Genomic DNA, 225,953 nt, shown 5'->3' with positions numbered 1-225,953 from the left:
CCGAGAAAGCAAATGAAACTCTCAAGGAAGTTTACGATTGGTCAATAAGCAACAAATTGACATTAAACACAAAGAAAACTAATGCCATGAACTTCAGTTTGAAGAGGAAAAATGACAATGTTAAATTAAATGTAGATGGCACCTCTATAGACTGTGTAACAAATGCAAAATTTCTAGGAATGAATATTGACTCTCAGCTGAAGTGGTGCGAACACACAAAGGTACTTGCAAACAGAATGTCATCAGCATGTTATGCCCTTAGAATTCTATCATCAGTGTGTAACATGCAGTGTCTTTTAGTTACATATTATTCATATGTACACTCAATTCTTAGCTATGGCATTCTTTTTTGGGGAACAAATCCACAAAATATGAACACAATTTTCAAACTCCAGAAAAGAGCCATAAGAATAATAACCAGAAATAGTAGTCGAGCTCATTGTAAAGATCTGTTCAAAACACTGGGAATTTTAACTGCTCCATGTGAACACATTTACCAGTCAGTTGTACACATCAAAAGTAACATTGGCAATTACTGCACAAACAGCTCTGTCCATGACCATGCAACAAGAGATAGACTCAACTTACATTTACCTAGAAAAAATAAACATAAAACTCAAAACAGCATTTTCTACCAAGGAATAAAACTGTACAATAAATTACCAAAAGAGATTAAAGAAATTTCAAAAATACACTTATTTAAGAAGGCAGCTAAAAAGTACCTGTTATGCAATACATTTTATACATTGAAGGATTACTTAGATAAAGCAGAGTAGGGGTTTGATAAAAAAATGTTATACAAATAAATAATAATAATAATAATAATGATTATAAAACATCCAATATTCCACATAACACCTTCACTTTATTATTTTTCTTCTTTTTTCCTTTCTAGAGACACTCTCCCCTCAAGCTATGCATAGCACAATACTAACACCTCTTCCTCTTTCTGAGCTCAACATCTCACTCATTATGAAGGGATGCTGACTCAGTTTTTCAGGATAGCAAATGGGAACTTGCAGTACAGAAAATGGCCCAAGGATCACCTGTGTGTGTGTGTGTGTGTGTGTGTGTGTGTGTGTGTGTGTGTGTGTGTGTACGTAGTGAGTGAAGTGTTGTTAAACAATGTGTGTATAGTGTGTGCAGTGACTGATAGTGAAATATGAGTGAATAGTGTGGCATTACATTATTTAATGAGTTATTTGTAAATGAATTATTGTATACCAGGAGTAAAATCTAATGATTGTCTCTAACTAGAAGTCTGTAAATATATGTGTATACGAATTAGCTTATTGTAAATTGATCTAAGCTTGTAAATACTTTGACATGTCCTATATCCTTGTAAAAAGAGATCTACGGATGAATAAAACTACTACTACTACTTCTACTACTACTACTAAGTGCTGTTTGGCCTTCCCCAATGACGTGTTATAGGCCGTTTCCTGTAGCTAATCTTTATAAACGATTTGGGAGGTACCCCTTAGATTGTTTGCAGATAATGCTACCGTTAACTGTCCAGTAAAGTCATCAGAAGATCAAAACGAACTAGAAAATGATTTTTAGACAACATATCTGTGTAGTACATAAAGTGACAATTGACAAGGAGCAATAAAATATGTGAGGTCTCCATAAGAGTATCACAGATAATCCCTTAAATTTCGGTTACACAGTAAATAATGCAAATTTAGGGGTTGTCGACTCAATTAAATTCTTAGGGAGTACTATTGCGAACACCTCAAACTGCAACCATCACATAGAAAATATTGTAGGGAAGGTGAACCAAAGACTATGTATTAGCGGCAGATCACTTAGAAGATGCAACGAATCCATGTACTAAAGAAACTGCCTAAACTACGCTTGTCTGTCCTCTGCTAGAATATTTCTGTACAAAATTCTATACTTACCAGATATAACTGAATGACGGCATGAAAAATTCAAAGGAAAAATGCTCGTTTTGTATTGTCGTGAATCAGCAGAGAGAGTGTCAAGGATATAATACACGAGTAGGGACGCAGTTATTGACACAGAGACGTTTGTGTTCAGGTGATATCTTTTCAAGAAATTTTAATCATCAACTGTCTCCTCCGTATGCAAAAATATGTAAGAAAAAAATGGTTCAAATGGCTCCAAGCACTATGGGACTTAACATCGGAAGTCATCAGTCCCCTAGACGTAGAACAACGTAAACCTAACAAGCCTAAAGACATCACGCACATCCATACCCGAGGCAGGATTCGAACATGTGACCGTAGCAGCCGCGTGGTTCCGGACTGAAGCCTCTAGAACCGCTCGGTCACCGCCGCCGGCCGAAAATATATAAGAGCTCGCATGGAAAGATTTAGGTGTTCATTTTATCCACGTGCTATTCGAGAGTGGAACGATCCAGAAGTAGTCTGAAAGTGTTTCTGTGAACCCTCTGCTAAGCACTTGGATGTGAACTGCAGAATACTGACTGGATTTAAATGCCGATGTAGCTGTGACGTCGGTGAACAGTCACTGGTAAGCATCCGACGTGAAAAATAGATCTCTTGCCAACTTCTGAGAAATAAATAGACACCCGAAGAAGCCAAAGAAAGACGGACTAAAAAGGAATTGTCCGAATGGGACAAAAATCGTCAGATGTGATTTACATGTACAGACAAACAATTGATTACAATTACAGAAAAAATGGATGATTTATTCAAGGGAAAGGGCTTTACAAACCGAGCAAGTCAACAACGCGTTGATCCACCTCTGGCCTTTATGAGAACAGTTATATGGCTTGACACTGATTGATATCTCGATTATATCCCATAAATGTTCGATAGGATTTATGTCGCGCGATCTGGGTGACCAAATCAATCGCTCAAATTGTCCAGAAAGTTCTCCAATGTTTTGGGTCTTCTTCTGGCCGGCTGGTCGGTTCCTGGAATATCCACTTTTGTGGAAAATTGGGACGAGACCGTGCATGCTGAAATGTTACTCTTCCAACACACAAAACACAAAATCCCATTTAACTCCACACAAAAACTATAATGACAAATTAATTCCTCTGGTAAAACATGTTCCATCTACACTCTGTACAACTATTAGATGACTGGTACGCCTACATACAGAACAAACAGCTGCTGCAGCTCTGGTAACGACGACTCGTGTCCAGATAAGTTGCAAAAAGGGAACACCTCACTGGCTCTAAATCATCACGTCAGCTTTACCTCTAAACAAATGTAGGTCCATGGGTTCCTGTATCTACACAAAGGTAACTCTAAATATATTGCACCGTAGCTTACACAAGTAACTCTGACAACAACAGCAAACATAAAAAATAACATAAATAAGATCTAGACTCGTCACACCACATTGTGTTGAGATGGTAACACCAAACCGACGTCAAGTGCCACTGTCTCACTCGCCACTCACCGCAACCAACTCTCTCACCAAAACATAGTGTTGGACGTGGAAGAACACTTTCCAACACAACATATTGTGTAGTTCAGCGAAACTTCCTGGCACCATATTGTTACAACCCCCCCCCCCCCCCCCGAACTCAGACGTTGTAATACGTCAGATCGGCTGAGGGCTATGGTTTGGGAGAGAGGGCTGACTCACGCCGAAGCGTGCAGAGAACCACCAGCAAGTGTGTCATTGCCTTTATTGACTCAGAGGCACACAGTGGGCCTTCCGCTGATCCCGACGATGGCACCGCGCAGCGTGTGTGCTTGGGTGAGCACCGATGGGAATGCGGAATCTCCTGCGTCGACGACGGCCGATGGCCAGAAACATACAGAATGACATCCGTAACAAAATTTATTTTCTTTGTCTTCTCCGCTCACTTGTTTTTCGATTCAGAAAGTATAATGATGAACAAAAATTTTTAATGGACTGCAGAGACATCGCATCAGCATGAATGACGTTTTGTGTAAAACACACTTAATTGTGTACTGAGGGCAACAATCTTGTAGTATACTTCGATAAAACTTGGGCTTCACAAAACCACATGCTAAAATATATTTTGCTCGAAGTCAACGGAAATATTGGCCTTTAGGTACTTTTGTCGTTCCTGACTGCCTTGGAAGAGCCAGTCATGACAAAACTCTACCATATGGTGAGCAAGGTTTATGAGACAGGCGAAATACCCTCAGACTTCAAGAAGAATATAATGTGTTGACAGATGTGAAAATTACCGAACTATCAGTTTAATAAGTCGCAGCTGCAAAATACTAACACGAATTCTTTACAGACGAATGGAAAAACTGGTAGAAGCGGACCTTGCGGAAGATCGGTTTGGATTCCCCAGAAATGTTGGAACACGTGAGGCAATACTAACCTTACGACTTATCTTAGAAGAAAGATTAAGAAAAGGCAAACCTACGTTTCTAGCATTTGTAGACTTAGAGAAAGCTTTTGACAATGTTGACTGGAATACTCTCTTTCAAATTCTAAAGGTGGCAGGGGTAAAATACAGGGAGCGTAAGGCTATTTACAATTTGTACAGAAACCAGATTGCAGTTATAAGAGTCGAGGGACATGAAAGGGAAGCAGTGGTTGGGAAGGGAGTGAGACAAGGTTGTAGCCTTTCTCCGATGTTATTCAATCTGTATATTGAGCAAGCAGTAAAGGAAACAAAAGAAAAATTTGGAGTAGGTATTAAAATTCACGGAGAAGAAATAAAAACTTTGAGGTTCGCTGATGACATTGTAATTCTGTCAGAGACAGCAAAGGACTTGGAAGAGCAGTTGAATGGAATGGACAATGTCTTGAAAGGAGGATATAAGATGAACATCAACAAAAGCAAAACGAGGATAATGGAATGTAGTCGGATTTAGTCGGGTGATGCTGAGAGAATTAGATAAGGAAATGAGACACTTGTAGAAGTAAAGGAGTTTTGCTATTTGGGGAGCAAAATAACCGATGATGGTCGAAGTAGAGAGGATATAAAATGTAGACTGGCAATGGCAAGGAAAGCGTTTCTGAAGAAGAGGAACTTGTTAACATTGAGTATACATTTAAGTGTCAGGATGTCGTTTCTGAAAGTATTTGTATGGAGTGTAGCCATCTATGGAAGTGAAGCGTGGACGATAAATAGTTTTGACAAGAAGAGAACAGAAGCTTTCGAAATGTGGTGCTACAGAAGAATGCTGAACATTAGATGGGTAGATCACGTAACTAATGAGGAGGTATTGAATAGAATAGGTGAGAAGAGGAGTTTATGGCACAACTTGACAAGAAGAAGGGACGGGTTGGTAGGGCATGTTATGAGGCATCAAGGGATCACAAATTTAGCATTGGAGGACAGCACGGAGGGTAAAAATTGTAGAGGGATACCAAGAGATGAACACACTAAGCAGATTCAGAAGGATGTAGGTTGCAGCAAGTACTGGGAGATGAAGAAGCTTGCACAGGATAGAGTAGCATGGAGAGCTGCATCAAACCAGTCTCACGACTGAAGACCACAACAACAACAACAGGTACTTTTGTACGGCGTATATCCGTGATTTGGGTGGTGGATGCAGTCACGAAAGGTAAGAGCTGCAAATAAAAAATTTTCTTGGCGTAGGGAACATTCTCGGTCGTATTAAGGGGAGACGGTGGCACTAAAGTCCTGGCGGCGGCATACAAGTACTCGCGCACTGTCGCGTATAGAATCTATCTTAAATAAAATGAGTTCATATGTACAAGATACAATAATGATGTCTCAGATGTCACTAAAATTTGTTCATAGTTTCCCTAACAATTTTCTCGCTGAAAGTTTCTACGAGGTCCAACAAAAAAGCAAATTCACCAGGCAGAACAGTTTCACTCCTGATACGTTAACTTATTTTTTATATCCAAGTACTTTTACACTTCCACTCAAAATATGTATCATGTGCATCTATACATTTTGAGAATGTTCATTTATTATTTTCAGTCCAAATGTGTCAGTGGTTTTGTTTTTACCAGAGGTTGAATATTTTTTTTAAATTTCTTGTAACGTTAGCTTTTATTCTTTGCGTTGTAGCTGCCAAGAACTTCCTTTAGAAAAGTACTCCACCATATTCAAGACCATTTGTTCAGGGTGGACGTCTAATGACACCCGTTCAGGCTCATCTTTGATCCCTGCACTCAGTTTTTTTATTATTTTTTTTATTTTTATTTTTTTTAAATTATTACAGAGGGCAGCTAACCCCCTGACCGAACACCCTGAGCCATCGTGCCGGCTTTTTAGACTTACACTACTTACACTAACTTAAACCAGCTTATGTTAAGAACAACATACATACCCATGCGCGAGGGAAGACTCGAACCTCCAGCGGGAGGGACTGCGCAATCCGTGACGTAGCGCCTCTAACCACACGGCCACTCCGTGCGGCATATAAAGTATGTGGCAGACCGAGACTCGAGCTATTAGGTTGAGGGCTAAACCCAAACTGCCATATGTATTCCACCATATGTCTACAATAGTAATCGTACATCCATTATGTATGTTCCTGTACAGGAGAAACATGCTTGCAAGTCCGAAGAAACATTGTGGTATAACACAGGTGCTGCAATATCTTATACATCCGCCGACACCCCGGAAGCGACTTTCAAGTAAAATGTCTCCCCTGTATGGGAACAGACATAATGGACATAGCAGTACAGGTTGCAGACACATGGCTGACGACGTATGAAAATTTGAGTCTGGCCGTGAGTCGTTCTCGGGTAGCCTAATAATAAGGTGATCGCTCGCGATAAGCGGAAAATACTGATTCGAGACCAGCTCTGGTGCAAATTTTCATTGTCGTCCGCAGTACCTGTTCCTCCGGACATGTATGCATATGCGAAGGAACTTCGCGTTGTATATTTGAAAACACTGGCACTGCAATATCGTATTAGGATGTTGTATAGGTGAACGGAAGCTTGCCGTACACCCCCCCCCCCCCTTGCCCTCTACCCGGGCGGCCGGGCCGGCCTCAGTTCTAACAAACGAAACTCCTCATCACACCCCCTCAGATTTAGTGGTAAGTTGACACACTGGACAGAGAACGATTCTGATTTAATCTATGTATTATTGAGCAGCATCAGCTATGGTCGTGTCATGTTTGCGTGGTCACGGTGTTGGACTCCGAAAGAGTTGCCGGCACGGTAGCTCAGCGTGAGTGTGCGTTTGGCAGGGTAACAGAGCGGACACGTCCGTGTTTCCGTGTGCGGAGCGCGAACTCGCCTTGCTTACACTTCGAGGGCCGTTGCTTAAGTGCCGACTTATCGCCTACGATACATGGCGAACCGTTACCGTAAATCTACACTCCAATTTGCTTTGTGCCCGATCCAAAGCACTCGAGGTGGAGCGTTTTCTGTGAGAAGAAGTTAAGATCCCGGCGACCGATATTATCGGAATGTATTTGTCGATCTTGAGGAGCTCGGTCTACGATAAAATCATTTATGACGTGGGTGCGAATGCATCCTACGTGAGACCAATCAAGGGCTCCACTTCTGTCATGCTGATGGCAATGTGGGGACGTTAACCGTTGACCACGTGGGCTTAGATAGGAGTACGATACGCATTTTCGAATTGTCATTCGAACTTCCTGCAGTGAAAGTCATTGCGGCACTCCGACAATGCGGCACAGTCCACGGCCATACTGCTGAGAAGTGGACACAGTTTCGGACATATGCTGTCCCAAACGGAATCCGACACGTCAACATTGATCTCCAAGCCATGTCCTGTCCTACTTACAGATCTGCGTGTGCCGTGCAATAATTATACACACATCAAAAACGTTTTGCATCACTGGTGCAAAACTTTTGATATGTGTATATGACGGCGCCAGCCTCGGACCTGTTCCGGGTGCGGCAAAGAAGGCCACTTTAGATCCGAATGTCTACAACGGCGTATTACGCAACTTCCATCAGCCGAAGGACCACCGTCGTCGCAACCTACGGTGCTACCGGTGACCTACGCCGCTGCTCTTGCTTCTCGTAAAGCTTCGCAACGCCTTCCGGAAGCCACAAACGACACCATAAACGAGCCCAAACATACCGCAGCGGAGAGCGCTTTGGACGGCCCTCCACCTCCGCCGGCCATGGACCACCCCTCCGACGGTGCCGACGCGACCGGCCGCTGACCCAACCCTCGGCAACACTCATCGTCCCTACGGCGACCTTCCTGCCAGAGCGACGCAACTCCCTTCCGTCGTCGGACACTGAACGTCGTATAAGGAAAACAACGTTCTCCGAAACCACTACTTCATCTTATGAAAACAGAATGAACAATACACCTATGCCCGCCTCCACGGCGTGGCACGATGAGGGGATCGAGAGGAGGAGGGCCCATTGTGGGATCCCTCGCCGTCGGGGCCGATCCACTAATCAGACTCTCCCCAAATCCCCCTGGGGGCGAGCGAGATAACGTTCCACTGCAACACCCACGCCCTTGTGCTGACGCCGGAGCCGACCAGACACCAGCAAGCCTACCGGACAGCAACCATCAACACCAACAACATCCGTTCCAGGATGAAGATCCTGGGCTTCTGATACTGATTTGGCCTTACTGCACGAACTCACTTGGCCAGTCCCCCGGATATCAATGGCTATACCCACGCCTCCACTAGTGAGTCTGTGGGCTGTGGAGAGGCCATCTACGACCGCCACGGCATTTCTGTCACCGATGTCGCCTTCCTTCCATCAGCGCGGGGAATGACGCACTGCCATGGGGACATGCTTCATTAATGTCTACGCTTCTTCAGGCACTGGCTAAGGACGTGAATGGGCCCAGTTTTATTCAGAGGACATCACCCCCAACGACGTGAATGGGCTCAGTTTTATTCAGAGGATATGCCCCCTCCCGTTTTTAGGGCGATACGTCAACTGCCTACTGGGAGATGATTTTAACTACGTTCTTGACCCCAAAGATCAGGTTCCACACTATACTACATGCCAGGAACTACGTATAGTGGTGCAGAACCTTCTGCTTCACGATATCTTTGTAACATTCACAACCCACTGAGCCCGTTACCGCGTTAATAAAGTAAAGAAATGAAAATTATATAGAGCACCGTTCTGCCCGTCACTGTGATTCCATATTATCAGTAAACGTCCTCATTCAAATTTGCACCTTTGTCAGTCTGGAAATTACAAAATCACCCTCTAATTTTGATGAAAATGGCATGCAGAATTGCCTGCCGCATCTCACGCTAACTTGTTCTCATATTTTATGGAAGAAAGGACGCTTGCGAGATATCAGCGCCAGCAATAGACCTCACAAGAAAATTTAAGCCCTACTTCTGGTAGTACGCAGTGGCCTTCTGGAAGTACAGCTCTCGAACTTCCTTGCACACCATCTGTCACTCGCTCCGCTCCATTGCAGCCGCGTAATGTCCAAGAACGAAGTACGGTCAGCGGTATGATAACCCGAGTTCTCCTATTCGCGGGACGTTGAAGGAGAGGGAAGAGTAGAGGAAAGGTGAACGCATCTGCCCAATCTGTTTTGAAATCTTGTTCGAAAACGCTTCCTATCTTATTCTAAAAAAAAGTAAGTATTGTGAGCACTTAAAATCGCACTCCGGCAAGGACAGTGACACAACTCAAAAATGAAATACTTGAAAAAAATCTATTAAAGAATTTCATAAAGCTTATATTGAAATAGTATAAGCATTCTTTAAATTTCAAGCAAGTAATTTGGGCAGTAAATTCCATTGTAGTCTTAACAATGGTAATAAGGACATTTAATTCTATTCTTGTCGAATGTTAGATGTTATTAGGAAATTATTAATTAATTCTTTGAGTCGTGTCACTTCTCTTTATTTCTGATACCGTCTTCGTTCTTGCTGTGACCCTTCATGTTATGCTTTTGCCACTTCACCACACCAAATAATAAAGATTTTTTTTTACTTTATGTTATCTAATATGATATGCAAACCCTCATCAGGCAACATTCGTACTCAAGTCAGAATAAGAAATCAAAAACAAGTTGAAACAGTTGTATTATAAAAACACGAAATTCAAAATTGTAATTTATGAAAGTTTACACAATTTTACAAGGAGCGTCATGTACAATGCAAGGAATAGTGTTTACGAAAACATACGATCACAAATGGGTTTATATGACGTAGGAATACTTTTCGCCGAGAAAAGGGATTCAATATGAACTTTCTTTATAGCAGAAATGACCATATATTCCTGTTCGCTGGGACGCACGAAATTTTGTAATATCTACAACAGCTGTAATCGTCGTTCAGGCATGCTTGCCTGATACAGACGCTTTATAAACACACACATTGTAATAATCGATTATATCAAAAATTCCATTCGGCTTATCTTATACATGAAACGTGTCGCAACTCAGAATGTGCCGCCGTTCTTCTTGAATCACTCACGCACAGCTGCGAGCAGCAACGCTGAAGTGACACTGTCCTTGCCGTGGCGAATCATAAAGTCATTAAGTAGCCTTCATAAAAACTGACACAACTGACCTGGGGTGGAGAAACTGCGAATTAGAGATGTGGCGTTTTTCGCGCACATTGGGGCGCTTCAGATAGTTTTTTTTTCAGAGACAAAAACTGGAAATTGCCATTTTTTTACTTGTGTCGCTTTTCCTGCCGGGAGGGAGGGGGCTGGGGGGGGGGGGGGCAGTTGGTCAAACATCACCTGCTCCTAGCAGACCACAACCAACTCAGTGCCCCCCACAATAGAAACCCGAAACCACTCGTAAAAACACTCATTCAGTCACATTCACGCACACATAGGGTAGGGTGAAGGGAAAAACGTAATAAATAAAGGTCATGATTTCCTATGGAACATAAAAAAGAAACATAATTCATGTAATACGCTTTAATTTGATTGATAAGTCTTTCTGGGAGAGTTAATAAATTAAACCGCAATCAGGTGGTGGCAGAATAGGATGCACAGAATCCAGTGAGACAAGCGTCTGATGAAACGACTCCATAGAGACGTTTTAAACTCAACGCAAATGCCGCTGGTCTCGGTCGTTAAGACACGGCCGACGGACGCTTCGTTGTCCACGATGAGAGGTAATGCCTGAGATTTGGTATTCTCGACACACTCTTGACACTGTGGATCTCAAATATTGAATTCCCTAACGATTTAGAAAATGAAATGTCTCCCACGTCTAGCTCCAATTAACATTCCGCGTTCACGGTCTGTTAACTCTTGTCGTGTAGTCACAATCACGTGAGAAACCTTTCCATACGAATCATCTGAATACAAGTGACAGCTCCTCCAATGCACTGTTCTTTTATATCTTGTGTAGCGGTACTGCCGCCGTCTGTATATGTGCGTATCGCTACCCCGTGACTTTTGTCATATCAGTGTATGACTGTGGTCAGTAGTTGCGTTTCCCACAAGTGAATTGTATTTACATTTCGAAGAAAAGCGGAAGAAAAGAAAAAGAAAATGTACGTGGGTGAAGCCGTAGCAGCCTTCACGATGAGATGCAAAAAGCATCCAACAACATATTTTACGCGAGCTGCAAGGAAGAAAGGAGGTTGAGGTTAACGTCCCGTCGACATCGAGTTCATCAGAGACAGAGCACAAGCTCGGATTATGTCAAGGATGGGAAAAGACATCGGCGGTTCCCCTTCAAACGAACCATTCTGGCATTTGCCTGGAGCGATTTAGGGAAATCACAGAAAACCTAAAGCTGGAAGGCCGAACGCATGTTTGAACTGTAGTCCTTCCGAAAGCGAGTGCAGTGATCGATTAGCTATAAGTAGACGCCGAAAATTCGTGTGAAAATTACTTCCGAATGGACGAGAACACATTTCTACATGTGCTTAAGAAAGTGGCTCCTCATACCATGAAGCAGAACACACATCAGAATTGCTGTACCCGTAAAAGACAAACTTACCGTAACACTGCAGTTTCTTGCAAGAAGAGAAAATTGTTCTAGTTTACAGTGCAACGCTCGAATACCTTATTGCACATCGACGAAAATAATACAGAAACGCATGAAGTTATTTACAAAGCATATAACTGTTTAGTACGTACTATTGCCATTGAGAAATAATTTTATTACTACGAAAGTTGTAGATTTTGTTTTTTATCTCCTCGGGGGTACGTCTTGGACGTACTTAACACCTAATTTTTTTTGTATTTCTCTTTTTATTCTTTTTTTGTGTTCGGGATGCAGCAAGTTATACAGTGCTTCATCTGCCTCGTATATTTCTGTCAGTTTCGTTGTAGATGCGACACACCATGTCAGTTTCGAAGCCATATTGATAAACAAGAGATATCTTAAAGCTGCAGCGACGCTAGCGCTCCAAGCGGCTACATTTTCCCTTGTAGTAAACAGAAGACGAACGCTTTCTTTGATCAGATCTAAGACGAGGCACTACATTTGATCCAAGAAAATTTAACGAGGCCTAATTTTGATAAAGTCCCTCATTACGCTATCAAATTTTATTTGGTAAAGGAACTTCGTCAAAGAAAATTTGATCGTGTAGTACCGACGTTAACACGGCAACACAATCGGCTGCGTTAGGGATGGTGCTGTGGCTAGGAAGCATGGGCTGCTGATGCATGGCGTCGCATTGTGTTCAGCAACAAACAGCGGTTGTCCACTGCCCTGGGTGGCCATCTGCGGTGAGTATGGCGCCGACTTATAGAGAGGTCCTATTCTTCCAATGTTTTGGAGAGGTAGATGGTTTTTACTCCCAGTATCTTGTTGTAAAGAGCTATCGAGATCGGGGTGGTGGTGACTGAGGCATCTCTGACGGCACAACAATACGTCACGAACATCCTGCTTACTTACTCATTACTTCCAACGCGACACTATCGCGGCGCCATTTTTAACAGGAGAATGATCGTCCACACATGGCTCATGGCTGTATGAACTATGTGTGTGATATTCAGGTTCTGCCATGGCCAGCAAGATCCTCATCTCTGTTCCCAATAGAACATGTGTGAGATCAGTTTGGATGTCAACTCCACTACAGTACCAGTATACAGGATGTCATGCACCGATTACAACAAGTATAAGCCAGCTTCCCTCAGGACAGGGTACACCGGCTTTATGACACCGTTCCGAACCGAATCAGTGTATGCATTCAGGCTAGACAGGGTGCAATTTCATACTGGTAAGTGGGCTCGTACAACCAAGCCCTCTGCAAAAAATGGTTCAAATTGCTCTAAGCACTATGGAACTTAACATCTGACGTCATCAGTCCCGCCGGCTGGGGTGGCCCAGCGGTTCTAGACGCTACAGTCTGGAACTGCGCGACCGCTATGGTCGCAGGTTCGAATCCTGCTTCGGCCATGGATGTGTGTGCTGTCCTTAGGTTCGTTAGGTTTAAGTAGTTCTAAATTCTAGGGGACTGATGACCTCATAAGCTAAATCCCATAGTGCTCAGAGCCATTTGAACCATTTTTTCATCAGCCCCCTACAGTTAAACTAATTAACCCTAACTAACCTAAGGACATCACACACATCCACGCCTGAGGCAGGATTCGAACGTGCGACCGTAGCAGCAGCGCGGTTCCGGACTGAAGCGCCTAGAACCGCTCGTCCACAGCGGCCGGCAAGCCCTCTGCAAATATGTAATCAGTTAAATAACGTCACATACCATACCAACCCGTGAAATTTCGTTTCTTGTATGAATACGATATATCTGTTCTTTCAGATACGTCGCAGTGGTTAACGGACCTGCCTACTAAGCAGGAGAGCCCGAGTTCGAATCCCGGTCCGGTACATATTTTCACTCGTCGCCACTGATTCCGCGTAACGTCCCAGTGCAGCTTGTAGGGGATTCATTACTATTTGCTAGCGCACTTGAGCAGATGTAATTTCGATGAATCGCTCACGCGTTGCCTGCGATATGGAATATCTATACTACAATAGAATCGCAGGTCAGAGCAGTGTTGGCGGTAAGTCGAGTTTAGAAGCTTGCAGAGAGCAGTCGTGTTTTGTAGCTCGCACAGGGCACCTGAGTTCTGGAGTTCGGATAGGGCAGTCCAGCGGTTGACTTGTGTTGGGGGTTGACTTGTGTTGGGCCGGTCGAGCAGAACGATGCCAGTGCCTGAGCGATATATATATATATATATATATATATATATATATATATATATATATATATATATATATATTGTTCTTTGTTGCCGCGCGCATATGTTAATTGCCATAACTGATTCAACCACAATTGTAATGTTTCAATAATAACTTTTGTTCTGAAGAAAACTTTAGCCAGTCGTTTATCTGAGTTTAAAGATTTACGAATTTTTCCTGTGCATAATGACGTTGATTAAGCAAAAGAAATTCAGTTGTTTTCCTACAAATCAAAATCTAGTGGCCAGCATTACACCGGGCTGTACCAAAAATTTCTTATAGGAGCAGATATTTACATAGTGTTAACCGACGACATCATTTTGCAGTAAGAATTTTTCAGTTTATTCAGGATGATTTCATAGGGCCATGACGAAGTGCTGCTGACGTCAATACTTATTAATCTGGATATGCTGTCAGTCTTTAATGGAAGGTCAGATTAAAACTTGAAATGTTATTAGTGGAAAGAATTTTTTTATCGGGAAATTCCTGTTGGGAGGTTAACTAAATGTGAATATTATAGATATTTTTTTCTGTTGGGAGGTTACAAGCTGACAGCAGTTATCCCTTCTTTTTCCTTTCCTTTCTCCCCCTGTTCACTTTGAATTTACATATAATGTATCACAGTTATGGATTCTGCGCGGTGCCTGTCTTTCGGACATGTCCGAAATACTAATTCACGAGTAGCCTTCCGACCAGATTTCTTGGGGCTACTCGTCAAGGACTCTCTCACTCGTTCAACACGTTCTTCAGTCACTCTTGGTCGTCCTGTGCTCTTCCCTTTGTAAATGCAGCCGATGTTTTCAAACTCATGACACCATCCACGGATGCTTTTATCACTTGGAGGAGTAGAATAGAACTCAACCTGAAACGCACGTTGCCCTGAACCAACAGCCACAGTGACTGCAAAATGTAAAACACAGAAAAATTCTTTCCACTAGCTGCCATCTTTGCAGCTAGTGCTCTCTGACGGAAAATATGTCCGAAAATGGACTGTGCGGCTGGTCCCGGCGGAAGTTCGAGTCCTCCCTCGAGCATGGGTGTGTGTGTTTGTCCTTAGGATAATTTAGGTTAAGCAGTGTGTAAGCTTAGGGACTGATGACCTTAGCAGTTCAGTCCCATAAGATTTCACACACATTTGAACATTTATGTCCGAAAGAACAGACACCACACATTTATATAATTAGTCTAGCTGAGCAATGGATCCACCTACCCCTCTGCGGATGCACAGATACGTTCGACCTCATGTGGGAATCTAAGAGTAGCGAACATGGAGGAAGCGGATAGGTGACGCTCGATGAGTATGTGGATGAGTGTCAGGCGTGCAGAGATAGTCCGCACAGTTGCGATAGCACCGTGTTGCGGATAGCACAGTGGTTACCGCTCGTGCTTCGTCACCAGGAGGCCCCGCGTTTGAATCCCGGTCTGGTACAGATTTTTACTGGTCGCCGCTGATTCCGCCTACCGTCCCGCCGCAGCTGACAGCGGTGACCCCTTTCATTTACTTTTTCCTCCTACACATCTTCAATTTATATACAAAGTTTCATTTTTGTTTAGTCCTCCTGCTCTGAGTGCTTCACTTTTTTGTCAAGTAGTATATAAGTAAATATTTTGTTCTACATTTCAATTATCTCACTGAAAGCTATTTGATTTCATAGTCCGATACTTCACGTAATCCGTTTCAAATTTGAGGTTACCATTGTAATGCACTAACATCAATGTAAAATCTCAATGATTACAATCTCCTATTGGTCCAAATGTCTGCAAAAAATGAATACCAAAGTTTTAAGACTTTCAAGCACTTATTACATTCAACTCACAATTACAAATAATACCTCAAATGAAAGAGAAACTAAAAACGTTTTTTCTTACAAGTACCGGATCCTAAACACCTTTCGTCACACGGCACGCATCGAGTCGATAGGCGAGTTCTTCTCCTTCAGTCCTGTTTTTTAAGTCGCGTAGATCAGCTGGTAACGGAGGAACACACACACGACCTTTTATGGATTCCAAAGGAAAAATCGGTTGAACATGGAGGCCATGCGAAACAAGCTCTGACATCCAGCCCCTTGCGGCCAATCCAAAGGTCGGGTACAACGTCGTTTAACCAATGGCTAACTGAGCTATGCCAGCGAGGGCGTGCTTCATCTTGCTGCCAGATAGTTCTGCGGTCCATCTTCTTCCGAGTGAGGAAAGAGCCACAGTGTTAACGCACCAAGACAAGAAACACCAGTTACAGTTCGCGACCTGAGTTTCTCCTGGCGTATACAACTTTCAAATAACTTTTACATCTACATCTACATCCATACTCCGCAAGCCACCTGACGGTGTGTGGCGGAGGGTACCCTGAGTACCTCTATCGGTTCTCCCTTCTATTCCAGTCTCGTATTGTACGTGGAAAGAAGGATTGTCGGTATGTTTCTGTGTGGGCTCTAATCTCTCTGATTTTATCCTCATGGTCTCTTCGCGAGATATACGTAGGAGGGAGCAATATACTGCTTGACTCTTCGGTGAAGGTATGTTCTCGGAGCTTTAACAAAAGTCCGTACCGAGCTACTGAGCGTCTCTCCTGCAGAGTCTTCCACTGGAGTTTATCTATCATCTCTGTAACGCTTTCGCGATTACTTAATGATCCTAGAACGAAGCGCGCTGCTCTCCGTTGGATCTTCTCTATCTCTTCCGTGAATTCAGCCAGGTAACACTTTCAACGACCGCCGATATTTCGGCGGGAGAACACCCCGCCATTTTCAAAGCAAACTGCAACGGAGAGGCGACGTACATACAAGTTTAAAACCTCGGTTCTCGGACCGACGCAGGAAAGATAACACACACACTGAACACTAGTGCCACCAAAGATGACCAAAGTCAGAGATATCGATAGTGAGACTACGAGCTCGCTGGTGAGGTAGCATTGACTCTGTTTTTTGACAAGGGAGAGAGCCGGATTCCAAACAGAGTTTAAACAAAAACCTCCATCCCTGTTAACAAGGTTGCTCTCTAATTGAATCTCAACTGCCTCCATAATAACACTGTCCCAATCGACCAACTGTACTTCGGGTGATTGATGAAAATCCTGAGTCTACTGCCTTTTTGCCTTACGTAGGAAACACTTCCAACAAGATCGGTCGTATTTTACGGAAATACGATATGAAATGTGTTTTCCGAGCTCAATCTAAAATTACAGGTCTTTTGAGTTCTGTTAAGAGTGATCTTGGTCTGCGGTTGTATATCGCATTCCTTGTAGTTGCAGCATGGCAATTATTGGTCAAACTATCAGGACCGTGGAGGACCGATGTAATGAGCATAAACGGCACACACGACTACAGAAGCGGTAGATTTGCTGTTGCCGAACATTGCTTTTATACTGGTCACTCCATGTTACATAATAACAGTGAGATATTGGCATGCACGTCTAGCTATGGGGACAGCGTTATTAAGGAGGCAGTTGAGATTAAATTAGCGAGCAACCTCGTTAACAGGGATGGAGGAAGTTTTTGTTTAAAATCTGTTTGGAATCCGGCTCTCTCCTTTGTCAAAAACAGAGGGACAGAGTCAATGCTACCTCACCTTCGAGTTCGTAGTCTCACTATCGATATCTCTGACTCCGGTCATCTTTGGAGGCACTAGTGTTTAGTGTGTGTGTTATCTTTCCTGCTTCAGTCCGAGAAACGAGGTTTTAAATTTGCATGTACGTCACCTGTCCGTTGCAGTTTGCCTTGAAAATGGCGGGGTGTTCTCCACCGAAATATTGGCGGTCGCTGAAAGTGTTACCTGGTTAAATTCCCGAAAGTTATTTGAAACCAGTTACAGTTGCTTCACTGATAAAGAAAAGCCCGTCAACTTTACACACACACAAAAAAATTCTCGTTGTATCTGTACCATCCCGTGGGGATTTGCTGATCCCGGGTGCTCATATTGTGTGCGTTCACATTTGCACTTATGTGAAATGTCGATTCTTCACTGAAGGCAACACGGTCCAGGAAATCTTCATCCCTCTGCAGTAGCATTTCTTTTGCGTGTTAGGCACGTTTACTGTGGTCTGTAGACGTTAGAGTTTGTAACAGCTGCAGACGATAAGAACGTAGTTGTAAGATTCTCCCTAAAAGTCTCCACATAGTCATGACTGGAAATGCTAATTCACGAGTAGCCTGCCGAACTGATTTCTTGGGGCACACGCGTGAAAGCCTCTCACTCGTTCAACACATTCTTGAGTTACTCCCGTACTCTTTCCTTTGCAAAGACAGCCGATGTCTTCAAACTGATGACACCATCCGCAGATGCTACTATCACTTAGAGGATTACAATGGAACTCAACCTGGAAGGCACGTTGCAGATTGTAAAACACAAAAAATTGTTTCCACTAGTCGCCATCTTTACAGCTAGTGCTTTCTAAAGGAACAGAGGAAACGGTACATGCGCATGTGCACAGGTATACAAACACCACTGTTTGAGTTGCTCTTTCGTTTGATCCATTATTTATAATTATAAGTTGAATGTAATAAATGCTACAAAACCTTAAAACCCGGATATTCATTTTGAAACACCCGTTGCGATAACAAAGCTGACAGTTGTGGAGTCTCAACGGTCTTGGCCGAAGTGGTAACACCGGTTCCCGTCAGATCACCGAGGTTCAGCGCTGTCGGGCTTGGCTTGCACTTGGAAGGGTGACGGTCCTGTCTGCTGCGCGCTACTGCCAAGCAGGGTGCACTCACCCTTATGAGGGCAATTGAGGAACTACTTAATTGGGAAGTAGCTGCTCCGGTCACGAAAACTGACAATCTCCGGGAGAATATCCGCATCCAGTGACGCCTGTGATCCTGAAGATAACATGGCGGTCGGTCCGTATGGTGGGTCTCCAAGGCCTGTTCGGTCGAGTTTAGTGTTTTAGTGATGCAATCTCTCCATAAATTTATCCCAACTTAGTGTGCATCTCTTTTTGAAAAAAGAAAGTAAACTGTTTTACTTCTGCACAGTGGCCGGCCGCAGTGGCCGAGCGGTTCTAGGCGCTACAGTCTGGATTCGCGCGACCGCTACGGTCGCAGATTTGAATCCTGCCCCTGGCATGGATGTGTGTGAGGTCCTTAGGTTAGTTAGGTTTAAGTAGTTCTAAGTTCTAGGGGGCTGATTACCACAGCAGTTAAGTCCCATAGTGCTCAGAGCTATTTGAACTTCTGCACAGTACTCGTATTTAACTATTTACATGTTACGTGAAACATCTATCATCAAAGATATCCCTACTAAAATAAATACATGCTCCTCTGTTTGAATATTTGAAGAAAACCGTCGCAAAAGTCACGTTTACCAACAACTGCGCTGTACCGGTATATCAATAGTTCCCGCTGTGTATCAGGTATTTGCCAGACTTATCACCCTACTAACACCTGGTAAGTCTCCCCGACCAATCTCTGCTGAGCCTGGGAAATGTAAACATCACGGAGCACTGCCACTGCTAGCGAGAGATTAGCTCGCCGTGCAGCTATACATCGCCAAGTGGTGCAGTGGCACAAGTCTCTTTCATAACACCTTCACAACTCAGCTCGCCTCCGCTTCAAATGAGAGAGGACGGACAAGACGCTGTCTACGACTCGCACCCAGCTGTAGACGCCGCTGTTCCCCCACTCGTGGCGTCTAGCTGCAACACAGAAATAGCAGAACCACTTCCAAACTGGTGGTGGCGATGGTGGTGTTTTAGAACACCACTCCCAGATGGAACCACCACGTCACTAACTGTGAGTAGCGCGCCAGCTGCAATAGAAGTGCCTTCCACCATCCTTCACCGCAACGAAGGCATTATCCGACCCATAAGACTCGCCACGTTGCTTGCATATCTGCTTGCGTATCTGCATCCAGTTCCTGTTCTTCCCTCCAAATCCCTGAACGCCACGCAGCCCGATGCGCTTGTCGCATCCGCTTACTGTCTCTTTTTCGAATCCTACTATCGAAATCCTCTCCCGTTTCCTAATTTAAATGTTCATCCCCATGAATTTTACACATTCCGAAAACTTCAGTCGCTTCCTTTCGATTTACCAATCATGCTACCAAGCCAACACCAACACATCTCACCGAACCTACACCGACACACCTTCAGTGTTGTTGATATAGTCTTTAAGTCCTACGACTCGTTTGAAGTAGCTCTCCAGCCACTCCGCCTTGCGTAAGCTTTTCAACTCAGCATGACTTCTGTAGCCTACTTCCACTTGAACCTTGTTACTGCAGACAAGCCTTAGTCTACAATTTTTAACTCCTACACTTCCCTCCGTAACCAAACTGCTTTTTCCTTGATACCACGCGACATGGCCTACCAGCTATTTTCTTCTATTAGCAAGATAGTGCCATTGCGCACTTTTCTCTCCAGTTGTAATCATTACGTACTCCGTCGCACAGTTACCTTTCTACGAAAATTGTGAAACACTTCTACAACTTTTAGTGTGTCGTTTCCAAATCTAATTCCTTCAGCATCCCCTGATTTCATTGTATTACATTCCACGACCTCGCTTTACGTATGTTGTTTTTCATCTTATGATCTCTTTTCTTAATACTGAACAACCTATTTAAGTGCTCTTCCGAGTCCTTGGCCGTCACTGACAGAATTACTGTGTCATCGACAAATATCAAAGTTTATCTTCTCCCTTAACTTTAATTCTTTTCCAAGTATCTCCTTGGTTTTTTTTATTACTTTCACAATGTACGTTTGGAATGAGGTGGGTGATACGCTAAAATCCTGAAGGCCATCTTAGCTACTGCTTGTTTTCGTGTCCTCAAGCCTGTTGTAACAGCAGTCTGGTTCCTGTACAAGTTGTAGAGAGCTTTTCACTACTTGTGTTTTATCCATCGTAGCTTCAGAATTTCAAAGGGTGTAGTGGAGTCAACATCGTGTAAAACTTTCTCTAAATCTGCAAATGCTATAAACGTGGGTTTTGCTTCCTGTAACCTGTCTTCTAAGACAGTTGGTGTTCCTTCATCTCCGCGAAACTCAAGCTAACTCTCTCCCACTGTCTGCTCTTCAAACGCAACTTCTGCAGCGTCCTTCTTCCAGATAGCGAAATTCAATATAACTTTTATATTTCCCAGCATATCGAACTTGAATTTGAATAAAGTTAATGGAGTGTAGTCGAATTAAATGTGGTGCTGCAGAGGGAATGACATGAGGAAGTTGAGATACTTACGGCAGTAAACGAGTTTTGATATTTGGGCAGCAAAATAAGTGGCTAAAACTGAAGTAGAGAGAAAGCAAAACGGTGACTACAAATAGCAAGAAAAACGTTTCTGAAAACTAGAATTATTTTATCATCTTCTATACTACTATACAAAGACAAGTCGTTGCTTAACGTAGTTACCAAATCTCCCGAAAAGGTCTTGACCAACTGACATCAAATTTTTACCCGTTACTCTAATAAACGCTCGGACGGACATAGTCTATACATTTTTAGTACACAGAGTGCATAAGTTTATCAACAACATGTAACAGGGAAACTGATAAAAAAATTCCGTGTGCTATCTATTTCTTAACAATGTACAGGTTTTCTGTTAAAACCGACTGCGAGAAAGAAAATTTTGTGCTGTGCTCTGAAGAAACGTGGTTTTGCTTTCCACTCACAGTCAGTTTTAACTACTACAGGACGGCATGTAAACCGTTAAACAAAATTCTTCTTCCATATATATTCTTCTCACTACATATATTTTTAAACAAAAATTGTATGCACAGCAATATGCCGTTTGTTTTTATATTCGCAGTCAGCTTTCACAGAAAAGAGGAAAGTTTATTTATGGCTTATTGGCTTATGATTAGAATACTACTATGGAATCTCAATTAGCAGTAACAATCAACAAGGCTCAAGTCAGAGAGAGGAGGAAACCGAGATGGACAGAGAAAGGGGGGGGGGTGAGGAGGCGGTGGAGGAAATGGACATAGAGATCGGGATAGAGAAGACAGACAAAGAGAGTGGGGAGGATGATATGGAGAGAGACAGTGAGTGGAAGTGGAAAGGGAGAGAAAGTGGTGGACAGAGAGAGGAGATGAGGAGGACCTTCCCACATACCAACCCACCAATTCCAATTTCACCCCATACATTATAACATCCTCCTGTTCTCACTTTATCCTGTCGCAGTGTAGGTCATACAACTTAGCACAGTGATGTCAAGTGGTTTATTTATCTTACAAAGATAACCAACCTTTTTTGTTTACGTAAAAGATAACAATCATATTTAATATCTTCAATGCGGAGTCATCTTTTGATCATTTTTAAACTGTTTTAATATTTTCTTATTCTGTAAACGCTTTAAATGCTATCGTTTGAAGATCGGCATTGCACCGCTGCCAGGCGAAATAAATTATAGTTATTCTGGTCTCCAGTCCGAAAAATGTGATGAGGCATCGCTCTGCGCTACACTCTCCAGTGAAAGCCTCTTCATCTACAAGACAGCTCTGCAATTCACACTTAAGTGCATGGCAGTGGGTTCATCGACCCACTTTCACGCTGTTTGTCTACGAATCCGCTCTCTAATAGGGCGCGGGAGAAACGAACACCTCAGTTTTTCGTGCGAGCTCTAGATTCTCTTTATTACGGTGATCATTTCTCGCTATGCATGTGAACCCAGCAAATTATTTTCGCATTCGGAGGAGAAAACTGAAGACTGAAATTTCGTGAAAAAACTCTCTGCACAACGAAAAACGCCGTTGTTTCAGAAGGTGCCACTCCCACTCGCGTGTCATATGCGTGACACTCTCCTGCTTCGCGATGATACAAAACAAAGGGCCTTCCTTGATCTTTTTCGATGTCCTTGTGAATCATATCTGGTACATCGCACAACAATACTGTAGCAGAGGACGAACAAGCATAGAGCAGCCACACTCTTTAGCGGATATGTCGCATCTTCTACGTGTTTTGCCAATAAAATGCAGTCTTTGTTTCACCCTTCCCTTAATATTATCTGTGCGCCTGTTCCAGTGTAAACTGTTCGTAACTGTAATCCTTAGGTGGTTCGTTGAATTGACAGCCTTTAGATTTATGTGACTTTATGTGTAACCGAAATTTAACGGATTTCTTTTAGTATTCATATGGATGACATCACACTTTTCATTATTTAGGGTTCAATCGCTACTTTTCACACTATACAGATACCTTGTCTTAATCACTTTGCAATTTGTTTTCATCTTCTGATGGTTTTACTACAAGGTAAATTAGAGTATCATCCACAAACAATCTAAGATGGCTACTCAGATTGTTCCCTAAATCATTTGTATAGATTAGGAACAACAGAGGTCTTATAACACTTCTTCGTGGAATCCTTCACCAGCTTGTGGGTCTCCACCAACAATTTTTAAATTCTTCATTTCCCCTCCCCCCTTAGCAGACTACCTCACGATGTCTCCTACCTTCTTTTAGTCGAGTTGTGCCAGGGAACTCTTTTTCTTCCCAGTTCGATTCGGGATCAGTTCATTAATTACTTGATCAATCCGTCTAATCTTCACCAATCTTGTAAACAACCACATTTGAAAAATTTCTATTCTCGTGTTGTCTATGCTACTTATCGTCCGCGTTTCGTACCCACATAAAGCTACACTCCAAACAAATACTTTCAGAAAATATTTCCCATCACTTATGCAGACAGTGAGTCACGTAAGACGTAACACCTTTTAATTCGTGAATAGTTCCAGATACCGAAACGAGGTTCTCGGCAAATGATGGAATGTTAAGAGACCTTTGTATGTGATAAAGAGTCATAAATTTTTTATCGATCGAGATACTGAAGCAAGTATGTTTTTTTTAATGGAAACGTATACTTTTCATAACTGCATTCAATAGCTCTTGCAAAGACAATTACAGTGCTGTAGCGCTCTTTAATATTAACGTTGAAACCTCTCGCCGAAGAATACGAGAAACGTACTAAAATTGGAAAGCAATGCGACGAGTCGGCTACGGTTGGAGTTGGCTGTCTGGTGCGCTCATGCCAGCCTCCGTCGTTATACACAGCGAGACAGGCCTATGTTACTAAGATAAAACCTCATTATCTACACGACATAGATACAGGGACAGCTATGATTTTTGTTTATGGAACTACGGCATATGTTAGCTTCTGACCACCAGATGGGCCGTAGGAAAACTATTTCAGATGTGTATACGTTTCCTAGTTTTTGTGGAAACAAGTACAGTTACGTCATCCAGTTGTAGATTTAAACCCTACCAGTTGCTGCTTGTTTGTCAAAGGCGAAACAGAAACGTCGAAGGTTCATACATCATAAAGGTAAACAGCACTTTCGCGAAAAAAGAACTACTGTATTAACTTTCTTAGATTGCAAAAAAAAAAAATTATACCTGATCTGTCTTTGCCTTAAGAATTTGAATGTTTCTTAAAGGCAGAACACATACACTACTGGCTATTAAAATTGCTACATCAAGAAGAAATGCAAATGATAAACGGGTATTCATTGGACAAATATATTATAGTAGAACTGACATGTGATTACATTTTCACGCAATTTGGGTGCATAGAGCCTGAGAAATCAATATCCAGAACAACCACATCTGGCCGTAATAACGGCCTTGATACGCCTGAGGATTGAGTCAAGCAGAGCTTGGATGGCGTGTACAGGTACAGCTGCCCATGCAGCTTCAACACGATACCACAGTTCATCACGGGTAGTGACTGACGTAATGTGACGAGCCAGTTGCTCGGCCGCCATTGACCAGACGTTTTCAATTGGTGGGAGATCTGGAGAATGTGCTGGCCAGGGCAGCAGTCGAACATTTCTTGTATCCAGAAAGGCCAGTACAGGACCTGCAACGTGCGGTCGTGCATTATCCTGCTCAAATGTAGGGTTTCGCAGGGATCGAATGAAGGGTAGAGCCACGGGTCGTAACACATCTGAAATGTGATGTCCACTATTCAAAGTGCCGTCAATGCGATCAAGAGGTGACGTGTAACCAATGGCACCCCATACCATCACGCCGGGTGATACGCCAGTATGGCGATGACGAGTACACGCTTCCAATGTGCGTTCACCGCGATGTCGCCAAACACGGATGCGACCATCATGATGCTGTAAACAGAACCTGGATTCATCCGAAAAAAATGACGTTTTGCCATTCGTGTACCCAGGTTCGTCGTTGAGTACACCATCACAGGCGCACCTGTCTGCGATGTAGCGTCAAGGGTAACCGCAGCCATGGTCTCCGAGCTAATAGTCATGCTGCTGCTAACGTCGTCGAACTGTTCGTGCAGATGGTTGTTGTCTTGAAATCGTCTCCAACTGTTGACTCAGGGATCGAGACGTGGCTGCACAATCCGTTACAGCCATGCGGATAAGATGCCCGTCATCTCGACTGCTAGTGATACGAGGCCATTGGGGTGCAGCACGGCGTTCCGTATTACCCCCCTGAACCCACCGACTCCATATTCTGCTGTCATTGGATCTCGACTAACGCGCGCAGCAATGTCGCGATACGATAAACCACAATCGCGATAGGCTACAATCCGACCTTTATCAAAATCGGAAACGTAGTGGTACGCATTTCTCCTCGTTACACGAGGCATCACAACAACGTTTCACCAGGCAACGCCGGTGAACTGGTGTTTGTATATGAGAAATCGGTTGGAAGCTTTCCTCATGTCAGCACGTTGTAGGTGTCGCTACCGGCGCCAACGTTGTGTGAATGCTCTGAAAAGCTGATCATTTGCATATCGCACCTTCTTCCTGTCGGTTAAATTTCGCGTCTGAAGCACGTCATATTCGTCGTGTAGCAATTTTAATGGCCAGTAGTGTACTGTCAAACGAACGTATCTATAGATACTACTCAAAACTGTGATTATACGCAACACATTTTAAACAAACTAAACATTTTGTTCAGAATGACTGACAGCACCTACGAAACAAATACTCTTCTTAACGAAACGTATTTATACACTTTAATTAAGCATTGCTCAAATTGTTTACCATAGACTGTAAGACCCATTTGCAATTTCCGTTCGATTGATGCCGTTGCTTGTTGTGCCGGTTCGATAGTACATACCGTCTGGCGCTTCATTATTGAGTGCTTCTTTCAGTGCCCCCCAAAGAAAGAAATCAAGAGGAATCAAATCAGGGGACCTTGCCTCTCATTGTACTACGGCACTCCGTCATATCCAGGATTAGAAAACTTTTCGTTCAGCATTTGCGTTGGATTTCGCGAATGGTGGGTTGGGCAGCCGTCTTGTTGGAAATCACAGACACTGTCGTTTATGCAGTGGTACCACTTCTAGAATACCGGGTAGAAAGTTGGTAAGAAGTGTGCATACTCCAGACTGAGATTTTCACTCTGCAGCGGAGAGTGCGCTGATAGGAAACATCCTGGCAGATTAAAACTGTGTGCCGGACCGAGACTCGAAGGCAAAGGTCCCGAGTTCGAGTCTCGGTCCGGCACACAGTTCTGCCAGGAAGTTTCAGTGTGCATACTCATTTCCAATGAACCCCTCCGGAACGAAGTAATGTCCCACAATGGAATTTCCTATGATGACGCAGCATATTTTACGCTATACGGTCGCTGGTGCTGTACTCCATAAAGCCAACGTCCAATAGCGCGTGTTACCTGAATTTACATTACCGTTGTTCGTAAATATTGCTTCATCGATAAAAAGCGCAAGCTGGAAAAATGTAGGGTCGTCTCCCAGGCGCTGCGGAGCAAACACAATATTCTGTTCGACGTCAGAAGTCACGTTCTCCGAGTGCCTGATGTGACAAATGATAAGGTGGAATTTATGTCGACGCGAGATACGAATGACAAACGTCTGGCTAATCCCACATTTCTTGGCGATATGTCTCGTGCCACCATGCAGACTGATAAGCGTCGTAGCCAGAACAGCTTCTTCATGTGCTCTGTCACTTGCAGTCTTCGTCCTCGGCCTTTGACTTCGAAGCTGCCTGTTCGCACTGATGACCTAATAATTCGAACAAGTGCGTGGCTCGACGGACATCGATGACCAGGATAGACATCCCTGTACCGCCGGACCGTTTCGGCGGCGTTTTTTTGACATTCGCCTTATTCAAGTAGCATCTCCTCATTAGTGTACATGTCTGCGTGCAAGGAATGTTGAAGCAGAAATGACCTGCCCATACACGACATAATTCCTGCTAGTTCTGCAGTGTAGACAAGTGAACAATCGAAGGACTTCATACAACTCCGTAGAATGTTTGTAACGTAATAGCCGATTCCGGCCAACTTGTCTTTCAACTTTAGGATATTTCTAGGATTCTTTTGCCAAGAGCTTCAACCTGAAAATTAACAAGCATTATACCACTGTACTCGTCTTTTCAAATGCTTTCGGATGTCATTTAAAAGTATATCATTTTATTTTTTAAAGAAGTCATACTTTCTTCAGTATCACGATCGGTAGAAGAGTCAAGAATCACTATCACGTACTAAAGTATGTGCCCCTTTGCGCACTAACGTTTGCTGGAAACTTCATTACGATATCCCTATTCCTTTACGAAACAAATGGGGTGTAACACATGACTCACCCTCTATAAATCCGATGTTAACCATTTTCTCTTTGTCTCAAAAGCTTTCGTTACTGTTGCCAGTTTGCTTTATTTCTGACATTCCCAGTAATGGTAAAACACTTCTACTACTTCTAGTGTTTCGTTTCTTTGTGAAATTCCCTCACCGTCACCAGATTTAGTTTGACAATGTTCCGTTACCCTTATTTTGCCTTTGTTGATACACTACTGACGAAAAGAAGCAGAAGTGTCAATGCCAGGAGCGCGTAAATTTACCAGTGTACTAACGATATTAAAGAAAGACAGAGTCCCAGCTACCGCGGCTAGAAATATATGTAGCAACCGTGTCAGTTAATGAATACAAAGTAAGTGCATATTACCATTTAATAAAGTACAATGTTTGGTAATCAAACTGGGGGGATTGCAGGATCGGAAGAGTGACATGGAAAGGCACTAGGCACCCAGTCATAGCTCTTCTCCTTCCCCTGTTCACCTCTACGTCAATTCTCCACATGCAACCACACACTTTCCAACTACCTTTATTTAAATCTGGGGTGGCTAATATTCATTGAAATTCAATGTAGCAAGAATGGGGGTGAAAACTTACGAATTTCATCTGTAATGCACACTGTGAAGAATGCAATGTACTGAGTGCTGTTGGAGCAGACATTACGACACTACTGTGAACAACTGGCAATGGGGCTTAATGTCGAACATCGATTTCGGTCCTGTTAGCAGATTACGTTGCAATTGATGCATTGAGACTAGCGGCTGTCTCTATATATAGCTGCTATGAGCTCAAGTTGTTGCTAAGACCAGCAGGTTGTTCATGTCAGTACAGAATAAATATTCATTTCCAACTATAGTTCTTGTCTCAAAGTATTCAGTTTAGATACATTTGCCATCTGTATCATTTTTAGCACATAGGTTAAAAAAAATGGTTCAAATGGCTCTGAGCACTATGGGACTTAACATCTTAGGTCATCAGTCCCCTAGAACTTAGAACTACTTAAACCTAACTAACCTAAGGACATCACACAACACCCAGCCATCACGAGGCAGAGAAAATCATTGACCCCGTCGGGAATCGAACCCGGAAGCCCGGGCGTGGGAAACGAGAACGCTACCGCACGACCATGAGATGCGGGCGCACAGAGGTTAGCTATACCGTGTACAGAAGTAGTAATTCAGAACACTTTAAGACTTTTCCCAGTGACAGACGGTAAAAAACCCCATGTTTGTCTTCCTAATTTAAAGTGTTGCGTTGTGTTCATAGAAATAAGCCTCTGATATAATACTATTGAACTCTTTGCGCTTTTGTCAATCTAAGATGGATTGCAAGCACTCTGTCTACATTTAAAGTTGGCCACACGTGACTGTATGCTTTACAAGCACACATGAGCAAGCGTTTGGTAAAAATATGTTGAGCTCAATAACAATGAGCTCGCATGACTGGTCCGACGTAGCGAATGATTTTGCAAAGAGATGGAACTTTCTGCGCTGTGCTCATTTCATTGATAGAAAACATGCAAAGATAGTTCCACAACCTGCAAGTGGATCATGTTATTTTAATTACAAACATACCCACAGTATGGTTCTATGTAACTGCCCTAATAAATGCATATTATAGATCTATTTGCTTCGATTTCGTCAGAATATCGGCCGGAGGTATTTTTCAAGATAAAGAATTTTTAGGAACTTCTAACAAGTCGTCGAATATTTGAGAGAGACAAAGTCACAAACATTTACAAAAATTGCCTCATGTATTGGTAAGAGACGATGCATTTCCATTGAGGACTGGTATGCTGAAACCATACAGCGTGGCTTGCATCATGTAGAAAACGAGTTTTTAAATACCGATTACGTAAAGCAAAATTGATTTTACTGTTTTAACAATAAGGCCTACTTCCAAATTTATAGCGATGTGAAAAATGCTAAAAAGTGCTGTTAGAATCACAAAAACATGCTCTTAATCAACTGTTGCTTTACATAGTTATTTAGTGATCACTATGGGTCAAACTTATGGTCCACGTTATCTCTATATTGTGAGGACGCAGAATATGGCGTAATTCATGCTGGCATAACATCTGATAATCCGGATGTGTTAGCATTACAAAGGTCTGCCTCTGGGAAGACTCTGATTTATGTTAAAAATGTTAGTGAATAATTCATGAACTACTTTGTAAGTGACGTACGAGTTCGTTGGCCACAAATATTTGTACATTAACAAAATAAAATCAGAATAAGTAAAATAAAACTGTTTGTATTAAGAAGAGAGGAAGGAAGGATAAGATTTAAAAGCTTGGATAATTTCAATCAGCAATGCCGTGTCAAACGAACCATCCCGGCTTTTGGCTGGAGCGATTCAGGGAAATCACAGAAAAACCAAATTAGAATGGCAGGACGCGGGTTTGAACCGTCATCCTCCCGAATGCGAGTCCAGTGTGTTAACCACTGTGTCGACCTCTCTCGGTGTGTACATATGGAAGTTTGATACAAACAAATAAGGCGAAATGTCTTTAACTGCCACATTGTAAATAACCACCAGAGTCCTTGAAAACTTATATTACTTTCGTCTCTTTCTCTAAATTGATATCAAAGCGTCTGGTTGTCTCCTGTTCATTCAGAAAGCTATACAAATGAAAATACAACAGCACTGTTTTGTACACCTGATGTGCAGCTGTCCCTGATTTATAATCACTTTCTTTTTTTCTTTTCAACATTTAACAAGATGGAAATCACATGAACATTTAACAAGATGGAAATCATATGCAGCGTGTCATTTCGCTTTATCGCATTACACCTCTGATTTGATATTCCACGGGTAACGTTGACTTTCATAAGCGCCATTAGTATATTCCAACAATTCCCTGGTTATGTATTCCAGATCGCTCGATATAATCACGAAAACTCACAAATGAAGCCTCCCTATCGTTAGTACACAGGGTCAAGCATGCACACATTAGTGTGCTTATATAAGCTCGTATAACTGAAGCGTCAAGAGCTTGTTCAGTCCTGATGCGTAAGCAGTTTTTTTTCTTCAAATTGTGTGAAAATCAGTTCCTGTTTCTTTCATGCGCTGTTTCTTTTGTATAAGAGTAACTGTTTTCTAGTTTATCTCAGTTAATGCAGAATACTTTCTAAACAATTTTCAAGCATTTTGAACAAATTATGGCGTATTGATGATTCTAAAAAAGAATAATAAAAAGTCTTTTGCGCAAGATTTTCTAAACCGCTTCTTCAAATTCAGGTACCGGTTTGATCTTATCATACACATATTAAGGAGATCAAATTTTTACCTTATATCTATTTAATTCCGCACTAAGTGCGTCGTAAAGCAGAAACAAACTGTTACAACCTACATTTTAATTATTAAATTACTTTTTCTAATTAAAATATATAGTTTTCTATAATTTTGTTGAAGCTGCAGTAATGTTTAGGTCCACTAGAAAGGTACAGACAAGTGCAAGTTACAGAAAAAAAGTAGTAAAATACTTTAGAAACTTAAGGAGGTGCGTATCAAAATTCTGAAAAATATTAAGTGCAGGAAATTGGGAATGAAGGTTTGAGTCATACTAAATTGTACCCCAAAATCATAGTCTTTACCCTATTGGATTTGTGTACCTTCCAGCTTCCTCTTGCATTCATTTATCTCTTATTGCTTCTTTGATGAATGTATATCAATTATGTTCATGTTTATATCTATGTAGCTCGGAACGAGTAACTATTAAATTCCTTTTTTGTACCATGAGGTTACTAGGGAGGTTTTACATTAATTAATATATAATTGCTTAAGATCAATTATATCTGCCTTGCAGTAGAATTATACACTTAATTCATCATTATATGTAAAATTCTGGAAAACATTTTGATATAATTTCATAACCCTTTACTGATTATCGATGTATCTTCTTTGAGAAAGGGAAGTGGCGATACGTAAACACTGTGATGGTGTTGACTGCCTGAAAGCAACTGAACAACAACTTGGTAGGAACGGTTTGGAATCCACTAAAATCAGCATGACCGTTAACGTAAAAATCTGAATCATCAGGAGGTGAGCAGTGTGGGACTTTCTTCCCTGAAGAACCGATACATAAGGCCCTCTCAGCAGTATGGACTGCTTTTGGTGTAAAGTGGGTACCCTTTTCCTTCTAACAAATTTCTTGATATCTGTCATTATTAGTATTTATTGCCCACTAATGAATTACCATTTCATCAAAAACGTAAAGCACTTTGACAAGAAACTTTCAGCAGGATGTAAATGAAACATGTCAAAACCAAAATAAAGAGGAGCAGGGGATTATCTTTTACAGATGCTGGAAACCAGTGTCGTTACGAACATGTATAATGTACGCCTGACACAATCGCTGCAAGAAAATTTTCAGTTTTTTGCGAATTATTAATGGTTTTTTATAACAGAACTAAAGGTGCGGAGGGGGAGGGTAGGGTAAATGACTGTAATTGCAAAATTTAGCACGTAACAATCATTTTTCTTTCTAAAGCCAATAAAGTATATAGCAATAGAATGAGGAAAGACTAGAATTTAATGAAATTACAAAAAAGGTTCGACTATTCCAGCATTAAAAGATACACAGTGGCCTTAATCATCTGCTTCAAACCGAAGACTCTTAGTAAACCATAACCTAGAATTTCACGTAATTTTCATACCAATCATTTCGCTTATGTTTACCTTACAGCTCTCATTGAACGATTCAAGTTTCCGCTTACTTTAGAGAAACTATTTCTAGCACTATCCACTTTTATTGACCTTGACGTAACAGGTTCTGTAGGGGACAGCTTTCACTTACTAATTCAACCAAATGTCACACGAGAAATGTGCTTAACTTAATTATAGCACCTATTAAAAGTGCGGTAACTCAATGAAAAAACGGAACCAAAATTCCTCAATTCGGATTACTACTTTGTGCAAAACAGTAAAAGGACCACTTTTTCGAAACCCCGTAATTGTCTCCCATTGCGACACATGAGTTTTAAATTTTGATGAAAGACGTCTGCTATCTCCGTCTGTAACTGCTCAAAAGCACTGGCGCCCTGCGACATCATCCTCTTTCTCAGTGACATTTCATGTGGTTGGTAGCCTCCTATGGGACCAAACTGTTGAGGTGACCGGTGCCTAGGCTTACACACTATTTAATCTAACTTAAACTAACTTACGCTAAGGAAACACACATCCAGGCCCGAGGGAGGACTCGATCCTTCGATGGGGCGAACCTCGCGAATCGTGTTAAGGCGCCATAGACCGCGCAGCTACCCCCGCGTGGCGGTGACACTTCATACAGCAAAGTGTCGGCACATGCGAAAAAAAAAGCCAGGTCTCAGAAGTTCACGTGAGGTGTGCTGAGGGTAATGACGGAACACTGCCACCAAATTTCAGCACAATTCTGCTCAACGTCACTGTGGATATGTGGCACGAATGGAAGGTCGCCGCACCCCGCACTTACCCCCCATTTCGCCCCTTCATTTGACGCGTCCGTCATGGAGGTCAGAGCCGCGACGCCCAGAGTTGAAATCACGCGGTTTTCGTATGGGTGGGCGAGGAAAACGTTTCAGACACCCTGCCGCTCAGAATCAACACTAAAAGGCCACAGTGGGTGGCATAAAGTACATCAGTGAAACTACCCCTTCCTTTGGGAGGTTCATTTGCATACAGTTCGCAGTTGAAAATGACACGATGAGTAACAAAAGGACGACGCTCTTAACCACCTTTGAGTTCCTGACCACCTTTGACACTGCTGACCGCCTTTGGACGATCCAATCCTTCTATAAGGACGCCGTAGTCCTGCAACCCTACTGAACGTGAACACACCCCTCTGGAGTGCAGCGCGACCGAATCTTCTAGTCTCAAGTATTGCGTTAAACCAGTAGATACCATTCAAAACCATTCGACGGCGTTCAACGTGCCTGGAACAGCATGGGTGCTTATGCTTTCTCAGTCCTCCTGTTTCGCGCCCTTCTGTGGTGTGACCACGGGGGGAAGGGGGACATTGACCCAAGCGTGAATAAAACGGCAAAGGGTCCTCTCTAGGACCCCCTAAATAGAAATACCCTCAGTGACACCCAACTTCCTTTGTTGAACACTTTAAAAATGTACGTGTACAGAGGCATGTCAGGTAGTCAGGCGCTTGTAGATAGGCAACACCTTCAACACCCCTCCATTTACACATACCCACTAACAGGTACAAGAGTAGCAGCATAGCCTGCGTACGCACACCTAGGACTCTCGTCATGAATGTCTCTGTACAGGAACATTTTAAGGTGCTCAACAAAGATGGGCCTGTGTCGCTAGATTGGCTTTGCCGTTACGTTCACGCATGTGTCAATGTTGCACGTCACAAGAGGGTGCAAAATGGGAGATTTGAAAAAGCATAAACATCCTTTCCTGCATCAGATGACATTCAAATTTAGTCGAATGGTTTTGAACTGTCCCTACTGGTTCCACCCTGCACACCAGAGTAAAAATTCGGTCTTTCTTCGCTCCGAAGAGGTTTGATTCGTTCAATGCAGTTGCTGTCCCACGTGGTCCTAACAGAAGAGATGTATCGCATTGCGAACTGTCGTTTTCGACCGCGAAATGTGTGACAATCAAAGTTTCCAGCACGTTATGCCATTGTCTGAGGCCTTGCCTTGTCGATTTTGAGGCGCAGTGTGCCTGAAATGTTTTCCTTGGCCACCCATAAGAAAACTGCGTGATTGTAACCCTGGACGTCGCAGCTCTGACCTCCAACGAGGAGGAGTCAAAAGAAGGGGTGAAATTTGGGTAAGATGCGGTGCGGCGATCTTCCCATCGCGTGACATGTCCACGGTGGCGTTGTTCAGAATTGTGGTGAAATTTGGTGCCAATGTGACATCACTGACCCACATTACAGCTCACACGAACTTCTGATAGTGTTCTTTTTTATCGCATGTTTCGACACATTGCTGTTTGAAGAGTCACTGCCGGCCGGGATGGAAGAGCGGTTCTAGCCGCTACAGTCTGGAACCACGCGACCACTACGGACGCAGTTTCGAATCCTGCCTCGGGCATGGATGTGTGTGATGTCCTTAGGTTAGTGAGGTTTAAGTAGTTCTAAGTTCTAGGGGACTGATGACCTCAGAAGTTAAGTCCCATAGTGCTCAGAGCCATTTGAAGTGTCACTGAAAAAAAAAAATGGCTCTAAGCACTATGGGACTTAACTTCTGAGGTCATCAGTCCCCTATAACTTAGAACTACTTAAACCTCACTAACCTAAGCACATCACACACATCCATTCCCGAGGAGGGATTCGAACCTGCGACCGTAGCAGTCGCACGGTTCCGGACTGAAGCGCCTAGAACCGCACGGCCACCGAGGCCGGCGAAGTGTCACTGAGTCCGAGGCTGACGTCGCACGGCGCCACGTTTTTACACTACTACAGAGAAGCGTTGTAGGCACCTTTTTTTTTTAACCAAATTCCAAACGTTTGCTCGCAGTGGGAGACAATTGCAGACTTTCGAAAAAGCGATCCTATAATTGTGTCGTGCAGTATACTTTCACCTAAATGATGATTTTCTAATTAATTTTAACTCATTAAAGCATCAATATAACTTCCAAAAACTTTGCTCTAGCAAAGTCCAATTTCTGATTTCTACTCCCCTTACCAAACGCAACTATTTCATTTATATAACATCATTCAGTACAATTCTCATTTGTGGCATTTTTATTGTCCCTTGTTTCTGTATATTTTTAGCCCTTCTACCCTCAAGTCAACCTCGTTCAATCAACATTTTATATACACAGTTGGCATGGGAACAAAACTGGCCATCAATGAGGAACTCAGGTTTTCATTTTATGCACTAAATTTTAGATAAAAATAGTCTTCAAAGTAATTCGAAATTCCGTAAAATATACTTCGGAGTAAAAGACATGTACTATGACGACTAGCTTGACTGACGCCATAAGAACGAAATCGTGAGCCATCATTCAAAAGTAGCTACTTCAGATGAAGGTGGGCTGGGAATATCAGAAGTGGCAGGCGTTACTGGTTGATCTGACAGTAGATGGCACATTGTTTTAATTGTGAGTAATGGAGTGTTAGCAGCACTAGCAGCAGCCATATTTGGTTGATTCAGATAATTGTTTTATGTTTGCTGTAAATTAAGAATAAATAAACATTCTATAAATTTATAGTTTGTTATTCAAACCTTTAGTATTATTAAATTATTGATGAAAATGGGAAAATGTGCAAATACAAATCAAATGCAAATACAAATACAAATCTGAGTTAAATTACTCCAGCCCTAATTTAATTATTGGCATTCCTCTTTTTCTGCAGTTTTTTGCGTAGTATTTTTCACAGTGTTCATTCCACTGTTCACACATGCAGCCTTCTTCCGGCTAGTTGAATCACTTTTTTGGCATCACTTTAGGTGAAAACAGTGTGTTGCGTATCGTGTTACTGCATGTCGCAGTTCGTAGTTTACTTGCTTCCTTTCTACCGTCATTATGGCGTCGGTTGAGTTGAAGCCTCTCCAGATAGAGTTGTGTTTTTCTGTGAGTATTTGGCGTGTGCTTTCGCAGACTTTAGTGTTTGGCAGGAGGACCTTCAATCTGTTGTCTTCTGTGCAGGCGTTTACTTTCGTTAAGACGTAAGACACTCTAGAATATCTGTCTTACCAATGCCAAGGATTTTTTTTTTTCGTATAGTAGGACTTCACTTTCTCTAATGCTACGAGCTCACTGACTTTTAGTATGTCCCAGATTATGAGAACCCCGTAAATTGATAATGGTGCTACGGCCGTTTTAAACAGTGTCACTGCCGTTTTATTGAGAGTTTTTGAGGCTGTTGGGTCTTGTGAAATGCTTTTATTGCTACTGCTGCTCTTTCTTTTACACGGGTGTTGAATGAGATCAGTGTTGTTTGCGGAACAACTCCAAGATGTTTGTATTCTGGTACCAATACTAGTGGTTTATTTTAAAGGGTGTCTTTTGGTGAGAGTTTACCACCTCTTCTGAAAATCATCTATTTGGTTTTGCTGTGGTTTATTTGTTGATCATTTTCTAGAGTCCGTGACATGAATCTCTGTAGTACCTTTTGTACCTCTTCTTTGTTTTCTGAACCTATTACCATGTCATCCGTATTAAAACTCTTGGTGAGTCGTTCATAATGATTTTTGTGATATCTGCTGTCATGATGTTGAAGTGCTGGACTGTTTGGAACTCATTATAGTATTCCTTTTTTTTTTAATTTGTTAAGATTCTTGATACAGTGGGCTCATCAGATATTTGGATGTAGTTGTATCGCGGGCTGCCTAAAAGTACTTTTTTAATTTGGTGTGTATCACCAATAAACACTCTGAGTGTTTTTCTTCCAATAGCGTCAAAGGCTTGGCTATAGGCTGTGAATCGTGGCGTGCTCCTGTAATCCAGGCTACTGGGAGACCGTTGCGTGGGAGAGATCTGTAATTCAACTGCGTATTCGGCCGTTTCCTGAGCTCAGAGGTGTCCGCGGTGCCTTCATCGTGGTCTGGACCAACGAAGATGGCACTGCGGGGAATTTCGGCGAGTGTCGCTCCCGAAGTTAGAGAAGCGAACTCAAATCCTCGGGAAACCGAAACAATGGATAAATGATTCCTGGGAAACCTCAATATATCCTCAGACATCACGGAGCAGTGGAAGCGTAATTCAGGACAAAACGACATCAACCAAATTTGACCAGTCTCATTAATACGACCACCTGTCACAAGCCTGAGTAACCACCTTTTGCTGCGAGACGTACAGGAAGGGGGCAGTTATGGAAGCTACCAACAGGGATATGGAGGCATGCTGACTCCACTGCTGTCGGCAGCTGCAATAGTTTTCTCGATTGAGGATACATGGCACGAACAGCCCCATTGAGATGGTCCCACAGATTCTGATTGGATTTACATCCGGAGAGTTTGATGACCAGCAGATATGGTAGACACTTCGTGGTTCAAATGGCTCTAAGCACTATGGGACGTAACATCTGAGGTCATCAGTCCCCTAGACTTAGAACTACTTAAACCTAAGTAACGTAAGCACATCACACACATCCATATCCGAGGCAGGATTCGAAGCTGCGACTGTAGTAGCAGCGCGGTTCCGGACGGAAGCGCCTAGAACCGCTCGGCTTCACCGGCCGGTAGACACATCGTGGTCATCCTCGAACAACTCACACACACTACAAGCTGTGTGATGGGTTGCATTGTCCCATGGTAGAGGCCATTGTGTTGAGGAAAAGCAAATTTCATACAAGGATGGGCGTGATTCCTAAGGATAGATACATGTTTGTGTTGATCCATTGTACCTTCCATAGTGACGAGATTACCCAAGGAGTGCCACGAAAACATTCCCCAGACCACAGCTCAAGCAGGGTGTTTGCTTTCAGTCGTTTCACGCGGTACACGCCAACGGTCGTCTGTCTGATTAAGCATTAAATGTAATTCATCTGGAAAGGCCGCCTTTCGCCGCCCAGTGGACGACCAGCTGCGGAACTGGCGTGCAAATTCCAGCCTTCATTACTGGAACAGAGAGTCGGCATGGGTGCATGAACGAGGCGCCTGATTCGGATCCCATACGCAGCAACATTCGCTGAATGATCGTCGAGGAGACTGTTCGTAGCCCATGGGAGCTCAGTTGCTCAACAGTTGCACATGTATTCACTCTCACACATCTCCACAGCTCTCGGTCACCACTGTCATCTATGGCCTGGTGCACCACAATTGCCTCAGCGCCGTTTTTGGATAGCGCTGTTTTGCCCTGTGTGGTATACTTTAACCCTGGTCGCACGAAAACATATTACGAACTTGGCCGTTTCGGAACTGCTTCCACACTTGACCCGAAAGCCATACCCTTTTGGACATCAGATAAATGGCTCCGTTTCCACAATACTACGAACGTGCTTTTCCCCACGTCCCTCTGACATGCTTTGTACATCCTCCACTGCTAATGCTGCCACCTGCCGTCTAAGAGTGGCTATTGCACGCTGACGTTGAACATATGTGGTGGTTACGTGAATGTGACTGCACCATGTTAGATAAGTACATCCAGAGTAGATTTGGATTTGGTTTCTACGAATGGGGGCTCGATTAAATGCGAGGGAATAAACGTAGGTAGATATCAGTCTCTATTACATGCAATCCTTGTCAAGGGTGGCTGTCCCAGTGTCGGCATTACTGTCCCCCACCACTGCAATCTGTCAATGGCAATGTTACTTTTAATCATTCTACAGTGGATAGGGTTTGCAAGGTCGGAGGAGTCAACCAATTCGCTAAAACACTTGCACGGGAAAATATCAGAATTTGCGCTCACCTTTAAGTCCTACATACAGCTGTCCGTTCTGACTCTGGCGCCTGTGAGAACTATCTTAATTTTCGTGTGACAAAAAATTGATTCAGGAAAGAGTTGTTTCGTTCTAAAAGCTCCATCTGACCACTCTATCGAAAATCACTTGAATGGCATATTCTGCGAAATGAAACAGTCGCTACCATTTTTTAAAAAAGTAGTAATACGGTATTTTTCCCTCAAAACGTATGTGTGTGATACATATTCAGTGATACAACTCTTTTATAGTCTGACAGTAATTCTACATTGAATGTTATACTCTAATTCTACATTGAATTTTATACTCTTTATATACTTGTATATTATATGATTCTTTCTGCTGGAACAACAGCTTGACATGTAGAAAAGTGTGATTTAGTTACTGTAAATTATCAAACTGTCAATCTGTCTTTACAATACTCATATACAATATGTAAATTTTTGGACATACCATGGGATTATGCTTCTGCGAAGAAGATGCTGACGTCTGGTAAACCAATATTAAATAAGTTTCTGTAATACTCTTCTTCTACTTTATATAAATATATAGCCAAGGTCTAATATCGCTAATTTTATCGGCTCCTGCAGGTGACAAATGAATTTGTCGAAACCAGTAAAGAGAAATAAAAATTAAGTTTGCAACTAATAGTTGACTTTTATTCTGAAATATCACAGAACGTCACTAGTCGGAATTACTCCCTCTGCACACTGTAGGTTATATGCCTAGTTCGTATGATTCGAAAACAGGCAATCCAGCGACTCACTGGAATGCACTTCACGCCCCCAATAAGCAACTGTTCAGTTTCTGTGTTGTTTGCCACGCTGAAGACGTGCAGCTACCATAAGGTTCTGTGAGCAACGCGTTCTTGCAAGCTAACTGACTTCAAAATTCCATTGCAGTGTCCTTCGGAAAATTCTCTCGAAACTGGTTCAGACGGACCTGCATCTTCTGACAGCGGCAAATGCTGTTGGGTTTGAAACTGATTACCACTTAAGGTGTGATATTCGCTTCCGGTCCCTGACGGTTAAGGATCTTTTTACAACCACTATTCTTACGCCACGTTGCATGGATGAGACTGAGTCATCATTGCATATAGACACGTTTGACGGTCCGCGCTGATTCACCAACAAATCGGGCAGCTTCATTCACTGTACAGTCATAGGGACGTTTAAACATGAAATGTCCTTTCCGACATCCTGCCATATCTCTACGACAGCGCTGATTCCACACAACCGACTGACACATACGCACCGTTACACTGCCGCGAGTCACGTTAGCTTTGGAGCGTCACTTGACCGCCAATTCCAAACGATCTGCAACGCTCAAAAGCGACCAGCGCGCTCTGTTAAGGAGTTGACTCGTATTTTGTCTGTGGAGCTTATTTTCCCACTAGTGTTTAGACACGGAGTGTACCTGCAGACCTTATTTCCAAACTGATGTAAGCTGTGCCAACCAACACTCCCTAGAGACGAATTTGTTGGGTTGGGTTGGGTTGTTTTGGGGGAAGAGACCAAACAGCGAGGTCATCGGTCTCATCGGGTTAGGGAAGGACGGGGCAGGAAGTCGGCCATGCTCTTTCAAAGGAACCATCCCGGCATTTGCCAGTTGCGATTTAGGAAAATCACAGAAAACCTAAATCAGGATGACCAGATGCTGGATTGAATTGACGTCCTCCCGAATGCGAGTCCAGTGTGCTAACCACTGAGCCGCTTCGCTCGGTGACGAATTAGTGTCAGACAGGTTGCACAAGGTGTCACACATTACTCTGACACGTATTAGAACTATGGCGATTTTTATGTTACAAGCAGTTGGTTGAGACAAAGGTTGTTTGGTTCCAGGAGCTCTATCTGCTTATGTTAACTAAAATCCACTTGAGTGACAGCCTAAGAAAAACAATGAGCAAATTATTTTTTCATCGACAATTTCACCGTGTTAAAAACGTTATTTTGAGTACACTCTGTTAAGCAGTCCTGAGACCAGTGACAAAGCTGGTTCTGTATTCTGCTACCTCGTATATTGCTCATTAAAGTCCAGTACAGAGTTATATCGAACATGGTAAGAACCTGGACGTCGTAGTCCACAGCACTATGCATCTCATGGGCGACCAGAGCAACCTGAGTTTGACCCGATCTCTGTTTGTGGAATCCCTGTTGATTTTTATAGAGCAGGTCTTCATTCCATAAAAACGACTTTGTTCACTAGCATAATACGCGTTCCATTTTTCTACAACAGCATCTGGCGATATAGCCGTATATCTGTCACATGAGCACACGGAAAAACAAAAATGGCACGCGCTTTTTTCACTTGCTAGGCACCGTTCGTTGCTTCAGCGAACTACGATGAACTACTGTTAGAAGGAAGGAAGTTCTTTCGTATAATCTGTAGACATTCGCACATGTATGTCTTCGGGTCCTAATTCCTTCCACTGTTGAGTCATTACGGTTGATTTTCTATTCTAGAATCATTTCTATCAATGACTACTATTTCGCTATTCGTACATCTACATTTACATGATTACTCTGCAATCCACATTTAAGTGCTTGGCAGAGGGTTCATCGAACCACAATCATACTATCCCTCTACCATTCCACTCCCGAACGGCGCGCGGGAAAAACGAACACCTAAACCTTGCTGTTCGAGCTCTGATTTCTCTTATTTTGATGATCATTCGTACCTATGTAGGTTAGGCTCAACAAAATATTTTCGCATTCGGAAGAGAAAGTTGGTGACTGAAATTTCGTAAATAGATCTCGCCGCGACGAAAAACGTCTTTGCTTTAATGACTTCCATCCCAACTCGCGTATCATATCTGCCACACTCTCTCCCCTATTACGTGATAATACAAAACGAACTGCCCTTTTTTGCACCCTTTCGATGTCCAATCCCACCTGGTAAGGATCCCACACCGCGCAGCAATATTCTAACAGAGGACGAACGAGTGTAGTGTAAGCTGTCTCTTTAGTGGACTTGTTGCATCTTCTAAGTGTCCTGCCAATGAAACGCAACTTTTGGCTCGCCTTCCCGACAATATTATCTATGTGGTCCTTCCAACTGAAGTTGTTCGTAATTTTAACACCCAGGTACTTAGTTGAATTGACAGCCTTGAGAATTGTACTATTTATCGAGTAATCGAAATCCAACGGATTTCTTTTGGAACTCATGTGGATCATCTCACAGTTTTCGTTATTTAGCGTCAACTGCCACCGGCCACACCAAACAGCAATCTTTTCTAAATCGCTTTGCAACTGATACTGGTCTTCGGATGACCTTACTAGACGGTAAATTACAGCATCATCTGCGAACAACCTAAGAGAACTGCTCAGATTGTCACCCAGGTCATTTATATAGATCAGGAACAGCAGAGGTTCCAGGACGCTTCACTGGGGAACACCTGATATCACTTCAGTTTTACTCGATAATTTGCCGTCTATTACTACGAACTGCGACCTTCCTGACAGGAAATCACGAATACAGTCGCACATCTGAGACGATACCCCATAGGCCCGCAACTTGATTAGAAGTCGCTTGTGAGGAACGGTGTCAAAAGCTTTCCGGAAATCTAGAAATACGGAATCAACTTGAGATCCCCTGTCGATAGCGGCCATTACTTCGTGCGTTGCACAAGAACGATGTTTTCTGAAACCATGCTGAATACGTATCAATAGACCGTTCCCTTCGAGGTGATACATAATGTTTGAATACAGTATATGCTCCAAACCCCTACTGCAAACCGACAATGATCGAAAGGATATCGCGCTGTGCAAAAATTTCAGAAGACTGAATTCGGTATTTCATTCTTCAGTTTCAGTTGCAGTATGGTCACGGAGCAACTGTATATACGACTTTGTTCCATTTACTGGCATTGCCCAATAACACAAACACATTGCAAGATTTGTCACTTTTCGAGCAGAAAATAATTTCTTCCTAGTTATGGCCATAAGCCTTTCACAAAATACAAACACTACTATCGAGTCAATAAATGAAAGGCAGAAAAGTGGACTAAAAAATTATACCCAGCGGGCAACCCGCAAAAGAAAGGAGGATTTTTTTTCTGCTTGTAAATGAAGCGGCTTCAGCGAAAGTGGCTCGGAAAAATAAGCAACAGTCGAGAGGACCTCGTTGCCTTGGTGGAAGGCCCAATGCTGCTGAATCGTTGCTTATGCACGCCGAACCTACATTTCAACGACAAAATTTCGGAGACTGTTCACAGATATTTTCTAGGTACATCCGTAGAGGGGAGCAGGGACACGTGTACCCTTATCGCTTCATACAGTGTATGTGATTCTGTTTTGTTTGTTACATCAGTTACCTTTATTTCTGTGAAGATAACTTCGCGATAGTGAAAAGAGCTGCAATATGCAAGTGGCTAATTAAAACACAAAACACAGAGCAACGAAACAACCGTCAGATCCAAAAGTATTGTGATATGGTTTGCTTCTCTACCGGAACAGATTAGAGTAGAGTCGCTGTGCTGTTTCTCCATTTTATGAAGGTGGTTTAAAAAGTTCTCGGAATCACCACGGGAGGTCAGCGCTAGCGCAACGAGTTGTTCATGTGATATTCATTGGACTGTTTCCTGTGAACACGAGCCACGTCAGTGCTTTTGGAAGTGAACTGTGGCGGTGACGTGGCTCTCTTGTTCCTGCGTAGTGATTTGCGAAGATGAAAAACACCGAGATTAGAGCAGTGATTAAGTACTTCGTGAAGAAAGGTATGAAAGCAAAGGACATTCATGCTGATTTCCAGACTACACTGGGGTACTCTGCTCCTTCATATTCAACTGTTTGATCCGGACAGTAGTCGGCCAAGATGTGTTACTACTTCAGAAATCATTGCAAATGCGCACAAAACGGTCATGGAGGATCGCCTATTGAAAGTGCGTCAAATTGCTCATACTTGCCAGATGTCATCTGAAAGAGTTAAAAAAACCGAAGAATTAGAAACAAAAAAAGTAGCTGCAAGATGGGTGACGCGACTCTTGACGCTGAACCAAAAACATGTGCCGTCGCCATGGCAAAATTACACGAACTAAGGTACGGATTGTTGCCACACCCGCCTTATTCACCTGATATGTCTCCTCCGTCAGACTTCCATCTCTTCCCAAAACTGACAATTTTTCTTGGTGGATGAAGATTCACTTCAAACGGAGAATTGATAGCCGGAGTTGACAACTATTTTGCAGACCTGGAGGGAACTCACTTTCGAGATGGGATTAAGAGACTGGAACTTCGTTGGACCAAGTGCATTAATCTACACTGAAGAATAAAGGATGTTTCAGTGAAGTAAGTACTTTTTTCTATTCCGTTCCGAGAACTTTTCAAAGCACCATCGTATTCAGTCAACACACCAGGCGAACGTCGACCAAGCAGCTTAGTCACAGGGCTGTGCGTCACTGTTAACATACAACAATGCTCTAAAAACCAATCCTAGACAGAGCCGAGATAAATGAATGCTAGCCTGATGGTGAAGAGTAAAAGTTGCGTGGCTGTTGTCAGCAACAAGTATATTGAGTGAATTGAACAAGCACGTTTCCAAACAAGACATTCAGCGCATACTGTCGACACGTGCACTGTTGTTTTCTGTGAAACACACAGAGACAAACTGATGTAAGAAATCAGACGAAACGCAGTTGCTCTGTAAGGCGTCAGCAGAGACAATGGGTCCCATACACCAAAATACTCAAAACATATCCATAAACGACACTGTATTTTATTTTGTCCGTGTGCCTGTAGTTCACCCTATGTGCACAAAAGGCACTTCACGGGAAAAAAAAGTTCTAGCTTAAAACGACACAACTGCAATCGCCTTTCACTTTCTCAGAGATACACACTATGTGATCAAAAGTACCTGGACACCCCCAAACACATACATTTTTCATATTAGGTGCAATTGCTGCCACCTACTGCCAGGTACTCCATATCAGCGACCTCAGTAGTCATTAGATATCGTGAGAGAGCAGAACTGGGCGCTCCGCAGAACTCACAAACTTCAAACGTGGTCACGTGACTCGGCGTCACTTGGGTCATACGACTGTACGCCAGATTTCCACAGTCCTTAACATCCCTAGGTTCACTGTTTCCGGTGTGATAGTGAAGTGGAAACGCGAAGGGACAAAAGTGTACAGGCTGAGCTCTTCTGTTGACTGACAGAGACCGCCGACAGTTGAAGAGGGTTGTAAAGTGTAATAGGCAGACATCTATCCAGACCATTACACAGGAATTCCAAACTGCATCAGAATCCACTGCAAGTACTATGAAAGTTAGGCGGGGGTGAGAAAACTTGGATTTCATGGTCGAGCGGCTGCTCATAAGCCGCACATCACGCCAGTAAATGCCAAACGACGCCTCGCTTGGTGTAACGAGCGGCTTGGTGTAACGAGCGTAAACATTGGACGATTGAACAGTGGAAAAACGTTGTGTGGATTGACAAATCATGGTACACAATGTGGTGATCCAATGGCAGGGTGTGGGTATGGAAAATTCCCGGTGATCGTCATCTGCTAGCCAACAGTAAAATTCGGAGGCGTTCGTGTTAAGGTGTGGTCGTGTTTTTCATGGAGGGGGCTTGCACCCTTTGTTGTTTTGCTTGCCACTATCACAGCACAGACCTACATTGATGTTTTACGCACCTTCTTTCTTCCCACTGTTGAAGAGCAATTCAGAGATGGCGACTGCATCTTTCAACACGATCGAGCAACTGTTCATAATGAACGGCCTGTGGCGGAGTGGTTACACGATAATAATATCCCTGTAATGGACTGGTCTGCACTGACTCCTGACCTGAATCCTATAGGACACCTTTGGGATGTTTTGGAACGCCGACATCGTTCCAGGCCTCACCGACCGACGTCGATACCTCTCTTCAACGCAGCACTCCATGAAGAATGGTCTGCCATTCCCCAAGAAACCTTACAGCATCTGATTGAACATATGCCTGAGGGAGTGGAGGCTGTCACAAACGGTAAGATTGGGCCAACACCATACTGAATTCCAGCATTACCAACGGAGGGCTCCACGAACTGGTAAGTCTTTTTCAGCCAGGTGTCCAGATATTTTTGATCACATAGTGCAAGAAAGGGCACAAGAGGTCATTTAATGAGAAGCTAATAAAATATCACAAATGCTCAAGTTTGATGGATGATTAGCACATAAAAAAATGCATTGTATGTTGTAGACAAACTGCAGTTTTCCGCTTCAGTCTGGAACCGTTCTAGGGGACTGATGACCTCAGAAGTTAACTCCCATAGTGCTCAGAGCCATTTGAACCATTTGAAACTTCCTCGCAGATTACAAGTCTGTGCGGAATCGAGACTCGAACCTAGGACCTCTGCCTTTAGAAGACAAGTGCTCTACCTACTGAATTTCCCATGCTCTACCGACGATCCGTCCTCACAGCGTTACTTCCGGGCAGTATCTATTCTCCTAGGTCCTGGCAGAAACACACCGAAGTGGCAAAAGTCGTGGAATAGCTATATGCACATATCGACGTGGCGGTAGCACCGAGTACTCAATGTATAAAAGGGGAGTGCACTAGCGCACCTGTCATTAGTACTCAGGAGACACAGGGGAAAACGTTTCCGGCGTTATTACGGCTGCACGACTGGAATTAAGTCTTTGAAAGCGGAATGGTAGAAGGAGCTAGACACATGGGACATTCCATTTCGGAAATCGTTAGGGACTTCAATATTCCGAGATCCATTGTGTCAACTGTGTAACGAGAATACCACATCTCAGGTATTTGTTCTCACACGGACAACGTAGTCGCCGACAGCCGACACTTACAGACAGAGAGCAGCGGCGTTGGATATTTGAGACCAGCAACACTGGCTCAACTAGCCGCAGAAATCAGTGTGGGACTACGACGAACGTATCCGTTAGGACACTCCGCGAAATGTGCCATTAATGGGCAGCACACGACCGACGCGAGTCCCGTTGCTAACAGCATGACATCGCCTGCTCAGCGCCGCTCCTTAGCTCGTGACGGTAACCGTTGGACCTAGACGACTGGGAAACCGTGACATGGTCAGATGAGTCCAGATTTCAGTAACAACTGACGGTGCGGGTCGAGTGTGGCGCAGACCCCGCGAAGCCAAGGAGCCAGGTAATCAACAAGGTAGTGTGCAAGCTGGTGGTGGCTTCATAGTAGTGTAGACGGTGTTTACATGGAATGGACTGGGTCGTATGGACCAACTCAACTATCACTGCCTGGTCGAGTCCAGATTGTTCTGCTACTTGGAAACCACCTGCAGCCATTCAGACTTCATGTTTCCAGACAACTATGCAGTTTTTATTGATGATTTTGCGCCATGTCACCGGGCCAGAATTTTTCGCGGCAGATTTGAACAACATTCTGGACAATTAGAGCGAATGATTTAGCCACCCTGGTTGCCGAACATGAATCCCATCGAACATTTTTGGGACATAATCGAGAAATCAGGTCATGCACAAAGTACTGCAGCTGCAACACTGCTACAGTGGCACCATGGCTCAGTATTTCTACAGGGGCTTCCAGCGACTTTTTGACTCCATGCCACGTTGAGTTGTCGCATTACGCCGGAAAAAAGGAGGTCCAACACGATATTCGGAGGTGTCCCACCACTTTTGTCACCTCAGTGTAAAACTGAGAACAAATCATCAGTCGTGCTTGGGTAGCTCAGTCAGTAGAGCACTTGCCCACGAAAGGCGAAGGTCGCGAGTTCGAGTCTCTGTCCGACACACAGTTTGTATCTGCTAGGAAACTGCAAGGTTTGCGGTGTTATAATTAGAAGGATTGATGACGGCGCCCTCTTTTCTATTTGTGGGCGTACTGAAAACCGGGAGATTTGATCCTGCCTTAAAACATACGAGGGTTGGAACCTTAATAGTAGCAACTATTTATTTACAGCTCATACAAAATAGATACGTGTTTCAAAGTTTTAATGACCTTCAAAGTAGTCACCAGCATTGTGTATCATCCGTTGACAGCGATTTGGAAGTCGTAGGATACTCTTAGCGGTACCAGTTGTGTTGACAGTTCGAGCGGCGCGGTCTATTGCCCGGCGAATTTGTAGCAGTTCTGAAGCGAATGCCGTGAAGTGTTTCCTTCTGTTTAGAAATCGAGTTGAAGTCACGAGGGCTTAAGTCAGGGGAGTGCAGTAGGTGGTATAGCATTTAGCAGCCACATCAGTCAAACAAATCAGTAACAGCATCCACTGTACGTGCTTGAGCATTGTCCTGCAAAATGATGGTCAGGTCCTGCAGAAAGTGTAATCACTTCTGTCTCTAAGCTGGTTGTAAGTTGTATTCCAAAAATGAACAGCAAAGAGACAGAAGTGATGACACTTTCTACAGGACCTGGCCATTATTTTGCAGGGCAATGCTCAAGCACATACAGTGCAAGCTGTTCAAATGGTTCAAATGGCTCTGACTACTATGCTACTTAACATCTGAGGTCATCAGTCCCCTAGAACTTAGAACTACTTAAACCTAACTAACCTAACGACATCACACACACCCATGCACGAGGCAGGATTCGAACCTGCGACCGTAGCAGTCTCGCGATTCTAGATTGAAGCGCCTAGAACCGCTCGGCCACAACGGCCGGCCCTCGTGAGTTCAACTCGATTTCTAAACTGAAGGAAATACTTCACGGCATTCTCTTCAGAATTGCTCCAAATTCGTCGGGTAATAGACCGCGCCGCTAGAACTGTCAACCCAACTAGCACTGCTAAGTGCATCCTACGACTTCCACATCGTAGGGAACGAGTTATACACAATGCTGGTGACTTCTTTGAAGGTCAGTAGAACTTTGAAATACGTATCTATTTTGTATGAGCTGTAAATAAATAGTTCCCACTATTAAAGTTCCAACTCTCATATTTTATTGCCAGACGGTACATTTCGGCACATGGGTTCCTTACCAAAACTTTATCTGTTAAATTACCTTCACAACGCATAGAGGTCTATAATATGAATTGTGAAACATCCCATATATAGAAAATGGCTCACCATTGAAGAATTATGTGTGACTGGAAAAGATAGATGCATGTACCTTTCGTTCCCGAGACTCATGCAGAGAAGATCCTCTAGGCTATAGAAAATGTCGATCCTGTTTACAAAAAGGGTAACGGATCGGATGCACACAATTACAGACCAATACAGGTAACGTCCACATGGCACAGGTTCCTAGAGCATATTTTAAGCCCGAATATTATGACGTCACTGGAAGGAAATAAAACTATCTCTTAGAATGGTGATGAACAAGGGAGAAGCAACTCGAGCGAAACTTAGTTTGCTATATTTAAGCATGATATCTTGCAGACAATGGATGTCGGTGAACAGATAGATTTAGTATTGCTACACTTCAAGAAAGATTTCATCAGTGTACTATATCGTCAACTAATAACTAAGATACGATCTCTGTAAAATATCTTCTTAGATACGGGACTGTCTCGAAGATTTTTTGACTCATAGAACCCAGTAGCCTATATTATGCTGGACGGCGAATCTGCAACAGGTACGAAAGTAACGTCTGGTATCTCCGAAGGCAGCATAATAGTATAGTGTTCTTAATAGAAATAAACATACCGTACTTTCTGATAGCGTCAGCAGCACTATCAGATTTGTTGCTTATAATTCTGTTGTGCACAGGAATATATCATCGTTAGATGGTCGTAAGGAAACATGCAGAGATTAGGACAACCTTCCCACTTCGTGTAGTGAGTATTAACTCCCTCTAACTGGGTGTAAATGCAAGGCAGGCTCGATGAACGGGGGGGGGGGGGGGGGGGGGCAACTATGTCACCCCACAAAGCGGCAGGTTTCTGGGGGCGGCAATATATTATATTTTAATATGGTCCAAAAGGATAAATTAAACAAGACAGTGGAAGTTTTAGTTAAATGAACAAGTGTGAGAATAAACTGGAAGTACAAATCATGAATAAAATCTTGTCTTTTTGGAATTATCTACGGTATTGTGAAACAGATGAGAATGATGATTAGATTAGATTTACTTTCATTCCAATTGATCCGTAGTGAGGAGGTCCTCCAGGATGCAGAACATGTCAGAAAAACAACAATACATGACAAATATTTACAACTCAAACAAATAAGCTAATGTACAATTCCACAGGTCCCAAGTGGCATGGTCGTCATTTTTTAATGAACGCTATATGAAAGAATCACGTTACAAATACTAATGCACCGAATTTAAAATAAAAAAGGTTTTTTATTTATTTATAAGGTAATAAACGTGTAATACAACTACTAAATACTTATTTACAATGAACACATTACTGCACTGAACTGGTGCAGAAGTTAGATTGTACTTAACACACACACACACACTTATTTACAATCATCACATTAGTGCACTTCATATATCAGTTGGTTCTACTGAGAAATTCATCAATTGATTAGAAGGAGTTGGCCACCAATAAATCCTTTATGTTTCTCTTAAACAAAATTTCATTGCTTTTTAAGCTTTTTATGGCTGCTGGCAAGTTATTGAAAATGTGTGTTCCTGAATAACGCACACCTTTTTGTACAAGACTAAGTGACTTTAAATCCTTGTCAAGATTATTCTTATTTCTAGTATTGATTCCATGAATTGAGCTGTTGGTTTGAAAAAGTGATTTGTTTTTAATGACAAATTTCATTAAGGAATAAATATATTCGGAAGCTGTAGTTAGTATCCCTAGTTCCCTAAACAGGCTTCTGCATGATGTTCTTGAGTTCACACCACATATAACTCTTACTGCACGTTTTTGTGCCCGGAAAACTTTAGCTTGGCTTGATGAATTGCCCCAAAAGTAATCCCATTAGACATTATGGAATGAAAGTAAGCATAGTATGCCAGCCTTATCATTTTTATATCGCCTATGTCTGACACAATTCGCATTTGCAAATAGAGATTTGTTAAGATGTTCCAGCAGTTCTGTGGTGTGCTCCTCCCAGTTGAATTTATCAAGCTGTAATCCCAAAAATTTAACACTGTTCACTTCTTCTGTCTGCTTGTCATCGTATGTTAGGCATATACTCGTGGGACACCCCTTATAAGTTCTAAACTGCATGTAGTGTGTTTTTTCAAAGTTTAGTGACAAAGAATTGGCTAGGAACCAGTGATTAATGTCCACAAATATTTTATTAGCTGACCTTCCCAAGACTACACTTGATTTGCTATTTTTTGCAATGTTTGCGCTGGTTCACGTTGGGTACGTCTTTCAAAATAGTAAAGCGTGCTAGTGGCAGCGTTGCCAGCTCAACACTGAAATGTACCTACGTCAACTTGAAAGGATCTACAGAAGCGAGAAACTTATAATAAAGAAATAAAGATAAATGTCAGAGTATGATGACCTAACAGTTCCTCTACAGCAACCATAAACAACTACAGAAGTATCGCTGAGAAAAATGCTTTGTGATAAATAAGTAAAGCATAAGTAAAACATGCACTGGCTGTCACACACCATTGTTTTTTCGAACCAAACATGGAGACTGGCCGGCGTTTACACGTGGAAAGATGCGCGGAATCCTTCCCCTATCACTCCCTCCCCATTGGATCTACCATTAATACCATTTACATTGCTCTTCCTCTTGCCACGCTCCTGTAAATTAATTTTTTCTGCACTGTCTATAACTTCTTTTTAAGTTTTCCCGCATTCCCCTTTCTTTCTCGTTGTTGGAACCGTAATCAGCAGATATTAATAATAAGATCATACGGAAGAAACGTATCAAACTTTATTGAAGCAGCTCAGCTGTATTGCACGAACGTTATCAAGTTCCGCCGTGTTTCACACGGTTTGCGTCCCAACAACTTCATTTAACTTTCAACTCTTAATTTTCTCTGCAGCAAATAAACATGCTTTCAAGCCTGCTTCTATTGAGCCATAAATAGAGGTCGTGGCATGTCAGCAGGCGCCCCCTTTTTCCTTTATGTACTTAGGACACACTAAACAGGCAATGGCGATCTATACACGCCTTTCAACAGATGCAGCATTTATATATAAGTCATTCATTGTCCTGTAATCTCCGCTTTGGTCAGCGGAAGTACCACCGATATAATAGACTTTGCAGTACTCAGATGTGGTGACTGCAAAAGGTCTCACCCGGCACGCCCCCTCTTGCTCGGGGAAAGAGAAAAAGTGAACACACTTTAGCTACATACTCTGCGAGTGACACAAATTAATTCTGGTTGATGTAATTAATTTCGGATTTATAACTCAAAATATATTACACAGTAAACGTTTCGTTTCTGTTTCGCTGACTAGTGATACCTGGCTCTGGTCGTAAAGGCGTATTCACGTCAAAAAGACTTATAAATAGGTGAAGTAAGTGTGATGTGTGAAAATAAAACATCATGGATGAAGGAGGTTTTGAAAGAGGTTGACTGTATCTGAAAAGACAAGGAGGGGATGTAGACGGGGCGCCGCTTGAATTTTTCGCTCGGGGAGGCAAAATCCCTGTGCTCTGTCGTTGGTAAATGTGAAATGATACCCATGGATAGTGTCTTGAAAAGAGGATATAAGATGAACATCAACAAAAGCAAAACGAGGATAATGGAATGTAGTCGAATTAAGTCGGGTGGTGCTGAGGGAATTAGATTAGGAAATGAGACACTTAAAGTAGTAAAGGACTTTTGCTATGTGGGGAGCAAAATAACTGATCATCAAAGTAGAGAGGATATAAAATGTAGACTGGCAATGGGAAGGAAAGCGTTTCTGAAGAAGAGAAATTTGTTAACATCGAGTATAGATTTAAGTGTCAAGAAGTCGTTTCTGAAAGTATTTGTATGGAGTGTAGCCATGTATGGAAGTGAAACATGGACGATAAATACTTTAGACAAGAAGAGAATAGAAACTTTCGAAATGTGGTGCTGCAAAAGAATGCTGAAGATTAGATGGGTAGACCACATAACTAATGAGGAGGTGTTGAATAGGATTGGGGATAAGAGAAGTTTGTGGCACAGCTTGACTAGAAGAAGGGGTCGGTTGGTAGGACATGTTCTGAGGCATCAAGGGATCACCAATTTAGTATTGGAGGGCAGCGTAGAGGGTAAAAATCGCAGAGGGAGACCAAGAGATGAATACACCAAGCAGATTCAGAAGGATGTAGGTTGCAGTAGGTACTGGGAGATGAAGAAGCTTGCACGGGATAGAGTAGCATGGAGAGCTGCATCAAACCAGTCTCAGGACTGAAGACCACAACAACAAAAACAACCCATAACAAAGATGAAGACCTCGTTATTGTCCGATTACAGAATTGTCAAGGTACTTCTAGAACAAGTAACATACACTGGTGTCCAAAATTAAAGCAACAAACCGCTATTTCCCGTCCTGTTCTCGATGTAAACATGAAAACTGTCAACCAGATGTCTGTACTATCGTCTTCTGCACGGAAGATGGCATTCCACTCAACGGGCAACCATGCCGACGATGATGTCAGGGTACCTATGAAAGGAGGTAGTGTTTGCCAGGTTGCCTCACATCCACAATCATTGTGTACACAGTCACAGACGGTGCAGTATGGAGAGGATACCTATCTGACTTTCTGCGATGGAGGGCCATGGAAAGAAAGGAAGCAGGACAGTCGCAAACTAATGTGGCACGACGGTTTACTGTGAATCGTTCTGTTGTTTCTCGGATGTGGCGGCAGTTTATAGAGACCGAAACTATATCCCGAAGACCAGGGTAGGGTCGACCACGTGTGACTTCAGAAGAGAGGTCAATTACTTGGTTCTAAGAGCACGACAGTACCGCCTTATTACTGCACAGCAACTGGCATGTGAGCTGCCAGCACCCACTGGACGTGTTGTATCGAGGCAAACGGTGTGCAGAAGACTTGGCAGAACGGCGTATGTTGCCGGAGACTTGCCGTATGTCTACAGCTGACGCGTCTTCACAGAAGCGAACGTCTAGGGTGGTGTCATCAAAATGCCACCTGGACGGTCGGGCAGTGGGCCAATGTTGTTTTCACAGATGAGTCCCGATTTAGTCCGGAGCGTGATTCTCGATGGATTCGCATCTGAAGGGAACGTGGAACACGATTTCGGGACCCAAACATTGTGGAAAGAGACCGATATTGAGAAGGATCCCTAATGGTGTGGGCAGAAATTATGTTTACCACTCGACGTCCTCTTCATGAAATTGTACAGGTACATCGGTAGGGTTTAACTGCTGTCAGGTATCGTGACGAGATCTTGGGACCTCATCTACGGTTGCTGCGAGGTGCTTTGAGCCCAGATGTCGTACTGATGGACGATAATGCTCGACCTCATAGAGCACGGGTGGTTGATGTTTTCTTGGAAATGGGAAACATTGCACGCATGGCGTGGGCTGCTCGCTCTCCCGATTTGAATCCCATAGAGCATGTCTGGGATGCACTAGGGAGACGGCTTACATCACGGCAGCATCCACCAGCCACTCTCCAAGCTCTGCAGGAACAATGGGCGTTGTTTGATTACATCACAACATGCCCCATTGTTGTCAGGCCTATATTGCTGCCAGAGGTGGTCACACCCCACACTGAGCACATTAACCAGTTATCGGAATTCGTGTGCAAATCCGTTATGTTGGAAGAAACGAAGAACATTTTTGTCTACCGTTATGCATGTTGCGGTTGTTTACGTTCTTTATTCGTTACATTGTTACTACTTTAATATCACCTGTTTACACTGTTTTGTGGAAAAATAAACGCAACCTTGTAAATTTTCCGTTTGTTGCTTTAATTTTTGACACTAGAGTAGTTTAAATGTTTAGGGAATAATCCTACGAAGCAAAATTAAATGAGACAAACACCTAAAATTAGAAGCACGGCAAACAAATGGAGGACTAAGATTTGTTGGAAGGATTCTGGAGAAGTACGTTGCAGATGTAAATAGTACTACAGAGAATAAGCTTATGAGACCGATTCTAGAATGCTGCTCCAGGTAATGCGTATCAAGTAGGCAGAACCGTGCTGCTATGATTGTTAACAGGTCGGTACTGAAAGTAAGAAAGTAACAGACATGCTCTGGGATCTTGAGGAAATGTTCGCGAAACCCAGTGGAATAAAATAAGTAATTTACTACATCTAATTAGCCAGCAATTAAAAACACTTTCTGATCAGGCATTAAAAACAGTTTATTGTGGGATAATTTTTGCACAGATTAGTTATGAGGTAGAGATATGGGGGGAGTGCTGCTAACGAACATTTTAACAGAATATTAACCCTGTAGAAAATAGGAGTCAGAATTATGTTTTCAAAAGCATACAGAGACTCCTGCAGGGAAATATTTGTAAATCATATATACCTCACCGTCAACTCACTGTATCTTTACAGATTATTACATTTTTTGCGACATATAGAAACAAATCGGCCAGGTGCTGTGATATGCATGTCTATAATATAAGGAAGACTGCTACTACAGACAAATAACTGTGCTGAAAACAACAGACCATACTCCATGCATTAATGCTCATATATGGTATAACAAACTGCCAAGCTCTATTAGGTGGCACAAGGGTAACTTATTTAAAGAGAAACTGAAGTTATTCTTGACCGATCAGTGCTTATACTCTTTGAGTGAATATTAATATTAAACTAAATCGAATTATCTGTACATTTAGTCATTTAAAATCCGAACATATGTAATAATTATGTTGTAAAATCCAATTTTGTCGTCTCTACTAAGTGCGCTGATATTTGTACCATGTTTATTGTATCACTTATGCGTACATAAAATGTATCTGCTCTCTATTTCTATAAAACTTGTAAAATCTGTTGTCTTATTAAGTACACATACACAGAGTGGCGTAGTTAAAAGTACACTGCCTCCCCTCTGATTGGGAATGTCATATTTCGACATCTGGAATGGAGTAAACAGCTACAACAGGGGACAGTTTTATGCAACAATAAATTATTAGCATTCTTCTGTCAGTATTTCAGATTATTTCATGAGTGAAGTTAGACGTTTCTCTTAGTGGTCTGTAAAATGACTTCCTCGATAGAAGAAAGGACTGAAATTGTGGAAGCATATCTAAAAACTAGTTCGATTGAGGAAACTCGCGAAATTTTGTGTGGTCAAGTATCCGAATAGATGACTACCAGCAGAGAGAACAATATAGTGTCTGTATAAAAATTTGCGCACCTATAGATAGATCTGTGCAAAATGAAAAACGACGAAGAATTCATTCAACTCGCACACCAAAATTATTACAGGCATTCAGCCCAAGAAGTCTACTCGTGAATTGGCCCTACAGGCGAATGTAAGTAGGGGAAGTTGCAAGCGGATATTGAAATGTCTTAATGTGAAGCCATATCGTGTCACGGTTGTGCAGCTCTTGTATTACTGAAGGGCAGTCAGATTCGTGCAGGTTACTGCACGTGGCTTTTGAATAACACCAACGATGCTTTGTTAGACCCTTTCCATTACGTTATGAGTGTTGAAGCATGGTTTCATTTTTCCGTCATGTGAATTCACAGAACACGAGGTACTAGGCAACGGAGAACTCTTAACACACTATGTCAGCGACCACTCCACGATGGAAAAATCGGCGTTTGGTGCGGTGTGACAGAAACGCACATCATTACACCGACATTTTTTTACCTTGCCCTCAACACGACTGTATTTACAGAGATTTTTGACTTATTTTGTGCATAACTCATTGAATATGAAAGATAATTCTGCTTCCTGCAGTAAGATGGGGCAGTATGCCACATGTCTAAAGTATTCCTAGAACGAGTCTACGGTGTCTTCACTGAAGGATGAACCGTCAGCAAACATTTATGGTCGCTACGTTCACCGAATTTAACAAAATGTGATCTTTTGGCGGGGACTCTTGAAGAGGAAGGTCTAGAAAACAAATCCACCACAATACTGGAACTTAGAGACAACATCAGCCCTGAAGTAGCCGCTATCAATATCCGAACTTTGCGCCGGGATTATCTGAATATGCTTAGATGTGCGCAGCTGTGTATTGATGTTGCAGGGGATCACTTTAAATATCATCTATAAATGTATTTTTCATTCTAAATAAATGATATGTTCATTTTAGCTCTTCGTTTCCTTAATTTCACTGCATTTCCTTACTTACACGGGCTACTTTCGTCTGCGCCTCCCTCTATATGTATCGTGCAGGCCTGTATGCAGTCGCTTATACATATAAATGATTCGAATGGCTCTGAGCACTATGGGACTTAACTTCTGAGGTTATCAGTCCCCTAGAACTTAGAACTACTTAAACCTAACTAACCTAAGGACATCACACACATCCATGCCCGAGGCAGGATTCGAACCTGCGACCGTAGCGGTCGCGCGGTTCCAGACTGCAGCGCCTACAACCGCTCGGCCCTCCTGCCGGCGCTTATACATATACAAACTGCATCTGCTCTGTTTGTGTGAAACTTGTAATAAATTGCTATGACGTCTGCAAAAGTCATGAGTGGTGGTACATGCAAAAAAAAAAATTTAAAAAAATAAATAAAATAAAACTAACTTAAAAATTCAAATAACGATGAGCGACAGTTGTGTAGCGACGACCGTTTATCTCATGTTGGGATAATGATAATAAAATAATCATTAATATTTGTCCACATCGCAATTTACACTCCTGGAAATGGAAAAAAGAACACATTGACACCGGTGTGTCAGACCCACCATACTTGCTCCGGACACTGCGAGAGGGCTGTACAAGCAATGATCACACGCACGGCACATCGGACACACCAGGAACCGCGGTGTTGGCCGTCGAATGGCGCTAGCTGCGCAGCATTTGTGCACCGCCGCCGTCAGTGTCAGCCAGTTTGCCGTGGCATACGGAGCTCCATCGCAGTCTTTTACACTGGTAGCATGCCGCGACAGCGTGGACGTGAACCGTATGTGCAGTTGACGGACTTTGAGCGAGGGCGTATAGTGGGCATGCGGGAGGCCGGGTGGACGTACCGCCGAATTGCTCAACACGTGGGGCGTGAGGTCTCCACAGTACATCGATGTTGTCGCCAGTGGTCGGCGGAAGGTGCACGTGCCCGTCGACCTGGGACCGGACCGCAGCGACGCTCGGATGCACGCCAAGACCGTAGGATCCTACGCAGTGTCGTAGGGACCGCACCGCCACTTCCCAGCAAATTAGGGACACTGTTGCTCCTGGGGTATCGGCGAGGACCATTCGCAACCGTCTCCGTGAAGCTGGGCTACGGTCCCGCACACCGTTAGGCCGTCTTCCGCTCACGCACCAACATCGTGCAGCCCGCCTCCAGTGGTGTCGCGACAGGCGTGAATGGAGGGACGAATGGAGACGTGTCGTCTTCAGCGATGAGAGTCGCTTCTGCCTTGGTGCCAATGATGGTCGTATGCGTGTTTGGCGCCGTGCAGGTGAGCGCCACAATCAGGACTGCATACGACCGAGGCACACAGGGCCAACACCCGGCATCATGGTGTGGGGAGCGATCTCCTACACTGGCCGTACACCTCTGGTGATCGTCGAGGGGACACTGAATAGTGCACGTACATCCAAACCGTCATCTAACCCATCGTTCTACCATTCCTAGATCGGCAAGGGAACTTGCTGTTCCAACAGCACAATGCACGTCCGCATGTATCCCGTGCCACCCAACGTGCTCTAGAAGGTGTAAGTCAACTACCCTGGCCAGCAAGATCTCCGGATCTGTCCCCCATTGAGCATGTTTGGGACTGGATGAAGCGTCGTCTCACGCGGTCTGCACGTCCAGCACGAGCGCTGGTCCAACTGAGGCGCCAGGTGGAAATGGCATGGCAAGCCGTTCCACAGGACTACATCCAGCATCTCTACGATCGTCTCCATGGGAGAATAGAACCCTGCATTGCTGCGAAAGGTGGATATACACTGTACTAGTGCCGACATTGTGCATGCTCTGTTGCCTGTGTCTATGTGACTGTGGTTCTGTCAGTGTGATCATGTGATGTATCTGACCCCAGGAATGTGTCAATAAAGTTTCCCCTTCCTGGGACAATGAATTCACGGTGTTCTTATTTCAATTTCCAGGAGTGTATATTCTGTAGGGTTCATGAGAATAAAATAAGAGAATATTGGTGTGTATTGTAGTTCACTTTACAATGGTTTGTGGATTATACATGTAGATGTAATGAATACGCAGCTTATCGTTCACCAACATCGGATATACCAACTGCTACCATATATGGCATTCGCCTCTTGTAAGCCTATAATACCAAACTTGAAAATATGACTATACTGGCTTCCCAGACTTTGACAGAACAAACAGTTTACCAGAAAATGGAATCCAACACGTTTATAAGAACATGGGTACTCTAAGGTAGCTAGATTAGAGAAGTCTACGAATGTTCCATTCCCTTATATATTTTAAACCGGGATCTTCCTGTCTATATATTTACAGTATACTAATTTACAGGAATTTGACGTTACAAGCAGATCCCCAACAGTAGCAATGGTCTTGGCGCGGCTGCTTCGCACTTGTGCCTCAGCCAATCATGTAACGTGATTTTGAATAATCACTATGATAACGCCACTATGTTGTTGCAGCTCTGTAGACGATATTGTTTTCGCCTGCAACCATTTGCGCTTCGCAGTTCAAAGCTTTCAGGAGTCTGTTTTGACCAACTGCACCTTGGTCCCACATTGAACTGTGTATTTTTCGTGCAGCTTGAATTTTTATTCGAAACTAGCTTAGCGCTCGTTGCTTCGCTCGCGTAGACTGTATGGTCTGCACTTTTTTTTAATCGATTTTTTGTGTGTTCACAAATTGCAGTATCATCTAAACTTTTCACACTAATTAAGACCATAGAAGCATGGACTTCCCCGTATCTACTTCTGACAGAAAAGCGCATCTGGTAGCTGGAGTCACAGGTCTTCGTTAATCCTGCCTTTTGAGTTGTTATGATGATATTTTCATAGAAAATTTCATCCCTTAGTAGGGGTTCATTTTCCTAAAACCACTGAAACAAGTATTGTTTATTTCTAACGAAGAAGACAAATACCAGTTTTAGAAGATGAAGCATTAAAAATTCTTCAGTAGTACTTTAATAATGATGTGTTTCCAAAAACAAACTTTCACCCACTATTTTACCCCCTTAGTAGTTGAATTTCCCAACATGCGGGAACTCACTTTTTTTTTATTTCTGACTGAGAACCCAAATACCAATTTCCGTAGTTTTAGCTTCAAAGTTGCCTTAACAGCACATATCTTCAAAAAGTCTTTCATCTCCTAATTCATCGCCTTAGGAGTGGTATTTCGAACAGTCCCTTCCTAACGATGCCTACAGTGTAAGATCCACACACTCTCGAAATTTCAAGTTTCTATACTTGGCGGTTTGGACTGGGCGATGAAGAGTCAGTTCAGTCTGGGCCTATTTCAAATCCTCAGCGGTTGAATTTCTAGAAACAATGAAACATGTATATTTTCATTTCTAACCGAGAAGCCAAATACCAATTTTCAAAGGTCTAACTTTAAAAATGTTTTCGTAATAAATTATTTTCGTGAAACATTTCACCCTCTATTTCACTCCGTTAAGAGGTTGAATTTACAAAAACAGAGAAATGCCTTTTTTTTATTTCTAACAAAGGAACCAAGTATAAATTTTCATAGGCTTAGCTTCAAAAATGCTTGCATAATGAAATATGTTCACAAAACCTTTCATCCCCTGTTTTACTCTCTTACGGGATGAATTTCCAAAAACATGGAAACAAGCATTTTCTAATTTGAAACCAATATTTCAAATGTATGTCTTTATTTCTGTCCGAGAAACTAAAGTAAAACTTTCTCAAATCAAGACGTGTACAATTCGGAAATCTGCCCAAACCATACAAGTATTTCAATCCCGACGCATTGAGTGCACTTTTATTTGCTGGTTTTGTGTGTGTGTGTGTGTGTGTGTGTGTGTGTAAAGCGGTACGTGCCTAACGCGGAAACGGAAAGCAAATCTTAGAACATGCTTAATAATTCACTGTATAATGCGGAAAAGAGCTTATACAATACTACTGTGTAACAGTTCATTAGTTATTCATGACTCTACAAGGACGTTTCTTTTAACACATCTGTTAAGCGGCGCAAAACCAAGAAAAGAGGTCCAGCGCGGCGCTGGTGGTGTGGACTGGCTCTGCGCAACACCGAATAAGTTACGCTCAGTATCGGCACAGTACAATAAAGGAAAAAGTTCGTTCGTCGGTACTCTGCTTCTCGGCTTTGTATTTCTCCTCACTGTTGACGCGCACCGGAGCATACAGGAACACTGTTGCGCATCTACCAACACTCTGCTGCAATGTGCGCAGTGAAAGAGATGGGTATTGTTCTGTTAAACAACGGTTTTGCCCGGCAAGGTCATTATTTTCTGCCAGTTTCAGTTGACTAGTAGCACTTTAAGAGAGAAACATGATGTCGAACAAACGGTATGTGTCGTTAATACTTAACGAAAAGATTAAAGTAATCAAGACCCGTGTGAAACACAAACTCTCTGTGCGCAAAATTATGTTGCGTCTCAAATGTGATAAAACACAAATTTATAAGACTTTAACCCTCCGTTAGTCGCACGAAAATTCGTGACATCGTCACTCGCGCGGATGACTGATGTCATCTACAAAGCAAGCGGTCTATTTGTATACTTTGAACGGTCTTTATGACTGGTTTTATGATTTTTTATTAATCTAAATATAATACATTTAATATTTGTACACAGTATAATATATTCTAACGTTTGAAACAGTTTGACCATTCGAAGAACAATATCTTCAACTGACTTACTGGCATTACATGGTCCATCTTGTTGCTGTTCTAAATTCAAAGTGTAAGCTGTTTTTACTTAACCCATACTTTGCTGGTTTGCTAGAAATATGTTGCCTGAACGGGGCCGTTTCCTCTAACTGGCAAAAGCTGTTCGTCAACAGTAAGATATTAACTAGATGAAAAATATTTTTGGCAACTGTTCGTGAATAGTTCAAGTACCACTCTGATAACAGCCAACTTGTCAATCTCTCTGCCAACACCTCTACCACGGATATTATCAAACCTCAGACATCTCAACAGAAACCTGAATCGGTTTCCACTTATGCATAAATAACACGATTCAAGTCCGTTTCCCTTTGAGTTCTCCCACAATTTCGATATACTCTTCCTAAAACATCTCAAAGATCTACATAGATATAACAAATCAATGAAAGCTCTAATCTCTATCGCACCTGTTTCATTAGCGTCCGTTTCCCTAAAGAAGTTACCACGAACTTAATTGATGTATATATTAGTGCATATTGCGATAATGCTTATTATGTTTTCATCGAAGAACAAATTCAGAATTTCTATTTCTGTGTTTTTTATACGAGCTTGACGTTTTTGGTCCAGGAAAACGCGTAATAAAATTACAAGATCTTCTTCTAACACTGGTAGGATATTCATTTTTCCTCCGTTTAGTTATTCCATCTTTCCCTAAAAACAGCAGCCTCTTGAGTTACTTCTTCCTGTGATTCATATTCATCATTTTCTGACACTTCTTGTTCTGTTCCTGAATCATGACCGTTTTCATGAACAGAATCCTCAGTCTCTGAGTCAGCACTATTACTGTGAGCATCTTCATCACTCAGCTCATTGAACCATTCCAACCATACATTAGGGTAGGGTGACCAAATTATTTTCGGTGAAAACCGGGACACATTCACCTGGGTGCCAATGGACACCTCATTCCACATGTACCCACGTTTCTTAATTTTAAATATTAATGTTTTGTTGATACATTTTGTTAAACCGATTATTATAACTAATAAGAGAATACAAAAGATTGATATAATCTAGATTATCTGTATAATTAATGACATTTCATAAACGTATACAGTAATAAAGAAATGTATTACGATTTTACAAAATTTTACAGCCATTCAACTTTTAATCAATTGATATTAACATGAGCTTTAATGTTACTGAGCACTTGTACATGGAATTGACTGTTCTTGGAGAAAAAGATATTTTTCACTGCCTCCAGCCTTCTTGATCATGTCTTTGTTCTTTGAGACACAGTGATAAAACTTGGCACAGTCCATTTTGTTGTTGTACAGGATCTGCAGGATTCCTTCAAGAGAGTCTACCTCCATTCTGTTTCTTTCATCAGTCCACTGGATATTCATGAACGAAAATATTCTTTCCACATTGGCTTTATGGGCTGGGATTGCAAATAAATACCTTGCACTTATTACCAACTCAGAGTAATGCTGAAGACAGTCACAGCTTTTAAAAAAGCTCACCCACTTCTCATGACATTCCAATGGTGTTTTTTTTTTTTTTTTCATCATTCCACTTGTGAAGACTTTCTTCAACAAAATTTGTCAGTATGCCGAACTGGTCTAAGAGAATGGAATCATCGATTTAAATCTCTTTAGTCTTCAAATAAGAAACTGTCTCTTCAACACTTTCCCATTTTGGCACTATTTTCAGTAACATCCAATCAAACACCGGCGATGAGGGTACATATGAGGCGCTCCACTTGCTGAGATATTCTACACAAGTGTCATAAATCTTGTTAACTTCTTCTCTAAAACTCCATTCCGCTGCTTCTGATACTTCTGCTATAGTATTTTTCAAAACATCATTTACCTCTATAACATTTTTCGTGCTTCCCTCAATTTCCTTTATCCCATGCTGTAAAGTGCCAAGCTGATTGTGAATGAACCATAAAGGGTTACTGAAAAACTGAACCAATATTTTGAAGGCTTTGTTTTCATTTAGGAAAAAATCTTTTAACGGTTCAAACAGGCGGATTACTCTTTCAACTGTGATAACCAGTGAGTTTTCGAGTGACATATTACGTTCATATATTCAGTTCCCACATAATCACAGAACCCCTTAAGCCTCTCTGTTCTAACAGTATATATGTAGAAACGTGAGTATACCTTCATGACGATAGTTTCAACATCACAGCTTAAACTGTCAGCAGTTGTCTGCACGCTGTTGTGTAAAACATGTACAGGGCACCCTATACCTTCAATGTTTTCATGCAATGTTGCCTTTAATTTGGTAAATACCTTGCATTTGCCTTGTCTTTTTAAACCACTGAAGTTTGTGTCGGTGTTGTCTCCTCAAAATGCCACACATTTATTTTTCTCAAGATCAAACAATTCGATAATATTCATACAAAATCTTGAAATTTCGTCAGATGTTTCATAAAGTAGGGAACTCACCTTCAAGAGTTTGGTCTGAATTCCCTGATTAATGCCGAAAAACTGAAAAACAAACGGAAATATTTTAGTGGCCTTATGATTGCTGGCATCAGTGGATATCCCGTAGAAAGAAGACTTTTTGATGTATTCAAGGCTTTCCTTTACACTCTGGGTAGCAATAACTCCTTTCACTATGGCTGGCACTTTTAGTTCTTGCTGAACTCAACTTTTCTGCAATGGAAGAATCATCAAACATTATGCTGTTAAGCTTATTAGTACAATCACTAGATCGATAAGTTTGGCGATGTTTTACCGTGTGGTAGGCTAGTGTAAGCTCGGCTGCTCGAGCTTTCGTCTCTTCACTTGACTGATGTTTCACAAAATAATTTTGTAGAGTTTTACTGCAGCTCGGTGCACTGTATCTGTTAGTGTATTTCTTTGACCTGATGTGATCAACTATATCGGAACGTCCACCATGACTTGTGCTAATAAAACAGTTACGGAACACTCTGCTTCGTAATCAAAATGACCTTTCTTAACGAAATTCCATTCCTTGGAATAACAGTCACTGAACTTGTAGGCACGTTTCGACATTGCGTTTCACAGTACTGCAACAATAATACCACTAATATGAGAAAAAAACTACTGCAGTTAGTCTGAAAAAACATCAACTACTGCACTGTTCTGACAATGAGTGTGTGGGTAAGAGGCGCAACAATCGGACGGTTTCATAGCTCTGTTGTAATAATACAACTTACTACTTGTTGGCCAAAGTAACGCTCAAAGTAAATTATTGCCTGAGTGTATCAATACTGATACTGTGATGGCTAGTATGGGACAATGGCGGTTTTAGACAAATAAGCTAAAATATATTAATTTCTTGTGTTGTATTTCCTTTAATATAGTGAAATCCCGAAAAATTGAGAAAGTTTCACTAAATGTATTTAAAAACTGAATTCCGGGACTTTTGAGCGCCCAGAAACAAATTTTCGGGACACCGGAACACAGGGATGAAAACCGGGACAATCCCGGTTTTTCGGGACGTTTGGCCACCCTACATTAGGGTCTCTACTAAACTCTGTCCGAGGTTTTTTGCCTTTGACATTTCTTCAACGATTTAAAAATAAAGAGAATACTAGGCAACATGGAAGCTAACTGCAATCAGTTTCAATGCTTTCCAAATTTACGCACATGAAAGATCGATTGAATCTAGGAAATGAGTAAAGTAATACAGACTTAATTTGCTTCAGATTGTGGCAGCAGAGCTCGCGCGGATGACAAGTGTCCTTCAGACTATAATGATATTTCATGAACAATGTATCTTTCGTAGCTGAAAGCCAGCAATGATTAGAGCCAACAGCCGGAGAGTTAACAGAAAGGCACTGAAAATGGCGCGAACTCAATCCAGCCCTGTCGGAGATAATTGCACGGGAAAGTCATGTGGATGAATAGTGTCACCCGCGCGAGCAACGGAGGGTTAAAAAATAAGGGTAAGATTTGGGACGATTGTATGAAAGGAACGGGCAGATCAAGTGGAAGGCGAAGAAGCCCGGAAATGAAGAAATTAACGAAGTAGTGTGGGAATGGTTTGTACGTGGGCGGACAAAAAACTTACCTTTATCTTGACCCATGTTTGCATAGTGAGGCTAAAGAGCGTGGAATTACTGAGTTTAAGCCATTCACAGGATGGCTGGACAGTTTCAAAGCTAGGCACAACATTGTGTGGAGTGAAGTGTGTGGGGAAGCTAACGATGTACAGGAAAGTGTAGCAACAGAATGGAAGACAGTACTGTCCAACTTAATTGTGAATTATGACCCGAAAGACGTGTTCAATGCCGATGAAACTGGACTATTTTATCGCGCGCTGCCTTCAAAATCGCTAGCAATTCCAGGTGAAAAGGGCATCGGTGGAAAAATGTCCAAGGAAAGACTCGCTGTAGTGCTGTGTGGAAACATGTTAGGTGAAATGGAGAAGCCACTGGTGATTGTAAAGGCGGCAAACCCGCGTTATTTCGAACCATAGACGTCAGAAAGCTTCCAGTCACATGACGAACCAATAAAAAGTGAGTAGTCTTATGGAAGAAAGGCTGGGCGCTTACAATGCCAAAATGAAAAAGGAAAATCGCCCAGTTCTCCTTTTCCTAGACAATGCAACCTGCTGTCCGAAAGTAACGTTATCAAACGTGAAATTGGCTTGGTTCTCTCCAGGTTCAAGCAGCCTCACACAACCCGTGGACCAGGGGGTTATTTACATGTTCAAGTGTCATTATAGGCGATTACTGATCAATATCTTACTCATAGTGTTGAAGAATCCGAAAGTGCGTTTGTTCTTACACGGTCAGTTTCTGTCGCAGATGCAGTAAATTGGATTGGCTTGGCAGTAAAGGAAATAAAACCCGAAACTGCCACCAAGTGCTTCAACAAAGCGGGAGGAGGAGGAGGAAATTAGTGTTTAACGTCCCTTCGACAACGAGGTCATTAGAGACGGAGCACAAGCTCGGATGAGGGAAGGATGGGGAAGGAAATAGGCCGTGCCCTTTCGAGGGAACCATCCCGGCATTTGCCTGAAGTGATGTAGGGAAATCACGGAAAACCTAAATCAGGAGGGCCTGACGTGGGATTGAACCGTCGTCCTCCCGAATCAACAAAGCGGGGTTTGGGGGCCAAGAACAAGACGCTTCTGTGGCCGTCGAACTTCAAGAAAAGGCAGCAGCAATTGCTGAATTAAAGAAAATTCGAAATGTTTCATATAGTGCAGACGAGTACATTCGAAGTGATGAGTTTCAATCAGTTCACTCCACTTTCACTTCAGCAACAGATTTAATCGAAATCCGTAGCACAGAGGATGATGAATAAGAACCAAAGGAAGAAGAAGAGGAACAAAATGATGTCAGTAGAAAAATTAATACGCCTGAAGAAGCCATTGCATGCATAAACGATATTGTGCAATTTGCAGCACACGTAAATTCTCCAAACTTGTTGGAACTATTTCCTTCCTTGACAAGAGGCAAAAAAAAAGTGAAATGTAAAGAATATGAACATGGGAATAGTATGCATGTCCATACAATAATAGCCGGCCGCGGTTCTAGGCGCGCAGTCCGGAACCGTGCGACTGCTACGGTCGCAGGTTCGAATCCTGCCTCGGGCATGGATGTGTGTGATGTCCTTAGGCTAGTTAGGTTTAAGTAGTTCTAAGTTCTAGGGGACTAATGTCCACAGCAGTTGAGTCCCATAGTGCTCAGAGCCATTTGAACCACTTGAACCATACAATAATAACGAATTTTAAGTTCGAAGAAAAATATAGAAATGTCGTGTTCGTCATCAATTTGTGTAGTAGTCTAGTGTTCCATTGTTCAATATGCAGTAAATGAACATCTACTGTACTGAAGTGAAGTTATATTTAAAAAAAATTTACTGTACTTTTGTGCGTGATTCCTGACAAACTTTGCTTGCCCCAGTGGGTTTTGTGTAATCCGGAAACTTATACAATTTGGAAAATTATTTTAGTCCCAGGCGATTCCGTTCTGAGCAAGTTTTACTGTACCAATTTTCGTAGATCTAGATTCTAAATTGCTGTAATAGCGATGTATTTTTAAAAATCCTTTCATCCCCTTACGGATGGAATTTCGAAAAATCCCTTCTTAAACGACGCGTACACTATAGGATCAACACCTTCTGCAAATTGCTCGTGTCTGTCCTTAGTGGTTTGGGCTGGGCGGCAATGTGAGCGAACGAGTCAATCAGTCGGGACATTGTCTTCTATATATGGAGATTGTGGAGCTGGGGTGATACAAATCACATAATCCACATACCTAGTACAACACTACATAATTTGCCAACGGCTCAGATTTAAAGAATTCTGTTTCAGATCTCTCAATATAGATTCCTGATAACAGTGAAGACAGTAGGAATCCATTGTTGGACCATCTGTTTGACAGGTTGCATATGTTTTGAAAAATAGAGCAGTTCTGCTGTAAACGCAGGTTTACAGCATCTATAATGTTTACTTGCTCATTCGGATTAATGTGTTGTGTAGGTGGGCGTTGTGCTAGTCTATCAATGTTCTCACTCCTTTACAGGGTACATCAAATGAAAATATTTCTAACCGAAATGTTAAGCTGCTCTAATCTTTGTCCCAATTATCTTTAATACTGAATGTGACTTTGAAATTAATTTTTTTTAATTCTTGTTATCTTATTAGCATTAGCATTAGCAGGTGCACTGAGGCATGAACGGCTGCAGCTATTGGAAGGTCTGGAAAGATGTCTTAACGGTGGTATGTGTCTTTTAACTGACAGTGTTGCATGAGGGTTCGATAATAACGGGAGGCGCACGAAAAACCGGCCCCGGGTGCAGACTGCTCGTCAATTACGCACGAATTGTCGACCGCCATGAGAAGATACAATAACAAATACATAATCATGTAATAATTAGATAATGAAGAAATAACATATAAAGGTCTGAAATTTATTGAACTGATGATAATTGGCGGGCGACAATTAGCAGTCTAATACTCCGGACCATTTTTCCGTGCGCCACGCTGTATCACGGCCTTTCTGTTTTGGAGAAAATATTGGTACACTTGACCGATAGTCCTTTTGCTTAATCAGACATTGCTGTGGTCCTTTTCTCTAGTTCTAGAATTTTATGAATTTAAAAAAAGTCTTATACTTTCATCATGTATACTCTTTGATCCAATAACATCAGTGTTCCCCCATAGTCTCTCTCTCTGTATGTGGCTTCGTAAGCTGATTGCTCAGATACAACACGGCGCCTTGAAAGTTCAGCATTCTTCACGCAGAAGCGGAGTTTAATGCGGTACTTTAGCTCAAAATGTTTAACATTTCCTGTGTTTCACTGAGCTTACAAGATACACAGAAAGTCTAAAGTAATGCGGTAATGGAAATACAGCCATAACCAGATTAAAAAGTTATTTCAATGCATCGCAAAAACGGTCTCGGTGGTGGGTTCAAATGGCTCTGAGCTCTATGGGACTTAACTTCTGAGGTCATCAGTCCCCTAGAACTTAGAACTACTTAAACCGAACTAACCTAAGGACATCACACACATCCATGCCCGAGGCAGGATTCGAACCTGCGGCCGTAGCGGTCTCGCGGTTCCAGACTGTAGCGCCTAGAACCGCTCGGCCACCACGGCCGGCCTAGATGATGGGAATAGGGGGAAACCTGTCAGGATGTATTAAGAAATGATAGTAAAACGTGACCAAAAAACTGTAAACTTGTATTTGAGCTCTCTATTTGTGCTAAGGAACCGTTAAAGTGTTGAATGGTCAAGTCGACGATCTAAGAAAATGATTAGCTACAAAAACGAAATTTCATATTCCCAAAGGGATTATTTACACCATGTTGGAAAGTAGTAGATAACTTTTGTAATATTGCTATTTCAACGGCTATCACCTACAACTTACTGAAATGGTCCTTTTATAACGCTTTTTTTCTCTCCCATGTATTGAAAAGATTTCAGGATGTGGCGCCTCAGCGAAGAAAACTACCCTCCAAGCAAATCACTCTACGTGTGGTTGAGAATAGAGCGAACGAATAAGTTTTAATCGTCAAATATGTACACGTACTTGAACAAAGAAAAGCATTTGCTTTTTCAAGTTACTGTAAGCAGTTTTTTAACAATACGTAAGCAGTATGCTCACACAGTCGTTAAATTCTGTTTTTGAATGCAAGGAAACATGTAGTCCTGAGCTAAAAATTTTTAGTTTAATTCAGTTCCATTATTTAAGTGGAAATTCCCACACTACGAAGTACTCAACAGCCTGGCGACTGATGAGCGTGCAGCAGTGCGTGCGCTTGCGACGTTCCGCACGAGGACAACACACGAATGCTGCCGACCTTTTCCGAACTCACTGCTGTATTGCACGGAGCAGCCAATCATGCGCCAGTTCGTTGCTGACCGTCGTGGAGTTCGGATAGCGCGGCATGTGAAAAGGCAGGGAAGACGCGAAACTTGTGGCTCTAAGATAGACTTGAAAATGAAGTGACATCGGACATTTAGGTGATTACGATCGCTTTATCACAGTGTCGTTGTGCCTTTTTTGAAGTTCTTACTGATATTAAAAAAACTAATCTACAGTAAAAACACGTTTTTACGCGGATTGATTTTAAAATGTGATAAACAGTGTCCACAAGTCTAAATTTTCCCCCTTTGTGGCTTCGATAAAACTGAATACTTTCTGTACTTGTTTCAGCCCGTGCCCTCAGAGGAGATTTCCAGTAACAGCCATGTGCTTCTCGTTGTAAACGTGTTGCAAATCGGAGAAAAACCTGTGGAACAAAACTGCTACGTGTGGTGACTGGTGTACGGATTAGCGTGTTGGAGTTTCATAGGGAACAAGTGTTATGCTGAACTAGTGACAATGGAATTTATACAGATAAAAGACATAAGGCCAGGTATGAAAAATTTAAACGTTGTGTTTATTGTCCTCGAAGTTGGTCATACTACCGTCACAAAGGAGAATCGTGAAGTGCGAACATTCAAAGTTGCGGATGCCACTGCCTGTGTTAACGTATCCGTGTGGGATGAGCCTGGACAGCTGATCGCTGCTGGAGACATTATTCGACTGATAAAAGGTTATGCCTCGGTGTGGCGTAATTGTTTAACCCTGTACTCAGGAAAGAATGGGGAGGTGCAGAAAATAGGTGAGTTTTGTATGGTGTTTAATGAACAGCTAAATATGAGCGAACCAAATCCAGCATTGACCTCACAGCTGGTAAATCAAAATTCTGCATCTCAGAATAACAACATGAACAATTCGAATAGTGCAAACAGCAGTAACGGCGGTTTAATAAACAGGCATTCTGCATCTGCTCAGGCACAACCTACACCTCAGATGAACTCAGTGGCCCCTGCTAAAAGCACCTCATCCAGTTCAAGGTTTTCAAACGAGCAGACTAGCAATAACAAATCTCAGGGCAAGGGCAATCAGAGAGGGAAGGGGAGCCACAGAAACGGTTCTCGAGGGGAAAGAAGATAATACAGACCACAGAATTCCTGGACCTTTGCCTGACAATAGACTGACAAACCATTTGTAACTGTGAAATCATTAACATGAATTGTAAATTGCCTTCAGTGTACAGGTAGATGATAAATGCATCTACTACTGTAGTAATAATTTCGCAAATTAATTGTACATTAATCGAAAAAAATTCAATATATTTAGCTAAACGAAACTTTTACGTTCACAACCATTTCATTTTGTTTCCCCTGTCCTTTTATTTACCTACGTCACCTTCAACATGTAAACTCGTAATTAAATGGAGCGCTCTATGTTTTGTGTGTCACATACGTATCATGTTCCTGACGAATAGCTTGAAAGGCACATTGCAAGTTACGCAGTTTTCCGCCATGTTGATACCAGGATGAAGAACCACTTGTTTGCCATCAAAAACTTTCACCATTATTAATACTTAAAACTTGAGATACGCGAAATATTTTACTAGCAGTGAAAGGTTTCTATTATAGAGCATTGCGCTTTTAATCGACGTTGTACCGTGCGCAACACGTCCCACGCTCTACATACGACCGCCATAGTGCTGTACCGATGATGAGAATTCTTAAATAAGAAAGAGGATACAGGTGTAAAACAGTTAATAGAAAATATTTACTTTATATTTTTTAAACATTTTCAGAGGCTCAGTTGGTCGATACTCGTGTGAAATAAGTCATTAATTTGTTTGTACTACTTCCGGTTAACAGTATGGCTGTCAGTGTGTTGTGACGTACGCGATAATGCTTGCAGAAAGCAAGGTGATAGATAGGCGGACCTGTCCGCAAAGACATGCTTGGTTCGTATGTTTTATTTGCAGCGAGGTGATTTCTGTATTGCAAGATTTCAGTTAGAAGTTTTTTTTTTTTTTTAAGGTGCCGTTAAATCACTTTCTATCTGTCACGCTGTCTTAAGAGCATGAAAATTAGGCTGTTTACGAAAGTTGGTTATGCCTATGTTGGCAGTTGAAGCTGTATGAGAGAATAACCAGGAAATGAAGATGATGTTTAACGTGTACGAGGGACATAGTGCAAAGTTTTTTAATGCTGGTTGCTGCTGGGTTGCCTGTAAAACACTGTTACTTATTTCTGTGTATTTCGCATTTTCCATTGGGCTAACGTTTTATCAGCGATCTATTTTACAGGTAAAGATGTTAAGCATTTGCTGTAGGTTTTGTTACTATCTCATTTAAAGTTTGTTGGATTATTTGAGCAGGTAGTAACGATCGCTATTCATAAGATTTATAGTGATAGTTCCGTTTACTTATGCAAGTGTCAGATTGCTCCAGCAATGTCATATGTTTGCCGAATATTATTTACCAGATGACACCAAGTACAATGACACACATTTATTTGTTAAAATGTGATATTTCCTCATAGCTTTTGTTAAAAGGGACCATGTGTGAAACTGTCACAGCATCTTGGAGAAAATGTGGAAGTAACATTTTCAGAACTGCGTGATTGAAAAATAATTCTGTGGAATTTTCATACGCTTATGTATTGTTAGTACAAATGTTTGACTATTTTGTAATAACTGAACCATTGTACATTAAGAAATGACTTGTGATTATAGTATTAATAAAGCTATTTTTATGCCATCTTGTGATTCAGATAAAAACTTTGTTAATTACACTTCATTCATAAATGAATGCACCTGGATCTTTAGTTTTGCTTCAGCCCTCTTTCCATGTCCTCCATATTAAAAAAAAAATGTCTGTAAAAAGATCTATCTTGAAATGTGCTATTGGACCTGAAATTAGTGTTATTGTAACACAAGAATTTTTACACAAATAAATAGTTATAGGTGGGAGTGATACCTTTTAGTTGCTAAAATAACAAGATTTTCTTTTATTGGTGGTATAAGCTTGGTGATAATGAGTTAAACAATTTAATGGCTTTTGGAGAAAAGGTGGGAGGCTTAAGATATGTTTCAGTTGTTTATCATGGCATATTTGGAGCAGCTCTTTTTTTGTAATGGTGCGTTTTCGTGTGTGTGCTAATTTAAAATTTTTTAAAGGTGGAAGGTGTGTGTGTGTGTGTGTGTGTGTGTGTGTGTGTGTGTGTGTGTGTGTGCTCACAGGGGACATGTGGGAAGGTTGCTTTATCAGTAGGCATAATGTTAGATCTTCTTTAATGAATTCTTGCTTGGATTACTTGAATTGGCTGAAAAATTTCTCCAGAGAGCTATGCACTTACCTTCGCCAGCAAAGCAATTCTGTACCGCAGGAAATCTAAGGCAGATTGTTAATGAGTTTAATGACACATGTATTTGCACCTTCCATTATGTTGGTCTGTGGTAAGTTTTACAGGCAGAATAGTTGCAACTTCCTGCTCCAAAAAATGGTCTGTTATTCTATCTTTAAGATGCTTAAATCCATCAGAAGCACCAGAGTCTGTTGCCTTGACTCTCAGATTCAAGAGGACTTGGATGTGATAACTTGCCTTTAGGAGCTGAAATGTTTAATACTATCAATGGACACACGTAAGTGACGACATCGTCCTAGCTCTTGGAACTGTTAACTCCTTTCTTGGGGAGATGAGAGGGGTAGAATGGTCACTGAGACCCCAGGATGAGAAGGACCCACCTATAGTCAAAGCAAAGCTAGGCTATTGTCATCACTTTTACTTAAGTGTGTGTGTGTGTGTGTGTGTGTGTGTGTGTGTGTGTGTGTGTGTGTGTGTGTGTGTGTGCGCGCGCCCAACCACGCCAGTAGTAGTATACAGTTCACCATCTGAAGGTAGATATTGGCTTGCAATTCTGTATCTTTTTCATTAGTTTTCTTGACATATTTACATTTTCGCAGACATTGTGGCTAACATCATTTTCACTGATTCTGATTTTATGATGATGAGTTCTTCAGAAACAAGCAGAATATTTGGACACACTAACTATAAAAAAAATGAAATTTTATATACTGTGACTATTACTGGAAATGTGATTGATTTACACTCAAAGAATTTGAAGGAAAAACACCTGATGTGTCACAAGACATTTAGCATTGCAGGCCCTGAAGATCCATCTTTTTTTCAGATGATTGGCAAATATTTTCATCATTCCTTGTGCTTCAGTTCGCACTGGCCCTCTTATGCAAATAATTTAGTTAGGTGATGGAACAGTTCTGATGAAAATGAAAATTTATACAAAAAATTTCTTACTGCTTCATACTCATTTGTACAGGCTTGATGCATGGATGATTTACCTGCTATAAAGACATATTTTGCTCTGTGGGTGTTTGGGCTTGAAAGGCATTGCACTTTCTAATGAAAGAAAAGCTGTACTGGAGGCAGGTGTTTTTTCTTTGTATTTTATGAAATTTTGATAACTTCAATCAACTCATAAGAATCTTCCACAACAGCTAAAACATAATCAATATGAGTCACTGTGTTCTTTGGGAAAACTAAGTGCATCATGTTTTCTTTGACGCTGTCGTACTTAGGAACGCTTCAATGTCCGCACATTGTAAAGTCAATTATTTCTACTTTTCATGGTTAGTTGAAACTTGTTTATATTGTATTCTCAGCTGAGGTGATGATATCCAGAGTGAAACAGCTGTGAACCAAAAACATCACGTCTTAACAGGTCTTTCATCTAGGACCAACAGGAACTGGAGAAAGTGGAGATGCTGGCAAAGGCAACAGTTTGGAGGACAAATCTTGCAGAAAAACTGGCTCGTTGAAGGCAGTGCACAAGCTAGAGATGAATGAAGATTAATGTTCTGAATATTTCGATTGAGGTAGCTAAGACTGTTCTATGAAACAAGATTGTTTACTGTTAATTTGGAAAGGAAAGCAGGTAGATAAAAGTAGAGCAAAAATAGGGAAGGACAAATGAAGCATGATGGAAATATGTATTATTGTGATAATTTCTGAGTTTATTTACTGTGTTTACTGACTTTCCCATGATCCCACAACACAACTCTGTTAGGCGTCGTCTGGTTGTGGCTGTCATTGCCTGGTGGCCGAAGTTATCATTTTTTGATCATCATTCAACAGTTTCTCATTTCTTCTTCTTGTTTCATGTGTGCTGGAAAAGTAATTTAAAATGATTATTTTATCACTAAAATATAATATATGGTCAGTTACATCCACATGGACTTCAGCAGTCTGAGCAACTCTTTGTGAGATTGTTGCTGTCATCCAGTCTCTTAGGCCGCCCGCAATAGAGCAGCTGTCCCTTTCTTTTCCATCGCTTAATGTTCTGTAATTTGAACATCTTTCCATAGAATTGGTGGTTTAGTTTAACAGTGTGGTATGATTACGGAGTTTGTTGCCTCAGAAACATGAAAGTCACGAACTAATTACTTTCTTGTTGCACCAGAATTCCGGACATCTTCATGAAGCACTACATAAATTAAGGGTACATTTTCAGTTACATGAATGTAATCAGTTCAGTGTAAAGTATATTATAACGATTCTCATTTTGATTACTACAAGAACACTCACTGATAAGGAAATGCTACCTGTGGTAGTACTACAATACTACCTTTAGAAAACAATAACATCAAATGGGTATTGAACTGTTGGAATATAATCTATAACTATATGATTGTTTCGTCTCGAGGTGCACACGTTAAAACAGGTGGCTAACACATTATCATGACTAATGCATCACATGGAAATGGCAACAATGACAGCTTCATTGTTTTGTTGGCATCATCTTAATGCCAATTATCACAACCAGTTATGTAACTGTAGTGCAACATTTTTATGCTGTAAAGCCATTAAAACTTAGGTTTAATGCAATTTTGTAGCATTCAACATTAATGACACACAAACAAGTTCATAATTATCATTCTTGGGTGACAGTATTTCATGCATGGTATGGAACTATTTCATGTAACAAATCTATCAGAAGGAAGTGCACATGGAGAGTTATTTATTTCTGACATAACTGTCGATTTGCTTGTCATAGGATTCATCCATTAGCCACTTTATGCTCCAGTATAGAGCACAAAGCATAATTCTTTCTCCTGAAAAAGAAAAAAAAGGAAGGAAGGTTGGATGGTAATGAAATGACTCCCAGATTTTTAAAAATTTGTATAACTGTAAACTGCAAACCTATTGCACCCAATAAGTTTGTTAAATAATCGCATTTCATACAAGAAGTCTAGACAAAGGTATATTCATGTGACAATGCTCTCAGAAATAATCTTAAATACAAGAAACTTCATAATCAGTCAGTGGACTAAACACAAAATGGAGTACAAGTGTGGATTGTTGCAGATTAAACTAAGTATTCTAATGTACACAGAATCAAAGTCTGATTAGCAAATAAACGTTAGTCAGAACTGTACATTTTCTTGTAGTGTAATATTTATCTGTGACTGTCTCTTCAGTATTTAACTTAAGGTGAAATATTATTTGTAGATTTTAAATAAACATGTCTTTAAGAAATACTAACCCCACCACCAGGCACACACATTTTTTCATCCACTTCAAAAGTTTTTCAAACAGTTTTTATGTGGAATAAAGCAAATGAAACTTTGCAGGAAAGAAAAAGGTAGAAAAGTTCCAACAGTTGAAAGTAATTTGGCAATTTCAAGCAATTTTACTCGCTGTTTAAAGTTACTACATAAAATATTTTAGATATATGGGGCATGTGGAATGGATAGAACTAGGTATTTACTTTGAATTACATTGCCACAACTTGCTTTGGTTATCACATTAGGTAGTGTCAGGGATTGTATCTCCCTCATCCAATTTATTTCCTGTACACACATGACTCATTCACACCCACCCACCCACCCTGGTCAGATTTTCACATGTGGTTTCCTGTGAAAGCTCAGGCACAAAGTGAAATTTGTAGACCGAACAAGATTTGCAATCTGTAGAAATCATATGACGCGAATTTTACTTTTGTTTGCATGTGCAATAGCAATGCGAGAAGAAACAGTAATAATAGAATTTTGTAATATCCTAAGTAGTTTTTCATTATGTCACGGAACATTTTACTGATGGCAGAGGTACATGCCTGCTCAGTAGTGTAGCATTCCTCTTCACCATTTTTAGGCTGCTCAGAAGAGGCCATACCAAACTACTTCACAAAAACTGAATTTTAGCACCAAAGTTATGTGGCATATTGTACAAACATTGTGATTTTTCTCTAGCTTTGCAAATTGTATTAGATGACAGGCAATCTTGTGAGACCTATACCGCAACAATTTCTGTCTGACACAAGCTGTGACTCAGTTTGCCAAGAAATTTTCATGTTGAGTGTACTTTCTCTGCATTTCTTTGTACATTTTAAAGGAAGATAATGTGCTATTTTGATATGTTGTGTAAACACCCTCATACTCTTGTGTAACTTCCTTTCCGTAAATAATAAAAATCAGTTACAAGTGCATCATGCATGTCTGTGATATGCGCGTCGAAAAGTTTGAAATTAGTCTTGTAATAGCCTTTTAAATTAGTTTTAATATTCTTACTGCCAGATTTTTTTGCACATAGACAATTCCTAAAGTAAAATTCAGGCTTTTGATATTTTTGCCGATCATTGTTCATGGGTGCACCATAGAAACATTTTGTTTGAAGAATACACCAAACTGCCACATGGCAGTATAAGACTAAATTATGGAAAAGGATAGGGCAATTGCTTTACTTTTCACTTATAAAAATGTTTTTTACTGTATGTTTTGCCATGTAGTATACCATAATCTGTGTTGTTTTGATTGCAGCAAAAATTAATTTTGACCTTATAATAAATAAAAATTATTGCAGGTGCTCAACTTTCCCCTGTCAGTGGTTGTAAGCCATCTGGTAATAAAATTCCTTTTGGCATGGATTTCACGGTATTTGTGGCAGTGTTACACATCACGTCCAAGGATTACACTTAACTGGACTTTATATATAACAAAATTATGCCCTACTGGAGTTGCAAGTGGACTGGATATAGCATTTTCAAACTGGGGTCTGTCCCTAATTACTGTGTCTTTGTAAGTGTAGTTCTTAGCATGCACTATTACTGTATCGTATTTTTACTTTATGCAGTGGAACAAAACTTTCATGTATGTTCACAGTTTGAACAAATTTTATTGATATTGAGATGTGTGGGAAAGGTTGATAATTGTTCATAGAAAATATAGTGCACATGTTGAAACTTACGTATTTTTAGACACACATTTACTCCAGTACACACTTTAAAAATTAATTAGATTAAAGGAGGTCGTTATATTTGAGGTTGTGCCAACAGGCATAATCATTTTCATCTTTTCTTTTTCATATGTTGACCTCTGCTATTAAGTTGTCATAAAATTCATACTTCATTCAGTTGGTGAGTACCTTGTTTGTTAACTCTTTAGATGTTTAATAGTACATTTTATCATTTTAACTTGCCAGTGGATTCGTGATGGGATGTTGTAAATAATGACTCAAGAAACACATGTTCCCGTATGTGTTTCACAAAATGTTATTTTATTCTACATGTTGTTGGTTTTAGATTAAAAGCCCATTTTCTAGTCTTACTCCTTCAACTAATTTGTTAAATCATCTGGTATCAACAATCTACAACTTCCATAGAAATTAAGAGGTATCTCTAAATACATTAAGCTCTTATAATACATAACAAAGAAAAAAAAACTTTTATGACATGTTGGAGTACTGTGTAATATATTACATATTTACATGGGGAATATGGACTTCCTCACAACACAATATTGATAATAGGACACTATTTGCTACACAGCAGAAAGTAAAGGTTGTTTCAGTAATTCAGTGTAATGCCCACAGTATTTAAGGCTGGAGTTTTAGGTAGGCATTATATTACTGAATAACACAGGGTTTAAGTGTGTGGTGGTAGGGGGGAGATCAACTTGGTTTCTCTTAGCCATTTTGGTAGTATCCAGAAGGGGTAATTAAGGAAAATGCATTGGGCCATTCAGTAGCAGTTCTGTGTAGCTCTTCATCTATATCTACACGATGACTGTGCAATTCACACTTAAATGCCTGACGGAGAGTTCATTGAATGACTTTTTTATTCTGTTCTGTTCCACACTCTAACAGTGCGCAGGAAAAACAAAACTTAAATCTCTCTGTGCAAGCTCTAACTTCACTTCCTATATTACAGTGATAATTTTGTAGGTGGGCGGCAACAAGATATTTTTTCATTTGGAGGAGAAAGTTGATGATTGAAATTTTGACATGCTTGTCCCTGTTTTGCAGTAATACAAAACAAACTGCCTTTCTTCAAACTTTTAAGATGTCGTCTGTCAATGCAGTCTGGCAAGAATCCAATACTGCACAGCATTACTCTAGCAGAGGATGGGCAAACAGTGTAGGCAGTCTCTTTAGCAGACTAGTTGCATCTTCCTAAGTGTTCTGCCTATGAAACACACCCTTTGGTTCGCCTTTCCCATGACATTATCTATGGGATTGTCCCAATTTAAGTTGATTGTAATTGTAATTTCTGGGTATTTAATTGAATTGGCAACCTTTAGAATTGTGTGATCTATCGTGTAAACAAAATTTTAACAGATTTCTTTCATTACTCATGTGGATGACATCACACTTTTCCCTAGTCAGAGTACATTGCCACTTTTTGCACCATACGGATATCGTGTCTATGTACTTTTGCTGTTGGTTTTGATATTCTGTTAGAAGGTATAAGACAGCATAATCTGCAAACAATCTAAGAGGGTTGCTTGGATTTTCTCCAATTTATATATATATATATATATATATATATATATATATATATATATATATATATATATATATATATATATATATATATATATATATATATAGATAAGGAACTGCAGAGGGCTATAGTACTTCATTGGGGAACACCAGATATCACTTCTGTTTTACTCATTGTCTTTCCATCAGTTGCTACAAACTGTGACTTTCGTGACAGGAAATGATTAATTTAGTCGCCCAACTTAGATTATACTCCATAGGCACACAATTTGATTAGAAACTACTTGTGAGAAACAGTTTCAAAAGCATTCTGGAAATCTAAAAATATGAAACCAGTTTGAGATCAATAGCACTCATTACTTCATGAGAATATATAGATAGTTGTGTTTCACAAGAGCAGTTTTTTTCTGAAACTGTCGGACTATATGTAAATAGATAATTTTCTTTGAGGTAGTGGATAATGTTCAAACTCTGTGTTATGTCCCAAAATTCTACTGAAAATTAACATCAGAGATAGTGGTCTAAGCATTTGTGTGACCTGTGCAACTTTCCAGTGTTTAGGTACGTTGCTACAATGAACTCTTAGTCACTAATTTCTGTACACATCATGATGCTCCCTATTTGCACAGGATAATTTTTTGCAAAGAGGTCAGGTGTGTTTTTGCAACCATTTACACTTTGAGTGGACTCCTGGACTAATTGCTCAAAATAATTGTCAGAGAAAGCATTTAGTCCAATTTCAGACAACATTTTATGCCTACCACCAGCATATTCAAAGAAATATGAATGTTTTAGTTGGACCACTTTTTTCGCTTTGTGATAGATGGCACTGTAATAGTCACAAAACATATGGCTCACAATTTTAGATGAACGGTTGGTAACAGGTAGGTTTTTTAAATTAAAATACAGAACGTAGGTACATTTGAATGTTTTGCTGTGGTTGTTCCAATGTGATACATGTACCTTTGTGAACTTATCATTTCTGAGAATGCATGCTATTGCAACGTGATTAGCCACATTAATGCAATAAAGCCTCAAAATGATGTCCGTCAACCTCAATGAATTTGGCAATGCGTGTAACGACATTCCTCTCAACAGCGAGTAGTTCGCCTTCCGTAATGTTCGCACATGCATTGACAATGCGCTGACGCGTGTTGTCAGGCATTGTCGGTGGATCACGTTGGCAAATATCCTTCAACTTCCCCCACAGAAAGAAATCCGGGGACGTCAGATCCGGTGAACATGCGAGCCATGCTTCGACGACCAATCCACCTGTCATGAAATATGCTATTCAATACCCCTTCAGCCGCACGCGAGCTATGTTCCGGACATCCATCGTGTTGGAAGTACATCGCCATTCTGTCATGCAGGGAAACATCTTGTAGTAACATCGGTAGAACATTACGTAGGAAATCAGCATACATTGCAACATTTAGATTGCCATCGATAAAATGGGGGCCAACTATCCATCCCCCCCCCCCCCCCCCCCCCACCAATGCCACACCATACATTAACCCACCAAGGTCTCTGATGTTCCACTTGTCGCAGCCATCATATATTTTCCTTTGCCCAATAGTGCATATTATGCCGGTTTACATTACCACTGTTGGTGAATGACGCTTCCGCACTAAATATAACGCGTGCAAAAAATCTGTCATCATCCCGTAATTTCTCTTGTGCCCAGTGGCAAAACTGTACACGATGTTCAGAGTCATCACCATGCAATTTCTGGTGCATAGAAATATGGTACAGGTGCAATCGATGTTGGTGTAGCATTCTCAACACCAACGTTTTTGAGATTCCCGATTCTCATGCAGTTTGTCTGCTGCTGATGTGTGGATTAGCCGCGACAGCAGCTAAAACACCTACTTGGGCAGCATCATTTGTTGCTGGTCGTGGTTGATGTTTCACTTGTGGCTGAACACTTCCTGTTTCCTTAAATAACGTAACTATCTGGCGAACGGTCCGGACACTTGGATGACGTCGTCCAGGATACCGAGCAGCATACGTAGCACACGCCTGTTGGGCATTTTGATCACAATAGCCATACATCAACACGATATTGACCTTTCCGCAGTTGGTAAACGGTCAATTTTAACACGGGTAATGTATCACAAAGCAAATACTGTCCGCACTGGCGGAATGTTACGTGATATCATATACTTAATGTTTGTGATTAATACAGCGCCATCTATCGCAAAGTGAAAAAAGTGGTCCAGCTAAAACATTCATATTTCTTTACGTACTATACGAATACGTAATAAAAAAATGGGGGTTCCTATTTTAAAAAACGCAGTTGATATCCGTTTGCCTATGGCAGCATCGTATGGCAGGCCAACCATAGCGCCATCTGGTTTCCCCCTTCAAGCTAGACGAGTTTCGTTCTTTGTAGTTTTTTCGTTTGATGCTTATTTCGTGAGATAGTGACTATATCATCTGAGTACAAAAATGAACCAATTATTAATTTATTCCTATTGTCAAGTATAACTTCTAACAATAGTAATTCACAGGAAGTACTTACTTCAAATCTCACTTCAAGATAAACTACTTCTAAGAGCAACAGAAACACTACCACCAACTGTATTTAATCTATCCTTTCTGAACACCGTTAAGTCATTTGGAAAAAATTTTGGCTTAGCTTATCTTTGGCTTTAGCCAGCTTTCCGCACTGATAATGATTTGAGCTTCAGTGTTTTAGTGACTTGAGCTCTGGTTCTTTTGCAACACAGCTGTGGCATTTTACAACTATAATATCACACATGTTTACTAGACATTGTTTTTTCTTGTTTTGGTCCATACTACCTCCAAAATAAGAACAGCAAAGAGCTTGCAGTAGAAGAGATGTGTTTTACAATATTGAAGAAGACATGCACTTTAGAACCAGTGTTTAGTAGACTATATTTCTTGTTTTGGTGTAAGGTCCTGTCCACTAAGTCTGTAAAGGGAATTTATTTACGTACTGTACAACTGCACAATACATGTGTTGAGGAACGTATCTTCAAAGTCTATAAAGGGGATTTAGTTATACCTGTATAATTTGTGTTGAATACTTTATCTGTAAATACTGTGAAAATTATCAAAACAGATGTAGGCTGTTGTGTAGTGAATTTTCATTGATTCACTCTTTGCTCATGACTGGCTGATAATTTTCAGCAGAGAGTATTTTATAGACAGACAGACTGACTGACTGAGAAACATATTATATCTGCGTTCATACTACATTTACCATGTTACATTACACCAAGGCTTAAATACAGTGTACAGGGTGTTTAAAAAAGTGTCACTCATTCCTCCAGGAGGTAGTATTGGTTGGCACTAGAAGAAAAGGTTGCATAATTAAATGTTTGGAAACCAATACCTGCTTAGATATGGGCATTTTTTAGTTGTGGCAAGTAGTGTTGTTATATTTGATAGCACAGATGACAAGGATTGCGAGAGATGGCATAACAAATTACCACAATACGCATATATGGACAGATGCAAATTCTTGAGAAATCCTGGAAGAGTTGCATGAGCATTGCTTCATTACCAATGTAGGGACAGAAATTGTTGGCAACTTACTCATAGGGCCATACATTTTACCAAATAGATTAACAGATGCTGTGTATCACTAGCTTCTGTGTGATAAATTACCAGAGTTATTGGGGAATGTTGTCTGTGCAGAAAGTTTATGCACAATGGGGCGCCAATCCGTTTTCTGGATTGTGCAACAGTACCTCGCCACAACATTTCATTCGAGGAAATATGATAGCTGGGCCTCACTATTAACCAAGCCTGAGTCCCTGGATTTCTGGCTATGGGGATATTTAAAGCCATTTCCATTTGGCCATTGCATTGGCAAGAGTAACACCTTCATCACTGATATGCCTTTCAAGTTACTTGCACTTCCCTTGATTCTTTGTTTGATTATGCACATCTATTAATCATTGCACTGCACTGAATATACTGCAAAGAACTGCTGAAGGATGTATCAGGATACTAAGTAACCAAATGTAGCACTGCCTATGGGGTCTACTTCTACAAAAAGGGCAGATGGGAATGAGACAACAAATTGGCCTACACTTTAGCACACATAGGTTTTGCGATGAATCATTAAGGGAACTTTTCTTGTAGTCTTGACCAATTTTTAAATTTTAATTCCTCTTATTCCTTGATTGGGTTTCATAGCTTGTTGAGAGAGAGAGAGAGAGAGAGAGAATATTATCATAAGGCTGTGCCATACAAGAACTTGTCTGCTGGACTATTTGGGTGGTATTTTTGCTATACATCTCACTTCTTTTTTCGGGATTAAAAATAATCTTTTTAGGAAGCTAGCTTGTGCACTTCCCCGTATGTTCAATGAGTGGGATGGATATAGGAACTTGAATCCATAATACATTGTTCTGAGAACTTTATCATTCACAACTTTTACGGTTGTGTATATGAGGAAGAACACTCTGCTCTCTGTTTATTTTTTCACGTAGTGCATCTATGTGCCCCCCCCCCCCCTCCCCCAATCCCCCTAAGTCAAATGCTTATCTAAAATGGTTCTTAAAATGTTCATGGTGGTTAGTCCCATATTTGCCTCTATATTTATTTGAATACTTAAATTATACATTTCACTTTGTTTGATCTGAAACATTACGTACATTGTTTTAGAATGATTTATAAAAATATTGTTTTGTATCAGACTCTGATTTTGTTTTCAGTGTTCAGGAGTGCTTCCTTTCAAATCTCATTATTTGTCTTAGCAACACAGATAATTATCGTGTCATCAGCATACATTGTAAGTTTCTGATTTATATAGTCTGGGAAATCAGTTTTGTTGGTGATACCTAGTATTTGTCCAAGTATGAATACAGAACCTTGTGGCACAAAGAGTCTGGCAGTTTGTATGTAACTCAGATATGTACTTGATTATATATCCCCCCCCCCACACACACACACACTATTAAATCTGATATCTGTGGAATGTTTCATATTCCTAATGTATGATTTAACTGAGTCATAACATTTCCCCAGAAGCCCATACTGATATAGTTTATCAATTACCTATGAATGATTCAGTACTTTAGACATTCCATGAAGATCCCACAGGTCTTCTGTCCCCTGTCATATGAATTGAGAATATGACCAGTTAAATCTGTTGATGTCATGTTGTGACAATTGTAGTATTTTAAATTTAGTTGTAAAATTTGCAGTTTCTTCATTTCATGGATTTTTTCAAGGACGGAGATCAAAGCTATTGGCTTGTAGTTTTCTAATTCACCTCTGTTTCGTTTCTTAAATAGTGGCTTTAATTTACCTGATTTTAACAAATGTGGAAAATTACCTTCCCCTACTGCAGCATAAACACAAGTGCTACTGGTTTTTGTAGACTTTCTCCACATTCCTTTATGAGATGTGATGTAACACCATCCAAGCCAGATAAATGTTTTACTTTTATTTGGTTTATTAGGTATGAAACTTCTTTATCAGTTGCTGGGATGAATATAATGATGTGGTTTGTATGTGAAATTGGTAGCATCGTTCTTATTTCATCTTCAACAATTTCAAAATATCAGTAGCCATTTGTTTGCAGAACATGTAACAATAATAATAATTGAATAAATTAAAAACCTAGTCCCATTTGGTGTTTGCATCATTGTCCGCATATACTGTTTCCTATCTTTCTGCCATTAACATCTTTTTAATAGAACCATGTTTTGTTAGTTAACCTGTCCTTTCTGCTCCCATACCTTATGTTCAGTCCCATCAGTCTTTATGTTAATGTCTATCATGATTGCAAAATGGTCTGATTGTGTGGAGTTTATTATCCGGGTGTCATAGTAGCATGAAGATCTATTTGTTATATGTGATCAATAGAATTTCACTGTGCTTAGTTACTACAGTGGTTTTATCTTTTTTTTGTAAGTATGCTGTAAGCATGCTGTAAGCCCAGGGTTGTCTGCTTTTTTTCTCATCTCTATGTTCAAATCCCCAATACTTATTTAATAAACATATTTCTTTGAAAACTCTTTGTGTTGTACCACCCAGCTATTCAAAGAATATTTTTTATTTTCTGATTGGTACAGTTCTAGTAAACAACATGTCTTCCCTGCAATTTTTATTGCCATTATTTTGGAGCTCATTTCTCCAGCATATTTTGTGTTATTTTGGATGGCTTAAGTTGATTCATAGCTGTAGAAAATAGGAGCCCCGCCATCTTTATGCAATGTTTTGCAAAAACTAGTCATATTTGTATAATTTTTCAATTTTTGGAAGGAAATTTCCACCATTTGACAGTTAATTGTTCATTTATTGCACACAATCATGAGTTCGGCTTTTTAGCCATTCTCAAGTGCATGTTGAAATGTTAAAATATATCTTAACTGAACTGACTGTGACATTTCATGGTTAAAAAAACATGTTTCTGGTCTTACTGACGAGTGTCCAAGATACATAATAAGGCTGACATCGTGCACAATGGGAAACCATTAACATACATTGTGGTGTACTTAACAGCAATATATTAACTATATTATGAAAATTATAGTCGTTACTCACCATGAAGCGGAGATGCTGAATTGCAGATAAGAGACAGCAAAAAGACTGTCACAAAATGAGCTTTCGGCCAGTAAGGCCTTTGTAAAAAATTCACACACACACACACACACACACACACACACACACACACACACACACACACACACGAAGAGGCAACCAGGTGGGGTTAAGGAGGAGGTTGTGACTGGGAGAGGGAAGGATAGCAGGGTAGGGGTGAGGAATGGTAAAGTGCTGCTAGTGGTAGCATGCAGGGACGAGGTGGAGAGAGTGTAGGGCAGCTAAGTGCTGGTGGGAGGTTAGGCAGAGGGTAGGAGAGGAGGGGGTAAGTGGAAAAGGAGAGAAGTAAAAAGACTGAGGGCTATGTAGTGGTGGAATGGGAACAGTGAAGGGGATAGATGAGTAAGGACAATGACTAACAGAGATTGATGCCAGGAGGGTTACTGGAAAGTAGGTTATATTACAGGGAGACATCCCAACTGTGCATTTCAGAAAAGCTATTGTTGGTTGGAAGAATTCAGATTCCACAGGCTGTGAAGCAGTCATTGAAATGAAGAATGTCATGTAGGGTGGTGTGCTCAGCAAGAGGTTGGTCCAATTGTTTCTTGGTCACAGTTTTTTGGCGGCCATTCATGCAGATAGACGGCTTGTTGGTTGTCATGCCCATGTAGAATCCAGCACAGTGTTTGCAGCTTAGCTTGTAGATCACACGACTGGGTTCACAGGTAGCCCTGCCCTTGATGGGATAGGGGATGTTTGTGACCAGACTGTATTAGGTGGTGGTGGGAGGATGTATAAGACAGGTGTTGAATCTAGGTCTGTTACAAGGATGTGAGTAATGAGACAAGGGGTAGGGAGCAGAAATTCACAAGGATATTGTGTAGGTTTGGTGGACGCCAGTCTACCACTGGGGGGGGATAGTGGTTAGCACATTTCTCATTTTGGGGCATGACGAGAAGTAGTTGAAACCCTGGCGAAGAATGTAATTCAATTGCTAAAGTCCTTGGTGGTACTTAGCCATGAGGGAATGCTCCTGTGTGGCCGAATAGTTGGACTTTGGGAAGTGTTGGGTGAGTGGAAAGATAAGGCACAGCATATCTGTTTTTGGCTGGGAGGATAATTACAGTCTGTAAAGGCCTCAGTGTGACCCTCAGTATATGTCGAGAGGGACTGACCCTCACTGCAGATGCAACAGTCTAGGCTGTTTGTTAGGGGCTTCTTGGTATGGAATGGGTGGCAACTGCTGAAGTGGAGATATTGCTGGGTGGTTGTTATGTTTGATTTGGACAGAGGAACGGATGTAGTCATCTTTGAGGTGGAAGTCAACATCTACGAAGGTGGCTCATTGGTTTGACTAGGACCAGGTAAAGCGAAGGGGGCAGAAGGTGTTGAGGTTCTGGAGGGATTACTGCAGGTGGCCCGCAAACAGGTTGGCATAGGCTGGTGCCATGCGGGTGCCCATAGCCCTACCCTACCCTGGATTTGGTTGTTGGTGATGCCCTGAAAGGAGACGTAATTGTGGGTGAGGATATAATTGGTGATGGTTACTAGGAAGTTTGTTGTTGGTTTGGAATCTGTCGGGTGTTGGGAAAGGTTGTGTTCAATAACAGTAAGGCCATGGGCATTAGGGATGTTAGTGTAAAGGGAGATGGCATCAATAGTGACGAGCAAGGCACCCTGTGAAAAAGGAACAGGAACTGTGGGGAGTCGATGGAGGAAATTGTTGGTATCTTTTATATTTATATAGAAGGGAGGTTACAGGTAATAGACTGGAGGTGTTGGTATATGGGAGCAAAGCTTTTCTCACTGGGGGTACAGGAGCTGGCCACAATGGGGCATCCTTGGGTAGTTGGATTTATGGGCTTTATGAAGCATGAGAAGGTATGAGTGCAGGTAGCGGCGAGAAGAGAGGTGGACTCTGGGGAGAGGTTTTGGGATGGGCCTGAAGACTTGAGGAGAGACTGGAAATACTGCTGGATTACTGGAACTGGGTCCCTGTGGCAGGGTTTGTCGGTGGATGAATCTGACAGCTGGCAGAGTCCTTCTGCCAGATAATTGTAGCAGTTCAAGAAAACAGCGGTGGGGCCTTTGTCGGCAAGTCAGATTATAAGTTCAGGATCAGTTTGTAGTTGGTGGAGTGCAGTTCTTTTTGTGGATGTAAGGTTAGTTTGCATGTTGAGGGATTTTGGGAATGATGAAGAGGCAGAGTTCAAGATTAAGAAATTATGGAAAGTTAACAGGGGATGATTTGGAGGCAGTGGGGGTGGATCACATTTGTCTGGAGGAGTGAACTCAGTCGGGCACAGTTCAGCATTGGTCTTTGGTTGAGTCTGATTGGTAGGGTTAGTGGCGAAAAAATGGGCTAGTCAGTAATGCGTTGGTCCATCTCTTGCCCCTATGCAAGCAGTCATTCAGCTTGGCATTCATATATAGAGTCATTGGATAGCACCCAGATGGATAATATGCCAAGTTTTGCCCAATTGGCACATTAGATTGTCAAAATCCTGAGCTGGTTGGAGCACCCTGACCATAATGCTCCAAATGTTCTCAGTTGGGGAGAGCTCTGGCGACCTTGCTAACTAAGGTACGGTTTGCCAAACACAAAGGCAAGTGTTACATACTAAGCAGTCATTATCTTGCTGAAATGTAAGCCCAGGATGGCTTATGGTGAAGGGCAACAAAATGTGATGTAGAGTATCGTCAAAGTACTGCTGTGCTGTAGCATGCCACAGACGACAACTACAGTGGTCCTGCTGTGAAAAAAGATAACAACCCAATTCATGAGTAATGATTGTCATGCCGTATGGCTGGCGACGGTCAAGTTGGTATCCCACCACTGTCCAGGTTTCTCCAGACATACCTTTGCTGCTCATCAGGTCGCAATTCATAGTGCGACTCATCACTGAAGACAATTCTACTTCAGTCAGAGCGATTCCAGACCATAGGCATGTCTGGAGACACCCTGGGCAATCGTGGAATACCAACCTGACTGTCGTCTGCCACACAACCCGACAACCAGAAGTGGTCATCTAAGGTGCCATTTCTTTTCATAGCAGGTTGTCATCCACAGCACCCTAACAGCACAACGGTATGTTGATGATATTCTATACACCATTTTGTTGCTCTTCACGGCTATCCATCTTGGGCTTATATTTCAGCTAGATAATGCCTGCCAAATATGGTGACGGTTTGTACTACTTGCCAAATACTACCTAAGCCAGCATCATCTCCAGATCTCTCCCCAGCTGAGTGTGTTTGGAACATTGTGGGTGGGGAACTCCAAGCAGCTTGGGATGTTGACGATCCAGTGCACCATATGGACTGAATATGGCACAGTATCCCTCAGGAGGATCTCCAACAACTCTGTCAACGAACGCCAAGCCGAACAACTGCTTGTATAAGGACCAACGGTGGACAATGTGTTACGGGCCTGCTCAATTTATGAAGCTCCTTCTCTTGAAATAACTCATCCATTTATTCTCAAATTTTTTTTTTACTGATTTCCATCCCATTTGAATAACTACTCCTTGTTGTGTCTTTTTTATGTCTTGGAATGTATGTTGAACAAGGCTATGGAAACACTTTATATGCATTTTAGAACTCATTTCCTACAACTATATGTAGTGTGTGTATCATGGTAAACACACAGGGAGAGAAGGTGAAAGCAAACCACACCCAACTCATACTTATGTCTGGATAAGTTGGGTGTTACGTTAACTGCAGAACAGTATGCAATACTCCACAGAAATGAAATGTTTTGAAACCCATTTCCATATAACATATTCTCTGCTTCTCTACTTCTCGTGTGTGCACCCTGTATGCGTATCATTTCTTTCTGTTGTACTGTGAATTTTTCTGGCATAAACTTTGCAATGTGTTGCCAGTCTTATTTGTCAGTGTATGTATAGGTTTTCTCAGTGTGATTAATCATGTGCACAGTATTTCAGTGAACAACTAGTTGTCTTCTTCAGGTGCTGCAAATGCGTACTTGCTACCTAGGCTCCAACCAGAAGAAGATGAACGATTTACTCCTCGAAATATTGTGCATAAATTGGGAACAACACCTGGAAGCACACCACCAATGAATGAATACAGTTTCTGTTTGTAAAGATAAGTGATTTTTTTATGTGGGAAATGATAAGTTACATTTTTGAGTTCACATTACACTGCGGATCCCTCTATAACTCACTGGGTTAGTCAGTTCAGAGGTTGTGGGGAGGCAGGGGCATACCATCCCCCACAAAGAATGTGTCTGGTAAAACACCATGGTGTTCAAACCATCTTTGGATTGAGGACTTCTGCCATTATACTGACCTGTTGTCACTGTTTCAACATCATGATAGTTAATCTGTGTGTGCTTGCAGTTAGCACACAAAACATTATATTAATTATTTATTTGGCTCTATGTTTGCAGGATTATACAGCAAACAAAAAATATTGGGCCAATTTTCAAAAGCTACACACATTTCTTTAACACTAAATTTTTCAACAAGAATAATTAATTAGTTATGTATTCTATAAATACTATTTTTTATTCTGGTGTTGTAATAATGTTCACCATTATTTTTTTGAGCTACAATTGATTATTTGCAACTAACTTCATAAGGGAAAAAATATACTGTGAAGCAGTAGTCACAGTGCCCAACTACTTAAACAGATATCTGCAAGATGATCGTGGGTGAGCGCACATGTTATTCTTACAGTATGTTTTTGAACAGTGAAGACTTTCTTTCTTAAACAGGAGTTACTGCGGAACATTATTCCGTATGACATTGTTGAATGAAAATATCCAGAATATATCAACTAACTGAGTTGCCTCTCCCCAGATTTGCAATGTAGCGGAACTAAGTTCGTTTTAGAAGTTCCAAAAAGCTGTTCTTCCAGTTTAAATTCTCATCAGTATGGACATCTAAAAATTTCGAAATTTCCACCTTTATTATTATATTCTGATGATGGTTGAAATAGAGAGGATATAAAATGTAGACTGGCAACGGCAAGGAAAGGGTTTCTGAAGAATAGAAATTTGATAACATTGAGTATAGATTTAAGTGTCAGGAAGTCATTTTTGAAAGTATTTGTATGGGGTGTAGCCATTTATGGAAGTGGAACATGGACAATAAATATTTTGGACAAGAAGAGAAATGTAGTGCTACAGAAGAATGATGAAGATTAGATGGGTAGATCACATAAGTAATGGGGAGGTATTGAGTAGAACTGGTGAGAAGAGAAATTTGTGGCACAACCTGACTAGAAGAAGGGATTGGTTGGTAGGACATGTTCTGAGGCATCAAAGGATTACCAATTTAGTATTGGAGGGCAGTTTGTAGGGTAAAAACCCTAGAGGGAGACCAAAAAGTGAATTCACTAAGCAGATTCAGAAGGATGTAGGTTGCAGTAGGTACTGGGAAATGAAGAAGCTTGCACAGGATAGAGGAGCATGGAGAGCTGCATCAAACCAGTCTCTGGACTGAAGATTCCAACAGCAACAACAACAACAACGTTATTATTTCTTCACAGTGTGGTTCACTTATCATTGGTGTAGTACCTCAGATGTACACTACTGAATATGTTGCATCTTTTTGAAAATGAGAGTGAGGTCATTCACAGACAATCAGGCAATGATACTTGTAAGAACATTTTTACCATGTCTTCTGGTGCTGTGTGTATGCTAGGATTGATAACAGTACTAGTGTCATCTGCAAAATCAACTAATTCCCCTTGTTATATACTAGCCAGAAGCTTGTTTACATATACGAAGAACAATAGCGGACTTAAGACTGAGGCCTGGGGATTTCTCCCTATGCAGAAGATACTCCTCTGATTACATTTGTTGAACTACTACGTAAAACTTTCTGCTTTCTTTTGGTTAGATATGACATTTCCATTGGTTGACTGTACCATCAATCCCATATATCCCCAATTTATCTAGGGAATGCAGTGTTCGCACAGTCAAATACCATAGATAACTCACATAAAATAGCAACCAATGGTTTTTTGTTATTTAATGCTTGTAAAATTTCATGAAGTGAACATGTAAATAGTGTTCTCAGTTGAGCAACTCTTCTGAATCCCAACATTTGATTTACTGAGGGCACGCTCACATGCCTCATGTGACACACTTTTCTTTTTTTTGAGTCATGAGTTTCTGTCTCGTTTGATGCAGCATGCCACGAATTCCTCTCTTGTGTCAACCTTTCCACCTCAGAGTAGCAATTGCAACTTACATGATCAATTATCTGCTGGATGTATTCCAGTCCATGTCTTCCTTTACAGCTGTTACCCTCTATAGTTCTAATGTGCTAAAAAAATGCATAATAATCTATTATTACAAAATAATGTTATATTTTTTTCCTTCCAAGGTCTCCCTAACTTTGTTGCTTTATACATATTGTTAAATTTGTTCAGTGTCCATAACTCTCTCTCTCTCTCTCTCTCTCTCTCTCTCTCTCTCTATCTATCTATCTATCTATCTATCTATCTATCTATCTATCTATCTCTCTCTCTCTGCAGATTTGAATCGTGCATTATATAGTTTGATAGTTTTCAGAAATAATGTTGTTTATGTCTGTTGTACAAGTACTTGAATTTTTTATGTTTTATATGAGCTAGATACAGATTCATTTAAGGTGGTGCAAGTTGTGTTATTGTCTAGTTTCTTCTTTATATTAATTACGTTATGTAATATGTACATAGATGGAAGTGGAAGGATCCTATTTTTTTAAAGTGGTTACTGAAATGAAGTTCTTTGATCTACTCTTTCCATTGGTTTGATGCAGCTTCCACCAACACAAGCATCTATATTCAAGCACTTAAAACATTCTAAGGAATTTTTTCCAACCAGTGCGCAAGTTTTTCACACAGTAACAAAACTATGAAAAAGTGTTTTTTTTTTCCCTCCCCCCCCCCCCCCCCCATAAATAAGCTGTGGAGATGGAATGTTCATAAGGTGTATTACGTTTTAGAAAGCAAGTCACTCTGGAAATTTGTGGTATGGTTACAAGTTACAGTAGTGTCAATAACTCAAAACAGTTGTATGTTGAATGTGATGAAACTTACTTGAGGTATGGAGAACATATGAAACAGCATAAATAAAAGTTGTGTATCATCTTGTGTCTTATCAACTATTCCTTCCTTTAGTAAAGTTGTGCTACACTATGTGATCAAAAGTATCTGGACACCCCCAAAAACATACGTTCTTCATATTAGGTGCATTGTGGTGCCACCTACTGCCAGGTACTCCATATCAGCGACCTCAGTAGTCATTAGACATCATGAGAGAGCAAAATGGGCTCTCCACGAAACTCATGGACTTCGAACGTAGTCAGATGACTGGGCGTCACTTGTGTCATATGGCTGTACGCAAGATTTCCACACTCCTGAACATCCCTATGTCCACTGTTTCCGATGTGATAGTGCAGTGGAAACATGAAGGGATACATACAGCACAAAGTGTACAGGCCGACCTTGTCTGTTGACTGACAGACCGCCTACAGTTGAAGAGGGTCATAATGTGTAATAGGCAGATATCTATCCAAACCATCACACGGGAATTCCAAACTACATCAGGATCCACTGGAAGTACTAAAACAGTTAGGCGGGGGTTGGAAGGTGAGAAAACTTGGTTTTCATGGTCAAGCGGCTGCTCATAAACCACACATAACGCCGGTAAATGCCAAACGACACCTCGCTTGGTGCAAGGAGTGCAAACGCGGGACGATTGAACAGTGGAAAAACATTGTGAGGATTAATGAATCATGCTACACAATGAGGCAATCAGATGGCAGGGTGTGGGTACGGCAAATGCCCAGTGAACATCATCTACTAGCATGTGAAGTGCCAACAGTAAAATTGGGAGGCGTTGGTTTTATGGTGTGGTCATGTTTTTCATGGAGACGGCTTGCACTCCTTGTCGTTTCACATGCCACTATCACAGCACGGGCCTACATTGATGTTTTAAGTACCTTCTTTCTTGAATGAGATTTTCACTCTGCAGCGGAGTGTGCTGATATGAAACTTCCTGGCAGCTTAAAACTGTGTGCCCGACCAAGACTCGAACTCGGGACCTTTGCCTTTCGCGGGCAAGTGCTCTACCATCTGAGTTACCGAAGCACGACTCACGCCCGGTACTCACAGCTTTACTTCTGCCAGTATCTTGTCTCCTACCTTCCAAACTTTACAGAAGCTCTCCTGCGAACCTTGCAGAACTAGCACTCCTGAAAGAAAGGATATTGCGGAGACATGGCTTAGCCACAGCCTGGGGGATGTTTCCAGAATGAGATTTTCACTCTGCAGAGGAGTGTGCGCTGATATGAAACTTCCTGGCAGATTAAAACTGTGTGCCCGACCGATACTCGAACTCGGGACCTTTGCCTTTCGCGGGCAAGTGCTCTACATCTACATCTACATCCATACTCCGCAAGCCACCTGACGGTGTGTGGCGGAGGGTACCCTGAGTACCTCTATCGGTTCTCCCTTCTATTCCAGTCTCGTATTGTACGTGGAAAAAAGGATTGTCGGTATGCTTCTGTGTGGGCTCTAATCTCTCTGATTTTATCCTCATGGTCTCTTCGCGAGATATACGTAGAAGGGAGCAATATACTGCTTGACTCTTCAGTGAAGGTATGTTCTCGAAACTTTAACAAAAGCCCGTACCGAGCTACTGAGCATCTCTCCTGCAGAGTCTTCCACTGGAGTTTATCTATCATCTCCATAACGCTTTCGCAATTACTAAATGATCCTGTAACGAAGCGCGCTGCTCTCCATTGGATCTTCTCTATCTCTTCTATCAACGCTACCTGGTGCAGATCCCACACTGCTGAGCAGTATTCAAGCATTGGGCGAACAAGCGTGCTGTAACCTACTTCCTTTGTTGTCGGATTGCATTTCCTTAGGATTCTTCCAATGAATCTCAGTCTGGCATCTGCTTTACCGACGATCAACTTTATATGATCATTCCATTTTAAATCACTCCTAATCCGTACTCCCAGATAATTTATGGAATTAACTGCTTCCAGTTGCTGACCTGCTATTTTGTAGCTAAATGATAAGGGACCTATCTTTCTATGTATTCGCATCACATTACACTTGTCTACATTGAGATTCAATTGCCATTCCGTGCACCATGCGTCAATTCGCTGCAGATCCTCCTGCATTTCAGTACAATTTTCCATTGTTGCAACCTCTCGATACACCACAGCATCATCTGCAAAAAGCGTCAGTGAACTTCCGATGTCATCCACCAGGTCATTTATGTATATTGTGAATAGCAACGGTCCTATGACACTGCCCTGCGGCACACCTGAAATCACTCTTACTTCAGAAGACTTCTCTCCATTGAGAATGACATGCTGCGTTCTGTTATCTAGGAACTCCTCAATCCAATCACACAATTGATCTGATAGTCCGTATGCTCTTACTTTGTTCATTAAACGACTGTGGGGAACTGTGTCAAACGTCTTGCGGAAGTCAAGAAACACGGCATCTACCTGTGAACCCGTGTCTAAGGCCCTCTGAGTCTCGTGGACGAGTAGCGCGAGCTGAGTTTCACACGACCGTCTTTTTCGAAACCCATGCTGATTCCTACAGAGTAGATTTCTAGTCTCCAGAAAAGACATTATACTCGAACATAATACGTGTTCCAAAATTCTACAACTAATCGACGTTAGAGATATAGGTCTATAGTTCTGCACATCTGTTCGATGTCCCTTCTTGAAAACGGGGATGACCTGTGCCCTTTTCCAATCCTTTGGAACGCTTCGCTCTTCTAGAGACCTACGGTACACCGCTGCAAGAAGGGGGGCAAGTTCCTTCGCGTACTCTGTGTAAAATCTAACTGGTATCCCATCAGGACCAGCGGCCTTTCCTCTTTTGAGCGATTTTAATTGTTTCTCTATCCCTCTGTCGTCTACTTCGATAGCTACCATTTTGTCAACTGTGCGACAATCTAGAGAAGGAAGCACAGTGCAGTCTTCCTCTGTGAAACAGCTTTGGAAGAAGACATTTAGTATTTCGGCCTTTAGTCTGTCATCCTCTGTTTCAGTACCATTTTGGTCACAGAGTGTCTGGACATTTTGTTTTGATCCACCTACCGCTTTGACATAGGACCAAAATTTCTTAGGATTTTCTGCCAAGTCAGTACATAGAACTTTACTTTCGAATTCACTGAAAGCCTCTCGCATAGCCCTCCTTACACTACCATCTGAGCTACCGAAGCACGACTCACGCTCGGTACTCACAGCTTTACTTCTGCCAGTATCTCGTCTCCTACCTTCCAAACTTTACAGAACCTCTCCTGTGAACCTTGCAGAACTAGCACTCGTGAAAGAAAGGATATTGCGGAGACATGGCTTAGCCACAGCCTGGGGGATGTTTCCAGAATGAGATTTTCACTCTGCAGCGGAGTGTGCACTGATATGAAACTTCCTGGCAGATTAAAACTGTGTGCCCGACCAAGACTCGAACTCAGGACCTTTGCCTTTCACGGGCAAGTGCTCTACCATCTGAGCTACCGAAGCACGACTCACGCCCGGTACTCATAGCTTTACTTCTGCCAGTATCCGTCTCCTACCTTCCAAACTTTACAGAAGTTTCATATCATCGCACACTCCGCTGCAGAGTGAAAATCTCATTCTGGAAACATCCCCCAGGCTGTGGCTAAGCCATGTCTCCGCAATATCCTTTCTTTCAGGAGTGCTAGTTGTGCAAGGTTCGCAGGAGAGCTTCTGTAAAGTTTGGAAGGTAGGAGACGAGATACTGGCAGAAGTAAAGCTGTGAGTATCGGGTGTGAGTCGTGCTTTGGTAGAGCACTTGCCTGCGAAAGGCAAAGGTCCCGAGTTCGAGTCTCGGTCGGGCACACAGTTTTAATCTGCCAGGAAGTTTCATACCTTCTTTCTTCCTGCTGTTGAAGAGCAATTCGGGGATGGTGATTGCGTCTTTCAACACGATCAAACACCTGTTCATAATGCACGGCCTGTGGCAGAGTGGTTACACGACAATAACATCCCTCTAATGGATTGGCCTGCACAGAGTCCTGACCTGAATCTTATAGAACACGTTTGGGACGTTTAGGAACGCCGACTTCGTGCCAAGCCTCACCGACTGAAATTGATACCTCTCCTCAGTGCAGCACTCCATGAAGAATGTGCTGCCATTCCCCAAGAAACCTTCCAGCATCTGATTGAACACATGCCTGTGAGAGTGGAAGCTGTCATCAAGGCTAAGGGTGGGCCAACACCATATTGAATTTCAGCATTACTGCTGGAGGGTGCCACGGTCTTGTAAGTCATTTTCAGCCATGTGTTCGGATACTTTTGATCACATTGTGTATAATCCTCTTCTCCCTAGTTTGATTGAATACCTCTTGATTGATTATCCAATCAACCCATCTAATCGTCATTATTCTTCTGTAACAAATTTCGGAAATTTATATCCCCTTCTTTCTTGTGCTATATATGTTTTGTAATTTAGTTCCCCTGAGCATCACCTGACAATTTTACAAACTACAGTTGTCCAATTTTATTTTTATTGATGTTCTTCTTCAAAAGCTTATACATTATGTTGAATTGATTTTCCTCTCCTGCTTCTGACAAATTTTCAAAGTCATTGCCCAATCCCAGATGTTATTTCTTCTCCCTTATTTTTTTAAAATTTCTCTTTGGTTTTCTTACTGAATAACATGCAAAATAGACTACAACCCTATCTTGCTCCATTCTCAGCTCCTGACTCCCTTTCATGTCCTTAGTCACTTACAATTGCATTCCAGTTTTTGTAAAAATTGTGGATAATCTGATGTCAAAGCCTGTTTTAACATCTATAAATGTACATATGCATTTAGTCATTTCATTCTTATGACTTATTGAACTGAAGAGTTAGTAATATACCTGTCAGTGCCCAATTTCTTTGGTATTAGGACTGTTAGTTTCTTCTTTTAGGTCTGATCATATTTCATTTGTCTTGTGTTTCTGCATACCATTTCGAAGATATTTTTAGCATAGAATGTATTTCATATGATCAACATAGATGTTCCAGTTTAATGCAGCGTACATTTTTTATTACTTTGAGCAATATTTCAACATGACCACTAAGTGTGCTGGTATTAATACTGATGCCTATGAACTCCAAAAGACACAGTAGTTGCTCTCATTATGTCAGATGTCTGTGGAAAATTGTGGCGAATAGAAATACATCTCCCGAGAACGATCTGGGTCACTCTTTGCAGTTTAGGTGGCGCAGTGGTTAGCACACTGGACTCACATTCGGGAGGACGGCGGTTCAATCCCGTCTCCGGCAATCCTGATTTAGGTTTTCCGTGATTTCCCTAAACTGTTTCAGGCAAATGCCAGGATGGTTCCTTTGAAAGGGCACAGCCGATTTCCTTCCCAATCCTTCCCTAACCCGAGCTTGCGCTCCGTCTCTAATGACCTCGTTGTCGACGGGACGTTAAACACTAACCACCACCACCACCACTCTTTGCAGTTTGTGTCGTGAGCACTCCATGTTGAACAATTTGTATATAAGTGGACTTTTGTGTACTCGAGACTTGAGGTCTTGGACTAAATCACACCATTTTTAGCAGCACAAGGACATGTGGTTGTCATGGAATGCTATTTTTGTATGTGGTTTTAACCAAAAATACATAAAATCATTGTTGTAGAAATGTTTGAAAGCTAATAAGGGAAGTCAGTTTCTTGTTGAATCATTATATGTGCTTTCACCTTGTGAACCTCCACCATCTCGAGGGGAGAAACATCTTGGTGCCTAATCATTGGAGAGAAATGGGCCAGCAACTAAATTCACATGCAATCCCTTCCCTGTATCACTAATGCTGCCCTGAAGGTCAGCTCTGTTTCATTCAAGTTTTATGCTGTCACTGCAGATATCCATGAGATGTGCTGCCTTTTTGCATAATACAGCAAGAAGAATTACTCAGGGTAGTAAACAGGAGATTATGTTACACCACTATAATTACTTGGACACTATTTGCCAGAACTTTCGTACTGTGAGTTTTTACTCTTTGAACTTTTTTACTATTTATGAATTGACATTCTTCTTGTAGTTTACACATGACACCATCAAAGCAAGGAAACTATCTTATCATCATTGACACCTGAGGCCAGTCCTCTTTCTGATACGCCCAGAAACAAATCTGTTGGAGTTGAGGAACATAAGAGTGAGCTTGTGTGATCGAGCTCAGTCACTCTTGCTGTAATATACCCAACCTTTGCTGTTGCAGCCACATGGGACTTAGATGCAGCGTTACTATTTACAAACACTGACTTCAACTGCCTATCGTAGACAGTTGGCTCTCATGATCTTTTGCAATTAATATGAGAAGCAAATATACTTCAGTGGTGACTCACCTACAAAAATGGCAGCCATTGTGCAGATAACCAAGAATGACTGCGTAGCAATCCAAAGTGCTTACTACACCTGGTTGGATGGTGTAGAGCGAGAGCAGAGTAGTGTAAGGTCGGGGAGACCCACTGTACAGGCACTGCCACATGAGAAGCCCAAGTATTCCTCTGCAGTATTGTTCCACATTGTTCTGCCCTCCATTTCTTTATACCCCATGAACAAAATGTTACATCATATTGCTTCAACCCTTATTATAAATAAACTAGTTACAAAATCATCTTGTATGATGACTCTTTCTCTGGTACTATTGTTTATTTGCTGCCAGTCAGAGGGGAATTCTCAGTTTAGCAGTTCATTGCTTACAAAGTAAATCTATGGGAATGTGAGTATTGGCTACTTAGTCATGTTCCAAACTACACTGTGAATCAGTCTCCAAGGTTGATCAGTGTAATGTTGGCATGCCTACTCCAAAAACAACAGTGAGTCACACTCTCGTATAAAATAGCTTCATAAAGTGTTCTGCACACAGTACTTGATGGTAACAGACTTCCATAATGCTCCCTTCACCTCCTCTCCTCTCCCCTCCCCTCCAGTAAGGGCAAGGCTACAGCAGAGATGTCAGTCTCGATCCTGTTTGCCAAATGTGTAACAGTAAATATTGGCCATAAGTATGCATCAAGACTGCTTTCAATTGTTAGCAGAACCACCCGGATATCAAACCTGAGATTAGAATTTGTAGCCATAATCTTATGAACAACAGAGGAATGATTTTTTAGTCATATGCGCAGCTCTGCTGAAGTTTGACCAACCTTCAGACTGTCAGAGGCTCTACATTGAATCGCTTAACTTTTGTCTCTCTGCTGTTCTATAAATGTTAGACATTTGTTATATTTTAAAGAGAACCACAACTACTGTGGTTTCTTTATTTATCAGTCTGGGATCACAAAGTTTATTCAAATATAACTGGTTCCATATTACAAGCAACACACCTTCATATTTTTTTAAAAAAGCCGTTCTAAGCTGATTAATATAACTTAAGTCGGCTAAGTAACTAAAGTAAAACATTATACTCTTGTTACGAAGTAACTTGTCGGTGTAAGAGCTCAGCAGCCTCCATGTGTTAAAGGAACAAAGTAAAAAGTTTAAATAAGTAACTACCTTGAGCGAAAAATTCCCCATTCATTTAAAAGAGTTATTAAGTGATTTCACTGGCATTTTAAGAATGTCAGCAGCCATTTAAAAAATGGGTGGTGGAGAGAAAAGGTGTGAAAGAGACTAATCCTCTATGCTGAGTACTACTTCCTATGATTTGGGCCAAGTTATGTATAAAATAATTCCTTTTCAAATTTTATGCAGTAGTGGGTTATAAAATCACACAACTATTGTCACTACATATTCTTCCATTTCCACAACCTAAGTCATGGTTGCAGCATTATTGAATGAACTTTGAGTACAGTAGTCACTTCAAAATATTTTGGGATATTCCCTCCAAGTGGCTACATTCTCCTGATGATAAAACTATGCATGGAGAGACTTGGTAGAAGCATGGCCTGTGCCAACTGACTTAGGCATGGCAACAGGAGAGAGAATACCAATGTGATGCTTCCCCAGGCAGTTGGGCCCAGCACCAGCTGTGGTGAAAGTGCAAGAATGTGGTTTACTTTAGTTTAATTGTATTGGCTTAATACTAAGATTTTTATAGAGAATTATTTTATGCATAACATTACCCGAACATATGATTTAGTGCTCTGTCCCACCTTCTCTCTCCATTCGTTGTTTTCTTCTTCTTGTTTGTTTCCACTTTATCAAATTACAAGAAGCATAGGATTCCATGTGATACTTAGTTGGAATCCCAAGTCCCTTTCTACAAAGTTATTTGCCATGCGAATGTGTATTGCCTCCTGTATTACATAGTCCCAGAAGGGTGAAAGTCAGGCTATAATTTTTGTCTCCTCATATATTATTTGGTTTCCTGTGCACAATTTATCTGGTTGGCCCAAGCGAGTATGACAGTGATTTTCATCACTCGGATCCTAAACTGCAAGAGCTGTGGCCAAATGTAAATCATTCCACACTTATATGAAATGTTGTAATTGCCATGTTTCCTAATCCTGAAATCATCTATGAGAGGACCCAACAAATTCCTCAGTTTTGCAGGAGTATGAAGGAGACATCATATTTCATGTTTGTTGAGGACTCATCACTTCTTGTTGAAAAATTGCTATTCTTTTTCTTTTGTTTTCTTCTGCTCCATTGTTTGTTATAAGTTTTCATTTCTGGTGGATGATGTCCATGATAAAATTCTATGATGTAAAAAGTATTATAAGTGAGAGAGGTACTGATAGTACTAAAAACGTCTGAGAGTGAGTTGTAGGTCATGCCTGGAGAGAGGTCCATAAGAGAAGTGCCTAAAAAATTCAAGGTTCCATGTTTTAATTCTCATCTGACAAGCAGTTTTCATTTGTCGGAAGTTTCAAAACAGTGCACATTCTGCTTCAGAGTGAAATCTTTCATATGTATTGATTGTCATCAATATATGACTGCCTGCTAAGTGATCACATAAACAACTTTAAAATTTAAGTACACAATTGTTACCATGTGTTTTACACACACACACACTACTGATTGAAAAACTGTTTATTGGGTATAAGGAGTTGTCAGGCAAATATAATTTTAATAATGTTTATATTGTAATTAATAGCAACTATTACTAGCCTTTTTTTATTTAGTTGTGTCCATAGTAGCTGAGTCTAAAGAGCATGACTTATGATTTATGAAATATTTATTTGTGTTATACTGCTGTTACCTGTCACATTGTGTTCTTGTTCTATTATAACTGAATGCATGGGCATTTCTTCCTGTGTGTGGATGTTCAGCTCAATTATACTTATATATGTTTGAATTCATTACATGGCATACTGAATTTCTGATGTAACAGCAAAAATAATCAATTTTTGACAATATAATGTAAATGGATAGGAAGACATCTACACACCAATTGGTGACAGAGAATGCACATAAAAGAAAGTTATTCTTGTGCAAGCTTTTGGAGCCAGTGGCTAATTCTTCCAGCAGAAAGGTAGAAGGGGCAAGGAGAGGTGTGAAGGAAAAGGACTGGGGACGTTTAGGAAAGGGGGTTGGTTTCAGAAAAGTTACCCAGAACCGCAGGTCAGGGGAGACTTACCAGACGGGATGAGAAGGAAAGATTTTTCCAACTGATTGAGTCTTTCAGTTTCATCCCATCTGGTAAGTCTCCCCTGACCCACGATTGCAGGTGACTTCAGAAATCTACCCCTTCTCCTAACCCTCTCCAATCATTTTCCTTCGCCCCTTCTTTCTTCAACCCTTCTGCCGGAAGGAGGAGCCGCTGGTGAGTAGATATTTTTTGCTGTCCAGTTACACTGAATTTTTGGTGTGTACTGTTTCTTATTACCAGCTTCAAATTAGCTCACTACTTACTTAGTCACAAGTGAAGCATATAAATTCATCAAAAATTTTTCTCCATATTGTCTACACATGTTTATTGGCAATATGAATAAGAGATTACATCTTATAATGTGAAAGTAGTTAGAAATTTATGCTTGACCTATCATTTTGTCTTGTTCTCTTTGCTTGTAAACCTGATGAGAATGTTCAAAGAATAACACAATTTTATGGGAAAATGACTATGTTACAGATGTTATTAAAAGTGGCCATATAATATAAATTACTGATGCATGTGCTCAAACACAAATTGTAACCCTAGGTGAGAAACTAGAGCAATACATTGTTAAATTTCTAAATTTGAAAATTGTGTGTGTGTCATTTCTGTAATCAGCATCATTAAAGAAAAGTTTCATAAGAAACTGTAACATGGTGATAAATAAGGGTGCCCCGCAATGCCTTTGAAATCACTTGTCTGTGAAAACACTGATCCAAGACAGTCATGGTGGTATTGTTGGCTCTATGTGCCATAGCACTGTCCTGCAGAAATAACGTGTGCTGTTACTGATTTTGAAATACAGTATATACAGTGTTTACACCATCTGTATGTAGTGCTCACTGTTCACTAAGCCATTAGAGAATGTAATGAAGATTTGCCTAAGTGACATTGAATACCAAGCACCCACTTTTTGCGGGAGCAGAGGGAACTCGTGCAGCAGATGGGGGTTCCCCATAATTCAGATGCATCAGTTCTTTGGATACACATATCGATCAAGGTGGAACCTTCTGACCCAACCAATCATTAAGTTTTTCCCAATGTTGAGTTAAAGATGACATAAACTATTGAAGAAAGATACATGTTTTCCATTGTCTTTAGAAAACAACTCATGAAGAGCACAAATTCTGTAGAGATACACTTCCACAATGCTGTGTGGGCACCATAGATGGAGAGACCAGGCTGGCTAGGCATACATCTCACATTCATTGTCTTTGGCTTGCACCACTATCAACATTTTCGATATTGGCACCTTTGGCTGCAGTTTCCACATTGACTGTCTCCTGTAACTTGCCATACAGCTGATTGGTGGTGGACTTGTTTGGTAGATATTTCCCATACTTTTTTCCTTGTGAAGATGTTCTGAGTCCCGGCTTATCTAACATGTGGTAACAAATATGCTCTGCTCTAATGCATCATGTTTCTTCTTCAATTAAACAAGGAATATACATGCAATAAAAAAGAAAGATTCTTCCTTAAGGCTGCATTACTTTTTGAACACATTTCATGTTATATATAGGCCCTCTATTTCTCTGTGGATGGCATATTTCACATGTACTGTAGTATCTTAGGTCATGGAAGCTGATAGATGAGTTGAGTGATTCTTGCTTAAAAAAGTAGGAGCAGCCCAAAAAGAAAGTAAGCATGTGTCTTAGAACATTCATTCTTGTGACACTTTCCCTTTTAACTTTTCATGTATTCAGTCTTTCCTATGTGCCACTGCCAATTTCTGTTTGTGCTATTCTGGCCTACTGCATTTCAGATAAAGATTTAATTATCTTTTTTTATTTATTTTTTAGTTTACCAATTTGAAATGCTTCATTTCATTTGTTACATTAAACAAAACTTCAAAATGCCTGCAGATTTCATGTATTCAGCACATACTGTATAGCCTTCATGGCATGCTTGATATCACTGCTACTGAAACTTCAGTTACATGTGTAACCTCACTCTACTGTTTTTATCTATTTGTCCATTGTTCTCTTCAATGCAGTGGTGGTAATACTATTGTTTTTCCTTTTTTGCAGGTATACGATGACAAAGTCAACCACTATACTTTTTATTTTAGGATTTGCACTCCTCTTCCGATTAGAGAGTAAGGTAATTATCTTTATAATAATTGAAACGTGATGAAAATTACAAATAAGACTAAGGGAAATTATTTCATACAAATAGTTTAGATTTTGTGTTTGCTTATGTAATGACTTGAAACAAATTCTTCACATAGTATTTCTCTTGTGGTAAGGTTCCTACATGCAGCTTCTGATGCTGTTTAAGTTTCTGACACTGCCGATACTTTGTTTTATATCATGGAAAGCATATTCAGCTTATTGGATCTTTCGCTTTCTTATTTATCCATTTACTGAAGAATGAAGTTGGTATATCTGTGATTGTATAAGCACTTCTATAATGAAAAAGTAAGTTATGTTATCCCCAAGAGTAAACATTTTACTTTTGCTCTCAAAAAGAACTTATGGATTTTTATGCATCTTGTTCGTTACAGAATTTATCTTGTGATTTCAAAATAATATTCCTATTAAAAAGTTTTAATAATTGATAGTGTCATGTAATTTTGAAAATAATTATTCTCCTTTCATTACTGATGAGGCTATTTTCAATAGATATTTAGTCGAAACTGAAGACTAAACTGTATTAAAAAGATGGTGCACAACCTTATTATCGACTATAACAAAAGGGAAACATTTATTATTTCATTAATAGCTGCTAATTTTTTTAAGCAACTGTAGTATGCAGCATATATTTCAGAATAAAATTCAGTCAGTTGCACAGATATTTTTGTTTTGCCTTACATTTTTCAACAAATTGTCATCTTCAGAAACCTACAAAATTAGGGATATTATAAATCATTGGACTGTGGCCATACATTTATGTAAAGACTAAGAAGTGTATTACAGAAACTTACTTAGTGTTAGTTTAGCAGATGTCAGTATCTTCTTCACAGGAGCATGACAAGTCCAATGTCACCAAGTTGCTCTTTATACGTAATGAGAAACCTCCAGTTGACAAATTTCTCAAACCTGTGGTATATAAAATATAATGTAATATATGTCAAAGTCTTTATATAGGACAGCCAGGGCGGACATTTTTTTGGAGCCACTTTCATGAGCAGTTGCTCAACAAAGGTAGCGAGAATAATGTGTATTAACTTTTGCAGAACATCTCAACATCAAGAAACACACTTCCTCTTCCAACCCTGTTTAACATGGAAATTGTGCATTTAGTTGAAAAGGGCTCTAAATGAATCTTTCAAAATAATTTGAATTGTATAAACATTCCTACCTAAATTAAAAAGATTAGTTGAATGATGAGCTTGCATTGGAAAAAGGACACAATTTTGATTGTACAGCATCTCTTATAAAATGTGGAAATTACCCGTACCTTTTAGGTTGTGTATAATTTCCTTATATACCTTAAGGGCATGCATCGAGCGACCAACCGTCTAACAAATTGGATGGGCATAGGTATTTTGGCCTGCCACTGTCTGACTTTCCGTGTCTGGCTGTTGATTGGGTATGACCACCGGGCAACCGACCTCACACCTACTACTTCACATGATAAGTTGTGCCGAGTGTAGCACTTTCATGCCAGCTTTCCAGAAAAAGTTCATCTTTTGTCACAGCGCATGAGATTTAATGCTGTTCTAATATACATGACTGAGTGTGAAGTGAACAAAACTTTAATGGAAGTTTTTGGAGAAATTTAAAGACTGCAGATGTTTGTATGGCACATTGTGTGAGGGGAACAGAAGGTCAATGGACTTTTATTCATAAATTATATGACTTTTACTCTCTCTGTGTGGTGCATGAAACCATTTTTTTAAACAAATCCATTATGATTTCATATACCACATAGAGAGAGTTTCTGAAGAAGAGAAAGTTGTTAACATCGAATATAGATTTATGTATCAGGAAGTCGTTTCTGAAAGTATTTGTTTGGAGTGTAGCCATATATGGAAGTGAAACATGGACTATAACTAGTTTGGACAAGAAGAGAATAGAAGCTTTCGAAATGTGGTGCTACAGAATAATGCTGAAGATAAGGTGGATAGATCACATAACTAATGAGGAGGTATTGAATAGGATTGGGGAGAAGAGAAATTTGTGGAACTACTTGACTAGAAGAAGGGATCGGTTGGTAGGACATGTTTTGAGGCATCAAGGGATCACAAATGTAGCATTGGAGTGCAGTGTGGATGGTAAAAATCGTAGAGGGAGACCAAGAGATGAATACACTAAGCAGATTCAGAAGGATGTAGGTTGCAGTAGGTACTGGGAGATGAAGAAGCTTGCACAGGATAGAGTAGCATGGAGAGCTGCATCAAACCAGTCTCAGGACTGAAGACAACAACAACATAGAGAGAGTAAATGTTATATATTTTACTAGTGAAAGTCCATTGCGCTTCGATATTTCGATTTTTAGGTTTTATTTCCAATACTTAAGTGAAATTAAATCTAAAAGTGGAAAGTCAGATAGATTAGATTTTAGATTTCATTTCTGATGTATATCGGGAATAAAATGTGACAACCAAAATATAGACAGTCCATTTACTTTTATTCATGCAATCTATTAGCCTCATTGTCAAAAATGTTGAAGAAATCCAGCCATTATCCAAGCCTTCTACTGTGAATACCATAGTAAAGAATTAATTAATTATTTATTTTATTTATTTATTGCAGTTCTGGCAGCTGCTATACGCTTCATTTCTTTTGTATGTGTTGTTGTATTTATTATATGATGTGTGCACCACCATTTGTAGTATTTCTTCTTCTAGTTTGGCAAACTCCAGTTTTTGTTTCTGTGTAAAGCGAAGTGGCATCTCATTGAACACAACCTCATGAACTTCCTATAAACAATTTGCCACCAGTGGTAGGAACAGGACGATGATGTAATCACTGAATTCAGTCGGTCGGGACGTGTGTAGACTGCCATGAAATTGGTCACTTGATAAATTGGTGTGTGTGTGTGTGTGTGTGTGTGTGTGTGTGTGTGTGTGTGTGTGTGTGTACGCACGCCTAGGGGCCTTTAGCTATACTTTTTATATACTTTTATATATGTTCTTTGCTGCTGACACAACTGCTTGACATGTACATGGATTTATGATTTATCTATTGTAAATTACCAGTATGTCAATCTGTGTTTACAGTAATCATATAAAATATGTACAGATTAATATGCCATGGCATTCTGCTTCTGTAAAGAAGATATTGACATCTGCTAAACCAATATTAAGTAAGTTTCTGTAATACAGTTCTTATTATTAACAAAACTGTATGGCCGAAGTTTAATGATATTATAATATCCCTATTTTTGAAGGCTTCTGAAAAGACAATTTGTTGAAACCGGTACAGCTAAATAAAAATATCAGTACAAATGAATTTTATTCTGAAATAGAGAAAGATCAGATAGATGAACTGAGTTTTACAACCACTGATTTCTATTCAACTACTCAAAAGAATGAAAGATAAAGACAGACTTTAAAAAAATATTATATAGATTGTGGTGTTCAGCCCTTCAAAATTAATTGCCAAAGATGATGAGATTATACTTGAAGGTACCTACAAAAAGTGAAAATGATTGGGAAGAATGAATATTTGCAAATCAGATAGTCCAAGGGTATCTCTGAAGTGGGGAAATGAGCTACAACAAAAAGAAATGAATAATAGTTGAATGAAAAGAAATACCGTTAGTAGAACATATAAGATGAATAATCAGCAAAGCATAAGGGAATGGAGAGAGAGGGAGAGAGAGAGAGAGAGAAACAGCAACAAAAGGTATTAGTTAACAGTACTATTGTGAGAAAAGGATGTATAGAAACATTGCTTGCAGAAAGAAGGATGCAGTAATAAATACTGTTGTGTTGATTACTGTCATGTAGTTGTCAACGTTTCCACATTTCTGCTGTTAATAGTACGTTATTGTTTAAAATATAAAACAGTTTCCCATGTCTGTAATTTGATCATGTTTCTACATTGGTACACATCTATGTAACCATAGGATTATGGCCAGACAGGTATTATTCTGTGTAATTAAATCTCTTAGTTTGAACCTTATATATTGTGGTTAATTGGTGTATTCCATTAAATCTCTTAGTTTAAATCTTATTCTTTGTGGTTAATAAATGAACCTGTATGGAGAATTGTGGAGTAGGTATACATATCAAGTTAAAACGTTAGAGTGTATGTGATGTATGTTCAGATTGCTTGTACAGGTCCTTGTACAGTCTAGTGCCGTGGTATCCTGGTACTAAACAGGCAGCATTTGAGACACTGTTGTGGGACAGGGTACCTCTTTCTTTGCACTGTTGGCTCCAGTAGTCACACTAATATTTACTGCAGTTTGCACCAGGTTCATCAGTCCTGTTCAAGTGAGTGCTTCAAATTATGCTTGTCTAGTGTGCTGAATTCAGCCAAAAGCATCTTGCTTTGGGGAGATATTAAGGAATATCTGTAAGTCAGGAAAAAGGTAGTTACTGCACAAGATTTTTACTTTTAAGTGAAATGCCGAAGGAATGTATTTGCAACACATCATAAACTGAACAAGTACGCTATTGTACTTATCACAAAGTCCACAGATTGTTAAATTACAAGAGGACAGAATTAATGGCCTGTAATCACCTGTGGGAGACAAACTTCCAGTAGTCTTGATAGGCAAATTGAAAGTAGAAATAACTGGGCATTTATTGGCAGTACTGGACTTTGGCCCCTTAAAGGTAAATAGCAGCCAGCTCTTCTGTCTCCTTGTAATGTTATAGTTTTTTTAAGTGAATTTACCTTTTCATACAAAGTCAATAGATTTCCATGTCTTATGTTTCACCCACTTAGTTGTATATTTGCTCAATACACAGGTATCAGATTCTGTCTCTTCTGTGATGGAATCCCTATTTTCTATAATTGTTCACACATTGGTCATCAACACAACATTTCTTCTGCAGATATGGTAGTTCTGCAGATATGGTAATAGAAACTCCATAAACAAAGAACTTCTGCCAACGGAGATTCAAGTAGTAGTAGTAGTAGTAGTAGTAGTAGTAGTAGTAGTAGTAGTAATGAAAAGCCGTGTAGGTGATTTTCATTTAATCTCAATATGTACAGGGGTACCCTGTTTTTGCAGTGTTGGTACAGGTACTATTCACAATTGTGTAGTGAGCTGCTTACGGTGTAATAGTTATGGAGAGTAGTAGGATGACTTCAGTACCTCTTTCACCTTTCAGCTTGGCACTGTTGTAGTACTTCATTGCTTTTAAATAATAGAGATACAAATTATGTATCCTATCACTGATCCCTTCTTTTAGTCCTGTTGTACCATAATTCCCCCCTCCCCAGTTCGGTTTTGTACCACCTCATTAGTTATTTGATCTACTCTCCAGTGTTTTTGTATAACACCACATTGTAAATAGCCTTCCGCTCCCTGTACTTGATCCCTGCCACCTTCAGAATTTGAAAGAGTGTTTCCAATCAACATTGTCAAAAGCTTTCTCTAAGTCTACAAATGCTAGAAATGAAGGTTTGCCTTTCCTTAATCTATCTCGTAAGATAAGTCGTAGGGTCAGTACTGCCTCGCGTGTTCCAACATTTCTACGGAATCCAAATGGATCTTCCACGAGGTCAGCTTTACCAGTGTATCCATTCATCTGTAAAATATTCGCATTATTATTTTGCAACCGTGACTTATTAAACTGATAGTTTGTTAGTTTTCACATCTGTCAACACCTGCTTTCTTTGGGATTGGAATTATTACATTCTTCTTGAAGTCTGAGGGTATTTCATATGTCTCATACATCTTGCTCACCAGATGGTAGAGTTTTGTCATGGCTGGTTCTCCCAAGGCTATCAGCAGTTCTTATGGAATATTGTCTACTCCCGGGACCTTGTTTTGTCTTAGATCTTTCAGCACTCTGTCAAATTCCTCACGCAGTATCATATCTCCCATTTCATCTTCCTGTACATCCTCTTCTATTCCCATAATATTGCCCTCCAGTACATTGCCCTTGTATAGACCCTCTATATACTCCTTCCACCTTTCTGGTTTCTCTTCTTTGCTTAAAACTGGTTTTCCATGTCATCTCTTGATATTCATACAGATGGTTCCCTTTTCTCCAAAGATCTCTTTAATTTTCCTGTAGGAAGTATCTGTCTTGCCCCTAATGATATATGCCTCTACATCCTTACATTTGTCCTCTAACCATCCCTGCTTAGCCATTTTGCACTTTCTTTCGATCTCATTTTTGAGACGTTTGTATTTCTTATATTTTCTCCATTCATCAATTAAATTCAGTATCTCTTTTGTTACCCAAGGATTTCTACCAGCCCTCATCTTTTTATCTACTTGATCCTCTGCTGCCTTCACTATTTCATCTCTCAAAGCTACTCATTCTTCTTCTATTGTATTTCTTTCCTCCGTTCTTGTCAATTGTTCCCTAATGCTCCCTCTAAAACCCTCCACAACCTCTGGTTTTTTCAGTTTATCCAGGTGCCATCTCCTTAAATTGCCACCTTTTTGCAGTTTCTTCAGTTTTAATCTCAGTTCATAACCAATAAATTGTGGTCAGAGTCCGCTTCTGCCCCTGGAAATGCCTTGTAACTTAAAACCTGATCCCTAAATCTCTGTCTTACCATTATATAATCTATCTGAAACCTTCCAGTGTCTCCAGGCCTCTTCCACGTATACAACCTTTTTTCCTGATTCTTAAACCAAGTGTTAGCTATGATTATGCTGTGCTCTGTGCAAAATTCTGCCAGGTGGATTCCTCTTTCATTCCTTACCCCCATTCCATACTCACATACTACTTTTCCTTCTCTTCCTTCTCCTACTATCAAATCCCATGACTATTAAATTTTTGTCTCCCTTCACTATCTGAATAATTATTTTTATCGCATCGTACATATCCATAGCAGTTCATCAGGAATTCTCGGAAAGTAATACCTACAATAAGAAATCAATATTAAGTAACACTCTTGAATAAGCAAAGAACTATCAGTGGGATTAATGTGAAACTGGTATAGATTATCATCTTGCAGTACCGTTGTGCTGTAATGGTACATCACGTAAAGATACACAGTGGTGTTCGGCCATTGTGCATAATGCCTGCCCACGCCATACAGATGACATTCACAAACATTCTGTGGCATGTGACATATTACCCTCGCTCTTCACACTAACTACAGGCCAGAATCACTTGCCACAGTGAAGTGGGACTCATCAGAGAACATCACTTTGGACCACTGTTGGTGACCCCAACCAGTATGCGGCCTTTGCCAGTGAACTCTTTCTTAACTATGTCGTGGGTTAAGTGGAATGCATTCAACAGGCTTCTGAGAGTACAAACCAGCCTGATTTAATTGCTGTGTAATGCTTCTGGTAAAGACAAGTGCACTGGTAGCAGTTGTGTGGTCTGCAGTGATCTGCCTAGGAGTGAGATGTGTGTTCCTTAAAGTATCGATCTTCTTGCTGTGTGGTGGTCATCTGTGACCACTAGCATGCTTTCACATAGCATTTCATTTTCTGCAACCTTTTTTAATCATGAGATGATGCTTTTGGACGAACCCATTACTGTAGCTACAGTAGGGACACTTTGACTGGCTTCAAGCCCTCCAACTGTTTGTCCACAATCGTAAACACTCAAATTATGTATTACAGCCATGTTGCCGTACCACACAGGAAGTCACACTAATCACTTCCATAACAACCTTCATAAAACACTGTACTGCATGAATTGTTGAACGCTTATAGAGCATTTATGCACAGGCTTCTCTGCAGGTAACACTTGCTGCCCTTTACATTTCCTTTCAACACTGGTAAGTTGTTCTGTAGCAATTGTTGAGCAGTGTGTTTTGATCCTGATTTGCATGTTGCTTCATACATAAAATTAAAGCCTTTTCTTATCAGACATAGATTGCTGCCATCCTACTAATGGATATATTCTGAAACAAAAAACTAAATCGAACAAGAAGATATGGAAAAATAGATTACTACTTGCCATAAATATAACCTGCAAAGTTGCAGATAGGCACAGTTGAGACACTTGCACATAAGCTTCTGGCCTCAGCCTCTATCTGAGAAAGAGAAACACACACCATTCATTCACACAAGCAAGCACACCATACGCACATGACTGCCAATTCCAGCAAGTAGGCCAGAATGTAACTGTTACATGGGATGCAGCCAGCAGTCTGGAGATGGCATGGAAGGAGAAGGGAAAGGGGAAGGGATAGGGATAGCAATGTACGTATGGGGGAAGAGATGAGTGCCATCAGGCAGAATGTGCAGCACCTAGAATGTCAAGAGATGCAGTGTCAGGAGATTGTGGGGCAGGGAGGTGAGGAAAATTTGATGGAAAAGGAGAGGAGTGGGGAAAGATGGGTAGGTGCATTAGCAGAGAGTGGTAAGCAAAGAGGGTGGGAGACAAGACTGAGGAGGATGTGATAGGACAGAGGGTATGGAAACTGTAAGGTGGAGGGTGTGGGGGCAGTATGTTACTATAGGTTGAGGCTGGAATAATTACTGGAGTGGAGAATATGTTGTCAGGATATTTCCCATATGTGCAGTTCAGAAAAGTTGATGGTGGAGAAAGGATCCAGATGGCTCAGATAGTGAAGTGGCCATTGACATCAAGCATGTTATATTTAGCTGCATGTTGTGCCACATGGTACTCTAATCTTCTCGTGACCACAGTTTGGTGGTGACCATTCATCCTGATGGACAGCTAGTTGGTAGTCATACTAATATAAAAACCTCTGCAGTGATTGCAGCAGAGCTGGTAAATGACGTGGCTGCTTCCACAGGTGGCCTGGCCCTTGATGAGACAGGATAAACCTGTGACAGTACTGGAGTAGAAAGTGCTAGGTGGGTGTATTGACCAAGACTTGTACCTCAGTCTTTGACAGGAATGGTATCCTTATGGCAAGGGGTTGGGATTAAGTGTGGCAGAGGGATGGACTAGGATGTTGTGGAAGTTGGGTGAGTGGGAAAGATCTCACGTAGGTTGCCCCTCATTGCAGGGCGTGATGATAGGTAATCAAAGTCCTAGCGAAGGATGTGGTTCAGTTGTTCCAGTCTGAGGTGGTAATGGGTGATGAAGAGGGCACTCCTTTGTGGCTAGTTCTAGGGGATGGTGGGAGGATTGAGGTTATGAGGGGAAATGGCACGGGATATATGTCCGGGAGATAGTGACTGTCTGTGAAGGCTTTGTTGAGACCTTCAGCATACTGAGCAAAAGAGTTCTTGTCAGGTGCCATCCCTGGGTGGCCAGGCTGTATGAGAGGGATTTTTGGTGTGAAAGGGATGACAGCTGTCGAAATGCTGATACTGTTGGTGGTTGATGGTTTAATGTGGACAGAGGTGCAGATGGAAACATCAGAGTGCCCGTGGCTGTGCAGCAGATTTATTAGTATATCTTCCTATCAAAGGAGAAGTAGTTATGGGTTAGGATAAAGGTAGTAAGGTCTATGAGGAATGCGATAGTGGGAGCCTGAAGGACATTGGGAAGGGTAGTGTTCAGCAGCAATAAGACCTTGGGCATGAGAGGTGTTGGTGTATAGGAAGGTGGCATCAACAGTACTGAGTGGTATCCGGGAGGTAAAGTGGTGGGAATGGTGGAGAGTCAGTGAAGGAAATGGTTGGGAACTTTGAGGTGGGAAGGTAGATTATGAGCAATTGGTTGGAGGTGTTGGTCAATGAGGGCGAAAATTCTTTCAATGGGGGCACAATAAGCAGCTTCAATGGGGCATCCAGGATTGATGGGTGTGGCACCATCCTTTGTCAGCCTGCTAATAAGCCGTGTGAGGAGACATTCCTTGCCTCCCAAACTCCCAGCCTAGTTCAGGTTCATTGATGATACCTTCAAGATGTGGACTCAAGGGTAACCCACCTTATCTTCATTCCTTCAGAAACAGAACATCTTCTCCCCATCTGCTTCACGTGGTCCTCCTCAACCCAATGTGCTACCTTTCTGGATGTTGACCTCTTCCACTTTGATTTCACCATCTGCATCTCTGTCCACATTAAACCCATCTACCACCAATAGTGCATACATTTTGTTACCTGTAATGACAAGAACTCCTTTGTCCAGCAAGCTGAGGGCATCACCAAGGCCTTCACAGGCAGGCGCTATCCTCCAGAACTAGGCTGCAAACACATCTCCATTGCCATTTCTGCTGACAACCCCATCTCACCAACCCCAAGAACCAGCCATCGCCCAAAATCACACTGGACTGGAGCAACTGAACCACATCCTTCACCAGGGCTTTGATTACCTATCGTCATGTCCTGAAATGAGGGACATCTTACCCAAGATCCTCCGCACTCTTCTTAAAGTGGTTTTTGGTCACCCAACCAACCTCCACAACGTCCTAGTCCATCCCTATGCCATTTCCAACCCTAACCCCTTGCCACAAGCATCATAAACCTGTCGAAGGCCCAGATGCAAGACCTGCATAATCTACACACCCAGCACTTTCCACCCCAGTCCTGTCACAGGTTTATCTTACCCCATCAGGGATGAAAGCAGCTATGTCATTTAACAACTCTGCTCCAATCATTGTACTGCTTTTCATATTGGTATGATTACCAACCAGGGTGAATGGCCACCGCCAAACTGTGGCAAGATCAAAGTAAACTACCATGTGCCACAACATGCAGCTAAACATAACATGCTTGATGTCAATGGCTGCTTCACTACCCGAGCCATCTGGATCCTCCCCCCCACCATCAACTTTTTTAAACTGTGCAGATGGGAGTCATCCTTACAACACACTGTCTCCTCCTATAATTATCCCAGCCTCAATCTACACTAACATGCTTTCCCCACACCCTCCACAGAACAGTTTCCATTCCATGTGTCCTATCACCAACTCCCCAGTCTTGTTTACCACTCCCTTTGGTTGCCACCCTCTGCCAACACACCCACACATCTTTCTCTGTTCCTCTCTTGTTTCACTCAATTTTCCCAGATCCCTACCCCACAATCTCATGATGCATATGATGGCATTCTAGTTGCTGCACACTACCTCAGACAGCAATTCCATCCCACATGGTAGTTGCAGTCTGGTCCAAGCTGCCAGAATTGGTGGTCATGTGTGTGTCAAGTGTGCTTGCTTGTGTGAATGTACATTGTGTATTTCTCTTTTTCTCGTGAAGGCTTATGTGTAAGTTTCTTATAATTGTGTCTGTCTGCAACTTAGCATGTTACCTTTGTGGTAAGTAGCAATCTATCTTTTCCTACATTGTCAATATTCCTACATGGAGTTACTTCTTTCTTTGGTAAATAGAGGAGATAACAGAGCAACAATTTCCCAAAGCCGGAGAATAATTATTTATTTTTGATTGCATCTGGCAGCTGATCATTTATGTGATTCTCACTTCATCCTCTTATAACTGTTTTTGCTCTGCCTGTGCCTTAGTTCAGAGCTGCATACATACAGTTTAGAATGATTTTATTATGCGTTGATGAATTCAGTATTTTTGAAAGTCTTTTATCGTACCACTTACGATCCTTTTGTGAAATAATCTCTGTTTTCATATTTACTTTGATCATAAACTTTTATAAATAACCTACTGACATTATGCCAATAATCTGCTGGGAAAATGTTGACATTTGGTATCCTGCTCACAAAATGCCCCTGATAATGCATTGATTTAAGTCTTGGCAGTAATCACATATTATCTTAAAAATTTTTATTCCTTAATAAATGATACTGTATGTACATTTTCCTTCTTGGATGCATGTCTGCAAATGAACTTCTTAACAGTTGTTATATTTCTTAGTTGTTTCGGTGCATTTTTAATTTTATGCCAGTCCACGAGACATAAAGCAGTGAATGGTTCAAAGTGGCAGCTTTTATTTTGTTGGTTGCTATATAAAACCAACTTTTGATGGTTCCAGTTTGACCATAAGAGTGAAATTAAACTCTTTTTATGTTAGCTATAGTAGCTTTTATTGGTCACTGAGACGGTGAATCCACATTTTGCATCACAGCTTCATTTTCAGGACTTCAGGTGGCCATTGAAAACCAACATGTCTGCTGCATAAGTAACATAAGGAAGCCCAGGTTGGAATATCAACAACACACACACACACACACACACACACACACACACACACACACAAGCAAGCAAGCATGCTTCAAGCACATTCCATTCTGAGCTGCTGGAGCTGGAGTTGTGAGCTTGAGGTGTATAGTGTGTCAGTAAACTGAAGAGTGAGCGAGTGAGTCCCCACTCTGCCTACCCCTCTACGTCAGAAGGTGCTTCTACAGGCTGTTTCACAACGTGGTACTGGTCCTGCCTTGGCGCATGCTTTAAATCTGTGGCGATGCCATGTACACATACGTCCCAGCAGCGTTTATTTCAGATAAATGCGTTAAGGCCATAAGAAATACAATAGAGTGGTAGCTTCTTCGGAAACACAACATTATAGAGTAAATAATATTAACATAGGAACAGAAGTCATGATTCTGCTACAAACGTAGAACCGAAAACCTGTTCATGTAAATGTATGTTCCTCTACTGCTGTTTGTAAAATGAACCCCATATATTGCAATCAACATATAGAATTTAAGGTTTGTTCTTGCTTTTCATTTCTAATAAAAGGTAGGAGTTTTCTTTGAAGGGCTATGTTGCAACAGAACAATTCTTGTAACACGAAGAGTTTTTAAAAAGGTAACAAGAAATTAATAATTTCTCTTGCTGTATTAGTCCAGTTTGCACTACTTTGTTTGTCACTCTCTTCATAAATATGTCTGAAAAGTATCTGTACAATGTTAAGCATATTGAGTATTTAGTCTATTGTCAGCTGTTAAAATTGTTACATGTGTTTTGGTAATATAAGTGATTATTTGTTTTGTATAGAGATTAGAGAATATGTATTAAATTTTCTTATAAGAACAGAATAAAATGCATCAAATTCTTAGAAACATTAAACATTGCTTGTGGTGAGTCTGCTATGACTAAAACAACAGGTTACAAGTGGTGGAAACATTTCAAAGCAGACCTTAAAGGACAGTGGCTTTACAAACATAGATGAGATTAAAAATGCTTCCTTAAGATAGCATTAAACTATCCCAGAGAAACAGTTCCATAAGTGTTTCGTGAATTGGAAAAACACTGCCATAAATGTGTAGTCTGTAATGGGGAATGTTTTGAATAGTAAACAAGATAGAGATTTAGTGATAGAATATATTCAAATGCTACTGTCCCATAAGCATATTCTATTAGCAAAAAGTTAATTAATTTTTGCAAGAAGTTCTTAAATTATTGCTGTTTTTGTACATTTAGTGATAAAGATATTTATTGCTTTAGACCATATTTGACTGCATTTATCTTCGAAAATTGTTTATCACTTTTACTACCATGAAGTACATTCCTACCAAGAGAAAATTTGTAGTGTATGGACAAAGGTTTGAAAGCATACATATCACATTTTTTAAGAAATGATTCATGGTCATGGTTTGAAAGCATACAATAGGTATTTTTTAAAGAAATTATTCATTGCCTGTTTACATACATCATATTGTAGAGGTCACTGTCATTATCGTCAACATTGTCACCATCTAAATTAATAACTAGGTCGTCTAGTAGGCCTATGTCTTCAGTAACCCCATCCGTATCCCAGTACTTTCTTTCAAGTTTCTCTATGTAGTGGCAGTGTGCACTCCAATCATCTTGACTTATAGCTTCAAAACCTGTAACAATTGGGACTTGTGTTTCTATATGCATTTTTTCGGTTACTGTAAAATTTAGTTTGCAATCAGAAACGAAAACTCAGAAAATTGCTACATACCTTCTTTCACCAACTGCAATAACTTTGTCATACAAATATCTTCGAGAATATTTCTTCCTCTGATGAAATATTTGAGTTTTTCTCATGCCAATTCAATTGGATTTAAGCCACAGTTACATAGTGGAAGCTACAGCACCATGTGTCCACGAGCTTCAGGTATTTTATTAGTTTCAAATACTTTGTCTTCCAGCTTATGTTGTTTCAGTAAATCAAATAATTTGGTTTTCTCACTGACAAATCAGCTTCCACCTCACTTTTTAATAACCAATCAATCATTTTCCTTTTATTTGAGAACCTAGTTGCCACTTTGTTATGCTTGTTCTTGTGATGTCAAGCGTTGTCCATAACAGTAACACAGTCAGGTGGCTGATGCGGAATTAGTCAATACTGAATTTGAAAATTTTTGGTAGTTTATTTGCCCATGGTAGACCCTTGTTGCATATCCCGCTTTATAAATTAACAGTGCGTTGGATAAAAGCCCATCTGTCGATCCAGTATTGACCACAATAATCCTATTGCTTCTGCTAACAGTGTCCATAAAGCCGTCAACGTCAGGACCGTGCTAACCTTTGTTATAAGTAATGTTGTTGTCCACCTAAGTTTCGTTGATATAAAAGAAATTTCTGCCGCACCCCCTTAATTTTCTCACTTGGATCAGCACTTACATCGCCAGTCAATTATATCCTTTCTCTCTACCGGAATCTTTTGTTTACTTACAGATTTTTTCCAGCTAAATTCCATTTCAAGCAGTGTCTTGTGTAAAACATCCTTCTGCTGAAAAAAAAGATTTTTTGTTTTATGGCAGTAAGTAATTTTCATAATGTTGGCACTTTTTTTTGATTTATGTAATAGTCCTCCATCAGTTGTCGAATGACCAATTTTGTGAAACTGTCTATAAAGATGGGTTTTGTCCCAAAATTATTAGTTTTCCTTTGTGGCGATTTCAGTAAACCATGTGGTTTATTTTCGTGTTCCTTTCTTATGCTTCGTATAGTGGTGAGGCTGATATTTGCATAAATTGCAGCCCTTTAATTGGGACAGGTAATATTAGTCAACAATTCTTTTTGTGTCACATCTTTAACACAATGCTGTAATAACATTGGAGGTGATGGAATGCTCGTTACTCCACAAACAGCTCCTCTTCTTCGTACTCTGCACATTTTGTTGCAAAGCAGGACGATTATCCATAGCTTCTGGATATCGAAATATATCAGTATGTACACAAAGTTAACTGACTGATGCTGGCAAATAAGATCCCACTAACAGAATCGACGCATATCACTGCATGCTGATCTACACCGGAAAACAGGTAATGGGCAACTGATTGTGTGTGCCCCTGTAGGCCAGTGACAGGGTTTTTCCAGGAAAGGCCACTTTCCCCACCAAAAGCACTGCTTGCTCTTGAGTTGACAGACACACTATATTTGCTTGGGTGAATGAATTTGTGTGTGTGTGTGTGTGTGTGTGTGTGTGTGTGTGTGTGTGTGTCATCTCATTGCAATGTCATTTACAAGCAAGGGGTTACATTCATGCATTTTCATCATGTTGACATTACAATGAAGGCCCCTCGGAAGTCAATTGCAGCCCTGAAGATAGAGTTGTGTTTTGATATCTACATTGGCTAAAATGATCCATTTTAATGACAGTATACAGATGTTATGAGTAATTTTCCAGTAAAGAAACCATAATTAAAAATCTGGCTGTGATTATCTGAATTTTGATACTTCTTCATTACTGCGTATCAGAATTTTTTAGTTTATTTTTTTTATTTTTCCTAAATGATGAGGCTTTTTATTGTTACTGGCAAGAAAAAGGAACGGAAAAAAGTATATTCACCATAAAATGATGACTCTTAAGAATGCCTGTGTGCTTCTCACTCCTCTAATGCAAACATTGTTCTTTATGTTTCAGTCTTGGTCTTTGGTTGCAATAGTTTTGATGATATCAAGTGGTTTATTTCTTTTTACATATAAAGCCACTCAGTTCAGCTTGGAAGGTTTCATGATCACTTTGCTTGCTTCATTCATGAGGTTCGTAAAAAACAGATTTTTCTATCATATAAATGATTCTTACAGTAGCTTTGGATGCATTTTTGCAACAGTCTTGGTGCTATTCTTTTGTCACCTGTTTAAAAAAAATATCCATAGAAAATGGTAATTGAAATTAATTTCAGCTGGAGACCCTGCTCTCAACATAAATATAACAGTTTGTCGGTAATATTTTCGTAAAACAAATAGCACATCAGTGATTGTATAAAAAAAATTCACTTGAGAAAAACAAAATTATGAGACATAGTTGATGGCCATTACTTCAGGAGGCAAAAATTTTAGCACTACCAGTAATGTAAGAAAAGATAGATTGCTACTTACAGTAAAGATAACATGGTAAGTTTCAGACAGGCACAATTAAAAGACACTTACACATAAACTTTCAGGCAAAGCCTTCTTCAGAAAAAGAGAAATACACACCATTCATTCACACAAGCAAGCACACCTCACACTCACATGACCACCAACTCCGGCACCATAGTCTAGAATGCCATGTGTGTGTTTCCCTTTTTCTGATGAAAGCTGTTTCCGAAAGCTTGCGTGGAAGTGTCTTTTAATAGTGCCTGTTTACAACATAGGATGTTATCTTTACCGTAAGTAGTAATATATCTTTTCCTACAATGTTGATATTCCTACCTGGAATAATACCAGTATAAACATATAAAAATAAAAGGAACTATTCTAACTTTTGTTCCTGTTAGTTTCTTCCTCAGGGGGAAAGCAGGATGTGTTGGCTAAGGCGAAAGAGGAGGAGCAGGCCACTCAGACAACAAGTGCGTCCTTCTCATCCTGTGGCCTGAGTAACATCCTCTTAAGTAATAAAATTTTCAGTCTGCAGTGGAGGGTGCGCTGAAATGAAACTTTCTGGCAGGTTAAAACTGTGTGCCAGACCGAGACTCTAACTGGGGACCTCTGCCTTTCTGGGGCAAAAGCTCTACCATGTGAGCTACCCAAGCACGACTCACACCCTGCCCTCACAGCTTTACTTCCACCATTACCTCGTCTCCTACCTTCCAAACTACACAGAGGCTCTCCTGTGATGCTGTAGAACATTCTCTCTCTCTCTCTCTCTCTCTCTCTCTCTCTCTCTCTCTCTCTCTCAGCTATGAAAGCTACTAAAGTTTTCAGTAGGACTAAAAATTTCGCCTCTTGGAGGTACATATTGGCCAAAAATTCAGTCTCATAATTTTATAGCACATTATTAATATCAAATATGGCCACAAAAGAGTTTATAGCAGGTATTTGAGATAATCCATGAAGTTCAAGATAAGCATAAAATTTACCACTTTCAACTTTGGAGGAAGATTTATCCAAGTTACCATGTGTGCAAGTACCATTGACATGCTCCCCGAATTTGATGCAAATTTGATGAGATTCTAAAATGATTTTAATTGTTCTCATTTCTTTGTAGAAACAGTGATTGTAGATCTCCTTTTCATTCTATTATACTGTGCCCCCCTGCACCTGAATTGTAGATGAGATAGCTCTCCCACTTAATTCCTAAATGGCCGCAGTTCCTCCAAACCTTTTCTCTCTTTTGCTAGACAACAGGACATGTGGCTTTGGATGGTTGTGTTTGTGTTGTCTTCTGTTGTTGTCTGTATCTATTACTGTCTGGTAAGTGGAAGTTCTTTAATTTTTATGTGATTGTAATTTCAATTTGGAGATCCTTTTCTTTACTAATACTTATCAATTTCTACTACTACTACTACTACTACTACTACTACTACTACTACAGTTGTTGTTATTATTATTGCAAGTACCTATCAATTGCATTTTTGCACCATTACGGCAGTTTTTATGTTGATTTTGAACTGAGAAAGGTGGCGTAGTGGTTAGCACAGAATGGAGCTAATTCCTCACGCAGTCATCTCGATTTACATTTTTCATGACTTTCCAAAAGCATTTAATGCAAATTCTGAGATGTTTCCTGTGAAAAGGCACACCCCCTTTCTTTCCTATCCCCTTCTCTGAGCTTGTGTTCCTCTCTAATGACCTTATTGCCACTATATACCAGACCACGCCTGAACTCAGAACCTTGCCTTTTGCAGGAAATTGAAGCTGTGAGGGCATTATTTACTTCCACATCAAAGGGACAAGGATGTAATGGGCATAAAAATGCAGCATAAGAACTGTTCATATTCAGAAGCACTCATGTATGGGCTGAGGCTGCAAGGAGCACTACTCTGTCAGGGCTTAGCACAGTGCAGGTGATGATGGAACTTCAGGCCATGAAAGGCTGGTGTACCACAGGTTGGAATGTTGGCTGGATGCCCTAATGATATACGAGTTCATAAGAGATTGGTGTACGAGCCAGCAGAGAGAATGTTGGCAGTAGTGGACTGAGGAAGCTCGGGCAATAGCTTCATGCCACAGGGCATACGAATCTCTCTCTGCACTTGCACCTAATGTCTCAAAGTTTAAATAAATACAGTGTAGTATGGGCTCTGGAAACCAACTTGTTATTTGGTGAACATTGGAATCTGAAGATAGGTCAGTAAATTTGAGAAAGAAAACAAGTAAGATCAAGTTGAATATAGTAATGTTATTACATGTGCATTGAGAAAAACAAGATGTACTCAAATTAAAATGAAGACATATACTTTTATTAGAGGCAAACACAATTATTATTTCTTTTGTGTGTGTGGGGAGGGGGGGAGGGGGCGTAGTCAGATGTAAATTTCATTGTGAACAAGAACTTTAGGTAGAATAGCAATCCTGGTTTTGAAAGTAAACAAGCTGACATTCTGATCATCAGCTAGAAGACATATGTGGAGAGTTACAGAACTATAACTACATGGTGATAATGGGAGACCTTAATGCAAGCATGATTTTTCATCATGAAACTCTGGGAATGATAATGGAATAACTAAGGCCATACATTATTTGAATATGCAATAAGCTTGTCATGTGTTTTACCTGTATAAACTTCTGCTGTGTCTCATCTGTCTCAAATGCTTTTATAATTTCAGCCATTTTTACCTGTTATACATTAGCAACAAAATTCTTTGTATTAATTTGTTGTGACAATCACATTGAAATGCCTTCGTAATGTCAACAACAAATCCTAGTCTGCTAGTGTTTTTGTTACAAGAGCTATAAACCTCACTGTTGCTGTGCTGGGAAATCTGCACTTTCTAAACTCATACTGTATCTCATGTAGAATTCTTTTATCTATAAATATTTGACAGCTCTGCACTTTCTGCCAGCAGGTTCTAGACTGTAAGTTTTTCTACTTTTTGAGAGGCAATGGCTCTCGCCACTTTTATTTTTGGTACATCACAATTTTTGCTATAAGAAGAGTGGCATTGGCTTCACATGTAGTCAACTAAATACTTACTTTCATAATGCATTTTTGGTTCTTCATTCAGTGCTTTTAATGACAGTTTTATTGGTTACATTAATTATGATGTGTCAATTTGCTCAAAGTAATTAAGTGTGTGGATGTAATATATTAAAATAAGATATTTTTAATGGTTCTGATCATCGATTTGTTGCACATTTTGCCTTTCATCAAATTTGGCACTTTCTAAGTATATTATCAACATTAAATTTATGTTACATTTGTAACATAAATTATTTTATTTATACAGTAATGTAGTGATACACTCATGTATTTAATGTAGCTTTTTCTGCAATTCTAAAGCGAAAACATAAAATTAAAAAAAAAATCAGTGTAATAAATCAGATCTAAAAGCACATTGAAATTGCTCTTATGAATCAGTTGTAGAAACTAGTGCATAGCTAGTAACAAAATGAAATAGTGTACAGTCTCCAGAATGTAGGCTCCTTCAAAGGCTCTTTAAAGAGAGAAAGAAACAGAAGTAGCAAGAAAAGGTGTAAAAAATGAACAAAACTGTATGACATTCTCGTGTAAAGTATAAATCATGCACATTAAAGTTCTGTGAGGATATAAAACGCTTGGACAAGAAACAGAAATCAAACCAAAAATATAATATCAAACAATGGAAAGTCCCTGTTGGAATAACAACATTATGGAAAGGATAGGTTAGCACTCACCACGTAGAGAAGGCCGTGTGTTGCAGACAAGACACAGTGAAAAACAATGCTATAAATAGTTCACCTTCAAGACAAAGTCCTTCTTCAGAATTAGAGAACTCCCAAAAGAACAACTTGCACACCAAAATGACCACTGTCTCTGGTTGCTAAGACCTGACTGCACTACGAAACTAGCACACACTTGTGCATATTTGTATGATTTTTCTACTACTGAAGTATGACTTTGCCCAAAAACTGAGATAGTTCTAACATTCTCTTTCATTGTGCCTGTCTGCAACTCTATGCCTCCTCTATGTGCTGAGTGATGATCTACCTTTTCAAAAATGAAATATGTATGACTTTATTATTTTTGATTGTCTCAGCCAGACCTGCTTCAGTGTATGTTGTTGGCAACCACAACTGTTTTCTTGCCTGCAAGTACTTATTTGTTTCTTGTGTTTACTCCTTCTGTGCAGTAAGAGGCAAAGAAATTTGGAATGATTATTTCAAGACTGAAATCACATGCTAAACAGTAACTCAGGAATGCCTTATTTGTATTGTATGAGTATAAACTGTCAAAAAAGATAAATTACTTCAAAGTTTATTATTTAATCTTTCAGTGGCCTTCGCTGGACATTAGCTCAGCTTATCATGCAGAAATCAGAATTAGGTCTGTCAAATCCAGTGGACATGGTATACCATGTACAGCCCTGGATGATTGTGTCTGTTCTACCATTTGCAGTGGCTTTTGAAGGTAATTCACAAATGCATCAAAAAGCTACTATTATGATACTACTTGTTAATTTTATGAGTTTCCTTGTGAACGTAGAGGTAGGTGCTATAAAACTGTATCAGCTAAAGTCATATAATATTAAGTCTTTTTCATTCAGTCACTTTCAAGAATAACTCTATACCCAATTTGTAATGATGTTCTCAAATATATTTGTATTTGTGGGCTTCAGTCATTCCAATTACATGTAAAAGCTTTACTTCACCTGTCCCAAAATGTCATTCTTTCATATTCGTAGTCTCATTTCTATAGAGAAAGTCAGGTGTGATTGTAGAGCCAGGAAGAAGTAGAGGGAGGGGGGAGGACAGCCATCTGGAAGCCCATAGATATTGTAATAGCAACTTGACACACAAGTTCATGTCTTTTCAAGGTGATGCCATTTTCTTTCTGCATGGGCTGAAATGATCTTTACTGAAAGCTTTCAGCAAGTGAGATGAGGTCACGTAGTCCACAAAGGCAGCTGTCCACATTTGTGTCCCATTCTAAGACACAGGTTTTAACTTGTTAAAATAGGATGCTTATCAAAAGGTTGTTGCTGCAATTTGCATGGAACTCTATGAGACAAGGCAGCCATTTGGATGCACTTTAATAACTTTCAAATGTCTTGGCCACACTTTTTATTATTTCCAAAATTTCCTTTGCGTTTTGACATTCAGTCATTATCAAAGACTATAAAATATGAGGGTTGCCCAGAAAGTAATCAACCACATATTTTTTCTTCAACAATTCCTTCTTGAACGTAATGATAATTACACTCACGAAAGAATGGTGTTCTATCTACACACCCTATTTTTCCATGTAATCTCCATCCTGTTCTATGGCCTTCCTCCAGCGCGAAACAAGGGTGTGTATGCCCTGTCAGTTTGAATCCTGGCTTGTGGAGCCAGTGCTTCACTGTGTGAATCACATACTCATCGTCCTTAAAATGCCTTCCACGAATGGCATCCTTTAATAACCCAAACAAGTGGAAGTCTGAAGGGGCTAGGTCAGGTGTGTCCTCTGTAGGTGGTGTCCCCGACCACTGCAAATTGTGGACATCCACCGAACCGCCATCTGATGATCTCACCCTCCTTGCCCAGCAACTAACTGTACTTCTGTCAACAGCAGATGTCCATAGACTTTGCACAAGCTTTTGTGAATATTCCCCCCACTTTCTTTCTCTGCAGTGAGAAATTCAATGATGGCACGTTGCTTGTAACATACAACCCTTACATACACCTTTTTGGAACTGTCCTGCACCTACACTATTAGTCGCAAGTGACGGATACTTGGCTGTCTCAGGAGACTTCAAATAATACATATGTAATGTTTCGTATTCGTAGCATTGTTTTTGGCTAAGAAAAAAAATTCTGTGCATTACTTTCTGGGCAACCCTCATACAATAAAAAAATGATTTCAGAAGATATGAAAGTATGTTACACTTTGCCATTGATTAGAGACACAATATAGTGGGTGGAATATGCTCTTTTAGCTGAAGTACAGGACAAAAATATACTTCAACAAAACACGTTTAGTCCGCAGCTTGTGGTGTTGCGGTAGCGTTCTCGCTTCCCACGCCCGGGTTCGATTCCCGGCGGGGTCAGGGATTTTCTCTGCCTCGTGATGACTGGGTGTTGTGTGCTGTCCTTAGGTTAGTTAGGTTTAAGTAGTTCTAAGTTATAGGGGACTGATGATCATAGATGTTAAGTCCCATAGTGCTCAGTTGTTGTTGTGGTTGTGGTCTTCAGTCCTGAAACTGGTTTGATACAGCTCTCCATGCTACTCTACCCTGTGCAAGCTTCTTCATCTCCCAGTACTTACTGCAACCTACATCCTTCTGAATCTGTTTAGCGTAGTCATCTCTTGGTCTCCCTCTACGATTTTTACCCTCCACGCTGCCCTCCAATACTAAATTGGTGATCCCTTGATGCCTCAGAACATGTCCTACCAACTGATCCCTTCTTCTGGTCAAGTTGTGCCACAAACTTCTCTTCTCCCCAATCCGATTCAATACTTCTTCATTAGTTATGTGATCTACCCATCTAATCTTCAGCATTCTTCTGTAGCACCACATTTTGAAAGCCTCTATTCTCTTCTTGTCCAAATTATTTATCGTCCATGATTCACTTCCATACATGGCTACACTCCATGCAAATACTTTCAGAAATGACTTCCTGACACTTAAATCGATACTCGAGGTTAACAAATTTCTCTTCTTCAGAAACGCTTTCCTTGCCATTGCCAGTCTACATTTTATATCCTCTCTACTTCGACCATCATCAGTTATTTTGCTCCCCAAATAGCAAACCTCCTTTACTACTTTAAGTGTCTCACTTCCTAATCTAATTCCCTCAGCATCACCCGACTTTATTCGACTACATTCCATTATCCTCGTTTTGCTTTTGTTGATGGTCATCTTATATCCTCCTTTCAAGACACTATCCATTCCGTTCAACTGCTCTTCCAAGTCCTTTGCTGTCTCTGACAGAATTACGATGTCATCGGCGAACCTCAAAGTTTTTATTTCTTCTCCATGGACTTTAATACCTACTCCGAATTTTTCTTTTGTTTCCTTCACTGCTTGCTCAATATACAGATTGAATAACATTGGGGATAGACTACAGCCCTGTCTCAGTCCCTTCCCAACCACTGCTTCCCTTTCATGTCCCTCGACTCTTATAACTGCCATTTGGTTTCTGTACAAATTGTAAATAGCCTTTCGCTCCCTGTATTTTACCCCTGCCACCTTCAGAATTTGAAAGAGAGTATTCCAGTCAACATTGTCAAAAGCTTTCTCTAAGTCTACAAATGCTAGAAACGTACTGTTGCCCTTCCTTAATCTAGCTTCTAAGATAAGTCGTAGGGTCAGTATTGCCTCACGTGTTCCAACATTTCTACGGAATCCAAACTGATCTTCCCCGAGGTCGGCTTCTACTAGTTTTTCCATTCGTCTGTAAAGAACTCGCGTTAGTATTTTGCAGCTGTGACTTATTAAACTGATAGTTCGGTAATTTTCACATCTGTCAACACCTGCTTTCTTGGGATTGGAATTACTATATTCTTCTTGAAGTCTGAGGGTATTTCGCCTGTCTCATACATCTTGCTCACCAGACGGTAGAGTTTTGTCAGGACTGGCTCTCCCAAGGCCGTCAGTAGTTCCAGTGGAATGTTGTCTACTCCAGGGGCCTTGTTTCGACTCAGGTCTTTCAGTGCTCTGTCAAACTCTTCACGCAGTATCATATCTTCATCTACATCCTCTTCCATTTCCACAATATTGTCCTCAAGTACATCGCCCTTGTATAGACCCTCTGTATACTCCTTCCACCTTTGTGCTTTCCCTTCTTTGGTTAGAACTGGGTTTCCATCTGAGCTCTTAATATTCATACAAGTGGTCCTCTTTTCTCCAAAGGTCTCTTTAATTTTCCTGTAGGCAGTATCTATCTTACCCCTAGTGAGATAAGCCTCTACATCCTTACATTTGTCCTCTAGCCATCCCTGCTTAGCCATTTTGCACTTCCTGTCGATGCCATTTTTGAGACGTTTATATTCCTTTTTGCCTGCTTCATTTACTGCATTTTTATATTTCCTCCTTTCATCAATTAAATTCAATATTTCTTCTGTTACCCAAGGATTTCTACTAGCCCACGTCTTTTTACCTACTTGATCCTCTGCTGCCTTCACTACTTCATGCCTCAAAGCTACCCATTCTTCTTCTATTGTATTTCTTTCCCCCATTCCTGTCAATTGCTCCCTTATGCTCTCCTTGAAACTCCGTACAACCTCTGGTTCTTTTAGTTTATCCAGGTCCCATCTCTTTAAATTCCCACCTTTTTGCAGTTTCTTCAGTTTTAATCTACAGGTCATAACCAACAGATTGTGGTCAGAGTCCACATCTGCCCCTGGAAATGTCTTACAATTTAAACCTGGTTCCTAAATCTCTGTCGTACCATTATATAATCTATCTGAAACCTGTCAGTATCTCCAGGCTTCTTCCATGTATATAGCCTTCTTTTATGATTCTTGAACCAAGTGTTACCTATGATTAAGTTGTGCTCTGTGCAAAATTCTACCAGGCGGCTTCCTCTTTCATTTCTTTGCCCCATTCCATATTCACCTACTACGTTTCCTTCTCTCCCTTTTCCTACTACCAAATTCCAGTCACCCATGACTATTAAATTTTCGTCACCCTTCACTATCTGAATAATTTCTTTTATTTGATCATACATTTCTTCAATTTCTTCGTCATCTGCAGAGCTAGTTGGCATATTAACTAGTACTACTGTAGTAGGTGTGGGCTTCGTATCCATCTTGGCCACAATAATGCGTTCACTATGTTGTTTGTAGTAGCTTACCCGCATTCCTACTCATTATTAATCCGAGCCATTTGAAAACACGTTTATTCCATAGAATCCTACCGAAATATGCAACATTAAGAACGTTTAACAGCTCCATGAAAGCAGCCAGGCTTAAATAGTCTACAAAGTAACATGGGTTAGAATTGAAATAACAATTGCATGTAGACTAAGGGACATGTATAGGAGAGAACTTGTTCATTTAGCTACAAAACCATATTCTGCTCAGTGTATGATGTCTTGATGAAATGAGACCTATTTTCATATCTTGGGTGTTGTACTTATAGCTTTTGAAAATGATGGAATGTCAAAACATGTAAGGAAATTTTGGAAATAATAAAAAGTATTGTCAAGATACCAGAAAGTTATAGAAGGTGTTGGTCAGGAAGAGCCATTCAAAATGTCCCAGATATAAGGAGAAACAGAAATTGCTTCCAGTGGTTTGTTTGAGATTTCATCACAATGTCACTATCCGATGTCTACTCATACCTTCTTTCAGAATTTGAGAACCATCTTCTCCAACCAGTTGTAAGGTAACGCAGAGTTTAAGATGGATTCTGAGCCAGGATGAAATTTGTCATTTTTCATTTTAACAAATCATCATCAGAACCAATAACAAGCAAAAAAAATTGCAGGGTTGACTGAGAACTCCACCTTGTAACTTTCAAATCTATTGTCCAACGCTCACTATTAAGTTATCGTTGGTGACTCCTGAAGCAACATACACTATGTGATCAAAAGTATCTGGACACCCCCCAAAATATATGTTTTTCTTATTAGGTGCATTGTGCTGCCACCTACTGCCAGGTACTCCATATCAGCAACCTCAGTAGTTATTAGACATTGTGAGAGAGCTCCTCAGAACTCTAGGACTTATAACGTGGTCAGATGATTGGGTGTCGCTTATGTCATATGTCTATACGCAAGATTTCTACACTCCTAAACATCCCTAGGTCCACCATTTCCGATGTGATAGTAAAGTGGAAATGTGAAGGGACACATACAGCACAAAAGCGTACAGGCCGACCTTGTGTGATGACTCACAGAGACCGCCGACAGTTTAAGGGGGTCATAATGCGTAATATGCACACATCTAACCAGACCGTCACACAGGAATTCCATACTGCATCAGGATCAATGGCAAGTACTATGACAATTTGGCGGGAGGTGAGAAAACTTGGATTTCTTGGTCAAGTGGCTGCTCATAAGCCACACGTCATGCCGGTAAATGCCAAATGACGCCTTGTTTGATGTTAGTGTAAAGATTGGATGATTGAACAGTGGAAAAATGTTGTGTGGAGTGACAAATCACGGTACACAATGTGGCGATCCAATGGCAGGGTGTGTGTACGGCGAATGCCCGATGAACGTCATCTGCCAGCGTGTGTAGTGCCAATAGTAAAATTCGGAGGCGGTGGTGTTATGTTGTGGTCGTGTTTTTCATGGAGGGGGCTTGCATCCCCTGTTGTTTTGCGTGACACTATCGCAGCACAGTCCTACATTGATGTTTTAAGCACCTTCTTGCTTCCCACTATTGAAGAACAATTCTGGGATGGTGATAGCATCTTTCAACACAATCAAGCACCTGTTCATAATGCACGGCCTGTGGTGGAGTGGTTACATGACACTAACATCCCTGTAATGGAGTGGCCTGCACAGAGTCCTGACCTGAATCCTATAGGACACCTTTGGGATGTTTTGGAACGTCGACTTTAGGCCAGGCCTCACCAACCAACATCAGTACCTCTTCTCAGTGCAGCACTCTATGAAGAATGGGCTGCCATTCCCCAAGAAACCTTCCATCACCTGATTGAACACATGCCTGTGAGAGTGGAAGCTGTCATCAAGGCTAAGGGTGGGTCAACACCATATTGAATTTCAGCATTACTGTTGGAGGGTGCGATGAACTTGTAAGTCATTTTCAGCCAGCTGTCCAGATACTTTTGATCACATAGTGTATTAATAGTACGGAAGACTGGTAATGAGTACTTGAAGTATGCAACAGAAAAATGTTTACTGCTGTTTAAACTGGATTTCACTAATGGGAAAATGTTACAGAGAAGCTTGTATGGAAGATTGAAGGTGAAGTGAATCCAATCAGTCCAGATCATCCAAAAATGTGACAGTTGTATGTAGGCAGATCATCTGAAAGACAAATAGGGGAAAACATGCCAGGGCCCAGTAAGAATCCAGGAACTGGCTACACGCAAGGGCCCAGTGTCAAATGTTTGCAAAGTTAAGGGCATTATTGGCTGTTCAATATCATTGCCATGATTGGAGAAAGTGTTCTCATGGATACAAGTGCTAAAAGATGGGGTGTAAATGGCACCTTGCGTATGTTTATGTTTGCTTACTCAAACACAAACAAAGTGCCACTCACACCCCATCACTTACTTCTTCACTCTCTAATTTGAGTGAACAGCCTATGATTAACATTTACTGTGATACATGTGGTAAACGTTTTAGTTAGCTCTTCTGTTGAAAGACTAGTTTGTTGCAGCTCTCCACACTACTCTACCCTGTGCAAGCCTCTTCATCTCCAAATAACTGCTGCGAACCACACTAATTTGAACCTGCTTACTGTATTTGTCTCTATGTCTCCCACTACAATTTTTTTCTACCAAAATGTGCTCTAATACTAAGTTGATGATTTCTTGATGTCTCAGAATGTCTCCTGTCAAACAATCCCTACTATTAGAAAAACTGTACATCAGATTTCTTTTCTCCCCAATTCTATTCACCACCTCTTTATTAGTTATGCAATCTACCCATCTGATCTTCTGGACCACCACATTTCGAATGCTTCTATTCTCTTCTTTTCTGGACTGCTTATCGTTCATGTTTCAGTTCCGTAAAAGGCTACATTCCAGAGAAATCTACATTCCTGACAAATACCTTTAGAAAAAAATTCTAACACTTATGTTTTTATCCACTGTTAACAAATTCCTCTTTTTCTTTAATGCTTTCCATGCTGTTGTCAGTCTGCATTTTATATCCTCTCTACTTTGGGCATCCTCTGTTATTTTACTGCCCAAATAACAAACCTCATCTACTACTTTTGGTTTCCCTCAGCATCACCTCATATAATTTGCATGTGCTCCATTACCTGTGTTTTACTTTTCTTGATATTCACTGTATAATCTCTTTTTGAGGCACTATCTGTACCATTCAATTGTTCATCCAAATCTTTTGCCGTCTTTGACATAATTATTTCTTCTCTCTGATCTTTAATTCTCTTTCAAAATCCTTCCTTGGTTCCCTTTACTGCTTGATCAGTGTGCAGGTTGAATAACATCAGGGAAAGATTACAACCCTACCTCACTCTCTTCTCAACCACTGCTTTCTTTTCATGTCCGTCAACTCTTATAACTGCCGTCTGGTTTCTGTACAATTAACCCTGCTACCTACAGAATTTTATAGAATGTATTCCTATCAACAGTGGCAGAAGCTTGTTGTAAGTCTACAAATGCTATAAATACAGGTTTGGCTCTTCTGTAACCTATGTTCTAAGGTAAGTCAAAGGTGAGAATTGTGTTCCTATATTTCTTCAGAACCCAGACTGCCCTTCACCAAGGTTGGCTTTTATCAGTTCCATTATTCTGTAAACATTTGTGTAAAGATTTTGCAACTATGTTTTGTTAAACTGATAGTTCCAGGGGCATTGTTACCACTTAGGTCTTTCAGTGTTCTGTTCAATTCTTCTCACAGTATCATATCTGTCACCTCATCTTCATCTATCTCGTCTTCCTATTCTTAAATTTGCGCCATAGTATGCACTCAGTTTTTGGAGGAAGGCCTCAGAAAAAGTCTGAAATGTTGAATACCTACATACTGAAATAATGACACAGTGCCAGAACACAAGAACATCAACACTATTTGTGTTTAAATTCGCAGGAGTTATATGTCCCTGAAAAGTTGGGGTAAATATGGACTTAAGTCATAGTCCATTAACAAATCCACATGTATAGGCAGTTGCACGCGTTGTTCATCTTACTGTTTGAAAAATTATTTTAATGTATTTCATACAGCATAAAATCTGAAAAATTTAAAACTGGAGGACTGATGCTGAAATATTTTTCAACTGAATACGTGCAAAAATTTCTTGCCAATGCCAGTTTCAAGCATGTCACTATTTAGTAACATTACAGATCATCCTGACTACTACATCCTCTTTACAATCCAGATCTATTATTCTACAACTTTCAAATAAGACCCCCCCCCCCCTCCCAATAGCACACACACACACACACACACGGCTTCGAATGTGCAAAGATGTGTGTAACTGGGTTTGTGACTTTTGTTAGTGCTTCAAATTTTTTTTCAAGGAGAAGCTTAATTGTTCTGCTTCCAAAGCATAAATGTTTTGATGATTGTGTAAACTACTTTTGAGGTAACAAATCTCTTATATCTATTCGATGCATACTCAACTGCCTTGATATTGTACTCATAATTTATTTTTGCTTGTTTGAAGCTTTACTATGAATATTCACAATAAAACCCAGAAAAAATTATATTTTATGAACAGTACTTCTTATTTGGTTATGAAGCTGGTGCAGTGACATCAGATGTGACCTTGCATTTTACATTCTTTATTAGCTTATTATGTACTGTCTTTATTTTCTGCAGGTCATAGCATAGCAAGCAGCTGTCACACATTCCGATATCATAGTGCCAGCCAAATTCTTCATTCAGCAGGTGTTGTTCTGTTTGGAGCAATCCTTGGGTATCTGATGGAAATTGCAGAGTTTTTAGTAGTTTGCCAAACGTCAAGTCTCACTTTATCTATTGCTGGGATTGTCAAGGTAAGTCGGCCCCTTTTTCTGTTCTGCTTGTTTCAGTGATGGCTGTGTGAAAGTTTACTGTATATCTGTGTACTGTTTTTACCAAGCATTTACTTACATTACACTTCAGAGTTGGGCAAATTGGATGTAAAACTAAATTAAGTTCTCCAAATTTTTGAAGAGTGAAATATGAGGGGCATTTGAAAAGTTTGTGCAAAAATAAAAACTACTTACGTTTTTGGGGTAAACCTTTTTTATTTTTCAACATAGTCTCCCCCTTTAGACTAATACACTTTGTCCAATGCTGTTCTAATAATTTGTTGATCCCTTCCGAATAACAGGAATTGTCCAAGTCTGCAAAACAGCTATTAGTTGCTACAATCACCTCCTTGTTTGAATAAAATCTTTGTCCTGCCAGCCATTTCTTCAAATTTGGGAACAAATAGTAGTCCGAGGGAGCCAAGTCTGGAGAATAGGGGGAATGTGAAACGAGTTGGAATCCTATTTTCATTAATTTTGCAACAACTGCTGAGGTGTGTGCTGGTGCATTGTCTGGATAGAAAAAGACTTTTTTGCGGTCCAATCACTGGAGTTTTACTTGGAGATTGGTTTTCAAATGGTCCAATAATGATGAATAATATGCACGTGTAATAGTTTTACCCTTTTCCAGATAGTCGATGAGGATTATCCCTTGCGAATCCCAAAGACAGTCGCCATAACCTTTCCGGCCGAAGGAATGGTCTTCGCCTTTTTTGGCGCGGATTCTCCCATGGTAACCCATTGTTTAGATTGTTGTTTGGTCCTAAATGACCAGGCACAGCTCACCATTTCCCCACTCCTAAACGTCATATAATCATCTCTGTTGTTCATTACTTCCCACGCTGACTGTTCCTACATATTCCCATTTTCCTGTATTCATTAAGTTCTATTGATTTATTGAAGTTGTCTATTTACTCCATATAGACTGTAGTTTCAATTGTTAAGGCTTTCTTTTAACTGGTACTTGTATTACTGCTCATGTTTAATACCTCTTGTAGTTGTCCCAACAAATATTGTTTTTTTTATTTTTTATTTTACTTTGTTCACTTATTTAATGAAAACTGTTACATAGCCACAGTTTTGAATATAATGTCAATTTTTCCTGTTTGATCCTTTTGTATTTGTGTATTGTTCAGCCTTTTTACCTTTTAAAAGTGCAGTAGCACCACACTCTCAAAGATTGCATGTACTGTATGTTCCCTCAAACTCTATTTTCCTGTATTTATTTATTTATTTATTTATTTCTGTTTCTGTTTATCTTATTGATATTGCTTAAGTTCCTTATGTATTCTGTAATTACATTGATAATGGTTTCTTGTTTTAATTGGTTTATGTATCACTCTCCATGTTATATACCTCCTGAAGCAGCCTTGCCAAGCACTAATTTTATTTTATTATATTATTTTTGTTTATTAATAGAAACTTGTTATGAAGGCATGCTGTTCCTATTTTGTGTTAAAGATTTTTCCTGTCTACTCCATTTTTATTTATTTACTGTTCAATTTTTTACTTTTTCAATGCATTACCACCACAGTCAAAGATGTTACTTACTGTGTGTCTCTGCTTCAATCTAGACGTGTAACTTCTCTTCCAATATTGTTTACAAACATTGTAACTTCTTTGGTGAAAATACTTAATAAATGTCTGAAGATGGCCTTGTGAGCCAAAAACTGGTTAACACAAGAAAAGTAATACTGTAGAACAAAAGCAAACTGATGCTTTTCATTTATTAGAGATATTGTTAATTACAAATGACATAAATAAATATATGTATTCTGAAACCTGCTTTGAAGAGGTGTCTACAAGATGCTGTAGAACTAACACCAGTCACAATTCTTATAACACACATGAGTCATGGTACACAGTAACAAAAAACATGCAAATCGTAGAAACTTAATATGTACTTTGTATTAATAATAAACAATCATTATTCTCCTTAATACTCTCTCTCTTTCTCTCGTAGTGCTTAGTATTTATTCTTACTGCATCTCCTCTATATACCTCTACTATTGACAAAGTTGACTGTTGTGCATGTAAGACTTGTTGGTCTTTAACATGGTCATATGTCACCTCATTCAAACAGGAGAGCTGTTTTTGCAACAGAATCGTCTTATTTCATGATAATCATAGAGGCTTTTTTTTAGTAAAACCAATACTGTGAAGTGAATTGAAAACAACAATGAAATCCATCTAGTTTCTTTCCAATAGCATTTTTACTTCGCCATTGTGTATTTCCAAGCAATTTCATCATCAGGTTTTCAGTCGTTCCCTAAGGACATTCATTGCAATGTCGACATATGAAGAATGCATATCTGCAAATTTTTCTGATTCCTATTGTATGTGCCATCACAGTGAAATGGCTTGTGCAGTGAAGCAACATGTGGAGGTTACTTCATTGTGATACAACAGAAAACAACAAACTGTTCAGGTATTCATTTTTTGTGTTGACTTCACAATAAAAGTTGCTCAATAAAAACTGAAGCTTTGATGATGAAGCTGCGTTTCAAAATACGTATTGGCATACTGAAAGCGCTACTGTAAAGACACCAGGCAGATTTGATTAGTAAGTTTTCTACAAAGTTGTCTTGCCTTCTCATTATATAATTGTGACAGGAAAGCAAACCTTCCCTAACTTCATCCCTAATTAGAGTAGCACCAAATCTTTGTCAAACATCCTATTTTCTTATGTGGTCACTCTGAGCCAGTCCAAGAGCCCACCAAAGTTTGATGAAAGTTCGGAATGACTTCTGCAATTGTGCAGTAAGTTGTGTATATTGTTTGCACATTTGTAGGAAGCTCTTGATGGAATGACTGCTATGAGTAGCTGAATCAATAGAAATTAGATGATACTGAGTGGTATTGATTGTGTTCTGGTTGCTGCCTATGTTAGCTGGCAGACAACACTGTTTTTGTGATGTTTATTTCTACAAAACCTGAAGTAACATACACAATTAACAATCACTGAAATGTAGGGCACATCAGGTTGGCATCATTTTATTAATTGACATTTTAGAAGCATTAAACATGCACATGCGCACTCAATTGTGCACGCGTGTTAGTTATAGTTTTACCATAAACTGAATGAGGTACCAGTTGCTTTCCACAGGACATGGGAACATGTTATGTGCAGGAAAGGAATCTCAACATAAAGTTCATACTCTAAGAGGGTGTGGAATGGATGCAACAGTTTTAAATTAACTTTTCTATCGTAATAGTGTTACCTTCTTTCAGGTTTGTATTTAGATGTTATAGATAACCCTCCTCCCCTTGAACCATGGACCTTGCCGTTGGTGGGGAGGCTTGCGTGCCTCAACGATATAGATAGCTGTACCGTAGGTGCAACCACAACTGAGGGGTATCTGTTGGGAGGCCAGACAAACGTGTGGTTCCTGAAGAGGGGCAGCAGCCTTTTCAGTAGTCGCAGGGGCAACAGTCTGGATGATTTGACTGATCTGAGCTTGAACCACTTACCAAAATGGCCTTGCTGTTCTGGTACTGTGAACAGCTGAAAGCAAGGGGAAACTACAGCCGTAATTTTTCCCGAGGGCATGCAGCTTTACTGTATGATTAAATGATGATGGCGTCCTCTTGGGTAAAATATTCCGGAGGTAAAATAGTCCCCCATTTGGATCTCCGGGCAGGGTCTGCTCAAGAGGACGTCGTTATCAGGAGAAAGAAAACTGGCGTTCTATGGATCGGAGTGTGGAATGTCAGATTCCTTAATCGGGCAGGTAGGTTAGAAAATTTAAAAAGGGAAATGGATAGGTTAAATTTAGATATAGTGCGAATTAGTGAAGTTCAGTGGCAGGTGGAACAAGACTTTTGGTCAGGTGAATACAGGGTTATAAATACAAAATCAAATAGGGGTAATGCATGAGTAGGTTTAATAATGAATAAAACAATAGGAGTGCGAGTAAGCTACTACAAACAGCACAGAGAACGCATTGTTGTGGCCAAGATAGACACGAAGCCCACACCTACTACAGTAGTACAAGTTTATATGCCAACTAGCTCTGCAGATGACGAAGAAACTGATGTGATATATTATAAGATAAAATAAATTATTCAGGTAGTGATGGGAGACAAAAATTTAATAGTCATGGGTGACTGGAATTCGAGAGTAGGAAAAGGGAGAGAAGGAAACAGTAGGTGAATATGGATTGGGGCTAAGAAAATAAAATAGGAAGCTGCCTGGTAGAATTGTGCGCAGAGCATAACTTAATCATAGCTAACACTTGGTTCAAGAATCATGAAAGAAGGTTGTATACATGGAAGAACCCTGGAGATAACTAGAAGATATCAGATAGATTATATAATGGTAAGACAGAGATTTAGGAACCAGGTTTTAAATTGTAAGACTCTGACCACAATCTATTAGTTATGAACTGTAGATTAAAACTGAAGAAACTGCAAAAAGGTGGGAATTTAAGGAGGTGGGACCTGGATAAACTGAAAGAGCCAGAGGTTGTACAGGATTTCAGGGAGAGCATAAGGGAACAATTGACAGGAATGGGGGAAAGCAATACAGTAGAAGAAGAATGGGTAGCTTTGAGGGATGAAATAGTGAAGGCAGCAGAGGATAAAATAGGTAAAAAGACGAGGGCTAGTAGAAACCCTTGGGTAACAGAAGAAATATTGAATTTAATTGATGAAAGGAGGAAATATAAAAATGCAGTAAATGAAGCAGGCAGAAAAAAACACAAACGTCTCAAAAATGAGATTGACAGGAAGTGCAAAATGGCTAAGCAGGGATGGCTAGAGGACAAATGTAACGATGTAGAGGCTTATCTCACTAGGGGTAAGATAGATACTGCCTACAGCAAAATTAAAGAGACCTTTGGAGATAAGAGAACCACTTGTATGAACATCAAGAGGTCAGATGGAAACCCAGTTCTAAGCAAAGAAGGGAAGGCAGAAAGGTGGAAGGAGTATATAGAAGGTTTATACAAGGGCGATGTACTTGAGGACAATATTATGGAAATAGAAGAGGATGTAGATGAAGACGAAATGGCAGATATGATACTGCGTGAAGAGTTTGACAGAGCACTGAAAGACCGGAGTCAAAACAAGGCCCCCGGAGTAGACAACATTCCATTAGAACTACTGATAGCCTTGGGAGAGCCAGTCCTGAAAAAAATCTACCTTCTGGTGTGCAAGATGTATGAGACAGGCGAAATACCCTCAGACTTCAAGAAGACTATAATAATTCCATTCCCAAAGAAAGCAGGTGTTGACAGATGTGAAAATTACCGAACTATCAGTTTAAGAAGCTGCAAAATACTAACGCAAATTCTTTACAGACAAATGGTAAACTGATAGAAGCTGACCTCGGGGGAAGATCAGTTTGGATTCCATAGAAATGTTGTAACACGTGAGGCAATACTGACCCTACGACTTATCATAGAAGAAAGATTAAGGAAAGGCAAACCTACGTTTCTAGCATTTGTAGATTTAGAGAAAGCTTTTGACAAAGTTGATTGGAATACTCTCTTTCAAATTCTGAATGTGACAGGGGTAAAATACAGGGAGCGAAAGGCTATTTACAATTTGTACAGAAACCAGATGGCAGTTACAAGAGTCAATGGGTATGAAAGGGAAGCAGTGATTGGGAAGGGAGTGAGACAGGTTTGTAGCCTCACCCCGATGTTATTCAATCTGTATATTGAGCAAGCAGTAAAGGAAACAAAAGTAGGTATTAAAATCCATGAAGAAGAAATAAAAACTTTGAGGTTCGCCGATGACATAGTAATTCTGTCAGAGACAGCAAAGGTCTCCGAAAAGCAGTTGAACGGAATGGATAGTGTCTTGAAAGTAGAGTATAAGATGACCATCAACAAAAGCAAAATGAGGATAATGGAATGTAGTTGAATTAAGTCGGGTGATGCTGAGGGAAATGAGACAGTTAAAGTAGTGACGGAGTTTTGCTATTTGGGGAGCAAAATAACTGATGATGGTCAAAGTAGAGAGGATATAAAATGTAGACTGGCAATGGCAAGGAAAGCGTTTCTGAAGAAGAAAAATTTGTTAACATCAAGTATAGATTTAAAAGTCAGGAAGTCGTTTCTGGAAGTATTTGTATGGTGTGTAGCCATGTATGGAAGTGAAATGTGGATGATAAATAGTTTAGATAAGATGAGAATAGAAGCTTTCAAAATGTGGTGCTACAGAATGATGCTGAAGATCAGATGGGTAGATCACATAACTAAGTTGGAGGTATTGAATAGAATTGGGGAGAAGAGGAGCTTGTGGCACAACTTGACTAGAAGAAGGGATCGGTTGGTAGGACATGTTCTGAGGCATCGAGAGCTCACCAATTTAGTATTGGAGGGCAGCGTGGAGGGTAAAAATCGAAGAGGGAGACCAAGAGATGAATACACTAAGCAGATTCAGAGGGATGTAGGCTGTAGTAGGTACTGGGAGATGAAGAAGCTTGTGCAGGATAGAGTAGCTTGGAGAGCTGCATCAAGCCAGTCTCAGGACTGAAGACCACAACAGCAACAGATAATCCTCGTAGCATATATTACATTGATCAGCCACAGCATCATGACACTGTCCACTGCAATGTTTGATGCTGTCTGGTGGCGTTGTGTGTACAAGATGTGGTAACAAAAGTATGTAAGCAGAGCAGAGACATATGGGGGTCACCCTAGTGATGGTATGGACTGCTAATGGGGAAATCCTTTGAAATAAATGACTTTGACAAAGGTTTGATTATTATTATTATTATTATTATTATTATTATTATTATGCCCAGTCTGTGAACTAGTATCTTGAAAGCAGTGAGAAAGCAGTGAAGCTGGTTGAATGTTCATGTGCTACTGTCATGAGCATCTACAGAAATAAGTAGGACAGTGAAACTACCACTAGGCGCTAAATGGTTGGACATCCATGACTTCACAGAATGTGGAGTTTGCAGGCTCATCTTCTCTGTAAAGTAGGATAATAGTGATGTGAGGCATGTCTGCCAAAAAAAAGCACTATGCCGATGCACACACAAGTGTTTTTTGGAGTACACTGTTCATTGTACATTGATGAATATGGAGCTCTGCAGCAGACGACACCTGTACTCACAGGTTGACACAATGACATTATCATTTATAATTGCAGTGTGGATGGAATTATTGAGATTACACCATTGATCAATGGGAATGTGTTGACTCCTTGGGCGAATCACACTTTTGCTAAATTAGGTCACTGGCCACCTCCAGAAATGCCATCATCGAGATGAACAGCAGCGTGAAATGTGCAGTGTGCCAAGGACGCAGGCTGTTGGGAGCAGTACTATGCTATGGGATTCATTCTCCTGTGCTAGCATGGGACCTGTGGTAGTAGTCAAAGACACACTGACAGCTGCGAACCAACTGCATCCCTTTATGCCTGGTGTCTTCCCTGACAGTGGTGCCATCTTTCAGTAGTATAATTTTCTGTGTCGCTGAGCCAGAACTGTGGCTGGAGGAGCATTATAGTGAACTCATGTTAATGTCTCGACTACCAAATTCACATGATGTAAAGCTTATTGAGCCCATGTGGGTTGCTATAAAGCTGTTGACAAATGGACTGTGCAGAAGAATGTTGAGCATTGAGCGTGCCCAGTTTCTGACGTCATAACGTGGGGTAGCACGTTCGGGAGTCTTCCCGAACGTGCAGGGCAATATCTGGCAGGTCAGATATTCAGAGCGTGCATCTGAGCATTGAGTAATGAGATGGCACAATGCCACCTACGTCACGTGCATGCCATCTCCCTTCAGCACAGAGTTTTGAGGTGCCATATTGGCATTCATTTCAAACCTACACACATATATATGACGTTTCTGAATGCCAGCAAATTGGGAATCACTCGAAAACCCATTGTTAACTGTGTGATTCATTGGGAAAAAAATAATGAGAAACATCTTATTCGTGGCAAAAGTATTATTATAACTTGCGTGTGATGAGAGTATGCCATTTGAAGGCAACAACACACTGAGGATCCACCAAAAATGCATTTTTCTTGCTACAATTTGTTACAATTAAATTTCAATTAGTAATATAGCTACAATTAAAGCTTTTAGCAAGTGGCAGTGTATTAGAATTGCCTTTATGAGGTTTGTTGTCAGTTTAGCGTAGCGAGTAGCGTTACTGACTTCTATCGAAATGCATGAAACGCCAATTGTTCACGTCTGAAATTTTTTTTTTTTTTTTTTTTCCCGTGACATGCATGTAATAGATTCTGACACGTACTGTAGTATTTGATGTTATGTAAATATGAGTTCACCCTTTTTTGAGTAGTGAGTTTGTTTGATTGGCTTGATCTACAGGACAGCTTGCGCTACTTGTATAACAATATTTTGCTCCTTTTTCTTTTACGTTTCGTTATTCACATGCTGCAGAAATTCTGCTACTAGGTAGGAACATTGATCAAGTAAGAATGACCTTAGGGTTTTACTAAAATGTGGGAATGGTGAAATAATGCTTATCTTATGTGGAGAACTATTGAAAAACTTATATCGCACTGTTTGTAATAGAACTTTTATAAGGTTCAAATTAATTATGTAAATAAAATAGAAAGAAACTTCCACATGGGAAAAATATATTAAAAACAATGATTCCAAGACTTACCAAGCGGGAAAGCGCCGGTAGACAGGCACAATAAAATAACACACAAACACACACACAAAATTTCTAGCTTTCGCAACCAACGGTTGCTTCTTCAGGAAAGAGGGAAGGAGAGGGAAAGACGAAAGGATGTGGGTTTTAAGGGAGAGGGTAAGGAGTCATTCCAATCCCGGGAGCGGAAAGACTTACCTTAGGGGGAAAAAAAGGGAGAAAAAAGGATAGGTATATACTCGCGCACGCGCGCACACACACACACATATCCATCCGTACATATACAGACACAAGCCAACTTCGTCTTTTCTAGTGGTTGTAAATTCAAGTTTCCACTGACTGCTTTGCTCCTTTGTCTTGGGACAGTAATACACCCAGCACTCACCTTTAGTGAGCTGGCAGAAAACTTAAGACGTATGGATTGGCCCATACAGCTGCAATATTTCTGCTGCTTCTTGGATTTGTTGGGCTTTCTGGATGGATGTGTGTAATCACGAAACCCACTGGCTGGTGATTTTTTCCATGTTCAGAATGTCATGCAAGATGTTGGAAACTGGTCTATGGCTGATTTTAACTTTTTCTTCTATTGCCAGTCTTTGGCCACCAGGGCCTCCACATCTCTTGTTAAACCTGGCCCTCCACAGTGAAATGGTCTGCCACTTTGTTTTTCTTCATTCAGGCTTATTTTCTACACTGGAAATGCCTGCACCTGCTAACCACTGTGTCATGTGATGATGCATTGCTGTCATACACTTCCACCAACTCAGCATTGCCTGTTGCTATGTTGCCCACCTAAAATACTGGACACTAATTGCCGCACAATACTCCACTGTATCAGTAGTTTGCTCCATGTTTTTTTAACTTATCTGGAAGTGTACTGTTACTGTGGTGCAGGGATTTCAGTGTGTACCATGACTACAGACATGTAAGGTGTACCTGCAAAGAAACAAACAAAGAAATTACTTACATAACTATTTTGGAGGTGATAATTAAAACTTTATCCTTACTGCTCACACTGTAATTGGAAAATAACTAACACATTCGATAAAACAACAATAATCACAATTAGCTCCATGGAACGTGCAAATAAGTGACTAACCAACTAAATAACCACAACTATTTTTAAGCTTGACTCCATCTTCAGTCAGTAATTTACATTTCATGTTCAAACTAAATACAGACTGATTATGTTTTGTTTTAGGAAAATAACATACTTTCTCACCTGAAACAAAATGCAGTTTGAAAGGAAATGTAGGCTCCTGTTTGAAGATGAACTTAGGTCTGAAATTTATTGTCCTTAATGAGTCATTCATTTAGTGAAATTGTAACTTGTAATGAACAATATCATTATGCTTCCAAATAGTCATTGTAATTCTAAATACCTACAGAATTTTGCAGACTTGGACAAACTAATGTTTTGTCTATTTGCCCATAGAATCATTTTGAGTTAAGGTAAACTCACAATAATGAACAGGCCCCATTCTTGTTTTGACTGTAAATATGCATATGAAAGTGTTCACCATTAGCTTAGCTATCCATTAGTGTTGTTTGGTGAATAATGTTGGCATGGTACACCTGATCTTCAGATTAAATTTCCCAAATTAGAACTGTGTTATGGTTTAGGAGGTTAACATTGCAGGTCAGCATCAAGCTTTACTATAGTTAACTGCTGCATCTGAGGACCTGGGACAAGCTTCACAACTCTTAGTTGAACCAACATGCATAGATATTTTATGTTGTTGTTGTGGGTGATTGTCTTCAGTGTGATAGAGGTCATCATGCTAATCTTTCCTGTGCAAGCCTCTTCACCTCTGTGTAACTACTCCAACCTACATCCATTTCAACCTGCATACTGTTGTTGAGCCGTGGTCTCGCTTCACACTATTCCTTTATGCCAATGCGTGTGTCCCATGAACATAAGAGGTGTGTTCAAAAATAAATCGACATTTTGAAACAGCGCACCAACCAGCAGAGAGAGTGCGCTGCGGGTACTGAGTGCAGCTAGCAGCAGGCTTAGACAACAACCTGCCATTTGCCTCATGTCTCTCGGGCAGGTAGCAAGTGAACCACAGCCACTGAAGTAAGCAAGTGTACAGTCTGCTTATCAGATTATTTCAGTGAAGGAGCTTGAAGAACGACGTGTGTGTGAAATTCTGCTACAAACTTGGCAAAACTTTCACAGAGACATTTCAAATGCTTAGCCAAGACATATTGGAAGGACTGTACGATTCGCACACAGTGCTATGAGTGGTTTAAACATTTTGAACCGGGCATAATGTCGGTCTGTGACGATTCTAAGTCTGAATGTCCTAGCACATCAACAAATGATGGCCATGTATATTTCATTTGTGCTGTGACTCGCATAAATTGTCGTTTAAGTGTCTGGGAAGTTGCTGAGGAGGTGGGCATCAGTGTAGGGTCATGCCATCAAAGATTGAGTGAAAAACTTGAGATGCAATGTTGACTGAAGATCAGAACCAGACCCATATTGAAATGTGTGAGGAACTGCTTGCCACTGTTAGTGTAAATGAAAACTTTCTTAAGAACATCATAAAAGGCGATCAGACGTGGATGTATGGCTATGATGCTGAAACAAAGATGCAGTCGTCACAGTGGGTGGACATGGGGTCACCTCGTCCAAAAAAAGCACACGAGTCAGTCAGAGAACAAAGTGATGTTGGCTGTGTTTTTTGACTACAAAGGCATTATCCATCATGAATTTGAGCCACATGGTCAGATGCTAAACAAGGAAGTCTACCAGGGAATCCTGTGCCCAGGAAGAGGTGTGACTTGTGGGAAGACCAGAGTTGGATGTTGCATCATGACAATGTGCCCACTCACGCATCACTCCTTGTCTGCAGCTATGTAGAAAAGTACTACATTCTCGTAGTGCCCCATCCACCGTATTCTCCAGATCTAGCCCTAGCAGGCTTTTTCCTGTTTCCCAAACTGAAAAACACATTGAAAGGACATCATTTTCAAACCATAGAGGAGATACAGGACAATGAGATGGGAAACGTGTGCGCCATCCCACAAAATGTGTTCCAGGAGGTGTTCCAAAACTGGAAGAAATGATGGGAATGGTGTATTGACAGTAGAGGGTACTATTTTGTTCTTAAAATGTTGTACAATAAGCAATAAAGCTTATACAGCAAAAGTTCAGTTTCTTTTTGAACACACCATGTATCTCCTCATTTAGTCAGACCTACACTACTCAACTCAGTTTATTATCTTTTTCATTGATTATCAGTTCTAATCATCTATTCCTCACCATTCCTATGCAACACTACATTTCAAAAGCATTTGTGCTCTTCTTTGTTGTCCTACAAGGGTCGTCCTATAAATAGTGATGAAAAAAAAATTAAACCCAATAGCATAAATAGGGAAACATCTTTTGAGATGCTGCATATTTCTGCACCTTTGTCAGTTACAATCAGTGTCAGAGCTGTACTGTCAAAATGTCATCTATTTGAGACACTCTTTACAAGCAAATGTGATGTAATTGAACAGTTAGTTGCAAAAAAAGAAGCCTGGGGAACATCTGTAAACATTTGCATGTAGTGTATGAAATATTTGAATGTGGTGTATGATAATGATGTAGTTGTAGGAGTACTGTTGAATGATGGATACAGAGATTTAATGCATCATGAAGTGCAGAAACTGAGCTGCGTGATCAGCCATGTTAAGGACGGCTTGTCACAGCCTCACATCCAGCTCACACGACTTGGTGAATTACAATAATGCCATTATTTGTGTAGACTGGCACATCACAACATGACAGTTGGCTCTACAGCTGTTTGTGAGCATTCAAACACGTTTCCATGTTTGATTTGACAAGAATCCAAAAGAAATTTTGTTTCAACATGACAATACATGTCCACATGCAACTCTGACAATCCAGGCACATATCGCCAGATTGGGTTGGACATTATTATCTCATCTACATGGTAGCCCAGACCCTCAGGCTTCCATCTGTTTGGGCTACTTATGCTTTCTCTTTCAAGGTGGTGAGGCCATAATTCATGAAGTGAAACAATGGGTAAGGACACAGGACAAGCTTTTACTGACAGGGAATACATGCTCTTACACAATGCTGTCAGAATGCTATAAAATGTGATGGTGAATATGTTGACAAACAGTACATGTAAAAGGAATGTTGACTGATATTGTAACCAAATCTAACTCCTAAGAGTAAATAGATTCGGAGAAAAAAATTGTGGCGCATTATTTATTGAACAACACTCTCCACATGTCACTTGCAGGCAAGGCAACACTCCAAACACTTTCAGAAGTGAGGTTCGAGTCCTCCCTCGGGCATAGGTGTGTGTTTGTTCTTAGGATAATTTAGGTTAAGTAGTGTGTAAGCTTAGGGACTGATGACGTTAGCAGTTAAGTCCTGTAAGATTTCACACTTTTTTTAGAAGTGACTTTCCAAGACTAAATATTATGTATTAGTCAAAAATAATAAGAGTTTTCTGAAATAACTCCAGACCTAAAAGTGACATTGCATTACACAAGATACATCCCATGAAACCTCTGCCCCCAGAAAAGCTGGTTTTGTAATTGCTTTGCATGTTTTATGTATACAGACTTTACTGCAAAAAGTAGCACTTGTTATGATATGGGATTTAAGATGGTGTCATACTTTCACGCAAAGTGGTTGGTTTTTCATGGTACGGAAACAAAATTCAGAATTTTGGAGTGTCAAAGGTACATCATATGAACTTATTTTTTATGTGTTTTCACGCTTTTCAGGAAGCGATGACGTTGTTGCTGGCCATACTGTTGGTTGGTGACCGCATGAGTCCTGTGAACTTCGTCGGGCTGCTGTTGTGCATGGCAGGTATAATGGTCCACACTTTGGGCCGCACCTCGGCGGCTCTACACTCCAGTGGTAACAGGCAGGATGAATACCAACTTACTGACAAGCTGCCCCTGCTGTCTGCAGAGGGTGAGACCCATGTGAAATTCCTGGTCCATGAAACCAGCAGCAGTGAAGATGAGAGTGGTGATGACTCAAACCAAGTGCTCTTCAGTATAAAGCAGAGGAGGGACAACCCTGTGAGATAACCATTTCTGATGCTGAAGCAGTACGTCTGTCTGTATGTTACAGACATGTGATTTTATATGAGTATTGTTTGCATTTAAAAAGACATGATCTCTCTTTTATACCAAGTGTACATTCTTTGTAGTTGGAATAAAGAGTTTATATACAAAGTAAGTAAACAGATTTCTACTTTACTGAACTTGGACTTACATCTGTTATATACAGGGTATGTAAACTTTGTGGAAACATTTGTAAGGACATATGAAAGAGAAATAATAAATAAACCATTGAAACAAACACATTTTAATTTTCAAGTGAGAGGGTGGCAATTGTTAATTGTTTACCTTGTTTACATTTCAGGTTACAAATGTTGTCCAATATGATGACCATCCACAACAACCTGTAACCTCACTAGAAATACCACTTCATAATTGTTCAAAGTATTTTTCAGACAGTGGGCCATGGAATGTTTAGGTGTCATGACTCAGCTTGTGAAATGCATGAAGATCACATGTTGCATCTAGCATTCTCAGCCATGGCAACAGTAATTTCTTAAACAGTTTGTGATGTGATTGGCCCTAAGCCTCTTACAGGAGCAATTCTCAACTCGAACTTCCGAATAATGTTCTTCAATCCTGGTGCAGGAAGAGGACCTCTCTGTATTCCTTTAATACATCAATACTTGTAAAGATCAGCAGCACTATTACTGTAGTTTTGATAAAACAGCTTTATGAATAAAGCCCTCCTCCTCTTGTCCACACCCGTGTTGACTACCTGCAACTGTAACACACACTTATACTCGTGTTCCAACCCTATGTCACTGGACCAGTACTGGCACCTAAAAGCAAGTCATGACACTAACACAACTAACAATGTGAATCCTGCAGCACACAGTCCCACTCCTACAAAATGTGGTAAATAGTTTTTCTTCTTCATTCACTCAGATAGTGAACATTTAATTATAACCACCCTGTATTATGGTGCTTAAGAGCTCCAGCTGGTCTTAACCAAAGTGGACAAATAAAGAAGTGGGGAGGTCAGAGATATGATTGAGATTAAGACAACACTACTAGAGCAAGTCAGAATATCAAAACTTGAATGGCTGGGGTACATGTCCAGGGTGGAATGAACACGGAAAGCTGGAGTAAAATTGGTGATAGAAGCTGAAGGAACTCGGCATGTAAGAAATCCAAGAACATGCTGGGTGGACAGCATGAAATGGACACTGCATTTAGAAAAAGAATGCTGGATGATGTCGTGAACAGTAGAATTTTGTGACTTTTATCTACATCTACATTTATACTCCGCAAGTCACCCAATGGTGTGTGGAGGAGGGCACTTTACGTGCCACTGTCATTACTTCTCTTTCCTGTTCCAGTCTCGTATGGTTCGCGGGAAGAACGACTGTCTGAAAGCCTCTGTGCGCGCTCTAATCTCTCTAATTTTACATTCGTGATCTCCTCAGGAGGTATAAGTAGGGGGAAGCAATATATTCGATACCTCATCCAGAAACACAACCTCTCGAAACCTGGCGAGCAAGCTACACCGCGATGCAGAGCGCCTCTCTTGCAGAGTTTGCCACTTGAGTTTGTTAAACATCTCTGTAACGCTATCACGGTTACCAAATAACCCTGTGATGAAACTCCTAACCAGGAGTGAAGTGTATAATTTTATCTGTGTGTTTTGATAGTTTAGTTTCTTGAGTTTCTGTGTGTTAATTTAATATCTGATAGACACAGTTCTCACATTTTCGTTTGCAACAGAAAGTAAACTGATTTTGTGACATTTACAAGTTTCTAATCATATGAATTATTTAATCTCATCTGAATGCTTTGGTTGTTCAGTTTTTGAATCTCTGCATATTAATCTAATTTATTACAAACAGTTCTTGCGTTTTCGTCAAGGTCTACAGTAGAGTTCCGTAGCACGTCAGTAGTCCGTTTGTCTTGTCTTTAGTATGGATAGTGACTGTGACTGTTGCAGTTGTGAACCATGTTGATGACACTTCACTCTCAGCTCTATGCTGTAATGGCTTCGGCTACACAGCTTGAAGCTGCAGTGGTTGGGCATCACTATTGTGGGCCAACCGTGGGGATCCAATGGACATCCAGCACATCCGAGTCTTCTGAATAGTCCGCTTTGGTGGCCAGCCCAGTTAATGCTTGCACTAAGGTTGACCCCTCACCCATGGTCAAGTTGGAGGTCACCTTGGGGCATGACAGGTGGCAAAAGACTTCCCAGGGGACTGCACATAAGGCCTCTCCTCTTAGTTTGACAAACAGGTTCCAGGTGCTGTATGTGGCTGACACTGTCGCTCAGCCTGCAAGATCCAGGAATTGACAGAGGGTGGGATTATTAGTAGTTAGGAGCTCCAATGTTAGGCACATTATGCCCTTAGGGAAAGGGCTTCCAAAAAGGGGAAGAAAGCCAATGTGCACTCTGCGTGCATACCAGGTGTGGTCCTTCCAGATGCCATGAAGAGCACAGGGTGCAGCCAGCTGCAGGTGGTGGCTCACACTACCATTGATGTGTGTCACTTTGGATTGGAAGAGATTCTCTGGTTTCGAGCAGCTAACAGAAGTGGTAAAGGCTCCCAGTCTTGCTTGCAAGATGAAAGCAGAGCTCACCATTTGCACCATAGTCGACAGGACCGATTGCGGACCTCTAGTACAGAGCCGAATGGAGGGTCTAAATCAGGGGCTCAGACAGCTCAGTGACAGTGTAGGCTGCAGATTCCTCTACTTGCACCATAGGGTGGTTGGGTTTTGGGCTCCTCTGAATAGGTCAGGAGTCCACTACACGCAAGAGGCCGCTGCTTAGGTAGCAGATGCTGTATGGTGTGGACTGGGCATTTTTTTGGGTTAGAGGGTCGTGGAGAAATACAAAAAGGGCTTCAGTCTCCGAGGTTGCAGGCCGATCACAGGAAGAATGCAGATACAGGAACCATTGGTATAACAATTGTAAATTGTCGTAGGTGTGTTGGGAAAGTACCAAAGCTTCAAGTGCTAATGGTAACCACTAATGCTCAAATTTTTACAGGCACTGAAAGTTGGCTAAAGCCGGAGATAAGTTCAGCTGTAATTTTTGCGAGAAACCTAACAGTGTTCCGAACGGAGAGGCTAAACACAGTCGGCCGTGGCGTGTTTGTTGCTGTTAGAAATAATTTATCTTGTCGCAAAATTGAAGTAGATAGCTCCTGTGAGTTATGGATAGAGGTCATTCTTGGCAACTGGAATAAAATAATAATTGGGTCCTTTTAATGAGCTCCCAATTCAGATGTTGCTGAAAGGTTCAAAGAAAACTTGAGTTTAATCTCAAACCAGCACCCAACTCATACAATTATAGTTGGTAGTGACTTTAATTTACCCTCGATATGTTAGCGAAAATACATGTCTAAATCCGAAGGTATGCATAAAACTTCATCCGAAATTGTGATAAATGCATTCTCTGAAAATTATTTCAAGCAGTTTGTTTATGAGCCCACACAAATGGTAGTGAAAACACACTTGACCTCGTAACAAAAACTAACTTTGAGCCAATAATAAGCATCAAAATGAATACAGGGATTAGTGAACAGAGGGTTGTAATAGCGAGATTGAATACTGCAACCTCCAATCCTCCAAAAGTAAACAAAAAATATACCTATTCAAAAAGCGGGCAAAAGTCCTTAGAGAGAATCGACACTCCTTCTAAATTAACGTTGTAAGTTTATACCAGACGTGACTTGAATTCAAACAAAAAGTATCGGCAGCAATTGAGAGATTTATACCAAATAAATTAATAAACAATGAAGCTTATCCTCCTTGGTACACAAAACAGATCAGAACACACTTGGAGCAACAATGAAAAAAACATGCCAAATTTAAACAGACGCAAAATTTACAAGATTGGTACTCTTTTACAGAAGCTCAAAATTTAGCATGGACTTCAAAGCGAGATGCTTGAAATAGTTTCCACAACAAAACTTTGTCTCAAAACCTGGTTGAAAATCCAAAGTGATTCTGGTTGTATGTGAAGTATGTTAGTGACAAGAAACAATCAATACCTTCTCTGTGTGATAGCAATGGAGATACTATCGAAGACAGTGCTGCCAAAGCATAGTTACTAAACACAGCCTTCCAAAATGCCTTCACAAAAGAAGATGAAGTAAATATTCCAGAATTTGAATCGAGAAGAGCTGCGAACATGAATAACGTAGAAATAGGTATCCCCAGAGCTGTGAAGCAACTTAACTAACTTAATAAAAGCAAGTCTTTTGGTCCAGACTCTACACCAGTTAGATTCCTTTCAGAGTATGCTGATACAATAGCTCCATACTTGACAATCATATGCAACCATTCGCTCGACTAAAGATCTGTACCCAACGACTGGAAAGTTTCACAGTTCACACCAATACTCAAGGAAGGTAGTGGGAGTAATCCACTAAATTACAGACCCATATCATTAACATCAATATGCAGCATGATTTTTTTTAACATGTATTCTAACATTATGCATTACCTTGAAGAGAATGGTCTATTGACACACAGTCAACATGGATTTAGGAAACATCGTTCTTATGAAACACAACTGACTCTTCACTCACACGAAATGTTTTGTGCTATTGACAAGGGATTTCAAATTGATTCCTTATTTTTAGATTTCCAGAAGGCTTTTGACACTGTACCACACAAGCGGCTTGTAGTGAAATTGCATGTTTATGGAATATCATCTCAGATTCGTGATTTCCTGTCAGAGAGGTCATATTTTGTAATAATTGACAGAAAGTCATAGAGTAAAACAGAAGTGATTTCTGGCTTCCCCAAGGTAGTGTTATTGGCCCTTTGCTGTTCCTCATCTACATAAACGATTTAGGAGACAATCTGAGCTGCTGTCCTAAGTTGTTTGCAGATGATGCTGTCACATATCAACTAGTAAAGTCATCAGAAGATCAAAATAAATTGCAAAATGATTTAGAAAAGATATCTGTATGGTGCAAAAAAGGGCAATTGACCCTAAAAAATGAAAAGTGTGAGGTCATCCACATGAGTGCCAAAAGAAATTGTTGAATCTCAATTACAAGAAAAATCAATCAAATCTAAAGGCAGTAAATTCAACTATATACCTCGGAATTACAATTACGAACAACTTAAATTGGAAGGAACATCAGAAAATGTTGTGGGGAACACTAACCAAAGGCTGCGTTCTGTTGGCAGAACACTTAGTAAATGTAAAAGATCTACCAAAGAGACTGCAAACTATGCTTGTCCGTCCTCTTTTAGAATACTGCTGCTCAGTGTCGGATCCTTACCAGATAGGACCGATGGAGTACATTGTGTGTGTGTGTGTGTGTGTGTGTGTGTGTGTGTGTGTGTGTGTGTGTGTGTGTGTGTGTTTGAAGTTTACGGGCGCTAAACAGCACGGTCATCAGCGCCCAAGCACATAAAAACAGGAACACATACAGTCAAGGGACTAAGACGAACATCGATCAAGGAGAATGGCTAAAAGACGCAGACCTGATGCAGTTCCAAATCCCCACATACAGAGGCAAAACAAGAGGAGAAGGAACACACTAAAAAAGGAAAGGAAACACAAGGAAAAGAGAACAGAAACCGAAGGGAAACAAGGAGGTAATCGTGACTTGCGGACCTCTTACCTAAAACCTGGGTGAGCCAGTCACCCAGCAGCAAATTAAAACCCTCTCCCTAAAATCCGAGGCAAGAAATTGGACAGGACACAAAACCGTAAGACCTTAACTACAGTCGTTGCGTCGTCTTGCAAAATAGAGGGCAAATCCGGTGGCAAAGAAACCACCGCCCTCTGGTCAGAGAATAAAAGACAGTCAAGTACAATGTGGCGGACAGTAATCTGGACGCCACAAGCATTGCAGATTGGGGGGTTAATTAAAAAAAATTTAAATTAAAAAAAATGCTTTTTTCACTTTGGTGGAATATTCTCACGAAATTTGTATCATCACCTTTCTCCTCCTAATGCAAAAATATTTTGTTGATACTGATCTTCATAGGGAGAAACGATCATTGTAATAAAATAAGGGAATCAGAGCTTGCACAGAAAGATACAGCTGTTTGTTTTTTCCACACGCTGTATGAGATTGGAATACTAGAGAGTTGTGAAGGTGGTTTGATGAACCCTCTGCCAGGCACTTAAATGTGATTTTCAGAGTATCCCTGTAGATGTAGATTTATCTTGACAAAATATTTCATCCATAAGGGATGACATTATGAGGGCTAAATCTGTTGATAAATACCAGTAAAACAGTTTCTGCGTTTTAGGAAGATACAGAAGAGGCCTTTTCACAAATCCTGGGGAACTAGAACTGTTTGATAATGATGATGCTGATATGAAGAATTTGTCAGGGAGTAAAGTATTCATGATTCTTTTAAAAATCTTTGCACTTCTATATAAAACTCCTATTTGATCCATAGACTTGGATATGTAATCTGTTATTAACCACAAATACCCTTAGGGAGTAAATGATTCATCACTTAAGTGCAGTATGTAATAGATAAAAGCAGTCCCATTCTGTAAAAAAAAACACAGAACTAAATCTTCTGATCACATGACGTGTCTCATTAAATTCACAACTATAGTTGTTACTTGTTGCTTGAAAGTGGTCTTGGCATCTGTTTGTCATTCTGTGAAAAAGGAAGATTAGGGTTTAATGTTCTGTCACCATCTATGTCATTAGAGACGGCGCAGAATCTCAGATTGTTTCAAGGGTGGGGAAGGAAATCGGTCACTCTCTTTCATAGAAACCATCCTGGCATTTGCCTCAAGTGATTTAGGGAAATCGCATCAAACCTAAATCAGGATGGTTGAATGTAGATTTGAAACAACATTCTCCTGAATGCAAGACCAATATGCTAACCTGCACGACCTCACTTGGTGTCTTCCTCTCACTTACTCCAGTAAAATATATTGTATTCTGTGGATGAAAGTGGATGTGTAGTTAAAGTTTACTTCCGTTCTGGTTCTTTTAGAAGTCTTACCAAATTTTTCATGAACCGTTCCTGAACTCCAGTATGTGTGCAAAAACTATTGTTTAGAATGTGATAACAAAATGGCAGTCCAGTGGCAATGTGTCTAAGTGTAACCATAAGCCTTAAGATCAAACTGCAGAGACAATTGCAAACATTTTCCAGAAAATTTACATTAGCCCAAAAAGTCTGTCAGGTAGCTTTTACATCAGGCAAGTTGAAATATATATCTTGTCATTCTACTCATAAGTCCTTACACTTGAAATGTTACCATGTTTCATGTGTAAAGCATTACCTCCAGCTTACAAAGAAAATAGGGCGAAGTATTGCAGGTGGTTGCTTAGAAAGATTGTGGATGATCAAGTTGACCTGTGAATGATAGAACTTTGAAATTAATCACTACTGATCCACCAGAAGCCTTTACACTGTGCATCAAACTCCAGTTCACAATTAAAATATTGTCGTCTGGTACAAAGGATCTGGTACTTTTTTATTAGCAAAATGTTCTTTGAAACCACTGTCAATACATTTGTCTTCGAATTTTTGACAACCTCTACCCCCATTTAAAGGAATGTGAAAGGCAGTACTGCTTTTCCAGCAAGGTGGAGCAACATGCCACACATCAAACGCTGTCTCACATTCATGAAGCATTTATAAAAGAATATACAATAATAAAAGATTCGCTGTACCTGCCTCCATGTTACATTTATGCATGGAGATGTATAAAAAGTGGTACAGTTGTGCATAAAATATGTTTGAATGTGATTTCTTGAGCAGAAAAATTTTTAGAAGTACAGGCTGACCATTTTCAATATAAACTCTAAGGCCAAAACAAAAGATACACCATGAAGGAATTATCCAAATGGGATGGATATCAATAGCTGTACAGACAAATAAGTGATTACAGCTTCAGAAAAAAAGGATGACTTAGTCAAGAAAAAGAACTTCACAAATTAAGAAAGTCATTAATGTGTTGGTCCATCTCTGACCCTTATGCAACTACTTATTCAGCTTGACGTTGATTGAGTTGTTGGATGTTCTGAGGGATATCGTGCAGAATTCTCTCCAGTTGGCACGATAGTTTGTCAGAATCAAGAGATGGTTGGAGATCCCTGGCCATAATGCTCCAAATGTTCTCAACTGGGTAGACACACAGTGACTGTACTGGCTAAGGCAGAGTTTGATAAGCATGAAGACAAGAAATAGAAACCCCTGCCATGTGCAGGTGTGCATTGTGTTGCTGAAACGTAAGCCCAGGTTGGCTTGCCATGAAGGGCAACAAAATGGAGCATAAAATATCGTTGATGTAACACTGTGCTGTGTGGGTGCCATGGATGGCTTTCAGAGGGAAATGAAATGATACTGCACACCATCACTACTGGGAGGCAACTGTCAGGTTGGTATCCCACCACTGCCCAGGGCATCTCCAGACATGTCTTTCCCCTGAAATCTTACTGACTGGAGTAGAATTGTCTGCAGTCACGAGACCTGCTTTAAATGAGCCCCGATGACCAATGGAGACGTGTATGGAGATAACCTGGACAGTGGCGAGATACCAACCTGATAGTCATACGGCCCCATAACCAGGAGTGATGGTCTAGGATGCCATTTCATTTCATAGCCAGACCCCTTTGGTTGTCATCCACAGGAACCTTACAGCACAGTGCGAGGTCAATCATATTCTATGCTCTGTGTTATTGCCCTTCAAGGCAAGCCATCCTGGGCTTATATTTCAGCAAGATAATGTCCACCAGCACACGAAAAGAGTTTGTACTGCTTGTCGTCATTCTTGCCAAACTGTATCTTGGCCAGCAAGGCGGCCAGATCTCTTCACAACTGAGAACGTTGGAGAACTATGAGTAGAGGCCTTCAACCAGCTTGGGATTTTGCAGTTCTAATACTCCAATTGGACAGAATTTGGCTCGATATCCCTTTGAAGGATATCGAACAGCTCTGTCAATCTGTTCGAAGCTGAATAACTGCTTGCATAAGGGCCAGGGGTGGCCAATGTGTTATTGACTTTCCAGTTTGTGAAGGTCTTTCTCTTGAATAAATCATCTAATTTTTCTGAAATTGTAATGGTTTCTTTGTTTGTACGTGTACATCACATATACTGATTTCTTTCCCATTCAGACAGTTTCTTTGTGGCATGTCGTTTTTGTCTGTCCTGAGTGTATGCTGTAATTTTTAAAATTATTTCCTGATTTTAAATAAAATGATGATTTTCAATGGCTGAATGTGCATTTTATTGTTATAAGGTCACTTTTATATTGAAGATACTGAATATGCATGCCAGGTCCCTGAAGTGTTCCGAGTCAGCATTATATAATAAAAATAAATTTAGTGAAAATAAATTCAGAAAGTAAATAAAGAGATGAGGAAATCTTTGCTGGGGTAATATGCCTTGACTTTGTCAACTTTAAAATCAGAAGATACAACGAAGATCTGACAAAAATATAAGGAGTCATTGCCACTGAAAGAGAGAATTCAACTATGGAACTTCTGTTCATTTTCCTGTACTGTGTATGGATATGATTCTTGAGTATCTCCTAGCGTATTTGATAATCAAAATATCCACGGGTGTACTGCCAGTCTACAGTGTCCAACGGGCACAATATTTCGGCGATCAAACATGTCGCCATCAGTTTCCCCTGAGCAGCCATAGCGGGCGGATCTCCGTGCTGGCACGTTCACAGGAGCTCAGGCTGTCAATTCACCGGATGATGGCGACATGTTTGATCGCCGAAATATTGTGCCCGTTGGACACTATAGACCGGCAGTACACCCGTGGATATTTTGATTGTGTGTGGATAGTTTGTGCACAGACAACAAATTTAAGACACAGGAAACTTTTTCACAAAGGAAAAAAAAGGGAGTTACATGAACCTGTTTGCAGAGCTTATTGGGAAGACATGTCAATTTTTCTAAACAAAATTACGAGTGCCTTTTATACTAAAGACATCCTAATTGTATATTATTTTGTATGCTTTTTGAATGAGAATACCAATATGAAGTGTCTGAGAAAATAAGCAGTATTACGCCTTTGTAACAAACAAATCTGCAGTGATCTTTGCCAAAGGTTTGGAGGAAAACAGTCCAAATATTTCACATTTTGTAATAATATGAAGAGACGTTACCCCAAGAAAATTCTACTGTTTACTGGTAGCCAGTGTATTCATAGTATAGAGCTCTTGTTTGCAGATCCAGAAATGTTAATCAGTTTCTCTTCTTCTTCTTCTTCTTGTTCATTATCACAATCAGAGTGCAGAAATAAAATAAAAAGACCGTGAAACAGACACAGTTTTTGTTTTTTTTACAGGAATGACCAATATATAAATTGTGAAGTCTGGGATCTTGGACCCATCGTATTTCTGCTGTATGTAAATGACTTCGCTCAAAAGTTGAATAATGGAACCACAGTAAAGAAAATATGTAGGAGACTGCAACATCAGTAATCCAAAGTTTAGCTCAATGGTTTAAAACTGGCAAGTTCATCATAAAATGCGGAGAAAACTATACAAGTTAACTTCTACATCATACAGAACGTTCATCCCACAAACCTTGTTTTCAACATTGAGGGAAAAAAAAGTCTCAAATGTAATTTTAAAAATTTTAGGCACATGTATCCAGGAGGATTTGAAGTGGAAAACACACCTGAAAAATCTAAATGAAAAGTTGAATACATTTATTATGCTGTTGTAATTATCACTCAAAATACAAGCTGTTCATTAGTGTTGACCATGTATCATGGCAATATACAGTCATTACGGATGTAAGGAAATATTTTGAGGGGAATTCATAATTAAAACCAAAAATTAAAATAAAGACAAAAGATCATCAGAATGATAAATCAAGCTAAATGCAGGAGTTCCTGTAGACCACTTTTTAAAAGTCTGAAAGAACTGCCACTGCCTTGTTTGTGTACTTGCTTCACCACTGCTTCTACTGCGTGTTTGAATTTGTGAATGATCACGAGAAGTTAATCTGATACACCAATATTAATTGTACCATTACTTGTTACGGAATTTTATATTAGTATTTACTTTATTTGTGTTGAGCCCGTGGTTTCAGCTATTAACTACTGTAATTATAAATTAACTATGGTGCCTCTGATCCGTCCTATCTCATATGTACGAACAGTGATTTAAAAATTATGCACTGGACCAACCAAATAAAGAAGCATCAGCTGCAGCCATTCGACATCCACTGCTGTATAAAGTAAAGGCCATATCTGGCTTCTCCATTATGGTCCTCGGCTCTACAGTGGATTAGAAATTTATTGCTTCACGACATGCAATTTTGAGTCACTGAATTAATGTTCAGGAGAGAAAAAAAGCACAAAAATTATTTTACACCTTTTCTGAAAATAAATGTAATCAATTATTTCACTGAAAAAATACGGCAACCAGCCACTTTTTAATGCGTTTTTTATTTACGCCAATATGCATTTCGGGTTTGCACCCATCTTCAGCTGGCAAATTACATGGATCTTCAGTTACTACAGTAGTACAATCTCGACAGCAGTTTGGATGCTGCAGCAGGCCTGTGCAAAAGCAACGACTCCAATCATTTACTTCAATTTCGCGAGTTTAAAGTCACAATTATTTCTTTAACACCTGCTCGTAACACATAATCTTACGTACATGGCATTGTTGAGAACATATAAATGTTTTACAATTACAAATATTTTACAAGATGCCACAATTAATATACTTATTTCTAGAATAGGAATGTTTCTTGCAGTATTATTCTTGTTAAATCCAAGTTATGTGAGCATTTTCGGATAAGCCATCCTTGAGTTGCTTTTTAGAGTAACCCCTGTCAGCACCTTACCTTTGTTAATTGTTAACAAATTATGGAAACAAATCTGTGGTGTTAAAGTTAATATTCTGTTTATCACATGAAACTGAATAATAACTTTTCTGTGCCAGTTTGTCATTTCAATTTGTTTTCAGTGTTTCTGGATTAATATTCAGCAAATCTTTTCCTTTAATTTTGTTATAAATGTTCATACTTATACATTGCAGAGTTTAGGCGTGAAGTTTCAATCAGTGTATAGGAGGCATAAGATTATTTTGATTCTTGTCATTGTAATCATGTTGAAATGACTTTGTTATAAATAAATCAGGATGGCTGTGGGCAAAGGTAACCAGTTCATAGATGTGCAATGAAGGAACACTTGGTATACTTGTATATTAGAAGTGGATGACATTGTGCTCCATTTGCATTGAGCATGTTTGTAATAATGGTACTTTGGAGTATTACTATTCATGATATGTTATTTGAGTTGCCCCAAAATATAATTCCATACCTTACTATTCATTTTAAGTGTCTGTGGTATAGTACTCTCCTTGTGTCCACGTTGGTTGCATTGTATAATATCACTGTTGCAAATGGCAGGCTATTTAGTTTATTTGCAAGGCATGGTGTATGTGAGGCTGATGGCGAATTTGTATCCAAATACATACCTAGGAATTTCCAGCAGATAACTCCTTGCAAATCTTGATTTTTGCGACAGATTTGAACATCATTTAACTTTGCTTGCTTTATTTTAAACTGCAGTAATTGAGCTATTTCCATGTGTAATTTCAGCCTATTTGGAGTGAATCAGTTATCCGATTTTCTAGGGTGTTTATGATAGTTTGAGGAATGTAGTCAGTGCTGTTGGTTTCAGTGATGACAGTTGTGTCATATGCAAATAAAACTGAAGGGCACTCAATATTTAGTGATAGATCGTTTATGTTGGGGTCTAAGACTTGAACCTTATTGGACTCATTGTGAAATGGTTATCCTTTCTGAAGCATAATTCTTGATTTTTGAGAACCATTTGACTCAGCACTACACCTGCACCTATTGTCAAAAGTATGAGCATGTGGGGTGTCAAATGAAATTTAGACTAGACTGAGAACTCTTTGGTAGGGAGGAGACAACATGTTACCTTGGATGGAGAGTCATAATCAGAGGTAGAAGTAACTTTGAGTGTGCCCCAAGGAAATGTTTTGGAACTCTTGCTGTTCATGTTGTATATTAATGACCTCGCAGACAATATTAATAGTAAAATCAGACTTTTTGTAGATGATGCAGTTATCTATAATGAAGTATTATCTGAGAGAAGCTGCATAAATATTTAGTCACATGTTGATAAGATTTCAACATGGTGCAGAGACTGGCAACTTGCTCTAAATGTTCAGAAATGTAAAATTTTTCACTCCACAAAATGAAAGAACATAGTATCCTATGAGTATAACATCAGTGAGTCACTGTTGGAATCGGCCAGCTCACACAAATATCCGGCTGTAATACTTTGTAGGGATATGAAATGGAATGATCACAATTGTAGGAAAAGCAGGTGGTAGACTTTGGTTTATTGGTAGAATACTGGGGAAGTGCAATCAGTCTACAAAAGAGATTGCTTACAAATCACTCATGCGATCCATCGTAGAATATTGCTCAAGTGTGTGGGACCTGTACCATACAGGACTAACGGGGGATAATGAACATGCACAGAGAAGGGCAGCACAAATTATCACAGGTTTGTTTAATCCATGGGAGAGTGTCACAGAGATACTGAAGGAACTTAACTGGCAGACTCTTGGAGACAGAAACTATCCTGAGAAAGTCTGTTAACAAAGCTTCAAGAACCAGCTTTAAATGATTGCTGTAGAGATGCACTACAGCCCCCTATATATCACTCATACAAGGATCATGACAATAAGATCGGAATAATAACTGCACACACAGAGGCATTCAAACAGCCATTCTTCCCATGCTCCATATGTGAATGGAACAGAATGAAACCCTAATAACTGATACAATGGGACATACCCTCTGCCATGCACCTCACAGTGGTTTTCAGAGTATAGATGTAGATAATTCTTTGTATCTGATGTTATAATCACTCTTTGCTTTCAGGTGGTTTCATAGGACACAAACCATTCTAATATACTGCCTCTAATTACACTTCTTTTTCAGCTTAGAGAGCAGTAAGCAGTAGTTCACACTATCATAAAATGCCCATGATAAGCCACAAAAAATTCTTGAAGGTTGCAGGGAATGAAATTTTGAATTTGTATTGAGAAAACCTCGCAAGATGTTTCTGAGAGTGATGTAAGATTAGACAACAGTTTCCCATAAGAAGTTTTTTGCCTTTTTTGAGTAATGGTTTAAACTACTGCATATTTGAGGGTATCCAGAAAATAAACTTCTTCAAAGGTCTGATTAACTATTGTGAGTAGTTGCTGCACAATTAATTAGACTGCTTTTAATATTTTTGTTGGTATTCCATCCCATGGTGCTGGTTTTATATAATATTTCAGTGACAGTGTTGCATTTTCTATATCTTTTGCTGTAGTTTTGTTGAATGTATTGAAAGGATTACCTTCAAATTGCTTAGTGCTAAAATATTTACCTTAGCTGGGTAATTTTCCACATCAGTGTTTGATTTATTTACAGTTATTAAGGCTTTATTTCACAGTTGTGATATTTAAGCAGGATCTATGGCAGTAAATAAGAGGGAAAGTTGAGAAGGTGCAGAAAATTCAGTTATATAATACAGGCTTTCGCAGTTCATGTTTGCATTATTGGTGATTTTTATTTTATGGTCAAAATGCCCCAGTCCAAGATATATTTCACTGCCTAACATTTTGTCTTCAGGGAAAACGGCTGCTCTGACAGAGAGATAGATAGGGCACTACACCCTAAAAGATCTGGAGTGTATAACAAAAAAAAGAACAAACTAATGGTAAAGTTTGCCTCCTGTTCATAAAAACCGTTACAGATTGCATCGGCAGAGTACCGAATGGGTTCTGGGTGGCAAATTCGTAAAAAAATATTGTTGATATTAAGGTACTACATACTCTTCCATACTTTTATGAATAAGTTTCATTGGACTGTAGATCCGTGTACATTTATTATGCGAACATATGCAGTATGTTATCAGTGTGGATAATATCAGAATTCAACTGAAATGAAATAACAGCTTCAGCTATGTGATTTGATCCATCCGTTCATGACTATACAATCTTTCTTCGTGATGCTCGATAGCACCTGTTCCAGGAGGTCCCTTCAGCAGTTTGTGTGGTGTCGGAAGCTTTTTGACATACTTGTTGTCCTGACTTTGGGGGGAAATGACATATGGTGTTCCCCAAAACCTCCATCTTTGGTCTGCTGTTATTCCTCATACATGTAAATGATCTTCTGCCTAATATACAAGCTAAATTAGTTATTTTTGTGAATGACTCTTAGTATTGTAATCAGTCCAAGTGTACGTAGAGCAACTGAAGAAATGGGAAACAGTGTTCTTAAATGTATCATTGCCTGGTTTGCTGTGAATGATCTCACCCTCAATTTTAAAAAGACATGAGATATTCAGTTCTGCACATATAGAAGTACTATAACTGGAGATAAATGTGGTACATCATGAGGAAATAATAAATATGGTGGAAATCTCAAAATCCTTAGGCATTCATATTGATGAGAGTTTAAATAGGAAAAGCACATTTTGGAACTCATAAAACAAATTGGTTAAGTGACATTGGCACTTACAATCGTTGCAAACCTATGGGAAAGACAAATCATAAGTTGACATGTTTTACATATTTTCATTCAATAATGTCATATGGAATAATGTTCTGGGGTAACTCATTTTTAAGCAAGAAAGTCTTCATTGCTCAAAAACACACTGTAAGAATAGTATGTGATGCTCACTCATTGTTATCTTTTAGATATCTGTTTAAGAAGTTAGGCATTTCGAATACTGCTTCACAGCATATTTATCCCCTCATGAAGTTTGTTGCAAATAATCCACTGCAGTCCAAATGGAACAATGATGTACATAATTACAATACCAGAAGAAAACCTGATATTCATTACTCCACATTAAGGTTGTCTTTAACACAAAAAGGAGTGCACAATCCTGCAACCAAAATTTTTGATCACTTACCCTGTGATGAAAAGTGTCTGAGAGATAGCAGAATAAAATTTGAAAATAAACTGAAAATGTTTCTCCTTGACAATTCCTTCTATTCTATAGAAGAATTTCTGTTATTACAATGTGTAAAAGGTAGTGGGTAGGAATTACTAAATCACGTAAAAAAAGATAGAGAGAGAAAAGAAGAAGAAGATACATAAAACACTTGTAAATGGTCAGCAAGTATTCACATTTACAAAATAATTTGCAATGTGAATATAAAAGACTCATTCCACATCATTATGATACACTGTACAAATGATTTGTGGAACATAAAACTAAGTCACTAAAGGCATCTGCTAACGAACTCCAACTGCTGTGTGCTGCCCAATAAGTACCTCAAACAAAACGATAATTCAGTACAAATGTTTCTACTAACACTTAACATCAAGGGCTTGTAGAAATCCTTCAGTAACAGAAGAAATATTGAATTTAATTGATGAAAGAAGAAAATATAAAAATGCAGTAAATGAAGCAGGCAAAAAGGAATACAAACGTCTCAAAAATGAGATCGACAGGAAGTGCAAAATGGCTAAGCAGGGATGGCTAGAGGACAAATGTAAGGATGCAGAGGCTTATCTCACTAGGGGTAAGATAGATACTGCCTACAGGAAAATTAAAGAGACCTTTGGAGAAAGGAGAACCACTTGCATGAATATCAAGAGCTTTGATGGAAACCCAGCTCTAAGCAAAGAAGGGAAAGCACAAAGGTGGAAGGAGTATATACTCTTGTATATATGTACTTGAAGACAAGAAATGGAAGAGGATGTAGATGAATATGAAATGGGAGATATGATAGTGCAGGAAGAGTTTGACAGAGCACTGAAAGACCTGAGTCGAAACAAGGCCCCTGGAGTAGACAACATTCCATTAGATCTACTGACAGCCTTGGGAGAGCCAGTCCTGACAAAACTCTACCATCCGGTAAGCAAGATGTATGAGACAGGCAAAATACCCTCAGTCTTCAAGAAGAATATAATAATTCCAATCCCAAAGAAAGCAGGTGTTGACAGATGTGAAAATTACCGAACTATCAGTTCAATAACTCGCAGCTGCAAAATACTAACGCGAATTCTTTACAGACGAATGGAAAAACAGGTAGATGCGGACCTCGGGGAGGATCAGTTAGGATTCCGTAGAAATGTTGGAACATGTGAGGCAATACTGACCTTATGACTTATCTTAGAAGAAAGATTAAGGAAAGGCAAATCTACGTTTCTAGCATTTCTAGACTTAGAGAAAGCTTTTGACAATGTTGACTGGAATACTCTCTTTCAAATTCTAAAGGTGGCAGGGATAAAATATAGGGAGCAAAAGGCTATTTACAATTTGTACAGAAAGCAGATGGCAGTCATAAGAGTCAAGGGGCACGAAAGGGAAGCAGTGGTTGGGAAGGGAGTGAGACAGGGTTGTAGCCTCTCCCCGATGTTATTCAATCTATATATTGAGCAAGCAGTAAAGGAAACAAAAGAAAAATTCGGAGTAGGAATTAAAATTCATGGAGAAGAAATAAAAACTTTGAGGTTCGCCAATGACATTGTAATTCTGTCAGAGGCAGCAAAGGTCTTGGAAGAGCAGTTGAACGGAATGGACAGTGTCTTGAAAGGAGGGTATAAGATGAACATCAACAAAAGCAAAATGAGGATAATGGAATGTAGTTGAATTAAGTCAGGTGATGCAGAGGAAATTAGATTAGGAAATGAGACACTTGTAGTAGTGAAGGATTTTTGCTATTTGGGGAGCAAAATAACTAATGATGGTCGAAGTAGAGAGGGTATTAAATGTAGACTGACAATGGCAATGAAAGCATTTCTGAAGAAGAGAAATTTGCTAATATCGAGTATAGATTAAGCATCAGGAAGTCATTTCTGAAAGTATTGGTACAGAGTGTAGCCATGTATGGAAGTGAAACATGGACGATAAATACACTCCTGGAAATGGAAAAAAGAACACATTGACACCGGTGTGTCAGACCAACCATACTTGCTCCGGACACTGCGAGAGGGCTGTACAAGCAATGATCACACGCACGGCACAGTGGACACACCAGGAACTGCGGTGTTGGCTGTTGAATGGCGATAGCTGCGCAGCATTTGTGCACCGCCGCCGTCAGTGTCAGCCAGTTTGCCGTGGCATACGGAGCTCCATCGCAGTCTTTAACACTAGTAGCATGCCGCGACAGCGTGGACGTGAACCGTATGTGCAGTTGACGGACTTTGAGCGAGGGCGTATAGTGGGCATGCGGGAGGCCGGGTGGACGTACCGCCAAATTGCTCAACACGTGGGGCGTGAGGTCTCCACAGTACATCGATGTTGTCGCCAGTGGTCGGCGGAAGGTGCACGTGCCCGTCGACCGTTTTCTTGAGCCTGCAGCATGCGGAGTCGAGCTAACTGCTGAGCTTCCTCAGCTCTGGTTAACATCAGGATGTAAGGGAAACACAGTGTCCATTGTCGTAGTCGCCTTACGCCCATACACCAGGAAAAATGGCGTCAATCCTGTGGTGTCTTGTTTGGCGGTGTTGTAGGCAAATGTCACAAAAGATAGCACCTCATCCCAGTTGCTCTGCTCAACATTGATGAACATTGATAACATGTTGACGCACGGATGCACGCCAAGACCGTAGGATCCTACGCAGTGCCGTAGGGGACCGCACCGCCACTTCCCAGCAAATTAGGGACACTGTTGCTCCTGGGGTATCGGCGAGGACCATTCGCAACCGTCTCCATGAAGCTGGGCTACGGTCCCGCACACCGTTAGGCCGTCTTCCGCTCACGCCCCAACATCGTGCAGCCCGCCTCCAGTGGTGTCGCGACAGGCGTGAATGGAGGGACGAATGGAGACATGTCGTCTTCAGCGATGAGAGTCCCTTCTGCCTTGGTGCCAATGATGGTCGTATGCGTGTTTGGCGCCGTGCAGGTGAGCGCCACAATCAGGACTGCATACGACCGAGGCACACAGGGCCAACACCCGGCATCATGGTGTGGGGAGCGATCTCCTACACTGGCCGTACACCTCTGGTGATCGTCGAGGGGACACTGAATAGTGCACGGTACATCCAAACCGTCATCGAACCCATCGTTCTACCATTCCTAGACCGGCAAGGGAACTTGCTGTTCCAACAGGACAATGCACGTCCGCATGTATCCCGTGCCACCCAACGTACTCTAGAAGGTGTACGTCAACTACCCTGGCCAGCAAGATCTCCGGATCTGTCCCCCATTGAGCATGTTTGTTACTGGATGAAGCGTCGTCTCACGCGGTCTGCCCGTCCAGCACAAACGCTGGTCCAACTGAGGCGCCAGGTGGAAATGGCATGGCATCCGTTCCACAGGACTACATCCAGCATCTCTACAATCGTCTCCATGGGAGAATAGCAGCGTGCATTGCTGCGAAAGGTGGATATACACTGTACTAGTGCCGACATTGTGCATGCTCTGTTGCCTGTGTCTATGTGCCTGTGGTTCTGTCAGTGTGATCATGTGATGTATCTGACCCCAGGAATGTGTCAATAAAGTTTCCCTTTCCTGGGACAATGAATTCACGGTGTTCTTATTTCAATTTCCAGGAGTGTAGTTTGAACAAGAAGAGAATAGAAGCTTTCAAAATGTGGTGCTACAGAAGAATGCTGAAGATTAGATGGGTAGATCACATAACTAATGAGGAGGTATTGAATAGAATTGGGGACAAGAGGAGTTTGTGGCACAACTTGACAAGAAGAAAGGACTGGTTGGTAGGACATGTTCTGAGGCATCACGGGATCACAAATTTAGCATTGGAGGGCAGTGTGGAGGGCAAAAATCGTAGAGGGAGACCAAGAGACGAATACACTAAACAGATTCAGAAGAATGTGGTTTGCAGTAAGTACTGGGAGATGAAGAAGCTTGTTCAGCATAGAGTAGCATGGAGAGCTGCATCAAACCAGTCTCAGGACTGAAGACCACAACAACAACAACAACAACAACAACAACATCATATGCCAAAATCCAGACCTGAGCTGTATTTAAAACATATCTTTTAACAAAACATTAATAAATGACACATTTACTCAATTATGTAAGGTGGCAGTCAAATGAAAACAAGACAGGACCCACATGTTGCCAATGTTGTTTTGATTACACTGCAGAAGTTTTGCTGGGAAGCCCTTACGTATCGTCCACACAATCTTGATCTGTCTCCATATGATTTCCATATCTTTTGAATACTGAAGAGAGATATTTATGGCCATCTATTTTGTTCTAGCAAAGAGGTGCACTCTTCAGCACAATCAGTGTTCCATAGTCAACCATAAACATTTTTCCCAGAACGGACTGACCCTCTTGTTTCACAATGGGATAAATGTATTAACAGCTATGGTGATTGCTTTTGGAATAGTAAATAGTTTAAAATGGCTCTGAGCCCTATGGAACTTAACTTCTTAGGTCATCAGTCCCCTAGAATTTAGAACTACTCAAGCCTAACTAACCTAAGGACATCACACACATCCTTGCCCGAGGCAGGATACGAACCTGCGACCGTAGTGGTCGCGCGGTCCCAGACTGGAGCTCCTAGAACCACTCGGCCACCCCGGCCGGCCAGTAAATGGTTTACTTACTTTTTTCCCCACATGTGTCACTTTCATTTCACTGTCCCTTATATATGATGGCAAGGGTACAGATAACTTCATGCCTCTAACTCTAGGCTGAAGAATCCCAGATTTAAATATGCAAAAATTCTGTACCCTTACAGTACTCAAAACACATGTTATTGACACAATGTTTAAACCAACAAGAAAGGTGCATTGATATTTGAACACAGCAGAGGAAAAATGCCCATTGCTTGAAACATCACTACTATATATGAACTACAAAAAGTGTACATAGGAGATACAAAAAGTAGCATTAACACTTGCCTTAAGGAACATGGGCAGTTGTCATCTGGGCAATACGGATAAATTGTCAGTGGCAGATCATGCACTGGGATAAGGAACCACTAAATTTATTTCTCTGACACTATGATTTTACCAATATAGAATAATTACTATGTTTGGGTGTATAGGGAGGACATAGAAATTCAATTCAAAAGAACAAACACAACTGTAACGGGAAGACTGAAATTAGACAAATTGTGGGCCTTTATGCTAAATAAAACAAACAGCACTAGCTCTTCCCTGCTACAAGCTCCATAGTACATGTTAGTGTGACTCCAAGTTCATTAGGCAGCCATCAGATGAAGTCATGAACTGACCAATGCCTGGATATGTATAAACAGTTTGGCTTGCTGAGCTTGTTTGACATAACTTGCTTTCTGTACCATTATAGCCTCTGATGATGTCTACTGCATTGAAGGAGGGAACATTAGGAAGAGAAATATGCCTTGGACCATTCTCTAATGCCCATAAAACAAAAATCTCAAATAATGCATGAGTCTGGCTTTAGCTACCAGAGACTGTGGTCAAGTGCGTGTGAGTTGCATTGTGTGTGTGTGTGTGTGTGTGTGTGTGTGTGTGTGTGTGTGTGTGTGGGTGGGTGGGTGGGTGGGTGGGTGTGTCTGTTGTCTGCTTTCGACAAAGGCCTTTTTGGCTGAAAGCTCTTTTTGTTGTGCCTATCTGCAATCAGCATCTCCACTATGTGGTGAGTAGCAAGTATCATTTCATAACATTGTTTACATTCCATCCTGGATTTTCCACTGTTCAATAATGCAAGAATTTTTCCAAGAATTAAAAAAAATCAGATCTTCTAATACTACATTCAGTAGTCTACTGCACCTTATTTAATCTATTATTCTATTGTAGAAAAAATTCATATTGTCTTGTAGAAGAAGGTGTAATTAGATGAGTGACGAACACTAACTTCACATAACAAAGGTTTATTCAGCACTTGCATATACAACAGCGCAGAGCGAACTGCCTCTGGCCAGAACACATTCAGTATATATACAGCTACAGAACATTCCAGTACAATGATTCTTGGCATTTGTGGATACTTCTAGAATGTACTCGAACCAAATATAGAAATTAAAATTGGATAGTCCAGGTGAGTTTTGAACTCACAACCCTCCATGCAACAGATTAGTATCATAAGCACTACACCATGGTGCTACTCAGCTTGTTCTGCAACATTGCTCTCTCCTTAAGAGAACAGCGTCTCGATGTTATGTCCTCCTAGTCCGGGAACGAGTCATCGGTCCTGCATACTCTGATTCCTGATGACTGATTCTCGCCCTGGCGGTGATCTTCTTAGAACTTCTTTTGCCGCTACACTCTTTGCCACCGTTCCACTTATTGCCTGTCACTGGGGCTTTAAATTTACTCTGGGTTGCAGGATCCTTATAGGGCTTCATTCGAAGGACATGGACCGTATCTCTGATCTTTCATTGTCTTGTGTCGAGGTCGAAATATTCAACTGCATAAGTAACATCCCACAACTGCCTTACAACCTTATAAGGTCCAAAGTAGCACCTGAGGAGCTTCTCAGAGAGACCAACATCCCGAACAAGAGTGAATATCTGGACTAGGTCACCAGGCTGGTAGAAAACAGGGCAGTGGCTCACGTCATACCTTCGGCGACCGTTTTCTTGAGCCTGCAGCATGCGGAGTCGAGCTAACTGCTGAGCTTCCTCAGCTCTGGTCAACATCAGGATGTAAAGGAAACACAGTGTCCATTGTCGTAGTCGCCTTATGCCCATACACCAGGAAAAATGGCGTCAATCCTGTGGTGTCTTGTTTGGCGGTGTTGTAGGCAAATGTCACAAAAGATAGCACCTCATCCCAGTGCTCTGCTCAACATTGATGAACACTGATAACATGTTGACACACGGATGCACGCCAAGACTGTAGGATCCTACGCAGTGCAAATGTCACAAAAGATAGCACCTCATCCCAGTTTCTCTGCTCAACATTGATGAACATTGATAACATGTTGGCCAAGGTCATTTTCAGGCATTCAGTAAACCCATTAGTTTGCAGATGGTAAGCAGTTGTCGTGTGATGAGTAGTGTTGCACTGACAGTGTATCTCTTGTCACAAGATTCGATTGAAAAAGTTTCCCTTGATCCGTAATTAATGACCTTGGAGCACTGTGTTTTAATAAAATGCCTTCCATGATGAATTTGGCTACCCTGGATGCTTCAGCTGTTTTCACGGCTTTTGTAATGGCATAGAGTGTCAGATAATCAGTGCACAAAATAATCCATCTATTGCCACTAGCAGATGTTGGAAATCGTCTGAGGAGGTCAATCCCAACATGCTGGAAAGGCTTTTCGGCTGGTGGAATTGCTATGAGTTGGCCTGGTGGTTTTTGAGGCACTGCCTTTCTCCTCTTGCACTCTCAACAGTGTGACACATAGTGACTGACACTCCTAAATAAACCTGGCCAGAAAAATCTCTTGTGGATCCTATCATATGTCTTAATAAATCATAAGTGTCTGGCCTCAGGTGTGTCATGGAATCTCTGTAAAACATCTAAGCGCACGTGTTCAGGAATCACTGGTATCCACCTCTTTCCAAGCGGATCAAAGTTTTTCTTGCAAAGTAGTCCATTAACTACCTTAAATTGTCCTTTCACATCCTCTGACCGTTTTAAGGTGAGCATAATTTGAGATATCTTGGCATCCTTCTGCTCAGCAGAGAGATCCTGGAGTGCAGCGAGACAGTTACTATCTTCATCAAAGACTTGATGGTCTTGCACAGGGTTTCTTGAGAGACAGTCGGCATCATGGTGTTTTCTTCTAGTTTTGTACATTATGGTAGTGTTATACTCTTCAAGATGTAGTGCCCACCTGGCGAGTCATCCTGTTGGGTCCTTAAGACTTGTCAACGAACAAAGTGAATGATGGTCCGTAACAACTGTGAATGGCCTTCCATATAGATACTGTTGAAATTTGCACATGGCCCAGATTACAGCAAGACATTTTCTTTCTGTAGTTGAGTAGTTTCTCTCAGCTTTTGTAAGTGTCCTAGAAGCATAGGCCATAACCTTCTCTTTTCCATCCTAAATTTGCACCAGAACAGCACTGATCCCATACTCGCTGGCATCTGTGTGTAGTTCTGTAGGTGCTCTCTCATCATACGGACCAAGTACAGGATCAGTCATTAGAGCTTTTTGCAGCACATTGAAATAATCTTGTTAGGCACCACCCCAGATAAATTTAACATCAGCTTTTATCAACTCTTGGGGTGGTGTGGCTTTGATACAAAAGTCTTTGATAAAATGGTGGCAATAAGAACTTGATCTGAAGAAGCCTCTCACATCTCTAATGTTTTTAGGAATAGGAAATTCCGTTATGGATCTCACCTTTTCTGGGTCTGGCCGCATACCTTTGTTTGACACAAGGTGTCCAAGTATTTTGATTTCTTTTGCTCCAAAGAGACACTTTTTTGGATTAAGTTTCAGTCCGCCTTGTTGGAGACACTTAAGAACGGCCCTCAGTCTTTTTATATGTTCATCAAATGTGTCTGAGAACACTACAATGTCATCTAAATAACAAAGACACATTGTCCACTTCAGGTACTTTAGAAGATTATCCATCGTCCATTCAAAAGTTGCTGGTGCATTACACAAACCAAACGGCATTACCTTAAACTCATATAGGCCCTCAGGGGTGATGAATGCAGTTTTCTCACGATCAGCCTCATCTACTTCGATTTGCCAGTATCCCAAGTACATGTCCATGGCAGAGAAAAATTTAGCCCCCTTCAGACAATCTAGTGTATTGTCAATTCGTGGAAGAGGGTAAATGTCCTTTTCAGTTACCTTATTAATCTACCTGTAATCAACATAAAAGCACCAACTGCCATCTTTCTTCCTGGTGACAACCATGGGCTTTGTGAAGGCTGAATGATGTCATTCTTCATCATTTTCTCTGCCTCATGGCGAATTATTCAACATTTCATTGCTGACTCACGGTATGGCTGGCTTATTGGTGGATGGTCTCCAGTGCTAATCTGGTGCTTCACCTGTCAATTTGTCTAATTTACTCTTCACCTGTGAATTGAAGCATTCAGAGAACTCTTGAAGAATGACAAGTAGCTTCTTCTGTTGTTCCTTAGTGAGATCTGGTGATAGTCGAGCTAGAAGATCTTGTTTCGTAGTGGTAGCACTAATTTCGCCCACAGACTCGGCATGGGAGGTTTCTATGATGCTCAGCTGTTCTTCAATTAATGACTCAGCATTTGCTATGCTCATGCATCTTGGAAGGTTCTGCGGTTCTCGGCAACAGTTAACTGTCGACAATTCACCGAATCCATTCTTAAATGAGACGATAGAGGCTGGGATGACCAAGTTATTCTTCAGTGGTATGATTCTCTTACATTCCACTACAAGACCCATGGGTTGATGTGGTGGCATGGCAGGTGACAGTTATCTTTCTAGCACTGACTGCAGGAATGGTCACTTCATCCAGCACACACAGTCTCCACACACTCGGATGTGCATCTTCCTGTCCACAGATCTCATCTCGTCTAGCATAATCTTCGAGTGACCACAATCTATAATTGCCTGAAAAGCTTTCATAAAGTCCTATCCGAGAATGACGTCATGACTACACTCTTGTAAGATGATGAATTCTAAGGGCTTTGTGTGGCCACTTATACCCACACTAATGGTACATCTTCCTGTAGGTTTTGCATATATCCCATTAGTCATCTTCAGCAGAGATGTTTTGTTGTTGACGAATATGGTTTTCTGCAACTGGCGACGGTACTTCTCCAAAGTGACTGAATATGATGCTCCGGAGTCCACAAGAGCTTGGGCTGGTTGGCTATCTATGAGGATATCAACGTAGTTTCCTATCATTTTTGTAGTGATCGACAGTGGAGGAATTCTCTCTTCAGTGGCCTCACCTCCAAGAAAGGTGGCACCCTTTATTTTTCCAGGTTTTGGTGGCTAGGTGATCAGCTGGAGCTTCTAAATGATGATGGAGACCTGGATCGGCGTGTCGGAGAGTGTCCTCTCCAGTGGCTAGCTTGTGGCAATGGTGACCTACGTCATCCTGCACCAACATTTTCTTCATTCCAGAGTTGGTGTCAGCTAAGATTGGTCTGCTGCCCTCTGGCATGTGCATCATCAAATATCTGCTGCCTTTCTCAACAATAGCACACCACATTTCCCGGTTGTCCACAGTGGAAGCATACTGGTTGGTTATCCTGGGTCCTCTAGATGTCAGTCTTCCTTGGTGCTGAAACAGGTTCCTCCTGTGGCATTTTAGGAATGTAACTCCACCTGGGTGTCAACTTTTTCACCATTTTAAAGGGAAATGAAGGACAAGACATTGGGTTCAATGTCTGTTCCACTTCCTCCCTCATGACCTCTTGAAGCGTTTCGGTTTTTTTCTTGCCATGCAATCCAAGTGCCTTCTGAACTCCCTTTCTCACTATCTGATGAAGAACACTTGTGAAATCTGTTGCTTCCTCCATCACAGACATCAATATGACATTTGGAAACTGTTCAAACTTCTTGCATGTAATTCTTTTTCGATGCATTGTCTCGATATACTGGCACCATTTTATGAAGTCGTCTGCTGTCGAAACCTCCTTCAGGAGTAGGGCTTGATACATGTCCTCAGCAACACCCTTCATGAGATGTGCAACCTTATCTTCCTCCTTCATTCTCGGATCCACTATTTTACACAGCTCCAATGTAGGATGCTGTAGTTTCTCCTGGACACTGTGCCCTGTACTTTAATTTATCTTCAGCCTTGCACTTCAGTCATTGTGTGTCGCTGAAATACTCGCACAGTTCTGCCTGGAATACTTCCCAGCTTGTGAACTTCTCCTCTTTGTTCTCATACCTTTGCTTGGCAGTGCCCTCCAAGTAGAAAAATACATTAGCCAAACACACGGTGTCATTCCATTTGTTAAATTTGGCTGTTGGCCCATATACCTTCAGTCACTTGTTTGGATCTTGGCCATCATCACAAGAGGACCTGGAAGAATGTCACATGTGGTGGCACACAGTTACTGTCATCGTAATGCTCTCTTCTTCTTCTGTCTCTGATATATTGCTATCTATTGAATATGGCTCGAACTCCAGTTTCTCGCCACGTAAACAGTGGTTCTGTCGTGGCCTGATGGGAGCCACTGTGTTATCGATAAGATACACTATCACAAGTTCCAATACCCAGCACCTTCACCAGAATAATTTCACATAGAAGAAGGTGTAATTAGATGAATAACGAACACTAACTTCACTAATGAAGGTTTATTCAGCACTTGCGCATACAAGAGTGCGGAGTGAACTGCCTCTGGTCAGAACACGTACAGTGTATATACAGCTACAGAACATACCAGTACAATGATTCTTGACATTTGTGGATACTTTTAGAATGTATTCTAAACAAATATAGAAATTAAAATTGTACAGTCCAGGCGAGTTTTGAACTCACGACCCCCCATGCAATAGTTTAGTATCATAACCACAACACCACAGTGCTACTCAGCTAATACTGTGACCATATTTTCTGTGCTAATTTGTTTTCTATTTATTTTATTTTACTTTTTTTTTAACAACAAAGTACCTTCATAAACCTCCGTAAACAGAGCTCATTGGTTGGAAAACCCTAAATCTAAACAAAACTTGAAACCTCGTCATAAGTATATATGGTTTGTACATGTTGCTGGCTGCTTATTTACTCGAGTAAAATAAATGCAATTAGCATTGAAACCTGATTTTCAGATTAAGTCAATGAATTGTGTCAAGCTTGTGGCATCACTAGCTAAAACTATGACTGCTCTGTTGGTTTCACTAGGAGTTGGTCAAAAGTAGTTCCATGAGTTCTGTACCTGGAATGCTATACCTCGATAAAGTTAAAATATTTTGTCTTAGCTCCACAATAGCTGCTTTCAAATATATGTTCTTCTTTAAGTGGGTCGAAATCATATCTTGCTTTGTATTTCGTCAACATTTTCGTAAGTATGTAGTACCTCCACATATCACATTACTCCCACAAAAGTGACTGGCAACGTTTAAATTTGGCAAGGTTATTTAAGACTTTGATCCTGCCCTCTATAAGCCAATAATCTGAACTTAACTCATTTATGTTCCAGCACATTAGGAGTGAATTTTTACTTTTTTGAATGTTCTTGCAGGCATCCCTTTCTTTTTTGTGTTACCTATGTTATTGATTTTTACAACCCCATCTTTAAATTCTCGTCCTCTTACAAAGTTTGATCTTATAAAAATGTAGCCCATCTTGATCTAAACATTTGTTACTAATTAATCCATTCAGTTCCTTAGAAATTTTCAACATATTTATTGTGTTGCTCTCTGATATTCAGTTTATTCACCACTGGCCACTTACAGCAGAATAGGGTTGAACATTAGTTATACAATTACGAATCATTTTGACAGTGAAGTTGTTACAATTTAGTTATATAGCTTTTGGAAATATTGTTACTGCTAATGTCAATCATACTTATTTCAAATAGTTCAGCCATCTTGTAAAGTGGGTGTTTGAGTAACTAATCGTATATCTTAACTTTGAAAATATTGTAAGATAATGTCCAGGCAGATACTGTAAGTTTATTGCAATGTTTTAAGCCTGTTACTTTTGTGAGTTTGCTGCCTTTATGCATCTGTATCTTGTTACATTGAGGTTCAGTTTACCCTTGGTGCTGCAATGGTGTATAGTCTCTCCAGTGTTGAACTCATTTAAGTTGATTTTGACGTAAAGCTTTGCTGTGTGATATCTTAACAATACCTGGAGCTTGGTAAAGAAGGTAAGGCATTGTTCCTTAGGTAACTTTGCCATTATTCTGATTACATTTTTTTTTTAATTTCACTTACACAGCAGGAACGTCCCCATAGCACTATGCCATGGGAAATGCATCCTTCAGATACTCACTAGCCCAGTAGTGACTGTATCTATAATTTCCACATAAGATAGCATACTCTTGCTATTCTCTTGTAGACATGACTAATATGTTCCTCCCAGTTTAAATTCTAATCATTGTGAAAGCCCAATAGTTTTACTGATTTACTTCCACAGCTGTAACTAAACCCAGAATTAGTTCCTGTGTTTATTAGGATTACATAGGAGTTTACTGGAAGAAAAACAATTTATTGCTAGTTCTAATATTTCCTGTGTTGCCTGATGAGGTTATATCATGTCACAGAGGGTATTGGGCAGTGCTGTGTCGTCCGCTGCTACAAGGTTAGGCAGATTATTAACTGCAATATGAACAGAAAGGACCTAGGCCCAAGCTCTGCGGCACTCCAGCCCAAATTGGGTGTGTTGGTGAAATGACAACTTTGTAGAGCTGGAATGGGAACAGAGAAGGGGCCTAACTAAGGTTGAGGCCAGGAGGGTTACGAGAATGTAGGATGTATTGCAGGGAAAGTTCCCCACAGTGCAGTTCAGAAAAGCTGGTGTTGGTGGGGTAGGAGCCATACGGCACAGGCTGTGAAGCAGTCATTGAAATGAAGGATGTCATGTTCGGCAGCCTGCTGCTCAGCAACAGGGTTGTCCACTTGTTTCTTGGCTACAGTCTGTCAGTGGCCATTCAAATGGACAGACAGCTTGTTGGTTGTCATGCCCACATAGCAGCTTAGCTTGTAGATCACATTAACTGGTATCACAAGTAGCCCTGCCTTTGGTGGGATGGGTGACATTTGTGACTGGACTGGAGTAGGTGGTGATGAGAGGATGTAAGGGACAGGTCTTGCATCTAGGTTTATGACAGGGTTATGAGCCATGAGGTTAGGGGTTGGGATCAAGGGTTGTGTAAGGATGACGAATATATTGTGTAGGTTCGGTGGACGCCGGAATACCACTGTGGGAGGGGTGGGAAGCATAGTGGGCAGGACATTTCTCATTTCAGGGCACAACCAGAGGTAATCGAAACCCTAGCAGAGAACGTAATTCAGTTGTTCCAATCCTGGATGATACAGAGCAATGAGGAGAATTCTCCTCTGTGGCCAGACATTGGGACTTTGGGAGGTAGTGGGAGACTGGAAAGATGAGGTATGGGAGATTTGTTTTTGTATAAAGCTAGGAGAATAATTAGGGTCTGTGAAGGCATCAATGAGACCTTTGGCATATTTCAAGAGGGACTACCCATCACTGCAGATGTGATAATCATGGGTGGCTAGGCTGTATGGAAGGGACTTCTTGGTGTGGAACGGGTGGCATCTGTCATAGTGGAGGTATTGCTGATGGTTGGTAGGTCTGATATTGATGGAGGTACTGTTGTAGCCATCTTTGAGGTGGAAGCTCCACCACTGTTGTTTTGAACTGCAATGATTACTTAGCAGAAGGACTACATCAGCTTTCATATACTTCCACCTACAAACCTTGCCACAGTGACCCCATTCCAGAAATCCAGCAGGATCTCCAGTCACTCTTCAAATCCTTAGGCCCATCCCAGAACCCCTCCCCGGGGTCCATCTCTCTACTCACCTCTACAACTCCCAGCACTCCTATCTTCCTAAAGTCTATCAACCTAACCACCCAGGATGCCCAATTGTGTCTAGTTACTGTGTCCCCACTGAGATAATCTCTGCTCTCTTAGACCAACACCTTCAACCTATTACCCGGAACTTACCCTTCTATATAAAAGTACTACACGGTGCCCTGCTCATCACTATTGATGCCAACTCCCTTTACACTAACATTCGTAATGCTCATGGCCTTACCGCTATACCTTTTTCAAGGCCCAAATCCTTCCTAGTCGCCATAAACCAACTATATGCTCATTCACAATTACTTCTCCTTTGAAGGCATTACCTACAAACAAATGGGGTACGGCAATGGGATCCACATGGAACCATCCTATGCCAACCTATTCATGGGCCATCTAGAGGAATCCTTCCTAAACACCCAGAATCCTAAACCTATCACCTGGTTCAGATTCCCTGATGACATCCTTGTGATCTGCGTCGAGGGTGAGGACACCCTATCCACATGGTCCTACTCAACCCAACAACCCACCTTCCTAGATGTTGAACTCCACGTCAGAGATGGCTACATCAGTACCTCCATCCACATCAAACCTGCTAACCAACAGCAATTTCTCCACTTCAACAGCTGCCACCCATTCCATACCAAAACGTCCCTTCCATACAGCCTAGCCACCCAAGGTTGTCACATCTGCAGTGATGGGTCGTCCCCCTCAAAATATACCAAGTGTTTCACGAAAGCCTTCACAGACCGTAATTATCCTCCCAACCTTGTACAAAAACAAATCTCCCACACCTTATCTTTCCAGTCCCCCACCATCTCCCAAAGACCCAACGTCCAGCCACAGAGGATCATTCCCATTGTAACTCAGTACCACCAAGGACTGAAGTTAACGAATTACAATCCTCCACCAGGTTTTCGATTACCTCTTGTTGTGCCCTGAATGAGAAATGTCCTGCCCACTATGCTTCCCACCCCTCCCACAGTGGTATTCCGCTGCCCACCAAAACTAAACAATATACTTGTCCATCCTTATACAACCCCTGCTCCCACCCCCTGTAATAGATCTAGATGTAAGACCTGTCCCATAAATCCTCTCGCCACCGCCTACTCCAGTCCGGTCACAGACATCACTTATCCCATCAAAGGCATGGCTACATGTGAAACCAGTCATTAGATCTACAAGCTAAGCTGCAACCAGTGTGCTGCTTCTATGTGGGCATGACAACCAACAAGCTGTCTGTCCACATGAATGGCCACCTACAAACTGTGGACAAGAAACAAGTGGACCACCCTGTTGCTGAGCAGCAGGCTGCCAAACACGACATCCTTCATTTCAATAACTACTTCACAGCCTGCACTATATGGATCCGCTCCATCAATACCAGCTATTCTGAATTGGGCAGGTGGAAACTTTCCCTGCAATACATCCTACGTCCTCGTAACCCTCCTGGCCTCAACCTTAGTTAGTCAGTGTCCTCACCCATCCAGCTTCTTCCCTATTCCTATTCCAGCATTACACAACTGTCATTCCACCATCACATCCAATCTTTTTACTTCTCTTATTTTGCGCTATTCCCACCCCCGCCCCCTCCCCCATCCCACCTCTCTCCTGCCCTCTGTCTAACCTGCAGCACTTCACTGTCCGCCACACCTACCGTACTATCCCTCCCCCTCCCAACCTCAGCCTCCTCCTTACACTCACCCAGTCGCCACTCCCATCATGCACTGGTGCTGCTTCTCAAAGTGTGGTTTCAGTTGTCTGAGACTGCAGTCATGCATGTGAGTTGCATTTGGATGTGTGTGTGTGTGTGTATGTGTGTGTGTGTGTGTGTGTGTGTGTGTGTATGATGTATTTTTGATGAAGGTCTTACTGACCGAAAGCTTTATGTGTGACAGTCTTTTTGTTGTGCCTATCTGCGACTCAGCATCTTTGATGTATGGTGAGTAGCAACTTACCTTTTCATAATATTATTACATTCCATCCTGGATTTTCCATTGTTTGATTACTGTCAATTGTAGTGTAGATATGACTTGTGTTGTGACTCACCTATCTTTTAAAGTGCCGCTGTGCAGTTATGTGCATGCTCTATATGCAGCGCTGTCTGCCAGCCATGCAGCAGCAGCGCCACCTATGTGGCTAGCCAGCCAGCGACCACTAGACTCGGACTCAGTTCAGATTTGACTGTTAAAGTGTACACATGTCCTACTTTGTTTGCTTGATCTGTGACTTACATGTATTGTGTCGTCCTTGAAATATATTTGTTCAACTTCACGTTATAACAATTGGTGACGAGGTAGTGAAGTTTTCTTTTTCATCATTGACCCACAGGTTTCCGTGGCTACTTTAGAGCAACTATTGCAAGGTCTCATCGAACATCAAATGCTTCTCACAAATACGATTCACGAGTTCGTCGCGGCATCCAATGCAGGGCGTCTCTTGTCATTTCTCTCCCTCCTTTTCCTCCTTACAATGAGACGGCAGTAGACTGGTCTGATTACGAAAAACATTTTCAACAGCACTTCTTGGCATTTCATTTCATGGACGACCAAACATATAAGTGTCTGTTCCTTTCATGGATTTCACCTCAAATGTGTCGGTTGTTGTCACAATTGGCTCTTTTGAAAGATCCTGCGTCTATATCCTTTGCTGAAATGTTCTCACTTCTGTCCGTATATTTTCAAAAGTATACGCATGTGGTAGCTTCTTGTGTTAGCTTTTATCATTGTCAAAAACAACAGAATCAGTCCTATTGCGCATGGGCTGCTGAACTTCACGGCCTCAGTCGAAAGCGTCAATTTGTTACTGACGTTCACAAAGAATCCTATGCCGATTCCATGGTATGTGGTGCTATTATCTGGTCGGCTCCTGACAAAGAAGTCAGGCAATGTGCCCTTCAGTTGGTAAATCTGACTCTAGATGAAGTCCTATCCATCGCTCAGTCTTATGAAATTTCTCGCGCCGCTGGAGTGCAAATAGAGGCAGGGGGTGACGTCGCAGACATACAACCTCTGTGCGCTGTTGATGAAGTGTGCGGCATGTCCCTGCCGTGGCCGTGGCCGCAGTACGCTCCCAAGCGCAGCCTCAGCCTAACTGTAAGCAAACCTCTAAGACACTGCAGCAAACCCCACAGCAACTTCCTTCATGTCCACGATGTTTTACAAAATATTCATGAGAGGATTGTCCCCAACGTTGGGCCGTGTGTCACAAATGCAAAAGGAAGGGTCATGTGTCATCCGTTAGCAAATCCGACCGCATGCCTGATGTTCATGCACATGATGCTGATTCTGCTACTGTGTTGTCTGTCAATTGTACTTCTTCCCTTTCAGGGAAGCTATTCCTCATTGTCCAAATACTTGGTCGGGATGTTCACATGCAGTTGGATACTGGTTCTGCTGTCACTATCATCAATTCTCAGATGTATCTTCAGTTGGTTTCTCCAGTCCTGTCACCTGTCACTAGACGATAATGGACTTACAATAAACAGAAGAGATCTCTGTTGGGACAATTTGATGCTGAGGTATCTTACAAATCTGTGGTTCGCACTGTTCCCATATTTGTGGTCAACCATAGTAATGTGGAGAATCTTTTCGGTTTCGATGCCTTTTGCGTTTTTGGTTTCTCCATAGATGACTCTGTCAATATCATCTCTGATGCTATTCCTTATGCTCAATTGGATTCCTTGTCGATGACATTTTTGTCCCTTTTTTCTCCTGGGTTAGGCCGTGCAAATGACTTTGAAGCTCATATCATGCTCAAATCCACTGCTTGGCCTAAGTTTTTTCGGGCTCGGGCCATTCCTGTGGTCCTTCGTGATTGGGTCAAACGGGAGCTGGATCATCTCACTGCTTCGGGGGTCTTGCTTCCTGTCACTTCCAGTGAGTGGTCCTCTCCTGTCATTGTTGTTGCTAAGCCCAATGGTGATATTCGTCTCTGTGGCGATTTCAAAGCCACTGTAAATGCTCAATGCCTCATCGACACACTAACCTTGCTGGAGGACAATATTTTTCTAAACTTGACCTGTCGGAGGCTTATCATCAACTTCCTCTCAGCGCTGCTTCCCGGCAGCTTCTGGTCCTTAACACGCCTTTCGGCCTGTATCAATACCAACGAGTGCCATTCGGGGTTACCAGCGCCACTGCTCTCTTTCAGCGGTACTTGGAACAATTATTGCTCACTGTCCCTGGGTGTATAAATTACATGGATGACATTGTTGTCACTGGCTCCACCACTGAAGAACATCTTCAGAATCTCCACACACTTTTTCATGTCCTACAGACTGCCGGTCTTAAGTGTAATCTTCAGAAATCAAAATTTTTTCACGCATCCATCACGTACTTGGGGTTTCAACTCTCTTTGGATGGTATTCATCCACTTCTGCAAACTGCGCTGTGGTTGATGCCCTTCCTCGCCCTACATCTGTTAAGGAACTGCAGACCTTCTTGGGGAAAATAGCATACTATCACAGGTTTTTACCGTCTGCTGCTTTGGTGGCTCAGCCGTTCCATCGCCTGTTGCATTAAAACGTGCCTTTTCACTGGTCCGCGTCATGTGATGTGGCTTTCCAGAAATTGAAGACTATGCTGAAACAGGCCCTGTGCCTGGCTACTTATCAACCTGGCCAACATCTTGTTCTTGCCACGGACACCTCTCAGTACGGGGTCAGTGCAGTCCTTGTGCACCATTTTTCTGACGGTTCTGAACAACCCATTGCTTATGCCTCCAAAACACTCACCGATGCCCAACAAAAGATTTCTCAAATTGAAAAAGAAGCTTTGGCCATTATTTATGCTCTTCATAAGTTTGGTGTTTTTCTCTATGGATCCAGATTTCATCTTGTTACGTATCATAAACCACTTGTTTCCTTGTTCCATCCATCAATGTCACTTCCCGACAAGGCTGCACACCGCCTCCAGCGTTGGGCTCTTTACTTGTCTCGTTTCAGTTATGAGATTCATTTCCAGCCAACGGCTCAACATGTGAATGCTGATTCACTGTCTCGCTTTCCCACGGGTCCTGATCAGGCATTCGATAGGAACGAACTTTTGTGTTTCCACCTGGATGTTGCTGAGCAGCAGGTTGTGGACGGGTTCCCCATCACCAGGAACTGGCTGGCGGCTACGGGTTCTGATCCTACCCTTTCCTGGGTTTTACGCTGTGTTCAGAAGGGTTGGCTAGATCGTCCATCCGCTAAGACTTCTGATCCGTTGCGGAACTACTATGCTTTGCGTTACCGCCTCACGGCTAGGGATGGCTTTATCCTCCTTTCCACCGACAATGCTTCTCCGCGTGTTGTGGTACCTGCATCTTTGTGTGCTTCGGCCATGCGCCTCCATCACCAAGGGCACTGGGGTGTCTCTCGCACAAAATCTCTGGTGTGCCATCATGTGTACATCGACTCTGAAATCGCACACGTGGTCGCTGCCTGGGGCCCTTGTGCATCACAGGCCGCCGCCCCGAAGTCATCTTTGTCACCATGGCCTTCGCCTGAGAAGTCCTGGGAGCGTATTCATGCTGACTTTGCGAGACCTTTATTAGGTTCTTATTGGATTTTCGTTATTGACACCTACTCTAATATTCCTTTCATTGTCTGTTGCACGTCGCCTACCACCGCGGCAACCACAAATGCTCTATCTCGCATTTTCTCTTTGGAAGGCCTTCCCTCTACTCTTGTTACTGATTATGGTCTGCAATTTGCCTCTTCCGATTTTGCGGATTTTTGTGCCGGTCATGGCGTCATGCACGTCACGGCCCCTCCATTCCATCCACAGTGAAAGGGTGAGGCTGAACATCTGGTCCGCACATTTAAGGTTCAGATGAGGAAACTCCTGACTTCTTCTGCTGCTGATGATGCGCTTCTCCAATTTCTGGCTTCTTACCGTTTCACCCCCATGGGCGACCAAAGCCCGGCTGAGCTCTTACATGGCCAACAGACCCACACGCTACTTCATCTTCTGCGGCCTTCCACCTCACGGCCGCGGGTGCCTTCGCTTGGCCAGTTCACTGCCGGCGAACTTGTATGGGTACGGGGATATGGCAGGCGGCCAAAATGGAGTCCTGGCTGCATCTTACGACACTGTGGCTGACGCCTGTATGAAATCCAGATGGACACGGGTGTTATAGTGCATCATTCGGACCAGCTTCGGCCTTGTGTGCCGGCAACGCCTGTTCCGAATGCCGCTACACCACCTTCAGCTCTACCTGATGCTCGAGATTCTGTAATCTCCATTACTCACCATGCAGTGCTCTCACCATCATTTCGGTGCCAGCACAAGAACTGACGCCAACAGGAGATGTGCCCATGCAGTAACCAGATGACCACCATCTGTCGGAACAAGTCTACTCACCTTCTTCTGCTACGGACGCGGACACATTGCCCATGTCTCCTGTTATAACAACTGGACTTGCTGCAGTGGGCAGATTGGTGCACGGGGCCCCAGCCGATGTGACCCCATGTCTCCTGTCATTTCGACCCGTTATCATCGGGGACACTTCCGTCCGAATGGGAAGCCTCCTCCTTGAGCCAGTCAAACAACACCTATGGACATTTGCAATCTACAGGCCACCTCCATCAAGACATGTGCAAAAAACTTCAAAGGGGGGAAAAGTGTTGTGACTCGCCGATTTTTCAAAGTGCCACCGTGCAGTTACGTGCGTCCTCTATATGTGGCGCTGTCTGCCAGCCATGCAGCAGCAGTGCCACCTAAGTGGCCAGCCAGCCAGTAGCTGCTAGACTCGGACTCAGTTCAGATTTGACTGTTAATGTGTACACACGTCTTACTTTGTTTACTTCATCTGTGACTTACATGTATTGTGTCGTCCTTGAAATATATTTGTTCAACTTGGCATTATAACAACTTGATTATCTAAAGACGGGTTGTGTATGTTATAATATGCCAGTTTTGCAAGTAGGGGTATTAAATGGTACATGGTTGAAGGCTTTGATGAGATTACAAATTACAACTGATATTAAATCCTCATATTCCAATGCAGTTAGCACATAGTTAACAACTTCAGTGACAGCAGCAGCGGCATTTTTGTCACGTTGGAATCCAAACTGTCTGTTAGGGAAGAGCTCATGCTTTCAGAAATAGCTCTTTAGTTGGTTGTACATTAGATTCTCAAAAACTGTGGAGAAAATTGGGATAGTGGAAATTGATTGGTAGTTTTGCAGCAAATGCTTTCTCTCCTTTTAAAGACTGGTATCACTTCAGCAATTTTGAGTGCATCAGGTAAACCCCATATTCTAAATATGTATTAAAGTTGATGAAAAAAAGTTGATGGATGAGAAATATTATTTTTGATTCACATAATTAGAAAACTAATAGCACTTCATATTTCTGGAGTTTGAGAGCCTTGACATAGTTTTCATAATATCCTTGGTTATGACAACATTCCAGTGGAAGGCATAACCCTTATGTGGCTTAGCACGAGGAAGATGTAAAGCACAAGTGCCATTTTGATTAATTATGGCTTTCAGCTTATGCACAGATGTTATAAAGTAATCATTTACTTCTTCAGGGTCCAGTGCTGCATCTTGTGTGTGGGTATGGGACTTTTCTTCATTTTTGATGTCCCATTCTGCTTTACCTTTGTTGGGAGTACCATCTATGTATCTATGTATGCACAGTTTGAACATCTTTTCCCTAATATGAGCCAGCTCATTTGTGTGCCGTTTTAGATGTTTCTTTTTCTTTTTATGCTTAGGGCTAATTTTGATTAAAGGTAACAAGAGTATCACACTTCAGTGATCTTTTTCAGGAAATTATCAACCACAGCTTCCCCATGCCCTCCCCAGTTGCGTCTTGTATACAAAGTCCCAGCTAACATCAGCTAATCCGTAAATAAATAAATTAATATACTCATCCTTCTGGCCTCTTATCCCTGTAGCATTAGACTTGATCCCAGCTGATGTGCATGATTTAGACAACTGATCACAGCTGAATGTTAATATTAAAGTTCATAGTCTGCTAGTGCATGACTAACAAGACTTATGCCATAAATATTTCTGGAAAAATTAGCTATAATATTATCCAGGCAGGCATTATTCCATGTGGGCTTGTAGTTTGTACAGTGTACATTTAGAGATCTTAATATATAAAAAAATGTTCTTATAACTTGTTCATCCTTGTTGGTCATTTCAGCATTGAAATCACCACAGATAATGACTTTTGTCTCAGATTTCAAAATTTTCCTAATAATCAATTCAAATCTTTCAAAAGATATTTTTGCATATTATCCTGGAAATCAATACAGTGCTATATTGTTATTTTTTTAATGTGTTTGTCACTCATGGTTCACCTGTACAGGATGCCACTTAATGTTAATTTTGCACTGTATTCATGTTTTTCATCATACAAATCAGATTTTGTGCTTCATTCATGACCTCTTCTTCACTGCTGTTCCAGAGTGAGTTTGTCCCCAAAGGGATTTTCATTCTGACATACCTACAGAAAAGTATTTTGTTTCATTGTCTCCAGATTTTTGAAGTGATTATTTAACTGATGCCTGTTTACCCCTATACATTTTTTTTGAAATTAGTGAATTATGAAGAAGTTATCTTTAGTGCTTTGTCTGTCAGTTCCTTGAAGGTTTCTTGCTTTGTTTTAGCAATCCAGTGGTATTAGTTTGTATGTTCAATATACTTTGAGTTTTTCTTTCCACCCTCTTTGGCATGAATATCAATTTTTTCAGTTTGTTCATCACTTTTAATAATATACACATCCACATTGATCCTGCTTGTTTTGTAGTCTCATCTACCAACCTTTCATGTGGTAATCTTCTGTCTTTTTTCACCTCTTAGAATCTAGCCAAGAACTTCCTTGATTCACCTGTCATCCCTTTGTCTGGCTGCATGTCCTGCTCACATTCATTTCATTTTCATTACAGTCATGGCTACATCTGGTACACAACTCTGTTCCTTCAGTTTGTTTTCCTGCCTCTCCTAGCTATTTACAACATTCATATCTCACACCTATCTTATTTATAATCAGAGTTATTTAGATTCACTCTTTCTCATGAGAGTTTCCAGAACAGATCCATAATTAAATAACTAAATGAGCTTACTTGTGGTCTTTTCCACTAGTTGATATCACTGCACAGTTTTTTATGTCAGTATGGCAATCAACCAACCAGCCATCAGAATAAATGGCCACTTCCAGGCCAAAGGCCAATGGCTAAGAAAAAAGTTGACCACTTGATGGTACAACATGCAGCTCAGCACAACATGCTCTACTTCACAACCTGGACCATCTGGATCCTTCTACCACCACCAGCTTTTCTTACCTGTTCTTGATATACATTAATGACTAACCATTCCACATTGATGAAGATGCAAAGTTAGTTCTTTTTGCTGATGATACAAGTATAGTAATAACATCCAAAAACCAAGAACTAAGTGATGTAATTGTGAATGATGTTTTGCACAAAATTATTAAGTGGTTCTCGGCAAACGGTCTCTCTTTAAGTTTTGATAAAACACAGTATATACAGTTCTATACAGTAAATGGCACAACTCCAGTAATAAATATAGGCTTTGAACAGAAGTCTGTAGCTAAGGTAGAATTTTCAAAATTTTTAGGTGTGTCCATTGATGAGAGGTTAAACTGGAAGCAACACATTGATGGTCTGCTGAAACGTCTGAGTTCAGCTACGTATGCTATTAGGGTTATTGCAAATTTTGGTGATAAGAATCTCAGCAAATTAGCTTACTATGCCTACTTTCATTCACTGCTTTCGTATGGCATCATATTCTGGGGTAATTCATCGCTGAGTAGAAAAGTATTCATTGCTCAAAACGTGTAATCAGAATAATTGCTGGAGCCCACCCACAATCATCCTGCAGACATCAATTTAAGGATCTAGTGATCCTCACAATATATATATTCACTTATGAAATTTGTTATTAATAATCCAACCCAGTTCAAAAGTAATAGCAGTGTGAATAGCTATAACACCAGGAGAAAGGCTGATTGTCTCTACCCAGGGTTAAATCAGACTTCGTCACAGAAAGGGGTAAATTATGCTGCCACAAAAGTCTTTGGTCACATTCCTCTGTCCAATCTCCACCTCCAAATTCATGTCTGCCCTTCACCGTTATCAAGCACCGCTCCCCAATGGCTCTTACACCCATGAATCGTGTGCCGAGCCCATGCATCTTCCTCCCTTCCCTCCTGCATTTCTAGTTCACAAACCAGTTGCCTCCCTCTGGACCACTACCTGCCCACCCCCAAACCCTCTTCCTGCTTCTCTTCACTCTCTCCCTCTACCTGCCCTGTCCCATGCACATTCTATCAGAATCTTCTTACTATAAATAAATGAATTAATTAATGAGGTATATCAGTGAGTAGTAGCCTCAATCCTTATGAGGGTGATAAAGTTACTTGATCTATCAGGAAACACGTAATAAGGCTGCAAGCTGAATATATGCTGTGACTGCAGTAATGGGCTTCAACACCACCATTAGCTATCGTACAAAGAAGGTCAGGTTATTTAGGTAGGAGAATTATCACCACCACTGTGAAAAACAACAACAGTTATCATCCACTACTGTATAAAAACCTTCTCCAGACTTATCCACGCATTATTTATAGACTTTAACTATAGTATATAAGTAAAGCTGTATGGCCTGAATGGCTAGGAGACCCTCAGGGAAGGTTCAGCCACCTATCTGGAAAGATTTCCCCTACCCTCTGCACCTGCAGACACCTTTCCATCACGAAGTACAAGAACTGTGTATCTAAGTGTACCTATTAATTGTTGGTGACTGAAATTGTGTGTGTAGTGTAGTGTCATGTTCAGGTTGGATGATGATGAAATAAGGGAAAGGGTGAAACCCAGTGCTAGCACATAGCCTACTTCTCTCAAATAGCATAGAAGGGGCCACCAAGCTTAAAATCCTTGTCCAATGGAAGAATCACCATCAACAGTGTCACATACCCTCACTTCAGGAGACAGTGCAGAGAGGTCTGGAATTTAGTCCAGGACATTAGCACAGAGAATGTTAGTCAGAGACTTTATGCCACCACTTCTCCTCCCCTTACCAGCCAAATACTGGCACTGAAAATTTCATTTCCCACCACGATTTGGACCAGCTTATGGCCAAATCAAACACCACTGCACAGGCATACATTAGCGACCTCAGCTATGGATGTGGGTGTCTTTAGTTTTAAGTATCAGTGTCGCTCCTGCATGTTATGTAATGTCATTCACACATGTTCAATTAGGTCATTGTCTTGGTCTTTTTATATCTCATAAAATTCAGCAAAGAACTTCCTTGAACCATCTGTCATTTGTTTGTTTAACTAAATGTCCCACCCAACTCAATTTCCTTTTCAATACAATCACAGTTGATGAGTTATCATGCTAAAGGTACTCAGCACCAATTTTGTGCAAACTGTGTTGTGCATTAGACAGTACACGAACAGGCATCTTATGTACTAAAAGGGCTATCTCCAATGATGGCTGATGTAGGTGCTATGAAGGGCAATAGATGGCATGAGAGGTAACTCCAATCACTTTTTCATGCTAAATGGGATAAGTGGAGAACGTGTTATGTGAGTACCTGCATGTATGAAGCATTTGACAGTGATACTTGTTTCAGAATACCCTTAGTAGTACATTATGGTTATCAGCCATTTTATGTACTCTTTAGATTTTTTCTGTTGAACATATTATTTTTACAGTATTATCTTTTCCACTTTGCTTTAATGGGTCAGATGGTGCCAGTAAGCTGAAACCAGTCATATTGTGAATTATATATGAATGTGTAATCAAGACAGATAGTTGTGAAAAAATGCCATATGTTATTGTGGTCATGTGTATAGATATTATATATTCAAAGTTGGTATTAAACAGAATGGACAGTTGTGCTATGGGGTGTGGGGAAGGCAAGTATGCTTGCAAAAAAGGGTCCTCAGGAGTACAGTCCCATTTTATGTACTACATCTGCATCTACATCTACATCTATATACATACTGCACAAACCACTATACAGTGTGTGGTGGAGGGTGTATGGGCCATCTAGAGGAGAAGACCTCCCTAGTCTCCCAAAATGCTAAACTCCCAGTCTGGTTCAAGTTTAGTGATGACATCTTCATGATCTGGACTCAGGGCCAAGACACCCTGTCTTCTTTCCTTCACAACCTCAACATCTTCTCCCCCATCTGCTTCATCTGGTCCTCCTCAACCCACCATGACACCTTCCTAGACATTTACTTCCTTCTCTTTGGAAGCTCCATCCACACCTCTGTCCACTTTAAGCCTTCCAACCACTAACAGCACATGCATTTTGACAGCTATCACCCTTTACACACAAACAAATTTCCCATACAGCCTAGCCAGACCTAGGCTGTAAATAGGTCTCCCATGCCATTTCCTCTCACACCCCCATCCGCCCCCAAGAACCAGCTACAAAGGAGTGCCCCATTTGTCACCCAATATCACCCTGGATAGGAACAACTGAACCACATCCTTTGTCAGGGCTTTGATTACCTATCATCATGCCCTAAAATGTGAGACATTCTACCCAAGATCCTTCTCACCTCACTCCTAAAATGGTGTTCCATTTCCCACCCAACCTCCACAACATCTTAGTATTTTGTTATATTCTCATTTGTTGTTGATTAATACTGCCAATAATAGTAGTTACTTCCCTTGTAGAGCAAGTTTGTGATTATTGTAGTCACTTTTTAACATCTTATTATTGTAGTAGCGGAACTTAGATAAAGTTGTTTTCTTGTTTCAATAACTGTAAGATTTTACCATGAGTGAGAATTGTGGGCTTTGCCGTAGGTTCGTGAGTAGTGGATTGCGGTGTGAGACTTGTTTGAAGTATTTTCACTGGGGGGTGGGGGTGGGGGGGGGTGGGGGGTGGGGGAATGCAATGGGGAAGCCAGTGGGCATTCTGGTGAGATCCTCTCCTGGAACTGCAGGTTATGTAGCAAGAGTAAGTTGATAGAGGAGCAGGACCGTAACATCTGTGTCCTTCAGGTGCAGTTGAAAAACGCACAGGAGGAGCTAGATAGGATGAGGAGGGAGAAGGGGGTTGGGGAATGGGAGCTGGCTGTTGGCAAGAGATCTGCTAGGAGAAGGAGATTTTCAGATAGTTTTACTATTGGTGTTTGTAATAGATATGACCAACTGTCAGAGTCTAGTCGAGAGGAATCTCTAGTAGCTGTAGATGTAGGAAGTATGCAGCAGACCTCAGCAGTTACGGTGGCTAGGACAGTTGCGAAGTCTAATAGAAGGAAGAAGGTTCTGCTGTTAGGTAGTTCTCATGGTAGAGGTGTAGGCCAGGAGTTGCAGGAAGTTTTGGGGAGTGAGTACCAGGTCACCAGCATTGTGAAGCCTAATGCAGGATTGGCTCAGGTGACTGTTAACATAGGGGGTTTATGTAGGGATTTTACTAAAGAGAATCAGGTAGTGATTGTGGGTGGGGCTGGTAATAGTATTGATAGGGATGGGGAGTATGACATAGATGGTGACCTGGAAAAGGTAGCCACTCAGACTGGCAACACGAATGTCCATTTCGTGGAACTGTTTCAGCGTCACGATCGGCCTCATCTTAATAGCCGTCAGGCATAATAACATGAGACTTGGGGGTGCGCTGATGACAGAAGGCATGAGTCACATTTCAGTGGTGTCGGTGGAGTCTATCAGCAGGACAGGTTTCACTAGACATGGCCTGCACCTCAACAGATATGGAAAGGGGAGGTTGGCAAAGCTTATAGGTGACAGCATAGGTGGGGGTGGTGGGATCACTCATGGGAAAATTCCAGTAGTGGTGGGTGTTAGAGCTGTACCTTTTTTTAGATTGAAGTCAGCTGATAGGTATTCCTGCTTAAGGGAAGTCTCTCTAACAAAGAAACCACTTTCGACAAAGCTTAGGTATCCGATTAATGAGGGAATTAGTATATTTCATCAAAATATACAAGGTATTAGAGATAAAGTTAGTGAACTGCTTATAGATGTTGACTCTGAAATTATTGGTATATCTGAACACTTCTTAAATAAGGAGATAATTCAGAGGCTTCCTTTACCAGGATACAGGTTGGCTGGGAGCTTTTCTAGGAGCTCTTTGTGGTGTGGGGGAGTAGCCATGTATGTGAAAAACGGTATCCCATTTGAGTCAATTGATGTTTCAATGTACTGCGCTGAAAGGTGTTTGAATGTTGTACAGTTGTGGTTAAATTTAGTGGAGCTAAACTTCTTACTGTTGTTATTTATAACTCCCCAGACTCCTACTTCACAACATTTTTGCTAAAGCTAGAGGAGGTTCTTGGTTCACTTTATAGGAAATACAAAAAGTTAGTTATATGTGGTGACTTCAATATTAATTGTATAAGTGATTGTGCAAGGAAAGGGATGCTGGTAGACCTCCTTAATTCATATAATCTTATGCAAACAGTATTCTTTTGAATGTGAGTGCAAGGGTACAGTAGAACAACCATAAACAATATTTTTGTTCATTCCTCATTACTAGAAGGGCATTCTGTTAGCAAAAAGGTGAATGGCCTTTCAGGTCATGATGCACATATTTTAAGTCTAAAAGATTGTTGTGCTGCAACACATGTTAAATGTAGTTACCAACTTTTTAGGAAAGCTGATCCAGTTGCTGTAGAGACTTTTGTAAACCGTATCAAGGAACAAGAGTGGCAAGATGTTTATAGTGCTGATACAGTAGACGATAAATATAATGCTTTCCTCAAGACTTTTCTAGCGCTCTTTGAAAGTGGCTTTCTGTTAGAACATTCAAAACAGGGTATTAGCACAAAAAGGCAGCCTGGGTGGCTGACTAAAGGGATAAGAATATCTTGTAGAACAAAGTGTCAATTATATCAAAACGTTAGAAACAGTCACAATCTAAATGCAGCAGCCCATTACAAACAGTATTGTAAGGTGCTTAAAAAGTTATTAGGAAGGCAAAAAGTATGTGGTAGGCAGATAGAATAGCTAAGTCTCAAGATACAATTAAAACCATATGGTCAGTCATAAAGGAAGTGGCTGGTCTGCAGAGACAGGTCGAGGATATAGAATCAGTGCGTAGTGGGAATGTCTGTGTTACTGATAATTCGCATATATGTACAGTATTTAATAATCACTTTCTGAATATAGCAGGTGAACTAAACAGAAACCTAGTCCCAACAGGGAATCATATAGCGCTCGTATAAAAAAGTGTTCTGAGACTATTACCTGAAATGCTCCTCCATGATACTGACAAGAGGGAGATTGAGTTAATAATTAAATCACTAAAGACCAAGAACTCTCATGGATATGATGGGGTATCTAGCAGAATACTGAAGTATTGTTCCATGTACGTTAGCCCAGTACTTAGCCATATCTGTAACTTTTCCTTTAGGAGTGGTCGGTTTCCTGACCGATTAAAGTACTCGGTAGTGAAGCCACTTTATAAAAAGGGAGACAGGGATAATGTTGACAATTATAGACCTATTTCTATGCCATTGGTGTTTGCTAAAGTTATCGAGAGGGTTGTATATACAAGGTTACTGGAGCATTTAAATTCACATAATTTGCTGTCAAATGTACAGTTTGGTTTTAGAAATGGCTGAACAACTGAAAATGCTATAATCTCTTTTCTCTGTGAGGTTTTGGACAGATTAAATAAAAGGTTGCAAACGTTAGGTGTTTTCTTTGATTTAACGAAGACTTTTGACTGTGTTGAACATAAAATATTACTGCAGTTTCTTATTTATATAAATGATATGCCTTCTAGTATTACAGGTGATTCAAAAATATTATTGTTTGCTGATGACACCAGCTTGGTAGTGAAGTATCTTGTGTGTAATATTGAAACATTATCAAATAATGTAGTTCATGAAATGAGTTTGTGGCTTGTGGAAAATAATGTGTTGCTAAATCACAGTAAGACTCAGTTTTTACAGTTTCTAACTCACAATTCAACAAGAACTGATATTTTAATCAGACAGAATAGGCATGTTATAAGCGAGACGGATCAGTTCAAGTTCCTAGGCATTCAGATAGATTGTAAGCTGTGTTCAGAAACTAAATGCCGCTTTATTTACCATTAGAACAGTATTTGAAATAAGTGACATTTCAACACGAAAAGTAGTCTACTTCGTATATTTTCATACGCTTATGTCATATGGTATTATTTTTTTGGGTAATTCTTCTGATTCAAAAAGGGTATTTTTGCTCAAAAATGGGCTGTTCGAGCTATGTGTGGTGTAAGTTCGAAAACCTCTTGTCGACCCATATTCAATAGTCTGGGAATTTTGACATTGCCCTCACTGTATATATTTTCTTTAATGTCGTTTGTTGTTAGCAATATTAGCTTATTCCCAAGAGTTAGCAGCTTTCACTCAGTTAATACTAGGCAGAAATCAAATCTGCATGTGGAGTGCACTTCCTTGACTCTTGTGCAGAACGGAGTGCAGTATTCTGCTGCATCCATTTTCAATAAGCTACCACAAGAACTCAAAAATCTTAGCAGTAGCCCAAACACTTTTAAGTCTAAACTGAAGAGTTTCCTCATGGCTCACTCCTTCTATTCTGTCGAGGAGCTCCTGGAAGAGCTAAAAAATTAAGCAAATTCCAGTGTTACACTCTTGATTTTCTTTATTTAAACTAACGACTTGTTGCCTGAATATGTTTCTTATATTTCATTTTATCTGTTTCTACAATCTACAACTGAATATGTTTCTTATATTTCATTTCATCTGTTTCTACAATCGTGTTATAACTTCATGTATTGACTCGTTCAATGACCATGGAGACTTCTCCTTAATGTGGTCCCACGGAACAATAAATAAATAAATAAATAAATAAAAATCCCTATGCATCTCCCAATCCCAACCACTGTGCAAGACCTCCCCAGTTCACCACCCAAAACTTTCTATTCCAACCCTGTCACAGGTTTATCCTACCACAGCAGGGGCCAGGTCACCTGTGAGAGCAGCCATGTCATTTACCAGCTCTGCTGCAATCATTGCACAGCTTTTTCCAACAGGATGCATGGCCACCTCCAAACTGTGGCCAAGAGCAAAGTAGACCCCCTTATGGCACAACATACAGCTGAACATAACAGTTTTGGTTTTAATGGCTGCTTCCCTGCCCAAGCCATCTCAATACTCCCCTCCGTCGCCAGTTTTTTTGAACTGTGCAAATGGGAGTTATCCTTACAACACATTCTGCACTCCTATAATTATCCAGGCCTCAGCATATGGTAACACACTATCCCCATACTTTTCACCCAACAGTTTCTACGTTTTCTGTTGTATCAACCCGTCCCCATTTGCATCTCTCACCTTATTTGTTTACTGCCCTCTGACAACGCACCCACCCATCTTTTCTCACTCCTCTCCTTTTTCACTCCATTTTCCCCACCTCGCTAGTCTCTGCACATTTTGCCAGACAGTGCTGCCCTCCTCTCCCCCCTCGCCCCCCTCCTCACACCCGTACATTGCTATACTTTCCCCTTCCCCACCCCGCCCAGGTTGCTGCTTCTGTCCCACATGATAGTTAGTTTCATTCTAGCCCAGGCCCCCAGTCATGTGTGCATGAGGAGTGCTTGCTTGTGTGAATGAATGGTGTATGTTTCTGTGTTTCTCTTTTTCTGTCAAAAGCTTTGTGTAAGTGTCTTATTGTCACACCTGTCTGCAATTCAACATGTCATCTTTACGGTAAGTAGTAGTTTACCTTTTCTTACTTTGTTGATATTCTTATCTGGCATTTCCATTGCTTAACACATATATTGAACACACTTCCTCCTTCCCCTCTGTGTCCATTCGTTCCTCCCACCTCTGTCTATCTCCTCCTCCCTACTCTTTCCCTCTTTTCATCTCCTCAACCCCCTCTCTCTGAAAATATCTTCCTCCCTTTTCCCTCTGACCACATGCTCTTCTCCTTTCTCTTTTCGTCTCAGCTTAACTGTCTTCCTTTTCCACCTGTCCACTATCCCTCCACACCTTCCACCTGCCTCATGCATCTTTCCCACCTTCTCTCTCTGTGTCCATTCTTCCGCCCATTCAATCTCTCCATCCCCTCCTCTGTCCTTCTCAGTCTGTCCCCAGCCATGCTCATTGGCACATGTAGCCCGTGCAATACAGTTCAATAAAGCAAGCCAATACTACTCCCACAACATGTCTGTCATGCAGGGCAGGCTACACATCATAAGCTTGAAAATCATTTATTTGCCACTGGTATATAGGCCGCCATGCAAAGCTGGTTGAGAAAACATGCCAATACTACTCCAACACAATATGCCTGTCATGAAGGGAAACCTAATATTAGGGAGTGGAAAATTGTTTCTTGCACCCGACATGTAGGCTGCCCTGCAAAACAGGTTGATTTGGCAAGCCAGTAGTTTCCACACAACTTGCCTGTTCTTCATGCAGCCTATATGCCAGGGTCCAGAAAAAATCAGTTTTTGGCCATACCTCTTCACCTATTGTAGTCAGTTGGTTATAAACCATACAGTCTTGCTAATTGCGAGGTCTACTGCTTCTGTACCAAATTTAGTTGAAATCGAAAATGTTGTCTGGAAGGAGATATTCACATATATACACACTCTGCTTTGTGTATATATAACAGACAGAGACTATCAGCCTTGAACTATCACTGACTTCTTAGTGCTATTTGTGCATGTGCCAGTTACTTTTAACCTAGTAAATTAACAGGAAAACAACTATTTTCAAAAAGGTTACTGTTTTGTAAGCTGTATTAAGAAACTGTTATTCATTTCTATGGGAACAGGATACGAATAGTGGTATACAGAATAAACTGTCCCCACTAATATCTACACATACATATATTTCGACAACTATCATACACGCGCACACAGTACAAAGTATAAGAACAGGCTGAATTAACATGGCGACTCGAATGAGCGACCTCAGTCCCAAAGTTACTTTTGTCTATGGTTGATATAATCTATCAACACCACACAGCCCCCCCCCTCCCCTCCCCACCCGCAGTATGGAGGACCGCATGTGAGTCTTGAGGGAAGACCCATGTGGGTATTGACACTGTTGGTGGTCATACGAGCTGGTAGACGCACGACTGGGACCTCCACCCTGACCGAGGCAGGGTGCGGAGGCAGAGGGACAGGAGGCAGGTCTACCTCAAAGTAGTTGAGCCAGCAAGGATGGACGATTTGGCGGCTAGCCCGAGAGCACGCGCGTTGAACGGCGGATGGTGGGGTGTAGGTGTGGCAACCCCGGATGCTAATTGAGACATCCGGCAAGAGGAAGGCGCGAATTGTCGTCGGGTCACACTCACGAGGGAGGGTGAGGCTATGCACAACACTGACGTTTAACTGGTTGTTGGGTGGCGGGGCCGCAATGTCTGTGAGTAGAATGAGAATCCATTCGTCAAGAGTGACAATTGAAATGTCGTCCACGCGGTGTGAGGGCACGTTGCAGAGCAGGGTGACTATGGGAGAGGGTGTCTCCATAGTCGATGAGGTAGCAGCGAAACCCGCACATGGGGTGGAGGGTGCGTGTCTGAGATACCTGCATAAGGTGACAGGGAGGCATCAGGTGAACAAAACAGCGTGGTGGCCTGAGGAGAAACATTGTTGGAATCCACAGCGGGGGGTAGATTGGTGGGAGAGTCGTTAGGAGAATCAGACTGAGCCAGCAGAGGGACGCTGAGGTCCACAAATGCTGATTTGAGTTGGTGTAACGAAACAGTTTGCGAACTGTCTTTGACAATGATGTTGAGAGTTGTATCACCCCACCAGAGGACTTTAAAGGGACTGAGATAAGTTGGTTGCAGAGATTGTCGGACCGAATCATCTCTCAGCATTACATGGGAGCAAGCATTGAGAGCGGTTGGCACGTAAGTGTCTGGCAGGGAGTGGCTGATATGTGGGTGCAGGTGTGCATGTTTGAAATAGGTGCACATGTGACTTATGAAATCCGGGGAGGGGGGGACGTCTTCAGCTTCAGGTCCTTGAGGCTGAATGAGTTCCCCTGGTAGGACAGAGTTCTCCCCGAAAACGAATTTTGTGATAGTTCCCTGTAAGTTGGGCTTGAAAGTTGAATTGAGGCCGAGCAGTACCCATGAAAGTGCTTCAGACCAGATGCAGTCGTGGCACCTGAGCGCCGTTTTTAGAGTACAGTGCCACCGTTCCACTAACCTGTTACTTGTGGGTGGTAGGCTGTGGTGTGAATTTTCTTTATGCCGCAGACGTTACATAAAATGGTGAACAGGGAAGACTCAAACTGCTGACCCTAGTCAGTGGTGATGGTGGTCGAACAACTAAACCTAGCAATCCATGAGGATATAAAACCCTCGGCCACGGTCTCAGCAGTGATTTTAGGTAAGTCCCAGTGAGAAGTGCGGTCAATTGTGGATAGAATGTATCTGTGGCCCTCCAACGGTGGAAGAGAGCCGATAAGATGATGAAATTGTCCTGGAGGGATGTCCAAATTGCCCAGTGGTGGGGTGGATTCGCGGCTGATTTTGTTGCCTTGGCAGGGGATGTAGCTGCTTGCCCAGGTGTGACAGTCCCGTTTTATATTTTTCCAAATCAAATGCTTGGAGATGAGCTATGTAGTGGCACAGACACCAGGGTGAGCGAGGGTTATGCAGACCATCGAAGTCCTACTGGCGCAGAGGGGGGGGAGTAATGGATGTAAGGTACCGGTAGAAGAGTCGCAGCACACCTCATCCACAATGCCAGGGAATTTAGCTTTAGTAAACACAAGGGATGTTTGAGGGTCTATGAGGAGAGCTTGAGATTCCTCATCGGTAGCTTGTAGGGTGGCAAGGTTGGATAAGTCAATGATGTGTGAAATAGTATTGATCCGGAAAAAAAAAAATCTTCGGCAATGTTGTCCGTGCCTTTGATGTAGCGAACGTTGGTTGTGAATTGGGGGACTAGATCAAAGTGACAGGAACACTGAGAGGGTGTATCCTCATGGGGAGGGTGGGGGGGGGGGGGGATGTTGCAGAAAGCATCTGCGAGTGGTTTGTGATCCGTGAGGATGAAGAACGAGTGATCTTCCACGTTGGGGCGGAAGTGTTTGACAGCCTTGTATACTGCAAGGAGTTCTCTATTGAAAGTGGAGTATTTCTTCTGAGCTTCCTTAGAGAAGAAATGAAGAGGGGAAACTGTGTCTGCCTTGTGTTGCTGTAGTACCACTCCCACTGCAATGTCACTGGCATCTGTCATGATAAACAGCTCGTCCAAGGGGTTGGGGTGGGCGCGTGTCACGGCGTGAGCTAAAGAAGTCTTTAATGCTTTGAAAACCTTCAGCATAGGTGCAGTCCAGGGAATGGATTTGAATCCTGAAGTCTGTTTACCCGACAGTGAGTCTGTCAGCAGGGCCTGCACAGTGGCAGCAGAAGGCAGGTGACAACGGTAGTAAATTATTGTGTCCAGGAAATGTCGGAGTTCTTTGTAAGTAGCCAGATGTGGCAGTGAAGTCATTGGCATGCATGTGAGATTTGGGAGCCTGTATTCTGGAGGGCCATGGATAAATGATTTTCATGTTCCTCAGCTGACTTGCTGAAAATGAGGGTGTCATCCAGATACACGAAGCAAAACTCGAACTGTTGTAAGATGGAGTCAATGAAACACTGCCACGTATGCACCACATTTTTTAGGCCAAATGGCATGAAGTTGTATTGGAACAAACCAAACGGCGTGATAATAGCTGTATTAGGGATGTCATCTGGCTCTATGGTAATCTGGTGGTAGGCACATTTACAGTCAGTAACACTGAAGATTGTAGCTCCCAGCAACATATGAGATAAATCATTTATGTTAGGCAAAGAGTAATTGTCCATGACAGTACAAGCATTTAAACGTCTGTAGTCACAGCACATTCAGAAAGAATTGTCATGTTTGAGGACAAGATGGATCGGTGAAGACCAGTTGCTGTCTGATGGTTGCAGGGTACCTGCCTCCAAAAGTTCGTTAGTTTGCTGGCAGGTTGCGTGTAACTTGAGGGTTGAGCATCTAACCTTGTGCCTAATAGGAAGGCTGGCAGTGATAACTATCTTGTGTGTCATTCTGTCAGTGACTGAAGAAACTGAGAAATTCACAAGAGACTGATTAATGTCCTGACGTGAAGTTTTTGGACAAGTAGGGTGTGACGAAGTGTAGCCGTTAGTGGGAGTGGGAAAAGGCAGCACGAAAGTCACATGTCTAGTACGTGAGCATGGCTTGTGCTTGTTTGGAGAGGGTGGCTGCAGGCGCGCACGGAGTGGGTCGGAATGAGCGGCGACTGTTTGCTGTCAATGCTGCACTTAGTACCCAGCTCAGGCGAGAGTGGCATTGGCATCACACATGGAACAGCGATGGCCGCCGAGTTACATGGCTGGTGTGTGAGAGAGGGGGAATGTTTATAAAGACATGGGGTGGCTGCCTGCATGGTGGGCATAGTCGTATCGCATGCATGACTGTTATTAGAAGCACTGTCTGACACACATGGCAGTGGACGTGGTGAGTGCGCCGGGGATGCGGAGTGTACCGGACGTGAATCGTCACATGCAACTAATGTTCTTGGACTAACCTGATGAGTGTCTGAGCTGGTGTCTACTGGAGAAACACGATTAGGTGGTGGGTCTGTGGACTGCAGTTTCAGCAGCGAGGTACGAGCTGCGACGAGCTCGTAGTAAGTGGGTGCTATTCGTTGTTTCAGCTCATCGTTTCCCGCGCGGAGTGGTGCCACCGAGTCATATTCTGACAGCAGGTTAGTGATGTGGGTCACAATGTTGCCCACAAGGGGGAAGCACTTGCGTACCACCTCACATTTCGCGAGAGAAACAGAACATGGAACATAAGTGCGAGAGCACATTATGTGATTATTAATGGGATGGTGTAGCACTGAGTCCTGAACTATGTTCAGAGAGAGTGTGTAATGGGAAACCTGAGTCCATTGTTTGAGTTAACGGTGTAGCACTCAGCCGTTGTAGGACAACAAAGTTTGAGGTTAATGTGGTTGAAGATCGCGAATCACTATGGAGTAATGGAGAGCTGACAGTTGGTGAAGGATTGAAGGGGCCCGGCGGTCGTAGTTGGGCTTCCAAATCTTTGAACAAAGCATTGGGTGAGATGGCCATGGCGGCATGTGAATAACCTGTTGATTTACAACACCCAGCGCGGAAGTCGCGGAAGACATAGAAACTTTGGGGTCACCAATATGGGAACAGGATATGAATAGTGGTATATGGAATAAACTGTCCCCACTAGTATCTACACATACATATATTTTGACAATTGTCATACACGTGCAAACAGTACAAAGTATAAGAACAGACTGAATTAAAATGGCAGCTCGGATGAGTGACCTGAGTCCCAAAGATTAAAGTTGTCTATGGTCGATATGACCTATCGACACCACACTCCTATTGGTACCTTAATGTTCACATGATAACATTAGTATTATTGAAACAGTTACATACACCTGTACGAGCAAAGGCCTGTTTACGCAACATTACCATGTGTACTTGTCATGGGGTTTTACTATAAACACTGCTACTTGCCTTACAGTTAGCAGAAACTGCCTTCCTGGTATCTACAATATTTGTAAGAGGGATAGCTAACTAAGCATATCCTGCTCAAATTTCTGAATTATTTAATGAATTCTTTATAAATGTAAACACCTCAAACATCAATGTAGAAGATTACCCAGAAAAGGTAAATTTCTTCAATAGTGAGCAATATGAAAGTGAATTTTTCAGTACATTTACCAAAACTAGTGTGAAAGATATATAAAATGTGATACTATCACTGAAAAGTAAAAATCATCAGTATGGGATGGGATACCAACAAAAGTGTTAAAAACAGCCTCTAAAATAATTGTGCAGTTACTAACTACAATAGTTAACCAGTCCCTTCAAGAAGGTTACTTTCCAGACACACTGAACTACACAGTAGGTGCCACTATTCAAAAAAGGCTCAAAAGAACATATGGGAAACTATTGCCCAGTCTTTTTTCTTCCATCACTATAAAAATATTTGATAAGGTATTCACCACACAAATTCTAAATTTCATAGAAAAATTGAAAATAATCTCAAAAAATCAGTATGGATTTCAAAAAGGCAAAACCACAGTATCTGCTATAAACCATTTTGTTCATAAAATTAGCTCATCTCTAGACAACTCACTACATGCCACAGCATTTTTTTGTGACCTATCAGAGGTCTTTGATAGTGTGAATCACTCCTTGCTACTCTGTGAACTGGAAGAGTGTGGAATTGGTGGCATGGTATTAAAATGGTTTAAGTTCTATCTAACCAACTGAAGACAAAGAGTGGTTACATCATCAGAGAGAGGAAGTTGTACTTCAAAATGGAAAACCATTTCACACGGAATACTTCAAGGTTCTGTCTTAGGTTCCGTTCTGTCTCTGTTTTACATAAATGATCTGCCACTTAATATTGAGTGTCATTCAGTTTTATTTGCAGATGATGCCTCTGTAATCACTGAAAGTGACAGTACTGATCAAATTCCACAAACTATATTAAATACTTTAGAAAAATTAGATACCTGGTTTGATTGAAATAGGTTAAAATTAAACATTGAAAAGGCTCAGTTAATGCAGTTTAAAACAAAACAAGCAAACTTAAGTGATTTCCAGGTCAGTCACAGAAACCAGGATTTGCAGGAAGCTGGCTGTGTGAAATTCCTAGGGGTGCAACTAGATAAACCTATCATGGGGGTCACATGTACAGTAACTTGCAAACAAATTAAATAGCCTAGCATTTTCAATGAGGATATTCTACAATGCTACCAGTATGGGTATTGGAAAAGTAGTCTATCACAGCTACTTTGAGTGAGTAATAAGGTATGGAATTGTATTTTGGGATAACTCAAACCATATGTGTCAAATACTACAACTTCAGAAAACTATCATTAGAAATATGCGCAATGTAGAGCGAAGAAAATTGTGTCGCCCACTCCTAAAAAACCCAAGTATGTTAACTGTTCCCTCACTATACATATATGAGCTGATTATCTTTGTACACAGTGACCCTGATTTATTTGTAGCAAATCATTTTCAGCATGATTACAACACCAGAAATCAAAATAATTTTATGCTGCCCACCTATTGTTTAAAACTTTATGCTCAAACTTCACAGAATATGGGTATGGAAATTTATAACAAAGTGAAAGGAAGAGAATTGCTCAGCATAAATTTAGAAACACTGAAAAGATCCTTATATGAGAAACTAGTGCAGTAATGTTACTATTCAGTAGAAGAATTTGTAAATGACAACCTGAAAATTCGAGCAGGAGAGAGCAAATATTTAGGACTGTTAATTTTTATAAGTTTGTTACTTCTGAAGAAAAATTATTAATTGCTTAAGTAAATAATTATTCAGTACCACATATTATATTACTGATATCATACGGAAAATTGTGAACCAGCTTTTGTGTTTTGACAAGTCTCTTGAACATTGAGTCAATGGCTTGAAATTGTATGCTACAAGACAATAAACTTCTATTCTATTCTATTTGAATTGTTAGTGGAGTTTTTTTTGAATACCTTTGCACAGAGTACATGCTAGACAAGCAGGCAAAGTCTACATGAAAATTATTTTTGTCTTGTATTGTGGTTGTGCAAATCACAGTTTCACTTAAACTGGTTTTTATCAAAAATGGCTCTCAGCACTATTGTTTTTCATAATCAGCAGAGAAAGTAATCAAGCACATTTATTGGGAAGTAAGTGTAAGGCTTCCAAGAGGCCTCAGCATGCAGTGCACTTAATATGCTTTACACAATGGTTATGCAGCTCACCTCTGCTGAATAAATACTTTTTTTGCTTTAGGTGTATGTCCCTAGAAAACCATTCTGTAGGACAACAGGGAGTGAACATATTTTGTATGAGTCAGATTACTGATCTTTAACTCAATAAAATCAGAAGTACCTGAAACAGCAAAACTTGCTGTTCTGAGCTGCTTCATTTCTTTATTTATGTGTTGCCTCCATTTTAATTTGTTACCCTGTTGGAGCCCAAGGAATGTGCAAGAACATGGACACACAACCACCAAGCTCTGGACACCTTTGCCAGAGAATATGAAGTGAAGACTGTATATATGTCAACTAGTTCACATACACACCATAACTTTACTGTCATCAAACAAGGCAAAGTTAGCAACAGCATTATGTACTTCATGTATACTTAAAAGTTACCAGAAGCTTGGTGGAGGAATAACATCAGTTCATTGGTCCCAACTCTCTAGTGTTTTTTTTCTCTCTTTTTTTAAAATGTTTCTCTCACTCTTTTCCATTAATGTTCTAATGTTAGTCTGATTATTAAGCACTTTCTTCCTCATGTAAATTACAAGTATCAGGTTTTTCATTTTGGGAAAATACTTATTTGTGCAATTGGATGGGGGACCCAGTCTTATTATGGAGAATAGAATCTATTTATTCTATTATTTTCTCTGGTCAGTCACCTGGTGCTAGCCATATTGATGTGTCCATGAATAATAGTTCATTTTTGAACACCATTGTTACTAAACTATTTATTTTTGTAAGTACCATATCATGTTACATGAACCTAAAAGAAAATTAATTGTGTTAAAGAAATAGTTTTATGTTAGTGTTTTAAATCCCATCACCTCAAGTACTCACACCAGGAATTACAGCTTGTAAAGTGAAGTAAGTAGTTGTAACTCTGCTTTTTCACTCTTATTGTCAACGTATTTGGAGCTGTACCCATAAAACAATTTCCCCCCTTTGAGAGGACAAGGTTGGAGCCAAATTATTATAACAGAATGATAGATTGAATTTTTGTAAATTTGGAAGATACAATTTTTAGGTAATTTAAAACTGTCATAATAGCTTTTTTCTTAACAGTGATTGCTACTTGTACATGTTTCATTCATCGAAAGTAGTAAATAAAAGTTGATGTCTTCCACTTCACACAAAAATCTACAACACCAAGCAGTTATGTCTACTTGCTTGATCAATATTTCATCACCTAAAATATTTTTGTTCTTGAAACAGAGATTTTTGGGAACCTGTCACATTGATTTAGGACTTTCAGAAATTCTGGACTTCTGCAATCTCACTGGAAGCTTACCTAAGGCAGGCTGCTTTCTACAATGATGATGGTTGTATACATGATGCCAAATCACCATCTGCAGAAAATTTCAGGCATGCTTCTAAAACTCTCCCAAATCAACTAGTGTCACAACACTGTGGTTCCTACTTCATTTCTTTTATTCCTGAATATTCCAAATACAAAAACCAATTACTTCATGTTTCTTCACTACAGTCTTGGTAGATACAACAATTTGGGAAATATCAATTGGGTGTATACTTACCTCATCTTTTTGTTTCAGGGCATCTACCCACATTTGTTGACATTCTAATGTATTTGATTCACACTGTTACTCCCGCAGTCATAAATTTCACATTGTCATAACCTTCATTATTTGTGTTGAACCTCCATATATGCTATAATCCTTTATAATGTGTCTTGCATTTAGTGTAAAATATTTGAAGTAAAAATAAATATGTTACCTACGACATTATTCAGTCAAAACTGTAAGAGAGGCTCACATGGATCCACTTCTACTTCTACATCTACATCTACATACTCTGAAAGCCACCATATGGTTCATGGCACAGGGTGCCAAGTACCAGTTTCCTCTCACAATAGTCCTCCAGGCTCTTGCAGATTAACATGACTGTCCTTTTAAGTGCTGTTCCTTGTCTAGCTTTTTTCTTGTTGTCTTTAGATTTTGAATTCTTGACCTCTGTTTTTCATCATTATATATTTCATTGGACATCATAACTAAAAACAGCAACAGGAATAATATTGTGCAAAAAGTGAACCATATAGTCCAGTCACAGTGTCACAAAAAAGGCCCTCCGCTTACAAAAAATGAGGTAGACGATCTTATTTTTTTGTCTTGTGTACATAGTTGAGAGTATGTAGAATCCAAGTTTTCAACCTTCAATGCACTTAGGACTACTTTTAGTGGCAAAAAAAAAACCACGAAATGTTTGCACTTTTTTCAGATTTTCGCATATTGCTAAAAAATTATGCATCTGCTGGAAGAGCTACCATTACCAAAATGAAAGAGCATTAAATTTTGAATCACATGATTACTTAAAGGTCAAAATTGGTGCAGCTGTTTGGTTGCAATCAGCAAACTTGGCTAAAAAGTCTTCTCCAACACCTCTAACTCAAAAAGAGCTTCTCCAGATTAAAAATGTCAAGTTATCAAAGTTTTAGAGCATGAAATTTCATGTTATAAAGCATCCACTTTTTCAGTTTTAAACACTATTAAATATCTTAGGGTTCAAACAGAGAAATAGCATCCATTTTATAAGGGTTAATTGCACCTGACACCTTAGTGTTCTAGCAGTGTGTAGTCTTTCTACACCAGTATCTTTTAATTAAAGTTTCATCACTTTATGAACAATATTTTGCTTTGCATAGGGAAGTAAGCTAAGTTTCTCCCAATGAGTATGAATATCCTCACTGCAACAAAAGCAGTGTTTATTAGAATCAAATACCTTCTTGTATGATCGAAGATTCGAAGTTGGCTGGAGTTAAAGTGCACAATGCTTGTTAGAATAAGCACAAGAACTCAGAACTAACTAGATTTTCAGTGACAATGTAAATAAACAAAAGGCCCTGCACTTTTACTTACATGAGATGCTCACATTAGAAGATTGAATGGATGCTACTGAATTCAAAAGATTTAGAACTGGAGGCTACTTCAGGCTAAGTGATAAATTTTGGTGTGGCGTATGGTCTGACATGACAATAGAGCAAACTTTAATGTAGACAATGAAAACAACAGGTGGCTAAACTCACAGATGTGGGTTTTCAGATTCTGTGCACACAAAGTGGACTTCAGAGATGGCATCCTTACAGGAAATTCGTCAAAAAATTGAAAAATTCTGTGGTATATCATCAGGAACAAGCAAGCAACATGTGGTTTTAGGAGCTTCACACAGAGATCGAAATGCAGCAGGCAGTGCCAATCTGAATTACTGGCTGTTAAAACATCCACTTTTTCCAAAGTATAATGTGCTGATGTCAATAATCAGCGGAGTAATCTGTGATTAATCCATAAATTGTCAGACTCATTAATAGAGAGATCACCAGCATTAAAAGAGAGAACTGTAAAAACATCTCATTTCAATGCAGCCCTAAGGTCATAACACTTAAACCCTACACTATGGTTCTCAGGATAGGGAAAAAGAGGATTCCAACCATAAACCCATTACAAAATCAATATCTCTATGATGCATTCACACCCCTCCAACAGAATGAAGTACCCAAAATGAAAAGCTTTGTGGTGGATGGTGGTCATCTGCTCCATATGTTTGTTTGGCACATCAAAGAAAAGTTTGTAAGCATCTATATGAAATATGAAACCCATTTGAGAAAGCACCATGGATCCTAAATCACAGTTATATTTGATGGCTAGCCAAGTGATGCTTTGCAAATGGGAATAAAGTCTTCTAAAAGATCTCTTTGTTAAAAGACATCAGGTTCTTCATCAAATAACATTTTCAATGAAAATAAAAATGCTGCAGTCACAAATAAGAACAACAAGAATGACTTGATCTTGATGCTCATACAGAAATTTGAGGATGGATGTATGCAAGTGCTACAGGCAGAAGGAGATACAGCAGATTCATAAATTATGGAAACAGCTATTTCCCAAATTGGTGAGTCTGACAGTGTAGTAATCATGAGTGAGGAGAGAGATGTGCTTGTCTAATAATGGGTCGAGGAAACAACTTGTACTTCCTAAATTGGGAAGAGAGAAATCAGCAGGAGTGTGGTACTTCAGTAATTCTTTCACATTCTGTCCTGCATTTGCCTTTTCAACAATGGCTTACAGAACGGCCAAGGAAAAGGGAAACTGCTTACCTTTAGGGAGCAGCAGCCACATCTCAAAGTGAAAGCTGCTGAATTTGTTAAAACTTGTCTCTCAAGATGTAATGGCACAGGCAGGAGGACAGCTAATGTTAGCACTGTAGGGAATTCCAACTGCATGATTTTGTACAAGCTTTTTGTAAAGTCTGCCCTGAGAAAACCTTTCAAACTTGAAAGCTACCAGCAACATTGGACGCAGTAAGATGGCACTCATTGTAGACCTGCCATCGGGTGGACTCTTGGCTGGGGAAGAAAAATTGATCCATGCCAGTGGGGCTAAATAATAATAATAATAATAATAATAATAATAATAATAATAATAATAAAGTTTGTTTCCCATTGCAGTGACAAAAGATGCAGCACCACACACGCTACTAAAGACAGTTTACTGCGCATGCAGAACAGGATGCACAGCTATATGTGGATGTCACAAATCTGGACTCAATTGCTACTTGATGTGCAAACACTGTTGTGAATTATCTTGTGAGAACGCCACAGAAATTGAACTCAGCGAGGATGAGGAAGATATTAAAGAGGATGAGGAAGTTGTGAAGGTACCATAAGAGATTCTGAAGATCGCATGCTGGACCGGGACCTTCCACAGTCTCCTAAATGAGCTTGATGGAATTGAAATTTGATAAAATGTGAATCTCTGTTATTTAAATTGTGTTTTTTAATACTGTCAAGCCCTTCTATTTGTTCATTTGTACAAATTTTTATGTTACACATATGTAAATACATATTTACCATTAGTGTGAACTTGATTTTTATTTTAGTGACCCACTCTTACAAATAAAGGCATGGATAAAAATGAAAAAAAAAATACACATGAACAAATAAAAATAAAAATATGTACATAGAAACAAATATGTGCTCATTAGAGAGCTATCTTCCCACTGGAAATTTAATTGAATTGAAAAACTTTGACATAAAGAAAGACAACAAAATGGAATTACTTTGTTTTTCACGTGTATGAACAATGCTTTATAGTGCCTAAAACTGAAAAACTAGATGCTTTCGTTACGTTAAATTTCATTATCTGCAACTTTGACAACTTGACAGTTTTTCATTTGGAATAGCCATCTTCGAGTTACGGGCATTGGAGATGACTTTTTAACCAAGGAGGTAATAATGAACGAACTTTGACAACTGATTGAAGCCAGACAGCTTCACCAATTTTGACCTTTAAATAGTCATTCGACACAAAATTTAATGCTCTTTCAGTTTGGTAATAGCAAAATTATCAGTAGGATGTGTAGTTTATGAGTAATAGGTGAAAATCTGATAAAAGAGCCACAATTTCATTCTTACCCCCCGCACAAAAAGTTGTCCTGAGATTTTTGAGATCAAAAACTTAGATTCTACATTCTCTCAATTATATGAACAAGATAAAAAAAATTAAGTCTTCTAAATAGTTTTTTGCAAGCAAAAAATACCCTGCTACTGGACTAATGTGGCTACAACATACGACGGTGACTGGCAATGTGTGCATACTGACCCTGAGTTTGGCACATGTGCAAATGGTGCACAGTTTGTATGCAACACTGAGAGGTTTTTCATGGATGTACTGATTAAAACTGTACCTGAAAAGAGAGATGTAACCAAGGGGCTACCAACAGAGTATTCTGAAGGACTGTTCAGTGAATGTTGCTGCGTATGGACCTATGCAGCAGGTGCCTGGCTTATGCATCAATGCTGATTGCTGTTCATTGGCGATGCTTCATTGCTCAACAATTGCACGTCATTCACCTGTACACATCTCCACAGCCATCATTCACCCCTGTCATCTATGTCTTGTATTGCTCCACAGTTGCCTTGGCGCCAGTTTTGGACAGCGCCATTTTCTCATACTTGGTATAGTTTAAGCACAGCAGTACATGTACTGTTTACAAACTTACTTGTTTTGGAAACACTTCCACTCTTGGTCCGAAATCCTATGGCCATGGCCTTTTGGATGTCAGATAAATTGCTCCGTCTCTGCGTCATGACAACTACTGCACTGTTCTCCATATCTCCCAGTACCCTTTATCTCCTCTAGACTGCTGGTGCTGACAAAGTGTTGTCCGTGAGTGGTTATTGCATGTAGACGTTCAACACACATGGTGTTCACATTAATGTGTCTGGACCATGTATGTGGTATCCATTCCTGATATTAGTGACTAATATAATTTCTGCTGCTGCTCAGTACCTTAGTCTTTCTTTGGTTTACTCTCGGTCCGTATTCTGTTCCTATTACACTGTTCATTCCATGCAACAGAGCCTATAATTCTTCTGATTTCACTGAGGATAGCAATCTCATAAACAAATCTTATCACTGATATCATTTTGCACTGAATTTTAATCTCAGTTCTGAATCTTCTTTTAGCTCTTTCATTGTTTTAATAGTAGAGGGAAAGATCGTCACTTTTGATCTGAGTATGCTATCTGAGTCTTCCATTCTGATTTTTCCCTCTTGATTCTAGTACATACTGTAGATTACCAACATTGCCGTATAGTGTATACTTATTTTGCCGCACGGAGTAGCTCTTCGAAACAAGCACGCACACTGCAAGCTGTGTGTCATATTGCATTGACCTGCTGGTAGATGACACTGTGGCGGGGAAAAACGAACTGCATATAGGGGAGGGAATGGTCCCCAAAAATATTTGCATACTTGTGCTGATCCATTGTGCCTTCCAGAACAACGTAGGAAATTACATGAAGGCATTCTCCAGACCACAATGCTCCATCCTTCGGCCTGGACCCTGCCAGTGATTCTTGCAGCGTGTTTTGCTTTCAGACATTGCACACTCTATATGCCAACGCCTCCTGCCTGATGGAGCATAACATGTGATTCACCTAAAAAAGGCCATCTGTTACCACTCAGTGGACATCCAGTTGCAGTACAGCTGTGCAGATTCCAGTTTTCATTGCAGAAAAAATGGATACAAATAGGTATATGTTTGTAATTGGAGTTCTACTTTCAAAAATTTATCCAGTGAGTGGTGCTGTAAGTTTCAGAACGCATATGCAAACCAACACGCACAAAGCACATAGCAGCTGTTTCTCAGTTTGCATCTTAGATGCCTAATATAACTGTCTCCATGAAGGACCACACATTGCTGGTAAATCTACTTTACAAGAACAGTGACAGAGTACCAGTAGCCCTGCAGTAGTCCCGGACTCTCAAGAGTATGAAAAAGGGCATTGATCTGATGTCTGGGAAAATGATTACAAAATTTGAAAAGGTGCAATGTGGCAGAGGTAGGAACACAATCAGTCCAGTGTGTCAAAGATGTGGCCACAGCATCGCAGGAGGGGTCAAGCGGTGGCGCGCAAACATGCAGTGAATGGGGAATTGCCCAAATGTAGGACATGCCTGCAAGCATGGTGCAGAAAATACTATGAAATGCTCTGCATTACTATCCATACAAAATCACCCATGTTCAGGAGTTGCTTTCTGCCGATCTGCCAGAAAGCCAAACATTTGTTATGGAATTTCTTGCTCACATGGAAGTGGACAATGAATAGGCATGGAGCTTTCTGCGTACAAACAAAACCCATTTGCAACTCTAAGGACATGTCAATATGCAGGACTACAGAACGTGGATAATGGAAAATCCATATACACATCAACCAGTACCACTTCACTCTGCAGAGATTACTGTGTTGTATGGGTTGACGGCATCGTTTATCATAGGGCTGTATTTTTTTGAGGAGAGGAGCCTGTGGGTCTTGTTTCCTGTACTGTCACTGGTAAATGCTGGGAGTGTTTTTTGCACACCATCATTCCCACTATTCAACGGTGCTGATGTGTGGGTAGGATCATTTATATGCAGAACGACACTCCTCTATGCAATGGATAGCAAGTGAAACAGCTGCTGCTGAGGCATTTTGGAAATGATTGAATTATCAGCCATCATTTCCCTTCAGCCAGGCCTCCCAGATTACCCGATCTTAATCTGTGTGACTCCTGGCAGTTGAGCTATCTGAATGATGGTGTGTTCAGTGCTCCAGTTATGAATGTAGATGAATTGAAGGCACACATTGCACAGCATGATCTGAATGTGACCTCTGACCTATTGTGGGATCATGCTGTTTCTCAGTTTCAGCTTGGGGAAAAAAAGGTGGACAGCATATTGACCTTGTCTTGCACCATTCTCGCAACAATTACAAACCAATGTCATTTTGATTTTTATGTGGTTTTTGGCTCCAGGACCATTAAAAACCAATGCCATTTTGCTTTTTATGCTGCTTTTGCCCCCAGGACAATTAAAAACCTATGTCATTTTGCTTTTTGAGTGGTTTTTGGTCTTGGGGCAATTAAAAACCATTTTTTCCCAACCAGTGTGGTATGACCTTGGCATCATGGATGGACTTACTTAACTAACAGTGCCACAGCTGTCGACTGCTAAACTTGTGCAGCTATTCACATTGAATAGCTGTCATATTGTGATTCATCTGTCATCTGTAGCAAGCCCCATTCACATTAAGACACTTGCAGCACCGTCTATTGGTCTAATTTCTTTTTTTTTTTTTTCATGGCTTTCCCCCTGTGTCAATAATATGCTGTTCAAATTTGACATTATTCTGTGTAGTTGTTCTCTTTCTATAGAGTTTTGAAACTGGAATTTGTACTTGAACACCAGAAGTCTGAACTGGATGGAAAAGTGAGGTATACCGTTTCCATTAAAAAGTGTATGTCTAAAATTTCAGCTGAAACTGAGGAATGTAACCAAAGATATGCCACATTATAGATACGTCCTGAAGAGAATACCTTGTGAGTATACAGTATAAGTCACGAACAAGTTAATGCATTAGAGATAGGAAAAAAAAAAAAAATCCGCAATAGTTGCTGACAGAAGTAGCATACTTAGTTACATTTTCCAGGGATCATTTTGCATGACAGATCGTAATGATGTGGAATGAGTAACTTTACATTCACATCACAAATTAATTTGTGCATATGGTTAAATTTTGAACATTTATAAGTATTTTTTTCTTTTCTTTTTTCTTTTTTTTTTTTAAATGATATTCAGATGTGAGTGAGTAATTCCTACTCACCAACTTTTATACGTCACAGTAATAGAAATTTTTCTGCAGAATATAAGGAATTGTCAATGACAAACTCTCTCAGTTTGTTATCAGATTTTACTTTGCTGTCTGTCAGACATTTTATATCACTGGATAAGTGATCAAAAATTTTTGTTGCAGCGATGTGCGCCCCTGTCAAGGAGGCAGTAGAAAACCACATTCCCAAGAAAAAGAATATCAAGAAGGCTAGATGGTTGTTGGATGAGGCATTGCAAATTGCAGAAGAATGAAGGAAAACAAATGCCAATGGAATAGATCAGCAATGTTTAAATTAAATGCAGAGTTTTAGAAAGTAGCTACAAGAGACAAAATATCTTCTTAAATGAAAACTGCAAAGCAGTTGAAGAGAATGGGGAAGATGAGGGATATTTACAAGAAAATTAGTGAACTTAAGGGAAAATTCCAGATGAAAATTGGAATGATAAAAGATAGAATAGTTAAGATCTAACAGAAGCAAAGTAGAAGATCCATATAAGAAACAGTTGTATACTGATGACAATGAAGATAATGTGATTTTACGCCAGAGCCAGATATTTTCAACAGTAAAGTCAAATAGGCCCTTGGAAATCTACTAAAAGGAAGGCCTATGGACATGATGGAGTTCTAACAGAATTATTCAAAACAACTGGAAAGAACTCAGTGAAAGTGCTGCATTCAGTACGTCAGAAAAAATGGAGAACCCAACAGCGGCCAAAAGACAGGAGAACTCAGTATTCATCCTAATTCCAAAGACGTGAAGTATTAAAAGACTGTTCAAACTTTCAGACAATCACATTTATCTCATAACCTAGTCACGCTTAAAATTTTTCAAAATAGAGTTGTGGGCTGAGAGCTACCCGAAGAACAAACTGGATTTTGTAAAGAAAGAGGAACCAGAGATCTCATTGCCAAAATCTGACAGATTATGAAGAAGGCAAGAGAATTCCAGAAAGATTTGTATCTCTGCTTTATTAATTGTGCTAAAGACTTTGACTGTGTTGGCCACAATAAGTTGAGGGAAGTACTCAAAAACATGGGGGTGCCAGATCACCTCTTTACCTGAGATGGAATTTATACTTGGTCAAGAGGCCTTGGTGATATCTTATATGGAGGAACTAAACGGGTCAAGATTCAAAAAGGAGTATAGCAAAGCTGCATATTGTTACCTTATTTATTCAATCTGTATGCAGAGCATATCATAAGGAATGTTGGGTTAAATAAAGAAGAGACCGGAATTAAAATAGCTGGGATATATGCAGATGACACTAAGCTGATGGCAGAGTGAAGAAGTGCTAAGGAACCTCTTATGGAAGGTAAAAGAAGAAGGTGCAAAAGCTGGTGTAATGCTGGCTGTGAAGGAAATGAAAAGTATAGCAATTACACCTAGCCCTTCATGGAATATAGGATTTCTACTGATTGATCAAGAGACGCTTGTTACTTGGCAGAAAGGCAATGTCCAACCTTTTTACAATGTTTTAACAAGTACAGACATAAATTTCACAACATAGATCCATGTAGTAAGGACTACGGTCTTTCCAGTTGTGATAATTGGATACTAAACCTAGACCATAAGAAAGGCTAAACAGGACAGAATAGACATCTCTGAGTTTTGGGGTTGGAGGAAACCCCTTAGCTTTACATGGACTGCAAAGAGAACAAATAGGTCATTATTATGGGAATAAAACCAGATTGCTCCTTGGAAGGTCTGATACTGAAACAGAAACTAACTTACTTTAGGCACATCATAAGAAGACATGATTTGCTTGAAAAGACATTAATGCCGGAGAATATCAAAGGCACAAGGAGAAGAGAGCAGTAAAGGATGAGAAGGATTAATGGCATCACAGAAGTAATGGATTCCAACCTGGAAAGTTTGTAGGAGAAAGTGCAGCGCAGAAGAAATTTGCGTGCTGTAGTTCATGGGGTCACGGAGATTTGGAATCAACCAAAAAATAGAGAAACACAATGTTAAAAGCGTCACAAGGGACGCTGTAGAAAGATGTGTCCAGTCTCTGGCAAATGAGATAGGAACTGAAATTGAGAGCCGCAAAGAAAAAGCCGAAATGCTTACTCTGTTTTCAAATGTTCCTTTACAAAGGAGACCCCAGGAGAATTGCCTTAATACTCATACCATTGGAAAGGTGTGTGAAGCCAATATATGTGTCATTAATGTTGAGAAACAGCTGAAATTGTTACAACTGAATAACTCCCTATGTTTCTATACTGAATTTGTGGCTGAGTTAGCCCTTCTTATAACATACAAAAAACTGTGCCCAGCAGTTGGAAGAAAGCACATGTCACACCCACTTAGAAGATAGGTAGTAGAACTGATCCATGAAACTACTGTCCAGTATCCTTGACATCAATTTGTTGTAGAGTCGCAGAACATGTTCTGAGCTCAAACATAAGGAGATATCTTGAACAGAATGACCTCCTCTATGCCAACCATCATGGATTCCGAAAACTTTGATCTTGTGGAACTCAAGTCACACTTTTCTCACATGACATACTGAAAGCTCAGGATCTAGCTAGTCAAATGGTTCAAATGGCTCTGAGCACTATGGGACTCAACTGTTGTGGTCATCAGTCCCCTAGAACTTAGAACTACTTAAACCTAACTAACCTAAGGACATCACACACATCCATGCCCGAGGCAGGATTTGAACCTGCGACCGTAGCAGTCGCATGGTTCCGGACTGCGCGCCTAGAACCGCGAGACCACCGCGGCCGGCATCTAGCTAGTCATGTGGATGCAGTACTTCTTGATTCCCCAAAAGTGTTAGACTCAGTGTACTACACCTATGCTTATAGTCAACAGTTCGATAATATGGGGTATCAAGCAGCATGTTATTTTGGATGGAGAATCATCTTCTGATGGAGAACCAACTTCAGGTGTGTCCCAGGGAAGTGTGTTGGGACCCTTGCTGTTCTATTGCATATTATTTGACCTTTCAGACATTAATACCAACATCAGACTTTTTATGGATGAATCAGTTCCAACTAAAGGAAACATTTCCCTCCATCTTTTAAAACTGTCATGGGTTGCACCAGCAAAGTACTCAGACAACACGATATTAATACAGTATTCAAACCAACAAGAAATTTCCGTGACTACTTGAACATTGTGAAAGACATAACACCCACCGTCTGAAAGAAGCTGTATAAATATTCAGTCAGACCTTGATAAGATTTCAGAGTGGTGCAAAGGCTGGTAACTTGCTTTAAATGTTCAGAAATGTAAAATTGTGTACGTGGATAGATACCTCACAGAAATTCTAATCATCATCCCAAGCAGAAAAGAGGAGTGATCAAAACAATGGTAGATTGGGCTAAAAGAATCTATGAACCATAGCACTTGTAAGATGAGCAAGATCATTTAAGAACAGCCTTCAGAAGCCTGCTCTAACAAAGAATTAAATAGGGCACTACATCCTAAAAGTCTAGAGTTTCTAGGGAAAAAAGAACCAACTAAAGGAAACATTTTCCTTTCATCTTTTAAAACTGACATGGGTTGCAACAAGTACTCAGACAATAAAAAAACAATGGTATTAATACAGTGCTCAAACCAACAAGAAATTTGCGTGAATATTTGAACATTGTGAAGGACGTACACCCGCCGTGTGCCACAGTAACCATGTGCACATAGGAACTACAAAAATAAGCATTAACACCTGGCTCAAGAAAGACAAGTGTGATTGTCACCCAGTCAAGATCGATAAATCATCAGTTGCAGATTACTACACTAAGACCATAGAAATACGAAAGCACAAAAACAATTCCAACAAAATAAGGATTCAGATTAAACAAGTAGCGGGCCTTACTGCTAAATAGAACAAAACAGTACAAACTTCACCCACAACAAGCTCCATATCGTACATAAGCACAACTCCACCATCTTAGGCAGCAGTCTGATGGTCTCATGAACTGAGCATTGTGTGAAAACATGAAAACAAGAATTAGAGCCTAAAGTTGCACCAGATTTTCTAAATACCTGTACATCTGTAAGTGAAATGTGACCTCCTTTATCTTCTTACATTAGAAGTAATGTCATTTACAAGATTAACGAGTTCAGAGAGTTCTTTTTCTCCATGAGGCCATATAGTGAAAGTATAATCCATGTAACGAAACCAACAAGAGAGTTTCTTCTTTGCCTTGTGAAGTGCTGCTTATTCAAATTTTTCCAAATAACAATTAAATACAAGTGTACTGAGTGGGCTCCCCACATCGACACCATCATTTTGCTCATGTAACACAGGAAACCATCGAATTAGTTTCTCCAATATTGTGATTTAAGCAAGATCTAATCATTAATATGTTAGGATGTACAGAAGGCCATAAAAATATAAAGGCAGAAAAACAATTTCAACAGACAAGAAGCCGGATTGGAATTAGACAAGTTGTGTTCCTTCCCAGAACTAAATAAAACAAACAGTGCCACTCTTCCCCACAAGCTCCACAGCATACATTGGCGTGAGTTCTTGATCACAGGCAGCAGTCTAATGATGTCTCGAATCCTCTGTTACGTGGATACATGTAAACAGTTTGGTGTACTGAGCTTATTTTAGTCCATAATAGCTTTCTGAATCATTAAAGCCTCTAGCAATGTCTGCAGCATTTGAAGACAAGACATTAGGCAAGAATTGTGTCTTGGACCACAGCCAAATGCCCGTGATACAAATATCAGCTATATCATCAACCAGCCGTCCAACATAATCAATGGCTCCCACCAAACTGTGTCCAAGAGCAGAGTTGACCATCCAGTGGAGGAACATGGTGCTGAGCCCAACATGCTAGAGTTCAATGGCTGTTTCACAATTTGAGTAATCTGGTTCCTTCACCACAGCATCAGCTTTTCTAAAGCAAACAAATGGAAGTTATTCTTGAAAAAAATCATTTGTTGCCATGATGCTTTTGGTCTCCCCCTCTGCAAACCCCCAGCCTGCCACCCACCTCCAGCCTGTCTCAGGACCCTAACCTATTTCATCCTGCACCCACACCCTCTTCCCCAGTCTCTTCTTCCTCTGTTCTATCATTGCCTGCCAACCTACTTCCCTGTGTCATCATCATCATCTGGTGCTGCACAAACTCACCAGGGCTGGCACCTGTGTGTCACATCCCTTTTCTACACCTACTGCCTCTCCCTCTCACATTCCTATCCTGTACACCTGCTACCTCCCTGCAAGCTGTCAGTCATGCTTCCCCAACCCTCCTCCCCCCTGACGAAACCCCTTGCTCTAGTCTACCTACATTGCGTATTCAGCCAGCACAATGCAGCTGTACAGGTGTGTGTGATATATCGGCAAAGCGCTGGTAGATAGCCACAATAAAAAACACACAAACATACACACACAAAATTTCGAGCTTTCGCAACCCACAGTTGCTTCGTCGGGAAAGAGGGAAGGAGAGGGAAAGATGAAAGGATGTGGGTTTTAAGACAGAGGGTAAGGAGTCATTCCAATCCCGGGAGCGGAAAGACTTATCTTAGGGGAAAAAAAGGATAGGTATACACTCGCGTGCACACACACATATCCATCCACACATATATAGACACAAGGCAAAGAGTTTGGGCAGAGATGTCAGTCGAGGTGGAAGTGCAGAGGCAAAGATGATGTTGAATGACAGGAGATGGGAACTTGCCCTTCAATATATCCTCTCTTCCCGTTATCCACCAGGCCTCAATCTCCACTAATTTCAAGTTGCCGCCACTCATTCCTCACCTGACTGCCTCTGTGAATGCTGTAATTATTCTAATATTTTTGGGCTCTATAGAAGATACACACTGAGGGCTACAGAAACTGATAATTACTTATGTCATTACTGATTGATTCATCGTCAGAATATTAGAATAATTACAGCATTCACAGAGGCATTTAAGCAGTCATTCTTCCTGAGCTTCATGAGTGACTAAAATGGAAAGAAGTCCTAACATATGGTATCATACAATGTCTCTTCTGCCTTGTGCTTCACAGTGCATTTGCAGAGTATGCATGTACAAGAAGAGTTTGTTGTAAGTGTATTTTACTGAAGTAGCCAACAATGGTTGTTTCTGCTTGTTAATGTCAGCTTGGCTTGTTCTACTTCCCTGAAGGCTCTCCAGGATTTACAGAACAGGGTGTGTGAATTAATAAGCATTCTGCCACAAACTGTATGGATATTATGACACTGTAACATTCTATTGTAAAATGTTCAATATAAATTGTATAACTTATTAATTCACTAATTTTATATTGTATCATGGCTAATATATTCAGACACAAAAAACTGACAAGTATAAACAATCAAGACATTTTATTTTTAAATGATGTATTATGAAAAAACAAATTTGCTACACTATTACACTTATGTAGTTCTGTAAGTATCAACTTTGGTTATGTAGTTCCTAACTGCTATTACATCACTGAGGTATAAAATAAAACATTTATCTTATCACAACATTACAGAGCAAACTCAGAGGAGGAAAAATGATATGCTACTGGGTTTGAATGTACCACTTTTAACACTTGTACAATCATTTAATACTCCTGCTACACGAAATCTGGAGAAGACATTATTAAACAGGAAAGGGAGGCTGATGACAACAGCTAATTCACAAAACAAAAATGTGCTAGGTTATTGCATGTCTTGATGGAAATACAAATCAATCTTAAAACACAATTTCACATAGGATGCAGACATATTTTCAGTACAAAAGTTCATGATGTTATGTAAATGCTTTTGCTTCTATGTTAAATTTTTGACACATATATATTTTTTCTTTAATTGTCTTACAATGAACTTCTGGATAGGATATGGAGACATATCATAAATTAGAGTACAAATGGTAATGAGGTGCAACTGTACAAACAACCTATTGTAATGAAAGATAAAAGCCTGAAAATGCAAAATAAAAGAACGGCAGAATTCATATTAAATAAATTTTTGGTTACAATTTCTCAAAATTTGTTTTACACCAGGTATTTTATAGTAGAAAAGCTGGAACTTGAAATAACTATTGCTTCACAAAAAAGTAAAAAGTATAGTGATAAAGCAGTCATACAAAATTTTGGGCCATTTATGTCACTGTTTACACAGACAAAACTAAGGTGCTAAACATTTACAATTCCAACAAAATTATTTTATGACAATCAAATTTTCCAACCTGTCCTTAAGTAAAGTATTAATGTATGCCTGCATCATATGGAACTTCACATATAAACAAAATAGCAGCTGATCACAAATTATGATGTACTTTTCTATTAAGCACAAGAATTAGTGAAAACATTAATTGTGCATAAATAAGTTAAATAAAATAAATATAAAAAAGCTTACAAGTAATTTTTCATTTGTAATTTCTGTACATATAAATTACTTTTTTCTTAAAATACCACATTGTGCTACATTAGTAAAACTTTAATCAAAATGATATACATGTCTGAAACATTGTCAATAAATACAATGATGTTTCATCAAAAATATTAAACAAACAGTACATATTTCAATTCTGTACAAAAAGCAGATTGAAATACTTCATTAAAACAAATCACACCTGTCAGTGCAAAAATAAATAACCAGTATTATTAAAGTTTTTTATATACTGTTCCTATTTATGTTCTTATGTGAACTAATATTCAATACACAAACAGACTAAGAAACCAAATCAGAAAATTTAGATTTATGCATTCTGAATGCAGATTCTCTTTTCACAATTCTTTTAAAAGCTAATGGCAGTGATAATTTTGTTCAACCCGTTTTTAAAAACATTCAACATTCTATGCATCCTTACATCGTAAGTTTTTTTTATGGCATCACCAAGATATAAATTTCTTCAACACAACAATTTTAGTTTTACATTTTCCATATGCAAAAGAGTTGTATGTTACAACCATATAACAATACACTATAGTATTTTTTTATGCAACACTATTTGCATGCCACATAGCAAACTGTATCATAAAAATGAAAAATATTTCACTACATATTTTAAAATCTTTTTTTTGTGCGAAACTTTCTTCTGATCACTCAAAAACTGTACCTTAAATGCAATGATAAACAGGGAGATTTAGAAAATTTTTCGGTCCACATTAAATTGCAATCCTGCAGATGTGTATAATATAGAAACAACATATTTGTGTACCTTGCTGACAGATCATCAGATACAAAATTAAAAATCTACATTACAAATACTGAATAAATAATAATTAAAAACAACAATAACAATAACACAAACACTAAATTTTTTGAGTATTAAGTACAATAATCAGATGATCCTTTTCTAAGCAACACAGTTTTTGGCAGACATGTACAGAACTTTCACAAGATATCTTCTTTATGACAGAGAAATAAGAGTCTTAGACAAATACACTGTGGAACTTGTTCTGTCCGACAAGTAATCAGATAGTTATCAAGAATTGTATTTCCATTGTTGTTTCATGCTCACACAAGGGACTTTTCAGTAGTGCTTGTAGAAAGTGTTTCACACCTTCCCACAAATATTTGGTTGCCTTTGTATCTCATCCTAATACATAACATTCTTGAACAGAGTTTAAAAAATGAAAAAAAGCAAGTAAATAAAAACATTAAAATGAAAAAGGTTCAACATTAATGAATCGCGCTGGGACATCCTCAGATTAAAAGTCAGACAGTGGGTTAAATGAGTTGATAAAATGAACACAAAAGTAAAAGATGAAGACTAATGAAATTTAAGACTAATATACAACAACTACAATATGGCTGTCAAAAATGTAAAGGCAAAAAGCACTGAGAAATAAGCTTTCAGTAAGTTCCAAGTTCCAGGGTTTTCAGGCAAGTTAATGTTGCCATTTTCCTTCCACAATATTCTGACTGCTTCCCCAGCCATCTTTGGTAGCAGATCTCATTGGTTGCTGTTTGAACTCCAACTAAACTGTGAATGGACCATGCTGTCCTTGGCCAAAGTATCACAGAAATTTAGAACTGACCAAAATAGCTATGCCAAAACATAAAAAATCTGCACTCTACATCTGATGAAGGCAACTAAGGAAGCTATCAAAATACTGTGAAAGGAAAATGACATTAACGTGGCTGCAAACCCAGAGACTTCGAAATAACCAATTTAACTGAGAAAATCTGTGTAAGATTACAAGGTTTTTCTGAAGGCAGTTCTTACATTTGAAGTAACAGGCAAAGCACAATAAAAGAAAAAGTTGAGAAAAGAAGTGTAGCTGGTAGAGGGTGGGAAAAGTTTACCTAGTTTGTGACAAGAAAGATCTGTGCCCTGTGCAACCCCCCCCCCCCCCCCCCAACTTATTGCCAATTTTGTCTCGTCTTTTGCTACAACCAATGTGTTCACTTGTTCTCGAATTCTGATGTTTTTTGCTTCACACCATCTGTCCTAGATATTGAAATTTTTTCATTTGTTACATACAAGTGCTGATTTCATTTGTTACATATTATTAAAGGCAAAGCTCACCAAAGATTACATTTAGGTTTGAGACTGTCCAGTCCAATTCCTATGATTTCCACTGTCTACAGGCTGTGAATTGCAAATCAACATTATATAACAATTAATTATGAAATCAAACAGTTCTTAGGAAGACAATACAAAGAGCAATTCAGTTGTTGTTTGCTACATCCCTTTGCTCCAAAGAATGAATATCATTATTCAAACAATATATACAATTGGTAAACATGGAGTCAGTGGTCAAAAGTTTAGAACTGAACCCAAGACAACAGTGAGGTGCAAGATCATAACAGTGCTTCCACACAACAATGTATGGTGGAAGATATATGGAGATGCTGTATGGTCAGTGACTGCTCACTGTGACAACATTGCTTTATGCAGAGTGATGCTCACAGCATTTCTCAAATAAAGCTCACTAGTGGTTACACAACCATTTTCCAGACCAATGGGCCTACAGCCATGGCACACACAAATGACCAGCTTCAACCCACATGTAATATGTTGTAATTTTATTCTTTGGGGATGGATGAAGGAAGAGGTTTGCCATCAGACACCAAGACATGGGTGAAATGGAAGTAACAATCATCACTGTACCTTTGAATGATCTGTTCCACACATGTTGAGAGTAACACTTGAAAGTCTATTGAACCAGCTATAAAAACATGATGTCAGTACTGGCCTTATGTAATAATTTAGCTGGCATCATACAAAACCTGAATGTTACTATGCAATGACCAAGTTTTAAACTAACCATTTAATTCATAATAAATGATTTGAAAATAGGGAGTAACTTATCAAACACCTTGAACACGGCTAATCCTATACACCATTCAACTTACAAAAAGCAATTCATCCTACACAAAAATATAAATTTGTATATGAAAACAAGGTAAGAAAAATTTCAGAATAAGAAAGTATATAACTCTAACTATAAGCAATATAGGATTGGTTTTTCAACATGTCATTCTAAATAAGAACACTGAAAGAATATTCATCTTAAATGAATTCTCAGTGACCATGAGCATAAAAGAGATTCAAAATATATGTGTGAGCATGAAACAATGGAACACATAAACCTTATGTGAGTAAAGTAATAAGTAGAACTTTAAAGCTTTTCCAGATCGTACATCTAACTTTATGGATACCATACCTATAAGGAACGTTGCAATATCATGGAACACATCCAGATACTGCATGGAAAACTGGTCTTTGTATGAAGACGTTGAAAGCATTTAAAATAATTATTTATCAGATACTGACTGGCAATTACCCAAGAAACAACTATCAAGAAACAGTCACATGAAAAAAAGGTCATATTTAATACTTGTCAAATAAAACAAAGGCAGGAAAAAATGAAAGAGAATTGTGGTAAATGATGTAAAGCATACAATAGTAATGAGGACATCCATGTACCTGAAACAAGAGAAGCACTTATTTCTAGCAATACTATTACTGCCAAAACCACGTCACTCACAAAGTATCAGTTTCAACATGGAACTTTCCATAGGGAAGACTAGATGTGTCAAATAGGGAAGGAAGAATGAAAAGGAAGTGAGGGCAAAGAAGCCACATCAGTCATAAAGAATGCAGTGAAGGTTAATACAATGAAGTGAAAATGATAGTTAAAATGCAGTATAATTCATATGACAGTGGGATGAGGGCAAAGTGCTAAAACTATTTCAGGGCTCACTAGCTGTAACAGCTATTGACGGAAGCTACAGTTGTGCTTCACTGTGTGTCCTAGACAATTCAATACTAAGATAAACAAATAAATACTGTGGAATGCTATGGCTGTCATTTTAGGTGTGTTCACCTGTCATTTTTACACATCGCCAGATGTGACAACTATTTAGCACTGTCATGTATATGCATATCTACATGTAAGCTTATCTTTAAAAATGCTGTGATGTTTATGTCAAATTATAAAACAGCCCAAGATATCTGAATACCTGTGGGGTATTAGTTACAGTAGCAAATAATTACATATTTTATTTATCGCAATCAGAAATTAATCACAATAAAATACTATATAGAAATATTTATTGATATAAAGAACAACTATATTGTTGGCAATTAATCAAGTAAATTTTTCTTGTGGTACTACTGTCCACTGTCACTAACACATCTGTTAGAAATTAGTTCCTGTGAAGCCAATGTAAGCAGTGCCAATTAATTTTACATTTCCAAAGAAAAGTAGGGTTATATCAAAAATGTTAAGAAATTGGTCACTCAACCCAGTGGATGCAAGCCCACTTTTCTTTGTCATTTTCATTTATTTATTTTCTTCTTTTATCTCTTGGCAATACACGAAGTCAAAAAATAACAAAATTTGTTATCCATTTCTGAAGATTGCCAAACATATCACAATTTCTAAAATGTGTAATTAACACTTGCCTAAATACCTTCACATAGTATTTTATTGTGATCTTTGCTACAATGAAAGCAGACTGAGCACTCATAACTCAGTACTGTTTATGGGAAGTGGTAGATAAGTAGACATGATAACATATTATACTTGACTAAATGTTACTGTAGAACTTTGATCCAAAATGGAAGCTGTTTGGTTACAGGAACGTGTTACATAATATGTTCTACCACAAGGGAAACATTACAGTAACATCTGCCCAATGACTCTGCTATGTTTTGTTTGCTGAACTGGTACATATGAGTAATGGAATGCTGAAGCAAGCTGACTTCTGGTAACAGAGAAAACTTTCAGTGTCAAGCTCATCCCTTGACATTTTCGTAGAAAAGACAACAACAGCATTGAAACTGGAGAGTATTAAGATACTTCACATGATCACAAAACTAATGGCAAGACTAAAATGATCTACTCTAGGAAAAGCACAACATACAAACATCCTGGAAATAATACTACAAAACAAAAATTTCACAAATGGGACTACTATCAGGGATTCAGCGAGCAAAAGACGCGTAAGTAATACAACTGACTGATGCCTAATGGTTGCTATTTACAAGATTGTAAGAAATTGGAGTGACTAGTTATTCTGAGACGGAGTACTATGTTTTGGCTGACTTTTCCGGTGACTTTTTGCGTCTATTCTATCTTGTAGCTTCTGAACCAGTTCATGCAGCTCAGACTGAAAAAGAAACATTCTATAAGTTTTCTGTGAGTAACAAAATTATATAAGACATTTTTAACAAGTAAATGTATGTCAAACAAAGAAAAAAATTTTTTTGCCCTGTATTCTAAGGCACTTACAGACTTAAAGGAGGCTTGATATTGTGACTTTAAAAAGTTGGATCTTATTAGTGCTTTCTGTAAGAC

The 225,953-nt window shown here is 40.4% G+C and overlaps 2 protein-coding genes across 16 annotated transcripts in view; one reads left to right on the top strand and one right to left on the bottom strand.

Moving 5' to 3' along the window:
- Window positions 1-19,528: 19,528 nt before the first annotated feature.
- On the top strand, window positions 19,529-148,326 carry LOC126365924 (solute carrier family 35 member C2). Of its 3 annotated transcripts, XM_050008677.1 has the most exons (9): window positions 69,784-69,914; window positions 70,108-71,704; window positions 71,781-72,049; window positions 77,622-77,836; window positions 104,640-104,712; window positions 120,320-120,438; window positions 125,076-125,209; window positions 134,203-134,378; window positions 147,738-148,326. In XM_050008677.1, the coding sequence occupies exons 3-9, from the start codon at window positions 71,900-71,902 to the stop codon at window positions 148,050-148,052; spliced, it is 1,182 nt and encodes a 393-aa protein (XP_049864634.1). In that variant the 5' UTR covers window positions 69,784-69,914; window positions 70,108-71,704; window positions 71,781-71,899; the 3' UTR covers window positions 148,053-148,326. The 3 variants fall into 3 exon arrangements, with proteins under 3 accessions (XP_049864632.1, XP_049864634.1, XP_049864633.1); XM_050008676.1 differs by having other exon boundaries at window positions 70,108-72,049; XM_050008675.1 differs by lacking the exons at window positions 69,784-69,914; window positions 70,108-71,704; window positions 71,781-72,049 and adding an exon at window positions 19,529-19,722.
- A 71,193-nt stretch (window positions 148,327-219,519) lies between these two features.
- LOC126365822 (uncharacterized) overlaps window positions 219,520-225,953 on the bottom strand; it is a 182,930-nt gene continuing 176,496 nt past the window's right edge. For all 13 annotated transcript variants that reach the window (XM_050008432.1, XM_050008439.1, XM_050008433.1 and 10 more), the window contains one exon: window positions 219,520-225,765. In XM_050008432.1, the coding sequence (XP_049864389.1) occupies window positions 225,664-225,765 (102 nt within the window). In that variant the 3' untranslated portion in view covers window positions 219,520-225,663. The remainder of the gene's footprint in view (window positions 225,766-225,953) is intronic.

This window comes from Schistocerca gregaria, chromosome 4, assembly GCF_023897955.1.
Source record: "Schistocerca gregaria isolate iqSchGreg1 chromosome 4, iqSchGreg1.2, whole genome shotgun sequence".
Classification (NCBI taxonomy): domain Eukaryota; kingdom Metazoa; phylum Arthropoda; class Insecta; order Orthoptera; family Acrididae; genus Schistocerca; species Schistocerca gregaria.
The sequence above is the reverse complement of the archived record's forward strand: the minus strand, read 5'-3'. Positions and strand labels throughout refer to the sequence as shown.

What these genes read in the sequence shown, in the direction of transcription:
- LOC126365924 (XM_050008675.1), top strand. Translation starts at nt 19,546, where the DNA reads ATGAGAGAGGACGGACAAGACGCTGTCTACGACTCGCACCCAGCTGTA. An exon ending in GAACCACCACGTCACTAACT is followed by an intron (nt 19,723 to 77,621) that starts GTGAGTAGCGCG and finishes AAATTATTGCAG; the next exon opens with GTGCTCAACTTTCCCCTGTC. An exon ending in TCTTCCGATTAGAGAGTAAG is followed by an intron (nt 104,713 to 120,319) that starts GTAATTATCTTT and finishes TTTATGTTTCAG; the next exon opens with TCTTGGTCTTTGGTTGCAAT.